Source organism: Brachyistius frenatus, unplaced genomic scaffold (genome assembly GCF_029030835.1).
Source record: "Brachyistius frenatus isolate BFR_SWC_R1_liver_20210118 unplaced genomic scaffold, ASM2903083v1 Contig_201, whole genome shotgun sequence".
NCBI classification, from domain to species: Eukaryota; Metazoa; Chordata; class Actinopteri; family Embiotocidae; genus Brachyistius; species Brachyistius frenatus.
Window position 1 is genome coordinate 214,810 of NW_027210800.1, and position 288,358 is coordinate 503,167.

The following is a 288,358-nucleotide window of genomic DNA, read 5'->3' on the forward strand; positions in this document are numbered from 1 at the left end:
TTGGGAGCCGGTGACGGTGTGTCTACATGATTTCAGGACATCTTTTCTGTCTGTTTGAAGGCACTTTGATGCCAAAACAAAGTGAAAAATGATGAATGGGAACTTGATTACTAATTCAGTTGCAGTACTTTAGCATCAAGTGTATGTGATGTCTGACCTCAGCAGCTCTTCCAATAGTCTCACACAGAAGAGACGAAGTCGTTTGAAGTCGGAAGCACCAAAGTCCATTTGAATCTGACAAGTTAGTTGATTTGGAGGTTTTTTTTGTCTGTTGATGTAGAGAATAGCCTCTCCTGCCATGTCAGCAAATTTCTTTAAGCTTTAATATCCCTCCTGGCCTCGGGGTCCTCGGCTCACAGTGAGGTCTTATAATGAGGTGGCTGTGCCGATAAGGTCTCTCTCGCTGGACGAGAGGAATTCTCTCCAGCGAGAGCAGCCAACAATGACCTTCTTCTCATCTCCGGTAATAGGACCCAATTCTGCCTCCCGACTCGTGCACCCATGTATAATTCTGGCAATAATGCTGCAAAGAGTTTTATGCATTTGGAGAAAATCATATGACAAATTATTGCAATACTTTAAAACATAAAAAAGGCAAATTAAATTCATTACATATTTATAGCTGAGCCCGATTGATATATTGACTGATATTAAGGTATCGCAGATACACTGGTTTTGGCAAACATAGAACTTTTTTTTAACAGAACATCACGCAGAAAAAGTTACTTGGGGTAAATAAGAATCAAATATTATCCAAAATGTTTCATAACCATATTTGAGGGATACTTTCCCTACATACTTTCAACAAACATGCGCTTCACGATGGGGTCACATGAATATTTAGATGAATGGTCTGGGAACAGAGGACGTTTGTGACAAAGTCTGAGCTCATCCATTTAGAAAAAGTTGAGACATTTCACTGGATATGTGAAAATGTAATCAGCTTTTAACACTTCTGAAAATGCCAGGGGATCAGAAATTTGTCGAGATTCATGCCGTGGCATCTTGGATCTAAATTTCATCCATCTTACAGTTACTGAGATATTTCAGTCTGGACCAAAGACCAAAACCCTTTTGTTAAGTGCATTAATCCATGAATGACCACTTTTATATGATCTTATATAAGCATGTCAGACAATATGTGCCCTTATTCTCTCCTCTGGTTAATGTCTGCATAATGAACCCATGAGCCTCCGTCAGACAGCACCTGGTGCGTCCATCCGTGAACGGAGGCCACAGATGGCAGCACTCTTGCTAATTCTTCAATACTACACCCGCACACACAGTCAGAGGTGCGTGTTACAGCGTATAGTATGAGCTGCTGGTATCTACTGGTGCAGCCCAGTTTTGGAACAATAGTTCCTCTGAAGCTGGTATGTGGCCGATCGCTCACTCAGGTCATGAAAATGTGCCCGTCAAGCTGAGATAATTCGGTGCCCTTTTCCTGAACTCATCCTTTGGCATTGAACTACGGGTAAATGTACTAAAATAGATCACCTGAGCTGTAGACAGGTATGGTGATGGGGAAGGTTAAGCTACTGACTCCCCAGGTGGTACTGGTTTAAAAAGGTCCATCAACAACAGACGGTGGATTAAGTGTGCAGTTAAATAAAGATGATGTAAAGGGAATAATTAATGTTCCTTATCATTCAGCCACATAATGAATATGTGCAGAGACACCCTCCCTGAAGACTTTCAATCCAGTGCAGTTAGTTGAAACAACAAATACAGTAAGAAAAGGAGGAGGGGGGGTGTAATGTAGATAATTGAGGAGCAATTAGGTTAACCAGCCCAGTTTAAATGTCAGAACATCTGATAACAAGACTGGAGCTCGAGATGGAGCTGACATTTGCTTTTCTGGCAACTAGAAGGTGAGATGAGGAGAATGAGTCTGATGCTACAACCAATTAAATGTTTGATTCATGTGAACTACGTAAAATACAACTATGAAACGGGAGGGTGAGTCACAGCTTGGTCGATAATGACAACTTCAAGCATAGTAATGGTGGGTGGAAAGATTTGCCAATCTCCTTTGTTTTATTTTCATAAAGGAGTGGAAAAGTTGTAAAAAAAAAAAAATGATTAGACATAGATCAAAATCTAAAAGATTTAAAAGTAAAAAAAAAAAAAGACATATTAACATTTAAAGTCAAACATTTTAAAATGCAGTATATGACAGGAACATTTCCAGAAGAAGTGGTAGAAATTCTCCTTCAACAGTGTCTCTGTTTGTGTGACTGACGGTCTCATGGGGGAGTTGCAGTCGTCTTCTCGTCTCCCTGCATGGGAAGAATATCTGTGATCCAGTATTGGAACAGCGAAACGACTGCAGTGGTTTCCTCTAAAACACAAAGACACAGAGCGAAACATTTCAGTTACAGATGACAACACAATACCACAGGAACACTCAGTGTTTTCACCAAAGACACATACTTTGCTGTTGTACTTTCAGCACGAAATATCCAAAAATCTCCAGCGGGTGTTCAAATCTACTTCCTCCCCGTCTCCGTGTACACATTCATCCAAACACATCTTTCTCCCACCCGAGATGGAAGATTTATTTTTATTTTTTCTTGAAAAGTTAGAATTCAATTTAGTCTGAGCAGAAGGTAAAATGGACAATATAAAGGGGAGCAGTGAAGCCGATGTCATCCTTGAGAGGAACTCCAGGGTGCAGTAAAATGTGCTTAAAGGAAATCTGCTTCAGACCTGCAGTCAATTGATTGCCAATGTGCGGGTAGACCGAGTGGAGAGCTTTAGTGATTTCATTTGAGGGGTTTTAAAGCACACACGCACACGGATTAGCTCCTGCATGGCAGTGAATATGAGTTACATTAAAATACAAACAAGGTGGATGTTATAATCGGAAATATCAAATAATTAAACTTTTTTTTATACTGCAGCGATTCAAAAATGTGAAGTCAGACGCTTCAAAGCCTTCGCCTGAACTGCCAACATAGCAAAGACGAGTTAAGTGGAATAAAGCTTTATAAACCGCAGAGATTCATTCACAAATACTTCTGCTGTTCAGCTGAAGTTGGACGGATTCTCTTCTGCTCCTATTTAATCTGATGACACACTTCCATTAAAGAAGAGCAGCATTTTAAAACAGTGGGAGGGTGGTTGGGGTGTGTGTGTGGGTGGGTGGGTGGGGGGGATACAACCAAGGCCGCCTCTGTTGTTGTTCCTGCTCATGACATAACAAACCAGTGTTTACACGGTGTCGTCTTGGTGACAGCGAGATGCTGATTCGGTCCTGCTCTGAATCCCCTGCTGCTTTCTCTTAACTCTCACACGCACGTATTTGTGCAGCAAAGTCTCTGCTGATCTTATTACGCAACCAGATAACCAAAAAATGCACAAACACACACTCGATAGGTGAGAAAGCGTCTGGCGACCCGAGGCGTGTTTCGGCCGAGTTAAGACGAAATGAACAAGTTGAAACATGTTAGTTAACTTATGATGGGGGTCACCTGGGCGTGAGGTGGACAGGACCAGCTCTAGTATGTACAGGTAAAGGCCGATGAAGGAAAGTAAGGGCAGGTATACTCGGGGAAGAATCCAGCAGGACGAGGCGAGGAAAAAAAAACAACCTCTCCTGCATTTCTCCTTCGATAACAAACTCAGAACTAACTTAGAAAATAGGATTCTAACTGTCGATGTTTTGACTGACCTGCAGACATGGAGGTATTGTCGTTGAGTTCCTTCAGTGCCTTTTCTAATTTCTGTGTGTCCTTGTGTTGAACAAAGGCTTTGAGGCTGTGCAGCTGCTTCAGGACAGAGTTTGGCTTGGATCCGCTGGCTATGCTGCCCAGAAGGTCATCCACTGCAGCAGACAGGCGAGGGACCTTCACATGCACTGAGGCTGGAGGAGCACAGGAAGTGAGAGGTGTTGGACAAATAAAGGCATCGACATCAAATTTCATATTTTGTACCATATTAAAAAAGACTGTAAAATGCTTATTTAAAATCATTACTTGAATAAGTTTTGCCAACAATATACTTCATTTTCCTCATTCAACCTCACAGACCTGCTCCAGCACCCCCACCACTCAGAACCAAGCCCCGGACCCAGGGGGGCCAGAGCAGTCTGCGGAGCTGCCCGCTGCCTCTGGAACTCTCCACCCAAACACATCCGAGACGGCACGAATCCGTCCACATTCAAAATCTCCACCAAAAACTATGACTACCGAATTAAATGTCTTACTATTGTTATTAAACAATTTGAAAACTGTGACCCGTCTCTGCACCAGAGACTTCCAGTTGAAACCTGTCCTAACTTAAATAGTGATCAAATAATTCAATCGTTCTTTGAGATTTTCCAAATGTTATTAAACCGAATGGATTAAATTCTGATTGTCAAACAAGTCAATTCATGATGTTGTTTAAAAAAAAAGATATCCACTGTTTTACAGCTGCAACGGTGTCAGCTACAGAAAACCTGATGACGAGCACATGTCAACACCGTGTTACGCTCACCGGTAACCAGGGGAAACCAAAACTCTGCAATGCAGGTTTTGGTCTTTTTATCTGTTACTGTTTCACTGATGCTGTTTTCTTCTACTTCTGTTCAGTTAACGCTTCCACTGACTCATCGTATCTCAAAAACAGCACAGATGTTCTGTGGCATAATAAATTCAGGTTTTCAGTTTTTATGAACACACTATCAGCGTTTGGCAGAATTTAATGATGTGCTTGTAAACTTCATCTGTAAAACAGATAAGAAAATGAATAAATATCAAAACATGTTTACGGCAGGGTTGCTGAATTTCAAAACACAACAGTGAGCATTAATAATAACTACAGTGCAGTGTTTGTCCAGAAAGATCGAAGGGTTCATACTTACAATCTGACATATAGATTTCCATTGTTGTCTTCAAGAAGTCGGACACTTGAGCAGCTCCTTCCTCCTCCTCCTCCTCCTCCTCCTCCTCTTTTCGGTAGGTGAACTCCAGCGCGGCGGCCCGTGTGATCAGTCCCATGGAGAGCAGCTTCTCTTTGTGTCGTTTCTTCTTCAGCTTCCTCTTCTTGTTCTTGCTAATGCGTTCCCCTCCCTCATCCACAGGAGTCCGGCTCTGACCTGCGCCGGGCTCCCCATCTTTCTCAGAGACTTGATGAAGGGCTGGCTTCCTCTTCCTCCTCCTCCTCCTCCTCTTTTGTTCTTCCGCCTCGTCGTCTTGATCCGGTTCCTCACTGCTCTCCTCTACGAACAACAACAGGGGAAACATTTGATTAGTTTGCAGACATTGTTAAACTTAATAAAAAATACTTTGCAACACCTTGTTTTACATCGATATGACGACACCCGCCGAGGCTCCGTAGGAGGAAACTGATGAGAGGACGTCCGTGTTGGAGGTGTAAGACGGAGGTGGGAACGTTCCCGTATTTGGGAATGTGCGTTAGCGTCATCGTTCTGGATTCAAGTTGTCGACGACTGGATCTCTTACTTCCACTGTTTCTACACTTCCTCTCTGAGTCCTTCAGACAGGCTGCAACCGTAGGAGGTTTGAAACCCGGTAGTGTCCAACATTGTGATCATTGCAATCACTGCACTGGCTGATTCTCCAAATTAGATCCTCCCTCTTTTCTGCTGATTGCATGCTAATCAGCCAAATCAGCTGGTGCGGTCTGATTGAAACAAGACAATAAAATCTGAGATGTCCGTGCTGCTGGTTACAATTTCCCTCATTTTGAATCCAGCAGTGTGGATGACTAAAGATGAAGTCAAAGATCGAAGAGAAGTCGTTGCTAATTTTGATCACAACCAAAGAGGTGATGGTTTTGGTGCAATTTGTTTGTTTGTTAGCAGAATTACAAAAAAACTACCGTCCCGATTTTCATGAAACTTGGTAGACGGGTGTAGGACGGGCCGAGGAAGAGCCCGCTAATGTTTGGAGTGAATCTGAATCAGCAGGCACATCCACACATTATTTAACACCGTTATTAACATTGCGAGCATTTGGTCAACTATATGCATTACATCTTAAAATCCAGTGAAAACAAATTCTAGAAATATGATGACTCGATATCACAACCCACCTTCACAGGTGTACTGGGAAAAATAAAAAAATAAAATCATCCCCGGACTTGTCCGCTCGGACTCACGCTCCCATGCACACACAGAGAAGACGAATACAACTGGATGGATTTGATGATAATCAACGGGATCTATCCCAGTATTCCCAATGGTCCCACTGTGGAATACTCGGGGACAGTGGTTTCATATGGGAACTGTATTTATTCATAACTGCAGCATCGGCACACTTATATAGACATATATCGTGGATGTGATTGTAAATTGGCATATTATAGATGTGTGGACTGCTGGCTTTGCAAGTATTTTAACATGTTGTTGACAGTCTTGCTCAAATCTCGGTAGTCCTGTGAGAGCAAGGAGATCTTTCCAAGAACACGTACAAATACGCAATATTTACACAAATTTTCATGCTCTCTTGGAGTACATTAAAATGAACCGGAGTACTTCGCATCAATATGTTGCTCCTTGAAGAAAGGTGAAATTTCTCAAGCTTAAATGCACTTCTTAACTAGCCACATCTTCCACACAGTAGATATCAAGTTATTGATAAAACAATGAATAAATATCACACCTCAGTCTGCTAACTTTAGAGACTGTAGTTGCTGTCGTGCTTCCATAATATCATATTGACAGCTTTATTAACCGATATGAAACCCGAATCCAAGCTGACCTTAAACGGCACTCTGGATTGCAATTCCCTTGAAGGCTCACTACCCATTAAATCAAAATGTGTTCAATTAGGAACTGTTACACTGACGGATACCATTAATCAAACTTAACCTTGTCATCCCTTCCAGCAGCTACCCTCAAAAGAAAAGCCAACAAATCTCTTTCACTTCACTTAGGGAAAGCAGAAGTTTGTCAGGTGGAGGAAGGTCTGCATTTAGGAAGCTGATGAGTGCAGAGGCATGTGTAATGAGCTGGGGCTTTTATTACAGCCTGATGGCAAAATAAACAGTCTTTAAACGATGCATAGCAACTGCAAGGCGTGCGACTTAACCCTGAATTACGCTGCCTGACATCTCGATTGGTCAGGAGGTCACGACCATTTTTAACTCCCAACTTGCAGCAATAAGAGGTCATTATCTCCGAGAGAAGTTACACAAGTTTATCCTGAGAAACACATTCAATAGACAGATCTGCGTGGAAACAGAGTCACTCATCTGCACTGTGTTTAAGTCCTCCTCAGTTAGAAGACAATTGATTTTCACTGCCTGTTTCTCATAACTAGAGAGGTGGAGGCACAAAGAGTCACTTCTCCACTAAAGAGAGCCGAGCTGGTGAAACTTCATTCATAAATCTCCCCTGCCTTTATGGTGCACAGCGCGAGCCTGTAAATGCCAGATTATGGTTGTCTTACCAGCTGGGTCCTCGGCACTATTTATGCTTTCTAGCTGGGGGGGACCGAAAGATTCCTCTGGATGTATTCTGTAGTCTGCGGGAGGAGGAAGAGCCGTGTACATCCGCCGGCCCGGGTTGGCCGCACTCTCCGTCTTCCCTGCGTCTCCTAAAACAAACATGGAAGGAAATGAAATCCAAATAAAGAGCACGAGTGTGGCAACGACTGCGCGTGTTTGCCGTGTGAACGTGATCTTACCGAACGCTGTGCCCTCTCCAGGAGATTCTCTTTTCACACGTGTTTTTGTGGCTCGGGCCTCCACCATGCGCGCTGGGCCGTCTTCTGTCACCAATGTGGGAGTAGCAGGGTAAAGTTTCTGGAGTACTTTTGATTGAAACACTAAATAAAAGAAAAAAAAAAAAACAATGACATCATCATCTATTAATCTTATACAATAGACTCTATTGCAGGTTAATATCTGTTAATTTAAAGCAAATCAAAAGTAGACTTTATGGATGTGAGCCACTCCAAATGTATTTCTGACATATTCTGTATACGAGTGGCAAAATGTCCTCGAAATTTGAGTTAAGTTTGTGATATAAATTCAGAGAAGGAGGATCTAGTTTGGGAGAAGAACCTATTTCACTGTAAACAGCAATTTAAGTGGAAATAAAAGTGCCAGTTCTCCTCTCATTCACATGTTGGTGTGTTTATCAGCTGCTACAGCAAATCACTGAATTAAGTGTTATATTCTAAAAAAAAAAAAGGTATGCACACAATAAGACAAAATTACAAAGTATGCATACAATACAAAATAGGATAGATAAAAAAAAGTTTTTGAAAATGTATTAAAAAAAAGACCAATGAATAAATAAACACACCAATTATATACACATAAATAAATAAATAAATAAATAAATAAATGCGAAGTGTTGTCCACGATCGATGTCCAACATTATTGTGCAGTTAACTTTAATGAAGAATTCCCCTGGCTTAATCAATAATATCAATCAATCAATCAATTAATCAATCAATCAATCAATCAATCAATCCATTGAACAGAGAAAAGCAGCAGGAACCAGGTGAGCCTCCCGAAGTGCACCCTGGGAAATGCAGTATTCTGAGGTCATTATGAATCGCCCAGATAACCTGATATTAAGAGGGCAGGTAGCTGGTGTGAGATGTGCAGTATAAATGTGGGAGACAAGTACTGAGTACCAGTGAGAGTACAGGTGAGAGTACAGGTGAGTGAGTACTAGTGAGAGTACTGGTGAGAGTACCGGTGAGAGTACCGGTGAGTGAGTACTAGTGAGAGTACTGGTGAGAGTACCGGTGAGAGTACCGGTGAGAGTACCGGTGAGAGTACCAGTGAGAGTACAGGTGAGAGTACAGGTGAGAGAGTACCAGTGAGAGTACAGGTGAGAGAGTACCGGTGAGAGTACAGGTGAGTGAGTACCAGTGAGAGTACCAGTGAGAGTACAGGTGAGAGTACCGGTGAGAGTACAGGTGAGAGTACCGGTGAGTGAGTACCGGTGAGTGAGTACCGGTGAGAGTACCGGTGAGAGTACCAGTGAGAGTACCAGTGAGAGTACCAGTGAGAGTACCAGTGAGAGTACAGGTGAGAGTACAGGTGAGAGTACCGGTGAGAGTACAGGTGAGAGTACCGGTGAGAGTACAGGTGAGAGTACCAGTGAGAGTACAGGTGAGAGTACAGGTGAGAGTACCGGTGAGAGTACAGGTGAGAGTACCGGTGAGTGAGTACCAGTGAGAGTACCAGTGAGAGTACAGGTGAGAGTACCGGTGAGTGAGTACCGGGCCGGCCTCCTCCTTGCATTGGATGTACACATTATCCCGCCTGAGTACTCTCACCTGTACTCTCACCAGTACTCTCACCAGTACTCTCACCTGTACTCTCACCAGTACTCTCACCTGTACTCTCACCAGTATTCTCACCAGTACTCTCACCTGTACTCTCACCAGTACTCTCACCTGTACTCTCACCAGTACTCTCACCAGTACTCTCACCTGTACTCTCACCTGTACTCTCACCAGTACTCTCACCTGTACTCTCACCAGTACTCTCACCTGTACTCTCACCTATACTCTCACCTGTACTCTCACCAGTACTCTCACCTGTACTCTCACCAGTACTCTCACCTGTACTCTCACCTATACTCTCACCTGTACTCTCACCAGTACTCTCACCTGTACTCTCACCAGTACTCTCACCTGTACTCTCACCTATACTCTCACCTGTACTCTCACCAGTACTCTCACCAGTACTCTCACCTGTACTCTCACCAGTACTCTCACCTGTACTCTCACTGGTACTCTTACCAGTACTCTCACCTGTACTCTCACCAGTACTCTCACCTGTACTCTCACCAGTACTCTCACCTGTACTCTCACCTGTACTCTCACCAGTACTCTCACCAGTACTCTCACCTGTACTCTCACCTGTACTCTCACCTGTACTCTCACTGGTACTCTTACCCCGTGTTGCGCACGTGCGTTTGTTTACGTCGCCAGAAAACTACTTAACGCGAGACTTGGCCGGCTCGCGAGCTAACGAGCTAACGAGTCGCACGCAGCACGTGTCTTGGTGCGAGAGCTCAAATGTTCGTGGAGACTTGGCGGAGCTCACCTGCTTTCCTCTGCGTCATGTCGACACATCCAGCTGAGCCGAAGCGAGGAGGACACAAACTTCAATGCTGCAGACGGCTGGGCATTATTAAGCTATCAAGCTAGCCGAGTTAAGTAGCTGTTTAAAGTGAGGTCGCGTGTTCACGTCGAGCACCGGAGATTTAACACGTAGTGACTTAAAGGACGTTTAACGGCGCCTGACAGACCAGAATAACCCCGGACCTCCAGCTGCACTCTCCAACCGCTACGACCGAAACACATTATGGTTCCGCCTCTGGCAAACGGAGAGCCAGACCTCGCTTCCGCTGCCAAAGTCCATTCAAACTCGCGCCAAATTAAATTGGACTTGCTTTTCAAAAGCGATAAGTGCCCCACAAATCGAATATCAATATATTCCCTGGATCAGGCAAACCCACTTTTTTAATTCGGCATATGTATCACCCTTGTTTAATACAATATTAAGAATATAACAGGCCGCAATCTTTGACACCGACTACAGTGTGTATCGATGGGATGGACTGAGGGAATAATAAGTGCAGATTTGCATCACAGACAGTTTTAGAAAGGTTGGACGAATTAAACTATGACTACGGCTTCTTATTAAAACGCCCCCAGGTCACCTGAGCCGGACAGTCGTACCGCCAAACAATCAGAGTTCATGTCATTTGAAGCTCGAGTTCAGTTGCCAACTTTCTGAAGTGTGATGCATCGAGCTACAGCGCCCCGTGTGGTTGGATCCGGTAATAACAGCTGTTTCGGGCGTGCGCACACCGTGCCAGCTGTAGGACGGGGTGGAGGCGAGATGAGAATACTGAGCAGGCACCTCATGGCTCAGCATCAGCACCGGGCTGAGGTAACATTTGCGCACCCATCAAACTTGGCTTGGGACCTCAGCATGTGAACGGGCTTTGCAGGAGGAGGATCCACCTAGAATGTCAGCTCTGAAGAAGGTAATTCCTCCTCTTTCTTTTCTTAATCTTTCAGCACACATTAAACTCCTAAAATATGACATGCAGGAAATATATATATATATTTGTATATATATATATATATATATATTTATACAGTGAATGAGAAGATGCATGCAGTAATGAGATATGGGTGTGTGTTTAAGCAGTTTGGTTGCAGGATGTTCTTAGTTATGTAAGTGAATCAGACTTTTAGGCTATTGGCTTTTTCAGTGTAAAATCTTCCATCATTATTAAAACTATATTAAGTGAACAAATTTATTTTGTCACGATCAGCAATCACAATTTCTTCATCACTTTTGGATAACATTTATTCACCATTTATCTGCTGTAGCTCATGCATGTCATCCCACTTACGTTTATCCCCACGGAGGAGGTTAAAATAAGGAGCATTTCAGGCAGAACAAAGCCCTCTTGGCTTCGTCTAACTTCTCAGATGCATGTTATGTCAGGTTTGATCTCCCCCAGACTCCTCCTTTTGTGCACTGTCACGTAATACTGTATGTGCCATGCGGACTGGAGTCTCTGTGGGTGGATGAGCTTCACTGACTGTGTCTGACAAAAGCCCAAGCCCAGCGCTGGCAACCCTGAATGAGACTGGAGCTCCATACAGCTTAACAAAAGAAGGCATTGGAGGAGTTGTAGGTTTTGTAGGAATCAAGAAAACTACACAGATTTGTATAAACATGTTACATAATACCTTGCAGTGAACAAGGCGTTGAGCAGCGTTTGCACAATTCTCACAATCCCTCAGATTAATCAAAGACTGGGACATGTACTCCTGTGAATGATGCAGAAATCAGCCTCTTTTGCTGTTGGGGAAATTGCAAGATAAGAACAAGTCACCTGCCTCTTTGTGTAGAAACCTTGTCATCACTGTTAGTTGTACACGGACAAATTGTGTTGTTTGGGATTCAGTGCGGTTGCAAGTATTGATGTCTCAGCGCCAATAGATTCCCACGATTGAGCGACACAAATAAGAAAGGAAGTTGTAAAGAAAGCCTGCTTCACCAAATCCACAGCAAAGTATGCCGTACTCAGCACATACTGTGAGTGACAAAGTGCTGGCTGCCAGCTCTCATAGTCAGACATCATAATCACAGAGGTGCTAAAAATAGGGGAATATATTCATTGACATGCTTTAGAAGCTCTACGGAGTTATTACTGTTCAACCCTGTGGTTAGAAGTTTTACCAAGATGCTCCTCTGCTGTACTTGTACCGTGTTCAATAATACAAAAACCCTTTTATTTTTAGACAGTAGTGGTCAGCCAGCCTTACGTCAATGACACAGCTGTTTGGGTGAGATCTGGATGTATAAAATATGGACTTGAAAGGTTGTGCATTGCATAGTTGTCCATATATAGAAAATGCATCTCTGAATGTTTTATTTGGGGTTTTAGAAAAGTGTCCCGTGTTCAATATGCATATGTAGCCTGTCTATACCCAGAAGAAGGGCAACCAGTGGGTGGACAGGTGGCAGGTGGCAGGTGAGAAATGCATGTCACCGCTGTAAGTCCTTATGTGACTGGAAAATAAATGACCTGTCACTTACCAGCTTCAGGGGGCCCCACCTTTTACCTCATCTGCATCACCACCTCTGTGTAACCAGGCGACTGCACACTCTTTCAATGAAAGCCTGATGATTCAGAGGAGATGGAGAAATCTTTACTCGTACTACCAGGCAATTTCTGTGCTTAAAAAGAAGAGAGCTTAATTCAAAGCTGCCGCATGCGTTAAACGAATAAAGGACAAGAAAAGAAATAATTGGAAAAGTGACATTATTTTCCCTTAGAAGCACTTGAAGAAATTGAATAGCTTTTTTCAGGATATTTCTAAGGCTGCCGTCAAACTGCTCGCAGGGAGAAGCACACGCCCACGCAGACTGAAGAGTCGTCAACGGGAGGCATGTGTGGACTTTGGCTTCTCGGCAGTGACACGATCGGGCTCTCGTAATCAATTTGAAGATGCACAGCAAACCCGAAACACTGCATTTATGTGAGCGGTGATGTCATCCCGGTGCAGAGGAGCAGCGGTGAATGTAGACAGCCTGACTAAAAGTAAATGTTGAAACCTTCAGCCGGCTCTTTTCTTATTCATGTAGTCACCGGTACAGATGTGTTTCTGCCTTCTCCCTCCATGTCCTGTTCTTCTTGTCCTTCATCTCTCTCACTTTAATACTTTCTCCTGCTGCCGTACTCTCTCTCCTTCTGTTTGTGTCTTCCTCTCTTTTTAGGCCTCTATTCATTCTGCTATAAATGTCCCCCTGCATCTGTAACTGTTTGGCTTCGGTGGTGGGATGCAGGCGAAGTCTGGGGTGGAGGGGGGACAGGACACTACTTTATGAATCTAATAATGCATGAGATCCAAGTGTATGTGTGTGTGTGAGTGGTTATCGGTGCAACTTGTGTACAAAGCAGTTTATCATGTTTGCGCTGTGGAGGGAACAGATGTGGCGGGTTGGTGTCGCTGCATCCTGCTGGTGTTGCTGTAATGCAATAGCTGCAGGCTGCATTAGGAATGCATCTGGAACCTTTCTCTCTTATACAGTAGTAAATACAGACACTTTGATACCACCCTGTAATATCAATAGTGATGATGAGTTTACCAAGTGACCTGTGTCGGCCAGATCGGTTCATCTTCCTCCGTTTGCTGTCCTTGTGTCACGTCAGCTGCATGTCTTTAAAACCCTTTGACGAGGCACAAAAGGAAATCGTCTCGTGGTCTAAGTGGGATCATACATTTGTTCCTGAAGGCTGTGCACTTTAATGCTCTATCAAAATGTCAAATCTGATCTTCATGCAAGTGGAAGAGCCCGTACAATTTGAAATGTGCTTGACCTTGAAGAACCGTCGTCCTAATATCAATAATGTCAGCGAAAGGCCTTTTTATAACTTTAAATTGAGCCATGAACTTGCATTTATCCGCTAAATAAAACAGCCCAAATTAATGAAGGACCATGAAGGGAGGATTTGTGACTGGAGCAAGTGTAAGAGATTTGATTAAGCTCCAGAGAATAGTTAAGAGCTTTTATTGCCCTAATGTCTTCAGGCTGTTTAATGTACATCTTTACCACACCACATGATTTTGCAGTAAAAGCCTGAAATCAGAGGCCTTTGATGCAGTATGCTGCTCCTGCCATGTTTTCACCTTTGGAGAGTTAGAGTCCAAGAGCTCAGTGGTGAAATTATAAATGAAGCATGAGAAAGCTTCCCTCATCCCTGCTGTGAGAAGGATATTTCTGATATTGATGATGAAATTTGGAGCTACATTGTATGAGCAAACATCGCAGATTCAAGGAAACCGAGTACACCGGGGAGAGTTGAGAAATTTGAGGTGGATTAAAATAAGCAGAAGCAAATCTTTCTTTTCTAAGCGGTTTCATGATCATCTTCAGGAGCGGCACATTGTTTGCTCTGATCTGTTCATTGTAGAATATTATTTCTGCTGGTCTTTCTGACATCTTACTGGCTGACTCACTCACCCTGTTTTTTCCTTAAATCCCAGATCTTTGGTGTGTTCATTACCAGACTGCTCCTGCAGACTGATCTCTACGTGCTCTCGCCCTGTATTTCATGTAAAGGTGTCAAAACATCCATATCAGGCTTTGACCTTCATCCAACCCTGCAAACACATCGCTGCACTTTGCACCCGTTGTCTTTGCACGAGTGTCTGGAGGGCGTTTCAGCTTCATTTACATGCCTTGCCATTTCCCTGCTGGTGCGTATTCAAAAGAGGTGAAGGTCACATGAACTTTGCTGTACTGTGTCCTCCATCAATGTTAATTTATTAACTGAAAAAAATAAGACTTTCTTGAGGGATATCTGTCAGCTTGAGATTGTAGGAAAATTAATTTGCATGTTTTTCATTTGACAGTGAAAGTTGCTCATAAAGCTTCTAAAGTAGTAAAATTATGGAAAATGTACTGTTGAATTTTAGTTTTGTTCATTTGGAAGTTACAAAGTGGATAAGTGAATCAAAATAAATGTCTTAAAATGTAAACGATTTGTGATGATATCACAGAGCCCCGAGCTCATTCTATTCATTTATGTTATTATTATCATTATTATTTGTTACTAAAGCTTGACAAAAGCAAAATGAGATGTAAATTGAACTGCCTATTTATATTGAAAAATTAGGGATCCTACAATTATACAAATGATCAATAGAACAAAGTGCCGTTCATCACAGTCTCATATTAAATACTGGCAATGTGAAACCAATTATTTGTTCCTGACATTGTGGAGTTATTTCAACTCGTCTCTATAGCCGGCCTTCGTTTGTTGTGTAGTTCACGTCAACTTCATTACATTGGAAGGTGTTTCGAATAATTTGTCTGTTCGTGTGTCATAACTGCTGTAACTTTACACCACAGCGTTTCATGGCTCGACTGGAAGGCAGCAGACAGAACTCAGGCGGACTAGAGGAGCTTTGAAATGCACTGAAGTCGCTCCGCTTCCTGTCCGTCCGCTCAGATCTCCATCAGCCCACCAAGAGTTCCACTCTACCCTCCGCAGCAGGCACCAAGATATCCTATTATACACTGCCACTTCTGATAATTGCTTGTACCCAGCAGCAGCAGCAGCAGCAGCAGTAGTAGTAGTGTGTGTGTGTGTGTGTGTGTGTGTGTGTGTGTGTGTGTGTGTGTGTGTGTGTGTGTGTGTGTGTGTGTGTGTGTGTCTCTGCTGTGGTGAAACCGGGCCGTGCCGCCCCGAGACTCAGATCACGTGCAGAACCGTTAAATGAACCCGGCACACCGGAGCTTCACTTGTTTGGAGGCATTTGCTCCAAAGTGGCGGACGGATAGGTCGACGGGGTTTGTGCCCCTCGTAGAAGTTCAACAACGACTCTGACTTGTGTCGTTGACCTTTTTGAATTTTTGCTTTTATGAGCATCAGTTTATGCAGGAGTTCAATTATGAAGTCTGTCTCTCATCATCATTCTCCTCGGTCTCATGAGGCAGGCTCCATCAAACAGTAGACAAAACGATCTCCCAGACAAATGGATTTCCAGGGTAAAAGTAATCAGTGCTTTCATGTTGGGGGTAATTTTCAGAGAGCTGATATCAGAGAGGAAAGTTTCTTCCCGGACTCAAATGGTGTGTGACTCACCTGAGTTGGCCTGTCTGATTGTGCATCTCCGTTAATGAGCATGCATTTGGTTGTTTCTTTCCTCTGCTGCAAATGCCTCAACAGCCTTTGTGTGTCTCTGTGAAAGCAGATTTGTAGCTCCTGCTTTGTCGGAGACGTGAAACTATATTTAATCCAACGACCATAAAAACTGCAAAAAGCCTTTTTTTTTCTGATCACACCAAAACCTTCTGAAAATCCTAAATTAATGCCGTAGTGAGTTTCTAAGTGCTTCTTGCTATTTTAGCCTAAAAGCTCAACAATCCCATGTTTATTATTTGAGTGCTACTGTACGAGTTTCTACTATAAGGTAATGTCATAAAACACACGCTTGTCATGTGTCTTCAGTGTTCTCCTCACATTCCTCTCTGGAGTACACAAAACAAAAGATTCCTCAATCAGCACTTTTCTATCTAACCTGCTTTACAATCAGATATCTGGACTGTGTTTCACCCCATCCTGCATGTCGTGTGAAATATAGATGCAGCCTGGTGATAAATGTTCAGAGTTGACAATTGTTGGAAACATCTCCTGCTTTTGAAGTCTTTAATGGTCTCCACTGAATATTTATTCTTGCAGCCTCAGACCACATGAGAAAGGCAAGTCGTCCTATTGGACGAGCACGACAGCCGATGGAGCTTCTTATTAACTCGCTGCCTCGGTGGGGTTTGAAGACTCATTCACAAGATTAGACTCTGCTTGTCTTTGAAGATGTGTTTTTCTTTTCATGCTTCTCCAATGACTGCAACAGAAACCTAAATTTGTTTTTCAAATTAAATGACTGATTTACTGGGTTATTATAGTTAATTAGGCTTTGATAGGATGGAGGTTACTTATTTCATGTGTGGCAGGTTTTAGTATGAAATCAGACTATTTGATGGAAACCAGCTATTCAAATCTGAGTAATCTTCGACGACCAGTCTGTAAAAATACCCGAAACATCAAACCGGATTCTGCTCTGTTTTTGTATCTCCAGTTGTCCCAGCTATATGTGTCCATGGGATTGTCCTGGTGTGTTGTAAGTCTGTCTTGTTGAAACATGGTGACATAAATCCTCCCTTGTGCTCATCCCAACACGAGCTTAAAAAGACAAAACGGCTGCCTAACGCATTTTCGTATGCAGAATTAGACACCTTGCTTTCAGACTCCAATCCTTTTAAAGCGTAAATGAGAGGCGGCGACGAGAGCGTCGCCGACAGCTCGTTTTCCAGACGCCTCCAGCACACGTCTCTGCCAGCCAGCAGCAGCCGTTATATCGGTACATCATGCAGCTGTTTGAGTTATTACAAACCAATTATTGTGTCATCAACTCTGAAGAGCTATCAGTCGGTGTCTACCACATAACTTTCATATCCACTTGTTTACCGAGTAGGAGTCTGCAGAACCTTGATTACACCGCATGCACCGCAGTAATATAATGTAAAACAGTTGAAATGAGAAGAGCCTGAGTCGCACATGAAAATCACTACAGCAACAAATGCAGTTTCTCAGTCCTGTAATCAGGGTCTGCAGTGTAGTTTTCACACAGAAAATAACAGGTTTATTCTCTACAATAACTTTTCAAGAAACATCTAAATAAGTTTAATCAAAATGCTTTTTTTTGGTACTCGATATTAACTTTAATGTTTGGTGAACTTTTAGCATTTCAGCAGCTGTTTAAAACCTTTTTGTTGCCAATCTACGTGCCTGTATTTTCTTTAACCTTTGTAACAATGCAATTTCAATGCAAATTCAAAATCACAAATAGAGATACGCACAAATGGAAATCCATAGTTTACACTTATATGAACTATACTCTACTTAACCAGAAGCTACTCTACAAACTACAGACCATTGTTTGGCATCAAGTTCTGTCGGGTCCAGAAAGTTACTGAGTGTTTCTCATTTAACTGTTTTTTAGGGTCACGTAACAAAACTTTTAAAAAGAAAAATCTGCAATTCATTAACACCTGCCTGCATGGATTTTATTTTAATTCTAGGATTACCTTTCATCTTCTGGTAAAGTAGAAAATGAGTCTGGATGACGAGTGTATGTGCTTGAGAGCCTCTTCTCGTACTGTATGAATGATGTAGAGGCTTGATAGCTTATTGAATGTCCCCCAGATACGAGCCATTAGTGTTCATCTCTATTTCATGTTTGCCCTTCTCTCTCTCTTCAAGAGGTACCTTTATATATGCTCCACACTTTAATTAGTCCTCTTTAAACGGGACACTTATGCGATCTCTCTTGTTCAGTCCCAGAGAGTGAAATCACTGACAGACAGAGGAGCCCACGATAACCAGCAAGTGCAAAAGTAGAACAATGTTAACGCTATCAGAAGGCAAAAATGGAGAATAAAGAGGAGGTCTGTCTGTTATTAAAGTCATTTTGGACCACAATGAGCCTGTCACTCAAATGTAAGGACACAGAGGCAGTGATAGCACCTACTGAACCACCTCCACATCTCCGTCTTTGTCTTCTTCTCTGGGAGAAATCTGACATATTTCTTACTTAAGGATATTCGGTGCCAAAGAAAAGCTTAAGAAACCTTTTGTCATATAAAGAAATTAAAACAGTACACTCTGTTTTGATTTTCAGGTCTTCAATAATTCTGCAGTGTATCCCCAAGAATAAGACCAAACGCTTTACTGAGGCTCAGATATTACTTTGGATCAATTAATGATTTAGTGAACTCCTCACAGAATACTCGAGAATAATAGAGACTGTAAGCATGCATTATTGATTAGTGACGACCACCTGAGGCTTGTGAGTAGTGTAATAATTGACTTGTCTTCCCCGCTACAACTTTCTGGCACCGCAAAGCTGCTTATGAAGAAGAGACAGTTTCTAAAACTGGCCTGTTGACATGAAAACCAAATTTACTCACAACGCTTCCCTCCGAGTGAATTCAACGATATTTGAACTCCCCGTCCCGGCGGATTGCCAGCGGACCATATTTGTCTTCACACGCAATTTAACTCACCTTTCAGTGTTTGTAGATAGAATCAGAGATACACAGTTTAAAATGAACCTCTCACACACACACACATACACACCGCCACCATTATGTAGTGCTCCGCTGCTCAGATCACCGTGCAGAAGAAAGGTCTGAGATAAATGTGGGAGCAGCTCTGATGCAAATGTTGAGAAGCGGGTATTTGTGGTTACTCTGTAATTGTGGGTCTCAGCATGGCTCGGTGCGTTTCCCCTGAGCTCCAGCTTGTTTATCTGCTTTGAGCTGCTGTGATATTAACGTCTTTCCCTTCCTCTGCCCCCCCCACCACCACCACCACCACCACCACCACCACCACCACCATCACCTCTTCCTTGTTGTTATTTCCTGGAAGGTGTTGCCAGGCATACTGCAGAAGCATTGCTGTATCTTACCAGGCAGGAACACAGGTAAGGACCAAACAGATGTCGCCCCTCTCCACCGAACACACCCACAGTAGAGCCGGTCAGGGAGAGGAGGGGGGGGGGGGGTGCTCCCCTTTCAGTGGGCGGGTCACATTTGTCTGTCTACCTGTTTTTGTCTGCGCTCTGTACTTCGTCCGCTGCCTGATGTTTTCTCACAGCTTTGATCCGTTCTGACTTACAGATGATCGTTTTATCATTTGCCATTCTTACTGTAGAGTTGTTAATGTTTTATCGGTGAATCAATGCCACCTCTAACATTTTTCTAAATTGACATGGGGTTCTCTGTGCATTTATTAAATGCCACATGGAGGGAAACATTTGGGGGCCGTTGTTGCGAACTTGTGATGATGACGGGCTTCTTCACATCGTTGCAGGTGTGAAGAGGTTGCTGATGAAATTGAAGAGCAGGGAGATATACTCAGGTACCTGGCCGCAGTCCGTACAATAATTACTTCTTTTTTGTTTTGTTCCTACCTCTCTCTGTGCGTTTTATTTTGGCGACTCAACCTCTCGACTGCACTGAGACTGCATGCACATGGGCCCCCCCCCACCCCCATCCCACTAACTAAACCTCACTAATGCTGCTCTGATGCAAATCTATCATTCTCATAACTTTTTTTAAATGTTTTATTGTGATGACAACCCCTGCTGTGAACGTCGTCCTTGATGCACTTTGTTCTGTCTCAGACACATGGGTAGAAAGCTAACTGCTCACCCAGGTGTGATGCACATGCTGAAGAGTCGAGGAAGGACGGCGCAACCTTGTGGTTAAAAAAAAAAGAAGAAATTTATGAGTTTGAGGTGTTGGTTTTGGAATTACGAGTAAAACTGATAACTGTGAGGCATCTCGCAGCGTGAAATTAATATTTGATGGGGCATATAGGTGAGATTATCAGCCCTGAAGCAGATGAGGAACTTGATGAACCTGTGAATCATCAGTTTTACTGTTATTCTGAGCATAGACGCTCTCGTCCAATCCGCTCTCTTCGCCTCAGAGGATACAGGATGGGCGGGGCTTGATGCGACGGAGCAGTCCTCTCTTTTATGCCAGGCAAGTTCGGTCAATCGTAGAAAAGTGTGAAGAGATTTACAAATATTATAATATTTTACAGGACTTAACTTTCCCAGCTGGATGAGATGCTGTGTGTTTAGTTGAAGTGGCTGGCAATCACTGCATGAATATGGAGGACCCCAGGGGCGCACCACTCCACTGGTCTTAGAACAAGGTGTTCTGACAGACTGAACACATTAAAATAACCTTATAATAACCTTATGAATATGGATGTCCGAATCTCTGAAACTTTTCCACAGAGATTTTGGCAGACGCTGGTCTGGGATGGAGAGTTAGCCCTGGTTTTCCTTCGTGATGTCTGTGCCTGTGTAGGCAGGTTACAAAGTATGCATGAAAGTTAACATGGCAGCAACATTAGTTTGACTGCACTTGCGTAAAAATTCCATTTTACTTTGTAAAAACGTTGCTCCTCTCTGAAAATGTTTTCTTTCTGATCGATTTTACTGTCGTGTCCTGAACACTCAGTGGTGGTGCAACAAACCTCTTATTTTGTCAAAAGCTTTCACGACTCTTCACCGATCAGCAGTCAGCCATACATTTCATCTCAAACACAGCAAGTCAGGTCTTTTGGCATCCTGTTTCCACGGCAACACAGATTGTGGGGCCTGCAGATGCTGTGATTGACTGTTTTTGTCCATATATCATAAGCTGCGTTCCGATTGGATGACGTTGTGCCGTCGTATTTGCATATGCTAAACTGATGGCATAAATATCCTTGGACAGCGGGAGAGGATGCTCGTTAGTGGGTACAGTAGAGCTGAGTGAGGTCCGGGCGGGACTGAGGAGAGACGGGACATCAAACGTTGGTGTCGAGCTTGAAGAAGGAGAGATTACAGCGAGAAGGGGGAATGATTGGAGGAGAATTAGAAAGTAATGGCCTCAAAAAGATTTGTATCTTCTGGTTATTTATGATTAAGACACAGCTTTGTATGGTGTATATGTGTGTGTTCATGTCTCTGCTGTACATTGAGTGAAGAGCGCCCCCTCCTGGCCTGTTTCCCAGTTCTCACAAATCTATCTCCTCCTCAGAACCACTTTTCTAATCTGTCCCCTTCTTCTGCTCTGTGATTCGAAAGCCGGAGCACAGAAACCGAAGGGAGGTTTATCGTCGTCGTGCACTCCAGCTGTTATCAGTTTGTCCCTCTGCTCTTATTGTCCTCCACAAGTACAACCCCTTCTGCTGATGAGCACTCAGCATTTCTATGACACAGATATTTTCTATTTATAGATATTAATTAGCGTGTGAATATTTTACCATTCAGTTGCCATTTTTCATGTCCATGTTCTCCCACATGTTATTATCATCTCTTCCTTTACCTGCCTCAAATCCAACTCCAAAATATTGAACTAGTAATTTCCACATACCGTATATGATGTGCTGGAACCCCATATTTGACTTCAGTTATGACACTGAGTACATGTTCACAATCACATCACGGTGGTTTTGTTTCAGGGAGAAAGTCAATTTAGATTTGCTGTGTCTTCCACTGCCTGTTTTAGAATCAGTGTAAGGATACTGTAAGAAGACATGCTGACTGTTGCATTCTGGGAAGGCCTTCTGTCATCCTTTGCAGTATTTGGACACTTCTGTTTTGCATTCAAGGCCTCATATCCTCATTGATTTTAATTTCCCCAGAGTCTCACAAGCTCCTTTCCATTACCCATTCCCTCCATTTCCAATTCCCATAAAAACAAACATGTTTGAATAACGACGTAAAAGAAAACACATCTTAATAAGGAGCTTGAATGTTTAATTCACTTATTTAAACAGAGCTGAATAGGCGGGACAAAAATTAGAACAGTTATTGTTCTTCAGCTTGAAATTTGATTCTTGACCTTCAAAATTGTAGTTTGACATTTGCAATTTGACAGGTACATTTATTTATATATATGTATAAATATATATATATATATATATATACATATATAATTAAATGAATGTAATAATGTGGACATCATGAAACTGTGGAATGTAAAAATGGAGAACTTTTAATATTGAGACTTCTGAGAATATAGTGTTAGCATTATATATTTGTGACGTTTGGATAACATAAAGTCCAACAGTAAATATTGTGTTTGCTAAATGTGTTCAAACAGATAAACAGTGAAATCCATAGTTCTGCGTCTCCGTCATCAAAATGTAGCTTTTTAACTCAAACACTAATTCAGTAGATGTTCGGTTACACTCTTGAAAATTAACTTTAATTAGTAAACGTACCACTGTGTATTCTGTGTCAACTTTAAGCGGAGGGGTTGGCCTGAGGACACGTTGCCATAGAAACAAGTTGGCGAGGACAACTCGTGGGGATATGGAGTTGATGCTAGTTAGAGGGCAAGAGAAGTTTCTAAAAAAAATTAAATTATAGCGAAATATGAGGGAATTGTGCTTTAAGGTCCTCGTAGGAACCTCATAGCATTTCAAGTCAGAGACCTTTTATAGACTAAAAAGTTTCTGATGTGTCCTCGTCCACTGACAGCTAAAGTCCCTGAACTACATCGGTGTAATGGCTCTTGTCCTCGCCTTATGTAGCCTCTGTCTGGAGTCACAGCGTGTCCGTCTTAATGCTTGGCGTGTCCTGGCCGAGCCTCCCCGTCCCGCTGTGAGTCTCTCCGACACCGGAGTGAATCAGCAGCTGCTCCATTAGCTTGCGTAATTAACAGGCGGGCTGTCGCTTTCCCTCCGAGTGTGTCCGGCCTGCTTTTGTAAATGCAGACACGCACGTTGTACGCAGGCCGTGCACAGCGGTGTCCTCCAGCACACTTGATATCAACACGTAGCGAAGACGACCACGGAGAGACGGTGTCCTCCTGATGTCCCTCGGACGCCTGGATGGAAACTCTGCTCGCTCTTCATACCGTCTCATCAGAAGAGAGACGCAGGGAGGAAGAATAAATACCACGAAAAAAACCAAGACAGAGGGATGAGTGAGAGCACAGGTGTGTGTGTGTGTGTGTGTGTGTGTGTGTGTGTGTGTGTGTGTGTGTGTGTGTGTGTGTGTGTGTGTGTGTGTGTGTGTTTTTGCTGGAGGCCCTCTTGTCTGCTAAACCCTCAACTGCTGTAGATGATAATGAGTCCTGCACTATCTCCTCTCCTCAGCCTTCCCTACTTTCTACTGCTATACTGTGCTGCCCCCCCCCCCCCACTCCCCTCCAGCCATCCAAGGCACTGAACTGTTACCGGAGTCGGTAGCTCTGAAACATGGCCTCTTCCTCCAGGCTTCTGTCTCCATGCATCCGTGCTGCTGCAGCATCAAATTGATTGTGAACCACTATGACACAGAAGAATAATGTAAACTCAGCGATACCTTTTGAACGTGATCTCTAAAGTAGGACACGCTGGTCAAGGTGCAGATAAGCTGAATGTTAAAGATGTGCCTGTGGACATTTTGAGGTGAAAGTGAACAGTTGAACGTGTCAGTATGAAAGTTAAATTCAAAATTGATTTGGAGTATTCAAGTAGATTTAGGTTTTTATCAAAGATTTGAACATAGGCCTTCTAAAAGTGTGTGAATACATGTAGGTCAGTAGAACAAACTGAAGCACTAACCCAGTGTTTAAACACTATTGTGTTATTAATACACAATAGTGTATTAATAACATGTATACAAGTTCATAAAAGTGCATTAAGCAACTGCCCAAACAATTGCATAAAATAGTGCATAAACAACTTTAGTGACACGAAATAATAAAAAACAATAATAAAAAACAACACATACAGTCAGTCCCAAAACAACATTCGATATTTGGTACATTAATAACAAAATAAATATTTCTGTAAATCTCCACATCTATGTATAATCACAATAATAACCCCATAATACTGTCGAGTTACACAGCAAAAATAAACACTACATACCACTCTTACACATTAAGTGTTTTGAAGCATAAATAATGACAAAAAAACATTTCTATAACATCAGTTTGCTGATGCTTTTAGAAAGTAGCTTCACAGGTTACATGAACAGAATCTGTAGACATCAGATCAACTCACCACGAGCAGTAAACAACACGCTTTGTTCTTTTGCACAACCATGTCAATATTCAATTTTTGTTTTATATTTTTGTACAGAAATAACTATATACGCATATTTTGAAACGAGCAAATGCCACCGTGGTGCCGAGATGAAACCTGGATGTTGTTTGATTGTCTCATGAAGCAGAAGTCTGGTGAGGAAAGACACAACTAAAGAAGAGCGATGCGTCATCACGTCACATCAAATCAACCTGAAAAATAAGAGGCATCAACTTTAGTAGTCTACAGCTTTTATTTCACGTGTCGCATATCAATCTTTCACTCACGATGAGTATTGGATCGGACCTGGAAATACCTCATTCAAGATCACGTCGAGTCTTGATCAGAGCCACAAAACAGAACTTGATGGAGACTTTGCTAATTGAAACCATTTGTTTTGGAGGGCCGTGATCCTGCTCACTCATCTGAGAGTTGTACTGTAGCCGGGGGTTTGTGAGTGTGCCGCCCAATTACCTGGACACACCGAGTGTGTGTTTAATCTCTCTGTAGGGACTCCTGTCATTGAACTACACAGAGTCTGACTGGAGGACAGCTGGTCTCTGTGGACTGTCTGTCTCAGCTTGTCCCTGACATAATGAGCAAACTGGGGGTAAGCTTTGATTTAACGCCGAGTCATTTTGTTCCAGCTTGCTCATTAATGGATGAATGACGGTGGCAGGAAGTGAAAGAAATGGGAGGTTCTCCTGTTTCTGTTGTTGTGCTGACAAACCTTTAATTCCTTTTAATTCTCTCATCCTCTGCTTACTTCATCAGCGGTCACACACACACAAACATAATCACCCTTTAAGACGGTGCACTCATCAGCAGACAATCAGTTCACAGCCTTTACGTCTCCACTAAAGGCAGACGTCGATCGTCCATTTTGCTCTCTCGCTGAAGAGCTATGGACGCCATCCAGACACTCAGAGCTGTAGCTTCACTCCTGCATGACGACTGATTGCTGTGTAGCAGCGAGTATCTCCGTCTCGTGCTGCAACAGAAAGACAGTGAAGGAACGCGAGACAATGACGGAGCATAAAATAGATCATAATTGGGATCTTGAAAAGACATCGTCTTGGTTGGTTACCATCATGTTTATCAGTATTTATTGATGCTACATTGGTATCCTATTTAGCACATTTAATGTTGAATTTAATGTATGTAAGTGACTGCATGCTCACTGCAGGAGACGTGAAAGAAAGAGGCAGAGGCATTTTTTCTTTGAGGAAATTGAGGGAAGAGCTGCAGCCTTATAGCTGCATGTTAATACTCGTTGCCTCCATGGAGTAGCTGGATAAAATTGGGGTTGCAAGGTGATAGAGAGGGGTGATTGTAAAAGCTCATCGGAAATCTGTAGAGTGGCCGAGCAGCCAGATCAGACAGTCCAGACGAAGTCTGGGTGAGGTGAGAGTGAGAAAGAGTGAGATGTCTGAGAGGCTCAAGTTTCAGAAACTCTGTTCAAACTCACAGCAGACTTTGCTTCAGTTTGTGAAATCTAAAACTATTGTGCCGGTCCGTTTTGGATTCTGTCAACGTGAAGAAGTTGGAGTCTTTGCTTTTGATTAAAATAAAATGGCCTGTCATTGATTCCTGAAGCTTTGGTTGTTAACGTGCCTCAGTAAACACATGTCGACTGCACCTGGAAACGTGGGCTAGATTTTGTTTTTCTCTTTATATACGTGTGTGTGTGTGTGTGTGTGTGTGTGTGACTGAAAGCATACTTCACATTATTACGGTCAGATAATGAGAATAGATAATGCATCATACCCTTTTCTTTCTAATTACACCACTCTGTCTGTGTATCATGAAAGCACTTTATCTTGTTACGCTCTCAGTGGAGGTCTGTTGTCGCTGTGTATTGATTTCCCATAGTTTGGCATATTGGAATTTTAAAGCACTGAGTGCATTAACTGCTCACTCTTCCTGTCTGTCTGGAACAATTTCCACTTTGGATGAGTTTAAAGGTTCAGTGTTGACAGTGGAAAAGGTCATTTATCAACATGAATTACTTAAATATTCAGTTAGTGCATTATAATGCAGACATTTCTTTAACTTTCCTTACTTGCATTGCCATGAAAGCATTTAATCTGAATGTATTATTTACTACATGATAACCAGTAGATTTGCTGCCTGTCCTCCACCTCTCCCCGTCCTCCCTCTGGATCCCCTGTTGCCCATCTTGTTGTTGTGCCCAATGTTCTGAACACGTTTCTCCCACTGCTGCAATTATACTAAAGCAACACCATTCATTTCAGTCCTCATTATCAGCACAGCAGCGATGCTGAATGGATGGCAGTCCTTCGGCAGCCTGGAGCTCCCGGACACCTGACGAGGAGACTCTCACCGAGCTCCACCTGTTTGTCTGAACAAGCTGCAGGCCAAAAGTTGTATTTCACTCTTTAATTCACAGTTCTTTTTATGAGTCTTCTCTCCCCACATTTATCATTGTATGTCGCTCTCCAGTGACTTGTACTCACACTGTATAAGAACAAGTTGATTATAAATCCTGCGGAGGTCAATGCAAACATTTTTCTTACTGTTTACATTGTACTCTTTTTTTTTTTTTTCTGAAAGAAACATTTTCTCCACCTGTCAGCCAGCATTGTTGTCTTTGTGGTTTTTACCACAGTTCAATTTGAGTGTTTGTGTTTTTGTTAGCTTTGACAAATAACAGTGACCGTGTCTGGTTGAAACATCCGTTTGTTTTCGGAGGAAGGAGCATTATCTGTGGAGCAGCTGTAGCCGGCGGCCAGTAAACGGCTGTCTGGAGAAGCTAGCTGTGATTTGATTATCCACAATCAAAGCCACAACAAATACAAGACAGGAAGTCAAATACCAACAACTTGTTTTGCTCTGACTTTGAATCTTTGATGTTTATTGAAGAAAACTTCAATGTTCAATTTATCATGAGGGAAACATCAACAATAATTGCTCCTCGGTTTATAACTCTCTAACTTAGTTCTGAACTGTAACTAACCATCATACAGCAGTTAGTAAAGACTTGATAAATGATTTTGAATCCTCAAATATTCTGTGGGAATGTTAAGAAGTTATAGAAGAGGCAAAAAACAGAATATAGCTGGACCATGTAGGAAAAGTTGGACGGCTTTTAGTTAAAAAAAAACAGGCCTTCAATTTGATATGAATGCAGGAATTTGCATCATTCGATCTCAATGATGTGACTTCATCTGTCAGACAAAGTACATTAAGAATTTGAGCCTTCTCGTGGCAAAAAACAAGCACTTAGTAGACGTGCACTGAAGTATTTTGCAGCTGATGGCTGAACCGCTCGCTCAACACCAGACTTTCATTTAGACCGAGACGACGGCACCCTCAACACTTAATGCAAATCAAACAATCAGACTGCTTCAATAATCTTTCCACCAACGTTCAGATCAAGTTCCAGCCTCCATGTTGTACAGAAGGAGGCGCTCATTGACTGAAGCATGTGTCCGGCTGCTTTCACCAGTTTTGTGAAGAAATAGTTGATCGCAGAAGTGAAATTTGGTTTTGAGTTTGGCGTCACTGCTTCAATTTAAGTTCAGTTTGCTTGGGAAGACTTGTGTGAGTTTAGATTGGCAGAAAGATGTCCGCTTTTGATTCATTGAAAGGGTAATATCATTGCAGTGTTTGTCACTAATAATGCCAGACGGAAAGCTTTGCTGTCATACTTCAGACTTCTTCTTTTATGCAGGTCAAACCTTTCCCGGCTCCTCTCGTATCCGTCGGTGACCTTTCAGAGCGGTGAAAACCATATTCTCCTTTTGAAGCTGCCATCTGTAGTTGCCGCTCTCCATCGCTTCCTTTGTCTGTCTGATCTCTCTGACCATAAGGATTTCTTTGGGTTTGTGCATCAGGGCACCTTTGTGCAGCATGCAGCCAAACCACATGGCCTTCTAAGTCCTCCATCCAGCCAAACACCATTTGTCAAATATAATTGAATGTGTTTATGCCCAGAGGGACCGGCAGATCAAGGCCATTCCTTCACTGCTCACCCTTTAAAAGGAAAATCAGAAAAACAGCATGGAAATCATCCCTCACACTGTTCACATTCCTTCGGCTGATGGTGAGAGCTCACTAATAAGAAACATGCAAAGCCTCCTTCTTTTCAAGGACACAGAAAGTGAGACATCAGCTGAAGCCCCTTTTGAAGTTCTGACTGACTCAGGTTTTTATTGGACTGAAGGTATTTCAAAGAATTCCTCACATTTTTCTTCATGTGTCATCACTTGCTCTTCTTTGTCAGGGGGAATTGTTATTTCTGGAGTGACCCGCCTCCTCTGCTTTCTCTCTTCTTCTCATTTCCACACACAAACAGGCATTCTAGCCTCTTTTGTGAAATCCTCTGCAAATCCCCCTCTTCAAGGTTGCAGGGAAAGTGGTGTGTCGATGGCTCTGTTTATTTGAGATTAGAAATGAAATGATGAAAAATGAAATGCTCAGACACACCAGAATGCTGACTCTTAGTGATGGACATTAAACAGGAGAGGGGAAGACGAGCGTCTGAGATTGTGTGTGACATTGTGAACCATTTCTATCCTAAAAAAAGACTTCGGATTTATTCTGTCTCAATCGACTAATCGTTTCATCTCTGAAGCAGAGCAGTGTAGGGAATAACTGGCCAGTATCCCCCTCAGTGCTTCTGTAATGATGTCCTGTCTGGCTGAATGCACCTCTTACGGCCAGAGTCAGACCTCCAGCTGGGCAGATGATAAAAGACGACCAGTGTCAAGCTCATTCCACAGCTCATCAGGATGATTCACTGCTCGAGGTTAAAGTGTGTGTGTGTGTGTGTGTGTGTGTGTGTGTGTGTGTGTGTGTGTGTGTGTGTGTGTGTGTGTGTGTGTGTGTGTGTGTGTGTGTGTGTGTGTGTGAGAGAGAGAGAGAGAGAGAGAGAAGTGACAAGAGCAGCAAGTAGAGAGGCATGTGAAGCTAAAAGATTCAAAGAGTGCAAACAACTAAATCTATGTTTTGTGGGATTGTCTTAAAAGCTTGGACGTGCTTATTTAGTCATGCAAATTATAAAGAGCTTTAGTTTATGTCAAACAGCAGCATTATCCTGAAGCTAAGGAAGTAATCTTGACATTTTCCATTCACAGTGATAATCTTTTCCACGATGAAAGAACTAAATCAAAATGTTTTGAAGCCAGATAAATCTGAAGGTAGCACAAAGGGCCTTATTTACTAATATCTCAAATAAAGGGTACTAAATTGCATGTTTATTCCAAAAGTTTGCACATTTATTTTGCGGGTGATTTACTGAGTAATTGCTTCTTTGATATCAGGTGCAAATCGCTGTATTTAAATGAGGTGTTTGCGTGTGCTAAAGTGATTCCAGCCGTTCAAACAGAACGACTGCAAAAACAAAAGGAAATCTGATCCCACTGAAATTAATAAATATGAATATAACAAGAACAAAACGCCATACGGGAGATGATCAGCGAGGAAATGAATGCCGTGGGAATTACAAAAAGATCAATAGATGAAATTATGAGAAGATGTCAAGATATTAAGCAGGAAAAAAAACAAACAGCTTATTAAAATGTGGTCAAATAAAAGAGGAGTGACGGTGGATGAGATCCTCTAACTGACGCTGAGCAGCAGGTCCAGATCTTTGTGTGATGAGCAGGTGAATTAGTTCCATTCAGCTCCTTGCACAGCACACCTGAATAACAGGACCGGGTGGGAAACAGTTTATAATCTTTAATTTAGAATACCAGAGTAAACATTAAAACTGGACGGCCTAAATGTCACAATTATGACTGAGCTCCTTTTAATAGGTCCGCTGAGGACAGACATGACTGTCAGTAGTTGCTCTGAGTCGTTCAAAGGCCACATTGAACTTGATCACATTGCAGTAGATAGTAAATCTGCTTGAGTGCTGGCTCGATGGTTTATTCGTGCACTCGGAGACGTTACTGGGAGAAACTCAGTTCCTTTACTGCTGTTATATGACAGATGTTTAAAAACGGGTTTTCATTCTCTCCATTCAAAGTTGACTCACCGTGACGGACCACCGCTGAGACAAAAACATTTTTGAAATCATGACTGAGTGTGAAACAGACAGTAAGAAGAGGAGCCTTTTTAGTTCGCATTACGTAAAATTGGATGTTCAGAATAATTCATGACAAGAATAATACCAGGAAGTGAAGGACAAGGAGGGAGATTGTGATTACTTTGAAGGTTATGTGGACGAGATAATGTTAAAACTTCCAGTCACTCAAACACACTCAGTGAAAATACTAAGACAATGCTTAATGCTTAATGATTAATTTCTCAATTGAATAATTCTCAAACAACAAGCTGTTGTCGATGGATTAATACACTTATTAATTAATACACTTATTAATTAATACACGGATGTGAGATTCAGCCCGTCAATCCAAATGATCCTTTTAGTGTCAATACGTCCCCTTTTTCTGTTTCAACTTTCATCCAATCATTGAAAATGACCTTGACTCTACTCAGTTTTATTGCTTCGAGGTCAACGGCGCGGAAACAGAAGAACAACATAAATGAAAGAAAGCCTGATGTTTTCATTTAATCTGGATGGAAAATTTCAGGGCTGTTGGCGACAAATTAATTCTGGGAAGTGAAAGTATATTAAGTTCAGCTCTTCGTAGTTTCAAAAATAATTGAATTACAGCCTGTTGAGTCATTTCATTACAAAATGTCGGCGTGTCAGTGGTGTTAACAATGAAGACGTGTCTTCCTCCAGATTCATCAACACACCAACAAGCAGCTTTGTAACACCGTTTCAAACGGCCTGTTTCAGAGCTGTTAGCCAGCTGCAAGAAGAAAACTGGAACAAATCCGTTACGTAGCAACAAAAACTATTTGGAAACCAATATGAGAAGTGATTAGTTAGAACTTTGTTATTGATCCTTTTTTTTTTTTTTTTTTTTTTTTTAATTTGACTGACAGGAACCAATAGACCAATGAGCTTCTGCTCAGGTGTTTCAAGTGAAACACATGTGAGGCCTGAATCTGGATCCTTCAGCTGCCTGCAGATCTGTTGTGCTTTAATTTACTTTGAAATTTACAAAAGATGCCAGACCAAATCAAAGACATGATATATATCACATCTGTGCGTCAGTGTAGTACCTGGTTCTTCATTATTGCAGATTCCTTTTCTGAATCGTGGCTTTCATCAAGATAAACACGTTATGTGTACTTTGGCAGACTCCGAAACGTAAAGCCACCCTGTTACAGATCCGGCAGCTTCAGATGCAAACACAAATATTGTTTTTTCCTGGCCGAGCAGAGGAAGAGCTTGTAGCAGCACTTCTCCTAAAGCAATAAAGGCCAGACGGCCATGAAGACAGATGGAGGTTATCTCGCCCATCTAAGGCGTCCGACGGCGGGGGCCCAGATAAGGTCCTGCTGGGACCACCGTGGGGACACGCACACACGGGGCTCTCATTAGGACGGCTGTAATGGTGTTTCACCAGCACACACCTGCCTCAGCAAAATGTACTGTGGATTAAAGAGGCAGAGACGTTTTCCATTAACGTTGATCCACAGCTTTTGTTTGCCTGCTGCGCTGCATCACAGCTCATCAGTGTGTCTCACTCATCGGCTCTGTACGCTGCCGTATGTTCCAGATTATCACCAGATGAAGCTCATACGTCACTGTGTCACTTTTTGCATAAAGAATGCAAATAATACTTCCCTGGTATTGGTCGCAGGTAAATGGCTCATGCATCATACTGTATGGGAAGACAGACTGTATTTACAGCCGACAGGTATCTCATCCATTTCAGGGGATTGATGGCTCTCTGTTTGGACTGCGGAGGGAGCAGCCAGCCCGGCAGATGCTTGTCATCATAATCAAAAGTTTAGGTGTGAGAGAGGACAACGGGGAGTTTGGGGAGAAATGTAGATGAGTATTACATGCTGAGCACGTCACAAAATGATCACCTACTGCTAGTGTAGTGCAGCTTTATAATTACACTTTGTTTTTGTTTTACTTGACATAAATATTCCATTCCTGCAGCCCATGCATTACCCTCCACTCTAGAAGCTGCATCAACATATATTTAATTTTCTGCACCACCAACCCACACATTATTACGCTATTATAAATTTAACTCGAGCCTGCTTTCATCAGAAGGTGACATCTTATCTCCGCCTCTATTTCCAGCCTGCATCAGGCAGATTATGTAATTCCACAGCCTGCCACATCCTCGGCTCGGAGACGGTTTCAACGCGCTGCTGTTAAAGGACTTTGCTGCCTCACTTTAAGCAGGAGTGAAAAAGGTGAATAATTCAGCCAGTTGTGTGTCTTCGCTGTATGTACCTGGCAGCTGTCTCACGCCGGTGCACGGTCAGCTTTGATAGTGCTTCAAAGTGTTTAGGATGGTAGTGGAATATATAACAGTATGTTAAATATTGATGGGCTTGTTTGAAGATGTTGCCCGGTTCCAGTGTTGGAATCGATATGTGAAATCCTGCTCAGCTGTTCTACAATTCAGATGAAAAAGGTGCACAGGGAGCAACGGCACCCCGAGTGCAGCTGAATTAACCAGTAACACAGGATGCCTCTGGAGGTGCACATGTATAGTTTAGGACATGTCACCTCTTGACTTTGTTCTGGAAAGAACCAACTTTTACTGGATTTTGTTCTTCTCACTCTGGAGTTCTTGGCAGGAAAGTAAAGTTCGAGCCATTTTTGTGTTGGATTTATGTTTTACAGTCGCAGATCATGCTGGGAAACATTTTTTTTGGTAAATGTATAAATAGATCCTGTCTCCACAAGTGATTTTGCTTCACTCCTCGATGATTGGAGATGAATTTCTGAGTCAGACCATGAGATGGTGCTGTGTGTCTGAACTGGGCTCTTTGGAAAACAAAACTCAAAATACAATGTGCACATAATGTCACTGATCTCCAGCTCATGTTAAGTAATGCTGATTGATGTTGTGACCTTTTAAAAAAAAAATGTTTTAATTAATTTTGTTCATGTTTTTAGTTCATGTGATGGAGCTAGAGAGGCTCACTGCAGGTGAAGGACTCTGCAAGGACATAAGGAACCGCAGCCCTGAAAAAAACCCTCCTCTTTTTCCCACTTCTTCCCTCTTCAGGACCACAATAAGATTCACTCGTACTACTTTGCATTCACCTGCCGTGCACTGTGAGTCAGCTTATCGTTAGTCGGCACAACTGAGAGGGTGAATCTCCGGCTGCAGCGAACAGGCCTTTGCAACAGATTTACATCACTTTCTCACGGCACGGAGCGCCGGGGAGGAAACGGCGCCGGGCTTCGGGCTAGCGGAGCGGACCGAGGTCCTGTGAAGCTTTCTATCTGCGTGCCATCGCGACGCATCAGCTCCGTACCTCGGCCCGACTACCAGCTGCACACACAGGCAACTGTTTGAAGAGGTTTTAGCAGCCTGCCTAAACACTGCAAGGTCAACATTATCTGAATGTAAACACGCTGCCCGGTCAGGTGGAGGGTTTTGGAGGAATGACCGACACAAAGCAGGAAAGGTGGGCAGGTTTGTTTTTGCTGGATTTTGGATGTCACAGGATCCTTTAGCAGGTTGTAATCTTTTCCCCGATGTCCTGTGATGATCAGTCATCTTATATAATATTATTATTCATGGTGGTTTGACCACACATTAGAATTTTCACTGGTGGTGTAGATGTACCACTTGCAAAATTGAGGCCATTAATCATTGTGGGGACACCCTTTATTACCACCACGCGGTGCCAAGAAGTGACCTGAGTCAGCATATATCGATGGAAGGCCATTTAAATACTTTAATTATTAATAAGCTGTTTTACGGCTGAGGGGCATAGGTGGGGATTTCCTCATGAAAGAGAAAAAAAAGGCCAGAGTGTAACCGTGTAGGAGCTCCAGGTAATCAGAGGATGGAGACTTAGAAACACCTTTTAGCATCCTCGGTGACTGCAGCCTTTGCAGATTTCTTTCCTCAGATTTACCCGAAGCTGAAAAATAATATTTTGTTTTTCTCACCGATAAGAGAAAACACGGATGCTTTCCGCTTTAATCCCGGAGGCTCATCTCGCTATAGCAATCAGGTGTTGTGTTGTCTGCCCCCGGTGTAGGAATTTGGGAAATTGCTGAGGTGTGGAGAGTTATTCTAGGAAGAGTAGTTTGCAGACACACACTCACACATCATCTCCAGCCAGTTTTTGTAATGGAACAAGCCTGCATGCAGTGGGAACATGAGGATGCTAGAGACTTCTGTAGCTGCCATTCATCCATGCTGGCCAAAGGCCCGGAGAGAAGGGGCGGACAAGGGAGGAAAAATGCTGGCTTGGCTGCGCAGCTGTTTTTTCGGGGGGTTTTGTGAGGGAAAAGAATAGGAACTGTCTGGTTTGGTGCTATAGATCTGTTTCTTCTAGGTGAAATGATAAAAAAATTAATTAAAAAAACAACACTTTCACAGTGTGCTACACCTCAGTTATGTGCCAGGACCACGGCCCATTTTCAAAGTTATTTCTTTTTTTTCTGAGACCACTCCTGCTCTTCATCTTATCTACCACTTCCTCTGCCTCACTCCATTCTAGTCTTTTCCTTCCCTGAATGGTTTGAACACCGGCTCCCACTCAACTGTCCCTTTTCCTCATTTAGATGGTTCTGCTGTGTTTCGATAGTCACACTGAAAGGGCCCCTGAGATGGATCCCAAATTTGAGCACACTTTTGACAGTGTTTGTAAAATTCATCCGTAACGCATGAGCAGGCTTCCAGATGTGTGATCTTCCTTCTTTCTCTCTCTAAACTTTCTTTTACTTTCATGTCGTTTTATGGCAACTTCTTTTCTCGTGGGGGAGTTGTGATCTCTTAGTCAGAATAAAGCCGCTAAATTCGTACCTTACAGTGTGCCACACACACACACTCACTCACATATATTACATTTGACCTCTGAAGGAAAATCCTAATTGCAGGAGAGTGATCTTTTGACCGGCTGTCTTTGTTTTTTTGACAGTGCCAGCAGTGTGTGGCAGATAGAGCGGCCCCGTTATCACACCCAGCTAAAATCTGAAATTGAAGGATTATATTAAGTCCTGTAGAATGGTTGTCCTCTCCACTGCTGTTTTAAGGTTTTTTCAGCGTCCCTCTGACTTTGGCCGGGCTGAGAGAAATGTGCCTTTTTGGGGATAGAAATTGCTGGTATTGTAAATTTTGTGTGAACAAACAGTCCACCCGTATTTGTACAGCAGGTCTGGTTTAGGTTTGTATTCCTCCCACGAGATTACAGCTTTACCATTTGCCCTCAGCGCTGAAGACCTTCTGAAACATTAATCCTTCGCTTAAAATAAGACTCAGCCAGAAGTCTGATGAAAATGGCCCGTTGTGTCGTAATATTGTTGGAGTTATGCAGTCTGGTTTGCCTGTTGCCATTTGGTCTGTGAGATGAACAGGCCGGTGGGCATGAGAGAACAGGATGGGGGAGAGACTGGAAGAAGGAGAGAACAAGCCAGACTGTGTGGAGGAAGGCAGGTCTGCTGGGCAGCGTGTTGGACGGGAGCTGAACGAGCAGCAGTTAAGGGACACACTTGATATTGTACGTAAGAACCTGTGTGAACGCAGATTATCCAAAATAGTAGGAGAGTGTAGCCAACCATACTGGGAAACGGTGATATTGATCATATATGTGAGCATTTAACTTAACATATTTAACTTATTCCAAAAAGAAACACGTGCATTGCTGCAGTTTGAAGATTTGAGCCAGTTGCTCGACCTCGTTGGTTCTCTGGAACACTTAATGAATCTGAGGCATTGATAAATAAAGTTGTTTTTTTTCCCCTGCGCTCAAAATGTCTAGATGTCTGCAGTGAAAAAAGCCTGTAGACATCCACAATAATACAAACTTAATAGTTTCCTCCAGTGAACTCAGCTGAGTCTTTTGAGTCGGTCAGGAATAAAATTACATAAAATCTTCATGTCTATAAAAACCAAACTCATTGAACTGTAAGCGATTGTTACAGGATAAAGTAGTGTACATTCACAGAGAATATTTTAAGGGACTAAATAATGATTAGACTGGTTTAGGATCAGTTGGGCTGATGATCACATACACTTCGCCTTCATAGGAGAGCTGCTGCCTTTATTCTTAATTTAAATTATTGCTTATAAAAAGTTCTTTTATCTTTTCTTAACTTCAAAAGTTCAAGTGCCCAAAAGGTCACAGTGGGTGCATTTTCTTCTGCATTACTTTGGCATTGCCTCGCAGTCAGTGCTGTATTCCTTTTGATCCATGTAGAGTGTGTTGGTCCAGTCCAATTATAATACACTGACAGTTAAAGGAAACACTCTGCAGCTACTACGGAAAGGAGAGATTATTGTCCTCTGAATGTGTTGCTGGTTTTGCTTTCTTCACAAGGTCGATATCTGACCATGTCCAGCTGCAGCTGCTCTCTGAGGCTGTGAAGGTGAAGCTGTGGAGCGACACACAGTTATTGCTCAGACTTTGGCTGCTGCTGTGGTTGAACAGGCCTGTTACTGTAAACCTGCGGTGCTTCTATGGCCGATATGAGTTCAGGAATGCAGTCGCTTCAGCACAAAGCTCAGCCAGTCCGCTGCACACACAAGGACCACAGCATGCAGTCTGTGTTAACAGCCAGTAAAAAAAACTAATTGTCACAGCCATAATCGTAACAACCAAAGCACAGCCATGGCTGCAGCAGAGTGACGGCGATGTCATCCTCAGGCTGCAGCCATAATCTGAGCTGCGGTCCGTCTCGGTGAGGTCTGATGATGCAACAGTACAGACGTGTGCCTGACAGCTGAAGCTGAGGGCCACTGACTCTCACTGTAGTCAGAACTACATGATGCAGCGGACTGTATCATACACAGCTCAACTCTGTGGCTCAGCGGATATTAAAACATTACTGTGAGACGATGCTAATTTACTGCAGAAGTAGTCCACAAACAAAATCCAACTGTGACCTTTCAGGGGCTCCTCCCCCAATGTCCATTTATTGTTTCTAATATTTCAGTTAATTATGTCAGTGTATCATCACTGCTCTAAGTTTTAATTCACTTACTAAATTGTTGAGACAAAGATGCATTAGATATACAGTGGTACATTTTATAGGTAAAAATATACTAATAAAAAACAATAGAAAACTAGCAACAAAAAAAAGAATTTTGAAAAGAGGGATCAAAGAAATTAAATTGACATATCTGTTGAAATGAATCAGTCAGTTCTCCTGTGGAGGCAGAATATTCAGCGTGATCTCTGCCTCCACTCAGATGTTTGTAATTTACTGCATGTTCCTTTTGGAAAATGCACAAGATGATTTCCTGTTTGAGTCAGAAAGCAGTGGAACTATTTCTTGAATTAGAACGTATTCCTCCTCCTGATCAAAGTGAAGATACGAGCTGAGGGAACATTCATGACAGCCTGCATTCTTCTTCTCCGTCTCACAAAACTCTGTTATTGATAAAAGTTCTTTCAAAGGATTTCCCCATTCCCAAAGCCGACTGTTCTCACTGCTCGCTGGGAAAATGATCAACTCGAGGCAACGCACTGATATCTGGAGGATATCAGGAAGCAGGTTTACAACCGCGGAGCAGAAAGATATAATAAATAAAAATAATGTCGTAGACAGATTTACTTTCCTGTCTTGTGGTGTAGAAGATGGATATTAAAGGTAATTTATCTACAGTGGAGAGTTATGATGTGTATATAGACCATTTTTTATCTTTGTCTGCAAAATATATCTGTATCGAAGAACTTATTTCAATTATTCACATTCAGAAAAATCCACACATTACCTGCCCTGCTTCTCTCTTCCTCTGTCCACGTAACCTTCAGTCTTTCTCTGTCCTCCTTCCAACAGATATGAGAGAACAGTCTTTTCTTGCATAAAGTCTGCCCATATTTGAGTTATTAAAAAAAAAAATATATATATATATATATTTATTTATTTATTTTTTTAAATTCCTCAAATATGGGCAGACTTTATATGTATATATATATATATATATATATATATATATATATATATATATATATATATATATAGAGAGAGAGAGAGAGAGAGAGAGAGAGAGAGAGAGATCATGTGAGCTTGGAAATCAATCACAAACAGACTCTGTCTTAGAAAGTCTGGGATGTTTGCTGTGGGAAATTAAATGTCAATTCCAACCAGCAGGTCCATTTGTACGAGTCTGGTTGCAGCGAGGACATTCCTGTTCATACACACCCCATCAACACACTAACACCTTCACCGTCATATCGGCTTAAAACAAAACATTTCTGTTCTGGTCTTGTTTGCTTCTCTGCACACTCTCCTCAGTCTTCCTGTCTTCCTCACATACAAAGAAAGCAGAGCCGGGTTTGAAACGCTGTTTACGTTTCTCTCACTTTTGGAAATTTCCTTACAAAATGTATGATTCAGTAGAGGTGCACTAGTCCATCACTGTCACAGACATAATCATAGTAAATAGTGAAAACCATGTTATTGCTCCTTTTCAGCGGTTACGCACTACTTAGCTTGCTCCAATAAAGTACGCAGCATCTCATCTCTATCTCAGTCTGAGCTCTGGCACTGAGTGACATCACATGTCCAGCTGTTTCCTGGTGACCAGTCAGATCCTCGTTTGTGTTGTGCTGCTGGTAATAACCAGTAAGCTGTATGTTGATAGTGGGAGGGATGTTTTTGCATGTTATAGCACATGATTATGTTGCTCAGTCGAGAAATATTCAAGGGATATTCAGCTTGCTCGGGATGTGGTTCCCAGCAGTGACTTCAGCTGATAGTGGAGATCCTCGTTTCTTCTAAAATATGCTGCTATCAGCAGGGAGGGAGGTGATATTTTGTATTTGAAGAGATAAATGGATCAGTGTTATACTTCCCACTCAGCAGAATTAATTCCTCTTGTCACAAGCTGAAAAGAAGCTTAATTCTATGAGCAACACAAACACAGAGATACACATCATATTAACGGAAACCCAGCTCCTGGGAGAACACGCGTGTTTGTGTATTCCTGTGCTGCTGTCGAGCCAGCTGCTGCGTTTCTGCTGTTTTTTGTTTTTGTCTTTCGAACCGCTCTGAGTGCCGCTGACTGTAGAGAAGCCACATGTGCTCGGTCCTGCCGCACCGGGTCGAGCTAATTCATTACCAGCGCACTTTGTTTTAATTTTTCTCAGCACACATCAGTAGATGAACCCTAATCTATCTTTCCTCTGCGGCACCAGATGCGTGGGGGGGGGGGGGGCACGTGGAGGCAGAATTTTCTGCAAGAGGGCCTGTGAAATGAGTCGCATGCTAATTAGTATAAGTTAATTGATGCTTTGAAAGAGGTGAGAACAAATCCTAATAGGTTTCCATTTGTTCAGTGTGAATCATGAAGGTTTGATCAGTTGTTTTTGGGCTCTAATTTTTCTTGTTACCATATGCAGATTTTGAATATAGATCTGTATGCTCTTGTAGCTGATGATGATTTTGAAACATACTTCCATTTGTCACGATCACTTTCAGCTGCCTCAAGATAACGAGGCAGTAAAAATGCACCGGACCACAACTCATTTTAAGACCAACTAAGGGCACTGAGATATGTGATTTAATATTTAAACAACATGGGACCTTGGTGGGAAAATGACAGACACAGACAACTGCATTTATGCATGATTTAAAATAAGCTAGTTATTAGTTGGACCACAGCTTTTTTCTCATGTATGAAATATAGATTTCTGCTGCTTACATTGATAAATCCGTTCCTTCTGGTTTTCCTCTTCGTGTTTTGCCTTTGAAAAAGGAAAAAGTCTAACCGCCATCCAAACATCCACTTTTGTACACTTGACCAACATTAGCTGAGACATCACAAGTTTGTCTAGCGGATCTGGTCAGGACTCTCGGCTGCAGTAGGACAGTCTCCATTCGAGGGGACGGTTCCTCAAATGGTCAGTTCCTGAGTTTCGTTATTTATTTGATGAACATTAGAGCCGATCACTTTCTGACTTTCACTCAGTTCATTTGATCTCATGTTATAGACTCAGATCAGTGTGGGAATTATTAGAACCTGTAATAGCAGGACGCCGGTTGTATAATCATCCTGATCTGGTCTGTATGGAGCTCCGGCGTCCTCTCTCCATCTGAATGAGATAATTCACACTCCTTACAATCTATGCAGAAAAACACACAAAGCTTGTGAACACAAAGCTCTATTGAAATTCAGTGCAAGCACTATTCTTCTCCAACCTTTGGCTTCTTCTCATTAAGTCCAACATTAGTTCCACAAAAGCTACCCCATCCTGGCAGTGCAGTAACCATCTTTGCACACTCTCCACTGCATCTCATTTCCCTTTTGTCTTTCTACTTTGTGCCATGTGGAATTATTTGTCTCTGTCATCCTTTTCCAGGAACAGAACAACATCCTCCTGACAGAATTTTTGTCACCATTACGGCCGTCCTTTCCCAAGGTTTGTGTCAGATTAGTGAGAAGTAATCGGTGACGCCGTGTCATTGAGGACACACACTTTCAACTTCCGAACGCACGGATGACAAAGTGGCCTTTTGAGAGTTTGGAGGAGCTTTGAATGGAGCTGGCAGGTCTGTATGTGTGTTTCACACCATTGTGTCATGGCGCAGATGCCTTTTGCCCTGTCACATACACATTGTACATTTTGGGAGTGCACAGAAACAGGAAGTGGGCGAGAACATGTGAGGAAGGTCTCCAATCGGACTCGGCAGCTCTTTAGATCACATTGTTTGTAATGTTCTCTTTTGGATTGTTTGGCATTCACCAAATATTTCAGAATTTCTTTTTACAGTATTTTAGAGAAGGAAAACGTCTTTCTCTTTATCTGGTAATGAAAAAACATCACGTCGATGAAATTGAATGCATTTTTAACAGACTGCCCATTTTTGTTCCAGAACCCAAAACAGCAAATGTGTGTTTCAAAATCAATGAAACATTGACGATAGTTTGAGATACATGACATGACATCGTTATCTCACCCTGCAGCCTACGGGGCAAGAGGGGTTGTTCCTCAGACTGGGCATAATGTTTGTTGTGCAGAAAACTGTTGTCCATTGAAATTGAAATTTGAGAAAGAGGAAACGCAGCTAATGAAACTATAGCTGTGCATCAGTAATGGGAAAACAAAAAAAAACAAGGCCTTGCAGGCCACGTTATTTCATTTTCTGTCATCATTTACACACAGAAGATGAAAGGGTGTGACCTCGGTGTTAAAATGGCTGTCGAATGAGAAACTTTTCCTGAAAGTGCTGACCGTTCATCATATTCTTGATGATGCCACATCGGAGGAGCCGGCACCACCTCTGATTTACACCTCTGATGTCTCCTGGCCGTAAACATTCGCCCTCCACCACAGTGTTTTAAAGAACTAATGATTTAGATGAATCAGAGACAAACTGCTGAAGTTCTCCTTTCTACTGGGCCACTGCCACATCGTGACCTGCTGAGTCAGCACTCTGAATAGGCAAACACATCATTTACGGAGCTCATCGCAAACTGCACGAGACGCAGGCCTTCAGATGGATGTCCGGCTCTGATCAAGCAGTCCGGTGTGAGATGGACATCGTGTTGTTCATCATTCACGTTTAGCACAAACTGACCTCACAGAAAGAACACATGAATTTCACATGTGGAAAAACTCCTTTTTTTCATTGTGCACATGTGAAACATGTGGATTCCCATGTGGAAACTTGTCCACATATTTTCCCAATGTTTTCTTGTATTGAAACATGTGGTAAACATGTCTTGTATGTGATCACGTGTCCCGTGTGAAAAAAAACTGGGGAAACTCGTGTTTTTTTCTGTGAGGGTGTATTTGGAAGAATCCTTCAGAAAAGTATAACCACAGCAACAAAATGAGGTTTTCTTCTGCTTCTGTTTAGTTTTCCTCAAACGAAGTAGAATTGCAGCTTCAAGAAATCAAAAGCGACGTTTACCAGGTGAGAAAAATGTCAAACATTTCTGTTTTTTTACAATACAAGACCAAACAGGGCCAACTGTAATTTATCAGAAGTGGGGAAAAAACACATTGTGGACACAACCTGAAAAGATTAAAAGGAAAACTTTGCCATTGCAGTAATCACACTGTGAACAGTTACGGAGAGAGCAGCGTCTGAAAGGCTCAAACAGCATGAAGGAAACATGACAACAGTTTGATCAAACTGCTCAGACGTTGTAGTTTCCACCACACGTTTCTCCACTACATCAACTGTCTACATCTGTGTTTGCATGTGTGTTTTACTTCTTTATTATGCGCTTGCAGTCGGAGGACTTTTGCTCAAGCATTTGTCTTGGTTGGGTGTGTTATTAACTTCGGGGAAATCCATCTCACGGCTTAATTCGGCCGAGTAATCACCCGCTCAGAGTCATTCCTCGTTCTTTCCGCAAACAGAACAACTCTGCATATTCAGCACGTTGTTTTTCTTCGAGCCGAACCGGGCTTCATTCATCAAGCCCTGCGTTGACCCAGTCTGTGTGCAGGTGGCTGCGGATATGAATTAGGGAGTGACATGAACAATACATGAGCTTCATGCCACTCTTTTTCATTCACTCTTCTCCCAACTGGAGGATGGTGTGAATGTGACAGACCCCTCCAGGAAGCATCAGCCCCCTGGACCTTTTACAGCGGCTGTAAATGAGTCAAACCCTGCGTAGCTGCTTTATTCCCCGGTGTGGTTCTACTCGCTGCGATGCGGATCGATGCGCCGCACTCTAATGTAGACGTATTAGCGGTTTGTGAGGTTTGTCTTTGTGACAAACCCTTTTGAACAGTGTGGGCGAAATCACCTTGAAAAAGTACAGCAGTGTTTAGCGATGGGCACTATTGTTGTGTAACCAACACACACACACACACACACACACACACACACACACACACACACACACACACACACACACACACACACACACACACACACACACACACACACACACACACACACACACCATTTACACAAACCACAAACAAAACACAACAGCAAATGAGATCTGAGAAAGCAGATAGACAAGGAGAGACATTATTCCAGCTGCAAGCAGAGCCAGATATTCCAGGAATACAGACACAATATTAAATTAACTCTGGATTTGATTTGTCTGATAGATTTTGATACTTCCTCTTGGATATATTTAATGTCACAGTAGTTGACATTGTGCAGGTAACACACACTCTGCCGCTGACACAGTGCAGTGTGTCTGTGAGGACTTTGTTAATTATGGATGTTGGACATCACTGCAAACAATATCTACTGTTTTTTTTGTGCCAGCTTGCAGGTAAACGGGTCATTGTTAAGATCTGAAGACGAGACACACTCGGTGGAGGAACAATTAAAAAGATGTGGTTTTGAGAAAAATTACGAGTTAAAAAAAAAAGAAGATCCAGAGTTTTCAGATCTTGCTGCGTCCCTCCATGCTTAATTCTCCCAACAGTCTTCGTGGGGTTTGTAAAGTGTTATCGCTGAACATTGGCAAACTACCAGGAGCACATCAGTCCAGTACAACGAGACAGGTGAGACGCGTCTCCTTTGCACGTCATTTAGCCAAAGTCATTCGTGAGCAATGATAAGGCCGGCTGGTGAATGACTGCAATGAATAGTTAGCTGTGGCTGCAACCTCATTACAAGGACAAACCGCGTACAGCAGGAGGCTGATATCTCTGGCACAGCCCTACTTCGCTGTTTCCAATTTGAATAGAGAAGGGAATAATGCTTAATGCCTTTCCCTGTGTGGATATTGGCTTGTATGGGACAGCCACCCGTGAAATGAATATTTTTGTGAGATGAGATTTGTTATAAAGAGGACGGCCTGCTTTTCCAGCCGACCGAGAAACACCCGACCCGGGAGAGTAGAGGTATTGTACTTTCAGGATGTGCAGAAAAAGGAAGAAGAGAAAAGAGATAAAGAAGAAGGAAAGGATGAGGAAGAAGATGAAGAGAAGAAAGGAAAAGTAAAAGGGAGAAAATAAGAAGAATGAATAAAATGAGTACTCATGAGAAACAACAAGATAACTGAGACTTATAGAAGATTACATAGAAAATCTGTCTTTTGAAGTGATGGAGCATGTTAGACTGCATTGAGCAGCTGCGCTATGATTCAAGTGTCCATCAAGTGTCAGGGAGTTTCTTGGGTCGTTTTCTTTTGCAAGCAATTTGTTATTAATATGATGACGCTTGAATATCGAAGGATTTCACTTTGATGTCTTCCTTTAAATATTTTGTGGATTCAATATTTTCTCAAAGTTCAGATCTTTTTCCAAAATGGCCACCACATTCAATCCTCATAAAGTTTACTAAACATTGCTGAATATTTTTTATTTAGGCTCACAGGTTTACATGTTTTCAGTAAAGACACTTCCCGATGAATCACATAGAACAGATGGAAATTTCCTGAAAACATTTAACAACTTATTTAATTCACTTTGGGTGTGATACTTAGAAAATATATATATTATATATTCTCACAGACCAGTGTTGTGTTTTGGATGTGGCATGTTTCACTGACTGTTTCCTAAACCCTGCGTCCTGTAGCTAGTTGTACTGTAACTACTTTATATTCCAGCTTGTCATGTATTAAGTTTTTACACCTGCAAAACCTGCGATTTTAGTTCTTAAATTCTGCTCTCATTCTAAGTGGTAGTATACAGTAGTATACTGAGTATACTGTATACACTCAGTAGTAGTATACAATAGTATACTGTATACACACAGTAGTATACAGTAGTATACAATCAGAAGGAGGTTTCTAATTTTCTAGCTGGCAATCATGGATTTTTTTTTTTGCAAACAGATTCTTTCAGCTTTAGATTGCAAGTGGAAGTTAATTCTAAGACTTTGTGAGCTGGTTTGAAAACTCTTCTCCAGCTGATTTTTTTGATGCTTGAAAAGGTTTTAAATATGGACGTTATGGCCATAGCGTCCATCCATCCATTTCCTTTTGCATCAGGTCGAGCAACTTCCTTCTCCTCGGCAACATGCCAGCTCATCCTGGGGGATCCCACGGTGTTCTCAGGCTAGATGAGATAGATAATCCCTCCAGCGTCTTCTGGGTCTTTCCTGGGGTCTCCTCCCATTCGGTCGTGTCTGGAAAGCTTCCAGTGGGAGGCGGCCAGGAGGCATCCCGGACAGACTCCTGAGCCACTTCAATGGCCTCAGGCTTGGAGGTGCTAACCTTCATCCCCACTGCTTCACAGTTGGCTGCAAACCGCCCCAGAGCTTGTTGAAGGTGACGGTCTGATGAGGCCAAACGTAACATATCATCTGCAAACAGCAGAGAAGCCGTCCTGAGACCCCTAAACCTGACATGCTCCTCCCCCTGGCTGCACCTGGAAATCCTGTCCGTGAAGGTCACTAAAAGGATCACTGACGAAGGACAGTCCTGGTGGAGGCCAACACCAGCGGTGAATAGGAATACAACTCTTACTGTGGTTGTTTAGAGACCGAATGCCCCGTTGCGATGGCCCCGGAAACCCGGTACTCCTGCAGCACCCCTCTCAAAATCACCCAAAAGACCCGGTCAATGGCCTTCTCCAAGTCCACAAAGCACCTGTAGACTGGATGGGCAAACTCCCATGACACCTCGATTAACCTTGCGAGGGTAAAGAGTCGGTCCACTGTTCTGCAGCCAGGACAGAATCCGCAGCGCTAATCCTGAATCTGAGGATCTACAATCGGTCGGAGCCTCTTTTCCTGAACCCTGGAAGGCTGAGTCGGGTTTTACCCCGATAGTTGGAGCACACTCTCCAGTCCCCCTTTTTGAAATTGGGAACCGCTGTCCCGCTTTGCCAGTCCACGGGCAATGATCCCGACCTTCATGCAACATTGAAGAGGCACGCAAGCCAAGACAGCCCAGCAATGTCCAGAGCTTTCAGCCTCAGTGTGAGCGAGGAGTCGAGGAGCTGATCGACTGCCTCGGAGATCTCCGCCAGAAATATGAATGAGACCCCTCCAAGTCTTCAGGCTCTGCCTTCTTCCCAGGTTATATGTTGGTCGGGTTCAGGAGTTCCTCAAGGTGCTCTTTGCACCGCACAACGTTATCTAAGTCAGCAGTTCTCCTCTTCTGAGAATCAGCCTGAGGAAAGGTTAATGTTAAGGTGTTGATTCTTGGAGGGTCCTACATAGCGTCCATAATGTCCATGTCCTTACCAGCTTCCAATCCCCTATATATGAAATTAATAAGCAGCGTTCTTTATGTATTGAGCAGAGTGGAGCTAGTTTACCAAGTCAAGTAATGTAATGCTGTCTAACAAAACTCTGAGGTTTTGGCAGATGGAGAAATCTAAAGCTTGATAGTCATGACGGTGGTTGCTCTGATTACTTAATTTCAGTTCCAGTGCAAAGTTTAGCAAAAATAATATTGATGCCTAAAACAATTTGTGTGGAGCATCTAAAAGTACCAACTCTAAGCATGATATAGACGAGATGAAATATAGACAAAGTAGGATAAGATTGGATGGAAATGATTTCATAAAAACTGTAGGTGCTTCATATTTTGACAAGTGATTTACAACGGAAAATAAAAATACTGCAATGAAAATGTTAATCCGACAGATATCAACCTATCTGATTTCAAATCTGAGCTACAGCCTCATTATAAACCCAGACAGCCCATTCCCTCCTTTGCCCTGTCCCCGGTTCTCTTTAATTTTGTCACCTGATTGAGACGGGACGATATCAGCGTTATGCATGCGTCCACCTTTCCGGTGAAGGGGGAATGAATTTTTTCAATGGCTTCATAAATCCGGCGCTCTACCTGGCTGAGCACTGTTGAGAATGCGTGGTTGGCTGACCGTCTCTCTTGGCCGAGACTATAGATCTGGATTGACAGCTGCTCCATCCTGTCTGCCACTGTTAATCATTGAAGGATTTGGGCTGCCGGCAAGCAGCTCTGCCAAGCGACCTTGAGCCCTGCTGGGGCCGAAGGACTCCAACTAAAAGCCTGTTCCCCTGTTATAGCAAGCAAGAGACACTTCAGCCAGGCGGCCCGGTGGCTCCATAAGAGAGATTGATAGATGGATAAATGTGCCACATTGTTGGGAGAGGATTCCCTTTAAATTTAGAAAGCTTTCAATATACATATCCACTCACTCCGAGCATTCACACTCCTCGTGCTTTATTTGACCACTTGTTTAACTCCAATGACCCATAATTTCCTTCCCACCTTCCATCTTACTGCACTGTTACATGTTGTTGGTGACTGAGCTCAAGAAAGAATGACAGAGGAAACAGAAGAATAATCATTGGTGATGATGATGACATCACAGTGGTGGCAAGCTGTTCAGAAGGAGTTCTTGATATGATGTCAGTGTAATAGTGAATCCACAACAACACTGTAGAAGCTGGCAAATGATGACGAGCGTGCAGTGACAGGGAGGAAGGGACTTCTTTTTTTTTTAGACGTCATATGCGAGAGAGAAATGACTGAGAGTTAAAGAGTGTTTGGTGTCATGAAAAGAAGAAAGCCTCTTTCCATCTCCCGCTCTGTTCCTCTCCTCCGTCTTGCCCCCATTCTCCCCGTAACTCTCCATCTATTTGGGTAAAAGACCAGGATCCAGACTCCAGTCCCAGGTTTTTGCTCCAGCCATGCTGTTGGAACCAGCAGCAGTAAACGCCTGCTCTGCCTGCCTCTCTCCTCTCTCCCCTCTCCCCTCTCCTCTCTCCCCTCTCCTCTCTCCTCTCTCCCCTCTCTCTCCCTGTTTTGCTGTGCGCTACTCTGCTCTGCTGCAGTGGATGGTCCTCGCGTTGCGCTCGCAACTCGTCTCAGCGAAGGAGACCTGAGCATCTCGCTATCATTTTCCCACCCTTCTTTTCCTTTCAGCCATCGGTCTTCCGCCACCCTTACCCACACCTATCGTCAGAGGCTCTGGATAAGTGTGAGGGAAAAGTCATAGGATAGATGAGAGAGAAGGGAAGAGCTCAGGAAGTCTTTTAGCCAAACATCTCTTCCATGTATGACTGGATGATCTGCTGTCTCCGGATGACAGAGAAGCTTGTGCTCTTAGATGCCTCCTGCTTTTAGACTCTCTGCCAGGTAAGTTCTCTCTCCGGCTTCATGTTTTCATTCTGCGTTTGATGTAGTGGATGACAGACGAGTGCCTTTTTGCATATTTCTCCCTGAAGGGGGTTGACATGTTCGAGTGAAGAGATGATATTTTGGCAGAAGTTGTGTGCAAACAAGTCCAACATGGGCTATTGGTAACATATGGCATGTAATAACGTGTGTGTGTGTGTGTCTGCAATTGTGTGCTTTGTAATAGAGCACATGAGCTTCCATCATATTTGCTCTGCAATAAATCCTCTCCTACTGCAGCAACTTGAAATTGTTTGCTCATTTTAAATATTGAAGCAGCTGTGTTTATCCTGCAACACGGTTTGTATGATTAGTGATGCCATTTGAATTTAGGTGTCCAGGAGTGACGGCGGCTCTTTCGTTGTGTATTTTGACCCTCCATGTGTGTTTTTGGGGAGAGGGGCAGGGGAATAAAAAATTACAAAAAAGAAGTGTGCAGCATTATAAACCCTGTTGAGGTACTGTATACATGCAGGGTAGTGCAGCAGAGATGATAACTGAGATTCTGTGACATCACTGTGGAGAGAGAGGACACTACGCTGCGTGTGTGAGTGTTTGAGTGTGTGTGTGAGTGCTTGAGTGTGTGTTTGAGTGTGTACATGCTGGTGTGTGGCGGCTGGATGCGTCTAATGTAAAGCGTTGAGCTCTGCGTGGGCGGCTCGTGGGTTGTTTTGTGAATGAAGTGCTTTTAGCACTGTGTTCACGGAGAAAGAGTTCATGCATGTTTGTGGTGTGTGTGTGTGTGTGTGTGTGTGTGTGTGTGTGTGTGTGTGTGTGTGTGTTTCCCTTTCAGCACTATCAACTGTCGCTCGTCCGTTACTGTGGCTGAGAGCTCACACGTCAGCAGCACACACCCTCTTCTGGGAAACACTGGTCTTCGGCACGGTGCCGTCTCTTCATCAGGTATTGGGTGGCGTTTCACTGTGGGTGGCGACTTGGTGACGATTTACAACCTGGGTTCCCAGGTTTTCACCTCCTGGTGTAAATCAGCCTGCTTGGTGAAGCACTGAGCCACTGCAGCCAGTCGGAGGAGTTGCTTTGGATGTTCATGGTCACTGCTGCACTGCAGACAGACTCTCTCCCTCCAAAGCTGCAAACAGACAGAGTGTTACTCGGCCACAGACGGCGTAGGTTTGGTTCGAGAGGCTCTCCATCTATCAGTTCACCGTGTTTGAACAGATGCTTGTAATACAAAGTCGCTCCCAGCAGGTTGTGTTGTGTTTTAGCAGATGCAGGTGGACCTCTGTATTATCTTGGAATTATCACCATGAATGGCAATATTATTGTCATGCATGCAACACCTGTGTGACTAATGTAAATATTCTGAGGAATCAGGGCTCTCTTGGTATTAACTGAACAACTGATCTCCAGTTTCCAGCAACAGATTATTTGGACGTCCTGTTATTGAACCCTGAGCAGTTCCTGTGGTTTGTGTTCCTCCCAAGTGGTGTTCACTAATTAGAAGGGTCGATTCAATGGGGTTTCCCCCGACATGCTTCCCACATCATGTACCACACTGTGTGTAATACCGCAGGCTGTAAGTCAGCGAAAGAGAAGCCGTGATCCATGTTTCAGTGACCACAAATGTCTGACCTGCTGAAGTGTCATTGAGCAAAAACAGTGAATAACCACAACCTCAAAGGATTCTTTCTCACAGACTGTATCTGTCTGCATCCCCACTTAATTCAAGTGGAGTTTTCTTTCAGCCTTCATGTTCACATGCAGTTGAAAATCATACATATTGCATTACTGAAAAACAATCCAGGTGCCTCCATAGGACCACTCTAAGTGGCACAGCTTTAAGTGTGCTGAATTTCGATCCATGTTTCACACTCGGGAAGCAGAATCTGGATATGATTCAATTTGTACGTGGATCTGTCGAGCTGCATGAGCAGGCTTGTAACTTTTTGAACCACTGGGCCAAGATGCTACGAGATTTTAAAGCTGCTCTGAATTTCTTTTAGCCTGAACAATTTTCTTTCAGTAAAACATTTGGACTTAATGGGTTCCGTCTACTACATTTATTATTATAAAATAAGATGCAACAGCAGACATTTAAATGCATTTTATGATATAATTAATATGCAAATTACACTGCCATTAATAACTAAAACTATAAATTTATTTTTATTTTTCCATTATACTATTAGTGAATCATATGAATGTGACCACATACGTGGCATTTGAATACAATAAAATAACTTAACAACAACAATCTTCTGCAGCTGACTAGATATTATTACTTTGTGGTATTATTTTAAACCAGGTTTATACAGAAATTCAACTTCTCTAAAGCAGAACTGTACTTTCAAGGCTGCCATCATTTCACATAAAACCTCGAGGAACACAATTAAGGCTTTGATTTTTAAACATACCAAAAACCAGTTAAGCTTCTTAGAGGACACGATCTGCACTTTCCTCTCACTTAGTGGAGCCATTTTCTTAATGTGCTTCTGTGATTGTCACATCTGTTTAAAAGGTATTAAAGAGTGAAGTGCAACAGAGATTCATCACAACACTTGTCAATCTCTACTCAACCTCACAAACTGTTTTGCACACATATATGTCGTGGTTACTGTTTGATGCTGACAAACAGCTTCTTGAATTAGCCGAGTGTTTTCCCAGAAGTAGCCAATGAAGACTGAGAAATAGACAAATGGGTATTAACGTACACAGAAAAGGATCAGCGCTTTAAATAATACACAGATGGAGGAGTCATTCTGAGCTCACAACGGATATCTGGGACAACGGAATCACAGCCGCTCTCGACAACAGTCACGGACGCTGAAACACTGAAGCTCACAAACAACCAAAAACAGCCGTCAGCCATAAACAAATCAGAGGGAGCGAAAAAACCAGCAGTGAAGTAATCCTGCAGCTTCTCATCTCTCCGTCTTGACATGGAGCTGAATCTGAGACCACAGATGGAACATTGCCGTCAGCACTGTCATACAAACCTGGATCCCACATATCAACCATGTATGTGGACTGGAACAATCCTAAATAAATTAAGTAATGGACAGAAAGAGGTTCCTAAAATGGTTGTGCAGCTGCGAAGGTTTGCAGATATGTTTCTTTTTTTTTTTTTAAACGTTGATTCAGGTCTGTTTGCATCGCTGCAGTCACATATCATGTTTGCAGCGCTCAGATTTCACAGTTTGCGGGCCGCTCGTGTTGACTCGCACAGCTCAAGGAAACATATTGTCAGTCCAATGGTGAGCAGCTGCTGGAACCACAGAGAAGGAGAGAAGTGCCTCTGAGAAGCGGTTACATAAAGAGGCACATCTTTATTCCAGATCTGAAGCAGCGCAGCCTCAGGAACTTCGCTGCAAAGGAATGTGTTCGACCGAAGATTTCATTCGTCACGGATCGTCATCTCGGCAGCGGACACGGAGGAAGGCGTCGTTTCTGGAGAGTGGACGTGAGGATAATGTTCCGCAGCTCTGGATGAACACATGAACCTTCCTCGCACTCAGCCGGTGGCCTGGCTCGTTAAAGCCACGAGTCGATGTGATGCTCCACCGTGGGCTGAGCCGTGGACGATCAGCCGCCGGTGGCAGATGAGTCCGTTTTGTACTGCGTGCTTGTGTTTGTGTTGGATGTGAAGGCGTGAGCGACTGTCAGTACAGTCTGTCAGCCGGGGTAATGGGTTTGACTCCAATCAGGGTCGGACTGACTCCGTCAACCTCCTAACTTTTCGGGCGGCTAACACACACACACACACACACACACACACACACACACACACACACACACACACACACACACACACACACACACACACACACACACACACACACACACACGCGCAAACAAGCAAACAAACATGCGGGACGTCGTTGAGGTTCTGAGCAGCTGCCTCTTCAGAGGAGGCTCTCCTGACGGGGAATCTTGAACTGAACCCAAAAGTAAAAAAGCAAGAGAAGAAAGCCTTCCTTTCTTCTCTTGCCTCGGTGTGCCCCTCCCCTCCCCCCACTCTCTGTGTGTCTGTCACTCATCAGCACCCCCCCCCCCCCGGTGTGTCCCTGGGCAGTCAATAGGTTGCACCGCACCCTGAGCCGGTGCCAGAGCTCAGCCTCTGAGCCACAGGTAAAGCATTAAAGCCAAATGACGCATGCACTGAAACAGAACAACCTCTTTGCTACTTGAAAGCACTGCTTGGACGACCCGCTTCTTAAAAGTTACACCCGAATAAGCTGCGATGCTTTTCCCCCTTTACCTCCGCCAGCAGTTTGCTTACACACCTTTTGCCTCCGGTAGACACAAAGGATGATAAAATGTTGGGTGCTCTGGCACATCGCCTTCCCCACCTCTAGTGTCCCTTCACACTTCACACAGCAGGAAGAGAACATGTAGGAGGTTGTTTTTAAGGGATTAGAAAACAAACAAAAGGAATGTCAATATTGTTTTTACTATTAACTATAGTTTTGACTGTTTACAAGAACAACACAACAGACATTCAAAAACGGTTAACAATATTTACAAATTCGTTGCTTTTAAATGCGCTAGATAAATAAATTGACCTTACTGATCTGGGCTGTATTATTTCTTTATGGGAATTACCATACCATAGAGTCAGAACAGGAAGGGTTGATATATAGAGAATCCAGGCCAATCATTAGAATACGCCATCACCGTTTCACAATTATAGCTTTTCTCTGATCTCACACCGTTAACGGTTGGTTAGATTGAGACGCGCTGGTTATAATGAGAGAAAGATCTGTATTCGGATTAGAGTAACTAGGTTAGGTTAGAAAAACATGTTGAGTTTCATAGCATTTACTATTTTTTTTCAGGTTAGGGGAGCTTCATCATCTGGGCTACAGAGATAACCGCTGGGTTTGACTGCAGGTATAGAGGACAACAACAATTTAGGAAAATCAACAACAAGCTGAGCTTTTGTTGACTCATCCGTCCACCTGGACGTTCTGCCTGCACAGACCGAGTGTCTTTCTTTGCTCCGGTCAGATCCGTCACTATCCCTTCAGGTGGATGTAAAAACTTGTTGTTTGAAGTCATTTCTCCTCTTGTTCATGTTCAAGCAGTCGTGAGATTTCAATAAGTCAGTTCAGCTTTGGCCTCTTGAACCCCACCGGTGTATCGCTGACTGCAAAAACCTTCAAACTTGACTTTTAAAAGGGGAGTGGCCAAAGTTTCCATAAAACACATCAACTATGTCAGACCGATATTTGGGAAATTTGTATTGTGGCGTGCAGAAAACATGAAACCATACAGCCAGAATAATCCTCGAGTTAGAAGATCCATATACATATACATATGAAATCCTCTCTGGTAGAGTTGGAAAAGCTGCTTTTAGCAACGTCATAGCTACTTAAGGATTAATCACAAGAGGAAAACTGCATGTAAATCAGTGAAGGATTAAGTATTACTGTATTTAGCACAAGCTGCATTCTCCATCCTAAACTTGCGCATTGATGAGTATGCAATATCCAGTACCAGAAGTCTGATGAACACAGTGACGATGCACGACCACAACATGCAGCTCATTCCTCTTCTGTGGTTTAAAATCCTGTGTTTGTTTGACACCGCGTCACAGGGCCTTGCTCCCTTAGTTGCCATGGAGACACCATTAGACGGCGGTGCCGCAACGATTTTTGTATTTCTTTGCATAACCCCACGCCAAGCCGTGCAGCTTTTTGGGGACTCGCCCGTGCCGACGGCGTGCGTGGGTGGAGAGATGGGTGCATGTGCATGTTATTGTGACTGAGAGCGAGTGGGAGAGAAAAGAAGAAAGAGATCAAGACCGGGTGGGAGGGATCGAGAAAGAGGAGCAGAGAAGGAGGGAAACAAGTGACTAGGAGAGGAATGAATGGTGGAGACACCGAGTGGGAAACACACACATTTAAAGGCCGAACGGAGACGTATTAACTGTACACACACGTCCTCCGGCAGAGATGAGCAGGCTGAGTGTGTGGGTGGAGGGATGCCGCAGCAGTGCAGCTTACTTTGCCTTCAATTTGATCCCTGCAACCCTCTCAGGGGCTTTTCGCTGCATTACTTCAAGACAATTCACAGCATGATGCCAAATCCAGACCGACTCTCATTATTGCCACACATGATCCTCTGATAATGACTCTGATAATGATGAGATCCCTGTAAAGTGTATTGACTGGTTTTCTGAGAGCAACAGACATATATTGATGTATAACAGTGCAGCTTAATTAAGATGGGGCTAATTTAATGACTCGGCAATAGAGAGTGTACTTCTTTACACCAACCTGAACTAGTCGCTGTAATTCATTTTGAACTGACCCTATTTATGTTAATCTACATTATCTTTTCATCACTGTAAAAATGATCAATTTCCCAAAAGTCTGATTTCCTTCAGCATGAGGTGAAGAGTGACTGGAGATGTACGAATACATATAACGCTCCATTTGAAATGATTATAAAAGGGTAACTAACCCTAATTCACCACAATGAAAAGCTCTGTGTTTCTCATTGGTTGCATGCTTTGTTGCTTTTGGTCAGCAGATGTCACAGTTGGACAGATTCAATGAAAATACTGTAAATGATTTAACGGTGAGTTGGATCTGAGGCGAGGAAGAGAAAGTGTTGAGTGAGAAGTTCTGTAAATCAAGTGAATATTCAACAAAAGTGATGCTTTCATCCTCTGTACACTTCTCTGTTTGTGTTTCAGTCAGCGATGGACATTTTTAGATGACATTAAAAACAACTGGCAAAGATGTGGATGTAGATTTTCTTAGTTCGTTTCTTTTGTAGAGCTCTTAAAAATCATCGTATTTTGGGCTCCGGAGTCCTTATTGAAACTTATTGAACCCTGCGCTGCTTCTGCCGCAGACTGAAAAGAGATGCTCAGATCATGATCGTATGAACTGGGACACACACAATGCTCTCTGGAGACAAGCAGCCAGAGGAGATGGGTCAAAGGTCACCGGGAGAAATAGAGTCATCGCTGCTCGGATTTGAGAATTAAAGAGACAGAGACAACGGGAGAGCAGAGCGGGCCGGTGAATGACTGAGTGTCGGTGGAGATAACCGAGGACCTGGTCAGCCTGATGCGGTTAACGTTTCCCATGAACACATTTTGGATAAATAAGAGCAAAGTGGCAGCGATAGCAGGAAAAACAGAGCAGAGCAGTTTTACAATAATACAAAATGAGAAACCAAAATCAAGCAGCTAGTTCAGGTCCTTCATCTTTCATCATGCACTACAACTAGATTAAATTTGCAAAGTAATCAGGCAAGAATCTGTAGCTATCCAAAACACCGGGTACGTATGAATCCGCTGATCTGGACTGAAGCTCGTCCTGCAGAACACTCGTTGTCTTTCTCCATCGGGCTCATCCACCCACGCCCACGAAGGTATGCACACATTCTCTCCTTTGAGTCCTGAGTCTCTCTTCCTCTTGTTCACTCGGTGTGTTTTTCTGCAGTCTAAGCACAAGCAAAGTTTAATATTGCTCTGGACATCTTGAAGGAATCCAGTGTGGATTTACTGCTGTAAATTCTCTCCGAACGTCTCTGTGCAGACACGAGTCCATGTACAGCAAGTGTGCAGTTTTGACAGCACCAGAAACTAAAATCACACAAACAAACCATCCAGATCCCTTCAAAGGTTTTAATATATTCTCTTACAAGTGTTTCTGGGGCCTCTCGCTACCCATGCCTTCACAAACACTACATTAAAAACACAGGCGGTGCGTTTGAGACCAGCTAAGGAGTGTTCGAAGGGTTTGGACGAGCCGACCGCCTCCCGATGAGCTTACAGGTGCTGCGGTCATGTGACATCGCTGATCCACGATGTGACGCAGCGACATCTTCCAAAAACAGACTCGCTAACTTATGCAATCACTAAACATACGCGAGGAATCACAAGGCGTTGTTCAGAGCTGAGGTGTGTGTGTGTGTGTGTGTGTGTGTGTGTGTGTGTGTGTGTGTGTGTGTGTGTGTGTGTGTGTGTGTGTGTGTGTGTGTGTGTGTGTGTGTGTGTGTGTGTGGTCTTTGTCCATATCTGATATCTGGGGCAGAACAAATATGCAGGCGGATTCGACGGCTCTTTACAATAGATTGCGTGCGCAGGCAGGTGCAGCAGAAAGTACCGTTGTATTCCCAAAACCAGCAGGAGCAGGCGGATGTGATCTTACAAGACGCAGCACGAGCTTACGTCCCCGGGACTGTCAAGTGTGTCTCCGAGAAAGTTGTTTGAGATCCAATAAGCAAGAGATTGATGTTGAATATTGCGTCTCTAAAGTGACCGGAGGCCGTTCCATGAGCTACAGTGTCCTGAAGTATGACTCACTTTTCTGCCATCTACTTTTGTTGCTTACAACATTACGCAGTCAGTCATCATGAGAATATAATTACACCCCCCCCCCACACACACACACACACACAGCTTCTATTAATAGCCTCAGATAAATCATCAATATGACATGTCCATGACACTGTGCCAAATTTTAATCAAGTGACGATGGCGTGAGCGTGACTCCAGACGAGACGTGTCGACCAATTCAAACTGGGACTAACTCACCAACAACTAAAGATAATCCCAAACGAAGCTGTTAGTTAGAAACGTTCGGAGCGCCGAGCCGTCCAACACACGATTCTCACATTTACACCTTCTGCGTGTGGGCTGGCGAGCAATGTGACACCTCCGAGATGATGTGATGGCGATCTAACGCCTTCGTTTCCAGGTCTTTGTGTGCTGTGGCAAAACACAATCCATAACCTCCCCCCCTTCCTCCTCCTCCTCCTCCTCACAGCTGATCTGCTGCAGGTCGAGCCAGAGACCTGCTGACTAGTAAGAGGCAGGGTCATTAGGCCAGGTGGTGCCGCTGTGATGCCCACTGTGCAGCACATGTCTGGCATTAACACCTACAGACACGAGTATGGATTAACACACTCGGATCATTAATCATTGTTCCAGTAGAGTGTAATCACGACTGTTCACAGTATCCCTACACTTAGATACGGAGATGGTCTCTAGTCGGAGGCCACCGTTGGCCAAAAGCTTGGAGACACTGATTTTTAGTTTGCGTCTCACTCTTTGTTGCTGTGGCATTGAAGAAAAAACACTTGTCCCAGACAGCCTGCTCAGTAGGAACCAGCTGAGCAGTTCTTTGGTGTGAAGATCCAACACCGTTGTTAGAAAGTGAAGCAGGTTAGTGGTGTCGAGCCCCCAACGTATGTTTCTCCCGTTTAAGTCCCGAATGAAAACCCCGAAGTTGGTTCAAAACCCAGAAGATCATTTTAGCAACACGTACTGCTGTTTACAGGATGTTTCTACATTTCTCAAACACTCTTTTAACCATCTGGAGGAAAAATATTTTGAATTTGGCGCACATTGAAAATATATTTATCAAGTTGACGCTGCAGTAGTCATTCATGAGTATAAACTGGGATTAGACCCAATGACAGTTAACTCATTTCATTCAGTCAGATTTAATTTATTAAAGACATACGTTATTGTTTGAAACAATGACTGCTAGAGTGACGCTGTAGAAACAGTCTGAGCGTGACGCAGACCATTCCTGAGATCACAAACCCCCAGCAGAGATGGAAATTCACAACTTTTCAATGAATGGACACAATATAAAGAGAGAGGAAAAGAAAGCAGCTGATGATTTGGACGCCAAAGAGCAAACCAGCTCTGTGAATAACAATGGGGATCTCGGTGTCAGCTTCCTGAACTGCCTGTGAGTGATTTCAGGGAACAGATGCACTGTACAGATGGACATTGGACTTTCTTTTCACTCGCAGGCATATGAACAAACTCCATGTGTCCACCGGGCCTTCAGGAAGCTTTCATTTATAACTCCATTCAGGCTGGCAACTACAACACTTATGGCCTGTCTCACCTCCTCTTTAATACGCAGGCTTTGTTTTGGAACCTATTTTGAATCATTTCAATTGATAATGTTCACTGCTGCTTACCAGAAATTGTCCATGGAGACGTGGAGAGTTCAGGTGCCTATAATAACGTACCTATAATCATAATAAATAATAAAATATCTATCTATCTATCTACAGGTGAATCTTTCACTGACTCCGGTGAATAGAAGGGAAACAAGATTGAATTTCATTACGCTGTGCTAATCTGAATAATTTGGGTATCTGTGAGGTTATGATCTCATCAGCAGGAAGTCCTTTTATGTCATTGAACTGTTCCTCAGCTGTGCTGGTTATGGCCAGAGGGTATTAAAGTGCATTCTTTATCCTTGCAGTTGTTCTGCAGTGTCTTGTGTGACGCTGTGACTAATTTCAGTGTGAACCTCACAGATCTTACACATCAGTGTCTCAACAGACCTTGAGGAGGTGATTCATGAGTGAAAAAGTTCATAAAGCATTTTTTTTTTTTTTTTTAATCTCCAGCAGGAGATCCATGAAATGTGATCAAATGCAGAGGCATCATCTCAAGACTGGAAGATGAAAGAAATGTAGGGGCGTAAATTTAGAAAGAAGTGAGTTTACGGGACATTTGCTGTCGATCTCAGTTTGAGGGAAGTGACTTAAAGTTAGAAAAACCCACTGTGGTCGAGTTGCATTGTGGGTAATGCAGTGTCCAAGTTCTGATAACATATATCTGGTTTGGCTGCTCTGTTTTGGACCCTGTTCTTTAGATTCTTTAATCTGGCAGTCGTGAATTGAGGAATAATCTTTTAAAAGCAGGCCAAAATGCAAGCACCCCCTCTACCCCCACCCCTCCCTCCTGCTCTATGGATTCCAATCTATTATTTACACTTACAACGAAGGCGTTTTTATTATTAATGTGTGAGCCGTCTCGTTCAACGCATTAGCAAACAGCATTCAATTCATGTGATTGAAACACCCTTGATCAGATTACAGGGTTGGTTTAGATTATTTCCCGTCACACACACACACACACACACACACACACACACACACACACACACACACACACACACACACACACACACACACCATAACACACACAACTTGTTCCATCATTCCTGCCTTTCTGTTGTGTCCCCCGCTGGGCTGATTAGGTCCACGGCCTGTAGGCCATTACAGCATTGATTGGAATCATATTTTGTTGCAGTGGTGGCAGATGCTGATCGACAAGCAAACTCCCAGGCATGTTCCACATATGGGGGTTGATGTGCCTGCAATTAATGAAATCACTGGGGGCCAAAGACTGCCGGTGGATGATGGCTTTTATTTAAGGAGCGTAAATCAGCAGCATTGTGGGGAAAATGAAAATGACATCTGAGCGTAGTGCTCTTGTCCCGAAGTGTTCTCTGATCGGATGGGGTTCCTCTGTACAGCTCTGTCACTATAATTTAGACTTGATAGAGCCACAGAACAACATGTACATATCTGTACCTCCTGACTCAGACGACGGTCTAATCCCATCTATAATAGGTTTTAGGACTCAAACACCCCGTTTCACGCAATTAAACTCCATTACACGAATATCTACCTTTGCGGTTATCCTGAAGTTAATATTCTATTCCAGATCATATACTCACGTATCACTGCATTGTTTTTGGGCCTTAACCCACCAAGTCGTGACTCCACTTCTATCCTTGGGAATTGAAGGCTGGTCCTGACACAGACAGACCGCTCCCATAAGTTCCAGCTGTTTATTCTCGCCGGGCCATCAATCTCTTTCTGCTGTCTGCAAAGAGACAAATGACTAATGGAGATGAGACTCAACATTTTTTTTATGTCTTTCTCTGTGAAATTGATGCGTGAGCCACTAAACATGAACCCAAAAGGAAACCATCTGTGAGACGCTGATGCAAATCCTTTTTTTTTTTTTTTTTTTACCCCAGATTTGTTATTAAGGGTCCTAAATCATGAGAGAAGCTGTGTATGTAGGTCTGCTGGTGCATCTTATCTAAGATCCTGTCCTGTTTCACTTTCATTCGTTTCTATCTTTATTGTGCAAATGTTTTCTATCTTCAATAATCTCCGTCAATACTTCTAAGTCCATTGTGCTATTTTTTAGATTTTCTGACATTTTAAAGATTGGTATATATTTTGGCACGTATTTTTGGGGTTCATATGATTATTTCCATTCTCAAACAGTCAATTGTTTTGATCATTAATTGTTTAATACATTAAAATTGTAAGAAAATGTGACAAATGGTTATCACAGTTTCTCAGTGACCAAAGTGACATCTTCAATTTGCAGTTCTGTCTCACTAAAAGTATAAAATGTAACTTAGTCGTTTGCTAATTTACAATAACATCAGGCAGAGAAATGCATCATATTCTTACATGAGTAACTTAAAGCAGCCGATTTGTTTTTTCTTGACAAAACATGCCTTTTTTTAACGAAACAGTCAATAGTCCAAATTATTGGAGATTATTTCTGATATTTGACTGAACACAAGTTGAGTGATTGACTGACCGACAGGTTAGTGAGTCCCGTCCTGGTCGAACCCATCAGTCGTACTGTGAAACCCGGAGTCCACTTTGCTTCAGTTAAGTCACTCACTTAGAGCTCAGATGCCGTTTCAAAGGTTTACATTTGCTCTAATTTAGGAAGTGCTCTAAAAACAAAGCACAACTCCTTGTTTTATAAACCAGCTTTTCTCCGATCACCCGGTCGCATCTCACTGTCGAAAACACGGCCGTGGTATTTTCAAATAAAGCAGAACAGTGTGAACACTCCCTCAGGTGGTCGCAGCTGCCAACCTGCCCACCTACAGAAGCTGGAAGAGCCCAGCTGGTGATGCCACACTGACTGCAGCCAATTTGGATGAACTAAATACAAGTACAGCATGGCAGCTGACTGTTAGTTGTTGCGTGGCAGGAACACCAAAACTCAACACAACTTGAGCAAATCTGTGTGCTACATACTTCATCTCAAATAGCAGGGTATCACACTTCATTTAAATACAATCATTCACTGTTTCCAACTCATGGAAATCACACCATCAATAACTAAGATTTTGACATGCCTGTGCGTTTGAGAGCTTTATTCACTGAGTTGTCGGCAGTTCTCCGTCGAGTGGAAAATGCAAAGTCCTCCTAAAACCTGAGTTGGGTCCCGCTCAGAGCCAGCTACCACTTAGTCATGGCTACTTAAAGACAGCTCTGATGGACTCCCGTGATGTCGGTCTGCTAGTCAGAGCTTGTTAACCCAGGCACTTTGAATACAAGGTCAGGGTTAATATACCCCACAAGTCATTTCAGAGTGCTATCAGCTTATTAATGAGCAGAGCTGAAACAATAGATTGTCACTATTCAAATGTATGCGTTAAATAAGTGTCTGTGTGGAGGGTATCTCAGGCATGTGTGGGATAAAGATCCTGAATGATTACATGATTGGACATAGTAGCATGAGGATGGACACCATTTTATATATATATATATATACATATATATATATATATGTGTGTGTGTGTGTGTGTGTGTGTGTGTGTGTGTGTGTGTGTGTGTGTGTGTGTGTGTGTGTGTGTGTGTGTGGATGGGGGTCATCTGGGACTCCATGCCTGGCTGCACACTACTACCCATTCATCCACAGGGCCTACTGATCAATGCTCAGAGGCAACAGTGGGAATTTATATAGAGCAGACTGCACATCAGCAGGCTCTTCCCACATTCATCACTCCCCCTACCGCTCCTCCGGATGAGCTCACACTTTGTTCAAATCAAAGAGATTAAACCAAATAAATGGCTGCATGAATAAGTGAATGATTTAATCTCTGCGGTTCTCTCGCCATCAGACTATGAATGAAATAACACGCTGTGATAGATAGCCGGGGCTGTGAAGTCGTAAAGCGGACATAAAAGAGGCCATCGATGTAACATTTATCGCATTTGCAAATACAGTTCTGTTACAACTCCATGACTTATAACCATATCTATTTAGGATGACCTCGCATCATGTAGTATTCATCTTTCTGTCAGAGATAAACCGGGCCTCACGCTTAAACCCCTGACTTCAAGCATAATGAGCAGATCCTCGAGAGGGCCACGGGTTGAGCACCGAGTGCAGAGCCTCCTCCCTCCGTGGGCATCTTCCTCTCTGGAGTGGAAGTGGGCCACATTAAATCAGTCTTGGTGGACATGGCGGATTATCTTTATGCATCTGTGAGGCACAGAGTGAGGAAAACACTTTGCACACAGGAAGGAGACTCCGCAAACACCTCGCCTCCTCTGCTTCCTCCTTGCCCATTGCTATGGAAACGGGATGTCTTCACGGGAAGGTTAGGGTGCGCGTGTGTCTCCTTATTCATGCAAAACCGCATCGACTTTCTTTGTGTTTGATAAAAGCCCGTTTGAGAGAACGTTTTTCATAGATTTGTGTTTCGAGACTTTTTATTCCTCTTTTGTCTGACTTTCTGTTACATGTATGAAACATACATGTTGTTTGTTTTCCTCTTCTCACATGTCGTTGCTCAGCATGCTGCCGTTTCCTTCTGTCTCCTCATCCCAGGAGGTGTGCTAGCGTTGCCTTCCCTCACACACAACACTGCAGAGCAAAAGAGAGCTGTGCTGTTGGTTGCTAGGCTACAGAAGGAGGCTCTCTGAAGAATTTCCTCTTTTATGAATTGTCACACCGGATGGCCTTTAGCATTAAGGCGCCTTTTCAAGTCATCATATTGTGATGCACATCGAGAAAAAAAATCCCTCCTCTGCTGCAGGCTGTGCTGCGGTTGCCAGGTATTCCCCGATACGCCTCCGATTTCACGGCGGATGCAGATGAGCGGGGCCGAGCCTGTGTCAGCTTTCTTGTAGCCCTTTGGCTTTTGCATTGTAAGCATTTGTCCCCGTGAGCCAGCCCCTTCAGCCAACCATGCGTATATCTGTTGGAAAAACAGGAGTTTTATTGTCTGTCCATCAAGCTGACACATTCAAACTCAACTGACAGCGGAGGGACATAAAGAGGGAGGTGGTTACAAGCAGTGTAACAATAACAGGTCAGTGAAGACGGCCGCGTGCTTCAGGGAAATCCCAGCGAACAGCGCGACGTGGTTTACATTCATTCTCCAGGCGTAAATGAGTGGAAACACATCGTATGCATTCAATATGGTCGAAGCAAACACCTCTCTGGACCACCAAGCATGACGTATGTGTGGGTGCAAGGTTTCCTGATACTTCCTTATTCCCTCTTCAACACCTGTCTGAGTCCATCAGCGAGTTGATATTGATCTTATGCACCTTGGTACACCCTGACTAGATAGACACTTCATTTTATTTAATGTTAAGGCCCATTTATCATCTTTAAGGCCACAGTATTGTAGTTTAAATTACTTTACTTGAGAGCCTTTGTTATCATCTGAATGGCACTTCTCTCAGAAATTGCTTTGACCACAGGGTCAAGTGAAGTTGTTATATTTGTGTTGATAACGGATCAAGTTACGAGTGTACCACAGTTCCCCTCAGCTCTACGGAGAGTCTCAGCATTCGTCAAATCTCTATTTTGGTTTTGTGGCCCAAACCTGAACTGTTCAGATTCACCCTCTCCACTCTTAACAATGTTGTTTCCAGCAGCAGGAAGTTGACAAAAAAACAACCGTAAACAGCTGAAACACAGTGGAGTCAGAAATACCCCTCAAGGGTTGGTGGAAAACAGATGAGCTCCATCAAATGGACAGAGGAGGAAAATAAACAACAAACAGTGTATAACATATTGAAATGTTATGTTGAGCACGTCTTATACTACGCAAACGAACAGGTTTTATATCTTAAAAGGGAACTTGCACATCAGTCTAAGTTGTATTGTCTTCTATGCCTCCAGAGAGAGATGTGCAAACCCTGATAAACAGCCTGGAGGGATGCGACTTGCGTCGTCACCATTTATGTCTGAATACTGAGTCTGAAAATGAAAAAAATAAAAAACTGTGGCTGCAGAGTTGAAAAGAAGTAAGTTTACCAGACCTCTGCTGCTCATCCCTGCGTCAGCCACTCAGGGCTAAAGCAGCTGATACTAACATAGGACACCAGAATCTCTGAGCTGTTGGCAGTTGAGTTGCATTGTGGGTAATGGTCATACCGCTCAATTATAGTTTTTAAGACAATTATAAGTGATTATCACCTAATCTTTTCATACACCTGGTTGTCTTACACACCTGTTTGCTTGTCTGCATGCACTTGTTTTGGATAATTTGCTAAGCAAACACACACACACACACACACACACACACACACACACACACACACACACACACACACACACACACACACACACACACACACACACACACACACACACACACACACACACACACACACACACACACCTATTTCCCAAAATGCATTTGCTGTTTAACAAAGAGACAGAAGGACCCGGCACGACTCCAACATGGCCACCCAGTGACACGGCTGACCAGGTGTTAGACACATCCCACGCTGCCTCTGGGCTTGCTTCGTCTGCTTTCTCCTCATGGCCCATTAGGTCCATTCCAGGAGATGGAGCATAATGCAATACCCTGGACAGTACTTGTAAAGCACACACACACACACACACACACACACACACACACACACACACACACACACACACACACACACACACACACACACACACACACACACACACACACACTGCTACATCTTTACCGTGTACATTTCCTGGCGGAGCCAACGGCAGCAGGTGTGCAGCTGCTGAAGTCTGATGTGTGGAGATGGCGAGTGCCAATCCGTCATCGTTACATGGACACCCAATCACATGGAACAACGCTGTGACATTATGGTGGCATGGAGGGGGTTGGGGGGGGGGGGTAGATGAAGATGAAGATGAGGAAGCTGTTTCTCAGCCGTGCCAAGTTATCGGTCACATCTGCATCCAACAAATGGAGAGTTTGTCTGTTTGAAGTTTCTATTGATTATATTTTTTTGAGGGAGATTTAGTGTTCATTAGTGAGTGAACAGATGATGAGCGCCGTTTTTCTTTTGGTTGTTGTTTCCCAAACAGGATGAACTCGTAATTTAACCGCGCTGGTGGTGACATCTGTTGGTTGTGTGTGAGGAAGACAGAAACACATCCAGTGGTTCATCTTCACCTCACGTCTCCAATTCGTGACACAAAGTAAAATTATGTTCCTGTTTGTGGTGACAGCTACGACGTCTAAGGAGGAACACACACACACACACACACACACACACACACACACACACACACACACACACACACACACACACACACACACACACACACACGCTTTGATATCGGATGCTGCTGAGAGTGCTGATAGCCAGAAGAGTTTTCTTTAAAGAGTGAATAGTCAGGCGGTGTGATTTATCAGTAAATGCTCTCAGTCAGTCCCACTCGCTCCATCTCTCCATCTCCACCCCCCTCCCTCTTCCCCCTCTCTTACTCCACACCCTCCACCCCCCCTCCCTCCCCCTGTGTCCCTCAGTGTAAAATATGAGCACAGCAGCCCCATAAATCTGGACGGGAGATAATGAGAGTTGGTCCCCTCGGTCCGGTGGGCCACCAGCCAGGCTCGCTGCCAGTGACATCATCCTCAGGGAGGGCGAGTGGATTGATGAGTGTGGTGACACTGTGCCGTTGCTGCTGAGGCGGAGCGACACTCATTCATACATGTGCACAGAGTTCAGCCCCGTCATACACCGCTTTTGTTAACTGACGTTTGGAAGACTCTCGTCTGGGATCTTGTCAGTCATATCTTGTAATTTGGGAGCCAGAAGTGATCATATTTGGGCGAGCTAGGTACAACCGAGGTTTAGCTCTGACTGAGAACCAGAGGACACTCTGCCCACCCACCGATACTGGAAACCTTACCGCACTGCAGGCACGGCAGTCACACCGAGCAAAGGCATAAGCACACCTCTGTTGGAGGCCTGTATGGCCTATTATTCTATAATCTGTAATCTATTATGTTCAGAAGGACACTGATCAGAAGGAGTGAACTTACATGACACCGTGATGACTTGTGGAAAAAATGGATTGACTTTTGATTTCATGAGAGAAGTTTTTGTAATAAGAGTCTATTGGAACCAGAGTTTTTTTTGGAGTCAGCACTTAGTGGCCCTCAGTGGTACTGTACTTTAAGGCACTTTTGCATTGACTATATCCATTATTATATCCAGTTCGGGGCCTAAAAGAAACCCTGTGGGTCATATTTGATGGTAGGAAAAGACGCTATAAAACCTTTATGGTTGTATATTTTGGAGGACTGGTTGCTGATTGCAGAATTTGATTATCCAGTCCAAATATGGTCTGAAAAAAACATGCATTTTAATGAGTTAATTTTGCGTAGTGTTTGGTCTCAGTTTTCTAAAAAAAACAATTGTCAAATACTGCCTGTGCTAAGAATTTCCATTTCAAACCAAATTACTTACTTCAATCAAGACTCACTTTCTGGATGCAAATGGAGCGATTTGTTTGACTGTCTGGTTCCATAATTGAACATCGCTGAAATAAGGAAAACATAGAGATGCATTTTTCACTATTTTCAAGGGGCATAAAAAAAAATGCCTGCATATAAGTCCATGAACACCACACACTGTACTTCCCTGCCCCCCCACCCCCACCCTCCGTCCCACCCGTACTTTGTCCTTTCTGTGTCTTGTTTACTTTGAATCTGAAATGTCTGAATGAATAAGAATAATAGACAGTAGCCCCAGTACAACTGTCACTGACCTTGCTGATTGCTTTCATGCTTGACAGAGTCTCTTTTCTGCTTCTTCGCCTCGTGCACACATTGCTGTAAACATGTTTGGGGCATTCAGCTGGATCAGAGCTTGACAATAATTCTATTTATTGATTCATAGCAGGAACAGTTATGATACATCTGCCACTGATTTTCCATTCATAGCATTTGTGGTTGAAAGTAGTTCTTAATGCTGTGGAAGGAGGATTTGTAGAAAAATGCCTGTCATGTTTGGAGGGATTTTAAAATGATGAGTCACTGAATCACATAAACAAACACTAATGCCGTTTACTTTTGGCATCAATTCAGTCTCATTTCACTCAATTGAGGAAGGCGATCTTCTTGAGTATTTACATTTCCAGTCTTTAGTCTGTTGAGTTGTTGATTGATCATTATAGTTGTCTGTTAAAATGCCTTTTTTAACTTTAGAAATTATTGTTTTTTCTTCACTTCTACTATTATTGTAAAACTCTGAAAGGTTTATCTCTGCTGCTGCTCCATATTTGTGTCATAAAGTGACATGAGTCTTGTAAAAGATGTTCCTGGTGGTAATGTTTTATGCGCTGAAAAATGGCCGCAGGTGCCCGACACGTTCTCTGAGATTGATGTCAAGATGCCACACATGCTGAAGTTTTTTGGGGGTAAAATTGAATGTGAATTGAGCGACTCCCATTTGTCAAGACTGTCATACAACATATTACGTAGACATGCAAGTTCTGATCTGGACGTGATTTAAGAGCAGAGAGGGAAGACGACGAGTGAGATCGGAGGATGAAGTGAGCGAAGACAACGGGCCGGTGGAGGGAAAGGAGAAGTGAGGGACGTGTCGTTGATGGCGACACCCCTCTCCATCAGCAGGTGCCAATACGGTCATCTGCGAGGCCGAGCGCTGCTGATAGATGCCCCGGTGAGACAGAGGGCTGCTGGGGCGTGAAGGAGGCCATCAATATCCTCTCTGCACAACTCTCCCTGTCTGCTTCTGTCTGTCCTCCTCTCTCTCTTTCTCTTTGGTGCTTCATCATGTTCTGTCTGTCCAACCTCACTTGTCCTTCTCTTTTACACAGATCCACCTCATCATATACACTTCAACACAGTTTAGAAACAGCAAATCACTCAAATTCATTCTCACCCTTATGCTTACATCCTCTCCTCCACCCTAAAATATGTATCTCCCTCTTCCTTTTGACTCCCGTCGCCTCCTGGGAGTCGAGAGAAACCACTTATGGATCTGACTCGGGGCTCTTGGGGTTGATTGAAAAACGACAGGATGTTTTTCCTGCTGCTCTTTTTGCTACCCTGCTCTTGGCTTCACCCGCCAAATCCAGCCCCCACCCCCACCCCCAGCCAACCCCATGTCTGCTTTTTGCCTCTTATCACCACAGTCAGGCTGCTACTGTATAAGAGGCTCAGAGACTAACATAGGGAACAAACTGCTGAATGAAATGTTACTTCACATGTGCAAACACCCACAGTGTGAACACAGCGTGTCACAGCACACAGCCTGCATGCTCACACATACCTGCAGGCACCAACACTAGAGGCCTGCATACTGACAAATACTCCACAGTACATAGAATTATAGCAGATAAATTGCAGCACATGTACAGTAATGATGTAACACACCGCATAACAGCTCAAGATGGTAATGATGCTCACAGAGAGCTAAATCAGTGGTGCTGAACATGGGGGTCTGCTGAGATCATCTTTAGGCATCTTCAGATTTTTATGTAGAAAACTAGGTCAAAATCTAGTTTAAGGCTGGACTGTGTATACAACGCTATGAGGCTTTTAATTTGAAACAGCGTGCATGAATTTGCTGGTGCTACAGTACAGTTTAACCAAGCGGCTGTAGCCAGTTTTGCATCTGCGTAGTTCAAACATTGACCGAATCACCACACAGGTAATGTAATCCTGAGTGACAGTCAGCAGCTCAAACTGCTGGAAACAAGCCCAGCAAGTCTAAGAGTGAAGTCAAACTGCAGGTCTGTTAAAAACACTTAAAAGGCATTAAAAACCAGCGTTCATCTCCAATAGTCAGCGAGGAAACTTCTTAACAATCTGATTGAAGTGTTTCGGGACATCAAAAAGAGACGATATGCACGACATCACCATGAAGTCCAAATGATGTCACCATTTCTGTCTAATCCCGCCATCGTTGTGTGACCGCCGACTTTACCATGAACTCATGACTCAAGAGGTCAACTCCTGCAGCCAACTGTGGTCCCCAGTCTCTGTTACATAACATCTAAAGACTCCTGCAGAGACTCTTGCAGAACCAGAGACACTGCGAGGGGGAATATTCATAAACATACAGAACTTACTCTGACTGTCAATGGGGCTCACTTGTAAGTCGTTTGTAACAAATATATTAATTTGATTAAAAACTAACCTCAGTCAAGAAATCCTCCAAAACTGCAATAATCCAAAGAGTATTGTGATGAAACTTTCATTGCAATAAGACGCTTTCCTTTCAGGATCAGCGGCCTGCCAGCTGCACATGTACCCACACAAAGAGACAGCATGTTGACATTTGATGGCTTTTTATTCTCCACATAATGACAGCGTTTGTAACTGAAGGTCGAGCTTAGATCGCTGCTCTCGCGTCACACCGAACCGCCCACTGCTTCTCTGCTTCTCCAGCGCACCGCAGCCGACGAAGAGACTTTCTTTTTGTTTTTTGTCCCGTTGTTCTGGCGCACCTTGAATTGGAACTCGCGCACCAGTAAAGCTGTTTGTAGTGTTGTCACAGCGTCTTCATCCACAAACACTGACGGCTGGCCTGATTTTAAGCTCCTGCTGTTTGATGTCAGACACCTGCTGTTTCCCTTCTAAGGAGGGAATATTAAGAATGTTTTCGACAATGAGCTCCTCATTATTGCACTGTATTGAGGCTCTGATTCCCTCTGTACTCTGATGAAGTGATATTTGTAGATTCATACTTTGCTCTTGACATACATTTGACTGACTTTATTTTGCTTTTATTACAATGATTAAAAGTTTTGCTTCTGTGTATGAAGGTGAGTTTTACCGTGTGATAAACTGAAGCTTGACTGAAAAAACAATCATCAACAGTCAAATTACCATTTCGGTTCATGTTATTTGACATAATGCAATAAATGTAGTAGCTCTATCACTGACTACCTGACAGGCAGACCACAGTTTGTCCATCTGGGCAGTGTGCTGTCTGATACGGTGGTCAGTGGTACTGGAGCTCCTCAGGGAACTGTTCTGTCTCCTTCCTGTTCACCTTATACACCACTGACTTCCAGAACAACTCAGAGTCAAGACATCTGCAGAAGTTCTCTGATGACTCTGCAGTGGTCGGATGTATAAGGGATGGACGGGAGGAGGAGTACAGGGCAGTAGTGGAGGACTTTGTGGAGTGGGCGGGAAGAAATCACCTGCTCCTGAACGTGGCCAAGACCAGAGAGATGGTGGTCGACTTCAGGAGGAAGACGACGGCTCCACAACCGCTGAGAGTTCTGGGAGAGGAGGTGGACATGGTGGAGGAGTACAAGTACCTGGTGTCTCCATCGACAACAGACTGAAATGGAAGACCAACATCAACGCTGTCTACAAGAAGGGGATGAGTCGACTCTTTTTCTTGAGGAAACTTCGATCCTTCAATGTGTGCAGCGAGATGTTGGAGATGTTCTACCATCTGTTGTGGTCAGTGCTTTGTACTTCGCTGTGGTCTGCTGGGGGAGCAGCATTGGAGCCGGTGACACCAACGGACTTAACAAACTGGTTAAGAAGGCCGGCTCCATCATCGGCTACAAACTGGACAGTCTGGAAAAGGTGGTGGAGAGGAGGACGCTGAACAAACTATTATCCATATTGGATAACCCTGACCACCCTCTCAACCTGCTGCAGGGACAGAGGAGGACGTTCTCCTCATTCCTGATACGGGAGATCATTCCTGATACGGGAGATCATTCCTGATACGGGAGATCATTCCTGATACAGGAGATCATTACTGATACAGGAGATCGTTCCTGATACAGGAGATCGTTCCTGATACAGGAGATCATTCCAGATACAGGAGATCATTACTGATACGGGAGATCGTTCCTGATACAGGAGATCGTTCCTGATACAGGAGATCATTCCTGATACAGGAGATCATTCCTGATACAGGAGATCGTTCCTGATACAGGAGATCGTTCCTGATACAGGAGATCATTCCTGATACAGGAGATCATTCCTGATACAGGAGATCATTCCTGATACAGGAGATCATTCCAGATACAGGAGATCATTCCTGATACAGGAGATCATTCCTGATACAGGAGATCATTCCTGATACAGGAGATCATTCCTGCCAATAACTCTGTACAATAACTCACCTCTGGCAAAATCCATCACACAACAATAACACTGTTGACTGTGTTTCTTGGTTGTTGATATAAAATATATATAGATATATACTGTACTGTATATACTGTGCATTTTATATTTATATTTTTTATTGCTATTTTTACTGCTATTTTATTGCTTTTCTATTATTCTATTATTATCTTATTGCTTCTGTATGCTGCTGTAGCGAAAAAAAATTTCCCCTGGGGGATTAATAAAGTAACTACCTAACCTAACCTAACCTAACACGAGAGCTGGTCACATGTCGTTCATAATCTGAATATGCTCATTTTCAGCTTGATATCATGGTGTCACGGATAAACTTCACAAAGCAGCTGGTGACATCACGGCCGGCTGCTCAGGATCCTCGTGATTCAGAAACATTGACCCCATAAAGTGTTATCAATGTTGTGTACATTACAACCGGGCCGGTTAATGTACAGTGCGTAATTTGTGTTTCTGCAGCATAGCGTGTGAACATGTGTGACAGTGCGCTGTAATTAGCCCGTGAAGAGGCAGGTGGAGCTGATACTGTGAGGCTGATGAGTTCTCCTCCAGCCACAGCGCCTCCTCTGAGAAAGTGCTTGCTCAGCTCCGGGGGGAGGCCGGCTGGACGCAGCGGGCGCAGCTGAAGATGGATTGTGCCAGTCAAGGGGAAGGTAAACTGAAATCGGTGACCGTCCACATAGATAAGTTGAGGGCGAGTGTGATGTTCTTGTGGTATAAACGTGTGAGTCGGTTGATCTTTTGCGTGTGCGGTCACGAGCGCACAGCGGTGTCGGTTTATCTGTGTCACATCTGTATGAGCTGTACGTTACTGTGTACTTCCCTTTATTGACTACCTATTGACCCTGCTCCAATAAACAAGCCTTTATTTGGCTTGTGTCTCGCAATCTGTGAGCAGCTCAACTCAGAGCAAACAAACAGAGCTTCTAGTCTGTTCCTTCCAGTGAATCCCAAGTCGTCTAAAAAACACACCAACTCCCTGAACAAAGTTCGTCTGCCGCTCACACCTGTGGTATCACGCTGCACAGTGTTCATGCCCCATCTCACCTCGCTTTATATAACCTCGCGTGTTTTCTCGGAGACGCGACATTCTCGTGGAAAAAAACCTGAACAGTCTTAGCACTAGCTAATTAGCACCTTTATCTCTCACAAATCATGTGACTGGAAGAAAGGGAGTGAGACAGAAAGAGTGAGAGTAAAAGAGAGATCAGCCGCTGGGGAAGGTGTGAGCAAGCTGCGCCGATATGGAAATGGAGGCTTTAATTATGGATGAATACATTATTGGATCACAGCTGAGGATTTGCTGTCTCTGTATATTGTGTTTGGAGCTTGGCTGATACCAGGGGACACCACAGACCCCCGCAAATATCTGTGTTCGTTTACTGACACCCGACAACGGGGCGGCATCCACTTTGGACTTGTCTTTTAATCAGAATGCATAGATAGGTTTTGGACTACATATGCAGTTATCTCATTTTAAATGTGATGAAAGCTGTACTGAAACGACTATTCACAAAAACACAGCACTTCCATCATGTGTACGTTTCTTCCTCCCAAAGTCTCTTTGTTTTCCAACCTGTTTTTTGTTGTTGTCATTGTGTCTATGTTATTTACTATTGTGTTGTTATATCTGGATTGTTGTTGCCCTTTTTTCTGAGCACATCAGTGATGCTGGCTGTGGTCAGAAGTGAAACTGTGTTGAAAGCGGAGAGGGTTGGAAACACGAGTCTGGCTCCGCCCACTTATTGTTCACATCTTTGGTGTGATTATAGTCTGGAAAACCGGTTTGTAGGAAGGTTCACCCTGAAGGTCAGACCAATCAGGAAGCCATCGCTGGCTAAGGAGTCGCTTTCTAAATACTCCAGCTAACAGAAGTTTCTCTCTGACACCATAAGCAGACAACACGATGAACATGAAACATGTCTAAACTTCAGACTCATATATTGTCAAGTTCTGATTTGTGAGTGAAGATATGTGGAATCAGCTTTTTCCAATAAAGCTCCAACCAGCCAGCCTGGTCAGATCGGAGAAACAGATTTAAAGATACCAAAACTCGTCCGTACTAACCTAAATTAGCTTTAAATTTCTCTTTCTTTACCTCAAAAGCAGAAGAGTAATAGGTTAATGGCTGGCAGCCACTTTACACCTCCAATTGGAAAGCAAATGAGTATTATCCAAGAACAGTTCCCGTACTGTAAAACCTGCCTGACCAGGATCGATATGGACTCCACACAGGGAAATTCAAGAGCGCTTTAAATTTAAACAGGCAGGACAAACTAATAGAGCCAATTGCTTTTATACTGTAGGGAGTAAAAAACCAGTAAATTCTCTGAAGGCCTCTGCTGTCGGTCCTGTACTGAGTGTGATTGGTTCAAGCCCGCGGACCTGAACCACTACCTGAACAAAAAGGTCTTGACAATGCAATGACTTTTGTAAGGTAAGAAAAAACAGCTAAATTTCAGTATCACCGCTGTCTGTCTGTCTGTCTGTCTGTCTGTCTGTCTGTGGTGTGAGCGTGCAGCACAGTCTGAAAGCAAAAGAAACTGAATGATGGCGCTTGTTTGTTTTTTTATCTACATTCATGCATTTAAGTTTATATAGAAAGAGGCCTTCTGAAGGAGCAATGACATTTTTAGCTGGGAAACTTTCAAGCTAAATGCAGCAAAGATGCCCGGGCAAAAATCAGCAGGCAGTGCTTGTAATGAGATTGTGGCGGCGTTGTGGCACTTTACAACCTGCCCAGACTGACGGTAAACAAACCTTTTCTAAAAGTGCACTTTCATTCATTCACTAGTCTGCACAGGCTGACTCGACCCACTGGCAAGGTCACATGGGGAGAGGGAGGTGGAAGTGGCAGCACTGTAGTGCATTTAAGGACATGTTTCGTGGTGCCTGAATCACTATGAATGTAGGAATTTGAACCATGATGCCTCATTGTTTTCACCAACATAAGTCAAGCCATGAATCTCTGGTCGCTGCTGGTCTAATTAAACCCCTAATTAGTGGTGATTAGATGAAGGAAAGCCTCGACACGAGAAGCAACATGGCCTCTTTGGGCCACTGCTATGTCGGGGAACGGAGACGAACGCTGACACACCACAGCTGTTTTGGGGCCATCTGCAGAAATTCAAGGCCTGAAGACATAATGCTTATTTTCATCTTCATTCTTGCTCATTATGCCCCTTTTCCGTCTCTGCAAAACAAACCCTTTTAATAATCGTGTTTAAAATCATCTTGGCACACTTCTTGGAGGCAGCCTACACTTCTTGGCTCTTGGGAAAGACTGAAACCTAATTAACTGTGTTGCCCATTTATTGATTTTGAGTTGCAGAGGTTTACAGTACAGTGTGTGTGCGGTTATATTTACATGGGAATAGTATGGCTGATTATCAAAAGGAAAAAAAGCCATTTAAAGTATCATTCATGTTTAGCTTATGCATGATGCATGTAAATCCTGGTGTGGCCTTAAATTTAAGGACCATTCCCAAAGCAAATAATAGAAATGATGGATAGTTTACCGTCATAAATACATTTTTGGCTTTAATTCAAATTTTGAATGTCAGTGAGGTTTGTGTGCTCATAGTTTTTGCCGCTATGCATCTATGACACATGACAGTGATGAATTAAAGCAATACAAATTCTCATTCCTTTTATTTCTCCCCTTTGATGGCTGTCTCTGCATCACGTTGTCTTTTTATGCAGCCGTATGTGGCTGATGGTCGTATTATGCATGGTGGCTGAGTTTCTATTATGTTGCACATGGGTACGGCGCCGCCAGGACATTAGTAGCACCAGAAAAATAGTTTTCTGGTCTCTGTTGTTTGTTCAGTTTTATAGTTTTTATTTGTTTTTCACAGAGAAGGAGAGAGCGAGAGATGCTGAATCTTGAATAATAGTTGTAAATGTTTTAACATAAAGGGCGGTGACGCTGAATGTTTGTCCGCACACACACATGCTGAAACACAGACGCTCCATACGTGTTGCCTCTATTAATCTCCTGTTGTCTCTCCTTTGGTCCTTGTTTAGAATCACAGTGCACACTGTGTGGTGAACCAGAAGGTGAGTGGGCCTCGCCATTCTCTTGTCATCGTCATCTCCTGGCTGGTTGTTTGCTGTTGGGGGGAGGAAGGGGGAGGAGGGGAGGGGAGGGGGGTGTAGCGGGGGCGACGTTTTGCTGCTGATTCACTGTTCTTCAGTCTTCATCTCCAGCAAAGCAACGGTGCTGGATTCAGATTCCATGTCAAACAAACCAAATCAAATACACTGCACATGGCAGGTCCTCCTGCTTTTGGTTTCATTTATTGTAACATTTCAAAAGATCACGTGTTGGACGGAGCAGGTAAACAATTCCAGGAGGCAGCCATCTTTGTGCATGTACTCTGACTGACATGATTGATTGACAGCATGAAGGCTGAAGGCACATCTTCAGACCGCTGACTGATCACAAGCGCTTCTGCTTCGCATCTCATTGAATGTCAGGATGTCTGCACACATTCTCATGCGCTCGTATATTTGTGTGCACGTGCGTGTGCAACATGCTCATGATGTACTTGAACGGCTGAAAGCTGCTTAGCTCTTGAGCCCGCCACTAGATGAAGAGCTCCTCTCATGCTTCTGGCACCTCCTCATTCTCCATCTCCAACGGTATGTCTCTGTCCATGTCCCTCTAACGCCAGAGTCCTTCCCTCTGCATGGATCACATTTTGAGGGGTGCTCGTCCCTCCGCTGAGCTGTGTTTCATGTGTTTTGTGTTCTCAGGTTTCATCTGATAGCCGGCTGTCGCTCAATCTTTCAAAACAAAAGGGAGCAGAAATGACCTGTGAATACAGCAGCTTTGTTTGCACTTTTATAGCGAGGATAAATCTAGAACCTACAAAACCATGAACATGTGATGGGCTCAGTGACAGATATGATATTTCCCATCTGGACTTAACCTTGTCCAGGGATCAGCCTCTAAGTCCAATAAGCATCATCCTGTGTCTCAAAAATCAATGGTGCTCTCTCTGTTTTCCTTCATTGGATTAAGACGTAATCAAATCGAGCATGATAACTGTGTTCTTGTGACCTTCCCACTGAGATGGGCAGAGAGAGGAGGCGGGGCCAGAGGGAAGGACATGGAGTGTGTGTGTGTGTGTGTGTGTGTGTGTGTGTGTGTGTGTGTGTGTGTGTGTGTGTGTGTGTGTGTGTGTGTGTGTGTGTGTGGTGCTTTACGAGTGAAAACCTGTGTGGCAGACGGGAGCTCTGAGGCTCCGCCGGGCCGTTGCTCCATGTTTCACAGGCCGTCAGGCCAACCTGAACCTCCGGGGGGAGGCCGCCTGGAGCCCTCCGTGGCTGGTTGTGTTGAGAGAGACAAACAGAAAGATAGATTATAAGATGAACGTGTGCAAATCAAACCTCAGTTCCTCTTAAATACTGACTTGAATACAAAAACGTCCTTTTCTGAGACACTAACCATTCTGTAAACTTTAGTGCTCTGTATGTCCCCGATGTTGTCAAATGACATATAATGGCTGCATTGTTTTGTCATCGAGTACAAAATCTGCATAAGAGCTTTAAATACTGAGTTCATAGCTGTTGAGTGAACATCGTGGAAAACTTAAAATATTTGAGTTTTGATCATCATGTAGTAAAACCAAGGTGTTGTTCTCTTTGTTCTGCACCAATTACAGCGTTTCCTTGGGTTGTTGGGTGAAATGGACCAATCACGTAAATAGAGGAAGATGTAGCTCCAAACAATGGATAGAAAAGGCAACCAAATGAGAAAGTGCTCTGACATAAATAACGTGCAGAAAAAAAAAATGAGAGGACTCATGAGAGCACTCTGTGTCTCTGAACTATTCTTGCTGCACATGTGAAAATCTGATGTCTGAATAATAGCTATTATAGATTAAGGACAGGGAGGATACTTTCATAGACAGGTTGGCCTTAGACATAAACATTATTGAAAAGCCTGGACTCACCTTGACAGGCACTCCATGACTCCAAACTCCAAAACTGGAATTACTAGGAGGAGTCTGACCCAGAGAATAGCTCTAATGACAATTCAAATAAGTCTAGTCAAGGTCTGACATACGGTGTCCGTCTCATTTTCACGGTGGTTTCTGAGTCTAAATTAGAGTCCTGTCCTTCAGCCGATGCACTGCTGATGCATGACAGTTTACTCACTGACAGCCGTGTGAGAGGGAGCATCTCGTCATCAACCGGACCGTCACGGAGACCCTGAACTTTGCAGTAAGAGAGAGAAAGAAAGAAATGGTTGAGTTACAATAAAAAAGGGCCAGAGGGAGGTGAAGGGTGTGAGATTCATCAGTGGAAGAAACAGGAAAAAGTCAAGGGCAAGTTTGTTCTGTAGAAATTTTGTTCAATCGCTGCTAATTTGTTGAGTTGTTTTGAATATAATTACCGGCTGGATTATGTTTACTGGCAACGTCTTTAAAGGATATGAATTCTTGTATGGAGGCGGTCGGGTAAATGTGGTACCTCACAGAACTAGTCAGCATTTTGTGACCTGCATTGCATGTTGTTTGGCTCAGAAATCCAGGCGGCATTACATTTCTACCAAAATGTATTTTCTGCTTCAGATTCTAAGTAAACGTAATTTCCAACAGTGATAGGATATGAAAAAAAACACCAAAAAAACAGGTCAGATGCTCAAAAAAAAAGAAAGCAAAGAGGTGTGTGAACTGAAAAGGCAGGAGGAGAAACCGTGGACTCGGATGATCAGGAATACAGCTGAACACTGAACATGTGCCGAGCTCACGTCTTCAAACACTGTGAGTTTGAGTGGCGTTATATTATTGTTGGTGCCTCTTGTCTAACGTTACTGAATTCATGAGTTTCTACACATTGCATAAGTCACTGCACCAAGCTCTCTGTTATTTCATAATTATAACAACAAACTGCACTTTGTCAACACTGTGAATGTCTTTCAGTAATGTGGTGTCGTAGAGCTGCTCCATATTTAAGCGTGGATGCTCTGGTTTCCTCAGGAGAGGGCGGAGTTAAAGGTGATGTCATTAGGCTCTAATGCATATTCCCCCTGCACCCAGAAACTCTGTCCTGTATTGATTTGGGCAGCATGGATTTTAAATTTTCAGAAAACCATTTACATTGTATGTTCAGCTAGACGAATAGGATGTGTCATGTGCAGACCGCTGGCCAAGGTCAGTGTCCAATATAGAAGAGGCTTGTTGGTCGGTGTGAGGTGAGCACTGATGCTGTGCATTACACAACACAGAAGCTCAGGAGCCATCTCTTCTCTGTAAGCACTGTGTTTCTGGTTATCTGATTCAAAAAGAAAAGGGAACTAAGTCCAATTAAATTAATCTTTTGCTCGGAAATGACATGTTTTTCTAAAAATAATTATGTAAGCGATAGACTTGTGCAGCAAGGCGAGAACATCGGGACACCTCATAGAAGACGTTTTTTTCTGGCAGATGTGCGACTGAGCAGCTGTTATTTAAATGAATGAAGCTCCATCTTGTTATCCAATGTTCTGCTTTATGCATTGTGTTGGACACTATTTCTCTCAACAGGGCTAAATATAATTTTATTGTCTTAAGGCAATTGCCATATCATGTAATATCTATACTCTGAAGAAAAAGTGAAGAAATTCAAATTATTCAAACAGTCAATTTGTCAGTTCCAGTGCTGTAAAAAGAAGCTGAAGGAGTTTTAATAAGCTCGAGCCCTTGAGTCATGTTAGGACTATTAAAACCAGAAAAATCAGCATTTTCTGTTTTAAATGTTGGAACTGCAATATTCAGAGGCCTTTGGCCTTCAGCTTGACAAGTCATGTCTCCCATCTTAAATCTTGGACTGCAGCTCCACTGGCCTCTGCCAGCAGATCTGGCTGTGCTCCATGCACCAATACTGTACACAGTCAGGAAGCCAAGCAGTCCGACGGCCAGCACGTTTGATTGCAGCTCCGTTCCCAACCCCGAGAGGCCGGCACAACGTTTTAGCAGCTTAGTATTTGAGAAGATGGCAAATCTTTACGTCGCCGACATCCATCTGAGCAGCGAGCCGGGAGAGCGAGAGTGAAATACTGTATAACAACGGAAGATTGCCTGCAGCTGACCAGCGAAGTGGGATTTAGAAAACATGCTATTTAAACTGCAGGCAATTCTTTTTTCCTTCACCAGGCACCAAAGAAAAGTGCAGCAGGCAGTCAATCCTCTGAGCTTATCACAGGGAACCAAAGTTGCTCTCTCTGCTTTCTCCCCCACTTTTGAGTCCCAGACACACAGACGACTACTAATCCACCACTTTATGTCTCAGCACACCTTTCTGACGCTGTCCTCCCCCGCTTTGATATTCTTACACACAATATTACCCTTCGATACCTTTTAAAGGAATTCTTAATGGCGCCTTCCATTTGGGTACGTGACATAAAATCTTATCAGGCGAACACAATGAAGGAGGCTGCGAGGAGAAAGTCGTGGCAGATTGCTGGCTCTGCCTCAGATGTTACATGCCATGTAATCAAGCTTTAGTTTGAGCACAGGCATGACAAATGTCTGGGGGATGTATCTATTCTGGAGATTGAAATGGAAACCCTCTTTCTCTCACACACTGTGCTGCCATCGATCCGTCTGCCTCTTAGTCACGACCGATGCCAAAATCAGTGGCTGGAATAATGAGAAGGCAAAGATACAGACGCCTCGCCGGAGAGCGAGAGGCCTTCAGCGGCGCTCGCACGGGTTGAAATCAGAGGTGCTTTCTGTCTTCCTCCCTCCACTACTATCAGTGTTGTGTTTCTGCAATCAGGCTGGCTGCAGGAGAGAATAAGAGCCTCGAGAGTGTGTGTGTGTGTGTGTGTGTGTGTGTGTGTGTGTGTGTGTGTGTGTGTGTGTGTGTGTGTGTGTGTGTGTGTGTGTGTGTGTGTGTGTGTGTGTGTGTGTGTGTGTGTGTGTGTGTGTGTGTGAGTCCAATGTGAGCAGCTGTTCAGGTATTGGCTGCAGGGGAGTAGCTTTGCTCAGACAATCCTGAGATAGCGAAGCGAAAGCTTGACATCACTCCAGGCGAGAGACTGATGAGCAGCAGAGACATCGGGGAGAGTTTGAACCAACTCGGAGGGGAACGTGTGAGATGAGCTTTTTGTGAGCGCTTCCAAATTTATGACTCATTTAAAAAACACAGCGAGAGCTTGTTGGCAAAAATTCACTCGCTTTTTTCAGTGAAATGACTCACAAATGAAGATGTAACCAAATATTTGTATCGTTATCACCCATAAGCATCATGTGCTGATGCAGAGTACAGTCGATAAAGTGAGAGTGAAACTCGTCTCACTGTCGCTCACGTGTTTTTGTTCTGGAGGCGATAACAAGAGAAACTGACCGTCAGCAAAACGAGGAAAAGCTCCCCGGAGCCGTGGTTTAAACTCAGAGAGGTGTCATCACGCTGCTGCCGCACACCTCCGCTCGCAGCGCCAGCTTTCGTATGATTGGTCGAAGAGCCGACCGACCGGCGACGAGTGTCGGTCGGTTTCGGCGTGAGCTGATTGTTTGAGATGAACTGGAGGTCCACGCCCAGAATGATGGACGGACCCGCGGCGGAGCAGTGAGCTCGGGTGCTGCTTCTGGTTCACACGTTATTCACGTTTCAACTCAGTTGATGAGTGCCGACCTTCACTGGACGTCTTCAAATGTTAACGAATGTTTCCTGGCATAGCAAACAAATGCTGCACGCTCAGCAGTTCTTCTCCCTCTGTCCTCAGAGACCAGGCCATGTTTACCAAGTCTTGACCTCTTGAAAATTAACAACCAATCAAAAATGACAATCAATAACCTGTGACAATAACAATAGTTACCTCACAAATCAGTAATGAGATACTATAAGCGCTTATGTTGTTGGGTATGTTCAGTCTGTTATCTCAATAGCAGCAGATGAAGGATTCACACGTTGAAAGGACGATGACTCTGATTCAGGTATTATGATCCATATGAAAACATTTAGTCCAAACACAGTAAACGTGGAGCACAAGTTCAAACATTTAGATTCAGGAAGGAAACCGATCTTTAATGAGACGCTGTGAGCCGCCTGACTCCTCCTCTCCTTCCTCTCCTTTGTCTTCCTGTCTTACTTCTCTCACAGTTCGCTGACTTTAACGCTGCATTATTTCACCACAGATAGCAATTTATGACTGTTTGAGTTGAACGTAAATATCAAAACCAAGAAAACACGCCACCTCTTCTTCGCTCTGTTTTGCTTTCATCTGTCCTGCCTTTGTCCTCTTCTTCATACGAGCGTGTCCACCGCTTCACGCTGCCGTGGTCATCAGCGCTGAGGTCTTCTCCCTCCGGGCGCTGCCTTTTTCTTCACAGCTCCTTATTAAAAACCCAAACCCGGCCTCTGGGAGCTTCGCTATCTTTCTCCTTCACCACCTCCTTCTCTCTGTTCCCCTTCGTCTTTAAACACACTCACACCGGGGCAAAGGTGGCAATTTCTCTCCGGTTTGTTCCGCCCATTCAGGCATGACCTCGTCACACTTTTTCAGCAACAAGAACCAATTACTGTAATAAGACTCGTAAAATTCCCTCGCTGAACCGCAATGTCATCATTGCACATCATTTCTCTGCTGGCGTTTTCTGTTTAGTCATCCGCGGCCTTCGTGAACGTTCGGGCGCCTCGTGTGTGCGGCGCCCCGAAGACATTCATCATCGCTCTCTGAAATGATGGTACCTTAGAGATGCTGGTGATTACAGAACACCGCAAACTCACCGTATTTAAGCCCCACATGGGTATTATTTTTTTTGGATTATAATCAAAGTTTATTGCCGCACTTTTATTCATGAAGTCTCCGCAGATGCACCGCTTGGCTAGCCGAGCGTCAGACAGGGCCAGAGATATCGGATGATGCACTGGGCTGCTACTGAATTGCAAGCACCCTGTTGCTATGTATAGTCTCAGAGTCCTCTGAAGTAAAAGACTGATGGCTACTGTCAGGCAGCAGCATGGGTGAATCATGAACACTCCTATTTCCACCATCTGAATTTCCACATAACGTTTCCCCTCTTGAACATTTCCCACCGGAGCAGTTGTCTACTTTTCACCAGTGTTTTATTTCCGTGTCATTTTGCCAGGTGAAGAATGAAGGCTTGAGTTTTTTTGAGTTTTTTCTTTCATTGTAACCGAATTGACGTCATTGACGTTTGACATTGTGCTGCCGGAGCAGCTCGTAAAACAAGGAGGGCTGCGGCTCCACGACGTCGCGCTCATCAGCTTATTGTTGGTGCATTGTTTACAACTCGATAAGCTCAAACAGCTTGAGGTCACAGAGAAGCACAATCTCTTTACGTAACAGTGAGACTCACTCCTCTGTGCCCTATGACAGACAGTAAGTCTCTCGCTGACACTGAATCACTGCGACGTGGGAGATGATAAATACAACACACATCCGACAGTGGAACATTGAGGCTATTTTTTTACTCAAATCCAAGATGTGCTTGTTTCGTGGCCGAACATAACCTCTAACTTTGTGTTGTTCCTGTTTAGTTCATGCACCAAAATCACATTAAGATGCTCTGCAGTTCTTCCTTTCACCAGATATCTGGCTCAGCAGTGCTGCGAAAGGACATTGGACTCTTGAAAACATGTCACTCAGCAGGAAATAGGCCGTCTTTCTCTATCTGGTCTTCTTTTCTTCCCTAATGACAGAGGGCATGTTTTTAATAATGATTGTGTTTGGGTACATCCGCTGGGGTATAGTACTTCAGTGACCACTCTATCTGCAGCTATATTAGCTATTAACCTCAGTGCAACTCGGGTGAACTCCAAATGAGTTGAGCAAGTCGGACAGATTTCCCACCTGCCCAAAACTCATTGCCGCCAGTCGGGCTGAGAGTCGGTAGCAACACAACACACGTGCTCACAGGGCCCAAAGTTTGGCTCGGAAAATCACACTTATCTGGATCTTGCATTATTAAACCTTACATAATAATTCAGGCCAATAACCGACTGCAGTCTCTAATGAACTCCTTATTATTTCACTCTGAGTCTGATGAACTTTCCTCTCAAGAAACTTGTAACAAGCAGTATTTTCCTTTTTGTGTCGTTAAAGACGGACGCTCATTTAAACTCACGGAGCACGTTAAAACAAAAACCTTTCATGCTGCCTGTCGTTCCATGACAGGCATGCCTCTGTGCCTCGAGGTGCCGTCCCGGAGCCGGAGACACACTTTCTCATTGCTAAAAATAGACTTATCTCATGCTCCCCCATCCTGGTTTTCAAGAAGGAGCACACGCGGAGGAGGACTGTCATTATTTTTAACAACAGTTATGACAAAAACTGCACTTCTAGGAGTTTGAGCTGTTCCCATACGCTGCTCCTCATTCACCCCCCCGTCAGGGAACTTTAAGATCATCCATTAGTGAGGCTGATTGCTCACAAATGATTTCTCCTCCCACACAAGGATTGTAATTTGGAAATCAAAATGTAGAAATGACTTATTGACGGTGCAGTGGTCACAGCGAGACGGGTCCGGGTTCAATCCTTCCTGTGCCTGCGTCTCTCCTGGTACTTCGGCTTCCTCCCACCATCCAAACACTTGCATCTCAGGTTAATTGTTGATTCTACAAATTGCCCTCAGGATCAAGCGGGTATAGATGATGGATGGATGGATAATACAGTTTAGAAATCCTGCGTTGTAACTGCGGTTTTAGGACTGAATATATCAGAGATGTGAGTCATGTAAAAAAAGTGTTGTTGCTGTGTGATTGACTCAAATTTGGTTTCTTTGTCCAGGAAATGTACCCGGTGCTACGATTGCAGCTTTTTGTTGTCGCTGACTGCGTTCAATCACAGTACCTCCTGTGGCAAACTCACCTCGGGACACAATAGCCGACCCCGTTCACTCAGGCCTGTGTGTGATAACTAGCATCAGTCTGACGTGGCAATAATCCAAGATGGGGGGGTTAATAGTGTGTACCGTGCCCTCACCCTAAAGGACCCTGGAGAGTCTTTATAACAGCTCCATGCCTGGATCCAATGTGGACCTCAGGAAACATTAATTCCTCACTCAGTCTCAGACGAGGTCACTCTGGGTTAATGTTCATGGCAGGAGGCTGGGCTGATGATGGATGGATGCCACGGCTCATGGCCCTCCATCAGATGTGTTCAACTGAAATATAATACCCCGTTTCTTTCTTACGCATGTGACTGAGAGGTCTGAATCATGTGGTGAAGGAATTTAGGCTGTTTTTATCATTTAAAATATTCCAGTCAGCAGCTACATTCTTTTATTGTGCAGCTGAGTCTCTCCTGTTGAGCTGGAGTGCTTTAAAGGAGCATTTAAAATACTTCATAGCAGTTCTCAACCTTTTCAAGTCCCCACTAGAATAATCAAAGTTAGTTTTTGCAGTAATGGAACCACTGGGGCCTTGTACTGTATGTCTCTGTTGATAGTACTGCTGTCGAGCTTTCAGGTGATCCACCTGGAGACACCTTCGAGAAGCCTTCGCTCCATCTTTATTCCATGCGGTTGCGAGCATGCTGCTACCTGCTTGGTTACTGAAGCACAAACTAATGCTGTTTCAAATTAAAAGCCTTTATTTCTATTTTTTTTTTTAAAACCCTCTCGTGTTTCATACACAGTCCAGCTTTAAGCTGGATTTTTGAGCTATTTTTCTCAATAACTGTGTGGTGACCCCGAAGGGATGTCGTGACCCCCAGGTCGGGAACCACCTCTCTAAAATACCGAGCACTCTGACAGCCGGCCCCACTTAACGTTCATTTTAAAAACCAAACAATCCATCACTGTCGGTCTGCAGCGACACTTCTGTTCAGATGATACAACCTGTGGTATTTCCTCCCGGCACCCAGACGACCTCCAGAACTGTTAAAATCTCGCTCACATGACCAGTTATCTGCCCGGCGTCTGAGGGCAGCAGCTGAACACCAGCCGACGGCTGAGCTCTTCTAACGAACACGCTGACGGCTAAACAAGACCTTCTGTCGGGGCACTTTCTCCATCTGCCCTTCTGGTTGCTGTCTATTTCAGGATTAATGTTTGTTAGGTGTGTGATGAAACAAGCTGTGAGGCTGCAGTGACATCGGCTCACTGATTTCAAAAAAATATCTCCCACACTAAGAAAAACAGCTCCACTCTTTGATGTAAAACTTATTCAAAATGTCATTGTGTGAATTGGAGGAAAAGAAAGCAGCAGAAGTTGAGGTCAAGACACTCTGACCTTTACGACTGACTTATCTGGTGACAATTGATTTATCTGGTGACCTTAAAATGATTCTCCAATCTTATGGGAAAACTAATAAACACTTGAATTAGTCCCAATACCATTTAGCTTTATATCTTCATACGGTGCGGCTCGGTGCGACTTCTCTTCGCTTGTGTAAATGCAGCAGAGTCACAGTTTCCAAATCCATGCCCTCATCTCTTTTAATCCGTTTGTGATACAGTTCTGCACTAAGCAGCCCAATGGAAGTTAGTGAGTGATGCTCTGCTGTCTTTGAGAGTACATAACATTAATAACTCAAGGTAATGAGTCATTATCTGTTGTCTTTATCAAATTGACAAAACCCATGGCATTAGCAGAACTCTGAAGAGCGTACCAGCGTCAATTAAATCACCACCTCTCATTGTTCATATTCAGATGGCATTAAGGTACGACAAGTGAAACATAATTGGGTATTAAATTGTATTAAATTGACCATTGAGTGAAACAGATTCGCAGCATGTTTCATATATCCCCCATTAATTCATGCAAAACAGCATTAATCCATCATTAGCATGGATGGCTGCATGCTTCGCCTTGTCTCACCTTGTCCTGCGTTAATTTATCCTCGTCTTTTGCTCCCTTTTCTCTTTGCCTGTCGACCACGTCTGCCTCCACCAACACAAAATGGTGTGAGACAGTACGACACTTGTTCTCATTCGCAGTGGGATCACATACTCACGCGCAGACTTCACTGAGCGCAGCAGTTTGTTGATTCTGAATCACACCTGCAAATATTGAGCACTCGGTAATTTATGTTTTCCCAGACGCGTGTAATCTCTGACAAAGAACAGGAGGCAGAAAAAAACGCCAACAAAGATGAACCAGCTATGTTACTGAACTGTTTTGTTCCTCTTTGGATTGCGATCCTCGGTGCTCGTGGAGTAATTGTTGTGGGTTTATTCATGCGGCGTGCGTACACATAACATACCGGAGTTTTTCAAAGCTCAGGCCTCAAGGACGAGCGTTAGACGCCAATCAGGAAGCGGCGGGATGCAACGGTGCGGCCGCTCCTCTCTGGGGCTTTCCTTGTTGAGTGTAGAGATGACAGTGGGCGTAACATCACAGCGCTTTAATTGATTTTAGTCGAGGAACAAACCGCATTGTGCAGCTTCACAATTTTAAACAGTCGGCACGTCTCAAAGGATTTATGGTTTACAAAGGATTTGCCCAAATTTGGGCAAAAGGAAAGAGTGCAGAAGAGGCTGTGAAATGTGGCTAGATTTCACGTCAGCTTATTATCGTGTATTTTGTGAGAGTGCAGACTTCTGAGTAAGCCGCTAAAGTGGGAGACAGCTCGTGGCTGCTGTGACTGTCACATCTCCCCATGAACTGTAAAAGGCCCCAGGCAGAGGCTACCGCTCTGGTCCTGGCTGGGATGTGCTTTGTTTCTAAGCAACCTCCAGGAGAAAAGGAACGAGGAGAGTTGCTGCTAGGGTCTTGATTGGGTGTGGATGAAATGGGTGTTTGTTGTGTTTGTCGTTCTACATAAAGGCTTTGCTGTAGAAGCGGTTCGTAAGGCACGTTTCCAAGATACACAGGACCGATCAAAAAGTACAGAGTCGGTTCTTGTAGCACGTAATTGGATAATTGTTAGACAGGTTGTTGTTTTTTTACCATGGGTATGTGTGCATTTGTGATTTCGCCACGAGCTTGAGCAGAGAACGTACATCAAATTTTGAGATCATCGGGTCAGGAGTGCAACCAGATGGCTTTTTAAATGACGCGTACGGGCTTGTTCACCGTGAGTCCGTCACGCCGCCGACACCGAGTTCTGCTGTGACCTCTGATGTGTCTGAGAGAAAACATTCGCTGCAAATGACCTGAACTGAGGTGCGATGGCGACTGGGTTCTCTCACATGACAACACACCCACTCAGGCTGAGGTTTCTCCCCCACAGCAACTCAGTCGTAGCTCCCCACCTCTCCTGGTCTCTGGATTTGACTCCCTGCACCTTCAACACAGGTGTTGATGTGACGTAATGTAACTTGAAATACTTTCCCACAAACGATATCGCTTGCCTCTGCTCCATGAACATCACAGTCTCTGAATTGTTTGATTGCACCTTGTATTGTACCTCGAAGTCAAATTATATTGGCGCCACCATTTATTTAAAGAGTGAGTGTTCCTGGCAAAACATGACTGCTGTAACTGCACGTTGACCTGTCTCTCACCCGCTGTCTTTCGCCTACGCCTGACACTCTTCTTCACACACTCTTGATCCGACAGCACACAGGTTCCCACACTCAAATACATGTTTAAAGCAGTTTGACATCATGAATCACTCCTGCTCGCCTCACGGAGAAACAAAAAGGGCTCGGCGACGACATTCAGTGGGAGAAGCTGCGGCAAAACTCTGGGGGATGAAAATTTAAAAAATTGTGGAACAAATCGTGTTCGCGGGGATATCAACTTAAAATAGGCAACAAGTTTGGCCTGTCAACAATCAGTCCGCAACACTGCCGATGTGTTTTCTCCGTCCCTGCATGTATTTCTCAGTCTTCTACACTTCAGCGTCAAACAACAGGTGACAGCTGCCTTCCCTTAATCCGATCCAGTCTGGCCGCTCCAGAAGCCCGTGTTTTTCATATCTCCTTTTATCCCATTACAGCTACTTGTGTTGGAGCTGGAGGGAAGGACTCAATCAGCCTGCTCACTCCATTGAATTATTGCTAGAATCATGCAGTTTCAGTGACTGCCTGGGGAAGCGAATGAAAGCCTGGCTGGCTCCATAAGAGGGCTTTTTCACGGATGTTGACTATTAAGGCGGCATGAGTGTACGTATCTGATATACATTCAGCTTTAAAACCGGATGTGTTACAGCATCACGTTACATGTCCCGAAAAGGTGAAGAGCATCAACTCTGCTTATTCAACACTTTAACCTGGAAAAGGGGAAATGAACAGAAGTCAAATCATGTTTGTTTGTACACTCTTTGCCTTCAAAACAAGGTACACTTGCACATTGTTTGCACACAGCAGGTAGTCTGTTCCCAGCATCTTAGAGAACCACATTTTACTGTGGATGGAGGCTGTCTTCTGTCTCCTGATTTAATCGTACCCTTACCCCATGAAGTTCAGATCAGGGCTGTGTGGCGGTCACACCGTGCCGTACCATATCGCCCCTGTTCCCACGCTGGTATGTTTTTTGGGGTTCTCCGTTGGGCAAAGGTTGTGAATACAAAAACACCGTCGTCCCCCGGTAGGTCTGACAGAGTCGGCACAATTACTGTGTCACTGCATGTGCAGCAGAGGACATCCTGCACGCCGCCGGTGTTAAATAGTTCAACTTTGATAGCAGCCAACTTGTACTTTGAGGAACCTTCAGTGAAACCTGCCAGACAGGATCCTTCAAGGCAAACGCACAGGGACGCAATTCATTTGACAAAATTCTCATCATTCATGTGCATCAATGTCTTCATACAGTTTTTACAAGTTCCATAAGTACTTGCAAAATACAACTCTAATGGATTTAAATTACATGAGAAACGTATTTGATTTTAGTAGATTGAGAGAAATGTGATGTGCAACAGATGATGAAGAGACATGTAGACTAAACACTGGTACATAAATCACTGCAAGACTATCTTAATTTATTAACATTAAGCACTATCAATACGACTGAGGTAAATTATGCAACAGCAATAACAACACTGTACAGTCAATCAGTGATAATGGTGGCAGATGTTTGCAGCACATCACTAACCAAGGTTATTAGTACAGCACGGAGTGGCTGTATCTGTTGTTTGGCTGCTCCACCATTTGCTGGTAAATAGTTTTGGTATAATGCGTTTAGAGTGCACCCAGGGCGTCGTCAAGAGCTCTTCTTTCATTTCGCTGCTGTGAAATTAGGCCAGTAAAACACTGGGACGGGCACTTACACTAATTACATTTTACTGTCAGATGTGTCCAGGTTCACCTTCAGTCCCCTGAGCGACACGCCGCGCTCCGAATCAACACGAAGGCGTTCAGTGTCTGTGAGTGAATTGAATTTCTTTAACTGACATACAGTTCGTCCGTGTGGTAATTAATTACTCTCACGGTTGCCCCCTTTAAACGTTGTCAGTATAGCTAATTTTCATTAATCTGATTTGGTCCAGATTAAGATCACAGCAAATGATTCAACACGTTGATTGAGTTTGTGCCTCTAATGTTCCGGTTGACTTTGGAGAGAAAAGACGACTCAGAGATAAAGGATCTGAACTGGACTGTCGGTATCACTTCCATCTTCAAAAAGTCATTATGGCCGGCCTCCACCTCCACTCACTGGTCCGCTGTGGTCTGCAGAGAGGAATATTACATTAAAGGGGAAAGGATTTCAAGTGTCGTTGTCAGGTTGAGGGGTGCGGTTGCCTGCAGTGCCCAGGAGACCTGGAGTGTTTTTAAAATCACTTCCATTACAGGCTTGTCTCCAAGGACTCACCGCCTGTTTGGACATTCTCGTCTGTCGGTAAAGTTGACACAGTGATGAACTGGCTGCCGACTTGAGCATTAAAACCATTTAATACTTTTGGATTTTAAATTGGCTGCCCTCGATGTGTTTTTTTCACGTCATATTTGCAAATAAACAATGTGACAATATCAAATTATCTCTGTTTTTCTCCTGAACTCCTCAGTGGCTGCAAAGACAGCAAAGGATGGGAGCTTCGGAGCGTGTTGCTACAGCAACGGCGGTTCTGAGGCTTCCTCTAACAAGTTGCCTGGGAATGCAGTCCTGGCTGTTACATAAGATGTGACTTACTCTCCCTCTCGTTCTCCCTCTCACACACTCGCAGGGCTTTTCCTGTGGCAGAATTTCACATTCAGCATGATTTATTCATAGCTGGATAGCTGCGCTGGATTTATGATTCCACCATGTAAATGCAAACTCATGCAATCAACCACACTTGGCGAGAGTTTGCGTGGGGGCATTGTTGGACTCCAAATCCATTTCTGCGGCTGTTATACATGAAAATGGGGTCTTTGAAGAGGAGATCATTGCAAGACAATATGGCACTTTTGCCGCCGTTGTGGCAGCAAAATATGAGGTGCACTTTACATTTGCAACGTAAGCGTTAATTGTGTTGAATTCCAAACACACCAAAAAAAACTAAAAAAAAAAGCACCTCAAGTATTTTCATTCTGGAGGAAACAAAGAACGCTGATCTGACACTTTGTTAAATTTCTTTCTGTCACCTATCGAACCGTCTCCACTTTGACTGGCAGAGAGAAAGGAGAGCCGAGGAGGAGCGCTGAGCGCAGCACAGATAACACACTTCATCATTAGCGGGCTCATGATAAGTATTCAGAAATTCAGCAGCTTCTCCTTATCTGGCCGCCATAATCTCTGTGCAGCTAAATACTATGGCTGCATTCAGCTCGCCACTCCGTAGGTGAAATTGGATGTTAGAGAAGAGAAATTGCCATTTTACGTTTGTTGGGATAGCCTGCCAACGGCCTAATCATTTTTTGAAGAGATTAGTGCCAAGGCTGATGGACTTGTACGCCGAGCTCTTTTGGGAGGTTACGGGAATATGCATATCTGCTGTTAGAGCTCCTGTTCACTCTCAGGATCATTTTACAGCCTGCTGTACCTGTTATCTCCCCCGACTCTCCCAAAACACGTAACAACACGCAAACTGTCTTCTCTTAATCGTTACTGTTGTTTATGGAGGCTCAGTAGACTACAACCACTCACCTCCACTAGCTTCTCTTTGCTCTAATCTATCCCTCAGGCAAACCTCCACCCTGCTGGGAGAAAGATAGTGATAGTGGGGTGTGGGCTTTCAAGGCTATGGAGGGGTGTGTGTGTGTGGGGGGGGGGAGGGGGGGTTAAGCGTAACCACCGTTATGAAGTCTCAAGTTTGGATATTGGCCGGCGCCAGAAGTGACCATATTTGGATGAGCTGGGGGAGGAGCGGTTGATCTGACTCGATCTGATTGGAAACCCAACGGTACTACGTCCCGCCCACCGATAGCCGCAACCTCACTGCACCAACCTGTCAATCAAACAGAAACGCCCCCAAAACCACAACTTTTTGAGGCTTAGTTTTTAATTAACGACGGATTATTTCCAGATGGACCGCCAGAAAACTGTTTAGCTGTCAAAATTTAAATAACTCAAAGAAAGAATTTATTGACTTTGAATTTGATATATGTGCTGCATGCTCCCACACTGGCTTGAAATGTAGTTGTTAAATCGCTGTGTTGTTACTTCGTACTGTTTCTACTTTGCGCTCCACCGGTTCGATCGTGCTCCGTGGGATACTCTGATTTGAGGATGGAGACTTCCCATTTCTTACATTTATGTGTTTCACCATTACCTTAAAAAACAATTTTGTAACACAGGTTTTACAGCTTTAAAATTAATTGGAAGATTATTATTTCAAGGTTGGACAGTTCTGTGGTTTTATTAATGGCATTTGGAGAAGAGCTCTTTATTTCAGTGAGATGGTTCTGTGGAAATATGCAGGTGCCACACAGAAGCAGAAGCAGCCTACTAATCCGTGATTCCTGCAGGAGATTCTCTCAGGAAATGGTTGTGGATTTTAGCCAAAGTTGCCAGAAAATAATTGGGTCTCAGTTCCTTGTATGCGACTGCAGTGTGTGTTCTTAGAGGCTGAGTCCTCCCTCACTGTGGGAATTTGTGAGCAGCCGTACGAGCCGACGGCACATTTCCAGGTGACGCATGCAGCACTGAGTCAATCAGCACACAATAATACAACAGACTTTGAGTTTGATCTCCTGTCTCGGCATCAGGTATCAGTCACAGCAGCAGTCATGTAAGGAACAGTTTCTTTCTGGCATTTTGGTCGTCACGCTCGGCCGGAGACAGATGGATGATGAGGAAAAATATCAGTGACAAGTGATTGGCTCCAAATTGCTGTGTCAGTTTAAAGCGGCTCCGTTAGCTGATAGTTGCATTAGTAACTACTGTGTTTATTTCAGCTCACACGCCACACTTGAAATGCATGTCTGAATTGTCGGGCACGGTCACTTGACAAGTGAGCAGCCAAAGACGTAATCCAGGACCTCATTTTGATCGGAGCTGTTATGGCAGATATAATTGCCACTGTCCACGTCGTCCTTTGGTTCCTTCTCAAATCTAATAGCTCATGCCGCTGCTGATTTGTCCCGAGGGTTGAGCACACAATTCTCCTTCCTTTGCTTTTCTAACGAAAGGTCAGAATTCTTGGGAGACTGCATTTAACCTTTGGGAGATGGATCAGAAAGCCACTCCATCGATTTGGTTTGCTCAGTAAATAAGGGGCGTGACTCTCCTCGGCCCACTTTGATAGGATTTGGCTGGACAAACAACTTTTTATTACTGTGAATGAAATGCAATGCAAAAGGTTTTTTCCTCTTTGACATTTGTTGTTCATGAGTGAATTTTTATTTCTAAATGTGAAAGCATGTACGATTAAAATGAGCTTGGAAGATGTTTTGAAGTTGTTTGTCTCTCGTACTGTTTCAAAGTTGGTGTAAAAGATTCTGTACAAGTAAAAATACAATATTCAAATGACTTTTTAATCCACTATATCTCTGAGAAAGTCTCCATCCTTAGTGAAATCATCTTCTTTCTTGTGGCACTGATCCGTTTTTAATGATAAACCAGCGAGAACTAAAGCAGTTTTGATGCAGGACAACTTAGAAATGACAGATTCTTCCGCTGATGCAAAACATTAAAGACCATCTCTGATGTGTTGCCTCAACATCGGGACTCTTCTTCACAGTTCCCTTTATCCTAATCCTCTGTTAAAAAGCATCGTGGCTAACCACAATGCTAACCACTGCCAAGTCTGAAGGTCGCATGCCTTTGAACCCTCGGTCGAGTGCAGCGCTTTATTATCTTTTAACTTTGTTTTCAACTCCAGTTAGTGTCTGAGCTGGTGGAAGAGTGGGAGCTGTCAGTGATACTCAGGGCAGATATAATACTATTTAAATGCTAATGTGTTAAGAGGAGCAAAACGACCTTTACTCACAGTGTGCACACGGGCGGAGCGGCAGCACAAAACAGAAGCTTTAATAAATGAGCCTCTTCCTCTGACTCAGTCTCCCAGTCCTGCACACCTTGTGTCAGGTAGGAGGTGTGTTGACTGCACGGAGCTTTGACAGCATTATAGAGCAGGCTGTTGGTTCAAGTGTTAAGTCAAAGATGTTGGGATGACTGCAGATTGTGCAGAGTTGAATGTGATTGGTTTATTCTTTTTCTGGACGAGTATCTGTTTATCAGGGGAAAGAAGTCATGTGCTGTGTTCCAGATGACATATTTCCCTTAGTACGCTGACAAATAGCGCTCTTACATGTTAGGACAGGGAAGTGTTGTTTCAAATCGCACACTGCTGTTCTGCACTTACGGGAAATAACCGAAGCATGTGAACACATCACTTGCCAAAATATCTGCAGCTGTAATTATTTTACCCAGAAATGAACGGTGGTTTTTTACCCTTTTTTTTTTTAACAAACTCAATAAACACACTGATGGCTTCTGTCCAGCAGCAGCAGTGAACAAGAAACACTTTTGTTTGGGCTTCAGGAACAGCTGCAGCTTCCTCAGACGCCTCAATTTGAAAAATCTTTACGTCGATGGCCCCGCCCCTTCCTCTACAGAGCCAAGATGGCGACCGTTTAGGGTGGAAAGCGTCCAGCGCTTCACTCTTCTTTTTGGAGCGTTTTGAGAGCATCATCCTGGTACTTGTAGCGCGCTGCATGTTTCTGTATTTTAGTGCGTGTACACACTGATGCACTCAAAATAGTGAGTGTCAGAAAACGAGTCCGTCATTTGGATCACAACACCGCTGTGTTGAGTCGGATTGATCTTTAATCTAAAGGGGAAAAAAAATAAAGATCCCCGTCTTTTCTTGGCTTAATTTTCTCGTCCATCTTTATCTGCACAATCCTTATTTTCATCACCACATCTACATGTAAGAGCGGGATAGTCTGACATTCAGAGAATTCACCTTCCACCACCGCAGTCCTTCTAAGCAGTTGGCACCCTTGCCAGGAAGCCGATAATGTGATGGCAGGTGCTGGTGTCAGTGTAAGAACAACAAGCCCTCTCGCTGTCCACAGATGTCACTGATACTCGTCTCCCTGTTTTCAGAGTACTTGCCAGAAGGATGCACTCACTGAGAGCTGCTTTTGCCCTCAATCCACCTCGTGTAAATATGAATTAACCTTCAAAATGTTTTGTCTGACTTAAATATGATCTTGCTTTTTCTTTTTCTTTTCTTTCCTGTGCTTCATGTTAAATTCTGTATCAGCGGTGAAAAAGAAGAAAAAGGGAAATGATGGATGAGTCTGTCATGTGTCGTATAATCCCTGGAAGTGCCGTAACTGTGCGGGTAGATACTTTATTCAGTGCAGCTCCCTGAGGTACCTCAAGGAATAGTCAGCCGTCAAAGAAAGGCCTTGGATTAAGACAGCGACATAACTTCAGACAGAAATGTAGCATCACATCAATCAATAACGCACCGTCATCTTTCTTGCTGCAATTATTAGTAAGTGGTGAACTGGACTGACTCCGACCAACCAAGTTCACCGGATTTGGTCTGTGAAAATAAATTCTGTTGTAGTATTTTGATCAGCTTAGTTATGCGCAGCCTTTCAAAAACTGCTCCCCCTGAGGGAAATGTCTTATCTTTTTCCGCTCATGCACGCTTAGGGTAGCCTGGATTAATTTTACATCAAGCTGCCAAGAAGACATCCTCACGTAAGACCGGTAAACAACGAGAATTTGTTTTCATCTTGACAGATGGAGGACGACAGCAACAGAAGAGCACGGCTGCACCTCAGGGGTTGAGATCTTAGACCTCATTAAAAATTAATATGAAAGGAATAAATTTTATCCAATTTGAAAGATGAAAAGGAACATCCACCGTTAGTCACTATTCACTAACCGGACTGCAAGTCTTTCTCGTGAACTTACATAGCTTCTTTTTTTTTTTTTTATCTGTTAAAATTAGACTTTTTCAGAGCTATTGATATAATAATCAAGAGGAAAATCCTCCGTATACCCGGAGTCTACCTCTGGATGTAGTCAGAGTGCTTACGGTGCCAGGTTGTTTCCTCACTAACGGTTTCACACTGGAGGTCAAAACTCCAGCAACTTTACTGTCGGATGAAAATGTCTCGGCTCATGACTTTTAATCAGGGTCGTCATAAAACATTACAAAAAACTTTTCAATAAAATGGGTACAAATGAGTTGTCCTTTACCTGCCGTAGGTGCAGTCTCTGAACTTTTTTCGATCCACTCTTGTCAGCAGCAAAAAGACATGAACTCGTATTGATATGAGCCAAACAGCTATATTTCACCTGCATGGACAACGGCAGCACTTATAGGACAGATATGTCTCTGATTCAACATCATTGTAGTGTAAAAAACACAGTTTACAAAAAAGTAATTGCTCAACAGGTCGATCCTTGTTCATAGTTTTTGGACTGTCGTTTCAGACTGGCAGCAGTTGTGTTATGGGACAGAGTGTAACAGCAGCAATACCTACATGAGATCATCAAATGTCATTTAGTCAGCTAGAGTTGGCCACAAGGAAGTGATCTCCTGCTGCTCTTTTTGCTGACACTGACAGCTTTGGTCATTGCAGTGCCTGAATAATAATGGTTAAGGTGGTTAGGGTCCTTCTTATTTATAATATTCATATCAAGGTGTCAGAATCAGGTTTATGATAATATAGAGAATTCATTGACTTGTTAATACACTGATATACTTCAAAAGTGCTATAGTTGTGTGTCAAACCCGTCCTTCTCCTCTCACCTCCCACAAAAGCTCATTAAAACTAAAAAATAATGCATGTGATGTTTTTTGTGAAGATTTTACACATTTAAAAAATATTTACCTTGACTTGATAAGCATTCATCAGTTGAAACCTCTTAAAGTAAAAACGATATGGAGCTCTTCATATTGCCTTCAAGATCTATTCCAATTTTTGATTGTTTCCTGGATAAAGTCACAGAAATATTGATGACGTCATCCATAATATACCACTAACGTGTCATTTTAACCTATGTCGCCCAGGCATAATACAAAAGAAGGACATTGTAATAACATTGGGAGGAGACAGCGGTGAGGCATAAAGATAAAGTAAACCTTTCCTCTGATTAAGTTAAATACATCAAACTGGAACGTTTGCCCTTGGTGACCGATCACACAGAATTGGTTTTTAATCTAAAACAACCTGGCCAACAGAAAGAGAGAGGGAGGGTGCGTTTGGTGATGGCCTCCCAAGGACTCCCACCCGGCCGTACGCCTCTCAGCGCACTCCTCCGGGCTTTGACGGATGACACCAGCACCGTGGAGTGATAGGCTATTATTTCACTTTGCATTGGATAAATGGCAATGCGGACCTCCGCCTGTCGCCTTCCCTTCTCTTTCTTTGGTTCTCTTGTTTTTTTCCTCACCTCCACAGACGCATACCATCACAGACCTTAATAGAAGGGGAGAAATAGGAGAGGTGAGATTTTGTCTGTTGATTTTCCTTTCACATTTCAGACGTGCTAGTTTTTGAGGTTTCTTCTTACCTGTGGTTGAGGTGGATGAAGGGAGTGACAGTATGTCTGGATAAGGACTGACCTGTATGTGATTTGGTGTTAGGCTTTTTTTTTTTTTCTTTTTTTCCTTCCCCATCATTAAGTGTGAATGCATAACTTTTTGGGGAAAATGTATTTTTAGCTTGAGTTTGATGTTATATTGTCTTTCTCTTTGTTTCTTGCTTTCAGACCAACAGTATTCATGGTCTCCCTCGCAGTACTTCGATGAGGACAGCTACTCCCCTCCACCCAGGAACATGAAGGGTCTCTCCGGTGGCCGCCCTGCCCATCTCCAGCTCACCTCCCCCTCAGCCCACACCTGCGGCCTGGTTGACTGCGACCATTCCCTGGACCACCACCACCTCCACCATGGTGACTCACGGTCCCCCTCCTACCTCCTCAGCCCCACCGAGAGCTGCCCCCTTGAGGGTCACCACCGCTGCTCCCCACGGAGCTCCATCCACTCTGAGTGCATGGTGATGCCGGTGTCCATGTCAGCCCCCGACCACTCCATCTCCAGTAGCACTTTCCCCCGTATGCACTACGGTAGCGCTTCGCGGGACACCGGTGGAAACACGTCAGGCAGGGAATCCCGAGACGACGGTGGCTCATCGTCACACGGTGGCAGCGGCAAAATGAACCGAATCCCCGCAAACCTCCTGGACCAATTTGAAAAACAGATGCCGCTTCACCGGGATGGCTTCCACACATTGCAGTACCAACGCACCTCCACCACAACCACAACTACAGAGCAGCGCCATGAAAGCCCGGGGCGAATACGCCACTTAGTCCACTCGGTACAGAAGCTCTTCACAAAGTCGCACTCCCTGGAAGGTTCCTCCAAGATGAACGGTACTAAAGGTGACTCGCACAGGGACAACTCACATCACCACCATCACCACCACCAAGGCCACCACAAACACAGCAAACGCAGCAAGAGCAAAGAACGTAAGTCTGACGGCAGCGGCAAGCAGCGCTCGGGAGGCTGGTGGAGTTCAGATGACAACCTCGACAGCGACAGCACCTACAGAACGCCGAGCGTCATGTCACGACATCCGGTAGACCACATCAGCCACTGTTACCCCGACTCCATGCACGGCCATCTGGCGGGAGACCTGTCGCTGAAGACCTCCAAGAGCAACAACGACGTCAAGTGTTCGGCCTGTGAGAGCATGAGCATGGCACCGGAGGGCAAGTTCATGAAGAGGAGCTCTTGGTCAACGCTAACGGTCAGCCAAGCCAAAGAGGCCTACAGGAAGTCCTCCCTCAACCTGGAGAAGCCCATGACGCCCACCGACCTCAAGCCCAACATCAGGCCCTGTCACTATCTACAGGTACGTTGGCCTTATTTCACTGTGAGTCGGCTTGTTCCTCTCAAGCAGCAGGAGAAGAAGTAGTATAAAAAGAAACAATATGGATGCTGCTTTAAAAAAAAACTGCATGCTCGACATTTGATGAGTAAGTCAGTGATACAATAATTTAGTTTATTTAATACTACTGATCTGTGGATCGGTTGATGAATATTGGATGGATTGATGATGATGGAGGGAGGGAGGGATGGATGGATGGATGGATGGAGGGAGGGAGGGCGGGATGGATGGATGATGATGGATGGATGGATGGATGGACGGACGGATGGACGGATGGATGGAAGGAAGGATGGATGGATGGATGGATGGATGGATGGATGGATGGATGGATGGATGGAGGATGGATGGATGGATGGATGGATGGATGGATGGATGGATGGATGGATGGATGGATGGATGATGATGGATGGATGGATGGATGGATGGATGGACGGACGGACGGACGGACGGACGGACGGACGGACGGACGGACGGACGGACGGACGGACGGATGGATGGATGGATGGATGGATGGATGGATGGATGGACGGATGGAGGATGGATAGATGATGGATGGATGGATGGATGGATGGATGATGGATGGATGGATGGATAATGGATGATGATGGATGGATGGATGGATGATGGATGGATGATGATGGATGATGATGGATGGATGATGGATGGATGATGATGGACAGACAGATTTGATGTAGTTATATCTGACATGATGCCAACAAATAAGTGAAGAAGAGACAATAACATTCATTTTAATTCCACGACAGTGATCTGGCATTCATTCCCAATAATATCAAATTCAGAAGAACCACAATCTCTGAAGCACAAAGACAAACTTCAGTCCCAAAACGTGCTCCGTAAAAGACAAAATATTCTTTTTTGAGAAATATTGTTTGTCAATAGAAAAGGAAGAAAAGCTGCTCATCTCAGTTGGATTCCTGACTGATGTAGAAGACTGTTTTGTTCGTCACTGCTCTGAATGTTACAATGCGAGCCTGTCCTATGGCTCAGCATGTGGCTGGCACTAAAAAAGACGAGCACAGCAGGACAAATCAATTAACTCTGTAAATGATCTGCGCCGGAGGGGAAAGGATGGCAGCATGAGAATAATGTTTGCTCTGCTTTCGCATAGGTTTCAGTTTGGAAAAAAGGTTAGCATTTAGCTCAGGCCCGTGATCAGCTCTGCGGGAGACCCCATAGCACCGTGGGCATCAATTTAGAGTGAGTCAGCACTTTTCACAGGCGTGTTTCACGGGTTTTATATGCATGCTGAAGGGTGGATGAAATAGGAAAGCACATTTCTAAAATCCCAAATTGCAAATCCAAGCAGGGGAATATAGATATCTATAACAATGTCATATCTGATAGCACCATGTCAGTAAAGCCTGCAGCCAAAATAAAGTCAGGACTTCAGCGCACTGGGAAAGAGGACTTGTAGACTCACCGCTCTCGGCAAAGAGTGTGTCGTGTGGATTACAGACTCTTTTAAATGGAAAGCCAGTACATCACTCAAATCAGCCAACGGTGCCAAAGAAATCACTCAGTGTAACTTTACATCAACAGAAAGTTTCTAATTTGGACAGGCATATTTCTAAACATAACTGATCCTCATTTTTAATAGGCCCTGATCCACTCCATTATTTATTTATTTATTTCACAATCCCAGTAAGTGCAGTAATCTCTCAATGAGAGAGTCGCAGTGTTTCATGCCCCCCCCCCCTTCTTCTGTTTGGTCATTCAGCTGAGGTAGTGTCCCAGTCAAAGCACTATAAACACATCTAAAAATATCCTCCTCTCCTCCTTCCTGCCGCAGGGCTATTTTTAGACCAACGTTATCAATCCAATCCGTAAGGGTGTGACACATCATCCCTCCCCGAAGGAGAATCAATGCCCTCTCGGAGAAGATGCATCGAAGTAGAGGGGGAGAGAAAGCTGGAGATGCATCCTGGTCAGGGGAAGAAACAAAGCAAAGGACACGGCTGTTTTTTCTCCCCGTGGCTGCTGCTGGTCACAGTCAGGAGTGATACTCTGCTCACACACCGAGGGGTCACATTGACAAGTATTCACTTCCCACAACTGTCTGCGCTGTAATGACATAAACTGCGTCCAGGGGGAGTGAATGTCTGTCCATGTGTGAGTGAGAGTGGATGTGGGGAGGTGTTTTTTTTTTTCTTTCTGTTTATTGCACACCAGATGGTTTGATGATGTGCTAGTCACCTTGTTTGTGTCCTTGGTTGATGACAGAGGGAACGAAAAACTTTGGAAGTCCTACAAAACCACGAGGCTACAAACAGTGTGTGTGTGTGTGTGTGTGTGTGTGTGTGTGTGTGTGTGTGTGTGTGTGTGTGTGTGTGTGTGTGTGTGTGTGTGTGTGTGTGTAAGTGAGTGAGTGATCAATGAACTGGACGATGGGGGAGACAGTTAGATTAATATTGGCTGGTCTTTCTTTGAAATGACAGATATTGGAGAATCAGACCTGTTGTTTTTACAAATTATCCCCAATTACCCCCCCCCCTACAAAAAAAAAAGACGTGCACACACGAGTTGTCATTGTTTCATAAGTATGACTGTGAGCTTTGATTAATGTGATTCTGGTGTTGTTCCACTGATGGCGACAGACTCACCTGATGCGCATCGACCGTAGGCTGCTGTCTCAGAGGCCTCTCGTCTGCAGGAAGCTGTGATCTTTGCATCCTCCGGCTTCCAAGCGCCAACTTTAAAACACAATAACTTTGTCTTACTGACACCTCTCAGCCCTGATTAAGTCAGCTGCTGTAGACAACGCAAGTCTGTTCTCTCTGCATACAGTAGTCGTACAATGGGAGGATTAGTCTTTGATAGTTTTGCTGATAGGGCATTGCAGAGGGATTTAATAAGCCAATTAATTGGCATGTTGGCTTGCCAAAGGTGGAGCTTGAGAGGCAGAAAGAAAGGATGCTGATTAAAATCCAAAAGGGAAGTGCAAAGAAGCAGGAACAAAACTGGCACTCTCATGGAAAGCTAGAGTAACACACACCTACACACACACCTACACACACACACACACCTACACACACACACACACACACACACACACACACACACACACACACACACACACACACACACACACACACACACACACACACACACACACACACACACACACACACACACACAGGGGTTCCCTAACATTTCCATTAAGGAGATCCCAGATAGCAATCAGGCCATGAACTCCTACTTAGTAAGATTTGGTCCCAGGAACTGGAGGATCCGACAGCCGTTTGCAGCTAAACGCTCCTCATCTCTGTTGCCTGAGGCGACAATGTGGCTTTGTGGTTTCCACCGTGTCAGGAAGCATCTGCTCGTGTTTGTGTTTTATTCCCTCAAATGTCGAGTTTCCTTTGGTTCAACAGCGAGGTTAAGTCAGGATATAACCATTTCATTGTCAATTGCTAAGCACATTATACAACTTCCTTTGTGTCTTGTGTGCAACTGCTCTTCCAAGCCAAATCAAAAATAATGGTCACCTATGATAGCGTCCTAATTCTTGACGGCTTTAAAAGGAATATTTGCTGCTTTAATATAATTTTATTGCCAATAATTCTTCAGTGATTTAGTGTCTTTTAACATAATAGTTCAAGCCATTTTGTGTGACACAGATCAGGAATTAACAGTTTAAACGTGGAGAGTCTCACAAGCTGAGTTTGGAGAACGTGGAGGTTTTAAATAGAGTAATCACAGGTATTCATTGTGTTTGGTTTGATTTGCTATATCTTCTATTGGAATTGGTTCTAGCTGTGCTCCATCTATTATATTTGTTTTAATAGCTCTTGTTGGTCAGATCTTTCCAGAAAAGAATCTCTGATAAACCCCTTGTATGGTTTTGTTTCAGGAACACATGGCATACTGGCAAAGCAGATCAATAAAGTACCAAATTAGCAAGCTAAGAAGCTAGATATTTTTTCAGGAGTTGGCAAAGACCAGAACAGAGAAAGGAAGAGCCAATACACACACACACACACACACACACACACACACACACACACACACACACACACACACACACACACACACACACACACACACACACACACACACACACACACACACACACACACACACACACACACACAGACAAATAATGGTTTTTTTTAACCACCAATAATGTTCTCTGTTGGATGTGAAAGTAGTTAATTGTTTGCTATCATATTATCCGTGTTACATGGTGGTGGTCGTGTTTGTGTGTAGGAGTAATGCAGATGAGGATCTGAGGCCGATTGGCCAATTAGTCCTCCGTTAACACCACACATTTTGGGTCTAGCAGCTGATGTGGATTGTCACAAACAGAAGGGAGTTTGCATAAGAGATTTACTTCAAATAATTATCATTTATCAACACTAAGATTAACAAACAAACACAATGCGGCAGCGATCATCAACAGTAAGAGCTAACCATGAACGTGAGACGATGTGTTGTGGAGGTCTTAAAGATGCAAAATAAAATAATGCAGGGCTGAGTGGAGAGGTGGAGCTGGCTGCTGAAATAAAGAGCAGAAAACCCTCCATTTCTTGCAGACATGGACAATAATAGTTCTTGATGGCTTCAACTTTAACTTGTGGGCCAATACTAAGATCTTCTTAAAGTCTGGAGCCTCTCGCTGTTTCCCAAACAGAGGAACTTTATCTTCACTACTGAAGTGTTCAAAAAAAAGTTGTTTTGAAGTAGACATTAAGATATATATTTGGCAGTGAATTGAGTGCTTTACATTAAATCTGAGTTCTCTCTGGAGCCACTATGGCGACATGTGTTATTGCCATTTCACTGGAGTTAAATGAATGCATTTCAGATGCGGGTGTTTCCACCTCGGAGCCAAAGCTGCCCACAACAGTGGAGGCTGCTTCGAGACATCTGAAAAGTCAAACATTGAGTTGTGTAAGTAGGACAGAGGATAAAGTATTCATAATATTTGAATGGTTAACAATGCGGTTTTGTGAGTTTTGACGCAGCAAGTCAAGGAAAATATGGCCTTTTGTGTTCAGCACTTTCCTTTATGGTTTCTTCCTTTTTTTCCTCCAGAAGTTTTTCCTCCCGTCGGCCCTTCGAGGCAGCTCTCTGCCACGTACGACGGTGAAGGCTTTGATGAGATTTGACTGAATTTTTTTCTCTTGTCCCGTCCTTTTAGTATTATGTGAAAATGTTAGACAGTTTAAATAATGTTATTCAAATCAAGTTGACATCACAAAAAGTCCCTCAGAGAAAATCAACATTTTGAACCGTGGTCGTAGCAGAGATCAAGGGATGGTAATACAGGTGAACCACTCTGATCCGTGCTGAGGAATGTACACAGGGATGGGTCAAAACTTTCCATTTTCATATGAAACATCTCAGTTTCTACCCGATGGATTGGTGCCCAGTTGTTCATGCTGCAAAGAAGATGAACTCTAAAGATCCCTGGACTTTCCATCCCGTCATCTTCAGCTATGCTTTATTAGGTGTGAAATTATATCACGCTTAAAAGCTGAACTAAGATGGCAAACACGCTAAACAATATATCTGCTAAATATCAGCATGTCAACGTCTTCATTTGAAGCATGTCAATATGCTAAAATGAGCATTCAGCCCCAGCAGTGCTGTCAGGGCAGACTCTAGCATGGTCCTATTAAAAGCTGTTAGAGAACTAGTATTAATATTGAGGAAGACGAGAGAGGAAGAGTTGTGGGTGATGTGCGGCTGGTGCTCAGACAGAGGAAGAAAAGGAAAAATCCTGTTCCAACATACTCGGTGTGTTCGTGCAATGTTGTGAGAGGAAAAGATGGTCTGGGGTCTGGGAGGTGGGATTACCGATGATTGAGCCTTTTAGAGCTCTTTAACTCTCTCTGCCTTCCTTTCTGTCTGTCTCAACATTTCCTCCCTCCTTCTACACTGTATCCCTCCCGTACCGACTCCCTCTCCCTCTCCCTCTCCCTGTCTATCTCACTCTATTGCTTTACTTAATAGCAGTGACTTATGTTTCTTAGTGGGTGTATAGATAGATCCGCAGAGTTAATCAATGAAATGCACTGCTGCACTGCAGAAGCACTTGCTGAGGCCTGCCTAGCCCCACCACACACACACACACACACACACACACACACACACACACACACACACACACACACACACACACACACACACACACACACACACACACACACACACACACACACACACACACACACACACACACAGTGCATTCCCTCTGGCCTCCTATAGAGCCACAGATCAAAGCACCTAAAGTAAAGGTGGAAACACAAAGCTACAGTAATATGCCAACGTCTGCAAAATTCCACTATAAGATGCTGGTGAACCATTTCACCAGTTATTTATGGGCAAAGTACCAAAACAACACACACCAAAGGTTGCGGTCACACCCTGGTGGGCATCAAGAAAACTCTCATCATAGCATGCGAGAAAATCATTTTTCCAAAGACACGTCTCTTATTTGTTGAGCAAAATCCAGTCAATTTAAGGCGGTAAAAGTTCTGTCGTTGTGAAAATGTAACTTTACTGTGAATTTTCGTGTCATCACCATTAAATGCGACGCTGAACAGATGACGCCGTGTCTCGTGCTTATTTAGGAACAACAGAACCATCAAAGCTTTCCTTGACAGTTGAGGCTTCTCACCTGTGATTCCTGCTTCTTCTCTCAGGTCAAAGTGAGCAGCAGAGACAATGTGTTGACATGCGTCCACGTTTGAGTTGCACTAACGATGCTTAGACGTCGTATGTGTTTTCACAGCATCGGTAAAGCGGACTGCTTCCTGCTGGTTTTTCTGGGGTTTTTTCAGTGGGAGACTCCCCACAATCTATCCAGTTTATCAACGAATTCAAATTAAACAAATCTCACCACAGCTTGCGTCCGTCCTCTGGCGCTCCGTTCATTAATTAGACATCTAAAAATATCAAACCCCTCCAAGACTTAATTAACCCATCGACTCCGTGTGGAAGATGGCGTGCGCCTGTCTTTGGAGGGGAGATGAATGACTTTTAGCAGTGTGTGTTTGAGGTTACGTGCCTGTCCGTGTTGAGCTTGTGTTTTCAGATAGAAGGCATCACAGTGAGTTCAGGTATTCCTAAAATCATCTTTTACACCTTTGTCCTTTTGTTCATGAGTATATCTTCGTGTTTGACTTCTGTAGTGGAAGTTTGTCATTTTGTGTTGCCAAATTTCATGTAACACCGCAGCCTTGCCGTGAAATATGTTAAAAAGAAGAGCAACAGAATCCATCACGCTCCTCATCAATCACGCCTCCCTCCATGTTAACTTCACAACATTAATGTAACATAAAAGTCAAAGGCTGCTTTGATTCAGCATTCTCTCTGATTGAGAGTGGGTCACGATGAAGCCATAACTCATTAATTATTTAGACAGTTTGATTTGATTTGGCACTTGATGCTGATGAATTTGTGTCATGAGGAAATCTTTTTTTTTTTTTAATATATATACATATATATATAAAAACTGTCCTCAGATATCTTTAGTGTCATTAATGGATTTCATGTCTCAAAAATAGTTTGATGTTAAAACGATTTTCTGTTGAGGAAGAAACGAGGTTGTTTTATTTTTAACAGTATGTGTTGTAAACGAGAATTTCTTTTTTTTATTTCCTTTTGAAGAATAATCACATTTCAGTTTTCCAATAGATGACATTTGCATTAGAAACTCAATGGTCTGACACATTAGTGACATTTGGACAGCCTATTTCCTCCTGACATTTGCCACAGACAGTCAGCTGCCACCCAGTTCATTATGGATCTCTGAATAGTGAGTTAGTCACTGATTCAATTCAATTCAGTTTTATTAATATAGCGTCAAATCACAGCACAGATTATTTCAGGTCACTTAATATAGTCGAGTCCTGAACTGTACAACATTTTAAAAAGAAACCGGCAATTCCCACAATTTTGAGTATAACAACACATTTATCCAACTTTTTTTTTTTTTTTATCATAATAGTGGTTTCGGGGCAATTTGAAAACCATTCTTGACTTCAACTCTGCTCCGGAGTGACTGTAAATTCAAAAAGATATGACCATGAGTCAAATATGACTTCATCAAGTCTAGACAGTGGTGGATTTCTGCTGTTGTGCGGCTGATCTGACTGCCAGCATGTTAAAGTGACAGACGTAGCATCAGAGAAGTCTTCAATTCCTCAGAGAATTTAATCATTTCTGATAATATAATATTTTCTGAGTGTATGAGCCGAGCTTCTGGCTGTCGCAGACACTCAGCAGCTTTGAGCAGGTGAAACTAAAAATCTAAAAATCTAAAAAGAAAACACGCAAAATGAAGCAAGGTGAAGTGCTTTCATATTTTACTGTCACGCCTTTGGTGTGAGAACAATCACCATTGGTTCAAAACCACAGTGGTTGACGTTTGCCCAGCTGATTTTAATAAGCTGCACCACCATCTTTAAAACAGAGATCTATTCGAGACAAATAAGAAATAACCTTTTGTAATGACATAATGACATGTACCATAATGGAGTCCCATTTTTTCTTGCGGTATGAGCATGATTCAGGAAATAATTGTGCTCCTCATGATCTCCATTCGTATTACAGTTATATGTGCTTTGCTTGAAATTAATTAGCATAACAGAATTGGCAATAACATGCATTAACATCCACTTTGTACTGTGCTGCAAGATGTTTGACTGCTTGCTCCACATTCAACATTTAAGACCGCCCAGATGTTGCAGTAAAGACGGGCAGATGATGATGATGCTGATGTTTGGATTCTTAATTATCTGGCGTAACGAGTTGAAGAACATGTACGCCGCATGGATTGTTCTGATGGCAGCTTGTCACACTTGTCAATGCAAGTGTCCATCAAACGGCATATCGCTTCACCTCTGGAAAATATCATAACACTGTTTTTCGTGGGTTTAATGTTTTAATATCGCGTCATTTGGATTTACACGGTCCTCTAAGAGTTAAGAGAAAGTCTAAACTGCACGGTCGCAGTGCTGCAGCGGTGGGAACATAACGTGCTTTGTTGCAGATATACTGTCGTAGCCTTTTACTCATGCTTATTTGTTGATTGGAAGACACAGACACCCTGCTGCATAAATGAAAAGAATAAATGCTTCACATCACAAACTTTTACAGGACTAAAATATCTCGGGAGACGCTAGAATTCTCCATAAAATATTTAAAAAGGCATCTCTTAGCTACCAGCTTTTCCATAAAAGTTGCTCATATATCGATGTGGCGTTTACAGCATGTTGCTCGGCTCCCATAACCTGACGTGACAGATGGTTCGTTACAAAGAACCACCTGAGGAGGTATCCTTGAAAACCGTTTGGAAAATGTCATCACACACCAAGCACATAGCTGCCAGGAGCTGTGCCCGAGGAAATCAGTTATTACAGTTTTAATTTAGTGTTGAATGTGTGAGCATTATATCTCATGGATGTGTTCCCTGTCAGGATAAGTGCACTGTCACAACTGCTACATGTTTACCTCTATAAAACCAACCAGTATGTGTGTCGTCGTCCCTCCATCCACCAACCAGGTGCCCCAGGATGAGTGGGCGGGTTATCCGGGCGGTGGGAAGGATGACGAGATCCCTTGTCGCCGGATGCGGAGCAGCAGTTACGTTAAAGCCATGGGGGACGAGGAGAGCGGAGAGTCCGACTCCAGCCCCAAGACATCGCCTCAGAAGTTGGTGCGGCCGGACACCCTGGTCAAGGCCATCATCAGACCCAGGGACCTGCTGGACTCCCAGAGGTATGACTCTTTCTCAAAACAGCTTTCAGAAGTTCATGGTGATTTGCTTTTTATTGTTTACTTGTTTTTTTTGTGCATGTCCTTGTTTGTGTATTTGGTTTGGCTCTGGTTTTGGCGCAGAGCGAGCAGTGTCCATCTTAAAAACGCTCATGCTCACCTCATGTATTGAAAGTAAGCATGCATAGCATATTAATGTGATTATATCATTTTTCAGTTGTAAAAAGAAATATAACAATCCCATTAAAAAAAAAATCGATGTACTGTTTTAAGCTGATTCCTCTCTGACCCCACAGGGATTCCCCTGGGATCCCACATAGGGACACTGACACTTTTTGATCCGACCACTAGGGGGCTTTCAGTATTTAATTATACTTTTATTTAGTTTAAGGTATCGTTAAAATCTATGTCAGTCATTTCTCAAACCCCTAGAAATGAAGTAATTTCTGTGGTAAAACTTGTGGGGTTTTTTGTATCATTTTCATGATGTACTTATACGAGGGTGGAAATGAAAAAGCTCCGAGACTGCTCCTGTTGCAGGGGAGCGGCTTGCAGCACCTTCACATGCATGGAGAGAAGCTTTAACCTTTGTGAATAAATGTTTCAAGTTACACACATTTTTGTATTTTTAACAGTGCGTTCCATCTCAGCTCGTGATGTGAACAACATCATACTTGTTATTTTTTCATGTGCGTTCTCTTTAGCAGCGTTGGATAGTTTCCATGTTTTTATGTACAACTGCACCACTATGTCAGCGTCAAGCCCTTCGTAGCTGAACTCTGCATTCTGTGGTACTCGTGTCAGCAGGAAGAAACTGTTCAGCACGTTCTTCTGGGATTTGTCCCATCAAACAGGGAGGAAATCGAGGGCTTTTGTTTTGGTGGCGCAATAAAACACTCATAAGAGGATTACATGATGAGACGAGCTGAGGAATGTAATAGGACAAACGAGCACAAGCAACTGTTGTGGAGATATACAAGAAGAGTTACTATGATTTTGGATTCATAAATCCATTCGACAAGAATAAAGTTAGATAATAGAGAAGTCAGATCAACAAAATAAGGAGTGAAATAGCCTTTAGCCAATGTTTTTCACATGAAGGTGCATTTCTTGGGCTGTTATCAGTAACGTGAATATTGAAATGATCTACCTTTCTTAATATTTATGTGTGCAAGGCCAATTATATTAAAATTAGATACACCGATGACAGTGCAGAGATTACTCCAAAGCTGTTTAGAGTCAGAAGCAGATTTCCTTGCAGCTGCTTTGTGTGTTGTTTGTCATGATATTTATTTATTTATTTATTATTTATTTAATTTTTAGCACTTTTTGCACTTGTTTCACCTTTTGTGGTAACTCGCATCTTTATCTCATTCATTTCCTCCCCACGTAAACATTGTCCTGGGAAAACACCAGCCACAGATACAAAAGATATTCATCACATGTCCTACACATTGTTAAAATGATTATTTTGTCCATTGTTTGCAACAGTTTTTCAATGCTCACTTTTTAGTTTGTAATCCATAAATAAAACTATTTCAATGTTGTTTATTATCTTACTATACCAGCTATTGGGATTTTAAATCGGATTCTTATAGTACTTCAAATACCAAATCATTACATTGTCTGGCAGCTTTGCATTTTCCAGGGTAATTTTCTAAAGGTAACAATCCAACAAAGCAAATTCACTTTCGTTCTCTCTTCGAGGGACCCGTTCCTCTTTGTTCACAGCTGAAAGTGAAAATAGTAATTACAGCCAAGATTCAAAAGTCTATTTTAATAATATGACAATTTAAGAGATATCCTAGACCTGCTCTTTCAAAACACAAGTTATTTTTTATCTGCTTCTCTTCTTGTAAATTGAGTGCATTTGTGAGCAAAGCTTGGAGCTGATTGGTTGGGGGGGGGGGGGGGTCTCCATTAAAGGCCTGGAGCCTCAACTTAAATAGCTGTAAGCCTGATTGAATGTTCTTTTTTTTTGGACAGTCAGATGTTGTCCTTCCTTTAATCTGAGTTGTACGGAAAAAAGTAGAGTCAAGATAAAAGAAAAAGGCTTCTTGGTAATTCTGTGACTTTCAGAGGTTTTGTGTCACATTCATTAAAATCCGTGTGCCACAGACACTCGTATGCTTTGGTGAAAAAAGAAAGCGAGACAGAAACATGCCATGCAACATGCCTTGCATGCAGATGGGCAGCAATTTTCTTTTTGGAGAGAAGTAGCTTTCTGCTTGTAACCCTGCTGTTCATTCATGGACATTAACATTAGCCAATGCGAGAGAGGACTTTAGTTGCTGAGAAGTTGCCGTGGGTTCGTGACCTCGTACCTTGCTCTTGGAGTGACCTTTGCTGGTTGACCACTTCTGAAAAGCATAACAATGGTTTTCATTTTCATCCATTTGCACACAATCGGTCTGTCTTTGATTGAATGGAGTCTCAGCTCTTTCTTTTTCAGATATCTCCTCTGTTTGAGAACTTACTCAAACATCAGACTTTGATAGATCCCCGTTCTTTAGGTAAAACAGGGCGTCATCTCACTCCTGATTATCATCTATTGATTTAAAACACCTGACTCTAATGCCACCTTCAAATTACTTGCTAATCCTAGAGGTTCACATACTTTTGCCTTTCACATGTAATATTGGATCACTTTCCTCAGTATAATTATTTTATGTAATTTGTTTAATTGAGTGTGAAAATTATGATAAATGATGTTTTCAGTCACATTTATGCTTAATAAATTTCTAGCACCACCGTAAACTACTTCAAGCAGATGGTGCTGAAAGCAAGTAAGGTTTGAACAACCTTGCCCGACCCCAATTACATTGGTATTAAATGGATCCACGTAGTGGTGCAAATATTGAACAACTTTAAGTTCAAGATAAATTCATGGGAAAACTGGTCTCATGAGGTCTCATGATAGAAAAGGAATTGTGGCTTTACAAATCAAGAAGTCCTGACACGACATGCTTTGGACAACTGACATGACTTGGTTAAGCTTAAAGTGGCTAAAAATAGAAAGAAGCATTACTCCATCCGCATTGGATACTGAATTATAGATAGATAGATACTTTATGAATCCCCAAGGGGATTTTTTTTTTTGCTACAGCAGCATTATAGAAACAGGAAAGCAATAAAACAACAGTAAAAAGTATTAAATATAAAAATGCACAGTATATACAATAAATAGAATAAAATAAAATAGAATAATTAAATTAAAACTAACTAAACAATAGTGCAAAGTTTTTTTTTAAACATTTAAACAAACAAGAAAATCAGACAACAGTGTTATTGTTGTGTGATGGATTTTGCCAGAGGTGAGTTATTGTACAGTCTTATTGCAATTATACTGTCTCAATTAAAAGAGATTAAATGTCAAATAAATATTTGTGCTTCAGTTGACAAAGGGAAAGACAGATGAATGACTTTTAAATATATAGTATTGCAAAAATAAACACTATAATAACAAAGGAGATAGTACAGTTACGGAGGAGTATGACTAAAGCTTAGGTCTGTTGTTGCTTTTGCTGTTGAAGCATGTGAATATATCTTATTTTGTTTCTCCTCCCTGCAGCGTCTTTTACTCCTCACAGGGATATCGCAACTTCTGCATGAATCTCTGTCTGCTCAGCCTCTGGTCCGCACAAGCCCAAAGACAAATAACGTGACATAAATTGCAGACATTATGCAAAGACGACCTTGTGTCTGACCTCACTGTAGCGTGTGGCCTGTGACAGACGCATCGCTGCTGTATGTAATGTCAGACAGCCACAGTAAGAGGCCAGATGAACATAGTGACTGACACTGATGGGTGTCTCGCTCTCATTGTCATCGCGTCTCACTTCTCAGGCTGCTGAACTCACGCTCATTTACATTCAGCAGAGGTTTTTAAATTCCTACTGTCACACAGAATGCCATCTTTTCGTGAAAGCATGGAAATCAGAGTGGGAACACCCGCAGAATCCACAAATACTCATTGCCACTGTTAACCCGACCCTCCCAAAACATGAACACGCATGCACACTAACAGGACTAATGGCGAGCGCTGCTGTTGTTCCCGTTAAGCCTTTGTGACGTCTCTGCAGGATGACGGGAGAAGGAAGCAGAGCAGTAGAGATCCAGAAACCAGCTTTTACTGTCAAGTTGTTTCCTGTTTATGCCTTGATAATAAGCCACATATTCATCCCAGTGGATATATAATGACAAATCGAATGTTATGGATTGTGATCAGGGAGGATCATAATGATATCTGTCATAGCTCTTTCAGATTATGATGTAAGGTATGAGGCAGCCACAGTGAAGTACGGTGCTTTTTTCACATCTTGCAAAGCTTCCCTTCTCCGATCCATTCTGAATAGCTGTAAACAGTGAATGATTTATGAGCATGCAATAGCAGGAAGGGCTATCAGTTGCAGTTATTGTCCTCCAAGGCCCCTCTGAATAATGGTTGTCTCAGTGGTTGGACCCAGAGTCTGCTGGGCTCTGCTCAAAGATATTGACCAGCATGGATCAGGCTGTGGGGCCTGCATCCGAGTCCATTGACAGCAACGGCAGCGTTATCGAGTCTGCAGGAGAAGGTTTGTTGGTGCAATCATTTCAAACGCCAGGAGTGTCCCCAAGGGTGTCATTACTGAGGAGCCACGATACTTCCCTGAACCCACTCTAATAATGACATAATGTGGTATCCTCTGAAATTGTTCTGATGGCAACAATTTGAGATTGATTTGGTGCAGCGTTCGACCGTGAAATCGTCCGGGTATCATATCATCCGATATCAAACGCATACAGGATATTGGTATTCAAACCGCCGTACAGAAACAATGAAGATGTGTGAGGTACTTTACAAACAGAGTCTCCATTACATACCATGTCCAAAAGAGAAAATATCCCTCTCAGCACATTTGCTCTTCTTTACTTTATTTTTTTCTTTATAAAAAAACAAAAAATAAAAAACAACCGAGTCAGATCAGACCTGCACAATGTTCAAGAGAAATTTCGCACCATTTTTATTTACAGAATTGCTTCAGTCCAGCGATATTATTGAACGTCTAGTGGGAGCAGCTCTCCTGAGGTCGCTGCACTGCATCTTCAACTGGACCGCTGCAGTTTCTTTGAAGTCATTCTGCACAGAATTCACAAGCACTCTGTCAGAAGAGCTCTTAATTTAGTCTAAAAAGTTCAAGCAAGGACTCTCTGGAGTGATTTAAGAGCAACTCTGAGCAAGAAAAGGACAGAACTTAGTGAGGAGGAGTGGTCGACCACGTTGCATCCTTTTAAAAGATGTGACTAGCTGATCACAAATTGCCCTCTTTGTGATAATGTGCACAGAATGGACAGTGACATCCAGAGGAAATGAAATTAACGGCGTCCCAATATGAAGCTGTGAGAGTGCAGCTTTTGTTTGTGTGATTACTGCTGATGGCTGCAGTCCTCACTGCTCATTAGATCATTATTGCGTTGAGCGGGTGATGTGAGCGCGACTCGAATGAGATCGAACCACAAACATCATCCCTGCATGATATTATAATCATGATAATAATATGTAGCATTCTATTAACATGCTCTCAAGCGTTTAAAGAACGTTTTTCATACTTTGTTGTGCAACGTACTTCTGCAATTTTCTCTTCTGCTTACGGAAGTTGTAACGCTCTTAAAGGTCCTCCTCTCTGCTCCTAACAATGTTTCTCCTGAGGAACTCTCTTTTTGTAAATAACTTTTATCTTTACAAGGATCTTCTCTTAACTTTAAGGTGAAATTCTCAGAAAGCATCAGAATTCTAAGGATCTTCTTTTTTTTAGCGGTAGGAATGTCTCTGATTATGGTCCCAGACTGAGTTTCAGCTGATCGACATTATCCTGTAAGATTTCTTGATAATGACCAGCCTCCCTGGTCCAGAGTCATGATACTGCCTTCACCGTTGGGACGATGGCTTTTGTTGGCGTCCTGTTTCGGCCATATGTGGTGCTGCGTGTTCTTCTCAGACTTTTCAACCTTCATTTTTCAGCCCTTGGCCTTCAGCTTTAAACAAATGATCTCTTTTTCACGAGGTATTCTTCACATCAGATATTTCTTGTGAATAGCCAACTCAAAATGTTTGAGTGTTTTTTCTTTTAAGTCAAAGTAAGTCTTAATCATACCTGCGGTGCTGTTTTTTTATGATTGGACAACAAGTTTGATAACTACAAACATGTTTTTGTTAACCGGCAATCAGCTGTGTCTGTAGGTTTGTTCCATGACATCAACATAATATTTCAAACCTTCATTCATTGTGAATACTTCAATGATTTATTACTCCAGAAGGATATAGTGAATATTATGTCATTAATTAAAACAGATTGTGTTTGCTCATCCAGGTATTTGTAACTGAGATCACTTTTCTCACCAATTTAAGTAGAGAATTAGAAAATACTCCAAAACCTCTGGCTGTAGTTCAGTGTTTCAGTCGACGGAGCTTTATTAGGAAACAGCTGAAAACATGAGCAGTTTCACACCAGCTTATATAAAAAGGGCACACTTCTGTTTCCCAACCCGAGTGGTCTGTGATTGTTTTACACCAAAGAGCACTAAAAAGACAAAACAACATTATTGATCAGACTTTCTCTGACAAAGCATGCTGTAGTGACAATAACTGTTTTTAACTCAGACATTTCAAATCATTTGAAAATGACAGTTTACATAAATAACTGTTAGTTTCAATGTGTGTTATCACTTGATTGTCTTCGATGCACCTGAACATATGATTTGCTCACAACAGTGGTTATTTTCAACTTTTATTCTGAGCACCACAGTGCTGTGGTCCATATCTGTTACTGTTTTCAGCCCACACAAAAGAGGCATCAGAGGTACAAGTGCCACCTGACATGAGAGCTCTGATGTTACTACGGTTCATTGGGCTTGTTGGGACGGGATTAAATTGCATTCGAGACAGAAACGGTGTAGGTTGGATTTCTTTGGCACTTGTAGCAATTTGATGTCCCTCCGGGGCGTTCAGATGGGCCGAACACAAATTTGACAGCAGCGGCTCCCTGAAGCAAATCATGTTAAAGTGAGAACAGACTGTCAAGTTGTGTCACCTCGCTCCATCTTTCCCTCTTTCAAGCTTTCTGTCTGTTTTGTGGTTGACGGCGTCGCCTCTTTGTTCATCTCAACAATAAAGAATACATCACAGTCAAAGTGCACTGAGCTGCAACAGGCCTGAGCACTCGAAGTAAAGATAGATGTCATTGATTGATTTAATAAATAATCCTTTATCCAGCCTCACCCCACACCCAGGGTCCTTTAAGCTGCTGAGCCAACAGCTATGATAAACTGAATACGAATCAGCTGTTTGTGTCACGATTGGCGCTGCCAAAGATGTTTAAAGAATGCATTAATGATGATAAACTGAATGACATGTGGCACATTTCACCATTAGTCATTAGCAAAATGAGTCAATCAGTAACGATATGTCACAACTGATAATTGACACACATGCACAGAAGAACACCATCAATTGACGTTGATCTCCGAAAGTTTCCCCTTAAATGACTGTGACCCGGCGTCTGATCCCACCAGCCAATAAATCTGACCCATTTTTGGCAGTTTCCAAAATAATTATTTGTCCCCACCATCCATGATTAGCTTCTTCAGTTGCCATAATTAATCAAAGTTAACACTGGCAAAGCATTCAATATTCCTGATTTAACATAATGTAATTACTCATTTAGATCGCAGCGTGTACGAGCGTTTCTCCCTCAGATCTCAAGGTCAGAGCAGAATTTCGATCCATTGATTTGTGACTGCGGCGGACGTGTCATGAATATTAGGCTGCTTCTCTGCAGGGATTTTTCTCAACAGTTTTTCTGCCGTTATTTTGAATGTAGCACAAAACACAACATCTAAATGTTTCGTTTTCATCTTCCACTAGCGAGAGTCTCGTTCCAGAAGATTGCAACCCTCTTGATGTTTCGGTGCAGAGCTTGAACAGAATATACGATGCTGTGGATTCACTTCACTGCAAAGGATGGTTTCATTATCAGAATTCACTTTCCCTCGTATTATTATTATTTTTATTATTATTATTATTATTATTATTATTATTATTATTCATTTTCCACCTTTCTGCTCAGGATTTAGGACACAACAGCTTCTGTTGAAACTGCACCTTTGTCTGGAAGAGTTATTTCACTGGCAGCATGAAAGACAGGAAGTGTGAGATTCCCATCATCCCTTGCCTTGATATTGGCTGACAATGGAAGTGCATTAGTACCAATCAGAAACATTAGAGGAAATTTTCTGTGGCATGATTTGATAAAGGGCCAACGCATTCTCAAAACAGCCTCTCCTGATGATTACAGACGTCTCTGCAGGCAGGAACGGGTGCAGGAAGACACATTTTAAGCCTCAGCCAGTGTGCTGCTCTGTGATCTTGTCAGCTAAAAGCTTTACTAAGTTTCATTGCTCAGGGAATGGCAGAAGTTTTGGCTCAATTAACTAAATCTAATTTGCCACACAGGGAAAGAGTGTGTGGCTTAGGATGTTATTTTGTTGTAATTTTTCCAGTTGTGGAGGATATTATATGCACCGACTCTGTGACACAACTCATAACACACTCCTCATTTGTCCTTTCTAAATGTTTCATTTAGAGGACATTGCCTCAACCAGGCAATTCTTCTGCTAACTAAATGAGATTGTACCATTCTCCCACTTGTATCATCACACAAGGGTCATGTTGGTCATATTCTTTCACCCTAATGTTTGCAGCACTTTGGTGAAGAGTCCCAAGCAAACATTCAGCGTACCACAAATTCCATACAGAGCTCGTGCCATTGGACTTGTTCCCCGTGACGTCACATCCATCCGAATCCCACTTGTGGGACCCAGTAACTCTGTTTTCTTCTCTACCCACAGTTCTTACCGCCTGGATAAAATCAACAGTGACATGCGTAACTACATCACCAATTTTGCTGCAGACTTAAGGTGAATACAGGCTCCGCGTGTCTCCTTACCGCTCTCACGCTGCCATGTTGCAGTGGTCAGATGTCGGAGCCAGCTGGCTCGCTGCCCTGCTGACATACTCAATATGGACGCCTCGCAGAGCAAACACTCAAGACCAGTCAAAGAGAGGTCACCTGGGGCAATCTGCTCATACTGCCAAAGCACAAGTCAATGTTAAACACAATGTAGATATGATGTGATTCACTACTATACATCTATCAGCGTGATGGGACGTTATTTTCTTATACAGTGCTAAAAATAAAGTATCTTCTTCTTCCCCTGAACAGCTTCTTCACTTTTATAACTTCATTCACACTTAATCTATGGGTGTTTCTGCTGTGCGATGCCTTTGAATGTTTAGAAGGTTGATATTACTTTGCAAATACACCCGGCCTTGCTACAGCATCACAAGATGGATTGGGGAGACTTTTAATCACACTGGCATTTTCTCGCTGCCAAACAGCAGCGTTTATCTCTATAAAAAGCCCAGAAACTGCTTACTCATCCCTGCCTGCCATTACAAATAGATCTGGCGGAGGAAACCTAACCTCACTCTGGTATCGCGAAAGTGACTCACATAGTATTCTTTAGTTTACTTAAAGCACATTTCTTCCACTGCATCTTTCTGTTCATTTTCTCTCCAGCAGATTCCTTACCCAACATGGTTTTCTGAGCTTCTCGCTCGCCCTGCTGGGATAGCACATTTAATTGACCTGGCTGACACCGGGGGGCTCTTCGAACTGCTTGCTCACTAACTAGCTCCTGATTTGCATTTCATTCATTTCCAAGCATCGATTGGATGTTTCAGCACAACAGAAATCGAACTGCCTTTTTTTTCTTAAGGACAGCGATGATCACATCACTGTAGTGGAGGGAGAGACACAGAGAGAGCGAGCCTCCCCTCTTGAGAGACACAATGTCATAACAAGTCTCTCTCTCAAGTTCAGGTTGCCCAGATGAAACAAGCTGCCCTTAATGGCACTTAATTGTTTTTGTTATCATGTTATACCTGGAGCAACCAGTCAACTGGCTTTTTTATCAAGTTATATTTAATTGACTTGCTTCAGACAACATGTCCCTTTCTGTAATCCCATTTCCTGTCTGCTTCTTTCGTTCTCTTTGTGTTCAGTCAGAGCTACCACTTGCAAGCCACCAGGGACATGCATCCAAGCATTGCCCTGGATCCCTCTGCCAACTACAACTCGCCCAAGTTTCGCTCCAGGAACCAGAGCTATATGCGGGCCGTCAGCACCCTCAGTCAGGCTAGCTGTGTTAGCCAAGTGAGCCAGGTGAGTCTGCACCGTTCAGTTTGGAAAGATTTTTCCAATCTTACGTCGTACCCGGACAGAGTTTCTTACACTGGGGACTGCTGAGGAACCTGGAGGAGTTTCCAGCTTTCACCACCGAGTTCTTATTTTAAAACACCATTTAAAGAGCCTGTCCTAACTCATTTTACTGTCAATGCCATTCTTTTCTTTTAATATTGTCTTTAAAACCCAGGCATCCTTTTTTCTGACTTAATTTTAGTCACACTTATTTTATAAGGCAGTTGAGTGCACATTGTTTATCGGGATAAATAAAAGGACTTCAACAGCGGTTGTTGAGATATTCATCTCCTTCTTGAAAGCGAGGTGTATTGATTTGTTGGGAGTCTTAAAAGCTCAACTAAACTGACTAATTCCAAATCCCAGTGGAACAAGATGTTTATCTCTGATTCTTGATATTGCCGAATGGGAGTGGAAGTAAAACTGTCAAACAATTTTTACTCAGTAAACAACGATTGGGAACAAGTCAGTATCAAAGACTTTAAAAGATATGACTTACAACTGAATAGCTCTTGTCAACAACAACAAATATGTTCCAAAACACTCTCTGATACAGTATGGCCTCGAGATCATGAAAATGTACATCGTGCTGTTTGGTCCTGCAGTAAAAGGAACCAACCCACAGGTTATCATCTGGTGGGGAAATAGCTAGCAGGCAATATTCAAACACAAAAATATTTATCTTGTTGATTTCAGCAACAAGATTTGTTTTTATTCGTAGTGAAAATGACAAACACACTGTCAGCTTTTATAACCAACCAGTTAATTTTCCAGTAAAAAATATATCTCCACTGGCTTGACAATGTACAAAGTCTACTGATGGCATTTGTTTCTGGCAGATGAGTGAAACGGAAATAAATGGCCAGTTTGAGTCTGTGTGCGAGTCGGTGTTCAGCGAGGTGGAGTCTCAGGCCATGGAGGCTCTGGACCTGCCCGGCTGCTTCAGAACCCGGAGCCACAGCTACCTGCGAGCCATCCAGGCCGGCTACTCCCAAGACGATGACTGCATCCCCCCCTTGGCCTCCACAGTCACCTCCACCATCAGGGCTACCGCAGGTAAGGACGATCAGACTTCAAATTAAGTTGCATAATACAATACGTGACATCCTGGATGTTGGTATTATTGTTTGTTTAAGTTGTGACAAATTGTCACCAAAAGGTCACATGTGATGTTGATATGTGGTAATGGATGAATATGGTGAATCAGCTGGTTGTACTGTCAGACAGCTACGTATCTTTGCATGAATCACCCTTGTTTGTTTCCATTTTTTATGGAGGAATGAGTACCGTAGTTAACACTTGTGAGCTGCGCCAGTTCATCCTACTGTATTTTGTATACAGTGCTTCATCTGCTCATCCCCTGGATGCATCAGAGAGTAAAGCAATGAACCCTATTGAAAATCACAAATGTCTGAAATAAAAAATCAGGTCAGAATAAGGACATGACTGCTTTTTCCACAACATTTTGGAAACCTAACTTTCTTTATGGTGCCACATGGTGACAGTGAGTGTACAGCTCTGTTGGGCAAAGAAATGGTACATTTACCATATGCAGACTATACATTCTCTAAGCCCAGTTTACGCTGTGCTGCAAACACTTAAAAGTCTTCGCTCAAACACACAAGTTATTTTCTCCTGTTTTCCATGCGAGGAGATGCTATTACAGAGACTGGATAATGAATAATGTAAATCTGACAATGACTATACTGGTAACTGAATTGTCACACTGGTCAGTCATATATAACCCATATGTGAGCTTGTTATATAAATCTAAACCTTCTCCGCTGACACGTGCATTTATTACTGATACTTGAGCCTTGATTATAAATTGTAAGCTGCTGGTTTCAACAATTCCCGTGATTGCTGGATTCACAGAGGAAGGGATGCGTCCTTGTACAGATGAAGAATGTGGCAAGAAAAGAAGAAAGAGTGGCCGGACAAGAAGTCTGAGTGGATTCCACTTCCTCCCACAGTAGATTCATGTGTTAGCATCAGTTGGACTACAATAGGGAGAATTAGAGGTGTGGACATCTGGAGATGTGCTCATGATCAATTATTCATACCCATAAATGTTTGCTTACACTGCTTTCTCAGTAGACTTAAATATCTTAGCATTTTTAGGATGCCAAGTTTGGTGTGTGATGGATTTTGCCACTATTATGGAGCTATTAGTGCTTCGATTCAATTGGTCAAACTGGACCTCACATTTTCAATAGGGTTCATACTGTACTTCCTGACTGATGGGAAAAGGTTTGAAAGCTGTGCTCATCTTTGCCTCTTTTCACTGCACAAAGTTCATATTTCTTTACCTCAACTGAGAGCAGGAGAGCATGCAAGATTTATTCTAACCTCATTTATTAGAAGTATTGTCCATTCTCTGTGATGTGTGCCGGGAGCTAGAAGTTTCAGCTTTGTGCATTGAAAAGATGTGAAGAATGCATGCTACAAATTGAGGTTGAGAAGGCAGTGTAAACCATTAACGGAAATGAGTCAAAATGGGAGTGCTTTATCAATATCAGAGAGGTCTTCTCTGCTGTATTGTAAAATGATACTACATAGTTTTAAAATCTAGTATAAACAGTATTATACATCTGCGGTATACAGATGAACAAATTGGTGCAGTAATCATTAAGGTTAGCACCTTTCAGATATTATCTTATTTTGACTCATGGCATTCAGTGCATGACTTGATGTGAATGCTTTGTGGCAATAAAAAGCACATTTTCTCCAGCTGCTCACACCTGTGGCCGTATTACAGAAACATATTTACATTTGTCTTCCAGACAGAAATTATGTGCAGGAAGATACTTGTTTACCTGACCAGGCCAGTATACATGAGGAGTTGGCAGACACAGCCCCTTTGACTCATGATGATCTAGGCTGCCCCATCAGAAGAGACATGTTTTACCACGAAGATAACATGGGGGCTACAGCCAAACCTCTGTCTGGACCACCTGTTTCGCAAAGCCTCTTCAGATCTCCCAGATCTAGTGCCCCAGAACGGCCATCACCAAAAGCCATCCAGGCCAGTATCAAAGAGTCGGCTACCTTGGCTGCAGCTATCAGCATGCAGTGGAAGGAAGAGGTCACGGCCATGCGTCGAGAGTTAGCCGAACTCAGGAGGGACCTCTGTACGGAGCTACGTGCTTTCAACAGTAATTTCAACACGTTCACGCAGCATTACAACACTTGGTCTCCCCAGGGAGGCAGCACAGCGGCTGGAGCGGGGGCAGGTTTCGGCGGAGGGGTTGGGGCTGGTACAGGGACAGGAACGAGGGCAGGAGCAGGGCTGGGGGCAGGACGGCCTGGAACCTCTACGACAGATAGAGGCACTGGAGGAGTCAGAGAGAAGAAACCCCAGGTGTCTAAAGTGTCTGTGGGCACCCAGGCCAGAAGCAAAGTCCTGGTCAGGCAAAGCACAGCCGATGCAGCTGTCAACTGTCCAGAAGAGAAGGACGAAAAGAAAGGGTCCCGCCGAAGTCTACCAAAACAGCTCTCAATGGACCCCAGCATTCTCGCCTGTCCACAGTCAATGTATGTGGAAAGTGCCATACCACTTACTTTGGATCCAATACTTCCTGCATCTGTTAGAGCAGTTCAACCTGAGCTGTTCGACTTGACTGCTGTGCCCTCCACAGCTCAACCAGAACCAGAAATGCCAGACCATGCAATTGTGAGTTCATCTGAAATGGTCACGAATGAGCCAGTCAGCACTCATGGTGCAACGCCAATGTCACCAGAAACAGCTCTCGAGAGACCTCAGGATTCATTTACAGTAGAACAAGTAATGCCAGTCACTTCACAGCTCGTAAATATCAGCCCAGCTGATGAATCCCTTTCACATATTGAACCTTCTCACCCTGATAACATGAAATCCTCAAATTCAGAACCCATTGAAAGAGATAAGATACAGCTACCATATCCAGTCCCCGTCGTTACTGTGTCTCCACCAGAGGAACATGATTATGACATCATGTCAGATTCAGAGTTTCCAGATCCTGATACTGTAGACAAGCCAGATCCAGTCTGTCAAGGCTCTACTACAGTGTATTCGGGATTAGAAGATGCAGGTTCATCAGACCCAACAGAAGTACAAGAAAAAGCATCAAACTTACCCACAGTGTCTTCATCTACGCCTGTTAATCAAGGCCCACTCCCAGTCTGGGATTCTTCCACATTTGAGCCTGATACTGTTACACCAGGTATGTTAGAGACTGACATCATATATCCATCTATTGTGGTGTCAGAATACCTTGACACAGACTCTTCTGCCAGCCCAACGGACAGCGACAGTCCCGAGCCCATTATCACTCTTCCTGATTGTCCCTGTGACTTTCCACCAGAGCAAATGACATCAGTCTCGACCTTTGCTTCCAGTTTAGAAGACATTTTACCAAACATTGATCCAGAGTCCCAAGACTCAGAGTGGCCACCCCTTCCAGAACCAGTGGATACCACCCCTATATATCATGCCGATCTGGTCCACTTTGACTTAGTCATGCTGACTTCCCTAGATCAAGATGACCTTGATTCAGTGTTTATGGACCCTGAACCAGAACCTTTAGATCTGAGTGTTGACTCTTCATCTAATGCTGAGGATCTAGAACCACCCATGTATGAATCAGATTGTCAAAGTTCACCCCTACCATCTGTTGACCCAGCCACAACATGCTCCCCAGATGCTTCACAATCAGAGTTAACCTGTTTGGATCCAGCTATGGAGTATCACTTAGCTCACATGCCTCAGGATGTAGCCCGATTACATGAAGTCCTTCTACCACAGGTCACCGTCACGATATCCCCCCCGAGTTCAATATCACCTGATACATCTCTGGAAATGGACTTTGGACCAACAAGTCCAGCCGCAGATCTTCCTCCACCTGTGACAGCTCCATCACTACCAGATCTCCAAGACTCACCCTCAGTGGACCCGGCACTCCCGGAGTCAGATGATATTCGAGCAGAGACCCTGGAGTCAGATGATGTTCAAGTAGAGACCCTGGAGTCAGATGATGTTCAAGTAGAAACCCTGGAGTCAGATGATATTCGAGCAGAGACCCTGGAGTCAGATGATGTTCAAGTAGAAACCCTGGAGTCAGATGATATTCGAGCAGAGACCCTGGAATCAGATGATGTTCAAGGAGAGACCCTGGAGTCAGATGATGTTCAAGTAGAAACCCTGGAGTCAGATGATATTCGAGCAGAGACCCTGGAGTCAGATGATGTTCAAGTAGAAACCCTGGAGTCAGATGATATTCGAGCAGAGACCCTGGAGTCAGATGATGTTCAAGTAGAAACCCTGGAGTCAGATGATATTCGAGCAGAGACCCTGGAGTCAGATGATGTTCAAGTAGAGACCCTGGAGTCAGATGATGTTCAAGTAGAGACCCTGGAGTGTAATGCTGTATGTCAGGAGACTGTGGGACTTGTGGAGGAGGAGGTCCCAGGTAGTTTGGAGAGATCCACAAGCGAGCAGGCCTTTTTGTGGTACAGGTGGCAGAAAAGAGGCCAAGGACGAGACTCCATGCACCGGAGTGCCAGTGTGGAACTATGGAGCGGTAGATACGAGTACAATAGTGCAGAAATCACGTACGTGTCTCTCACTCTGTGAGCTCATACCTCATTCTCAGCAGACAAAATGTAGCTCAAAGTATATTTATAGCTTATGGTTGGTAGCTGCCAGTGCAATGCAGAGCCACGTGCCGATCTAAATGTCATGTGATCATGGGTATTCCAGCAAGGACTTCCTTCTACGCAAACCTGCAGTGGTATACCACGAAGAAAGACTGCATTGGTAGCAGCACAAGCGTATTTCATGGATCGCAACATACTGCAAGAATGTAATAAACCCTCTGTGGTGACAAATGTACTGAACTTCAAAAACATTCACTGGAAGCAGTATGAACTTGTCTGAAGCAGCTGTCACCACTGATGTGAATTATCATCCAGTGTACCGGTTTCACTCATTGGATACACAAGTCATGACTGTCATTACATCAAAAATGTTGTACACATCTATTTTAAGAGACTCCTTTAAGAGCTCTGGTGTAGACTATGGACAAGATGGCCTCATAAGAGGCCTCGACAATCCTTGCAGTGATGACAGAAACTTCTCTTTTCTTGACTTATTTTAAGCTCTTTGTGTATCACTCTAAAGTGGAGTGAAGTAAAACCTAGCAGTTATCATATAACTATAAATATATATTGTTTACTATGTGAGCTGTTGGATGGACTCTGTTATAAAAAAAAAAAGACATGATACTGTGGAATAATGTTTGCACAATCATAGATGAAGCAGGAATACTGTACTGCCACTGCTGTATGCAAAAGTTATGGTAAATTATATATTTTATTGGTAAGTGAAAAGAAGTAAATAGAACCCCTTCAGCAAACACATAAAAAATAAAGTTGTAAATTTGGGAAGTGCTAAAGTTTGGACACCCTTTGACTTGTAAGCTTTTCGAACATTATTAAGTATGTTTCATGCGCACTAGTATCCTGGTTATGATTAGAGTTTTGGAGTAACGTTTGCCTACGTAAGGTTATGGCAATATACGCAGTGCAGCTTTTGCCCTTTGGTTAATGATTAGAAAGTAAATTAGGCACACTCAAAGGCACCGATGCATTTCATTTATTAACACCATAATATCAGTGATGTTTGGAGCACATTGCCCTTCATCAGTTTTCTTAATAAATAAATTGTATTTGGGGTTGTAAGTGTGCTTAATTTACTTGTGCTCACTCATCAACATTGTTCCAGTACCTGATTTCACTATATTGGATGAGTGTTCTTTGTTCATTTTGACATTTAATTAATGTCCGTGTTTTTGTTTGGCCCTTCGTCTTATATCATCGAACCGCTTCCAACCTGGGGCAGCTGTTCTCGAAATCCTAGGGGAAGAGATATTTATAATATTAATTACCTCTTCCCAAACCAATTTAACATCATGAGCTCATGGAGGCCAACTCGTAGTACCATGAATTCAGTGATTACGAGCCTGAACCTTTTAGACGAGCGGGTCAGTTTCCTCCTGTGTAAAGTTTAGATGGCCACAGCACTTTTAAAGGGAATGAGAGGGGCTGATTTGATTGGCCATGATTAAAGTCGACCTGCGCTTGCATTGCACCTAGATTCATGAAAATACAGCCCCGAAGGACAAGTATGGCAGGTCAAGAACTGTCATCAGGGAAAGTATGGAACAGGGGTGTCCAAACTTTTGCATATAAATGTAATTTGTTGAAAAATAACTGTCGTCATTTACACTCTAAAATATAATTACAAACCAGTACAGTTACAGTATGTAGCCTTTTTATTGACACAATCTCATCTTACCTACATGCACATAGACTTTGCTGTCAAACACACAGCAAATATCTCTGTGTATATCGACTGTAATTTATTAAAAAAAAACAACACTATAAAACATTCAATTTGTCTGATAATCTGATTATAGAAATAATAGGCTTTGTTGAGAGATAATATTGTATTTTATTACCATAAAATATCATTTTAACGCTCAGGAATCAAAGACTGAGAATGTAATACCACTGGAACATAAGTGTGATGACACGTGGAATTGTGTTACCTCCTCGAAAGAGGTGTGCATCATTGTGTGGCTATTTTTTAATATATGTGACACTGAATGATGTGAAAATAATGTTGTAATGATGCATGACAGATGGCCTCCATGTTTTGTGCATTTCATATACTGTGCCTCACTGTAAATAGTTAGTTCTACTCATAGTTTCATTTTGATATTCAGTGCCGTGAAAGGAGCCCACGTACCACCGAAGATGCAGAATACTGTTACCAGCAGCTAAAAAGCCAGAAAAATCACAAGATGTATCTGCGCTATCTGTCCAATTAATGGGCTCTATATGGAATCGCCCACTGTGGAAGTCTGTGCTCTAATAAAGTGCACTGGAACAAAAAGAATCTTTCAGCAGAGCATCAGTGAGCTGGCACAAAATGATTTTCCTGAGTGTTGTTTTGAATTGAATATGCACTTTATGAAAGTTTGCTAAATTGGCTGAATCCGAGAGGTTTTCAAAGAGGTGGGAAGTTAATTAGGTTCTATTGTTGTATTCAGATTTTCCCATTTCGCTGACATAAAACACTGCACAGTTTTTTTCTCTCTGGGCGTCTCACATGGTCAACTCTTCCTTTGCAAAAATGGGATCCTAAAATAGTACACAATTTAAGCTACACTGCAGTGACTTTATGTTTATTCGTTATGTGTTATCTGAAAATAAAGTGCTTCGGGATTCAGTAATGAAATGAAAGATAATGGCATGAAATAACAGGCCTTTTTTGGACTATAAGCTGTGGAGCAGAGGCAGGTCTGAGTTATGCGCTGGGAGGGAGCACATGTAGGTGTGGCCAACTTGTTGGGTAATTTGGTGAAAACTAACACAGCTGAAGGAGGAAGCAAAAAGTTATGCACTGCAGATGTTGGTGTTTTTTATTAGTTAAGAAAACTGACAAACTATAGAGGGAAATAGTGTCCTTCTAAATAAATTATTAAATGATTAAACATTAGAAAATGAATCAGTTGATGTACAAAGTTTTCGCTGGGTTAAAAAGTGCCAAAGAATTTTACTTTTAAAATCCCTAAACTCAAACACGTATTCAGTATGACAGAAAAATGAGCATGTACTCAGTCACCATTCAGACTATATTATTATTATTATATTATTATTATATATTACTCATAGGTGAATAGTTAGTTCACGCACTATTGCAGATGCAGATCAACTGCAACTATTTTAATGAGGAGCAGTTCCAGGTCAATATTAAAACCATGGTGGGACCAGGCTATGAGCATGTCAGATGATTCATGATGGCCACTTGACATAAACTTGGTTGCACAAAAAGAACCACTGAAGATGCTTGATTGTACTAACATGAAAACATGAAAAAAAGCTAAATTGCAGCAGGAAATGAACAGTATTGTACAAATGTTGGTTGTTCCTGTGTTGTATGATCTCTGCACCAAAACTGACTTCATCCCTCTCTGATCGAGGTGCTCTGCTGAATCACAGGATTTTTTTTTATTTTAGACCCACATGGCGATGTTCCAATCAAGTGAAGGTATTTTTTTTTTATGGCCATGGTGTTTTGTTTTTGTTATTGTTATTTTACCCAAAAAGTACACAGATTCCACTGTGCAAGCTGATCCTTGTAGCCTGCAGTCTCTCCCTGGATCCAATCTGAGTATGTCTTTTGTAATGTTATTAGATTGTACTGTGTGTTTGGGCAAATATGCAGAGTCTTCTGAATATACCCCGACTCCCTTGTTTTCAGGTATCCAGTTCTGCCTCCCCTCCACCTGCAGCATTGATTGGACTCCTCAGCAAACCCCAGGTAAACCTCCTACCTGGGGCCTTCTCTGTTGCTCCATTTCAAAGTGCCAGATATTATTTCAACAAAACATGATCTGTCCTGTGGCCAGTTTCTGTTTGTGGATCAAGTAGAGAGAAAAATGTTTTTTATCTGAAAATCCTCTCTGAATAATGTTAAGATTCACATTCACAGCCAAAGAAAGCAAACTTGAACTTTATTAAAGCCAACTGTAGGAATAATGAAGTATTAGTTACCATGGAGTAAACAGGCTATTTTATATTATATAAAATAGAAAGTGATTCATTCACACTTAAAGACTAATCTCTTGGTGATGATACAACGTGACCATTTGTCAGCGTCTTATTTGAGTTATTCGAGTTCACCTGCATTTTATTCATTGATGTACTGAAGCACTTGTTCCTGTTATTGCTAGATTGACTAGAAGATGCATTTGCTCTCCAACACTCTGCACCAGCCTGCTTTTGTGATTGAGAGCGACGGTAGTCCTGACAGACCTAATTGTTGAGAGTGCTTTCTCCGCTGACATATTTACGATTGCGTCACTTTCTGAAAACCTGCTTTCCAACATATTGTTAGCTTCCATTGGGTATTTTAGTGAGAAGCCAATTTGTTTTCATGAAGGGTGACGTTAAAAACAGTGACATGCAGCTAACTGCTTGACGTGGTGTCTACATTACCGACTGCAGCAGCCATTATTTAAATACAAACTTGACCGTGTGACTTTCATAAGCAGTAGAGCAACATCAGAGACGTGGTAGACAAGTGGAAAGAATGCCTTGATGCTCCTATCGAGAGGAGACCATGAGAGGACTTTATTTGGAGGAGTTTTATTTCTTGCAAACAGCGTTTTTGTCCTCAGTGATCCATCACAGCGCTCTGAACACTCAAACGTTCACAAACCATCCAGGGATGGTTAAGTATAACTTTGAGTGATGACTCACCCAGTCTACTTTTTGGTATCTGTTGTTGGCTATTTTTATATAGATTGCTTTATTGTTTCTGTCTGCGACTGTGATAGCGCCAATAATGGAGCCCACCATCCATCTTGCTCCCCCTCCTTCCTCTCCCTCCCTCTAGATCATTTGCATATCCTTAAAAGCCTGCTGCAAAACAAACTGCTGCGTTTCCTTTGCAGTGATACATCCAATCGGGGAGAAAGACTCTTAATGATGTGTCACTCAACCCCCTCACCCTACCCCCACCATCCACCCCCTCCCTCCAAAGCCCCACGCCCATGTTAGCATACACGCCAGGTCTGATAGATAGAGAGGTCCTAACAGAGATGGAGTGGTTGAATCACTGCCTTTGTGTCTCACGTTAATCAGCCGGCTCCCACAGTGCTAGTTGTGTGTGTGTGTGTGTGTGTGTGTGTGTGTGTGTGTGTGTGTGTGTGTGTGTGTGTGTGTGTGTGTGTGTGTGTGTGTGTGTGTGTGTGTGTGTGTGCATTTAAGAGAGAGAGAAAGAGATTAAATGCTATTGACACTGAATATATTTCGCTGTCTCTGAAGCTGCTTTCATCGATGACATGCTTCTTTTAAATTGTGCTCCTGTTGAAACATCCTCCATTCAAGGACATCTTTTACTTCATCTTGCCGTCATGTTCAGCACATTGACATCTATATAGATGCCGAATGGCTTTATATCCAAATGATTATTCTCGTTATGTTCTCGGATGCTACAGGATATGCTGTTCTGTTGTTTGCTTGTATCACACAAAGACCCAGAAACCAGAAACTCCTGCATGTTGAATTACTGCCCCGTCCTAGTAGTAGTTTGTACAGTTGTATATATACCGCATCCGTGTTTTTACTCTCTGTCATGTGTGCTCTGCTTGGAGAGTTTTAAAACTTGATTTTAACATAACACAAGATTCGGTTTTAATGCAGGATCCATTTTGATTTCATACTGAACTGCAGTGGTATGAATATGTAACTAGATTAATTACATTAGATAGAAGCATTGTTAGCCTGTGGCCTCTGGGGCTCTTGGAGTTTTGGGTCCAGGGTGGTGATCCAGCCTCAGTTGGTTATCTCACTGGTTTGCTAATTGTCCATAAAGATCTGTTAAACACGAGGACGGTGTAAAAAAATGCATGTAATATAAGTGATGAAGTTCATTCATGGCCCGCCCACTTGTCCTGGTTATGAGTTCAGTCCGAGGCTTGAACAGGCTGCGTTGTGAGGGAGTGAGTGAGGGAGTGAGGGAGTGAGGAAGTGAGGGAGTGAGCGAGTGAGCAAGTGAGGGAGTGAGCGAGTGAGCGAGTGAGCAAGTGAGGGAGTGAGTGGACTTGCTGCGTTCACTTCATCTAAATGCTGAGTAATACTGCCGCTGCCAAGATGGGAGCAAGAATTATGACTCCCCTCTCTACGACTGGCTGGCTGATAATGGCTCTATTTTGGTCCTCCTGCTGAATCATGCCCCGTTGAATGGGTCATCTCTTCCCTCCCTCGATCTCACTACACTCCCTGATTTATCCTTGCTCTCTCTCTCTCTCTCTCTCTCTCTCTCTCTCTCACACACACACACACACACACACACACACACACACACACACACACACACACACACACACACACACACACACACACACACACACACACACACTCTCTCTCTTTCACCCTGTCTGTCTGCAGAGATTCACTCTCGCTCCTGTTTCCTCTCTTATGTCTACATTTCTGTTTTCTCTCTCCCCATCTTTCTCCTTCCTCTGACATGCATGTTTTCATGGGCGAGTAGTTCATTTTGTGAATGGACAGCTGTGTGAATCATTAAGTCCCCAGAGCAGAAGGCTCTTCATAGAGCTGACATCTCTTTCTATTTATGAACACAGACAAAATATGGGTGAAAAAGAGGCCAAAAGGTGTTGCAGGTTTGAGGTTAAGCACGGGGTTATTATTTTTATTTGATCATAAATTAAGCTCTTTCTAGAAAAAAACAAAAAAAGCATGAAAGAAAAAAAAGAAACAAATATTTCTCTTGTTTCACACAAGAATGTGTTTGTTCTGTAATTGTGTTGTTCATGCTGCGGTGTAATTAGGGTGAGATGCTATTAATTCTACGCCACAGTTTTTGTTGGTCTGCGTGAAGGGTGCAGCTCATTAGAACCCAAAATAGATCCGATTTTGTTCTCACAAGGATTCCTTTAATTGCTTTGTGTGATATAAGTGTTTGTAAGACAAACAAAGAAACACAGAGTTCAGCAGACTTCGCCTCTTCGTCAAGGAAACCGATGACCCATAACTTAACCTGCTGCATGACTCAGTCTTCTTCCTCTTTGCCTTCTTTCTCTGTTCTCGTCTTGGCTCTGAGGTACCTGGCACTCTGAAGCTTTGATCAGAACATATGAAACATGGCTCGGGCTCCACAATCAGAGAGCTTTTCTCTCAAAGCCTCGTTCATGACCCATTCCTCAGTCCATCTCCCTCTCTGGATTAAATCCATATTCTCATTTGCACTTGAAAGAAAGTAATCCCCCTTCTTTCTGTCATGAAATGGACAGAATAAGAAGATGAGAGTTGTCAGCCTTCCTGGAGCAGGATCCTCCACACATGAGTACTGTTGAATAAATGTCTGGTTTTCTACTATCATCCACGAGCGCCTCACGTCACCAAGGCTTTGATGTTTTCTCTTACTCGCTCAACGTACTTAAAAACATACATTCACAAGCTTTGAGTGTTGCCCACAGTCCCAACCATCCCCCTCCCTATCGGATCATAAGAGGTTTCTGCACTCAGAGAGGTGAAACACTTCTTTAACTCAAAGTAGGTCCTCAGCCACGAGCTTTTAATCAATAAGATGATCGGCAACAACAGAAAAGTACAAATATAGAACTGACCTCAAAAGGTTTGCTGTAAGTTATGTTTACGCTGTTGTGAGACAAATGGTGCAGCTGCCTAAATGTCCCATAATAATCTACATGATATATTAGCTCAACACGCGCAAACGAGGTCCTTAAGTAATAAAAGTAAGTTAATTAGGCAATAATATTAATTGCTAATATATCATCTCTTCGCAGTCATTTTGTCATGTAAAAAATGTGTAGAAATTTATGATGTGCATCATGTCTCCATACAGGCACCATGTAAATCCCAGCAGCTTTATCAGCTGATTGAATGTTAGCTGGGTAGTTAGTTCGTAACTGAACAATGAAAAAACTATTACGAGGAAAATAGTCTTCAGTAATCTGCTGGTTCAGATAGAAGTTTCAAGGATGGTTCTCGTGATAGCCCATATTTTTCTTATTGTCAATGTTTCTCTGTGTTGCTTAAATCCTGTATAGATTATTCCTTCAGTTTATGATTGCAATCATTTTAAAGGAGATATTGTGGCTTTGTTAACAAGGTTGGGAATTGAATGAAGATTTACTTTTCATCTTTTACAGGATGTAGTCTGGTTTTTGGTGAATAAATAAATAAATAAATAGGTGATTAATTGCTAACCATTCCTATTGGCTGAACTCAGAACTTACAGAGGAAAAACTAGGTGAACACCGGCAGTGACATTAAGACAATAATACAACTGTAACATGTCAATATTTTGAAAAGTACTTTTTAAATGATAACATCTTTCCACCTTTTCCAGCCATCACCTACACACCGAACTATAAGAAAACCCCTCCTCCCGTCCCGCCCCGCACCACCTCCAAACCGCTCATCTCCATCACGGCCCAGAGCAGCACCGAGTCCACCCAGGACGCCTACCACGAGGGACGGCACCCTCACGGTGGGATGTGGGCGCCTGATGGCCTGAGCCTGGGGCTGAGCCCAGGCAGGGTCCTCTATAACTCCACCGACAGCCTGGACAGCACCAAGGCTGTGACTATAGCGATGGAGGCGGCCGGAGTCATGGCTGGAAAAAGACACCCGTCCACAGACTCCCACAGCTCGGTGCTCACCTGCGACAAGGCCGTCCTGGTGTCTAAGGCTGAGGAGTACTTGAAAACGCCTCGGTCGTCCATTGGGATACAGGTTAGTCTTCAGATGACTGTGATGAACAGATCTCTCATAGAATCTAAACAGTACTGAAATTCTTACAACTCACACCCATGTGTTGTTATAAGCCTACGATTGAACTGAGAAACAGTGCTTTCTTTTCTGCAGCTAAAAATAGCAAAAGTGAGTCATCTTACTGCAATCCATTAATTAAGATTCAACTCATGCTGGAGCAGGTTTTAGTGAATGGTAGTTCACGCCATGGTTCATTCACTCCATTTCCGCTCACCACCTTTCTTTCTTCCTTTCCAATCCCACCGACTCTCCCTCCCTCTCCCTCCAGTTTCATTCTCCCTTTGTTTTTTTTGTCTCTCTCCACCGCCCGCTCCGTGTGATCTTACTTCACCTCATTTTCTGATTCTAGCTGAGGTTCTGGTGTTGTATTAGAACGGGTGTCGGTCTGTTGCAGATCAAAGGGTGGGGAATGTGTGGCAGCTCACACCGTCACCTCAGGGCCATTCATAGCATTTAATCAAAGCAGAATATACAGTTGGGGTAGAGTAGAAATTGTATTCTCTTCTTTATTTTCTCAACCGCTCTTTATCATCATTATTCACTCTTGTCCACATTCCTCTGTGTTTTGTATATTTAAAAAATGTGTATTCTCTTTCTTGCACATAAATCTACCCCGTTGCATGCTCAGTCTGTCTGCTGACTATTCAAATTGCTTAAACAGATGTGAAATTCAACATCTTTTAAATATTTGAAAGAAAAAACCTGAACATTTCATTCATCTCATTATGAATGTGCTTGAATTATCATCGGGTCCGATTCAAGTTTCTTGCTAAATAAATAAAGCACACCTTAAAGGATATTTTTTTACTCAGATGATATTAAGAAATACATTAGTTTAACACACCAATTGACATTAAAACCAGTAAATCCTTTGGGGACTCAGCACCTAAAAATAGTTTTCTTCAAAGTCAACGGGTTCTGCTCCGTCTACTGTGTCGTATCACATCCAAACTTAGAGTAAATCCAGCAGAACGGTATGCCCAGAAATGTTTTTATCTGTAATGTCCAACCAGCCTTCCTCATGTACTTGGACCCCATTTAAATGAAATAGTGATAATGATTGTTTAAGCTTGAACTCAAGTGATTATATTTATAACAGGGTTATTTCACACATGTACTTTCATTTTGCCTGAACAATGCTGTGAAATAAAATGAGACATAATAACATGTTACTGCACGACAAGGACACTCAAACCCATACCGAGATTGTTCAACTTTTACTGGCATCTACTAATGTGAAAGTTTTACATTTTCCACGTCAGGCAGCATAAAAGGCGTAACTGGACCTGGAAAGTTTTTTATATTATTTTTTATTTTCAATCATTGGGCAAACAAGGTTACATTAGTCTTCAGCTCAGAGAAAGTACCCCACACACTAAACAGGATTTAAATTCACAGTTTTGGAGTATGGCACTTAATATTGCAATAATGGAACAAGCTAGACAGGCTGGAAGCACGACTTCACCTTTCTAAATATACTACAGAAGTGTTTCTATTGGCTGACAGTACACATGTGAACGAAGGGGACCTCTAACCTGTGTCTGCTGGTGTGGGCCGGTATAGTTCACACTGAAAATGCTGGAATTTGTCATTCTGACTTCAACTAAAGTAAATGGGAGGCAGAGTAATTAGATGCAGGACTGGAGTGTAATTTGTAAACCTGTAGTGAGGTTTTAATGGACCTTCCTGTGCATCATTATCGCACTAAAACCTTGATTTGTGGCATAAACTATGACTCTTTGTGTTTGCTTATTTTGCCATCATTCCTTTTCCAGAGAGGCTTTGATTAGCTGCACTCACACTTAGCCATTCCCAAAATCATTATTCAAATGAAATTAAAAAATAAAATAAAAAAAGAATCCAATGTCTAATGTAAATTGACGGTTAAACACCACTAAATATGTTTAAATAAGCTGGAAGTCTCAGCTAAGCAGCAGGCTGTGCAAAAATGCAGATATTTCTCAAATCAAAGCTTGTGTCAGTAATTTCCATCTGAACCATCTGCGGTGAGCTCTGATGCGTGTAAGATGCCAGCCTCGTATCAGAAATATAGTTGGGTTCAGGAGAGAAATCAGTAGAATTTAAATGAAGGTTTCACAGTAACCAATCTAGATTTATTACCTGGTTCAAAAAACTGAACCTGGTTTTGTATTCATTCATCTGCTCGCTCTGCAAGTGACTGATTTACCCAATTATCTACTTAAACGTAAGACATCCTCGTTCTCACTCGTTTCTTCTGACCTCCTTCTCTGTGAGGGCAGAGCGCTTTCTCTCTCTCTAGTAACTCCACACCGCACACAGTTTCTGTTTCCTGTTAGTCAGAGTCAGTCAACCGGGGGATGATCAGACCACCTAACCACACTGACGAGTGCTGGTTTTAAAAAGCGGAACTGCAACATCAAATCCTCATCGTCATGCTTCACCAAACTTCACACACGTGTCACTGATGCAACTCACTCGTTACCAGCTCAGGTGTTGAAGGATCGAATGCAGTCCAGTCTGTCTGAGTGGGTGAGAGGAAGTAAGCGTGACTTTAATGAAGGTATAGAAAAAGAGTCCTTATTTGTGTTTGTGTCTACACTTTGTTTGTGTGAGAAGAATAGATGAATATATTGGATTTGAATTCGGCTTCAGCGATGTGTGTAAAGACTTCAGATTACCAATGCAGGTGTTGTAAAAGGCTGCAGAAACATCTGGGAGCGACGATAATGCGGGGAAGGCAGCTTTTGCTTGGCAACGAGGTTTCTTTAAAAAGTGTCTGAGGGAGTTCTTCAAGATGCAAACTAACCCCTCAACTTTAGTCCACTTTGAAATATGTCTGAAATTGTCTGAACATCACAGACTGAACGAGGTGCTGCCGGCTGTCGCTGAAATGATGACAACAGTAGAGCTGTAGATGTGGTGGAAGCCATTCATTTATTATTCTCCACCAGGATGTTTTCCGCTGCTCTAATGGAGCAGTGGGGGGTTTAGTGGCATCTAGCAGTGATGCACATTTCAACCAAATGAAACCTCCATCATCCTCATCTTCCATGCGTGGAAGAGAATCTCAGATGACTTCATTTCTGCCTTTAGATCCCTTTAAATCCTAAACACTGAACCCTTACAAGTGAATGGAGACCTTCATTTTGGACAATAAAACATTAATGCTATATTTGACACAACCATCATTTCCTACAGTACATCACCTGATTAGAGGTTTTAACTGAGACCTCAGAACGGGAGGTGTGATGCTCTTTGCTTTCCATTCATAGGACGCTCCACGCTATATAACTACATTGATTTATTGATGTTTATTTTTTAAAAGCTACCATTTGATTAGCGACTGTAGATGCGATGACTATAATCTGTTGCAGCAGGCAACTCTCTGTACTTTGCAAATATTGATTTATCATTGAGAGATTCAGTTGAACCCGTCTTCCCATCATATGGACGATCATTCTTCTTCACCCGCTGCCAGGAGTATAATTAACCTGCATTAGCCTTCGGCTGTATTGATTTGGCATTTTTTGACCCTTCGATCTTCGAAGAGGTCAACACAGGTTGTTCTAAATGTTCGATCTCTGACCTTGTGAACTTGGTCGTTCTGTTGTCGCTCCCATTGGGACCACTTTACAGCTGTATTTGCTGCTACTCTTGTTTTCCAGCTGATACATGCTGCACGCTGATTGATTCATTCCCAACAACAGTTTTAATTGGAGCTGTAACAAGGTTGTAAGAAAAGAAAAGTCAAAGCTTTTAACCTTAAATACAGTCATTGGCTGGGAAAAGTCACCAGGTGGTGTTTGTGTGATTCAGATGAAAGCCAAAGTGGCTCTGTTCAACTTTTTGCTGACGCTTACAGTTTCCACATCTGTGCTGATGCTCCGGTCGTGATTACTGATGCAGTGTGTGTTATGTATATATTATTATATATTATGTGTGTGTATGCTTGCCTGCGTATTTCTGCGTACGTAGAGAGACGCGTCTTCAGGGTAGGTAAGCCTGGTGGACGTAAATCGCTCCGCCTCCTGGAGGTTTTGTCTTCCTTCAGTCCTCATCCATCACAGACGTGAAACTCATTCTCTTTTCATGAGGTGGACTTTGGTCTGCTTCTAACACAAAGTAATGGAGGTCACCTCGGCAAGCTGCTCCACACACATTTCCTCGCTGCTAACAGCCTCCCAAACACGCTGACAGCATACAAAATGGATCTCCACAAACGTCCTCCCCGAACCGAAGGGCTGACATCTCCCCACCACAGAAGCACACCCTGTTTTGAACCAGCGACTTTGACTCACTGTCATAATCTTAGTCATAGTCAAAGTCTTTCTGTAACAGCACAATGAGTTTATTTATTGAATGTCAGATGCTTTAAAGGGCTCATATTTTGGATGCTTTTGCAGCTCTCTGAATCTTTTCCTCCAAAAAGTGCTTCTTTGAGCTCAGTGCTAACATCGGCACACTGACATCAGGTTAACGGTGATGTCATTAGTCGTGCAGGCATTTAGTCAGAAATGAAATACTACTATACTAAACTATTTGACCTGTTAATAGCACATACTAAAACAGTTAAGGGATTGTTTGGGAGTCACGAATGTAATGTGCCGATGTACATTCAGCTTTTCACACTATTAGCAATATCTTCACCACTTCATGAGCGCTTCACCGGGAAGGATGTTTCACTGATCAGTTGAGACTCGTCAAAAGTTATAAGGAATTTACTGCTTTCTACTTGAGACCATCAGTTGTGTTGTGCTGAGGTCGTGTTGGTCTGCAGCTAAAGGTTCTATTCAACCACTGTAGAAATCCAGATGATGACCAGATCTGCTCAACTAAATAAAGAGGAACAACATTTCATTATTACTTGAAGACATGAAACTTAGTCCATGCGGAACATTTCAAGGGTGTCTTCATGTGTCTTCAACTTCCGTTGCAAAACCTTGAAACGCCGTGATGACGCTGGTTCTTACCTCAGGAAAGGATGAGCAAGAGTTCCCTCTGCTGCCGAGGAGACGGTTACGAAACATACCAGCTTCAGGAAGCAACAATTAAGGTGGAAAACACATCTCCACATCAACTGATGGGAAGATACGGTGTGAATCTGGCCTTCAAGTCCCAACCGTCATGTCTTCGTCAGAGACAGGAAGTGAACAGATGGTTCCTACACGGATGGTTCCCACCATGAAGCACGGAGGAGCAGCGCGACGGTGTGGAGGAGGCCGTCGATGACGACCCGGAGCAACACGTCCGGGCTCCGTGAGTGAGAGTTATGAAGCGCTGCATTAGATAACCGGTGAACTCACCTGAGACGGTTTCAGGTTGAGCGCTGAGCTTCTGCAGGACTGAAGGAAAAACTCCAGGTGACAAGTTCAAGAAGCCGGAATGAAGAAAATAAGTGTGCGAAGGTGTTATCGAAGCTGACGTCGTTACGTTGAAGAATCAACACTTTAATTTTTGTTGTGCTTTCTATGTTTCCGTTTGTGTTTTTTTGGTTTCTTCAGGATTTATCTACACAGAATGAGGAAGTGTTTTCACATGTTCTGACTGGTACAAAGAAAAATCAGAAAACCATGAAATGTCCTCCATGTTATATTTCAGTTTTAGTATTTTGTTGAACTAATGCAATATTACATAGCACTCTCCATTCAGTCCTCCACAACGCCCTGCTTCATTCTTTGTACTAATTTCCACACAAAGCTGAAATCCTCTGCAGGAAACCTTTTCAGTCCCGTTACCTTTACAGCCTCCATAAATCATACAGGGTTTACTTTCTTATTTGCCGTGTACAGTTAAGTTGCTCTGTCCGGTCCCAACCCAATAAACCTGGAAGCGCTGAGGAATGGCGGCTCACATAATGAGAAGCACTGTTTGTATCATTTCATCACATTAGGTGGAAGCAGCCACTGACTCTGAATCTGAAAGCAAAGGCTTGCGGGAGTACCATTCTGTTGGGATCCAAGTCGAGGACAACAAGAAAGGGTGAGCTAATGGCTTACGGATTTTAACCTCATTACTCAAATTCAATGTTTCATCTCACTATTATGAACAATAGGCTCATTGTCACTGCTATTATTTGCCATTTTGGCACGTGTGCACTCATCCGTGCCTTTTGTTTCTCGGCCCCTCAGACAGGGGAGGTTCAAACGCTCCAACAGCGTCACTGCCGCTGTGCAGGCTGACTTGGAGCTGGAGGGCTTCCCCACCATGGAGGACAAGGGCCTGCAGTTCGGCGGGGGCTTCCAGCGACACTCGGAGCCCAGCACGCCCACCCAGTATGGGGCAGTTCGGACCGTACGCACCCAGGGCCTCTTTAGCTACCGCGAGGATTACCGTACCCCTGCTGAGCCCCCCAGCCCGAGGGAGACCACCAGCGAAGCCACATGGCAGCTAGAACCGCCCTCCCCACGGGAGAGCGCAGCCTCGACGGGGGAGTCGGGGAGGATGTCGCCCTCCCTGCGGAGGGATGGGAGCTGGTTCATGCAACTGCTCCACAACGAGACCAAGAGGATGGAGGGCTGGTGTAAGGAGATGGAGGCAGAGGCAGAAGAGAATGACCTTTCAGAGGACAGTGAGTGTTCTGCTGGACGTCTCATGAATGTCTGATCTGAGTCTGCTTTGTGCGGGCAGAATTAAAAGTAGGGTTTTTAATGTACTGGATACTGCGTGTGTTGTACTTGATATGCTGTGTGTGTTTCAGTTCTAGGTAAAATCCGAAGTGCAGTGGGAAGCGCTCAGCTGCTCATGTCTCAGAAATTCCAGCAATTCTACTGGCTGTGTCAGCAAAACCTGGTAAGTGATGATTATGAATTAAGGACGCTGAGTGTTTTTTCTCAGCTCTTTGTACATTCTGCGTGTTTCCCCATGACTGGTAAAGCATAAAACAAAAAAAACAAAAAAATAGTTGGAAAGCAGTTTAAGGGGAATACACGAGGGGCAGATATATCATCCATTTTGTCCCTTTTGCAATGTAAATACTTGTAATTTCTCAGGAGAAAAACAGGATTGTTTTTATTTCCATGGCGACATTTGAAGCCTCTATTTGTTATAGCCAGATCAAATTTTATACAATGTGACTCTTCACATCTGTACTTTAAGTGCTGAAAGAGAAACTGGTGCGACCCAGCTGCAGCGAATGAAGCGGTACATTAACTCGGCTGTGAGCTAAACTTTTGTCATTAAAAGCAATTCCACGCTCCTCCATGTGTTCTCACAACCTCTGTTCTCCAACCTTCAAGACACATTTAATTGCTTTATCTGGCACTAACAAACTGAATCAGAACTCTGTGAATACGTCATTGATTGTGGAAAGGTGCAACATTGAGAATCAATGGCTGTCCAGCACATTTATATGAAACCTGAACATTTTTAAATGGACAATGAACGAGTGTGGAGAGATGTGTTTTCATTGATGCAGCTGGTGAAGAGAAGAAGGGGAAGGCTGAGCAACACTTGGAATTGAATAGAGCTGAATATCCAGATACAGCCGCTCTCACTGCTCAGTGCAGGAACTCACACGGGGTCAAGGATCTGAGCCACCTGGTTTTTATTCTTGCACTGTTCACAACTCGTTTTATTGATCCGAGCCACCTGCTCAATATTTCAGATGAAGCCGGTGTGGGGTTATGAGAGATAGTCTCGCTGTTTTTACGATGTGCTGCAGAAACTGCTCATTCATGGGGAGTGGCAAATGCACACGGATTAGATAGAGTCAAAAGTACTTCTTCCCTCGGAAGGAGACAGTAAGTTTACTTTTTCATTATATAAAAATGCAGCCCTGACAGCATTATGGGACAATAGTCGCTTCATATTGTTTTTAGCTTTTTTTTTTTTGAAAATATACACAATTATCAGCCTGATTCTCTTCAACTTGTGCATGAACTTTCAGAAAGGCTGTCTTAAAATGCTCCAAAGAGAGACAAACTGTGTGCATGCAGCGCTTCTCTGGGAGGAGCTCTGTGGATTTAAAGCACATACTGACACAGCCGGAGCTTAAAACTCAGACTTCTGCTAAATCTGCCTCTTCTGGATATCTGAAGCCTTAAGACTCTCGAGACAGTTTGCAGAACATCACAAGTTCAGGGGTCGGAATAAAGCTGATGAAGAGCTGGTAATTAGAGATAACTGCAGTGAATTCTGTTCCCGGCATACCTGACATGATGGACACTGATATTTTGAATTTTCTGTAATTTTGAGGAATTTCTTGGCTGTACAAAAGAGAATTGTACTAATCTCATAAGACTGTACAAATATCAAAGCAAAAAATAGACTCTCTGTAGGAGTATTGTGAACATTCAGACTATTTGAGTCATGCAATATGAGATTAGTCAAATTAGGTTTACTGTAAACTTGAATCTCAAACTTTAATGTCAATATCTAAACCATTAATTTGCAATATTTTGCTGAGCTGAATAAAAATTGTCTGCTTTTCATTCAAACAACAAAAGTTATGTAACAACTCCTCCACGACTGAAGAATAGAAAATGCCAAGCAATGCTATCATACTGTAAATCTATTGGACCATCAGACAGCAGAAACCTTCACCGGCCACAAAGTCTAAATGTCACGAGGTTTAGAGCATCTCTGGGGTAGCGGAGCTGACGTGGCCCATCACAGATGTTTTGAGGACTTTATAAAGTCAGGGATCTGACGAAGTAAAGATTCTGCTGACTTGGTACCGACAGGAGGAAATCAGAGCCGAAATGATTTAGTACTAACACCATGTTCTGAACAGGAATAAATTGTATAGTACATTGCTTCAAACATGAAGAGACCTTTGTTGAGATGTTCTCTATCACGCCAGTAGTTATACCATCAAGCGCCGGGGGGGCCAAGAAGTTCAGGGAACCCCTTTCTCTTTGAAGTTTTGCACTGAATTTTTTATAAATAAAATTTCTATCAAAAATTTAAATCTGGTGAATAAACAAAGATAAACAATATGTACAAATTTGGTTCAAGACAATTTCCCCAAATCAGCAGTATTTTATCATACTGCAGCCACACACATTAAAAAGAAAGCAGAGATTACACAGTTTTAATATTTAATGTTGAGATATTAATGGGTGTTGCGCTTTTGTCTCAGAACAAAACTTAAATCACAGACCTTGTTTTCTGCATGAATCTAGAATCCCTTGGTAAAAATGCATTAACAATGTGGCGTGGGAGTCACAGGTCCGATGCAAATGTTCACTCCATATTAGAGTTTTCTCAACACTGAAACCCTGAAACAGTCCTTTTAAAGCATAATGCTTTCTGCCTGTTCAGATTATAGTGTCAAAACAGCTCTCTCATTTTTTTACCCAGCATTTCTGTTCATATGCACACAAATCAGATGGTCCTCAGTATTGTTTTCATGACTATAGATACACATGAACATAATAAGGGGCCGACGTAACGGAAGAAAATCTCCAACACAAAGTGGGGAATTTAAACATCAGATAGGATCTCATGGCTATAAAAACCTGCAGCAACAGTTTCTGAGACTGGAAGACGCCTCTCAGTCTGATGTTCCTTTCATTTCAGGAATCGAGTGATGAATAGGACTGAACAGGCAAAGGCCGTTTATTATTTCAGACCTCATTATGAAAGTATGACAGGGTTGGTCTCCATCACAAGTTGTTCTCCATCATCTCAACCAAAAGCCCTGAACTGGTGTTGATGCCTGGTTTAATGAGTCTGATAAGGACATCTAGTGGATCGAGGCTGAACTGCAATAACCAGTGTTGTCTGCATGCTCATACAGAGCACACGCATATTGTATGTTTCCGTGTGCGTATCACACGTGTTTGTCTTTATTATCCAACTGTCTGGATCACTAGTTAAACTCACTATAGTGATCAAGTCGATATGTTCTTTGTTGTGATTGCTTTCGGCTGTCCGTCCCGTAGGACCCCAGTGCCATGCCACGACCCACCTCTCAGGACCTGGCTGGGTTCTGGGACCTGCTGCAGCTCTCCATCGACGACGTCACCATAAAGTTTGACCAGCTGCAGCACATCAAGAACAACAACTGGCGGCCCGTTGATAGCCCAGAGAAAAAGGTGAGGAGACCTCTGAGTACTCTCAGAGAGCCTCGAGATGTTTTCTATCAGAAAACCTGAAATACCGAAACTGTTTAAGTGCTTGAAACGGGCAAAAAAACCAAAAAGCTTCCCTGAAGGACTGTACTCTCTCTCTTAATGAATCTCTCTTCTTCCTGAAGCCACCAGCTCCCGTACCAAAGAAGACAGTTCGACAGAGGAGTGCAGTGACGAGGGAGAAATCCCTGGACCTCCCGGACCGGCACCGTCTGGAGGCCCGTCGACGGCTCATGGCAGCCAAGCGAGCAGCCTCCTTCCGGCAGAACTCAGTCTCAGAGCGAGCGGACAGCATCGAGATCTATATTCCAGAGGCTCAGACGAGACTTTGAGAAGATCGGGTCAGGGGCCGACACGTCTCCCTGCTCCAGCGTTCAAACTTTAAAACTAGCCTTTTTTCTAGACTGCTACTCTCTACTCTTCCTTTATCCATCTGTTGTCTGATCTCGATAGCCATCCTCAGTGCGCATCGCCAACACCATTGGACTGCAGGATGTGCCTAGGCTCTTCTCCCATTGCCAGATTAAGTGTTAGCAAAAGTGTGTCTGACATGGGTTGGTTGGGATTTTCCTTGGTTCGCTGGGGATCGTGGTACCTTCGTGGTACCTTCGTGGTACCTTCGTGGTACCTTCGTGGTACCTTCGTGGTACCCTGGCCTACAAGCTCTCTCATCCAATGTCCTGGATGGGTACGTCTGTAGTTTTTCAGCATTTGCAAAGTGCCATTTAAAAAGTGCAGCTTTGAAAACCCACCAGCAACCAGGCCTTTGAGCTAAAAAAAAAAAAAGAGTAAATGAGAGAAACTATATTTATTTCAAGTTGTTAAAAAATGGTTAAAGTTAGTAACCCTTCAGTATTTTTCAATAACTTAAGATTGCATTAATGAATATGTTTGTTTCTGTGTTCATTTTGGGGTAAATGTTAATTACAAGTTAAATAACACTAAATTGTTGTAAGTTCAAAACTCTGAAAAGTGCCGATGCTTGAAATACCTCAACTATGTGCATGTGGCACTGGTCACCCATTCAAGGTTATTCAGGCAGCCCTTGATAAGCTCTGGACTGGTCAGTGTTGAAAATGCAGCTTTCTACCCAATCTGGTTGTAGTCAAACATTCTTCACAGCCTGGATTGGTGGAAGAATGACATCCGTCAGCTCATCAACATGCACATGTCCAACAACTTTCTTCATATATCTCATGTTCCTGTTGCCAACTTTTAGATATTGACATTTACTTGAAGCTGAAAACATGCAAGTCTTGTGCCAACATTTCCATCACGTCAATGCAGTAGAAAAAAAACTCTGAAGGTTTGTGTAATTCCTTAGATCAAAACGTGTAGACAAATGCACTTATGCACTTATTACAATTCTCTCTATTTCCAAGGGAAATGTACATCCCCAAGTTCACAATAGTACTGTTGTATTTTTGAATTGTGAGTGGGAAGAATATTCACCATGTTTTGTTTTTTTCCTTCTTATCAGCTGCCCTCTGTAGCTTTTGACAGATTTGGATTTGTTGTATACATGCAGTGACTTCATCACACACACACACACACACACACACACACACACACACACACACACACACACACACACACACACACACACACACACACACACACACACACACACACACACACACACACACACACACACACACACACACACACAAAACCACGCTGCTGTGTTTTCATCTAAAATACTTCTCTCAGGCTCTTTCAAGTTGCGCCCTCAGCCACAGTTAATGAGGAGTGATGGAAAATGTAAACAAAATATCTGCATACTAGTTTCTTTAATCTGAGAAATGCTTTGTAATTTTCATATTTCTTGAAAAGTTCTGTGTCGTTGAAAGTCTCCCTAAGCAATATGATAACTAACTCCCTCGAGGAAATGATGGGAAATAATGAAACGAAATTAGGGCAGAGAGCTGCAAGCAGCAAGTCTCAAATAAGCAAAAAACGTTGCAAGTATTCCTGCTGCAAGGACGAGGAAGAGGATGTTAGCTGCCTGTGGCTGTGCACACCCTTGTGTGTTATGTTTGTGAGAACCTGACATAGTTATACTAAATACTGTATTTCACAGTGCTGAGATACACTTAGTGTTCAGTAACTCCATGTAAACTTCAAAACTTATCTTAGTTATAACTTCTGATTAAAAATAACCAACAACATGCAGGTTCAGTGACTGCAAGTTAGGTTACCATAATCAGACATTTCCAACTCTTTCTAAACTGCATAAATACTAAAAACTCTAAAGCACATGTTTTATTTTTGCTGAATTACAAAATCAGAATTTAAATCAGGAAGATCTGGTGCAACACAATCCTGGTCTAGAATTTGAAAACTTAGATAAGAGCCTCTGGTGGAAATATAATGTGTGTCCGTGTGGGATAACTGAACAGTCGAGGTTAATTCACTGAGAGCAACAGCTAAAAGTCTCCTGCTCTTTATTATGAAACTTTGGTGCCGGTAACTTGGATGTTAGTTTCCAACATTACATTCAAATCATTGACTTAAAGACTGCAGTCTATTCGTAAAACCTTTGGATTATCAACCAACTAAATGGTGCTGCTTTTTCTTAAATCAGTACAGTTCAGGACAAATAATCAACTCCACACAATTCATCGTCCATCATCAGCACATCACTGACAAATCTATTTTTCTGACTTTTAAATGTTTGAGTGAGTAATTGTGCCAGAGTGCCTGGCTTCATGAAGGGCAGGACCAGGGAGATCAACTCTATATAGTAGCAGTGAAAACAAAGTACACTTCTCTGGATTTGAATATCTTGTGTGTGTCCTTATTTGATATATTTGTTTTTGTAGCGCAGTGCTGACGTCGTCAGAAAAGAGGGTAAATCTGGGGTCGGTCTGCATCTGAGTGGGCTTGATTTCATTATTACCATCCAACTGTGGCCTGACCTGCATCTCTCCCTCACACACACCAGCTCTGTGTTGGAGCTTATTTAAGACACCGTGCCATAAAATATGATTTACTTTTCGGTTTCTTTATTGAGTACAGTTCAGTTTTTTTGAACCATTTGCGTCTCAGTTGTATTCACATGCACGAAGACGTAAAGCACAGACTGAATCCATCACGACTCCAAGTACAGACGTGTTTTGCTCTGATTTGTTTTCAGCCTACTTTGCGTGACACGTTGTTTAGTTGCCAAAATTATTGTAGCAGACCTCAGACAATTAATTTCAAAGAGCTCAAATGTATTATTAGTCTGACAAATCACCAGGTAACCAAAGTCTGCTGTGACGTGTCTCAAACTCACAAAGCCATTCCTCAATTTCAGTCTGATCTTTTAAAAGCCCACGGCTACAAATTAAAAAAAATTAAAAACACACACACATCGATCATTTTGCTGGCTTTTTATTGCAGATGCAGCGACCTTTAACAGTATGACAGGAGTTTGTGAAAAGCGTCAGGGTGTGTGATGCCAGGCCGTTGGCAGAGCTGAGACGTTCCCCTGCTGCTGCCTCAGTGGCAGAGACGGACTCAGCCTGACATATGTTGGCTTGGAGGAGACGAGAGCCCCGAACTGCTGGTGTTGTGTGCTGTTGTGTAGCTGGAAGGCAGTTCTGAGAGGATCGCTGGACACTCTACTGGGTCATTTTCAGCCTGCCTTTGACTAAGCAAAGTAGCTTATGTAAGATTTTGGGTCCTTGGTGAGATCAAACAAACAGCCTCCAAGACCCCTTCAAAGCTTGTGTTGATAAATGTATTGCTGAATAGTGGCCTACACTGTAGAGCACAAGCATCAGCACTACGTGCATTTGCCTCTGTCAGTCTCCGCCGAGCTAATTTCTCTGAAAGCTGTCGCTGAAACGTCAGAGGACTTTCTCTCTTTTGCACACTGAGCAGGGCTGTGAGAAAATGTGGTGCATCCACCACCTGGGATCAGTTTAAAGCATACCTCTCGCTCCGAGAAGCATTCGCATTACTGCAATGAGAATGTGTTTTTTTCTAGTCACAGCAGGAACACATCATTTCCATTAACAAAGTGAGATGGGTGCCAGAAGTCATCTGAGATGGTGGAAAATCTTCAGAATGATTCCTGCAAAAGAGACACAAGTGTGAGTAGATTTACGGCTACGGTTGGAGTAAGAATCGCGTTTGCAGACATCACCATTACCCTCCTGGGGAACAAAAAAAATACCTTGGTACTCCTGAGAGTCTCTCAGCCACTGAGCGGATCCTCACTGCTGTAAAAGCTCGGTCCAGTTTGTCTCTCAGTGAAAATCGTTTCCCATTTAGGACATTTTTTCCCCCACTTTTTCACTCGTTTTTGTCCAAAAGGTTATGAACACAATTTCTTTAAAAGCGCCCAAGTTTTCCTCTTACAAACTGATCCTGTATTTCCTCACAGCTTGTTTTAGTTTCTATTCTTTCCTGGATTGCTTTGGTTGGTGTGGTGTGCATGTGATGCTGTGAGCGTTGGAGGACTCTTCACTGGAGAATGCATCCTTAGTGATTTTTGTTTTTTTAGGTGACTCACCAAGACCTTGTGAAAACCCCAGGGATGGAAAATTGTTTCATATTTATTGTCATGAGGGCAGCAATTAACTATAAGTGCCATGTTTTTGACTTATCCAGCATACTGTAAAATTATGACTGCACAGCCACATATCTTCCATCTATTTTATGTAATCAAACCATTTCTTTCATGGCTAATCTTTTCCCATTTCCAGTCATTTCAGCTTGTATCTAAACATTCTGTGGCCTCACTTCTGGTACGACTGTCTAATCGCTTTTAACTCTAGAACCCACGATGTGAAATATTTCAAGGGACTTTTTTCGTCATCATGCCGTGGAAAGAGCATCAGACTCACTGAGATATCGACTGGTACAACACTTCCTTGAACTTGGAATGTGAAACAACTCTATAATTACTAGTTCAAATGAAAAAAAGTAGTTGTTTAGCTAAAACTATTTTCATCTCTTGTATATCATATCTATAGTGAGGATGAATATAATGCCAAATATTCATTATTTGTAAAGAAATATATATATAGATATATAAATATATAATATATGCCTCATTGAAACAACTATTTTCAGCTCTTGCCCATGTTTTGTTGTCATTTTTACTTTGTTATGGTTGTTTTATAAGCTGATATGATGGCATGCGAAACACAGATTCTGAATGTAGGCTTATTTATTATTTTTTTTGTTCAGAATTATGACCCTGTCACACACATGTACATGTGTTATGTTTTGTTTTTTTAAATTTTTTTTAAAGTTGATCACATTCTCAATGTGCGTTATTTCAGTGGGAGTTTCTGTATCACTGAGTTATTTTTGTGTTATTTGAGTAGTTTGCAACAACATACGCATTTCCCTTCATTCTTTCAGAGCTATTGAAAGATTTTGCCTCTTTGAGTAGTTTGATCATTGCTTAAGTCATCTGATGTAAATAATTCTGCAATTAAATTTTTGGAGAAAAAGTTTGGACAAGTTTGTCTGTCTGGCTGTTTACTTTGAAAAGTCTGAATGTAAAGTTAATAACATACTCTCTGCTACTGTGCTAATAATAGTAAGCATATTCATAGTAGGAATGTCATACTGTCAGACATTAAACTATATTATATCTACCAAAAAACAACAGCTATTCGGTGCTTGTCGTGACAGCAGCAGTATTTCCGGTGGTTGAAAGGAAGCTCAATGAATTTATTAAAATGTTCTTGACATTTCCTGCATTTTATATCTGTATGCAGTCCAAAATAGAAGTGAGATAAAGATGAAGTGTCACTCTGAGTCCTCCGTCAGAGAAATCGCTGCATTTACTTTTCACTGTTCTTGGTAAAGTGTGTCTGGAAGGTCACCAATGACTTCTCATTCATATCATATGAGGATGATAGAATATTTCAGATATAGAAACCAAAAGGAATCAGCGCATGTCATCTAATCCTTGAATACTATTCCTTTAAACAGACGGAAATAATGACTTTATAAATCACTTATCATATAATATCCAGCTTTTAGGATGACAGCACAACAGTATGATCCGCATCTTAACATTATGTTTGTCCAAGAGGAAGTCTAAGAACAGACGCAGAGCAGAAAACATGAGCTGAATAGCACCATCGCTGCAGGTGAAGACGTGTTGCATGAAGTTGGATGTGAGCATATGCATCACAGCAACGACAAAACAACAGCTGGTTTCATGCACTTTAGAAGCTGGTTCTGTTGGCAGCATTACCAACACTTCCACTTCTGCAGGTTGTGATGGTGTTTGCAAAATATATTAACTGCTACAATACATTAGGACGCTTTCAAAAGTCAGATTATCAAATAACAAATGATTAAAAATCTTGAAGTTAGGTTGAAGACAAATAAAAAAAGTTCACAAGTCAATTTAAACGTCTTGTTGTCACTTACAATCTGAAATATACAGTGCACGGTCGCCCCCTGCTGGACGCAGACAGAAATGCATGGGTTGTTCAACTGATAAATTAGTTGGATTTCTCACAGAAAACCTTCACAATACACAAGCCAGGTTACTTCATGATGTTTTGGGAGGTGACTCAGGAAATCCTTTTACAGAAAGAAACTGTTCACGCAAACATTCAGGTAGGCTGCTTGAAAAACATCTGAGTCTGACCCGCAGCTCAAATTAAAAACACATTAATTTGTATGCAAATGTATTTTTAGATCTGAGTTTTCATGGGTTTGCAGAGTTTTGTGTATTGTGTGTTTGTTCTGCAGCATTATTCATTGTTTTCAGACGGAGTCCGTTGCAGCTAAACGAGGACATTTTTACACAGAAAGAAAACCAATAGGATTGTGTCTCCGAGCGCGTTGACCAATGGGATGTCCGGAAGCTCGAAGAAGGCGTGACTTCCTGTTTGGATGTCACATGACCAAAATTGAAGTCGTGTGACGTGAGCTGTGAAAACAGAAAACGGTGGTGAACATTTGAGACCGGAGGTTTTTATTCAGAAGATGTCAAGTTATCGAGTTTGAGGTGAGTCAAGTGTTTCAGACTGGACGTTTTATGAGCTGCTGTTTGTGTTGTGGAGGTTAAAACTGTCATCGTAGTCGAGATAGATAGGGAGGGAGATAGATAATACATAGATAATACATATATAATAGATAGATAGGTAGATATATATATATATATATATATATATACATATATATAATACATATATAATAGATAGATAGGTAGGGAGATATATATATATACATATATATAATACATATATAATAGATAGATAGGTAGATAATAGATAGATAGGTAGGGAGATAGATAATAGATATATAATAGATAGATATATAATAGATATATAATAGATAGATAGGTAGATGGGTAGATAGGTACTTTATTAATCCTGTAAGAGGATGTTTTGATGATAAGAGTTTTGCTTGGACGGTGAAACTGTAACTACAGTTCATGTTGGGCTCAGTTACAGCCACCAGTTTTTATATGACTCGCTGGTTCCTGTTAAATAACTTTTACTGATTCAAGTTCAACATGGACAGAATTAGACCTGTTGTTTCGGGGTTCCTGTCACCTTACTGTCTGTCTTTTCTTCAGCAGATTTAACTTGTTTTGCAGGCGACCCGTAACAGTATGCAAGTACCAGCTGCAGCGCGCAGCCCCCCTCAGGTGAGCCCCCTCAGGTGAGCCCCCCCCCTCAGGTGAGCCCCACCCCCACCCCACCCCACCCCAGCACCATGACCTCCGAGCAGCAGAGCAGTCCTCCACTGCAGCCCAGTGCCGACTACTTCTCGTGGGACTATCGCCTCCAGATTATCGGCCTGGGATTTGCCTTCTACGCGGCGATCTTCGTCCTATCCCACCTCCTGTCTGCGGCTCTGTGCGCTACCTACAGGTCCCTGCCAGGTAAGGAGAAGGTGTTCTGGAACCTGGCGGCCACGCGAGGAGCGTTCGGCATCCAGAGCACCGCAGCCGGCCTCCGAGCCCTGACCGAGGACTCCGCATTGAGCAGGGACCGAGTGAGGGGCCAAGAAGACTGGTCGTGGTTCAACGTCCTCACCGCCACGGGGTTTTTTGTGCTCGAGAACGTCGCCCTCCACTCCTCCAGTGTGGCGTTCGGGTCGTTCGACCTCCCGCTGGCGACGCACCATTTCTTCGCCCTGTCGGGGTATGCGGGGGCGGTGGTGTGGGACTCTGCGGGCCACTTCCTGCCCATGGTCACGCTCATGCTGGAGATGAGCACGCCCTTCACCTGTATATCCTGGATGCTACTGAAGGTAGGAACCTCTCAGTGTCTGAGATCAGTCATCACATCGCTCCGTACATGTGCTCCAGATGGGCCGAACCTTTCCTTTGGTTCCGGTCATCTTAGTAGCTCCACATGTTGTTGTCGTCTCGATCACCGGAAGTGTTGTCAAGTTTCACTTCCTCTCAGGTTAATCTTTTGTCAACAGATCAAACTGAGTGTTCTTCGAAAGAGGAAGTTCTAAATAAAGAAAAGAACTGAGACACACAAACTCTCTGTTCCTCCTACAGATTCGTGACATGAACGTGACTCCATCTTTCTCCTTTCTCGACAGGCTGGCTGGTCTCGCACTTTCTTCTGGAGAGCCAACCAGTGGGTGATGATCCACATGTTCCACTGTCGCATGGTGCTCACCTACTACATGTGGTGGGTGACCGTGAGCCACTGGGGGGAGCTCAGCGCCCACGTAGCGCTGCCCCAACGCCTGCTCTTCTTCACCGGCCTGGCGCTGCTCACGCTGCTCATCAACCCCGTCTGGACGCACAAGAAGACCATGCAGCTGCTGACTCCGGTGGACTGGAACTTCAGTGACGAGGCGGCACCGCCGAACGGTCCCTCGAGGGGTCCGTCGGAAGTTCCCGGAAAACCCCACGCAAGCTAAGGAGAATCAAAGAAGTTGTTTCTCGTTTCAATTATTCCCTTTTTTTTGTTTTTGTTTTTATGTGTTGGAGTGACTTTTAGCTTCATGAAGGTAAGATGGGTTTTTACACTTTTGTTTTCTTCCACTGACACTTTTTTTACACCATAAGTCTCTTGAGCTTTAAGAGGATTTTACTTCTATCAAAAAAGTTCATAATGCTCATCTTGTACTATTACAATATAATTTGCAGCACAGTATTCCGTAAGTCTTGACTTTCTGGCAGTATTTATATTGATTTTCTTCTTCAACACTTGTGCAAGAATCACTTCACAAGTCAGATGGTGTTTCATTTCCTCACAAGTGGAAAAAAATATATATGACAGACGTTCAAACAACAAAATGCAACATCTTAAGGAGCGTGTCTCTTTGTCCGCCCTGTTTCTGGTCCGTTGCCATGGATACAGGTTCATTTGTGCTGTAAAAGAAGTTTCTGTGGGATCAATTCAATTCAACTTTATTTATATAGCGCTAAATCACAACACAGGTTATTTCATGGTACTTAACACATTAAAGTCCTCACAGCAAGACGTTACAATATTATACAGAGAAACCAACAATTCAACAATTCCCACATAAGCTCAGATCAGAAATGAGGCAGACAGGAGAGATTGTTTCCTTTCTGAGTGGTCATTAAAGGATTAAACTGGCATGAAGACTGCAGCTCTTTGTCACTCAGCTCCACTCGGGCGTTTCTGAAAGACGTCGTTGTTCAGAACTGATTGAGACGAGTGAAAAGTAAAAATAAGATCAAGTTGACAGAATGAGCTCCGGCAGGTTCGTCATTGGATCTGTTGGACTCCGAGTGGACCGTTAGATCAGTTCGTGAGTCTCTGGGATGTTTCTGGACTGTGAATCCTCTTTCACCGGAGAGGAAACATTTCCTCGGGGACGGTCCTCTTCACGAAGGCGTTATCGTCCCACAAGGAGATGAAACGTGATCAAACTGAAGCGATGCAGAACAACAGTTACGTTTTAACCGTGATGCATTTTATGATCAGTTGAGTTTTACCGAAGTAGATGTTTTATTGGTGTGTTTGTTGCACCCAGAATTCACAAAGGGTTTTGTTTATTGTTTTCAGACACAACCGCCTCATTGTACTGAAAAACTCGGGCTGCTGTGTTGGGTTTGTGTATTATCATATATCTGGTCAAAGAACTATTTTATATTTCTACTGTAAAAACTAAAAATAACATCTAGAACTGCACCATTCAATTATTTTATTATCCACAAATATTGGTTAATCTGGGTCATTTTCTCAGTTGATTGATCAGCAGGTTGGTCGTTAAAGAGCCTGAATGGTGTTCTGGAAATAATCACATTTAAGAAACTGAAAACTGAGACTTTTAACATTTTTTTTTCCATTAAAAAGTGACTAAAAACAGCAAATCAATGATCAAATTAGACAATAGATGATCATCTAATCAATTTATCTGCTAATTGTTGAAGGTCTATTTCTGTCTGTGTTTCCTTTAACAGAATTGTACCTCTCTCTCATGAATTTGTAATAATGGCTAAAAAAAAACAAAAAAAAACTTCTTGATTTTATTTTTACCATGTGTATTAATCTATGAACTAATTTTGCATCTTGAAGATTTTTAGTTATCAGCATATCTTTGTTGAAGCGACTCTTTGTCTAATCAAGTAGATTGTTTTTTAATTTGATGATCTAAATAAGGAAATCTAGTATTAACAGTATTAAACATATAGATATAATTATATGTTTGTCATCTAAGAGAACATTTGATATCACCATAATATTTACTATCAAATATCTTATAGTGGATTCATACTTTTTGATGGGATTTAATGTCATGAACCAAACGATTAAGTATTTTGGGAAATGTATTAATTTGTGAACAAAATAAAATGTTTTCTCACTGTTGTGTCCATCGGTTTTGTTCATATTTAGAAATCGTGGCATTGCAATATAGCATCTGCCTATAGGTGGCAGAAGAGGGGTAAATATCTCAGTGTTTTCCGAGTTTGTGTCCATGATCATACACATTTTTCTCTTTAAGGTTGATTTTTCTTTCCCCCAAACAGCTCTTTTGATGGGCTGATTTTACAAATACATATAGTTCCCAAAGGCAGTTTCATTTGGACGACTATTATATATAATATATATATATATATATATATATTATGATGACTTTGGTAAGTCCTTACATTTAACCCTGTAATTTATCCTTAATCTAAAAGAGTTAAATAAATGATACACGTCTGTTTGTTGTAGTGTGCCCTCTTTTTTCTTCTCAAAAACAAACAAATGGAAGCCAAAGTTTGTTGTTTAACGTGTTCATTAACACCATTTAAACGTGTTGTAAGACAATTTACACATTTCCCCAAATCAAAGTTATCCGGAGTTTTCTATATTGAAGTTTTAAGGGCTAAAAGACTTGATGTAACTTCTGTCCAACATCAGCTCGGGACAGCTGTTCCAGAGAGAGCCGCCTCACACGTCACGTGGGCCGTCGGAGCTCGTCTGTCCTACTGGAGAAGAGGCAGGAATCTTAATCGACGTTCGATACAACCAATCACAGCTCGCCCCAGTCCAGCCGTTGGCCAATCAACACCCGAGGAGAGGTGAAGGGTTTTACATGTATGGAGTCAGCTTGCATTGAAGAGTGGAGTTAAAGAAGGGCGAAAAGTGGATATTTGTTGATGTGTTTTAAGCAGTCGGAGTCTGAAATGTCTCAGGTTTAACACTTACACGGTTTTATTGCGAAGACATAAAGTAAATAATCTGGGAAAAAGTCATAAAATGGTGAGTTGAGGACATTTTTCTAAAGTTTTTAACAAAGTTTTGAAATATCTTTTAACGTATCTATTGTGCAAACTGTTCGTTGAGGTGAGACGGAATACTTGATATAAATACATGTTTGATGTTTGATGTGTGTCTAAAAGGGACTTAGTGTTGATGTGCTGGAGACAGATGGCTCTAACGTGGCGCCTTGGACCACATTCACCCACCGTGTCAGATACCTGCTGCACGTTCACCTTCATGGAAGCGTCTTAATGTGGATCGAGGCGCTATGAGAAGGTCTGATGAACCTGCCCTGCGTCGTTCAGTTTAACATACTGACTGGAAAGATGTGCAGACATATTTCACCGGAACTCGTCTGCTTCTGTTTGTCGTGAAACACTTTGATTTGTGTTGAGCGCCTCATCATTTTCAAACATCGCTTTATTTTCTGTTTCAGAACTGATTAAACTTGATGAAACAAACACGTACATAGAAAATGTTTGAATTCCTGCAGACCTGACAGCTGCGTGAAGCCCTGAGTGGAAGTCTCCCCGAGCAGCAGCAGCAGGCAACTCCAAATTCAAGTAGTCATGCGTAGCATTCCTCAGTGAAAGCAGTGCACAGCTTCAGTCAGCTGGAAGATCGCTCTGAACAGGTATTAAAAACCATCCTTCAATGAAACGGTTTCCATCAGTAGGGCAAAAAGCCCTGAAGGAAACTGGAGCTTTGCTGAGAAGGTTTCGGTACAAAGAGACTTTCATCTCCTTGTTGTCCAGTTTCCTGAATGTCAGCTTCACTCAGCCGTGAACATTCAGGGGGTCACACTCACACGCATGTACACAAAGGTCTCCACTGCTAATTTGTTTAGCAAATAACCAGGGTGGCCTGGCAGCACATGTTAATGCTGGACACCCCCCCCCCACACACACACACACACACACACTCATTATTCCAGCAGCTTTATGTGTGACGCTGCTGTTTGCTGCATGTTTTGTTGATGTCCATGTGATTGAGGTGTGTTCGTGTTTTAACATCCTATCAACATGTGAACGGGATGTTTTGCCAAACTTCAGTTTCCTCTTCTGACATCGTTCTCGTCTGTGAACACAGATGTTGTTCCGCCGGAGAAATACCAGGGTTTGCTCATTTCTAAAGTAGTTGTGACGAGGCGGTTACTCTCCATGGAAATGCCTGTTTACCGTGACTGAGCTCGGGGTGCCAGAGTACACAGTGGTTGGAGCAGGGGAGCATACCGTGCATTTTTAGAAAGGCAGTAATGGAGTCACCGTCCACCCACCACCCGGCCAACGATCCGCGGAGATAAGATGTGGATTAGCAACATAGTTCAGCAGCAGCTGTGACAGAAACGGCCTCCTGCAGGTGGATGTGAGGAATCAGGCAGCTGGGAACACCAGTACATTTAGAGCAGGAATTAACCCAAGAACATCCCAGTTACTTGATGTCCTGGAGGCTCAATAGTTCACACATTCACGAGAGGCCCGAGCCCTTCATTGAGAGGCCTGTGTGTTGGCGCCGTGCTCTCTGAAGTGAGCCATTGATGACTCCGTCGACCACGTTCTTAGCTGACGGAGGATGAGTAAAGCTCGGAGTCACCGTCTCCACCCTGTCGACGTCAGGGCGAAGTACTGCGATGATGAAGAGTGTTGCAGTTTCCTGTGGTCATTTATTGTAATGTGATGGAGTTGCTCTATTCATGTTCAAATTCCCTCGGAGCTTAAATGCAGCCAGTCGACAAAAGCTGTTTGGAGCAGCTGCGTAGATTCACTGCTCCGAACACTAAATAGTGTTCTTCTGGTGACATGTTGGGCTCTGAAAGCTTTGGTGTGGCTCACAGGGCGGGTGGAGATCAGGAAGGAGTGACAGCCAAAGACTGCGCTGCCTCTGTTTTCCAATGGACACCACGTCTGAAATGTTATGCAGCCCGAGTCTTTCATTTCGTCCGGTGATTCCAAAGCTTTGAAGGCCTTGTCAGAACGTTTTTTTAATTAAAAAGAGAATCTGTAATGTGTTCAGCATCATAATGGTGACGGATGCTCGGCGTGGACCGCGTGTCCAATAGATCACACCTCCTGAAATCAGATCTAAATCCTGCAGCCTCGTGGGCCTGATTATTGAAGTCTGTTCCCTGCTATCAGCAGCCGTTGTGTATTTTATTGTAACCGGGAGCTGATGAGGAGAACCAGACTTGGCTGCAGCTCTTCTGGGTTATTGTTCAGTTTTTTGGGGGGATCAGGAAAACGGGTAAACACTGAGACATGCATGAGGAGACTTTTGTTGCTACAGGAACAGCATGAGATGTAATTACGAGGACGACTGCTTGCTTCAGTGTGATTTCTCATGATATTTTCTGTCTGCATATGATTCCAATTTCTCTTTTGCCGATCTAATCTAAAGATTCAACTTGCAGGAGCTAAAACTCTGACATGTCAAAGTTGTCTATCCGGCGCCTGCTTGTAAGTTTCCCCGCCCTGTTTGAGGTGGCAGGTGGTGGAGGGTGGAGGGTGGTGTGAGGTGTGTTGTCGAGGCGGGTTGGCCCACATTCTGTATACTCTTCAAGCTGCAAGGCTGAACTTGTATGAGCCCCAATGCCTTTGAGCTGAGATTGAGGCATCAGGCATATAACAAATGGATTCACATCACTTTGTCATCATGTTGTTTGCACAACAAGGAAAAGAAGTTTGTTAGCTCAGCAGCAAACAGTGTGACGCTCGTGTCAAGGATGGAGATTCGATTTCTGGATCGTTTCTGACCTTTTTTTAACTGATGAACGAGAATCGGCACAAATAACAGTAAGGATATAATAGTGAAACAGTCTTCACTTAAACAACGTTAGCATTGTTATTACTTGACTTGTGATTGTGTATTGGCTCGAGAGGGGTTCCTCTTTTCCTTTTTAGTATGCTGCAGGCCGTTGCCCTGTCCTCCCCCGAACCCCCCCACAAATACATTACAGTGCTTTGTTGAGCCTGTTCATCCACTCTTTGTTGGCCCGGGATCTTCTGTTTTCAGCTGAGGCTTGATTACTGTAATCCGGGCAGAAGGACGTACTGCCCAACAAAAGATCCACTCAGAGAGCCGCAAAGCCAAAGAAAGACCCTCCGAGCCGACGAGGAGTCTCTCCTCGCTCTCCTCGCTCTCCTCCAGCCTTTTGTTTACGACGTTCAGCTCGTGTGTGGAATTCCACTCGTCAGCAAGAGTGCTCCAGAAAACGACCAAACCCGCTAGTTTGATGTAGAATAGTTCTCCGGCGTCACGCAATTATTTCTTGACAGATCTCTGGTTGATGTAAACGCTTTGGGTTTTTTTTTTGGCAGATCAGGAACATTTATAAAAGGTTGTTGTTGGGTTTGAAACGAGGGAAATCACCAAAAAGATCTATGGTTTAAAAAAAAAAAGATGCTTTTTTTTTTCTTTCCAATTGTCAAATGAAAATCTGTCCCGTCATCCTCGGTTCTTTTAGTATTTAGAGGATGTGTCATTCATCCATTAATGAATTAAGATATTCTTTCGGCCCATTTTAGAATTAAAAAGTCAACATAAAAATAAAATAAAAAGTAAACCATCATAAGAAATCTGGAAAACATTTTAAGTACCATCCTTTCTGTCAACAGCAAGATGTGATTTTTTTTTTTTTTTCATGCCTGAATATAATTCCCAGTTCCCAGAATTCCTCACTCTCGGACTTATGTGTGCTACATACCTGTTTGTTAAGGAGGTTATTAGGGGAGCAAATTGTCTGCATTACATCAGCGAGCCAGATGAGATCCGACTTCATCCTTCCCAGCATGTAACGACACGCTGAGCCGAGTCTGTCATCAGCTGTGAGGATGATTTTACCTCCCTGGTGTCTTCCGCTCTGCTCGCAATCATTGCTCTTGGTAATAAAGTACCTTTCAATTACACACTGAGCAGATTAGCAGAGAGATTTTAAATTCATTATGGGGGAATATTTTTTCCCCCTAATAAGGCCTGTAAGCTCCATAAAAGCTGCCTGCTTTTGTTGCTCCTTACAGTCATGTAGTATAGATGTAAGAAGTGCTTTGGTGAGTCTTCGTGGGGTGAGGCGGGTGTTTGTTTGGTGCACACCACATTGAAGTCACACCACCGGCGCTGCAATATGCAATTTGTGGAAAGGTGCGTTTAGTTTTCTTCCGACAGCAAGTAAGTTGACAAAAATCTTAGTAATTACAGGAGAGAAAAGGAATGAGAGGAATCTGTAGCTTGATCTCGAAGCATGCTGATTTAATGCATCTTACAAATCAGCAAGAACGTAAGAAAATGCGTCAGTCGAGAAAAGGGATGTTTTTACTGGTGTACTTTTCCTCTTCTGTGCCGCTGCGTCAAAAAGAGCACTCTTGAATGTTCTTCGTCTTTCCATCTTCCTTTGTTCCATCCTTCGCTCCTTCCTTCCTTTTTCCTGCTGTCCTAAACCTCTAACAAAGCATTTGAAGGCCCTTTGAAGCTCCTGTCAGGGAACGCTGCTGGTTCTCACCCAGAAATCAGAAATGTGCCGGCCAATTTACAACCATGCGTTTCATCTAGATACCTGTTGCATACTCGTGTATCGGTGCAGTATCTGTGTGTGTGTGTGTGTGTGTGTGTGTGTGTGTGTGTGTGTGTGTGTGTGTGTGTGTGTGTGTGTGTGTGTGTGTGTGTGTGTGTGTGTGTGTGTGTATATATATATACAGATGGCTTCATTGTTAGTTGTAATATATCATGCTGGAGCTGCTCCTGTCGGTCTGCTTGGATTCCTTTGTATTGTGAAGGCCAATATCTCCTCAGGCTACGTAAACTCTACCTGGTGTTATCTGTCGGTGGCAGCAGACACTGCATGTCCACATCCTCCGTTCTGGCCTTGTGCCATGTGAATAGCACGGAGGACAAAGATGCAGAATATTTCACATTATTTGGAGACAAAACCAGCTTTGACACCCAGAATGAGTTATCTGGTTTGTTTGCTGCACAACTGTGGTGTAGATTTGCGAGTCAGAAGTAGACTGTTGTTTGAATAGAATATAGGACATGCATACCACAACAATGGCTGCTTTATGCTTCAGCATGATGTCATGACTCTGTCGTCTGCCCTTGTAGATATTAGCAAGCTGAGGAGGCCTGCAAAACGTTTTTTTTTTTTTTTAGAGCCATTTGACAGAAGCTGTCTCCTCTGGATGTGAATTGAACATCAACAAACAACGCCTGTGTTGCGGAGGAATGTGATGTCTCTCGTGCTCGTGCAGGTCCGAAGGTCCGTCCTGCCTCGGCATGCTGACGATGTTTCCCCGGGCTGAAATGTGTTCTTGCTGTTAGGACGAGATGTCACGCTGACCCGGTGGAGGTGCTTTAGCTGTGGCCAGTTGTCTCTGTTGGATGTCGGATCCACACGTGTGAACGCGCTGCACATTCAGTTTATTGTGAGAAAGTAGTCGGTGTCTCTGCAGGGTGCAATCTGTCCATCTGTCCATCTGTCCATTACAATGGTAACCAAGCCTGTTTATCGCCGTGACATCACACACGCCCGCGATTAGCATACGCCCGCGTCGTGCGCTCTTAAACGCGCGCTCGTGTCAACAGTCCCGAGGAGCTTCTTTTTGTTTTCATTCATTCCTCCGTTTGTTTGAATTAGTTTTGGTTCAGATTCTGATGTTGACACAAAAGGTACCAGACTGGGATCACATTGATGATTGATGAACACAGAATAACAAGTGTGTTTGTGGAGTGAACAGCTTTCACACGCTGAGCCAGAAACCACCAACACTTCCTCCCTAAATGAATCTGGAAATACTGCGTTTGCTTTTGTTTTTTTTTACATTTGTCCTTTTCCTTTAGGAATGTGTGTTGGTGTAGTCGATCCCTTGGATGCTGCTGTCTGAAGAGCTTGTGCAGGAGAAGAGCAGCGAGCATGGACCTGGAAGACTTCCCTCCCCCGCCGCCTGAAAGTAAAGTCAACAAAACTCTGTCATTCATATCTGATGTGCACGTTTGCCTCGAACCGAGCGCGTGGCGTTAACAACGCCGAGGTCGCGGGTTCGATCCCCGTACGTGACTTTTAACAGGTTGCAGACAAAATACCAAATTGATGGTTCTCGTAATTGATCAGTGGATTTGGACTGTCAATGTTAGAGGTCAATTAAAGAAATGCTGATTACGTTGTTTCTGGATTATTGTAGAGCAAATAATTGATCAATTCATAGTTGGCGCATATATCGATATTAAAATGCAGCTCACCCGATGTTGAAACTTTATACAGTTCACAATTGACTTTTAAAGTCCCAACAGACTCGATAGGAGAATGTGAGACAGAAACTTCACTTAAACAAAATGAGGCAACGTCGCTTTAAATCCAGACAACTTTGTGTGACGTAACTGTTCTCTCACGCGTGTTAGGTTTTTGTTTTGGGAGATTTCAGCGTCGTGTCGGTCGAATCACCTGCCAGCTTCTGCAGGTCATCTCATGTTCTGATCATTTCCCAGAAGGCGGCTGAAGCTTCGGCCGTACGAGTAAACAATACAGATTCCTTTCCTCCGCTGAGGAGTGTGTGTGGGTCGAGGAACGAGGGCGTGAGGAGGGTGAAATGTGCTGCGCTACTGTGACAGACAATGTGCCTCAGTATTATGCTGAATACTGCTGCACACACACACACACACACACACACACACACACACACACACACACACACACACACACACACACACACACACACACACACAGAGAGAGAGCCTCCGGGAAGAGACAACACAGGCCAGAGAAATGCTTCGTCTCCAGCTGGCCAGTCGCTTGCTTTGTTGCCACGGCGATGCAGGAGTGGATCGTAACCCAGTGACTCATGTGAGCTGGCCGTTATGTGGCAGAGTGGAGATTGGTCCTCAGAACAGAATCCATATTGTTATTATGAATTGACAATGGGTACCTCCGCTCGACTGCGTGTCACACTTGCATGTTGGAGTGTTTTTCCGCACGATCGGGTTCTTCACATTCTTACAAAACTAAAAAGGCCGAGAGAAATCCTCCGAAGGGAAGATATCGGTTTAAGATTTGCGCGTACGAGCAGATGAGAAAAGGCTCGAGAGGCGACCGCATTGTCACATGAGTGTTTGTGTGTTTGTGTTGTTACACGTGTGGGTTTTCACTGGAAGGTCAACGACCAGCGCAGCCTGTAATTAAGCTGCAGGCACGCATGCTCATACATCAACTATCAATGACCTCCTCCAGCCATCGCTGCAGATGCACTATTGAATGGTCAGCTGTGACCGCTGGCTGTGTGGCTAAATCCAGTCAACGCGAGTGATTCACATTGACACCACGGCGAGCGATCAGGGTTCATATCGGGGTACTTTCTAGCGAGTGAATATGCGTCCGACTGTCCTGATATTCCATCGATTATTAGCCAGCTGTGCATGCCTCATCACGCAGATGGAAAAACACAGATAGCATCTCTGTTTCCAGGTTTGCTCTTTGCGGCGCTCTTTTCTTGCAGCTTCAGACGGACGTGAGGTCACAGCGTTGACCTGGAACATTAGTCACGGACGGGTTCTCCCACTGACGAGGTTAAACGATTACCTGTCGAAGCCTGCGGGAATCTCAGCGGTGATTTAGAGCTGTGTGCGTTGCTGGGAGGCGCTTCAAAGTCAGCGAGGTCGCTTCAGGGGTTTCTTTGGGTTTAGATTTCCCTGGTCAGTACGAGTGGACCGCACACGCCTGCAGCTGTAACACATGTTTCAGCAGTGAATGTGGTTCATTTTATGGTAATTGCTTGAAAAGCTGAAGTTGAAATGACCAAAGAATGCCGGAGTTTAGGAAGTTGGGCAACAAGGATGTTGGAGATGAAACATAATAGAAAAGTGACAAAAGGAGATTACAGAGATTAAACACCGCGGGGGTCCGGGAGAGGTCAAAAAGCCCAAATCCAGGATGGAACCAGGCACCTTTAGATCTTCAGTCCAACGCTGAGGAAGGAACATCAGTAAAAGAAGGGAAAGAAGGAGGCCAGAAGCCAGTTTCAAGTTGACGGCACGTGTTTATAGCTCGTTTCATGACATAAAATCCATTCGGGCCGATGGGACACCTGACTGGAAATGAAATTATGCGAATGTGGAATTTGCTGTTTTCTTTAGGAACACTGTTGTTCAGGAAATGAGAGAGATTAAGATAAAACTTCAGACTGGAAGTTAAAACTGAATACTGATGAAAGTGCTCAGGAAGAATCTGCAGTATTTGTGGACAACAACTGTGACAAAGACAGAATGTCTCTGAGAAGTTTAGGCTTCAGATAAAAGGTTGACTTTCTTTTTAAAGATCAGCAAAACTCAGAAGACCTGAAAGCTTGAATGTCGTGAATAAGAGTTCAACTCAGGTTTTGTGAAACCTGTTTAAATTATTACGGAATATTTTCAAACAAATTTAATTCAGGTTGATATTTTTGAATATTTAAGTCTTTTTTTTTTTTCTCTCAATGAATGAAACTCTAAACACTGATTTTACACATCTCAGGACCAAAACATTAAGACAGCAAAACAATTTTAGTCTCAGCATTCCTCATCCTTTTACTCACTCTTAATTTACTGACTCCAGCCGGCACCTGATTCATTAGATCAGATATAATGCAGAAACTCAGGCTGCACTACTCACTGAAGGGAGTAACAGCTCTCGTTCCTGCTGGCCTGATTTGTGGAAACTGGAAATATATTTGTTGTTCCCTTCCTGTCTGCTGCCAAGTGACTGCTCTGATGTGGATGTGAGGCCTTTGAACGCTGACTGTATCTTGCAGGTCTGCCCTAGTTAGTGTTTGCTATAAAGCGAAGCAGCTGATTTGCTGTTTAGGTGCCGATCCTCGATGTAAAAATGTCTTAAGAAAACGTGCTTCTGTCGTAGACCCCACCCTTAATTATAAGTCTGTATGAGGCTCAGTCCTTTTAGTTTTTACAGCCCGAGGACTGAAACTTCCACCCAGAGCGCCTCTGAAGTATTTTTTATTCTGGTCGGGGTGGAGTCTCTCACATTGTAGGAAAGGATATCAATGTATTTTCTGATAATGTACATAATTGGAAACCCAGTTGAGGTGCAGTTCATGGATGAAATAACTAAATTTGATCCTAATATAATATAAGCAGAACTCTCACCAGACCAGCCAAGTCTTCTTTGATATTCTCTGGATCGGTGATATAATCCTTTTTCCTCCAGTGTTGGCAGACGGCGTCCCTTTCGCAGATGAAGATGAGGGTGAAGCCTTCGACTTTGACAGCTGTGACGACATCCCCGAGGCCGATTACCCGTTACCTGCACCTCCAGCTGCTCTCGCCCCCATCGGCGAGGATCAAAGCCAGGACGCTGTAGCCAGTCACCCCGAGGGCCGTCTTCCCATCCCAGACCCCCCCGCACCTTCCTCCGCATCCAACACAGCTCCATCATCAGCAGACACAACAGTTGCTATGAGCAGATCCTCCTCAGCAGGTGGAGCAACGACAGAAGCTGACGGGACATCTGCTGCTCGGGGGACTGATGACAGGGAGAAAGATTTACAACCACCTCCGACTCCTCCTCCTCCTCCTCCTCCTCCTCCTGATGATGAAACAGAGATAGATCCTGGAACGACAGGTTGGCAACCCAAAACTGTTAACTCTTTATTGTCGGCTCCAGGCAAGTGAGAGTATTTGAGCCCATTTCAGCCTTTGTTTAAGGCAGAGAGTCCCTCACGCTGCGGTTCTGCTTCGTAACTGGCGAACTACAAATAATACTTTTTGTTTCTTGGCAGTGATAAAAAAAATTCTCCCCATTCCCATGTCGTGTTCTGTCTTCATCATCTGGCTCTAATCCAGCTCCAGCAGCTCAGGCTGAAGTGAGGCCCTTAAGTGGGGCGGTCTGTCTCTCTCATGACACCTTGTATCTCGGGCTGCCTGGTTCCTGGCTTTTATCACGGAAAGTCATGACAGCTGCAGCAGGTTGGGTTCAGCTCTGCTTATACCCACTCCAGTTTATACTATTGTGGTGAAGACTCATCCATACTGCATTCGTCTTTAGCTTTTGACTTCATAAGGAATACATAATCATAACACTGTTATTGGGAGGATCATATATTGTCTTCTAACACTCAGGTTCCCTGATTTGCAGTCACATATTTTCTGCTGTCCTGTCGTCCTCGAAGCAGAAAGGCTCATTCAGCTTTGGAAGTGTCCCCACTCTGCTTATCTTCGTTACAACTGATATCATGTTTAGTTTCGACCTTCAAAGACAATTTTTTTTTTTTTTATTGCCTTTCAAAAGAGAGATTTTGGAGGTGGAATATAACTTCAGATTCGGTTGTAATACATGAAAACCTCTTTGTGGGCCAAGCGATGGGTGTGAGTACAAAATGACCTTCAACGTAACCTCGGAAAACACATTTTAATTGATCAGTTAAGTTTATAACTGCTTCATTAATTGTTGGAAATGAAGTACGTACCATCAACTGAAGATTAACAAAATTCTTTAGAGAATAAGAACAAAGAAATTTAGATTTATAAAATAACTTTTGTAACATCGAGTCTCTCTGTGTCCACATCTGTAGTTGTCTCGTAAATTAGTATTTTTAATCAAATTTATAGACATGATCTTATGTTTTATAATGTGATTCAGTATCATTATGCCTGTTGTGATCTTTGTGCAGATTCTAAACGTATCTGGAGTTGTACAAGTTAACCGAGTCTCTGTTTCCTCACCAGGCCTCAATGATCCTCCGCCGGCCGTCCCCAGGACCTCCTCCCAGGGCAAAGTCAACCCCTACTCCGTGATTGACATCTCTCCTTTCCAGCTGCAGCAGCATGAACAGCATCCCGGACCCTCCTCTTCCACTTCCTCACCGACGGAGCCCAAAGAACGGGAGGGAGAAGACCAGGAAGTCCACAACAGCCCTTTTGGCATCACGTCAGGATACTCGGTGCCGGTGCCATGTGGCTACGCGACCCCATCGGGTGTGCCGCTCATCAGGCCAACTTACACCACGCCCGTCATCATCCGACACCTCTCCATGGATGAAGATGGTAAATAAAGCCTGCACCATGGGGGGAAAAAACTCAAAAAAAACGACAAAAATAATTCATAAATGAAGAATGTAGTAATAATGAGGTGGATCTCGGTGGAGTTGTAGATGTTCACAACAACTGAAGGTTCTCTGGACATAAAAGCTCTGTTTATTTTTTCAGCAGAATTCTTTCCTGTTTCACTGCACTCACTAGAGATACAAAGCTTCGACACGGACATGCCGTCTCAGCTGCTTCTGTCTTCTGCCCTTTCTTCTTTCTCTTGTTTTTCCTAAAGCCTTGCCACAAGGAAGTTGGGACTAAATTTAGCCCTCCCCAAAGATCTGTGTTGGCTGAGAGGATTTTCCGGTTTCCCTGAAATCTGTTCGTAGCTGAATCCAGACCTGTGGCCTGGCAGTCTGAGCTGCCTGATTGCTCTGTAATTATCTGAGCGGGGTCACACCAGATGGAAATATTCAGAGGTTTTAGTAAAAGACTTTAAAAAGTCATTGAGGTGTGTGAAGATGTGGAACATTATTAGTTTTTTTTTTTTTGGGATGTGATGCACATAGCAAGGACATTTGGTCACAGTTATCATTTTATTCATGACATGTTACAGAAGGAATTTGACATTGGACACACATGCCAAGTGATATTTATGGAAGCACATTTACAATGAAATATGTTCATTTAATCATATGTAGTTTATGGAAACATCAGTGACACCTGGTGGCACATTAAGAAAGCTCCTAGATTTTGGACTTGGGAAGTCTTTTGGAGTTACGAGACATGCGGTGTGTTTATTTCTGATGAGTTTATTCAAAGACGCCTTTTACAATTGCAGAATTCATTCCACGCTCCTGATAATTGTGTGCAATATTATTCCATTTTACATTACGAGCTTTTGTGTTTACGTCATGAAAACTGTGGGACCTAAAAGTATAACTGTGTAGCGTTCTAGGCTGTCTGTGTTTATGGTTTCTCTGTCATCCTTCAGTGACAGTTGTTGGGACCGGCAGCTCCTGTGTGGACAGGTGAGTCAGTAGTTCACAACCACTGCATGTCTACACCAGTTATTGAGTATACTTATTGTAATATCTTCTTCTCCACACTTAGTTATCGCATTTGACATATCAATATTATAAATGACTGCTCCACTCATGTCAGTGGTGATAAAAATCAATATAACTGTTAATATAGAAAAATACAGAACTATTTCTTGGTATATTTGGTTAAAATGTGTTTGTTTTTGTGTGTTTCTCAGTGTTTTCAGTGAAGAGTATCCACCAATTAGAGAAGAGGATGCTTTGGCTAAATGGGCATCAGATCCTGCCAACACCGCCTGGATGGAGAGTAAGGAAAGCTTTCCTCACCACAACACTGCTGTCGTTGCTCTTCTCGTCCCTCTGCCTGCTCGCTGCATGCCTTCAGGCTGCTATTTTCTTTTTTTCTCTTTCTTTTTCTTCTTCTTTTTTTTTTTTTTCTTTTGACATGAATTCCCAGACACTTCCTTCCCTGTTGTTTTGAGGAAGCGGAGCCTTGTGTGTGCCTTTCTTTGAGACACCCCCACTCCATTACATCCTGCTTGTTGTGTGTGCAGCCGAGTTATGAGAGAAACCCTCCATTTGTTGTGGTGAATGTTTCTTATCTGCTGCAGATCCGGACGAGGTGATTTACGATGATGTTCCCAGAGAGAACTCTGACTCCAACACAGGTTTGTGAACTTTCTTTTTCGTCCTGTCATCTCACAAATTCAGTATTCATCTCCCCGCCTGTCAGCGGCGCTCACTTTCGCTTCTTGTCTTCTCAAATTTCTTTTTCAAAAACTTGTATTTGACCTATTTATTTAGACCCAAAACTTGTTTATTTCGATTTTCTATTGAACAAAATATGTTACTCAAGAATGTTTGCTTGTCATTAAGGGTGGGGCGATATGTCATTAATACAGTATCAGGATATTTCTTCAGTGACTAAATTCTGTTCTCGTCTTTCCATTAACGTAGATCCAGATGAGATGATCTATGACGACGTTGAGCTCGGTGAGGAGGGCGGCTGCAACAGCTCCCTCGACAACGGCTGGAGCTCTAGTGAGTTTGAAAGCTATGACGAGGCCAGTGACGGGGAAGGTCACCCTGAAAACGGCCTGCCCCACGCCTTCATGAGAGGAAAGCCACCCCAGACGAAGACCCATGTATGTATAACATTTACCCTCCCAGCCAATAGCTGTGAATATATTGTACGGTTCTCATATCTGCTTAATGTACATAAAGGAAGTTATTTTTTTAGTCTGTTTGAAGGGGTAGTTTGAATTTCTAGGTTGAAACAAATCCTCTGATTGGACTTAGTCTCGACCGGAGCATAAATTATATGTTGATCAAATTAACAGTGACATAAACTCCATTTTTGCATTTGATGTGACTCATTTCCTTTTTGCAGACCTGAAAGTGATTATTTGGGCTCATAGTCCGATTGCTGCACTCTGTAATGTTTTGGCTTGTGGTTTTAAGAATTCAAATTTAACTTACTTTTTGGAAAAACAGTCAGAAATGAATGATGCATTGGAAATAAGTGGGCGAAATGGTTCCAATCACACAATATTTAGAAAGCTGTTTATTTCGGTTTCATACGAAATAAAAGGACAGATTTGGAGGATACACAAGTCAAAAAAGTCGAATACCAGAAACATCCAAACTAAAGCAAGTTGGCTTGGACTCCAAAACCATAACCAGTAACGCTTGCTTTGCTTTTGTTTAGCTCTCTCAAGATCTGACACGCTTGAAAGAACACTATGAGAAAAAGATGAAAGATCTAATGGCAAATACAGTGGGAACGGTAGAGCTGCAGCAGCTAAAACAGAAACACGAGCAGAAGGTAAACTACCTGAGGCTCACCTCAGCTCACCTGTCTGTGCTAGATAAAGTAATCCCAACCTTTTACTCTCGGACCAGCTAACTCCACTCTGGGTGTCTTGTCACTGACTCGGTACCTTCATCCTGCTCTGATGTGAATGACTTGTGGTGGTGGTGCTGGTGATGGGTTTGCGAACGGTTCATTTACCCCCCTGTCTCATGCATCGACCCGTCTCATTAATTATTCCTGTTAATGCATCCGAGGTTGTAAAACTCTGACTGGTGTATTCTGACCTAGGATTTGTTTATTCTACAGTAAACTGAGACAACAGCAACAGAGTTCTTATTCGATGGTTTGTAAACTAGTTGAACGTGTGGCATACCGTCTATACTGCGCAGATATTTATCAAAAATAGAAAAATAAAGAAAATGTTTGTGAAATTTGATATTGATAAACAGGTTATTTTGAATGGAAGCACCATTTTACTTTTAGCTGATGTCCCAGTTACTGTTATTCTTTGGTCATCCCTGCTCTCCTGTCGTCCTGTATCACCTGTGATCTGCTGTTGACCTTCATCCCCTCTAACACTGCTTCTGTCCCGTGTAGAACAGTTCAGTCGCTTCTTAGCCATAGGTTTAGACAAAGTAAACTAAACTTCACCTTGGATTGAAATTAACGACTGAAAACAATTTATTTGTGTTGCTATTGAGACGTATGAGTAGATAACAGTATATTTCGTCTCATCAAAGATGCAAAAGCTGGTGAAGGCAGCTAAGGAGGGGACCAAAGATGGGCTGGAGAAAACCAAAGCTGCAGTGAAGAAGGGACGCTCCTTCATCAAAACAAAGTCATTCTATCACGGTATGTAATCCTTAACACAGCATGCCTTTCAGTTATTATCAATCTGTTCAGATGAACACACTCCACCTTCTTCAGTTTGTGTTCAGTCCATGTTAATGGGAAAGTTTCACTATTTTAGTTAATGGCCGTGTAGTTTAGTCAGATACCATTTTTCTGTCCATTTGTTGAATCACAATCATTTTTACAGAGCGACTTGTTTTCTCTTCTTTATCTTTTAGAGAGAAAGTCAGCCTGTTACGAGGAAGAGGAGTCAGAACTCTTCATCGAGGTGGACTGTTTCAATGTTGAGCCAGTTCTGTGTCCAGCACCAGAGGCTCTTTCACAGCAACAGGTAATGAACTTTAATTCCAGTTGATGTTTAACTCTTTGAATTAACCGTTAAAGCAAATAATGCCAAATGCCTGAAGTCCTGTGGTTTGATATTTTTCCCCTCCAGCTTGTGAGAAGATGTATTTTGGGGTCTATATTGGAGAGTGAGAAGAACTATCTTGATGCACTCAAGAAGATATTAGAGGTATGCAAAAACGCAGCTGCAGCGATTGACAAATTGGTTTTGAAGTATTAATTCAGGTCATATCGTCTGCTTCACCAGCAATATGAGAAGCCGCTATCGCAGATTGAACCGAGGCTGCTGAGTGACAGGAAACTGAAGATGACCTTCTATCGTGTGCGAGAGATCCTGCAGTGCCACTTCCTGTTCCAGATCGCCCTGGCGAGCCGTGTGGCTGAGTGGGACGGCCTGGAGATGATCGGGGATGTCTTTGTGGCGTCGGTAAGCAGACGCTGTCGTTTTAAAGACTTTTCAGAACTGCACCAATATATTGAACATAACATGTTTTAGGTGTGGGAACCCTGAACTGCTCACTTAATGCATTTATGATGATTGCAGGCAGCACGGTTGGATTTTTGTTCTTTTCTTTTTATCTTAGTTCATGTCAATGACACTTGCGCTCATTCAGATAGAAAGACCTGCTTACTGTCCTCTCACAGCATGTACTCATCCTCTTGTCTTTGGCTGCTTAGCAACTATTGGACAAGGATGTTCAAAACACAATACCTCACCTCCCACAATGCCACTCACTCATTCAGACTTAGAGAAGATGGCAGCTGGATTCACTCTCCTCAGCCACCCAGCTGTACAAGATAATACAAAAAAAAAACTGGATCAATATTAAAGAATAATCCGACACTCGGTCAGCTGGAGTCTTTTTTTCAAGTCAGCATCGATTCACTAAATTAAAAAAAAAAGGCATTTTTCAACAGATACACTGAAAAACATGAACAGTGATAAACATAACTGGTCTGACTCGGAGACCAGTGATAACAGTACCAGTACTCCACCTGTGATGACTGAGCTCGCTCCGGCCTCCATGTGAAGAGGACTCGTGAGAAATCTATTTCAAACGCCCCGCAAAGCCTTCTCTGGAGTGAAGAAGTGGTTTCCATCTTTAAAAATCAAAAGAACTAATCTGCATTCACTATGAACATTACACTAGTATAGCAGTAGTAGATTGTTCATGGTGACTGACCACATGTTCATTTATCAGTTAGTCTTATAAATGGAGCTCCATGTAGGGAGTCTCCGATAAGACACACCGAACCGGGCAGGAAGAAGACATGAGAACATGGAGGCCGAGGAAAAATACATTTTCTATTTACATCACGGGTAGTGAGCAGTAGGTCGTCATGGAAACAAAATCTGACTTAAGAAATGTGCAATATTAAATTTGGAGGTCGGTATATGTATAAATTAGTTGGTGTGTTGTAACGATGATATTAAATGTGACAAGAACGTTTTAAAGCAGTTACATGTATTTAATATCACTAAATATTTGATTATATTTGATTTCAATTACATAATAGATTATTTTTCTTGTGGCAAATTTTTACCAATCATTTGATGCATTACAGTAATTTCCTGCAAGTAGGTAATGAGTTGAAACGCGTGTTTCTCTACAGTTTTCAAAGTCCATGGTGCTGGACGCCTACAGTGAGTATGTGAACAACTTCAGCACGGCGATGGCGGTGGTGAGGAAGACGTGTGCCTCCAAACCCGGCTTCCTGGAATTCCTCAAGGTTTGAGACAAACACACTAATGCAAGATGTCAACCTAACACTGAGACTACAGTACAGCCACATAAAGTGTTTAGACCGCTGCATCTCCTCAGCGCAGTAACCCATCTTCACATCTTCACATCTGCAGCATCGGCAGGAGACCAGCGGTGATCGAATGACTCTGTATGGCCTGATGATGAAACCTATCCAGAGATTCCCACAGTTCATTTTGCTCCTTCAGGTATCATGAACTCTCATTTTATCTCCTTTACAGTGAAATGCAATATGCGTTTGTATATAAATTCACCAGCAGAGGGAGTGCCATACACATAAATGAGGGCACTTTGTTTTTCAAATTCACCAGCAGGGGAGGCGAGGGAAAGAATCTGAAGGGACATGGTTTCCTCATCTCTTTTAATCCTGCTTTCCTTTGCCTGGTCATGTTTACTTTCTCTCGGTCTCTTGCGGAAAGTCTCAGACAAAATGTGCGTATACATGTGCATACATGACCACAGTATAATGACTGTTAATGCCAATCAAAAGAGCTTTATACGTCACACCGGAAATTGTAATCTGAGCCTAAAATCTCATCAGTCATGAGGATGTTTGATGTATAGATAAAGAGCGGATGAGCAGCAGAGTGCCTGCTGCCATTAAATGCTGTTAGACAGAATTATGCAGATTTAGTGAGTTATACTGGTGCTGTTTTTTTTTAAATTTATCCTAATACTTGTTGAAAACATCAGGAGATTGAATAATCAACAAATGACTGACTGATGTCTGAATTGTGACGTCACGATCAGGACATGCTGAAGAACACACCGGTGGGCCATGCGGACCGGCTGCCGCTGCAGATGGCGCTGACCGAACTGGAGACTCTGGCTGAGAAGCTCAACGAAAAGAAGAGGGAGGCCGACCAGCGCTGCGAGATCCGTCACATCGCAAAGGCCATGAACGAACGTTACCTCAACAAGGTCCGTCTGTCGCTCCTGGTTGCCGTTGCCGTTCGTACTGTATTTACAGTTTGAATATAAAACTCTGTTCTCGATTTGTCCAGTTTTTAGGTTGCATTTTTTTGTACATGCTGGTTAAGAAGTGCTGTTAAAGTTGATGATGTGCTCATTGCTCAGTCAGTGTGCGAACTCTCTGCTGATATTTAATTCTGTCAGCATATGCGGTGGCATTTCTCTGTGTCCCAGTGTGGGCGGCCGTCGGGCACAATTCACAAACAACTATTCTCCTGACTGAATACCATATTTTTAGCGCATGGCTCAATGTGCACAACCTCAGCCTTCACCGAGGTATAATTATTTGTATATCTGCAGCCACCCACTCGGCCATCTATACAGAAGTGTGTCTACAGGGTACTCTACATGGGGCAAATAACTTTTGTTTCTCGTGGCCTTTAATTGCTCTGACTCTGTTGATGGTTTTCAGTTTCTGAGCAGGGTATTGATGGCGATAAACAAAAACTTTGTTCACATTTCCAAACGTTCAAGTCGTGTAACTCTGACTTATATCGCTTAGCTTCTGAGTAACGGGAGCCGCTACCTGATCCGCTCAGACGACATGGTGGAGACGGTCTACAACGAGCGCGGTGAAATCATCAAAACCAAGGAGCGACGCCTCTTTCTACTCAACGATGTGCTCATGTGTGCGACGCCCAATATCAGGTAACAGTGAGCGCAACCACAGCTTTTCTGGATCCTTCCTTCAATTTGCACTTTTTTTTCTTGCCTTTTGGTGCCATATCCTGAAATCTCTCCAGGATTTTACAATTTCAGAAACTAATTGTCGGGTGTATCCGTTTGTTTGGATCTCGTTGGTGTAAATCATTTTCCTACTTTGAGGTGAAAATCTGTCTTAAAGGGAACTAAAGTAAAATGAAAGTCTGAAGTCTTTGTAAACACTGAATGAAACCGGTGTCCTTGTGGCAACTTTTGACTGCAGTGAGTCTCTGGATTTGGACCATATGTACTTACTGTGGTTTACTATTCAACGAACAGTGATGCAGGACCTCATTCATCAGCTTCCGTCCTGTAATTGTGTCATGTTGGTCTCCACACACGGCCTCGAAGATAATCTGCACAAGAATGTGTTGTCCTAGATGAGCGACCTTCACCTCTTCTTCCCTTTTGAATATGACAGCAGCATCCATATGCTTCCAGAGCCACTTTGCCACATCACCTTCGTCCTCCTGTGTTTGCTCTGTCCAGATGTCAGGATGGCAGCGGCAGCGGCAGCGGAAATGCTCCTCTGGACCAGAAGTTCCTCCTGAAGTGGAGCGTGCCTTTGAGCTTCGTGGAGGTGCTGGAGTTCGGATCCAGCGAGGACATGGCCGACAGCAGCCGCTACTCGGCCCCTCATTCAGGGGAGAAGGTGGTGATCAACGCTAAACCAAGTAAGAAACTCGGTTTATCTTTCTTTTAACTAAGAGCTCGGGTTGAAAATGTAAGCGTTGTCGTGTGCCGAGTTGATTTGACATCAGCGGTTCTTCAGGATTGATCCTGTGACTGAGACAGAAGCCAACAGCCGCTGGTCAGTTAGCTGCTCGTGTTTCGTGACTGATTAGTGAAGAGTGACGTTTCTTCTACCTGAACTGCTCTCTATAAAATCTGGAGTTTGGAGACTGTCAAGTGCTTTTAAAGTAAAGCTCTCTCGAGGGCTATGAATATTAATCATGTTTGCAACGTTGCAAAAACGGCCGTAACGAGAGTAATTTTATTAGACTGATTTGCAACTTTCCACCATTTGAAAATACAATTAAAAAAAATAAATAAATCAAAACTATGTCTTTCCTACTTGATAAATACAAATATCTAATGAATGAAACGTGTCAGTGCTGCAAACACCATCCAGCCACTGAGTGTGTTTTTCCCTTCGTGCGCTGGCAGCCGAGTCCAGTGATTTCAGTCTTTCCACTGAGCTCTCCTGTCAGACAGCTGCTCGGCTTTAAAAGACCAGATTACACAAACAAGGCACAAGGACAGTGTATGATTTTGTGGTCACACGCAGCAGTTTTTGTTCTCGGATTGGTGTGTGTGTGTGTGTGTGTGTGTGTGTGTGTGTGTGTGTGTGTGTGTGTGTGTGTGTGTGTGTGTGTGTGTAGATAATGACAGTCTGCTGTATCGCTTAGCTGGTAAGAGCTTTGATTCTCTGTTATCGCTGCTCTGTCAAATGTTAGAAGTATTCAAGTATAGGTCAGAGTCTCTCTCTCTCTCTCTCTCTTTCTCTCTCTCTCTCTCTCTCTCTCTCTCTCTCTCTCTCTCTCTCTCTCTCTCTCTCTCTCTCTCTCTCTGCTGCCAGTGGTCGTGGGTGGGAATTACTACCACTACATTACACAGCGCTCCATAGCTCGCTCACTCTCTCATTCTCAAATGCTGCCTGTAACACTGTTGCGTAATATTCAGACTTAAGCTGTCGCTGTGTCATCTTTTTCTCTCTATAAAACAGGCAACGGTCAGCTCCCATACTTTCCCATCTTCCACTCCTCTAAAGTATTTGCTTCTTTCCTTGATGAGCTTTTCATCCCCTCTTCTTCTTTACCTCCATCTGCAGCCATTGGTTGAGTGTTCATTGACAGACCTGAGTAACATCTGGTCTGACTGCAGGCTTTTCTTCGGGCTGCAGCTGACGGACAGGTTCACGGCCTCATCTGAACCTGCTGTGATGATACAAGTGTTTATGCCTGAAGACCATATAGGTGTCAATGTCTTGCTTGGTTCTTCCAAACAGCAGCTAATTCAATTAGATGTAGTGGAAGTTGAGTTGAAATGATGTGTGTTGCCTCAAAAAAAAAAAAAAAAAAAAAAAAAAGAATTACTTTGACAGGACTGAATTTCTGTATTAGTCACCGATAATGTACTGACGTTCAGTTCCTTGCTCTGATGTAGTTATTTCCAGAGCAACTTGTGTGTGTTTGTGTTAAAAATGTGTGTATTGTCCAGGAAGTCTTAACAAATGGAAAGGATTGGGTTTTTTCAGTCCTCTGTGTTCAGCCAAAAGCAGCTTTAGTGATCAGCCTGCTAGTGAGCAATGAAAAGACTCTCCACAGTATGATGTCATCTCTCTGCTTAGTTCATGTCTTCTCTATGGTGCTCAGCGATTTGACCACGATGCACACTGGTCATTTAGAGTTACGTTTTCCTGCCACTCTCACAGCCGGTATGTCATTTGTAGATATATTGTTTGTTTTTAGGAAGTGTGTAATTGCTGGGATGACCGACTTGCCTCTGAAGATGCTCCCTGGCCTGTTTTTGTTAGAAAACTCTTGGCACCCTCACAAAGAGCCATTCAGGAAGTTGGACCCAAGTTAAAATGGTTGACAGAGTGCCAGTCTACTCTGTGGGAATGGTTACTTCAGTGATAATAGTATTATACTCGTCCTTGGGACTTGTCATTTGTAATAAATGTAGATAATGTGAAGGAAAAGATGGTATAAAACCTTTTTTATAGATTTGTATGATGGCTTACAGCTTCCTTTTTACGCATATTTATTTAAGAAGAAGGGAGCAGGAAATATACCGTGTCACTAACAAAAAGAATTTAGATTGAACATACACTGTTTTGAACTCAAACCATGAACAGCGATATTGTAAAACAGCATTTTCAGTCAGATGAAGTGTTGTAGCAGCGTTTGCTCTTAATATGTCAAGCATGGAGGTTTATTCAGCGTTTCTGTGTGTCAGCTGTTAGAGTGAAATTGCGTACAGCTCCCTTAGAGAAGGAAGTTACTTCAGATGAGCAGAAACGTGGAAACAAAAGTGAGAAATGCACTTCAGCAGTTAATTTGTCATTCGGGCTGATTAATGGTTTAAGGGAATGAACATAATGAATGTATTGTGGGGGGACTTTTATTTGATTCAGTGGCACAAATACAACACAATAGGGGGTCATTGACCATGAAAACATCAATGACACCCGAGACCCATATAGAGGAGGTCCTGCAGTGGTGCTCATGTATGTGTAAAGACGACAAAGAAGTTCTCCGTGAGCAAACAAACTCAGAAGGAGACATTTTCGAGTAATTCTCTGAGACACCACCTACAAATGTGACATTTGGTGATGTACAAACAGCGGTGAGGTTTCCCCTGAATGCCCAGCCAACGGGACCTTCAGTATGGGACGGGACTGGGTTGCCATGGAATCAGAGCACCGGTCAGACTCGGGGACTATTGTAGAACAAGATGAGGAGGAGGAGGAGGAGGAGGAAAGAAAGGAGGAGGAGGAAAGAAAGGAGAAGGAAGAATGGCAGCAGCAAATGGAGCTGAAGGCGTTCTGGTGCCAAAGATTCTCGATGCAATTTAACTCCTTGTTCACTGATAAACGCTCTCAACGGTCAACGGAGAGATGAGGATTCGTGCACCACGATGCCCGGCGCCACATTTTAATTTGAGGAAGTTCTGTTCTTGTTAAATGAGCCATTAAAACAAATGACCTCAATCATTTGTCGGTTAGCCAACTGAAGGTCTCCCTGTGCTCTGTAGCGCCATTCTGCATGATTGTCTTCACGACTGTGTGCGAGAGGGAGACTGGAGGCCTGTCAGACCTTTTGTGCGTCCACAACAAACTGCTTCACAGGCTGTTGTTTTCTTTTGATGCCGAACTACAACGCAGGAACTCGTCATATCCCACAGGATCATTTCAATTCGATATCTTGAGGACAAGAGAGGGAAATACCTGGCGCCATACTTATGGCAGTAGACGTAGAGTAGGGACAAACGGGCAGCATGATATAGGCTAACGTACCAAAACAAACAGGGTGAGGTGTGTGTGGCCTCTGAAAGCTAACATTGGATAATGGTGTCCTTGTGGACAAGTGAGCACATTGATGAGAATCAATGGCAAGTTTGCAGAGCTGTCACCGCTCGCTGTGGGAAACTAACTGATTGCCCTTTATTGATCTTTGTCTTTGTTCGTCCCACTTTTAACTGCTTCTCTCATCAGACTGGCCTCTTTCACGGGTGATTGTGTCCGATAGTCTGCCAGGAGACTGGTGACAGCTGAGACTTCAGCTTTTAGCTCTTTTCCTGTCTGTCGGTTGTTCTTTGGTCTTGTTTTTCTGGGTAACATGAGGACTGTGCTTTTTATTTGGGATTGTAGTCACTGCTGTCTATCTGTGAGTTGGTTATTGGGCCACAATTCACCATAATGTTCATCAATTCAAGTTTTTGTGTTTGTGGAAAGTTCAAAATCCACTATATTTGTTAAAACATAGTTTCACTGTCATTCAATTCATTTGGAGTTTAAAAGCTGTGAATTACTAAAACTAAACAAACTAAAAATGTGTTTCTGTGTAGACAAACTGTACATGGGACCCGGTCAGCTGTACCAAGACCTGCAGAATCTAATTCATGATCTCAGCCTGGTCAACCAGATCTCCAGCATGATCAGCAGCCTCAAAGGAAACTACCAGGTACTGTATGAGTGCACCTAACACACACCCTGCATTACTAGTCTTCACTTTCCCTTGAGAGAAGTTTAATCTACATTCATATTTACCCCAGGAAAATATTAGTTAATTAAGTCTGCAAGGGTATCGGCATAAAAAAAACGAGTGCGTGACTAACTATATGATCTTTTGGATCAATTCTATCGTCTATTGATAATGTTGGAAGCCTGCCAACAGTTGACACAGATATAAGTTCCTCCAGGCTACCTGAACTCTTTAAACGTTTCCCCTCAGATATTCAGAAGGACCGACCTGCTCTGTAGCCGGAGGAGCTTTTAGCTGTGGAATGTACCAGCGTGGGCAGTAGGAGTCTCTTCAAGTCTTGATTTGCACCGTTCGAGCCTGTCATATCATATGTACACACACACACACACACACACACACACACACACACACACACACACACACACACACACACACACACACACACACACAGGGGAGGAGTTTTAGTTTGCAGAGTGCAGGGTGAGTGTGCGTGAGGCCGTGTTTGTGCTGTGCTGGTCGGTTCTGTCAGAAGCAGAGTGGGCGGCAGAGCAACAGAAGCTCTGAGAGACATGTGTCTGAGAGATGGAGGACGGGATGGAGATTGATGCAGAGGCAAAGGGAAAGGAAAGAAAAAGGCAAGACGGATATGAGTGAACTGTACACCGCCAAGAATTCCTCAACACAAGATTTTGCTTTCCAAACAGTGCTGACAGTATTCTAAGTATAAATGTATTCTATGTATAGTATATACGTATTGTGTATTGAAAGGTCAAGATGTCATTGGTGGGTTAGTAATGACACTTTAAGGCCAGACTTCCTGTTTCCTCAATCTTGCACTGTTTGTGCAGATCCAGAGTACATAACGTGTTTTCCATCAAAACGGATCTTCTGTCAGTTAAGAAGGAAATTCGACTTGAACTCACGACTGGACTCGTTGTGTTAATTTGTGTTTTTGTTGATTATTAACATGTTATTGAACAAAATGTTTAATAACTGTCTACATACACCGAGGAGCAAATATATACGAGAAACTAAGAACGGTCCAATATAATCCAGACTAATACAACAGCAGCACAGGCCAAAGAAATAAAGTCCTCCCTGAACATGTGTCAACCAAAAGGAGAAATTGATTTGGTTTTATAGTTTACAAGACTGTTGTGTTCGATTGCCTTGCAGGGACATCTTTTTCTGTTTTTGTGTCTCTCGTTGACGGTATAAGCAGCAGATCCTCTTGGAAATGGTCCTCATTTTTACCAAACTAACATCCTGCTAATGACTCTAAATATATCCAGTTCTGATTTATTCATGGAGAAAATGCTCTGAACTACGTGTGTTCCCGTCCTCGTCCCATTGTCGTTCTCATTTCTTGTCCCCCTTTAATATCGTGGGTCTCTTCCTCCAACGTACAGAATGTGAACCCCACGGTGGCCCAGGACTGGGTGTCCGGACTCCAGAGGCTGATCCTGAAGAAGGAGGAGGAGATCAGGGCAGCTGACCGGTGTCGGATCCAACTCCAGCTGCCTGGAAAACAAGACAAGTCTGTTGTTGTTGTTGTTGTTGTTGTTGTTGTTTTTACACGCACATAAACTCACCTCTTTATGTTCAGTTGTTTTTTCATACTGACAGCAGCCTGCCGTCTCAGTCCTTACCCCCCAACGTGTCCTGGTTATCCTGGGTTTGGCTTTATCCCCTTTTGCCCTGCTTTCTCTCCGTCTCCCAGCCTCCCTGCATGCTTTTGGCTTTGAGAGAAAGTATTAGAGCACATTTTGATTTTTTTTTTTTTGATAAACAAGTTGGTCCAGTTCTAATCTGACGCACTAATCACAAGGAACAAAACGTGCTTCAAGTCTGTTCAGCTGCTGCTGGACACGAATGTTCACGTCACACATTTACACTATTATAGTCTGCACATGGTCCCCCGAGGGAGCACCTTGTTTTCACTTTTTCTGTTTTCCTTAACTGTCTTCTGCTTCTCTCTCTGTCACTTCCTGACTCCATCTCTCATCCTCATGGCATTTAGCTGCTGAGATTATCCGGCGGGTATGTTTGGAAACACAGCTGTGCTTCTCTCATTCCTTCCCTGATCCCTCAATCGCAAAAACAAAAAACCCAACACTTCTCACCATCAGCCAGTGACTGGAAGGATGCGTTTCAGTCCTCTGCACACACACGGCCCATAAACACACAACGTCTACACGAGCTGCTCGTAGAAGTGATAATTGGTATTGACTTCCATTGCATTTCCGTCACGTCTATCTCCTGAGTTACTATTGAATAGGCAGACTCGAACGCCCGCAGGACTGCAATTCAACCCAGAGAGCTCTTTTCACTCCGTGATTGTGGGTATTTAAGTGTAAAGGATGCAAGTCAATGGTTTGATCAGTATGCGGGAATATTCAGATGTTAGCATGACTGCTGAGAGAAATGTAAATGTTTAATCCCACATTGGTGACACATCCTTCAGTGCAATCTGGTGTTTTGAACCATTTTGTCTTGAATGTATTGTGATCTGGTGCAGCAGATAGCACACAGTAGTTTACTGTCTGTCTGAATGAATAATTAAGAAATGCGTAGATTATATATTTGCGATCAACATAAAAGTAGCCAGGATGGGAATCTTAAACTGTTTTGTTGTTGTTCTCTGTCAGCAGGATGGGTAAACCCACGTACTTCAGTGCCGTGTTCAACACACTCAGCCCCGCCATCAAGCAGTCATGGATCAGTAATTTGCAGATGGCTAAGCTGGCTCTCGGTACGGTACACTTCCACCTGTTTCTGGTTCACTTATTGGTTTTCCATTTTGTTTGCATGCATTTGACTTTTTAGGTTAATCGATATATGTTTCTGTTCTCCAGTGTATATTATTCACCAGTTCACTGCTGTTCAACATTGTTGGCCAGTAGCTGATCAAATCCAATGAGAACATGAAAGCTGCACCAGAGTTCATTAGTTATAATTATGAATACATGAATTATTAGAGTTTCCTAATGTGACCCGTGGAGCCTTTCATTCCCAAAACAGATCACGTGCATGCTGTACATTATTGAAGAGTGCTATTTGTGTGTATTTTGTATCAGAGGAGGACAACCTGCAGGGCTGGTTCTTTGCAGAGGACGATGGAAATCAGATGAAAAAGCAGAAACACCCTCTCTTGCTTCGACAAATGCCCGTGGTAATGTCCAAACTGCAGGAGTTCAAGGTGAGACTGCAGGACAATACGAGGTCATCGGTTTGAACGCTGCTTTCAGCCAATGAGTTTTTAGAGACCGACTCGTCGTCAATCAACTTGACTTGTAAATCCTTTTCCTTTTTTTTTTTTTTTTTTTAAACCTTTTATTCCACATTAAGTTCAAACACACGGCACCAGACAGACCAAAAGTTAACTTCACAAAAAAATGGGTCAAAAAATGGTGCTTTGATTTGTGGGTGGGTCCGTTGGGCGTCATAGTGACGTTGGACAGTGATTGATTTGTGCTCTCGGCTGAAAATGTGGCAGTGAGCTGTTTCTAATTTACTGTCCACCAGAATTGACACGGTCACCCTTAAACAGCTCTTCTACACATCGGTGCTGAAAATGAACCCGACGCTGCAGACGTCTGTATTTTACGGTTTACTCATCATCTTCAGCTCCGTGGAGCTCCTGCTGACGTAACCGAGTTCCTGCTGTCGCTGCTTCACACTAAAAGCTTTCAAATGCCAAATTGGTGCGATCTTTTTATTGTGAAGTTAGAGGAAGTGTGTTTGTCCTGCTGGAGCGTCGTTAGTGGTTTAGATCAACTTCTTTACCTTTTTGTGCGGTGGAAAAACAGCTGTTGCAAACTTGTCACTGCTATTCATGACTAATCCCTTTACAGCACACTGATTTGTAGAATGGAGTCAGATTACATCCCCTGCAGGTATGAGGTTGAACGATCAGCTGAGTGATGGTGTAGCACTCATGAGGCCGGTTAGCTCAGTTGGTTAGAGCGTGGTGCTAATAACGCCAAGGTCGCGGGTTCGATCCCCGTACTGGCCATTTCCTTTAGGATTTCTGAACGTGGTTTCTTCTGAGTGATCCTGTGTTTGACTTGTGCTGTGAATGGTTCGTGAAGTTTCTGCTTCACTGCCCACCAGAACTCACACTGTCACTCATCTTCAGCTCTTGTAACCGGCAAGGAAAAAAAATGTCAAGTTTCCTAAGAAATCACTGAAGCATGTGAGGACTTTTAGGCGGGAGCGCTCATCCTCTTAGAGACGTTAACGTTTTTTTTTTTTTTTTTTAATCTTGACACTTAACACAGTCTGACACGAGAAACGTCTCTTTTATTTACATGATAAATTCTGGTGACTTTATGCATGCACCCGTCTGACCCGTTTCTTTGCCTCGTCTCTTTTCCTGTTCGGTGGCAGGTGGAATGTGCTGTTCACAATCCAGAGCCCCTCATCAACACCGAGAGCACCGCGGACACTCCCGTCGTGGGCCACGGATGTGTCTGGGTGAGACACTTTTCCTTCATGCCCCAGAAAAAAAGACGTCATGTGTTAGCTGACATTTAAATGATGACAAAATAAGACTTCATGCCGGGGTTTAGAGTGGCTCCCCGCCACAGCCAGGACTGAAATTGGAGTTTTATAGGAAGGCATTCATGGGGCTCGGCTCTGAAATCTGAGTCTTGTAGTAGAAGATTTAGTTAAGCGTGTTTGAGTGGCTTCAGCAAAGCATTTGTAGGTCTTCTTATTTTCAGCACTAGCACTATTTTAGCTCAACCATTTTTCTCTGACTCGTAGTGTTGGCAGAGATATTTTTCACAATCATGCATTAGCAGAGCAGATTGTATGTTTTTACGGTTTATTTATAAAATGTCTAACGTCCCGTTCAGAAAGACAGTCCAGGTTGTAAAGTTATTCCTTCAGCACTTGAGATGATTTCCTTAAAATAAACAACGACTGTTATACCGTTAACCGTGATCACAGCTAATGTTGCGTTTCTGACGGAGAGGGAAAACTTTGGGTCTGTTAAAGATATAAACATCACTCTCACTGGTTATGTTCACGGTCAGGTCACTTATAAACTGTTGCTGACAGATGTGAAAGAAGAGAGTTTTAGATAGTTAGATTTTAGTTTTCTATCACAGCTGAATGTTTTAGGAGATAAGACGGAAGTTGGCTTATGGAGACATGATTGTAAGTGCACATCATTTATGTAATCAAACTCTGATCTGTGGAAAGTGTTTTCTTATGAATACCATCTGGAGACTTCAGCTGTATTTGTTCGGTATTGTTTCTTTCTTTTTTATATGCTCTGCTTTCCTTGGTGAGTATCTCTTTGCAGGATGAGCCGAGGCTGTTTCCATTTGGCTGTTTCAGTCCAGACATGTGCGACTCAGAAGTACAGGTGGAAACACACTGAGGAAGCGTTGAGCTCGGATCTGTTCAGGCCTCCTCCGAATGCGACCTGAACAGATCCGAGGTCAGAGATCAGATCTGATAAGTCCGGATTGATGTATCCCAATAGAAACAGGGTTCATTTTGACTTATTAACATTACATGTTAAAACAAAACCTGAAATAATCTCGGTTTCTTTTTCTTTTTTCAGGTTGCCAGCTGCACCAACCAGATGGGCCAGATAGCCATAGTGGCCATGCAGAACTCCAGCCCGAAGGTGACTGAGTGTTTCAATGTGGAGTCTCGTATCCTCTGCATGGCCTACGTCCCAACCGAGCAGCTCCAGGAGAACGGCGAGAAGGTCACCGAGAACAACCATGTTCCCCTAGCAAAGGCCAGCGATACCCCGAGTGTCTGTCTGGGAATGGAGGAGGGCAGGTACAGAAAGAAACCCAGAAGATCACATATACACACACTAACATGTACTTAGTTTATTTTTTAGTAAGTATCAGTTTTATAATTGTAATTATAATTATACATCCATGAATAGAAAATCTTGAAAAAAGTTTATTTAGACAAAGCAGCTTCAGGAAAAGTGAGCATAGATAATAAACTTGATATATTCATCACACAAAATATGTATCTCAAAAATGTTTATTTCCTGGTGATAATTCAACCATCACTCATTAGGTTTTACCTGCAGAGTACGTTTCATTGAATTGTGACATGGTTATAACGATATATTCTATATGCTTGTAAGTGATGATTGCTGGTATGATTAAAAAAAAAAAAAAAATCCCACAAACTAATCGCTGAAGTAATCTGTTTAAACCATATCTACCACCAACATGTTTATTAATGTGTGCAGATTTAAATAGATTCGCTCTGGATTAATTTGATCTCTTTTCCTGTTCAGCATCATTGTGTATAAGAGCAGCCAGCGGTCCAAGAAAGTCCGTCTGCAGCATTTCTTCATGCCAGACAAGTCGACGGTCACCAGCCTGGTCTACAGGACGCGCTGCCTGTACGCCGGCCTGGTCAGCGGCTCTGTGGCCGTCTACTCCAGGTCACTAGGTGCGTGTCTCAGGAGGCGACGGCTGCGTCTCCATCTGTGTCTCTCCTGTTTTATTCTTAGGATTCAGTCTTGGTAATGTTTGTTGATACTTTTAAATAGCCTTAATTAGGGCGGTTATGAGGTTGAATCACCGTCATTGTGCAGAACAGAGATGCATTGGTGGAGGTAATTAGATCTGGTTTCAAATTGTGTAGACTGCCAGCGTTTACTGAAATATGGAGTTTGCACCAGCTCTTTTGTGACTTTAACCATCATAGACGACGTGTGTGAATAAGAGCGTCTGTCTGTTGTTAGATGGACCGACGCGTCACACGGTAACATACCCGATTATGTTTTTCCAACTATAAGAAGAAAAATGAAAGCTTTTGGTGCTAATTTTACACAGCGACGCGTTTAGCAACACGAAACCCAACGGCTGGCCGTCGGCGTGCAGGTCGGAGCCTCCGTTTGTAGCTGGGAGGGTCGCGGGTCTCCTCCGCTGGGTGTCGAGGTTCTGTTTGCGTTTGCTCGGTTGCCCGGGAGAAGCCGGTCTGTCAGCGGTGACCTATTTACCGTCTTCCCTCCCTGACGTGCACAGACGCTTCGCTCTCGCCTGAACTCTTCCCACAGTTTCTCACATTGTCGGTTTTGTTCCGTCTCTTATTGGCGTTCGTAGCGGTGCAAACAGACGGTGTCTGAGGCTCGTTCTGTCGCCGTTTCTCTCACATGATGCGAGACAACGATAAGTACATATTTTAGAAGATGAGGAAACAGAATCCTCGTGTTTCTCGGCTGTCTAATATAGATATGTCTCTCACTGTCCTGCGAGACATGTTTTATTAATCTCAGTTGAGACGTGGTCATTCCTCCCCACATATAACTCAAATTAGATTTCAGCTCCTGCTCTGTTGCTCTGTTTGGTTTGTTTGTGCGAGAAACCGAGACGGAGGCAGAAAGAATATGGATGATGGTCTGAGGACAGAAACATACGACCTCCATCGTTCTCACTCCTCCCTCTGAAGCTTCAGTCCACCTGGAAGAAACGTAAAGTGGGAAACTATTCAGGATTTTTTTTCTTCTTTTGACGACTCATTACACCTCGTTGGATGCACATGACACTTCTTCTCCCCGTCACTGTCCTCCCGTTAGCTCCCGGACGATGCGGTGTGACTGAATGTTCCGACAGTTTAAGACGCTGCTCGTTATCATTCATCATCACCGCTGGGTCAAATGAATTCCCAGAAGGCCTGAGACACTCGGAGTTTGATATGCGTGATTTCCACCCATCAACAGTTCGGTCTCCGTCTCTGAAACATGAAGCTCGATTCTAAAACCACGAGTCGTCTCTCTTTGCATTGGTAGAAACACGGTTCCCTGCACCGTGTTGTAATGTGGCTCTGTGGCTCTGCCTGTACTCCATTAGCGGCTTACTTTCCAGAGAACAGCAGAACTATGAGAAGCTCATATTGTCTGATGTTATACTGCTGATCGAAGAGGAGCCTGGAAGTGAACAGCGACACGATATCTGAAACAACTGAACAGAGGAGGATGTGGCTTTAATGGCGTCACAGCGCTGAGTTACTGAAGCGGCATGAAAATGATACTCTGCCGTCGATGTGGTGTTTCTGAAGCGGGACGGTCGGCCGAGTTCTGCCATGCTGGCTGTTTGGTCTGTGACTGAGAGGGAGGCAGTGATTCGGCAAAGGGCAGACGAGCCGGTCGGCCGGGCACAACGTTGACTCTGTTCTCTGTTCAGCCGTCATGGAGGATTTACTTTTTACTGTTGAGAGTAACGTACATCATTTGTTGTCTGTTGTAGTGATGTCAGAATAAGACATTTTCATTTTCCGGTTATTGTTTGGGGGTTTGCAGGCGTACAAACATTTCTACACTTTGTTGCAGCTGACATTGACATGAAGCAACGCTGCAGTTTAAGATGTGAAAGATGTGGGCAGACGCAGTTCAGCCGAGAGGACTTACATAAGCCTGCAAGTTGGCATCCTGTCTTTTTTCTTTTTCTCTTTTTTCCTCTAACGCTTCTTTCCTTTTTCCTTTTCCTTTTTTTTTCTTGAACATTCACCTACACAGCGTGATTATTACAATAATATACAGGCGGTGAGCTGGAATGCTAATCCCACCTCGCTCCTTCAGTGGGAGATTACTCTTCCTTCCTCCGTCATTACTGTACTTCTGAAAGTACACCTCTCCCTTCAATAGCTGCCTTTGTGCCTTCCATTAAACAAACATTTTTGCGGAGGCCTCATTCACTTCCTGGCGTAGATTAGCAAAGGGAATGTGGTACCTGGTTGAAATCTACTTTGTGTTCAACTTCTGAATTTAAGTGTTATATCAGGTTAATTCCTGTTATTTATATCAAACTCGACTTAACTCTTGATCTATTTTTATGTAATGGCTTTATTGCTGCAAAATACCTCACTTATCTAACTTTTTTCTTTCCGACACACCGACACCTTCTCACCACTCTTTACAACTAACCGATAATTATTGCAGAAGTGTGACGTGTTGGTATTGGTGAGGATACTGCGGGGGGGTGTTTGACTGCAGCAGAGCGGGCGCTGTAGGTGCCCGGGCACATGCAGAACAGAGTGTGTAGGAGGTGCGAGTGGGATACAGCTCAGCTCTGACTAATGCTTCACAGCACATCTATATTCATAGTGAAGGCTGTGGAAACCATCAATGGCCACTCGTCCACCATTAGCAGAGTTATAAATGCAGATGACCTTCATGGAGGACATTTATGAAGACAGATTGACTGTTACTGTATTGTTTATGTCCCATCAAATTAAACATGGTTTTAAATTTATTTTGCAAAGGAAAATGCAACAATACCAATTAAGCTGGTGACAGCTTTGTTGTAGCTTCATGACGTTTCTTCTTGTTCATGCTTATTGTGTTTGCATGCAGCATAAACTGCACTTTGTTCAGAGTTTTTTTTTTGTGAAGTGCATTACATCATAAGTCCTTTGGAATCGAGTCCTGAACTTCCAGTTTGGTGTTTGTTCTCGCAGACGGTTTGTGGAACTGTGACAAGCCCAAGTTACTGAAGCTGGGAGTCCTCCCTGTGAAGGCCATGCTGGCTGTGGAGGAACACCTCTGGGTCTCATCGGGTGGACAAGTCTTCATCATCAGCACCCACACACACAGTGTAGAGGTATGGAAACTAAGGCTACTATCACATAACATCTATGGATCAAAAACAGGGCACCAGCAAACCAGCTGTAGTAAAAATCATAATCATCCTCGTATTTATCTGCCATATACAGGAAACTAATAAGGAGAGAGTTTGTGAACACTTTTATTTATAAGTAAATAATAAGGATGTTCACATGAGTAAGAAAGACGGCATCCAGAGTATGTATGGTTCAGTAAACAGTTGGATTACCTTTTAATAGTTGACAAAAATGGGCAGTGGCACATCATTACAGTGGAATCTGGAGATAAAACAGTAGAGTGAGAACTGGACATGCGTAATTAGACCTCCTGGTGACGGCTGTCGGGGTCAGGAAGATTTCACAAGAAGGTATCAGCCAGGATAAACGCAGCCACTAAAAGTTAAACAAGCAGATTAAGATTATTTCCTTTTCCCAGTGTCTCTCTTTCCATATCCTGGAATATGGATGGTTTTCCATGTGTGCGTGTTCTGGGCTGGTTGAGGGAATGGGAGCACCTGACCCGCGTCCAGGAATAGTAACGTTCCTCAGACATACACTCACTCATAATCTCTTTAGCCCCATTAAGCTCATTATGTCGGACCACCTGCTCGTCTCGCTGTCTTTTCCTCACTAAGGACTTAGTTAGTCTGGAGTGGCGACTTCAAGTCAGACAGTGAGGAAGGCTGAGAGGTCAGCTGGATACAGCAGAAACTCAATATTTTAATAGGTACATGGTGGATAAAATACGATGGTCCAAATTCAGGAGACTTCCTCGTTTACATTTCTTGCTCCTTCGTCATCACATTTGATCAGAACTCTGCGCTGAAACCGTTGAGAACGGACTCTCCCCGGCCAAATATAACTCCACCTACGTGTGTGTGGAAATAAGGGAGTTCATGGTGATGGAAAGAGTTTAGTTTGTTGGTCTCCAACCATCTAGAATTTAAAATCATGCTTTCCAAATATTTAAAACTATTATTTTCCAAAATAATGAATGAAAGGACATTTTATTAATTTTTTTTATTTAATTTGACATTTAGCTACCAAATCCACCATGTGGGCTGCACACTATGTTCTCAAATATTCTCATATCACACCTTAAGAAACATCTTTCATGCATTTGGACAAAAAAAAAAAGTATCATGCATTATGTTTTCTATTGTGAGTTTTAATTTTGGTCCTAAAGCATAATTAGTGATCCCAGACATAGCAACCACTAGCGATGCTTCAGCTGCTGCAGTCTAAACAGACCGAGACAGACTTTCTGTGGGTTGAGTGGTGTTTCTCTCTAGTTTGTAGTCGCACACAGCCATCATGTGAACATCGAACACGTGCTCTGCACACAGTAACAAGTTCAACCTGGTTTTAACACTGAATAATTAAACTAATATTTTGTGCTCAGTGTTCAAATTTTGCACAAAAAAAAATTCTAACCAGTTGCAAAGATGTAAGTTTAAGGTAAAGAAGCTGCTATATTTAAATTACACATCTAATCACACAGTTATGTAGATACAGATTAATGCATTGTTTAAATCATAAAGGTTCTGTCGAGGTCTCATGTTCGTTCTCCCATAATTTTTTTTTTTTTTTGTCTAGTTAGCATTGAAAAGTATTAAAGTTATGATTTCCACTTGATATATATAATGCAAAGATATAATCCCTTCATCAGTTGATATCCCCCTCAGTTTTAATTTGTTTTAATTGAATTTAAATGTATTGGTAGTTTAATTAGTATGTATTCCCTCGCCCAGAGGCAGCTGGACGCCCACCAGGAGGAGGGCATGGTGGTGTCCCACATGGTGGTGGCCGGGGTGGGCATCTGGATCGCCTTCAGCTCTGGTTCCACGCTGCGCCTCTTCCACACCGAGACCTTGGAGCACCTGCAGGACATAAACATCGCTACACCTGTCCACAATATACTGCCTGGTAAGACATTATTTTCATTTTTAGACTGATGAAATATCAGACTTTTCTTAAATCCAGTGTATAAATAAAGGAAGTTTGAAAATGATGCAAGTTACTACCAAAATTATTATGAATACATTATTATTATTATATTATTTCTAGATATCTTGGAACTAAGCACAATGTCAGTGAGTCTGTATTTGGTATTTGGAGGAAAGGTCACATGTCCAGGATCGACTATCAGAAGGTTAGAGTTGAGGTCAGTAGGTCAGTTTATATTTCTCAACCTCTCCCTTTAACTGTTTAGCCTCTGCATTTTATTTTCACATTTTTGATATATAAAATCTGGATGAGACCCTTTCAGACGACTTCCAAAGTTTAAAATATTAAAACAGAAGAAGTGTAGCACTGATTGCTTGCAGGTGGTGCGACTGTCTGAAGTTCCAGCATTTCTTACTGTCTTTGGCTGCAGGAGTCAACGTTGGCATTCCTGCATCTGCCTATTTAAACTGCAGCAGCGACACTTTTCTGGCACGTCGATGATTCAAAACAATCTTTTTGTACAATTTAATGTTTTTTTTCTTCACATTAACTTACAACATTTTGGTATTCGGAGCTATTTAGTATGCAGAGCTTCTGTCGCCCTGTGGATGCCCTTTCTCTGTCCACAGCTTTGTGTTTTAATATTAAGTCACGGAGAGTCCGCAGGCTTGCCATCTTCACCAACCTCTTCCTCTTCGTTTCCGTCTTCTGCCCTTCAGTGTCGCTCAGTAATGCGATCTGTGCAGAGACTGAACCACTTAGAGTGTCGACCTCTCTGACAAAGAACAGTAAAGCAGAGCTGCTGTCTCTTTTTGATATCTGATCTTGTGACCATATAGTCAAATATACTTATTCAAATGCAGCTCTGCACTCATGGTCTGTGACACGGGTCCTATTACCTCACATTTTCAAAGTGCTGCCTCACTCGCTGCCGGTCTGTTATTAGCTGACATCGGTGTAGGTGCTCATCCACGCAGCTTTTGTTATGGCAGGTTTGTCACGCTCTTGTCCTTTTTTTAAAAGCTCCTTAGTCTAAACTCTGAACCAGGAACCTCTCATTTTGTCTCTTTTCATCGTGTTGAGTAAAAAAAAACCTTCTGACCTCGTCAAGTCGATTTTTAAGGCAGCTTTATGTGCAGAAGGAGTTTTCTAAAAGGAAAATTCAGCTTAAATCTAAATACTCTAAAATAGATGGATCCATGGATCATTCATTTAATAATGAACAATAAATATGAACAAAAACAATTAAATTTAATTAAATCACATTGAAATAAAGTACATGTTTGTAGCTGAGTTGCTGGTTGAGGTCGGGTTGTTCAGCGTATGATAGAATTTTAACAACCGTTGGAAGCATCTTCAGATAGTTTTGGATCGCAGTTATATGAACAAAAAAAAAAATCAATCTCTTAAAAAGTAGAAATAACACTTTCTTCACTTACAACTTATCTAAATTAAACCATTTCATTCTGGCACAAAATATGAACTGTAATGATATAAACCATAAGTAGCTGCACCCAGAAAATATCAGGGTTGAGTGAACAAAGCTTTTGAATTTGGATAAACGTAACATTAAATGCATTGAACAAAACACATTGAACATAATCACCAATCTAAGAGTATCTGATGGTGGATTTTTCCTTCAGCAGTGTAATAATGAACACAGCTTTACCAGTGAGTGCAGTAATTCTGATGAGAACAGTGATTTGTCGCTGCTTTGAAGAGGAAATGACTTCACTTGCATCATACCAGTATAATAGCTCACCTTTGGTCTCCTGATTGTGTAAAGCCCTGCAGATGTAAACCTGCTATTAACAGGTCGTGATGTCTGCAGTGCGCTGCCAGAGGCAAGACAAATGAGCCACGACTCAGGCACTTTCAATCCAGATGGCTTTTATTGTCGAGAGCAAATATTTGCTTTAGGGGCTTAAAAGAAAAATACAGAAGTCCAACTTCTTATGTGCCCAAAACTGTCGAGCTTGCATCACACAGCTTTGACTTCATGCGTGTGTCCTTTAGCACCGAGGACAGTTTTGTTACTATGGCAATTGTTGTCATTACAGTAGATAATATTGTATTGAATATGTCACAGTTGGTTGTGTAATCACAGCCGTGTCCTGACGCCTATGTTTAAGCTGAGCAGCGTTGCTGAGGATGTTACGGTCAAATCCAACGACTGCTGAAGTGACCTGCTGCTTTGGATCTTGTAATCTGCTGCTTTACATCAGCATGACCCAAAAACACGCAGCCTAAAAGGATGCTTGTGGTTGTTGTTGTTGTTGTTGTTGTGTGTGTGTAGGTGGGGGAGGGAGGGTTGCTTCTGTTGGTATGGAGTACGGATTTAAGCAGTCCAATCAGAGCTGCTTTCAGCTTTCTCCTCTTCCTTCGTGCTGAGTGATGCAGACAGCCGTGGTTTGGCATTGTACTTTCTACAAACAGTCTTTGTAATGTAGCGCTGAGGTTTTATATAAATGTTCTTTGACACTCGACTCTTTTCCTTCCTCTTGAAACTGGATTTTACATTATTTTGATGCTTAAACAAGGTTTTGATTTGTTGTGTGATGACAGCTGCGGTTTAATCTGTATGTGTTGTGGTCTGCAGTTAACGACTTGCCTGATTTTGCTCCGTGTGGTTTCATCTTCAGCATCATTAGCAGCAGTCATTAGCTGCAGCTCTGTCTGACCGTGTGCACATTTAGTCTTCAGATGGATGTTTCTATTGTTGCCACGAGGTAGTAATAACATTCAGAAAAGCATCAGAAGTATTTAGCTGCAATGTGACAAAACGGCTGCGTGGACGTTGTTAAATCTGCGACATCACGGCAGCTTTTTTTCCATCAGGCTTTTCTGCCGCTTCATTAATTAGCAGAATCATCAGATTTAATGTAGTGAGCTTTTGTGTGAATGTTTAAAATGTCATTTAGCTGCTGGAGCAGATATGAAGATAAGAGTCTGGTGCTGTGAAGGCTAAAAAAAAACAAATAAAGAAGCCTCCTCGGGCAACGTTTCGTATCCATGGCGACAACTTATTCAGCGTGGAACAATGCTGGACTGTGTTTCTGCACCGTCATGCTTCCAGCTGCAGAGAAAACAGTTTTATGGAAACTGACAGCAGTAAATTTACAAATGCAAGTTTCCTTAAGGAAATCCCTAATTGTGAGTAAGAATGTAAAAGATGACCAACTGCTTGGATTCTGCACATTCTCTCATGCTGAGAGAAGCTCACTGATGTGCAGTGTTTACAGTTACAAGTGGAAGTCCTCTGTCGGACAGATGTGAATGATAATAGTAGTGTGCTTTGGGACCTCGCTACCCGTATTAGCTAATAGAATCCATGCAACCGCAGAGGAAGCTGATTCTGGGACGAACCGCCACACATGAAAGCTTTCATCCTCTGGGCCTCGCCAACAAGAGCTCGCTTCCTCCGATGAAAGTATCGGGCCCCCGGACTGTCAGTCAGCACGGAAATCAAACGTTTACTATTCTGTCTGAAACATTAACGAGCTCGTGGAGTTGTGATGTGAATATTTTAATGAAGCGGCCGCGTGAAGTCCGCCCGGCTGCCTGTCTTTTCGTCATGCGTCGTCGTCCGTGTGTTTCCAGAGTGTTCCGCTGCAGCGTTTATCACCGCTGCTGCAAAAACACAACGAGACCAAAAAATGTGCTGTTTCTGCACAAGCTCGGGTGTAATTGGAACTGCCAGCCGAACTGTTTGGACAGGAGGGGGTGCCGGCAATCAATGTGTTACAGGCAAAGAGCGATGGGTCTTTCATCTGCAGCTCTGTGCTCCATCACTGTTCATTTACTGGGACAGTAATAATATCAGCTGGTGGAGTCCTCCTTCTCATGTTCATGCATGTTGAAGCGTTAATGGGAACTCCCTTCTCTGCAGACAGGACTTCCTCCTCTGAGCACTAAGCTCATGTCCAACTAATGCGCCGGAATAGCAGTGATTTTCACCGTTAGTCAGAGCTGGTGTTTATTTAAGAAGTTGAGAGTAATATAAAGCTGTTGGTTGTTGATTGCGTAATAATTTCCATATTGATTCAAGCCGACTTCTTTCTGTCGACATTTCCAGTCAAGTTTAATCTGGACATTTTCCTCTGAAATGAACATTTATCTCCTGCTTATCCTGTACTATGGATTTATTGTATTAAACCTCTGTGGGGTAAAGTTGACGCCTCAAAAATATTGATTTAAAAAAAAAAAAAGTTCCTAATAAACACTTGAGAAGATGGACGTCCGCAGTCAAAGCAGACCGTACAGTGATGATCTCAGGATGGTGGCGGCCGCGGAGGGTCTAGTCTGCCTTTGTCTGCTGCTCTGTGACCTGAATAGGCAGCCATGCACGGCCTGATGGGAGACAAACATCAGGGGGGCAGTCAATAACACCTTCACTTCTTCTTTGTTTGTGCGCCACCATTGTTGCACACCTCCCCGCGTGGTTAGCACACTTATTAGAGAATAAACATCCCCTCCTGTGAGGACCGGGCAGACGGGAGAGGACTCGGTAACGGCTCCCGTTAAAACTCATCTTCATCTGATGGCAAACTGACATTGAAATGAGGAAATGATTTCTGATGATCAGTGAGGTAACTGAAAGGTATGAGGCCCACTGCTACCATCTGAAATACACAATACATAACTCAGACCAGCGCTTCTGCCCAGAAGAAAATATCTGTTGAACGGATTGCCGTGAAATGTAGTACAGACATCATTGTTCCCCTCTGGATTTATTCAATTCATGATGCTGATCCTCTGACTTTTCATTTAGCGCCAGCATCAGGTTAAAATATCAATTTGTCCAGTCCTTTGGTTTATGATTAAAGACACGGGTCCAGCTGACAGCCACGACGATGGACGCCACAATTACCCCCAATGTGCTGATCTGAGTTATTTCTGGACTGAATGTCTGTTGTAGTGTATTTTTGTGATATTGAGGGATTTACTCCTCGCTAGTGCTCGGTTGGTTGTCGGGACTAAGTGCAGATCAAAGAGATGCTCCGGTGCAGGATCAGCGCCAGAGACCGGCCGTGTTGACGCTCACTCGGGTTTATTTTAGTTCACCCTCTGGGTGGGGAACTCCAAATATTATGAAAGGAGGAAGTTGAGCAAGGCCCCCGACCGGCAGTCTGGGTGTTTCTGCTCACTCTGGGCCCTCATTAGAAGCACATGTGGGCAAGACGCAGGGCCTCCGACTGCACCGGCCTGCCTATCTGGCAGCACTCCTGGAAGTATGGCAGTACTGCATGCCTGTGCCCTGTGCAAGAGGTCAGCTCTAGTGAGGGGGGTCAGGTAGATAGACTGGCAGTAATTTTTCCTAAAGCCCAAGAGGATTACTTGGAGGGAGGAAATTCAAGTCGAGCTGTTACAGCAGTAATGACTCATGACAGTCTCGCCTCCCACATAGCAGGACGGCAAAGACTTCTTATTACAATCCTAAAAAAAATAGCATAAAAATGTCTGACTAGATACCATTTGTTGCACCGCTAATTCCTGACAAAGCTCCCGTGTGGGGAGGGTCTGAGATGAGTTGCAAATTCCACATAATAAGTCACATAACACGGACATGCCAGACTTTATTGCTGTCGTCGCTGAAAGGTGCTGCTAACGTAACAATCCCAGCTTTTACACTCCAAACTGGCTTCAGTGATTGTTGTGAACAGGAGGGAAAGAAAAAAGGTCACTTCAGATCATCCGGTTGTAATTGCCATAAGCTTTCTGAATAGAGGCACAGCTCCTTCCTTAATTACAGAATTACGCTTCACTCGTTCTGTTCCATAACACTTTTGTGTTTGTTTGTTTGACTCGAAGCGGACCACAATGGTGCGTTTTTCTGTGTTCAGACACTTGAAAAGAGCTGCTTTTATCCAGGCTCCTCTTTACGTTGCCCTGGAGACGAACAAGCGTTGGACATCACGGCGACAGAAGTGCTGCCACAAACCAAAAGCATGCAGCTCCCTCCCTCCTGCGCACTGCACTGTGTTCAAGCCCGTGAAGTGACCCGCTAACTGGGCACTTCTCTAATTTTCCAACAGACACTCGGTGGGGGGGCTCGTGTTTGCCAAGCTGTCTCTCTGTGCAAATATCAATGGATTTAATTACAAATATGGAAGACTAATGTGTTTGTTTCTGTTTTCCTGTAGGGAACCAGAGAGTGTCAGTGAGCAGTCTGCTGGTTTGTCATGGTCTGCTTCTGGTGGGAACTAACCTGGGCGTGACTGTGGCCCTCTCTGTGCCCAGACTGCAGGGCATCCCCAAAGTAACAGGTAACACACACATCCCTGTATCCCATGGTAACACGTACGTGTGCACAGGGATGCAACAATGGATTTTTTTTTTTTTTTTAGGTTGTAGTTTGGCTGTTCAATTATTTAGTCTGATAACGGAAGAAGAAAACCGAATTGCAGAATTTCTCAGTTTCCAAATGTGTGACCACGAATGTGTCCAAAACAAAAGATGTTCAATTGCAGTCATTAAAAAAAACACACAAAAAAACGGCTCAACAGAAGTATAACATGAAATATTTGGCATTTTTGCTTCACAAATGACTTAAATGAAATATGTTCTATTTCAGTTGTTATACATTACAAACACTGAAGCCAGATAATCACTGACCTGACGAGGGAATCCTGTGAACCAGGTTTTGTTCCTGTAGTTTGGAGCATTGTGAAAGGGTGACATCATCTTTCTCCAGAGGAAGCCACCTACCCAGCTACTTCAACTCTAGCTTAAACTTGAATATATTGCATATCACCAGTGTACATATTAAAGTGTGCCAACTGTCCTGGATGAATGTTTGTATGTGCGCGTAGGTCGAGGTATGGTGTCGCTACACGCTCACAACGGACCCGTCAGGTTCCTCACCGTGGCGGCTGCAGTGTGCAACCGGCAGTCCGGCAGCCAGCCATCCTGCAGCCCTTCTTCATCACTCCAGCCCACAGAGTCCCAGGATACAGAGAGCTCCCAGCCTCCCTCGGAGTCGGCCCCGACTCCCCCTCACGGACGAGGCGTGTGGTTGGGTGAGGCGGGCTGCACCACCATGGCCCTCCAGGACTCCCTGTCCTCCTCGTCCTGCTGCTCCCTCGCTCCCTCCCAGGGTTCCTTGGAGCACGGCCCGGAGGACGGGGCCCTTTACGACGTGCTTCATGACCCGGCTCTTCACCAGAGGGGCCGCCGCTCAAGCAAGGTGGACGTCAGCTCTCTGCTGGTGGTGTCCGGAGGCGTCGGGCACCGCAGGGTCAACAAAAAAACCAAACAATCTCGCCACGAGGACACCACCTCCACCATCATGATCTGGCAGATCCCATTACTCAACATGTGACACCAGCAGCACATGTGAAGGTCAGCGACAAACATCTTTTGGATCATCAGCGGAAAATAAACGACATACTTACACAAACTTAACTTTTTTTATTTTGCCTTTTGTTTTTGTTTTTAGGTGAAACCGGATGTGCTGCGTACGGAGTCACAAGTCGGAAACACTTGACGGAATATTTTGGATCAATCAAAACAACTAAATGTCTTATTTAAACCAGAACTTCATCGACAAGATATACCCAGGATGTTCCTACCATTTAAAAAAAAAAAAAATTATAATAATAATAAATAAAAATTAAAAAAAGACCAGTAAAACCACTCAGCCCCTGAAGAAGGAAAAACCAACATCTCCAGACCAGTTAAAGGACGTACTGATATACTCGTTTGTGATGTCACCCTCCGCATGATATTCTTCTGTAACTTGGCTAATTCCATTACTCTCCAGTGTTTGTGCCACACAAGTTGCCGGTGAAGGACTGCAGTATTTAAATCGGTGTTGAAAGTCATGTAAGGTAACGATTAAAACTGTTACATAAAAGTTTCTCATAAGATTAGGGTGAAGGTTTTGGACAGACTTCAGATGGTCCGTGAAGGCCGGACTTCTAAAGGAGTTTTGAGGTCAGAGCGAGGGTCTGCGTTTGTACGGTGCTCTTTTATTTTATCAACAAAGAAAAGGGATAATACTGATGACTGAAGCAGTTAGAGAAGGCTTGATGAGAATCTCTGGCTGGCCAGGTTTCTATTCATAACGGCAGAAACGACTTATCACTGAGAGAGACTTTTTTTTTTTTTTTTTTTTCTGCCCTAATGCATCTTGGTTTCTCACATAAGAATATTTAAAAAAAAAAAAAACGATAAAAAGATTTATACGTTTGTCACACTTTTTATGTACTTGTGTATATTAACAAATCCATAAACATTGTTTTATTGAGCAATCCCGTGTTCTTCATTGGAAATTAATATTCAAAGCATGCAGGCAGTTCTGTGAGCTTAATGTCCACATTTTTTTTAACTTACTATCAATTAATAGTTTTAATAAATGGAAGACTCTTTTTTTTTTTTTTCAGGGAAACACACTTTAAGCTCGTGGAAACTTTGACCAAACAAAATCATCCAAAGAAGGTGATGTACTGTATTGGGAAAGCTGTCGTACAATATTCAAGACAAGGAGCAATATGTGGACATGAAAGAAGGAGTAATGAGAGTCGGTGCGCCTCTTTCTCGACTCATTCTCACCGTGTGCTCCGCTGTGATTGTGTGCAGCCATCGGTACATGCCGGGACTAGCAATGTGCCCGAGGGGCCACAGGAACCGAGGCTGATACAGCTCTTCCGGGATTTCTCCTACTGCCGAACAGAGAGGGTCAAGACATTTTCTCTCTTGTAACGCCCACCTTCACTGTTGCACAACCATGTTTCACTATATTATCAGATCTAACAAAAATACACAAGATCCTTTCAGGTTGGAGCTGTTCCCATGCTACAATCCCAAATATTATCTGATCAGATTTTATTTGGTTGGTAATATCTAATACGTTTACTGAATCCTAAGATAATATTTGACTCTTGTAAATAAATACTGGCTTCTGTTTATTCACCAGAAGAAATCCTTCGCTGTCAATGTACCAAGCGAGCGACCCTGTTATCAGTTTGATTGCTCTGCAGCTGGAAATCCTTTGTTTTCCTTCTGACCCTGAGGTTTCCATAGAGACGCTCATTTGGTGTGCATGCATCAGTCCTCAACGTGTTTTTGTTCTCAGAATATCTGGCAGCCAAATGGCCTCTAATCTCAGCGCTGATAGTTGTGTGATGCCCTTATGGTAGCTCCCCTCTATTTTTACATCTGAAGGCCAGTTGTTAAGAGAGAGGTTACGGACGCTGCTGCTGCCGTGTGAGCTTCTGCCGTTTCACATGTTGCGTGTATGTGCTTTTTGCATCTCTGGAATACACACTATTACCGCTCGTATTGCACAATCATGCTTTATCTCTCACTGAGCTCAGATTGGACCGGTGTTGGAACCAAAGGAACAATGTGGCTCATATTTCCAGAGCGTTGTTGGACTGCTTTTGGCTTAATTCTGTTGAGTAAACAATTACAGGGTTCTGCAGAGAGCAGTCAGTCCTGCAGATATTGTCATAAACTGCATCATGCACTGCAGAAACAGATGGAGTGTACCAATGGAACATTTATAGATTTTTAACTGGTGTTACTTTAATATTAAATCCCTTTGGGGGCTTCCAAAGTGTCTGGCATTTAATTCTATTTGAATATATATCAATGTAACATGCCAGAGTTATCTGACATGTTGGGTCACGTTTTGAAGGATCAGTAGTTTTTGCTGGGGTTTGGTTTACATGTGTGATAGCAGGGTTGGAGAATGAGGTTTCGGTCCCCGTGTCCCTGCACCCATCCCGGTCCCCATGGCAAAGATGATGCGTGAAGGAATGTCGCATCTCTCGGACGCGTCCAGTGCGCGCACAGCAGATGGAGCCTCGTGCTGTTAAGTGTCGGGTTAATGCCGAGCGAAGAGGGCGTGGCTTAGATCAATAATAACCGCCTCACTCTTGTCAACTGTAAAAACAAAAAAAGGACAACAAAAAGCACAGTCCCAACAGGTCCAGCAGCTGGTGTCACTGCTGCGCCGGTTTCCTGGAGGAAAGACGCCGGATGCGCGCGGGAGCTCTCCCCACTTCCACCGGAGGAAATTACACGGCAACTGCTGATCTGGAGGAGGTGCGACCTGAAAGGACTGTCGGATCGTTTCTCCGCCTCGCCTCCTCTACGGCACCCCGGTAGATTTCAGAGCCTGAGCGGATGCAAGGACAGTCGGGAGTGTCGGTAGATGAACGGTGACCGGAGAGGACGACGCGTCTGGGATTGTTGGAGAAGTAAAGTCAGGCTGGCTGCTTCTTCAGCAGGGCTGCGGACTGCCTTACGTAACTCGGCTTTGTGGAAGGACTGGCGGGGAAACCGCTGCTGAGCACAGCGAGGAGACAGGTAGGTCATATCCTACTGGTAATGGATATACTGCACACGTACATTCAGATGTGGTCATAATTAGGATCAAATACTTCTGTTCCTTCGTTATTGGAATGAATGAGCGGTTTTTCTCACCGTCGGCTCGACGCCATCCGGGAAGGCATTGGGCAGGAGTTTGGATATAATTATAGATGCCCTTCTCCGTCATATTAGAGATTAATTCTTCCATAAGAGCAACACTACTTGCGCATGCGTTCTGAATGTCTCCAGATTACCACATAGAAAGGACAGGCTGGTGATTAATGCAGTAGGTCGGGCAGTTTACAGCCGCACGAAGACGCATGTGGGGATTGTTTCTGCTGCTAATCTGCAGATGTTGCACATGAAACGGTCGAGTCGCTGTAATGTGTCTGACTAAAATAATGACACGTTCATACAGGAGTGTATTACACAGCATAATGGCAGCGCAAAGTATTTTTTCCTTCAATTTTCAAGGTTTCCAAGTTGTTTGTTATTAGAGAAAGGGCGCCCCTTAGAGAAGGAAGAAGTCTTTGCAGCCTCGAGGATTTTTCGCTCCTCTATTGACTTGTGGTTAAATTGTCTCCTTGTCTTTCCTCCATGTAGGTGAAATCCAATCACAAGTTTGTCCATGGGCTCAGAATGATCAGTGAGGACACCGTCTGCTACTGTCAGTGAGTGCAGTGAGATGGACGAGGGCCAGAGGCAAAGAGGAGGCGCTGTCACTGTGGAGGCGGACGCCCTCCTCCAAGCAGCGAATCCTGACCTTGTCACGCTGGCTGACAAAAACAGGAACTTATGTCCAGGTTTTGTTCAGGGATTCCTGCAGGACGACCAGGACTTCAGCACTCCTCCGCTGTTTGAGAAGGAATTCCTGTTGGATGGAAGACTGATGGAGAACAACCATATCGATCATCAGAAAGGTAACGGCATCCCACGAGGTGATCAGCTTCACCTTTCTAGTGACAAGGGAAGTCCAGGCGTCCCTCCTCACACCGACTCTGCAGTGTCCAATCACATCGCTGGCACGCAGCAAAATTGTGCAAGGGGCAAAATCCACAATGGCGCCAGAGCGAAGGTGTCTTACAGTGCAGATTCCTCCTTATGCTCGTCTGGCCAAGATGAACAAGAAACTGATCGGTCGGGTCTGAACTCAAACCTGCAGCGCAGGAACAGCAGCCAGGAAGCTGAAAACACACAGCCTGAAAAAGAGGCCGACTTGGTCATCGAAGTAGGCGGGCAGACGATCAACGCTCACAAGTCTGTCCTGGCGGAGAAGAGCGACTACTTCAAAGCACGCCTGTCACGCAACATCCTCAAAGTGAAGGGCATGAGTTACAAGACTTTATCTACATTGATAGACTATGTTTACACCTCTCAGATGAATGTCAGCAAGGACAATGTCGTAGACGTCATTACGGGCGCTAAAATCCTGCAGATCCCGTGTGCTGTCCAGGCAGCCATGGACTCCATGTCTGAACAGATCACCGCAGGGAACTGCTACGAGATTCTGACCATCGCCAAGAAACAGCGACTGAGCGAACTGAAGGAGACCGCGTATGGATTCATGAGCGACAACTTCCTCCAGGTCCTCAAAGACCCCGCGGTCTACGGGCGTCTGACCGGATCGGAGAGGGATCTGATCCTGAGGAAGAGAACGGAGGGACGGACGACTCTGATGGTCGCAGAGATCAACGACGTGTTTGATCGAGTCGGAAGCCGACCGCCGAGTCGCTGTGGAAGCCGACCGCAGAGCCCCTCGTCGGTGGGGTCTTTGGAGGAGAACCGTATGATTTACTCCTTTAATGAAACGGCAAATGACTGGAGGTCGTTGACTGCGATGCCGGAGGACATAAACACTAAAGGGTGTGGGATCTGCACCATGTTTAACTACCTGTTTGTGGCAGGGGGGATAAAGGGCTACGGGGACAAGGGCAAGGTGTCCGACAAGGTCTTCTGTTTCAACCCCATAACCAACCGCTGGGCCGAGGTCAAGCCTCTGAACCAGGCACGTGCCCAGCTGAAGCTCGTCTCTATGGATGGCTTCCTGTACGCCATCGGAGGGGAATGTTTGTTTACAGTGGAGAAATATGACCCTCGAATGGACCGCTGGACAACAGTGGCCCCTTTGCCCAAGGGAGCCTTCGCGGTGGCCCACGAAGCCACGACCTGCAGCGGAGAGCTGTACGTTTCAGGAGGCTCGCTTTTCTACCGTCTCCTGAAGTACGACCCCAAGAGGGACGAGTGGCAGGAGTGTCCCTACAACAACAGCCGGAAGAAGTCCACCGACATGGTGGCGTTCAAAAGCTTCATCTACCGCTTCGACGTCAACCGCGAGCAAGGCATCAACGTCTTCAAGTACAACACCATTGTGAAAATGTGGCACGACTGCGCATCGCAGCGGCTCGGCAGCTACCTGCCCTTCAGGTGTGCCGTCATCGGGAACTGCATCTACTGCGTGAACAGAAGCCAGACTATCCAGTTCGTAGTGGAGGAGGAGAACGCCTACTTTGTTGAGGAGACGCTGAGGGCACCTCTGGAGGCCAAAGGCCTTCTTTTTCCTTTTGTTCTCACTTTGCCTGAAAAGCCTGTAAAAGTTACATAGCTGTGTGTGTGTGTGTGTGTGTGTGTGTGTGTGTGTGTGTGTGTGTGTGTGTGTGTGTGTGATCTAGAACAACACTATACATGCGTCACTGCAAAACTGCAATAAGCAGAAGACCGTATATAAACTCTTTAATGTCAGCTTTCTATCTCAGTGTCTCATTGCCTGCTTGCAAAGGAATGTGTGTATTTGCATGGCAGTTTAATGCATCTACAGGGTTTAAGCCTTAAAAGGACAAAGTTTTTTTATGTTGAATGAACGCTACAATATTTGTATCTGACTGTAGATAATGACATGATGAAAGTGATTATTTTGTGTGTTCAATTTTTGTTTGGTGCACTTTTGTAGTTAGAATAGATTTAGAACATATTAACTATCAGACTGATGACTTTGGTAAGAAAACTAAGTGTTGAAAACTGTATTTAAGAAACATGGAAGCAGTTATAGTGCGCTTTGTGAACAATGCAACACAGGTTCTATGCAAATGAGTCAGAATATACAGGTGTGCTTTTTGATAGTTACTAGGAGTGGAACTCAACTGGGAAGTACAATATTTCTCACACGATGACCTGCACTGCCTTTAATCAACCCTGTAAAACAAGGTCACATCATGATATGTACGAAAACAAAGCTACTGTATGTCTTTTAAATCACATGTATCCCCGCTGGGGATCTGCAAGGCAATTAAGGAGCGTGTTGTATCTGTCATACTTCAGGGGACCTTTTTAGTCGAGCTAAAGCTTTACGCTTTTGCATTACAAATCAGAACACATTATGATTCAAAAGTACATATATTACATATATTTTTGATTAAGAACATGCTATTTTGCTCGTGGTGCACGCTCACGGGTGTAACACTTCCTACATTCAGTGCATTTGCCAAAGATAACAAAGATCAAAACTGGCATCTTTTAGTTGATAAGTACTTTCTGAAAAGCATTTCCCTGATGTCACCACATTTACAACCGAGCAGCAGCCGTCGCCGAGAGAGGAAGAGGTTCGTGTTCTGGAAAGTTTAGGACAACGATGCTTCTCTGTATGCGTTTCATGCCGTTGGTCACTTTACCTGCTACCAGGTCACTTGTTTGGGCTTTCAGGTCAAAGGTCAATACTGGCGGGCTATAGCACAGTCAGAGAATTGCCCTCATTGGTTCCACAAAGATATATTCTGGCCTTGTGACACTAATAAGCCATGTTCTTCTTGCATTAGTGTGCATTAATACAAATGTTGCTCTAAATTTCCTTCTCTTAGACATTTTACAGTGTTTGTTTGCTGCTGCAAAACCAGTGGGAGTTTTGTAAGGAAGCTGATGCCGATATATTCTTGGAATCATTTGCTTTTGTACGAGTGTCTCCAAGCAGTCGCTGTGACTCAGACAAACTGGATGTGGTTTTGATATTTCGATGGCTGGTACCTGTATGTTTGTGAATTTTTGTATGGATTTTGGTAAATTTGGATCTGCTGCTGTGATGGACGGTAAAGTAACGCAATGCAAAGCAATGGCTTCCTGTTCATGGTATTTGGAGTGGGCTAACAAATAAACTGTTGGATAATGTGTATCAGTCAAAACAAAATGCTTCAAATAAAAAAAGAAATTGTGTCTGAAAATGTGTTTTTTTTTTTACGTGTTTATTGTGGTGGGAAGTACTGCTTCCTTTTGGCTAATCTACCATGGAACAACTCTGCCATCTACTGGACACTGACCATAACAGCAGCCAAAAACAATAGCTCCAGTATATAAATTTATGCTGTCCAAAACATTTTAGAAGTTTATTTACTGCATTCTCCTGGATAATAAATGTATTGTAACTGCTGTAACAGTCATGATTAATTTAAAATCTGTCTGTGACATCAATGTGTTTACATTTAGGCCTATGTGAATATTTAATGTGAATTTCCAACACCTTAATTTTTCATCATGATTTAAGTGTTTCTTACGATCTAGTCCAGACTTCATACCATGAGTTATCATTTATTTATGAATATTGTGTCATAATAATGATGTTGATCTCTTAGTTATGACAATACAGACACCATCTCATATTCTTAGTAGCATAAGTACAATGATCTCTCAAACTGTTCTCATCATTTTAATATTATTTCATGATAACAAAATAAATATAATGCCACAATCGTCTGAAACTGTATCATGAATCATTAAATGTAGATATAGTTCTTTATATAGCTAATAGTTCCCATACCTGACAGAAAGTGGGCTTGTTTCAGTTCCTTCATCCTTTCACCTCAGGTGCTGTAAGTGTTGTGAAAAAACCTTGATGCAATTCAAATCCTTTATGATGGGATGTGTCATTTTATGCCGTATGAAAGATATCAGCTGCTGTATCCCTCCTTAAATTAAAAATAAAGATTGCAATACATTTAAGAAGTCCATTGTGTCAAGTTGTCTGTCTATCAGGTAATTACTGACAAAAGGAGTGAAAAGTTGCAGGTTGTTGTAAAACAACAAAAATGATCAAAGAACATTAAAATACAACAGCTGTATTATTATATCTACATTTACTATGTTGTATGTCTGCAGTCACAAATACAGAAATGAGCAGACACGTCAGCTGTTGAAGCTGTGCTGGTTTCCCAACACCAGCTTTTACTGTCAGAATAAGACTCATGCAACAACTGTATTCTTAAGTGCGACGTTAACTTTGGCTAAACAGCGACCACTGTGGCCACATGTGGTAAATGCACATAGTTCCCTTTCATTTCCCAAGATTCCCTTTGGTCAGTGGCGCCTAAGAAAGACACCTTCAGGAGATGAGCTGACAGAGAGCTGCAAACACACACGTCCTCATGGTGAGTCCACATCTTCTGTTACTTACGACAAAACATGCTTTTCTGTGAACTGACGGGGCCTCGTGTTGTCGTAGATATCCAAGTTTTATTGGAGCTGTAGAAACCACAGACTAAAAAAACGGGAGAATATTGAACAATGTTTGTTTTTCCTTATAATGTCAATTTATTGTTGGACTTCTTTCACGCGCACCAAATGTTGAACTGTCAGATTTCGTTGATGAACGAGTTGAAGTTTGTCCCTCCACGTCACAGGTGTGTCCCTCCACGTCACAGGTGTGTCCCTCCACCTCACACACAGGTGTGTCCCTCCACCTCACACACAGGTGTGTCCCGTCGAGACGCTGATTAAAGTGCGCGTGCTCAGGTGTGTAAGAGGCCTTTTTGAGGGTTTTGTGTGTTTTTTGAGCGGGAACGTGCGTCCACCACTTTGCAGCTCCGCGTGGAACCAGCTGCGGTGAGTTGGACGCGCGTGGCGTCGTGCAGGTGAAGTTTGCTGGGCTCATTGATTGAGGTAAGCATGTGGAAGTCAAATGTTTGGTGCTTATCTCGTCTGCTGGTTTCCTTTGTGAGGCAGGTTTGATGGAGGAAGTGATTCCTCCATCAGAGAATTAACACCTGCCACAAGCATCTGCACGGAGGGATGAGTTTAGTCAGCTGGTTTAACCTCCTCCTTCATTTAGGAGACTCCAGTTCTTTTGGCCACTTGCTTGATTTGACAGGTTCCTAACTTGGTTGTATGATGTCTAACATTGTGGAAGATTTCTTCCAGTCTCGATGTGTGTGTGAATGTTTGACTGCAGTGCAAAGAAACAGGAATTTAGTGCCTGCGACCAGTTTTTAGTGCTGTTGACTCTTTTTCAGGCAAAATCCTTTGGTGCATGTGATGTTATTCATCAGGTTTCAGAACAAAACTACTTGATTGAAATGCCAAATAAAAGAAAGTGAACTAAAATCTGCTTAAACCTTTTAAAAAAGGTCCCCTTGTGGGATTAATACAGTATCTCTCTATTATCTATCTATCTATTATTTATTATGTATCTATCTATCTGTCTATTATCTATCTATTATCTATCTATCTATCTATCTATCTATCTATCTATCTATTATTTATTATGTATCTATCTATGTATCTATCTATCTATCTATCTATCTATTATCTATCTATCTATCTATTATTTATTATGTATCTGTCTATCTATCTATCTATTATCTATCTATCTATCTATTATTTATTATGTATCTGTCTATCTATCTATCTGATTATTCATGTGGATTTCATCCCAATTTTGCTTCTGTTGTGGCCCCATTGACTCGGTGGTTGAACGCTGATTTTAATATGTTTGGTCTCCAACTTTACCAAGTAAAGAAGGTGTTGTCTTGAGCTCCTGACCTTCCATCTGACCTTCCATCCCAGCTGCAGGGGATGTTGGAGCTCGAGCAGCTTCGTTGCAGACGGATGAAGAAGGGTTCGTTGGGCCTGCAGCCTCATCGTTTGGACACGCACCATATTAAAGGTAAAGAAAGTGTAGTGGCAGACGCATTGTCACGTGCACCTTGGTCATTAAATGTATTCTGTTAGATTTGCCTATCGCTTCTCTATAGTGCTGCTTTTCCAGTTTTGATGTACTCTTAAAAGGGTTCCTCTGGATCCATCATCTGCATCATGAACTTCTTATGATGGATGAGAAAATGTTGATGAATTGGATTTGACTGTATTTCATGTTTTTTGTTTCAGGACTTGGTGGGATTTAACCTTTTTATATACGAGAGCAGTCGGTCTCTCTCCTCCGGCTCTCTGGTTTGACTCTGTTAGGTTTCATTTAGTTTCTTATCATCTGCACATTCTCATACATCCACACATTCCTGATGAACTGATTCTCGTTTTCTTAAATCCATTCATTTGGCTTTAAATGCTGCTGTGTGCCTCCACTCCGAGCCGGGTCGTGACAGTAGCCTGTGTATTTGTCCAACATCACATTGTCATCACATCCTGAAGTGTGACTGCAGGGCAGCGGTGCAGATGCAGATCTCCCCTGCTCTCATTCAGTGCTGCTTTTGTCTGTTTGTTTTTTTAAGTAAACAAATTTCAAACATTTTTGGTATCTTGCCTGCATTTACATCCACATCACCACCACCTACCGTACCGAGAAAGCTTCATGAGTATCGTGATCTGTGTCCATCTGAATTTAGTTTGTGGTACTTTATTATTAAGCTGCACGCAGACTGAATATCTGCTTCCCAATAGCACTTTTTATTCCAGGGTTCTTCTCGTAAAATGGTTTACATTGCCTGGTTGTTGTGTCCACTTCCTGTAATTTCTTCTGTCTACACTGGATGGCAGTGTGAGCATAACAGAAAGAACGGATTTACTGCAGCTGCACCTTCTTCCATCCCTGCTTGTATTGGCATGTTGCATTTATTCTGGATTGTGTCATAGCTGGTCTACATGTTGTAGCCAGACAAGGTTGTTTTTCATGATAATGTCGTTTCACAGAAACTTTTGGTCCAAAAACGAATCCATCAAAGACACTTCACCAACAATGCACAGGTTTGACATGTTCTGGTAACCGTTATATCAAAGTGGCATTGATTCAGTTTTGATCATGTTTTTGTTAGATTGGCTAAACTTTTTTGATTGTTGTTTCATTAATAGTACAAATGTTGCGTTCTCTTTTGTTATGGATGTCCTCGGTTGAGTCTAGACACCAGGAGTGAGTATTTGTCTGCTTTAGTGCTGTACTGATGATCCTTCAGAGGCAGTATGTATTAAGAGAGGCGTTTGGTGTGTGTGTGTGTGTGTGTGTGTGTGTGTGTGTGTGTGTGTGTGTGTGTGTGTGTGTGTGTGTGTGTGTGTGTGTGTGTGTGTTGGGAGAGAGGGTGGAGGGGGGGGGTTGTTTGTGATGATCATTGATCAGGTTAGGTGAAGAACTCGATGCACTAATTGCCGTTTTGTTGAACCAAATCTGTGAAACTGCAACAGGCAAAAAAGTTGGTGGGGTGTTTTGGAGCGAGAGAATCTGTAATTGATTTACTGTGATTCGGGCTAAATTGTCATCCTGTGAATAATTTTTGGTGATAACATTACCTGCTGTATTAAAGTTCACCTTTTGGAAGTCTTAATTTAGGCCAAACTCCCTTTAATTACTCATTACGACACAACCTTTATAATGTTTCACCTCACATTGTTTCTTGGTCTCACCTTAAAATACCCACAGGAGGTGTGAACTGTGAGGATCTGGTCTTCCAACTTCCTGAAGGTGATGAAGCTTGAAATTTAAGAGCGGGTCTGCGTGAACAACCGGTTTGGCCGACGCTGGGGAACCGTAACTGTACAGACGGATCCATCTGCCGTGATCTTCTCTGCAGCTTTCTTTGGAGGTAAGCGGTTTGCCCCATGCTGCAGCTGCCTTTAGTTTTCTTATGGAATACTAATTATGTTTGATAATTGGTTTTAGTCATTCAAATGGGGAGCTTGTTAAATCTTTTCCCCTGTTTTCACCTACAGCTAAATTTAGCTAACAAGGTCTGTCTGAATCTGAACTGCTTTGTTCAAAAAATGAGGCATTAGTGGTTCAGACTTCAGAGTACAGTGTCAATTGATCTTTATATCTTGAAAGAATGAAGATAAGATTTTAAATGACTTACAACTGCTTGTTTGATAAGCTGCGGGAATGTTTTTGTGCTTCACTGATGAATAGCTTTGAGCAGCCTCTTTTTCTGTCATGGCAAAGAGATGTAAAATATGTGACATTTTGTTTTTAAGTTCCAGTTGATTATCTGCGATTATGTGCTGAAACGGCAAGCTATACCCCTTTAGAGAGACGGAGTGAAAAAGTAAAAGGCTGAAAATTAGAATCACCAGAGAAAAGTACGGCCCGGGGAAAAGCATCATGTAATGTGCTTTTCCGTATCCACCCTGCACTCTCTCATTTTTGCCTTTTGAATATACACAGAATTATTTACACCTTCAAGACAACTTGACTGAACTGCACATCAGTCAATTAGTAAATCAGAAATTTTCTGTGATTCCAGTTTAGCGTGGAGTCCTTGGCTCCCTCTGGTCCCCCCCCCCTTTTTAGTCTCCCATCTTGACAGTGACAAATTACTCCTCTGCTTGGCGAGATTGAAAATTAAAAGCATTTAAAGTTGCTCATGCATTTATGCTAATGAGAAATTCAGATATGATTTGCATGCGAAAGAGGCTCGTCTGAGAACTCATCATTGCCCCCACCACCTCCAGCCCTGCATTTCTTTAGGCTCTTTTATTTTTATTTTTTTCTTTCTATGCAAAGAAGAAAATGTGGCGTATAAGCAGTCTGAAAAAAGATGCATTGCACACAGGAAATTGTATTGTTACCCAAGAGTGTCTTTGTACAGTATTTATGCTGCACCCCACTATTGGCACCCCCCCTATAGCCACTCAGGCAAATTGGGTCATTGTGTCTGGCGTTGTCACATCACACCGCAGGAAGAAACGCCACCAACATAATGGCATTGTGCAGTTACTGCTCACGCTGTCGGCGTTTGGATGTGGACGTACTCACTACTGCAGGACTGGCAAGGCAAAGTTTAGCTTATGAACATAATTCTGTGGGCCTAAGCTTCTCAAGTCCAATATTAAAATGTTTGTTCAGATGAAAAATGCTTTGTTTTGTGATAAACATGTGCAGAACACTTTGGAGCCGGAGGATTAAAACTCTGTGCTGATTTGTTTTTCCCAGTAAGCTCCATCCACGTCTTCCTCTCAGAATATCAAAAGCTCACGCTTCTTTGAATTTGTTTGTACTGCAGTTACTAAATGATTGTAACCTTGGAAACAAGAGGCATTAATGAAGGTGCAAAATGAAATGGGACTTTAATTTGTTTCAGTGTTCACAGCTAGGTGAAATGGATTAGCTTTGATTGAGGTGTGAGATGAAGAAGGAAAGCGCTGACATGACACTTGTATTTGTCACTGTGTCATTTCAAGGAGGATGCTGCAGCAATTATGAATATGGGTACACAGCAATTAAAAGCTGTAGTATTCATTAATAATTTTTATATTAATTTTTCAGTGCCCGCTGAAATGATTGCCACTGCACACAGGCTTTCCAATTATCCTGCTTAATTAGAAATGTCAATATTAAGAAATAATTAAACTTGGGAATACATTAAGGTTCTCAAAAAATACTTTAAAAAGTTACAACCATCACTCAGACGATGTCTCTAATATACTTTGCAATGATTTGTAAATTAGAGATGAGACGTTGATCAATGTGTACGGCAAACTGGATGGTAAGTAACATGATCACTTGATCACTGGTTTTTTTATTTCTTTTTTGAGTCACTGCTCTTCCAATCAACATCCCTGAAGAAAATGTCATCTTCCTTTTCAGAGCAGTTCAACTGTAGAAGTAGTAGAAGAAGTACCGATCATGGTTTGGTTCAAAATAAGTAACGTTACGTACGTCATGAAAATTTAAAAAAAAAAGGGGAGCGAGTTGAGCACTCCCTCCAGGTGATCAATGTCCTACTCCGTCACATGACCTCCTTCTTTAACCCCGGTGGTCACGGTGCTCATGCCAAAGGGCACCGTGTGCGTTTGTCTCCGACGCCAACGGCGGTATGAAGTCCCGGTAACGAGGTCGAGCCGGTTGTTCAATGCCTGCTGAGTTTTTCTGTTTGTCTCTCCATATTAAAAGAATCAAGACGGCCTTGACTCACTTGTTTTTATCCTGAGAGACAAACTGGTTTTGCGCTGCCTTTGATCACAGGAATACATTTTCATTCTAATATAGATCTCACAGGTAGCTGCGTATTGATACGAGTAGATTTAAGGCAGGTTGATAATCAAGTAGAGCCATCACCTGTTGACTGCAGCGGAAGCTCCCTGAAAGACAGACTTGAAAGCATTTGTACCTCAAAGCGATGGCAGCCTCTAATGATAGGATCGCTTTTGGCTCAGCACGTTGGCCACGTTTCCCTCAAAGCCGTGTGTGACAGCTCTTTAATTGGACTGCTCTGTTCCCCACAGTGCTGTAACATGTTACCAGGCAGTATTGCGGAGCTGTTATGGTGTAATTATCCCACAAGATACTGTAATAAAATCGAGCAAGACAAAGTTGATCTACACCTCTGAATGTGAATACAGGCAATTTCGTGTTCATCTGGACCTCGATATCGCTCTCTGAGACTTACCGAATCATTTCTCCCCCTAATCAAGTGCTAACTGAGCACTCATGCATGTAAGAGAAGGAGCAACTCCGACTCCTCGGTGTCACAGTTAAAGCAATGCTTTTTGCCTCCATCAGAGGATAATTACTAAAACCATGTCCAATTACCTTTGTGTGCTGTTTGAAGTTCTTCAAGTCAATGGTGGAGAGGATCCTGCTGCGGTTCTGAGAAAATAATCATCATCATCATCATCATCATCCAACCAGTGGAAGTAATATCTGTACATCATAAATGGAGATCCATGAAGTTGTACACTCGACCTTGATACTGCTGACATCTCTCTGTTCCTGTTGCCCCCCCTCCCCCCGCCCCCACCTCCCAGCCGAAAGGAAAGCGTAAAAACGACCCTTGTGCAGCAAAGCCTACATAAGAGAAAACAGTGTGTGTGTCTCCCGTAGCCTGCGGCTGCAGATTAGCCATGAGAGCCAGAGGATCGCCCCCGCTCTCTGACAAATGAGAAAAGCCACAGTGGCCCCGGCCAAAGTGACAGACCAAATGGAAGCAATTCCTCCCGAGGCGGGGGAGAGCAGCTGTGACCGGGGCCTGCCATGCCACTCTAGACGGGACCCTGTGTGTGTTTGTGTGTTTCCCTGCATCAGCTATAGAGACTTAACCTATGAGACAATTGGCATTTTTCTCCCAGCAGTCTCCATGAAGCGGTGTGTGTCACTGACCTGTGGGAAACCCCATCAGTCGCAGATGACCGTGCACCTTTACCTGAGGGGGCTTTTGCTGTGTTTGTTTTGTCCTGCCTCACTCTGCCCAGTGACTAAGATGTATTTGTGAGCATTGCTAGTCGTGGCTGCTTTTAAGGATGGCTGACTTTTTACATATTAATTTGTGCCAACTTAATGTGCCCCAGTCAGAGACTGTGCACATGGATGTGGGGTCGTTCCCTTTTAAAGACCAGCGCCAGGTTACGTGAACCCAAGCCTCACCTCACCTCAGAGCCCCGTGGATGTGCGAGTAATTAACAGAGCCCTGATGGATTAGATACGAGCCTGCTGAGATGACGCCGTTGGCATGGTGACCTCCGAGCAACAAGACACTTTCAGGGTCAGGGGTGGCGTGAGTGGCGTACAGAGTGAGATGAACAACAGGAATGGAGTTTATCAGTCCCAAACCATGTAAATAAATACAGCAGATGTGAAATGGGGGAATGAGAAGGTCTAAATGGGGATTAGAAGATGGAGAGTTCAGGGTTAGAGGCTATTCCCACCGCCGTGTTGTATTCTGCCTCCAGTTCAGTCCGGCTGTCGGTCAAGAGAGAAATCTAAACCTGCGTCGGCGTGCTGCGTTTCCTCCTCGTCTTCAAATCTCTCCGCTCGCTTTCTCTCCCATTACCCAGGGCCAAGCGGATCAGGCTTCACTTCAGCACGGCCATCATAATTACTCCGTGCCCAGAGAATCAATTACAGCTAAGCACCATTGTTTCCAGAATAGAACTAAACATTAAAGTTTAAAAATTCCAAATTATTAAAAAGTCCTGCTCTCAGGGACACATACAGAATATTTACTGTTAACAAATAACTTAATAACTTCACTCTGAATTATTAATTCATGGCTCACACTGGGCTCAGCGAAAAGACTTGTCTCATGGTTAATTTCTCCGCCTTTATACATTGTTAAATATGCATCACTTCATGACCGTCTGTATGAGCACTTGGCAAATCCGTCAGAGCTTTTGTGACTTTCTTAGAATATCTGAGCAGCAGTTTTGTCTCTTAGCACACTGGTTTGAATATTCTAGTTTGAACTAATGTATTGTTTATAGCTCGGGAAAGAGATGCACTTTCTTCTGTGCATTATGCTGATGTCGGCGAGCTGGCACAGCGTGATACAGTAGATCCCTTTGAGGAATGGCTGTCATTTAAGCCGAGTCCTCAAGTCAGTCTCATTTGACTCGTTTGAGCTAATGAGCTGGTTCTGATTGGAGCACCTATCAATCCAGCAATCACGGATCCTGTTTTGATGTGTGTTTTTTCCTGTATCCGTCCCCTGCTAGGCACTAACTGTTGAATGTGAAATTACCACGAGACTAATCAGTCATGCCACTTGAATTTGAAGTAGAAAATTGTTGTCATAAAACAGTGTTGTAAAACCTTGCAAGAGCATCTTTGGGCGTTTTATCTCTGCTCGACTAGTTCTTTATTTATTTCAGTTTGCTTCCTTGCTCATCAGATCTGTGCAGCTGGTTCAGGCACTTCTGGATTTCTGCGTTTTTCCATCAAAGACTGTCTAAATGGACGCAGTCTCAAAGTACGACAAGTGAAGCCTTCCTGGTTTTAAAGTGCAAAACCACGACGGGCCACGAGGGGCGAGCGCCAAGAAAACTGTCTGTCTCCAATTGAGTCCCATTCAGAAAAGGTTACCTTCTCTCACGGAATACAAAGTCAATTAACTAATTACTCATTAAGATGTCATCCACTGAATTCACTCCTTCTGATCTGTGTTCTGGTGATCGTCCTGAAAATAATTCCAATCAGATATTAAGAGACACATGTTGGGGTTGGTTCCTGGTTTGATTGACATGTCGTCTGGTTTCCGTCGTGTCCTCTTGTCCTCGCTTCCTCCAGCTTGTCCAAATACGGTCAGTCCTGCCTCCAAATAACTAAGATGGCCACATCCCAAAATCCCAAACTTAAGGCTTTCGATTCAGCTGTTTACAAACCGGAGGGTGACGTCATGGAGGGTTGCCACTTGTGATGCTGATTTATGGTGGCCGTAGGCTACAGCCATTGCTGTTTGGCATGTCTCATTCCTCAGGCACAATATTGGAACTTTAGATTTATTTACTTATTATCATTTAATACTGAATTATTGGTCGGGTCCTGCGATACAGTGTACTCGTAGTACTTGTAGTCCATTGCAGAAAACATGTTCCAGTGTAGGTTACACATGGAGAAGTCCATGATATGCAAATACCACTCTACACACTGTATTCAGTACCGGAGCTATGAATGGAATTACATGGACCACAGGACGATTGAGAATTAGGGAAGTCTTGCTCTTTTAGCACCTTCCAGTGAATCAGAACCAATGTGGCAGTACCTGAAATGGTTGGCAGCTTCAGAAAAAAAAGTCCCCGGGGTTCGTAAATTGGCTCAGAAGAGGGGGGGGGGGACAATTGCCCTTTACCTCTGAGGTTGCATGTCATCTCTCTGAAACTCACTCCTGGGCCGATTAAGGTCAAGTAGACCATTCCCCCCCACCGCCTCCTTCTTTTCTCCCCTTCTCCTCTGACGGGAGCAGAGAGAGGGTGAATAAAATGATGACAAGGAGGGATTGAGAGAGAGAGAGAGGGAGAGGGAGAGGGTAGAAAGTGTGATTTTGAAGGTCTTTGAAAGAGGTTTTACACCCATCCCAGGTGGTTTTCCTCTCTCGCTCCAAGAACCGTGTTGATAATGGCTGCTTGTCAAGGAGGATGAGCCCACCTGCTCTTTGTAACTCAGTCCTGCTGGTTCAGCTCATAGCCTCGACATAAATATGAAAGGAAGCGAGTAGTGGCCCTGTGTCGTGGTTGTCAGTGACCCCTTAATGGAGCTAGAACGGTTACAGTATTCTACTAAAGCACACTGGAGGAATATATTTGCTCTGAGAGGACCTGAACTGCTTCCTCGCCCCCTAAATCGCCTGTTAACCAAACTGTCTCCTAAACCACGCCGACCCCATATTTAGGAGATAACATTGTCTTCAATGCTAACACCGTATTATGTCACTAGGTATTTGCTCGTCACGGATGATAAATCAATGAAACCGAAGTGGCAAGGCTGCCAATTGTAATTACAGAATCAATTGACACACAATTAAGTCTTTTGTTTCAGTGGATTGTCCTGTCAATCAGGAAAGAGCTCCTGCACGTACGGCGACGTGTGAGCGAATGGCACAACATTTTGCTTTTCCATGTCAAGGGCACAGTTATAAAGTCTGCCAGCAATTAAGAACTATAATGTGCTGAGTCGAGCGCGGCAACAAAATAGGCAGCAATTTCTTCTGCTCCTGTTGAAAATTATGCTTATCAGATATCTCGCCTCGGCAAAGGTGAAGGGTCGGCCCGAGCAGGCAGGCAGCATTTCTCCACATAATTGAGAGAAGTTTGGATTTAATTGTATAATTAATCTTGTCGAATTAAGTTACACAGAAGTCCGACCCCTAAATTAGGCAGTCTGGAATATTTTAAATTGCCTTAATGTGAAATCTGGCTCCAGAATGCACTTTGTTCTCTCCTGATGGTATGAGGCAAGTTTTTATCCACAATGAACGTGGCATGCTGTAATAACCTGTTAGCAGCTCTTATCACACCGTTCCTTTTTATATGATTAATTTCCTCAGAAAGTAATTGCAATTTCAAAAAGAGGCTAATTTTATTGTAAAGCTTATTGTGGGCCAGTGAAGGGAAAATATAAAGACAGAATTCACGGTACTGTTCATCAAGCTGAATGTGTGCTTAAGAGAAGCTACATTTCGAGTTTAATTGTATAAACTCATATTTCAGTCTTCATGTATTGTGAATTGATCACTGGTCTGCATGTAAGAGAAGGAGCAACTCCGTGTAAACAAAAGGATCGGTGCAAATAATAGACAAGTAAGTGATTGATCCACAAAAACTGAATTTATAAAACATTTAGAAAATCCTTTGACTCGTTTATTTATAGATGATAGAAATCATCATCATTTCTATACTTTGTAATGTTTACCTTTTGATTTTCTTCTTGTTGGTTTGAACATATTTACTGTAATGTTGCAGACTGAATTATTGAAATAACATCAAGTTTCTCTCTTTTGTATCAATATGAATTTAATGACTTCTGGCATTTTAAAATTAAAAGATGGGTCATTAAATCTGGTAAATTGACAGGTTAATTGGTATCTAAGGTGTAAATGATCAGAGTGGTTGTCTGTGGGATTCAAAGTCAATTTCCTTTTTTAAAAAATGTTTTTTTTGTTTGCCTTCATGAGGCAAAGATTCATTCTGGATGTTTGAATGCAGCTCGACACTGAATGACACCGCTGCCATCGGTCCGTAATAATACCTGCCAACTCCTGTTGATGGGCAGGAACTCTACAGTATCCATGTTATGACATGAGGGTATAACCTGGTTGTAAATCCCAAAACTCAAACTCCATTTCTAAACAAATGAATGCACCTCATCGTATCTCGGCTAGATAATCTTGTTTGAAGTTGCGGCTCACAACAGAGTCTCTCCACAGACTTTCCACAGATTAGAAACACTTGAGAGGAGATTGGTTTGGGAAAAAAGCCAGTTGAAGGCGCATGGGAAGATAAAGATAAAAACTCGGGTAGTCAAGTATCAATGAACTGACAATAATCTGACATGTTTATTCCACAAATGTGAACATCACAAGTTTGATCATCATGAGGAAGGAGATTTGTTTCTTTTGAGAGTCGCACACTCGAAATATGAATTTATATACGAGAGCTAATCCGTGGCTAAATAAATCTGCCAGTGCTCTATTTGTCTCGCTGCAGATTTTGTGTGCATGTTTTCTTTGTATTATTTTGCATCTGTGTCGTAGACTCGACTCTAATGACAGCGTTTCTATTTACTGCAGCATGGAAATGAGAACGCACGTCCGATCGTCTGCTGCCTAGAAAGCGGGAGGCCCCTCGGGTATTTGCCAGCATAATTCTCATCTTAACACAGCGACCTCACTCTGCTGCTGTTGTCAGATTTAGTAACAGCAGATGCATGAGCAGAGCTGGTAGGAAAAAAAAGTCTCCTTCGGCTTGTTCGGATGCCAACTGTGCATACGAGTTTTCAAAGGGCCTTGTTTTTATGTCCGTGACGTACGACTGTTTCTGTGTAGACGGCATCTCGGCGAGAGCAGCGCTACGCCGGCACAACGCCGCTGTCACCCAGAATACAGATGGAGGATCTGCTCTTGTGCACTATGCCTGAAGTGCGTGCTTACATAGATGACTCTATTCAGCAGCGGTGTGTTTTGTGTGTAGTGTACTTTCTGCAGTGGAGGATTCTGGAGTGGGATTATTTTTAGTGTCTGAGTTTCTCTCAGTCCCGATCTTTCTCCGTTGCCAAGCATCTCTGCGATAAACCCGTTTCTGGTTTCAGGCAGAATTTAAGACTTTAAAGATTTTTAGTTTTTGTGTTTGTCCAGAGGGGCGAACCTTTCTGTCCCTACAGGGAACACGAGGCCAGCAGTAATGCTGTATGGGAGAATAGTCTCAGCCTTTCACACTCAACATGTTTAACCTTTAATCTCACTTCTCCAGAGATATTTTGCAGCAGTCCTTTGTAGTATACGGTGATGAAATCAAACGGAGCTGCTTTTTTTTTTTTTTTTGGACTCTTTGCTTTATGTGGCTTCTTCCTCTTTTCCCAAACCGTGTTTGATTGTTCAAGGAAATCATGTGAAATGCAAATGTGGCCAAACAGAATGTAATTGCTGCTGTGCGATGATTACGAGGGAGAAGTAATGATGTCCCAACACCGGGGTCAGGTAGGGTTTAATTAGAGGAGGCACAATCAGTGTCACTCCAGTGTTGTGCTCTCCTGTTGGCGCTGCCTGCCTGGTCCTTTGCCAGCATGCTCTCCAAGAGAATTTAAAGAAAATGGGCTGCTGATGTGAAAAGAGGGAAGAGGCTGAAATGAATGCGACTAAATTCTTTTGTTCAAAGCCAGGATGTTTTGGAAATGGAGCCCTATAAGAAGCATCGGCCCTGCAGATAAAGGTGGAAGTTAATGAATAGAGCAGGATGGAAGAGGTTTGCCGTCCGTGCGCCTCAAAGCGTCGGCTCCATTGTGATGCGTTTAACGAAACCCGTGCACAGTGGAGCTAACCTTGATGGCAAAATGAAACGTCTCCCATGCCTTTCACTGTGATCATAAATTATTGTTCAGCAGGAATATGTTGTGCAACAGAGCAAATTACTGTAACAAGGAGCCCAGATTGGGCAGATGAGTGAGACCAGCCAAGGAGAATAACTGTGGCCAACATTCCTGATTATCCAATCAGCGCTCCAAAAACATCAATTCCATCTCGTCAATAGATAATTAAGAGGGGTAATTGGCTGGCTGCTCTCTGGGCAGACATGTGCCCCTGGTAAAGTTCCATCCCTTACCTCAGCATTACACACACACACACACACACACACACACACACACACACACACACACACACACACACACACACACACACACACCAGAGACATCTGTCCGCTGAAGGTCACCGTTATATCTGATGTAAAATGATATTTTAAGATTGCTGGTGGTGCTTATAGTCTAGTAGAGTGGAAATAGACTGAAGGTTTTATGTATTAAACCTTTTTAAGGATTTGAAGTGTCAGCTGTTAAAAAGTGTGTTAAGATGCAGCAATATTTTCTTTTGAGATCTTTTACACTATTAGTGGAGGGACCATCAGCTGCTCCATGGTCAGATCCTTTCCATGTGGCCTCTGTTGTTGTTAAACCACTTTTAAGGATTATCTAACTTGGCAACCAGAGGCCTGTTTCTACCAGCTCACCCCTTCCTGGACCAGAGGTTTTCTATTCCCAACCATCTTGCTCCGAGCTGTTCATCCCTTTTAGATCCATGAGTGTCTCTGAAGTAAAGGCCAGCAGATTTAACCGGACAGGACTAGAGATTTAAAACATTGACCTGCCCGGTCTCAACAGCTGTGTGCTAATCCATTCCATTGCTCCGACTGTCCCCCCCCCCCCCTTTTTTTTTTTTTTTTTTTAGCTGCTCTGGTGAATAGCAAGGTCCTTAATGTGTGAGATCAAGAGGAAAATAAGGCTCTCCAAATGGAATCAAATCACATGGAGGGGCTGCCCGGCTCGCTGCAAAAGGCCTCAGCAGCATTAGGGCCCGAATAAGACAGAGCAATTGGACTGTAATTCCTTTTCCAGCTATTAGCCCGTCACAGCTTGCCGTTCCCTCGTTCACTTCTCGCCCCCAACCCCACCACCCCTCCCCTCCTCAACCAACCAACCAACCGTTTTTTGATTAATTCATTAATTCATGAACAGAAGCTGAATCACATCTCAGCACTCGGTCGACTCAAATTGGATGCAGGGTAACAATCAGTCCCTCCTACTCCAGACTGGTCTGACAAATAAAAAATACAGCATTACTGAGTAAATAGATCTCTGTCCATTCGGCCTGATAATTTGTAGCATTTTCATGTTTTATTTATGCTCAGAGAAGCTGCCTGCTCTCGTATATCACAGACCCAACGAGGCAAGGCGGGTAGGGCTGTATTGATTTGGGTTGACTGTGCACCCCTCCGTGCAGCCCTATCCCTTCAGCCCCAGTTACGCCCCTCGCAGTTTGTATTCGTCTCAAGCTTTTAGCCCTCTAGCCCTTGTGCATTGGCTCTCATTCAATGGTCCCACTTCTTGGCTCACAGAAGGCCCAATCCCATTCCCATGCATTCAATATTCTCATTATAAGCTCATTAGTCTAGTCATTGTTTTGGGCTCATTAATAGGATATCCATCGCCTTAGACACCTCTGAATTACCATGTCACTGTGCGGCCCCTTTCCGGGTATCAACAGCGGTGGATTTGTGTGCCACGGCGACCTTGAGTTTGCTGACATGCCAGCCCCTCTAGAAACCTGCTGACACCCTTCATGTAGTTACACATGCATCCACACATACACACTCTAAAGCCTTCCCTCCACAACCTCAGTTCCCCGCCCACTCGCTCCCAAAGGTTTGTCCGTCAGTGATGCAGGAGACAGCGAAGAGAGTGAGCGGGGGTGGGGAGAGGGGGCGGGGGGATCTGGATCAGGGTTTTTAACATGCGAAGCAGGTCCTCCTGTGCGTTCGTATTGATCCTCGGAGGGCTCCCAGTCCCCCTTTTTCCTTTCTTTCTCTGGCAGTGGAGGCCATTCATCACCGAGGCCATGACTGGAGAGCTCAAACGGGCATCTGTCAGAACATGGGCTGTGCCGGGCTGTGCCGGGCCACACCGAACTGGCCTCGCTCATCAGGAGGGATGAGGTCTTGACACAATGGCTCATGGCGTGATCAGTTCTTCTTCCTCACAGGAGTCATCCATAGCTTGCTGGTTAATGCAGTCATGCCTCTATAAAGCCAAGCTTCCCTTAACTGCTCTATTGGATAGCCATGTTGTCCTCTCATCTAACATGGTTTATTGATTTGCGGGGCATTAAAAAAAATTAATAAATAAATTAAAAAAATATATAATAATAATAAATAAATATATATATCTTTCTCTAAGACCATTTTTAATACTGCTTAGATAGGAAATGTGATTCTGAACAGCTAGGTCATGTTTACATGTGACAACTTTCCCCCAGCTGATGATTTATGCGCTTCTCCTGTAGTCTCCCTTCCTTCCTTCCTTCATTCCTTCCTTCCTTCCTTCCTGCCACACCTAGGTCCTCCCCTGCACCCTCATGTTTGATTGATAGTGACTTTCAACGCCATGGGGAGACGTGCATCCCAGCTGAGCTGCCAAGGATGGAGCTCCAGCCTCTGCCTAAGTTTGGGCTGTGACAAGGACGAGCGGGGAGACGGAAAGATGGTGGGAGGGAGCAGAACGGAGCGTGGCCTCCGCGTCGGATGGGTTTTAAATAACTTTGACAGAGGAGTTCGAACCGTCTCTCTGGGCTGGAGCTAATCTGATGTGAGAGGATGCCACACTGAGGCTGATGGGACACAGATAGAGGAGGGGAGGAACAGGCAGAGAGAGAGAGAGAGAAAGGGTAATAGAGGTGCTCACTCAGCTGGTGGGAAATCTGCCCTCTTCATCTTTTCATCTCTCCAGCCTTTCTCTTTCTGGCGTTGCCCCTTCCTCCCTCACCCAGTTACATCCATTTAACCAGCAGCCCCTGACTCCCCTCCTCTCTCTTCTTTCCCTCTCACCTCCCTCCATCTCTCTCTCCCCGTCGTCCCCTTCCTCATCTCCCCCCGCCTCCTCCGCTCCCTCCCCCTTGTCTTTCACAGACGATTTAGGAAGTCACAGCCTCTCCCTTCCATTTATGAAATTGCTGATGTTATTTCCTGCCCCTCACCCCTTCGTGCCCAGCTGTCCCTCATAAGTCTGAGATGCATCCTCTCTGTGCAGCTAGTCCCCATACAGCCCAGTCCTCCATCCAGAGAGCACACAGCTCAGTGGTCAAACCTCTTAAAAAAAAAAAAACTAAATTCATCCGGAGGGTAATATTCTCAGACAGCTCGACGGCTCCCTGACACTGTGACCCAGTCATAACATTGAGTGTCCCTTCTTAATCCCCACCTGCAGCCTCTTGTTTACCTCGTCGCCCTCTGGCCACTGCGAAAAGGCACACGTCGGCCCATTTTCCCCATAGCTGTCTTTTTTTTAAAATTTTTTTATTTTTTAATGGCTTACTGCTCTGAGGCCATCGCGGTTAGGAGTGTTGTGCGAGTGCTGATATAGTCAGAGATTTACAGGGCCTCAACCAAATTTTTTTTCATGTCAGGGATGCGCTGCACATGTTTCAGGTCTTTGATTTAGTTGAAAACCTGCATTAAGTGATTTGTTTGGCCACTTGGAGGCAGCAGAGCTGGGTGTAGACACAAAGCTGACATAGTATTATCACATTATGGTTGCCTGTTTACACATGCCGAAGACATTAAGCAAGATTATAATTCATTTAAAGTCTAGTAGCAAATATAAAAGCTATAATCAAGGAAGTATTTGGCTCCTAAGCTGCTACATGCTCCACTGTGTCGACCTGCTAGCTGCTAACTTTGCCTCTGATATTTGAGGTGGTAAACGGTGCGTTTAGTTTTTGAACGAATTAAAGCAAAGTTTCAAAAGACTAAAACAGTCTGTCGACCGCGTTGCTTTGTCAAATTCATTGGTAATATAAATCTAATTCAAGTTTAGTCGGCCGTAGTAGTTATCCTACAATAAAACGGCACTTGTCGTCACCCTCCATCGTGCGTTCTGTTTAGAGTTGGTTTCCACGAGTCCTTTTGGACATTATAACAATAAATCTGCTAGCATCACAAGAAAAAAAGAAAAAAAAACATGTAAAAATGAACTTGTGATAATTGTTGGAAGGTGATTGATTTACTGTTATTGAAGCCTGATTTCTATTCTTTGTGGTAAGATATACTTAACGTACCCTGGAGCAAAAACAATATATTGACTGCACAGGTGTCTCCGATATCTTTTTCTAAATCTTAGTAAGACTGCAAATACGAAAACCTCCTTTTAAAAACAATTTATGTGGTAATGCATGTAACCCTGAGCTGCTCCCTGATTCACAGTAATGAGGTGTATTGCAGTGTAGCATAGAGTACATTTAACCTTGCAGGATGGAAAGGGTCCATGTGAAAGGGAGTGCAAGGATGCTTGTGTGCCTAACCTGTGACCGTGTGCATGCAAGCACATACAAATGTAGTTTTCAAGTTAGAGTGTGATGTAGAGCAGAACAGAAGGAAGCGGGGAATGAGTGTCGAATGGTGAAAGAAAAAAATGAGGGGAACCTTGATGGTGCTCAGTTCCTGTGTGAGGGAGAGGGGGAGGGGGGTAAGTGATGGCAGGGTAAGGGAAGGGGAGAGATTGAGTGAAGGGTGTATGTGTGGGGTCGGTGGTGGAGTGTGGCGGCCTGTCCTTGTGCCTCCTCCACTCCTCTCAGCCTTCTCCTCTCTCCTCTCAGCCTGTTTCTGGCTCATTACCCTCTCCGCCAGCAGCCTTTTCCCTCGGCGGCAGTGAAAAGAACTGTCCTCTCTCGCTCTCACCGACAGCCGCAGCCCGAGCACTGCCCTGCCCTCCTGATATTAATCAACACACACACACCGACAGTCTTTCAAGCTCGCACACTCTCTCTCCCCAGCGAGCCGGTCTGACGGACAGGCTGCTGGGCAGCCGTCTCTTCTCCAGGCCCTCACTTGCAAATGAGACATCCAACCTCTCAGAGCAGGCGAGGGACGGGATATTAGGGAAGTTTTATTGGGAAGAAACTTTGTTTTCATGATACAGTCGTATGCGAGTGACTGGGAGGAGGCGCTAGATGTAGCTGGTGTTGCTTTGAAATTCATTCTCATAAGAAACTCTTGATATACCACAAATACGGTACATTATGGAGTCTGCCGAGACCAACATGTTGACCATTTTTGACAACTAATGATATAAATGTGAAGAACAAAGTCAAACCACTACCACAAATAATCACTAAATTAAATTGATTGCTGTGTTCAAATCCAAGGATTAACAACAAATTTTGTTGTTAATGTTCTCGGTTTTGAGTGCATTTCCATTTAGTGTCCTTTTTTAACAAGCGGGTGCACTCGGATTGATTCTGATTTTTGTTTATTTGTGTTGCATGTGAACTATGTGCAGCACTGTGATAATAATAAGCATAACATAAATCAAACTGAATCATAAATTCTTTTAATTTGATTTTTAAAAGGATTATGACGACAGATATTTACCACGTAGGAAATGAGTTGAACAACAAACTTCGCAGTTCTCTCTCTAACAAACTATGGAGTTTGAATTGCTGTAGACATGACTTCCTCTACATATATTGCTCCATATCTGCCAGTATTACTCATGATAATGTTTCAGAGGCTGATGGTGTCGCGTTAGATCTGCAGCTTCTGTCTGTGTATATCTGATCTAGTCCCTCACAGGCTTGTAGAGACAGCTGACCTGCTCTCCAAAGGCCTGTGGTGTGTTTATTACACGCTGTCGTCTCTTGCCTAAAGATATCCCGGAGCGCCTTCCCCTCCCTGACTTTACCCTCTTTGCCCTTTCTTAAAACCTGTGCCCGCTGACAGTGTGCCAGGTGTGCCCACACCCAGGAGACCTGCCCGGTGTCACCGAGCAAAGCGGGCTCACGTTGGCCGTGAAGAGAGGCGCGATGCCAGCTTGGCCACTGAATAACTTTGGAGGCGGGGTAGGGGTTGGGGTTGGGGGTGGGAGGGGGCGAGGTGCGGATGAGAAGCTCCCCGACGCCGGTATGCGTGACATTAGCTGGCTGCCTTCCCTCTCCTCTCAGAAAACCCACAGCTCTGCCTTCACACACCGACTGGGTATGTGACCTGGTGTCCAAGTGACATATTCCCTGGCAGGTAGTCGGGATATGAAATGATCATATTATTCACGTCCTACCTTTGACATTGTCTGTTAGCTGTGCAGCAGGCAGCGCAGATATACAGCTCCGATCTGGCAGTGCTGTGCACCTGAAGGGAGTCTGAACATGAAGCGAAGAAGACCCAGGAAATGGAGCAGCGGTCTGCACGTGTCTCCCGTGTTGTTTCACAGCATCGTTCAAAACGATGAGCGTCCGGTAGTCGTTTGCTGCCGTGCTAATAGCTTAGCTTCCTCTGTTGTGGCGCTGTCTTCTGGGTGTTCCTCCGGTCTTCCTGTTCTGATGAGAGCAGCTGGACACTGGGGAGCCTTCGTCTCCTTTCTCAGGCAGACTATGCAATTTAAACCTGCCCCGGGCATGTAGATATTACTCCCCGGTGGGAAGGCTGAAAATTAATGGAAATTGTTTTAGAGGAATGATTATTAACATTCTCCTTTGGATGCCCTTTTGTCAGCTCAGCTTTGTCGCCTTTCCGGTTTTATTCTCACGCTAACGTATGCGGCCGTTGACATTCCTGTCTGTGTGTAGATGTGCTGGGAAATGTGAATAATCAGACTAATAATTAGGAATTGCTCAGTCACTTCAGTGAGGATATAATTTGGTATTAGAAAAACCTTAATCATACGTTTGTGATCATATTTAGCTGTTAAGTTCATTATCATTGTTTCTGTACTTTAGCATGTAGGATTGTCTGTTTGGATCCTGCAGGCAATGCTAATTCACGAGGCAGCAGGTATTAGAGTTTGTCTCCTCAGTGAAGGAGACGTGGTTGTGTAGTATAACATAGTAGACGACTCATCTCTGGAACCAGGAAATCACATTCCTTCACACATACGACTCAATTTCACACCCCGAGCTGGATTAAGAGGACGCTTTGCTCCCAGCCTGCTCAGGAAAAAGGGTAAATATCATCCTTGTTCCTGGTGCCGGAAAATCCGCTATTTAAATGGGGAGTAATAGAAGTGACATTTTCCAGTTCATTATGCAGCCCCTGACCTTCACCACGTACGACTTGGATACTTCCCTAGCAGAAGGCGAGGCCTGGTTCTCCCTAATGGGAGATGTTTGACCTTGTCAGGAACTAAGGGGAGGTCAGGGATGAAGGAGCTGTAATGGCCCCGAGAGAGACGGGACACGGTGGAGGAACACTTCCAACAACGACACGGAAACACCCCAAACAATAGTTGAAGTGCTGCTGACACAGATCTGTAGTTACTAAAAACTTTAAACAGCTTCTTGACAGAAATGAGTAAATAATGAATTTGTGTGTTTGGGAAAGCGATGATGCCTTTAAAACATTATGTAAATTTGTGATCAGCGGGGATAATCTATAGCTGTCGAATGTGTATTACATCATCTGGTCTTCAGATTTGTGTTTATCTCCGTTTGTGGCCAAACTGCTGAATCCTATCACAGATGGATTCAACTAATCTTCAGTTGGCTCTTTGCCTTTATGTACAACTGTACTTTAAAGACTCCTCAGGATTGCAGATAAATCCATCACACTCAGTCACCAAACGTAATGGAAAGTAATCATATCGGGAGTCTTTCACGGATTAGACTGTTTTGAATGTGACTTATAATCTCTTCCATTTGTGTGAACTACAATGATGTGCACTGGGCGCCTGGCAGAGATAATCTTATTACCCAGTTGGCTTTTTGTTTTCTGCTGCCTTGCTTTTATTCTTTATTAAAACATTTTGCTGCATTAAACATGCTAATTTGTGGCGGGGCATAATTGGGGTCTTGCTTTTAAAAACCTCTCCCCTGTTTGGTAGAAGATTAGGAATTTCATCTTCAGGATTTTGTATAGAGTACAGTGAAAGCCCATGAAATAGTCTCGCTTCCCATTATGTTTAAAGCCACTCAAGCTTATTAATAGGAAAGAAAATGTATTATTCACCACGTAACACCATTGTCATGTGACAAAGAGATGTCGGATGGCAGCTATTTTGATTGATGGTATTGGTCGGGCTGATTAGGTTTCATCCACTCGGTGTGCTTCCGGGATCAAATTCATCAAGCCAATCAGCTTTCAAACGGACAGAAAAATCCTCCTAATTCTAGTTCTGTGTTTTCAGGATTGTTAGAAAAAGCCCGACATTCGCTGTCAGATCTTCTGTATTACAATCATAAGAAAAGGAACGGCACCAAACCTGGACACCAGAAGGGAGAATTTAAGGCAGATAAAACCTCGCAACTCGCGCAGGAATCCTCATTGATCATCGGTGGCTTTTCATGAGCCTCAGATGTGGAGAGATCAGAGCTTCAATCTTACTATGAAATGATATCTCACAATGTGAAATGATTCCCAGATCTGCTCCGAAATGTCAAAGAAAGCGCAAAGAGAATATTCAGGTGTCAGTATTTCTGCCTCGTTCACCTAAGGGTCTAATAAGTGATCACACAGAAAAAGGGGGAATCTCTCCCCCATAATAGTGCGCAACTTTTGATTTTGTGTCAAAACATATTTAAAATTTGAACAGTGCTGTCGTTCCTGCGGTGTGCCGCTCTCTCTCCGTGGGGCTTGTCACAGGAGGCGTCACGGCGTGCAGCTCCGATACACGAGGCTCCTTTCATTTTCCTGTCTGACATGTTAAGTGTGATGGTACAAAGAGGCTCCATTTTAATTGTTTGGACAGATCACTCAAGGGAGAGGGGCTTTGATTTTGGGTGTTGACAGAATAGGCACAGGCTCGCTGAGTTGCTTTGGTGTCTGTCTTGCCATCGCTGGCACGGCGCCGTATTGATCGAGCGGTTGTTTACCTCAGGCCGCACTTAAGCTAAAGGCCAAACTTCGCCCAACCTTCCTCTGCGGCTGTCGTTGGGGGAATCGGGTTACAAGGAAGCGTTCTGGTGCAGGAATGACTGCTTTTTAAAAAAAAAATGTATTGCCCTACTCTTTCAGATTCATGCGCAAAATTGTATTCAATCACATCTCGACCGTCGATCGATATTTATCGGACAATCTTTCAGGTAGACGTAAGGAAAGCTGTGCCACTAGCTTGGTGACAAACACGGCACTGATCTATAAGCACGGGTGTACTGTATGTGTAATATCTGTATTAAATAAGACAAATGGGCACTTGAGCTGTGCCGTGCAGGCACTTTATGAAATAAGAGTATACTTCAATGAAGCCTAGCGAGCAGCGAGAAATCACCTGTTGATGGCCCATAATGTAATAGAACATTTCTTTTGAATGGGCGGGAACCATAATGTCACACAGTCCATTAATATTCTCCTGCTGTGCCCACGTCTTGGCTCTCTGCTCTGGGGGAATGATTAGGGTGACGGACGGCGGGGCGATGACACAAGAAAACAACTTCCCCACCTCTCATCCTCTCCTCGTCACCCACCTCCCCACTCTTTTTTTTTTTTTTTTTTCGCCTCCCTCAACCCTTCAACACAACAGCCACAAATTACCCACTTTACTCTCAATATTATCAGGGCTGATCGTTGGTGTCCATAATTAGAGTCTTAGTGTCGTCTAGCCTCCATTAGGCTAACAATAGAGCCTTGGAACAAGGCCACTTTGGGCAAATAACATGTTGAGAACACTTGACTTTTGTGAAGAGATGGTGAAAAACATCTGAGGCCATTACTGATCCAAACAGCCGTGAATGATTCCACAGCATCTGTATCTGAGAACCACGGATGGGCTGACTGCTGAATTAATATCCATTGCAGACATGTATACGGGCACGCATGCGTAGGATGCAGAAACACAGACGCGCACATCTCTGCTCAAACAGTGACAGTGTTTTCCCTTTCTGTACCCATATTCCTTTGACAGAGACACAAATACAAATATCATCTCTGCATGCAGCAGACGAGTGGAGCTTGTATTTCAATCACAGAGCGTTAGATAGCTCGCTGCTGCGTTTCCTCCCAGGCGATGGGGGGAGAGAGAGAGCGCTCTGTATTCTTAGCCCCGGCCCGTTTGATCTCCGTCATTGCCCCTCTAAGACATCATTGTGTAACACTGTAAAAGCGGACGGCTTCATGGAGTGTAGGAAATATCAAGGAAGTTATTCATAAATATTAGATAAGATCAAAACAGCCAGTTGCTCTCAGGCTTTGAGCCCCTGGGTCAAGCCATCCACTTCTTTGATTTTCCTCCTTCCACTCAGGCTGAGCCACCCCCCCCCCCACACACCCACACACACAATCACCTCCCCCCCCCCCCTTTTTTTTTTTACAGAGCTGGAAAACAGCAAAATATGAAGAAAAAAAAAATAACACATGTTGAGTCCAATCCTGTTAGTAATAAAGCACAAATAAAACACAAATCTAGTGTTTTGTTTCATTTCTGATCAACACTTTTCATTATTCATAATTCCCTTGTTTTGATTACCATCCCTAACGCACAGTGCGCCGAACCTGGGGAGATTAATAGGCAGCGTTCTCCAAACTCTTCCTCCTCTCCTCCCGAGCTGACACAAATTGGTGAAATATCACTTTGATCATGGCTCCTGAACAACAAACAAAACACAAACCTAATTAGCCTAATTCAAAATCGTTCCAAATGCCTGTTTGTTATGAAAGCCTTCCTTCTCTCCACCGTTGTTAAAGATAAAACTAAGTTGGATGAACGTCCGTGTTTTACTTCTGTATATTTGCGTGTTAGTGTTTGTGGGACAACGAAGCAAATGAGCCCCCAAATGTGTCATCTGACCTTTGACCTTTAACTTAACAGAGGGTGTGTGTGTGTGTGGGGGGGGGGGGTGTTTACTGGTGGGATTCAATGCACCATAAATTTTCAACGCCAATAAACAATCTGCTAATGTACTTCCTTTAAGATGATGATCTTCAATTTTGCTCAACTTCTCATGTTTTTAACTTTCATCCTGACGACCACGTCGGCGTTAACTCTCCCCATTTCATGGTGGACTTAGCATATCTTAAAGGGCTCGTCTTTTGCTTCCGGTGCCACTAATTTGCTGTAGAAGTTGACGCATCGCATCAGCGTCCGTTTGCCAACGGGGGATTTTTTTTTTCCCCCTCTTAAGGGCAGCAATGCACCAAAGCTGTACATCATTTGAAGTGTTCACTTACTGCGAGCAGCGTGAAGTCTACCTTGGAATGCTAGCGGATTAGCTCACGTTGCTGCGCTAACATATGCAATGACTGCCGGCGAGCTCGTCCCCATTAAGTTGGCACATCAAAGGCGGCGGGAGAAGTTCTTCACAGGCAGTTAAAAGTGGGCTCAGTGTGGATCGTGTAAATACCGTCTTTGAGTCGGTGCCTCTCGGGGGACACTTCACACAGTCCTCCAGTCAGGAGACGGGAGGGAGAGAGGAGCGGTGACAGCATTAGAGGGGGGGGGACTGGAGGTAGTGGGCTGGGGGGGTTCTGAGGGCCCGGTCCCCTGTCACCGTCAGGATGGGATCTGTGGATGAAGAAAATCACTCTCCTCTCCCCGGCTGCATCTTGCTCTCATCCTCTTCCTCCTCTTCGCACTTCACATGATAGTTGACAGTGAAAGTAGAGCATTGCTGTTTTCCGTTTTTCTTTTGAGTCATGTTTTTCATAGCACATAAATAGAGCATGCGGTGTCCTGGGAATTCTGTGATTCTGTGTTTCAGTGTACAGGCGGACACAATAGCATCCACTCTTCTGAAGTGTTGTTGAAAACATTTTATCCATCGTAGCCGTTTGTGGGGCTCTGGTGAGGCCCTCGACTCCGCAAGGAGCAGAAAGAAAGAAGATGTGTTTTATTAGCAGCCGCACGCTCTCTCTCTCTCTCTCTCTCTCTCTCTCTCTCTCTCTCTCTCTCTCTCTCTCTCTCTCTCTCTCTCTCACACACACACACACACACACACACACACACACACTTCCCAAGCCCATCGTTGCCTGGTTTTGCAGAATGATCAATGCAAATGCTGTTATTTACCCAAGCCTGAAATGAAAAGACTATGGATCAATTTGATGCACTTCCATAGGCTGTGCTCACAATGGCTGGCTGGGTTTTTGTCTGTTACACCACCCCTCCCTCTTCCTCCTTGGTCATCTACCCCTCATCTGAAACAAGAAACTCCCCCCTAAAAAAAAAAGAAGGAAATATCACTAATGCAAAATACACTACGACGCCCTCTCTCATGCACATAAACAATCATCTGTACATTCTCTCTCCGTCTTCTCCTTTCAAACACACCCACAGTGACACTAGGGCTGCAGCTATCGTGTGTGTGTGTGTGTGTGTGTGTGTGTTTTGGGCTGACCCACTTTCTGTGCTTGGCCAGGCTTGTGCTGCTGTCGGTGGTGCTGTTCTGAGCTGCTGAGGGGGAGATCCCTGCAGACTCCTCTGGAACAGGCTCCAGCTCTCCTCCTGACAGACACTCACCGTGGCATGTTATCCCCCCGCGGATTGGAGACCTCTGCCTCTCTGTCAGCGTGCGTATGTGCGTTTCAGATACACCTCGATGCAGATGCACAAATGAACACTCGCAAAAATGCATGTGCACGGTGCACAGACATCAACGGCATCCTTACATGCACACAGACACGCGCGTATTCAAAGCACATACCATCCCAGATCTGTATATTTTTAATTTCCATCCATCCTCCTCCAGCTCCTCCTCCTCTCTTCCCTGTGTTTGTCTGGAGTTATTGTTTCAATCTTGCTGCATCAGGGGGCCCCTGAAGGTTATAAATTAAACATAAATGCAAATGCGCTGAGCCATTGCCCTCCTCCACCGCCCTCCTCACACACACACACACACACACACACACACACACACCCATCCTCGCCATTCAAACAGATCAGTGTGTCTGCGAATTAATAGGAGAACAGTGGGCTTTTTTTAATGAGCGAGAGAGGGAAATTAGAGTTGCAAAGCCACAGAGCGGCACACCCAGAGCTGCCGCCGAGGCAACGGCTTGAAAAGCCGGGCGCCATCATAGAATATGCTAATGCCCCAGGTCCCCTCACTGTCAGCGTTAGTGTTGCTCTAGATGAGATCTGTGCTGAGGCTTTGATCTGGGACACTGATGGGAGCTCGAATCGTCATGTGTACAAAGTACAGAGAGCAGGAAAGATGTGCACGAGGCTTGTTCTAATCAGAAAAGGTGCACACAACCAGTGATGAATCCTTAGTTTGGCACTTAACCACTGCAAATTCCCACCATATTAAGAGATATAATATTGTCCACACACACACCAACAGCAGTCCCTCTCTGTCACCGACACACTTTCTCCCTCTTCTCTCTCATATGGACTCCGGATGTAAATGTAATGTCGTCCCGGTGTGCCCCCATTGATAAATAGCCATCTGGTCCTGTTGATGCTGTAGGCTGGGCCCGAGCATATACTGAATGGTAAACACCACGGAGACTTTGTAGTTGGACCATAACCGTGTTATAGCTTTTATTCTCTGCCATATGGGCTCATAAAGACGAGCAGTAGGGAAAGGTTTCCAGGGATGTCACTCTCTTTTATTCGTCTCCAATGAGTGAGCTTCCATTTGGAAAAGTGGGATTAAGCCTCTTCCTGTCATGAGATATGAATTTGATTGTTTTTTGAATGCATGTGATATGAGGAAAAAAATCTGAAATGTATACTTTTACAATGATTTCTGTTTCAGCAATTGCCTGCTGAAAGACGAGGTGTGTTTTACTTGTATTTCTATACATTTATTTATTTTGGAACCTCCCAACTTGTACTAGCGCTGTATCTCCAGCAGGGGTCTTCCCATTGTCATGGACAGGGCTTCTGGTGATTTATCCTCACACTAAACACAAAGTATACTGCAAGACAGGAGGAATGGTGCCTGCTTGTTTTGAAGATGTGACCTGAAGCAACATTTACGCGTCGTGTAAAAATTGTGATCTCCACTTCACTTCTACTCGTCACATGTGTGTGGAGGTCTTTACCTCCACCCCTGGCATCCACATCTTCCTCACATTTGTTCCCACCACCAGCAGCCGTCATCATCACTATCGTGGCCATCCTCAGCACAACTCTCATCCCCAAATCCTTCCCTTCCCTTCCCACCCCCCCCACCCCCACTCCATCCTTCTTTCATCCGCAGCTCCCTCTGTTGATCAAATGCATCTGATCTCATCAAAGCAGACCCTCTGCTCATTCAAGTCCCAACAGACATCCTGGCTTCTTTACTAAGCACTATTTTACATTCATGTTTGAATACCATTGATGCAGTAGCATATCTTGTAGGCTTTGGTTTTGTGTGGTCCTACACTGCAGCCTGGGGTTGATTTTCTTTTTTTAAATTATTTTCCTCCCTCTATATTTATGTCATTATAGTTTTAGACAAGTTTGTGTCTGACAAGGTAAATCAAATGAAGGACAATTAAGAATGTATTTCTACTTGAAAAACATCCTAATGAGGAATAACTTTAATCTTCATCCATATTTCATTCCTCTGGACACTTAGTGGGTTTGAAGTCACCTAATCGTGCTGAATGCTGGTTTCTTTCTGCCATCACACTGAATAGATTAATAGTTTTTGTAGATTCCCATGGCTTCCTTCTTATTACAGGCTTGCTATGCTTCTTTGTTGAAGGGGAACATTAGTCCTTTCGAGGCTGAAAAGAAGTGATGAGCTGGTCGGAGATGAGAAGTGCCGTACAGATATGCAGATATTGGAGCATTATAGCTGTTGTACAGTGTGATTACATTCTTATTCCGATGGCAGCATTCTTGCGCACCGCTTGTGGTTGCGTGTCCGACTGCTGTCAGAGCTGCAGAGAACTGGCTTGAGCCGAGGGACGGGGGGGACGGGGGGGGGATCAGAGCTGGATAATGGCGTCGAAAGTCGGTTAGGCAAACTTAACATGTGCTAGTGTGTTTATTTAAATGATCAGTGTGGAGTCTGGGAAGCAGACTATAGGTGCGTAATTTGGAAATGTCCGATCAGTCGCGGCTGTTTAAAAATGATCTGAATATGTACTTTGAATGAAAGGGAGCCATTTCTCCATCGTCATCGCTGATGTTAAAGAAATCTTGACGTAATAATGACAATCTGGGAATGTAAATCAAGTCAAACTCTAGTACCACATCAGTGTATCTTGTTTGTTGTAAAATAAATCCGAACAGCAACGTGAAACCTGGAAAGAAAAGAATTCAGTGTCCGTAATGGCTCGCTACTCCAGTCCGGATTTTACATGAGACGCGCCGGAGCCCTGGAGGTGGATAAGCTGGTAGAGCCCGCTCTCTCTCATGCCATGCTGGGCCACAAGGGCTCCGGGAGACGCTGCTACATATTACTGAGAACCGGGATGGAGGAGAGGCGGAGGGGGGAAGAAAAAAGTTTCGTTTAAACCTGGCAGAGAAACTTTCACCATGAAGCCTCATTGACGCACCATTTCACCACCAGCGCTAGAACAAAGCTTGCTTTTCCACTCAACATATTTTTCAGCTCCCAGCTTGTCTTTTTCTTCCCCTCTTGTGTTATTTTCTGTGTGCAAGGCTGGTCGGGGCTTGCTGTCACTGCGCGCTGAGATGTTGGAGTGACCATGGCTGCGCAAGTGGCATCGGCTCCGACCAGAACTAATAACAAAAATAAGAAATTATCCGGCGGTTTGGGTCCGGAGCTCAATTCGGGGAAATCCGGAGGAGGAGGGACCGTACAGCGAAGTGGACCGATGCTGGGAGCCGGAGATGGGACTCTGAATAATGTAGACCATCACCGCCGAAGCGAGCTCAGCATGGTCCATTCAACTTCCACGACTCACAACGCTCCGGACGGCCACGACAAGGCAGGGAATAACCTCACGGCCGCCTCGGCGTCGACTAATTCAACCACTTCCTCGATGGAAACGGGTTTGATCGCGAACCACAAGCTGAAATGTGTGGGGAGCGGAGATCCCCCACAGTCTCAACCGCCGCCGCAGCAGCAGCAGCCGCAATTCGGCCAGTTTGCGCCACATCAGCAGCGACAGATCCAAAGTAACAACACCGCCAATAATAACGGCCAGGTGCCCCGTGGGGACAGAGGCATGGATCACCAACACCACGGTGGGAAAGAGAACCTGCTGGGGGGGCAAGAGGAGCCACAGCAGCAGCACATGCCGGGGAAAGGTGAGGGGGAGCTCACCTGTAAACCCTCGGAGAGGATGATGAGTACCAGGTATGAACACTCTAACTTGGGCCCACCGAGTAACAACTCCGAGTTTAATAACAACTATTACACTCCAAGGCCCTGCTATGAGCAACATGGCGGGCAGCAGCAACAAAGCAGTGGGATGGGGATAACGCACTCCTCGGCACATAACAGCATGGAGAACTCCCACGAAGCAGGGTACCACAACAGCCAGTACAACCAGTACCCTGCGTACCGGGCGGGCTACGGCGGCGGAGCCTACGGGATGATGGGTCCCTCTGGATGTCGGCAGCCTGGGAACATGATGATGGGCAGCAACTCCTCAGCAAGCCACGGCAAGTCTCCTCTGGGTGCTGCTTCGGGTGGCTTTCAGAGATTCCCGGGACAAAACCAGCAGCAGCATCCTTCGGGGGCCACTCCGACCCTCAACCAGCTGCTGACGTCCCCGAGCCCCATGATGCGGGGTTACGGTGGTGCCTATCAAGACTACAGCGGCCCCACGACTCAGCAGCAAGCCGGCATGGGCCTGGGGAAAGACGTTGGGCCCCAGTATGGAGCCAGCTCGACCCACTGGGGAGGGCAGCAGAGGAACCATCCTCATTCAATGAACCCAGGCAACGGAGGGCAAGGCCTCGGCAGGACGCAGGTGAGTTTTAGAAACTTCAGCCAGGTGCATTAGTGAACTGGATTTGATCAACGCTGCAATGTCACTCAATTATCAGATGTGTGTGGATCACTTAATACAGTGTGTTTGTGTGTGTGTGTGTGTGCGCGCGCACAAGGCCCACACGGAGGAGCGTGTTGGCGTGAATTATACCAAAGTTACATGTTTATTAAGGGGATTTTATGCAGAAGGAAAAAAACGCACTACACATGTAGGTCTGTAATTCGGACTTTTATTTAATAACACCTACCCTGTTGCTTTAAAGTGGAAGAAAAAAACACTTTAATTATATATAAAAAAAAAAACAACAACCCGGCTTTATGCCTATTTTAATTAGCATAATTAATATGCTGCATCAGATACGGTTTCATTTGTAAATGTAAAAAGACTGTCCTGTTGGGTAGGTTCACCTCTCTGCCGACGTGGTGTCAGACACGTTGCGAAACGCCCTGTTCTGAGGACGTGTTGTGTTCGAGGCGCTCGTCGAACAAAGTCAAATATCCATATAAACAATTTCAATAAACACTGCTCGAGCTGCAACATTTCCCATCTTTCCTTTTTGGCTGATTCGAAATATGAAGCGGACACTGCGGCCGCGGAACGACCGTGTGTCCTTCTCCGTGCGCTCCCGCGTCGGGCTGGAGCGCCTCTGCGCGCCTCGGTCGTCGCCGTGCAGCTCCGCTCGGAATTTGAATAGTGGAGGTAAACTGGCTAAAGCTCTGCGTTCTCCTGGCTCACAGTTGACACCCAGTCTGCCATCTGATTGGCTCCCTGTGGCCCCGCGGGGCAGAATGCACTCAGGAAAAAAGGAGGACTCGTGCAGGGATCTTTGACCGTGGCGGTGTAGTGATGCTGCATTCACGTCTTGTGGGAATAATGCAGACTTGGAGGCCACCCAACGCAATAATTGAAGTTGCATGAAGGTTAGCTTGCTCCTGATAAGCATTCTCTTTTCTGAACAGAAATACAAAATATCTGCAATGTCAGCTTCAAAAGAGCGAGAGGGAGATAATGAGTGCAGGCTGAATTAATTGTTATGGTAAATTGTTCATATTAGTTTGCTCCGTTTGATACAACAGAGTGGAATTATGATAAATTGCCCAACGCGTTTATTCTTTAACATTTGATGTTATTGTGGTATTGAGAAAGCCTCGCTATTCTCCAGAAGCACTCTTACTCACAGTCACAGTTGTACACAATAAACCCCGAAGCTGACTTCCACTGTCGGGCACTGCCACAGCTGGGCTCCCATGCCTTCCTCGAGGGCACATTTTGGCTGCAGTGAAAGAGAGGAAGCACTAATTATTGTGGTGTTCCTCTTCCTGTTTGCGGGATCCTGAGATGCCCCCAAACCTTGTGCTGCAACATTTTTGCCGTCAACCACCTGCAGCCAGGACGAAGGAGCCGGAGCCAGATCACAACTCTGAATCTAAACGTCACCGTGTCTCTCCTGAAGAGAGATTATTCTGTGGCTGTTTTTGATGCACGAAATTATGCGCACTGCTGGATGGCACATCTGGACGACTGGAGGGCAAGGTGGTTGAGCAGAGCTTATATTGTCTGCATCTCGCAAAACAAAAGCAGTTCATTAGCCTACATTGTTTCAATCAAAAGCAATTTGTGTTGGCTGCTGTGGAAATGAAGTGAATGTTTTAGCGTGGGAGGATTCGCTGTAGTATTGATTGTAGAAAATTATGCGCTGAGAAGATGGTGACCAGAACCACGTAGTAATCTCACTCCTCAATACTATAATTAGTGTGTATTGGTTATGAAATATTAAAGAATAAAAGACACTCAAATGAATCTCTGGTAGCTTATCAGTCCGAAAATAAAGTGAAATATACATCTATATGATTCGTATTCAGTTTTTGGGTGCAGATAATTCCAACAAACCAGCCCACTGATTCAACATTTTATGCTGCACTTTCTTTCCTCTTTGCAGTTTTCCACTTTTGGAGTAAGTGCATGTGCTAGTCTGTTTTTTCTCGACTCTACCAACATTTCAGCAGCAGTATATTCATGCTACAAAAGCCCTATGTTTAATTCATATTTGGAGCGGCAGCGCAGCTCTCCTGTGCACTGACAGGCTGTGAAGAACGCGAGCGGTGTAGTGCATAATACTGCCTCCAAATTGGCCCCGTGATATGACTGCGCTTCACTTCAGAGTGCGTTTGGTCGAAGCACGCCTCCGTCACCTGTTGGCACAGTTTCCCCTCTTTCAAATTCAATTTCCCTCCCCACTGCCTCTCTTCAGGAGCAAGCTGCGAACGAAACGAGTGCACCTCATTTACACCGGCGTGCCCTCCCGACACTCACTTCTCTGGCCACTCATCAAAATGAAGACTGTGTGTGTGTGTGTGTGTGTGTGTGTGTGTGTGTGTGTGTGTGTGTGTGTGTGTGTGTGTGTGTGTGTTGGCCCTGCTCACCGATGCTCTCACATTGTCCCAGTTTGCTTTGATTGAAGGAGAACCGAGTTCAGTTTGTGACCTTCTGTCTGCTGCTTTGAATCCGTTTTTTGTCTCAAATCTTCGTCCTCATCGTACGGCACGTAAAACGGTCGTAACTCAGCATATGTGCGGTCCTTATAATTTATTTACGTTTACATCATAAATGAAACATTTTCCGTCTCATCCTACATGTAACAAGCATAAGTCTGTTATCCATTAATCAGAACGTACACGGAGCAATGTGAGCCATTAGTAGATAATGATGAGGGCCTTGTGAGATGGAAATAGTATGTTTGCTTGAATAATGAGCTACAGCAGCGGCTCTTAAAATCCGACCTAATAAAACAAAAATGAATATCTATAGTCACTAATTTATCGCTAATATGCTCATTGTGTTGCTTTTCATTATTAGTATTTTTTCCATAATCAAAGCTCGGTAGCTCTTCGTATCAAAGCCCAGACCCAAACCCATCCTTGGTAATGTGCTTACCTTGAAATGATCCCTGCTTGCTAGTGCTCTCCAGTGCATACTGTTTACATTTCTCTCTTATGAATTATTAGTGCGATATGAACAAAGACTTTATAATGGGAGCAATGCATCAATGTCACTTTGTGTTATGCGGCTATCTCAGGGAGCCTTGTGCATAGTGATGGCCTGACTGTGGCTGCTGCAATTGAATTTATGGAACATGTTCTGCATCAGACAGACAGCCCATGGGGTCTGGACAGGAAGTGGGCAGGTGTGTGTTTGGGTGCACTGTTTTAGATATTTTGTGTGTGTGCGGGTGTCCTTGAGTGTGTGTGTGTGTGTGTGTGTGTGTGTGTGTGTGTGTGTGTGTGTGTGTGTGTGTGTGTGTGTGTGTTGGCTAAAGTCCTTCCGTCAGCAGTCCGAGCAGCCCCGCCCCTCTCCCGACGTGCCGCTCTGCCTCTCCATCGCCTCCTCTCTCCCCCCCCCCTCTCCCCCGTCACTCATTTGTTTATGTTGTTTTGTTTACATCTCTGTCTTGGCCGGCCAGCGCGGTGCTGATGAGCAACACTAGAGTGAAATTTTAATTTGCTCTGTTGCGTCCGATAACGGCCCGCGCTGCGTTTTTCATCTTCCTCGGATGAAACGCGGAGGCTGCTGAGGTAATTGGCAGGCCGGGGTTATCCCTGGTCTGCATGCGGTTTCCATAAAACGCCAATTAATTCAGATTTTTGAAATATAATAATAAAAAAATAAAAAAAACTGTCCCGTTACATCACTGGACATAAGCTTGTGTGTTATTAGCCGACTAATCAAATAATAGTATTTGTTGAATTTTTTTTGTCGGGCCCAGAATGCATTGTGAACATCCCCTGGAGTCGGAGGTTGGTATTGGGGATTTAATTGCTGCGAGCGGGTGTTGATTTTGCGTCCGCTGTTTCTCGGCTCCGTCTTATCCGAGCCGCCGGAGTCGGGGAGCAGAAAGAAGAATATCGAAACCACAGCAGTTTTGGAGTAGAAAGTTAATTGTTCATGTGGGAGAATTTGACATCTCGATCAGAATGAAATAGTCAAAATTCTTTTAGATTTGGTTTGATTGTCAGTTATTGAGAACCGATTAGGCTCCTCGTTGGATGGAGCTCTGGTCTGGTGGTCAGATGCAGATAAATCACATGACTATTGCGTCTCTTAAACCGCCAATCAAACTTACAGGGACGACTCCATCGAAACAACTGGAAACTTTAGGAATAGAAAAACAAAATGTTCTTAAACAGCAGAGTTGAACACACAGTTACACCAGCGAAAAGTCCTTCAACATTTCTTACCGGCGGTGAGCATGTTCATAAGCATACATGCTGCCGTCCTGTCTGAGCACAGGAAGGCCAGAAGTGTAGAGATGGATGGAGGGCTGCTGACTTCTGAGGAATCGGACGAGTTTACAGAGACGCAGAGAAAGAGTCAGTATGTGAACTCTGACAAATGTCAGTCCAGTTAAAATCCTCCCTCTGGGTCTCCGCCCACTTCAGCTGTGTGAAAGACAGAAAAGACAATTTATGAGCTGTCCACACACACACACACACACACACACACACACACACACACACACACACACACACACACACAAGTGTTTGTTTGTTTCTTCTAAGTGTGTGTGTGTGGCGGGCATGGTGCCAGGGCTGGTGGTGGGTGCTGTTGTGGTGCCCAGAACCCCCCTCCTCCCCCTGACCTTCACATATGCTAATTAGCCATGTGGAGCTCCTGAATGGAAGGAACCCCGCCCCCCCCCCCCTTGCCCCTTCATCCCTGGAGGCCTTTTCTCTCTCTCTCTTTCCCTCTCTCTCTCTCTCTCTCCTTCCCCTCTCTCTCTCTCTCTCTCTCTCGCTCTCTCTCTCTCCTTCTCTCTCCTCTCTCTCTCTCTCTCTCTCTCTCTCTCTCTCTTTCCTTCTCTCTCATTCTCTCTCTCTCTCTCTCTCTCTCTCTCTCTCTCCCCTCTCTCTCCCCCCTCCCTCCCCAGGTTATCCCTCTGTGTATATGCTAAAGAAATGTATGGTAGATAACAATGAATGAATTTTGAACAGATGGTGTTATTTACTGATTGTGTTCCCTGTTTGTTCTTGGTGTGTTTTCTCTCTGAATACAGTCTCTCTTCTTTTATCCCTTTCTCTATCCCTGCCTCTCGGTTAGCTCGGTAGGACTCCCAAGGGACCAGCAGTCAGTTCAGAGGTATTTAGACGGCAAGAATATCCTATCCAATATTTATACACGATACTGAACAGATCTGCCGGCGTCTGAAACTCCGTCCTGCTTCCAGTAACTGCTGACTTGACTTTACGAGGCCAAACATGTCCGTCGGTACACAGAAATGAGCAATTTTGTCATTGCTGCAATTATTGTTATTAGAAAGTAAAGGAAACCTATGACATAACCGTGCTGATTATCATCATCTCCTAAGAGGAATTCTGAAGATCTTTGCTGCACATTATATTTTGTAGAATACATTTATTTTCTTGTGGTTTGAATTTAGTCATTCTCATAAAATACACTTCTCATAACATAAAGGGAACATTTGAAGTAAAGGCCATAAGAGTAGACTCTGATCTATATATTGGCCAGCTGGTTATTTTTACTTTTTGATATCAACACTGGAATCGGCCTCAAAAATCCAGATTCAGTCAGGCGCTGGTTAAGAACCTGTCGAAGACTTTCTTTGCTTCTTGTCTTTTTTTAATTGTCTTTTTAGAAAACATTTTGATTGGCTCTTATAGTGACTGTAAAACCTCTGTGCCTGTCGTGTTTGTGTATCTTCATGTATGAATTGCATGCTGCCACCATCCAACCAGCCTGTGAGAAAATCATTATCATCAAAATCATCACCATCATCATCATCACCTTCATCATCATCTGTCACTTTCCACATCGAAGCATCTGCACTTCTCACCGTTTCCACCAGACTGTAGACTCTGCACTCCAGTCACACATCTCGCTGTTTGGTTTGAGTTGATCCTAATCAGCGCTGGCACGGTGGGACCATTTGCTCAGCTAAAAAAAAACAACACAACCAAACACCACCAGCACGCTGCTGTCTGTCGTTTGTGATGCACGGAGACAAAAATAGAAAAACGATGGGATACAGACGATGAACCGAGTTTCTGGTAATGAGGTTTTTTTTCCTGTTTCTTTGGGTTGCTTCTTTTTCTTCTCTCATGTCACGCATACTTTGACACAAACACACTCTTAAAAAGACACGTACATGTGCGCGACTGGCCAACCGCAGCCACAAACATGTTACATCTACACACCTGTGTGAGTGTTTGTGTACGTGGGTCATTTATAGACACCGGTCACAACAGGACACCGGTGGTCACTCCTGGCTGAACACCACTTCATTTAGATCAATTTCATCTCAACAATTTAGAAAACAACTTCACACCACATCCTCCTCTGTGCAGAGACGTACAGACGCACAAATGCACATTTCTCCTGGATTTGATATTTGATCCTGTATGTGGGATGAGAGGTTATGTTAGAAATCTAATTTGTAGGTGTGGAGAGGACAATTCAGTCGTGGTATTTCTGATATGGCGAGACTTGTTTTACATTCCAGCCGCTCCTCCCACACAAACCGGAGGAACTGGATCACATATTGACAACAACAGTGAATTTGATTTTGGAGTTAACATGTTTTATTTCTTCAAGATGTTAATTCATCCAAAGGATATCAATACGGATTGCGAGAGCAGATGTTTGCTGTGCGCTGTTAATCTCCCTGTACAACCTGTCTGAGAGTTTGTTAGTGCATGCACGAGTGTGCACCTCGCTGCTCAATGAACATCCATAGTTACTGTTGGCTAAACATGCAAAGGTTACTGTAATGTCAGACACATGCCAGAGGGGAGCGTGGAATACCACATTACCATAATCCATAGAAGACCGTCCCATTTGCAAACCTCGCCACGCCGGGCTGGTCGCTGCAGGAGCACCACGCTGCAGCAGGCTGAACGGAGGAACCACGACAGCGCTGCTCTGATGGAAAGACCCGAGGACGGCGTCGGAGAAAGACCGGAGTCTCACATCGCTCCTAATGTGATGCTCTTGTTGGCGTCTCCGACCTGCTGGCCGCTGGGTTCCCATGTAAACACGGTGCTCTGAATAATTCCCGTGTTAGACACTTGCCACAGTTTATTGGAATCAGACAGTAATACAGCTCCTGTGGCATTTTAATTTTACTGATGAGAAAGGGAAATTTTTCTCCAGATTCACTTCAGTGTCAGTGAGGGAATTTAGGAATGGCTTTCCTGGGCGTTATCATCAGTTATTTCCTGAAGGTTTTCCTGCAGTAACTTGCCTGCTTTTGGAATCACAACAGAAATGAGTATAAATCAACCAGTGGACTGATATTTAAAGCATTCAGTGTTAATTAGATGTTTTATGGTGGTTGAGACGCTAACATGTTGCCCTCTCACCCGCCGGGCTGGAGTCTGCACTGACAGTTGGGGTTATTGCTTTGATAATTATGTGTGCACAAGCCAGCGAAAAGGCTCTTAGTGCATTTTAAAAAAATAATTTTTTTGTATTTACAGAGCCGTTTGATGACACTGGTCTGCGCCTTCAGCGTTGTTATGAGCGATCCATTGTTTTCACTCGCATAACGGGTATTTTAATTAGTCTGTCTTTGGAAATTCCCTGTGTTGTGGTTTTCGTTGGACATTGCAGACTCTCACAGCTCCCAGACATTTCTCAACTTCTTTTCTTTTTTTCCCCCATTGGCCACATTCCAAAACGCCGAGTCATGTGTGGAAACTTGTTTAAATTCACATTTCTCTGTATTTTAAAGCACAAACAAACCCATCCATCTCTGCGCTGCTCTGCTGTTTCCAAGTCTTCGTCTTTTGGATGCGAGTTGTGGGTGACCTTGGCTGGTGACTACAGTGCCTACTCATTAAGTAGTAAAGATGAATGGTTCCATTATAGCAGGGGGAAAAACGAGCTGGGCCAATTAGTGGTAATTAACAGCGGAGAGGGCGATGCGCTCTGGAGGGCACCCTGACCTGGACTCTGGAGGGGAGCAGGGGGCACCAATATGATGGAGGTGAAGGGATATACGTGTGTATTTGTGCGTGACCCTATGTGAGGTGATTATGGATTTGTCTGTCATGGACAGGTGACCTTTTTCTTGGCCATTTGGATTTTTTGTTGTTGGCCGAGTCATGAGACCGTCCGCTGGCGTCTTAAACATACGATCAAGGGGCCGCAGGCTTTGGTACTAAATGTGGTTAGATTTAGGAAAAGATCGTTGTGTGCTTACTTCCTGAAGGCGCTGTGTTTGATCCATCCACCAACATCCTGATTGATCTCTTTGGACTCCATCACGGGACTCCCGTGCACTAAAGCTTCAAAACTTCAAACTTTAAATCGAGTGTTTAAATGTGTGTAATCGATGTCCTGGGAATGTCTTTATGTGTGTGAATAGGGATATTATGTGTTTGTATTATGAAGCAAAGTTGGACTCGTGTTTTCTTGCAGACATTCCTGCTGACAGATGGGAAAGTCACACGGGGATCCGGCACATTTGAGCAATTAGAGGTGACGAGGTCAATAGCCGGCAACACCTCCCTTTAACTTCTGACTCCTGATGCGATGTCACTCTCCCTCCTGCAGCCCTTTGGTGCAGCCGGGGAGCTTGTTAGGCAAATGTCTGAGAATAAAAGGCCCTGAAATGCCAAGCCAATACACCGTCAGCGCTAATGAACATTTTGTGATGATTTTTGTTCTTAATTGGGGATTTTTTTTTTTTTGTGCTGATCTGCAGTATTTTAGCATCTCAGCATCAAGGAGAAATTCAAGGTTGTTCACTGAGACTCTCACTGCACTCTCCCTCTGTCTCTTTTTCCTTTTCTCAGTGGCTGCACTTGATTTATTCACCCCGCCTACCTCCTGTGTTTTTATCAGTTCGTAGGTGAAATTGTCACAGGCGTGTAATCCTTCGGGTGCCACTGGCCGGGGGACTCGCACGTTAGCACGTAATGGTATTGGCTGCATGGTGTCTAAACGGCAGGGAACGCCGGGTCTCCTGTCCAACATGGAAACTCTGCAAATGTTCAATAAACCTGTAAACATGGCTGTGTTGTCACTTTAAGACACGCATGTTTGAATTGGCAGTTAGTGAGAGAGAGCATCTGTAAAGGCTGGAGATTTTTTTGAAGGTGTTTGGTAAAGTGCTAGCAAAGTGCTGCTTTCAGGGCTCCTGAAATTGCAATGCCTGGTAAATGGATGGTTTGAGGAGTATACAATGTATTAGAAGTCAATTGTGCATGGGAGGGCCTATTTTCCATATCGCTAGTCGAACAAGTGCATTACTCTGTGTGTGTGTGTGTGTGTGTGTGTGTGTGTGTGTGTGTGTGTGTGTGTGTGTGTGTGTGTGTGTGTGTGTGTGTGTGTGTGTGTGTGTGTGTGTGTGTGTGTGTGTGTGTGTGTGTGTGTGTGTGAGTGAGTGAGTGAGTGAGTGAGTGACAAAGGTAGAGAAGCAACAGCTACACACACACACGTATTCAGACCATCTATTTCCCTGTTGCTTCAGCCTGGCTCTGTCATGTCATGTGCAGGTTTGTCTGTATGGTGGGGAGGGGAGGGCAGAGGAGGGGAGTTACACTGTGGGGGTGACTACATCAGAAACCATTACCCATAATGGCCTCATTCCCCACACCCGGCATATCCATTCCCTTTTCCTCTTCTGACATTTATTTTATGACTGCTTACATATCAAATATTTAAATAAACAGAATCGGGGGCTTCGGCTGCGGTTTGCCCGGAGGGTGACAGGTGGGAGTTGTGGCGGAGGGAGCGCGGGGACGGATGATGACATTCATTTCCGAAACGAGAAAAGGGAAAAAAAAAAAAACAGGGGGGCGGGTGATGGGTGGGTGGGGGGGGGATGTCGGATCGGAGGAAAAGCAGCAGCGGAGGAGAAAAAAAAAGAGGCTTCGCTTGGCTCCTATCAAAGCGGGTGGAGGAGGGCGGCGTGGTTGGTTTTTTTTCTTACGCCTCGCAGCAGCGGTGACAGACGTGTGTGTGCGCGCACACGGGAGCGAGTGTTTAGGTGCATGTGTGCGTTGCTGTGGGGCTCATCCGTCAACATTTCCCCGGGACGCAGGAGGACGTGGGAGAAGGCCCATGTGGCTCATAAAAAAACAGTCCGCTGCACTGAAGCAATATCAATTCCACGACAACCGCCAAGGAGATCACAGCAAAGAGGGAAAAAACAAAACAATGTGTAACACAACAATGAGAGTAGGTAGAAAAAAAGAAAGGACAGAGGGAGATGAAGGTGAAGAGGAGGAAGATTTATCTCGTGTTTCCTCAGGAGAGGAAGATGGAGAGAAGGTGGGCAAAGACTGTGAAGGGGAGAAAGAGAGAAAGGTGTGTATATATTTATAGATATATATAGATATATAAATATATAAGTGGAGAGGCAGAGTGGTCCTGGGGTGCAGGTGGCCAGTGTTGCCGGGCTGCCGTCGGTGGGAGGCCCATTACTGTCAAGCTAATCTTAAAATAATTAATTGCGAAGTCGACGCTTTTTAAAGAGTATTGTAATTGAATCCTAAATTAGGCTTGGGAAAGGGGACGCGTCCTGCTTTGCTGCAAGTCTGTTCCCATTCTGCGCGCACACACACACACACACACACACACACACACACACACACACACACACACACACACACACACACACACACACACACACACACACACCAGTGGGTCGTGTGTGCAGGCGGGTGGAAGGAAAAAAGAAAAAGACAACAGGCGAAGGAAATGCTAATGAAATGCATATTTGGGGAGAAAGGGGCCATCTATAATTTAGCTGTTCCCTTTGAATGTGAATGATGTGTGTGCAAGCGCTGTGATTTATTTTTGTTGTGCAGAGGGATAATTCTGTCAGAGTAGGCTTTTATTCTTGTAAACAAATGTGGGGAAAAGAGCAGAATAAAAGTGGAGTAATAAAGTAAACAGAATGGTATGAATACATTTAGCTGCTGGCATGAATAATTTGTATACGGGACGAAGGGGTTTGATGAAAGAGAGATGACAGATAGGAGAGCTGCGATATTGCCTGATGAAATTTTTGGATTGGCCTCCAATTCCCTGTTTCCTGGCACTCGTGTTCATTTTGTTTTGGGGAAAAAATGGATTAATTCTGTGCATCTCTTCCGTCTCCTCACCCGGACACATGCACACACCCTACATGCACCTTATAACCCCTCAGATCCTCCAAGGAGACTCTCCTTAAAACAAGCAGCTCAATGTGCTTTCACTTACCCACTCTGCTGCTGCTGGATGACCCCTGCACAACTATAGGCTGTAGAACTTACTGGATCAAAGCTCTTGGAAAAAGGGTCTGCCCTCCATAAACGTCGGCCTTGCTCCATAACTCTGGCAGCAGCCCGGGAAGAACGATGGAACAGGGTGTGGGGTCAGGGAGACAGATTTGCAAGGCAGTAATGGAAACTAAGTCAACAGATGCTTTTTGTGAAAATGAAAAAAAAAAAGTAGAAGGACAACAGGAGGGGGGGGGGGATAATGTGGAGGAAAGTTCAGTCTATATTGTCATCATCATGAGCTGATTTTTAAATGGCTTCATATATCTTTATTTCTTTGATTTGTTCTCTCATAAGCACACAGAAATGACTGGATTAAGTAAAATGAGAGTTGCAGTCAGCTGTAAGTATTTTTGTGACACTCAGGAACCAGTCTAACCGCTCCACCAACATGTTGGCCCTTGCTGCCGGGCTCCCTGATGCACTTGGCTGTGCACTTGAAGCGCCGCTTTACTATCACCTGTTATTATAAACCCTTTTCACAGCAGAGATCCATTGAAATTCTTTCGCTCTGCGGTACAAGAATCTGGCTGCATCTGTATGACAAATCAAACGTTCCTCATGCTGTTTCCCCAAATGTTTGAACCCTATTCAACTCCTATTTGGCCCAGATCTGACAGCTATAAACTTGGCTCAGAACATACCATTTTCTCCTGCCTGGCTGGGATGAATAACAGCAGAGAGGACAATATTGTGGTCTAGCTGAGCACGGCTGACTCTTCTGTGTCTGTGATCCCTCTATCAATAAGGAACACAGGCCTGTCAGAAGGCCTGCCAACTGTCTGGCTGTCCACGCAGCCTGCTCTCTACGCAACATCTGGACACAGATGGTACACACTGATCACACACACACACACACACACACACACACACACACACACACACACACACACACACACACACACACACACACACACACACACACACACACACACACACACACACACACACACACACACACAATACTTGCATGTTGTACTGATACTGGCAGACATTCACAGACATGCTGCCTTTACAGTTGATACCTGTTATACCTGTGAATCCATACATTCATATCCACATATTTAGAACATAATTTGTACATGTGTAAAGCATATATATATGTATACATACACACACACACACACACACACACACACACACACACACAGTATGAGTAAATGCACACAATAAATAGTTCACACACACTTTCTTTCATAGAATTTAACACGGTGAAATCTGTGTGTTGCAGCCAAAGATCTGTTGCCTCTTCGGGGAAATATACACATTCCTTTAATATGTCTGGCTTTTAATGAAAACCTGAACATGGAAGGTCAGTCAAGGATTGGTGAAACAACTCGTGATCAGTGCACGTACGTGGTTACAATGTATGTATGTGTGTATATATATATATAGATATATATAGATATATATATAAAATGTGGTTTTTTTTATGAGAGTAGGATTTATCTGTTTTCATTCATCATGTATTAAGAACATCTGTATGAGGCTGATGGAAACTCATTTTGTTCTTACTGGAGATGTACGTCGTCTGTTTCCGTATGATCAGGTTGAAGTCTAATTAAGGTCCTTTAACTGCAAATATCCCTCAGTTTGCCCAGTCATATGTTATTCATATGGTCCTCCCTAAACATAGATGCCCTGGGGTTTCAGTGATAATGGGAGTAAATGGTGGAGTTCAGTGTGAGTCAGAGGTGTATATGCGGTCAGACCATGCATCAGGGCTCCCTCAGGCCTGGAGCCTCATCGATCCGACCGAGATCCCCCACCTCATGTTCCCAGCCAACTTCGGTGATTGATTCCCAGTCAGGACCCGGGAGATGGGAGGCCTGGCCCGGGCTGACGGAGGCTGGGGCCTCCCAGAGGGTGAGCTGGAGGGGCTGTGGGCAGCGGGGGGGGGGGGGCAGAGAAACCTATTTCCAGGGCCCCTAACCTAAGTCGAGGAGACCATTTCTGGAGAAGCCTTCACAGCGGGGTGGAAGAATGGAGGCTCACATTCATTACAGGAGAAAATTAAGGCCACATCTGCTGCTGCTATATGGAGGTGTGGGGAACAGCCAGAAGAGGGGGCGGCGCTGGAGTGTGTTTGAGAGCGAGCTTATGAAAGGTGAAAAGGTTGAGAGATATTGGTGTGTGGGGGGTTCACACACACACACACACACACACACACACACACACACACACACACACACACACACACACACACACACACACACACAAAACAGGCTTCTCTCCATGTCCCGTTACGGTGGTTGAACGGAGAGGGAAAAAAATTATATGAAAATCAATTTTTTTTTTCTAATTAACTTTGTAAATTTCCAGCTGAGCTATCAGACGTGGGGACCTCGTGTGTCGTGCCGAGTCCGATAATGAAATCAATTAGGTTCAAATTGTTTCAGGTGACTTTTAATGAGTATCTAATATCTGCCTGAGGAGGGAAGGTCAGGATATCTGTTTGTTATTTGTGTTTTTGTTTTTTTGTTTTCATGTGATGGATCGCCCGCAGGAGAAATATGGATGCTTCCACCCGGGGGGACTGGGCAGTGCTCCAAAACAAACTGCCTGATTGTAAATCCTTGTTTTTAGTGGGAAACCTCTTCAACAGCACCACAGGGGTGACCTAGTTTGACAACTTCCTTTTTTTAGATACTGTAGACATTTCTATTAATTAATTCCTTGACAAAAGACATTTTTATTGAGATAATGCACCTGTGTTTCAAGAGGAGGAGGACGGACATAAAAAAGCTTAATAACAGGGAGGGAGACTTATTGTGGTCTTGCTTTTAGATATTTTCGTATTCATAATTTACTCTGCTCCCCCTCCTTCAGTGGCCAGCCTCCCAGCCTGAGGAGCTCGTTAAGCTTTGCCTTACAGGGAAGACTAATGGATGGCAGAGAAAGCCCCCTCAGGACCCTTTAGCATCGTTTCTGTTGGTCTGCTCGCTTAGTATTCACTTATGTATTTTCACCCTACTCTGAGCACAATATCATGAATAACCATTGCTAATTCATAAACACACTTGGCGATACGGGACCTCGTTCATAATTATCCGAGCCGTAGAAAAGCAGTTCCTCTCCAATACCATTCCATTAGCAAAGGTGGTGATTTCCAAGAATAAGGGGGAATCTAGCCTGCATATTTAATACCAGCCTTTCCGCTCGGCACCGGGAGACGTGGGAAGCAAAAGGGCAGCACATTTACTCTTAATAGCCTGGTCTCTTTCTTTGGGGCAGATAGAGTTATTGTTATTTTTCCTCCCTCCTGCCCCCTTTTTATTTCTTACTTTCTTTTGGTTGTGTAACGACGTCCCTCCGCGGGCTTCTGCGGGCCGAGGAAGTTTCAGAGCAGTGCATTCATCTCCTTCCACCATGGCCCTTATATTATATGAAATGGTGTTTTTCAGCATCCCGGGGTCACGCCAGGCCGGACAGGCAGGCAGGAAAACACCGGGAATAAAACAAGTCTTTTACTTCTCCACATCAGTATTACATTCTGTGAAAACAGGAGAGCAGCACGACTAGATGTGCTTCTACTTTTTCCTGAAAGCATTTCATTGGTTTGGAAGCAGTAGTTGAACCGCTGAACGGTCCTACCTGAAGGCTACACGGTTAGAAACTCTTTTTAAACAAAGAAACATACTCGGCACATGTAAATAACTCAATGCATTAATAGTGAAGAGAAAAGAAAGGAAATGTATGTTTGACCAGACAATAAATCCCTCAGCTGAATGTCCCCGGTTGAAGCACTTCCTGCTGTAACTACAACCTGTACGTGTTTACCTCTTTCTTTTGAATCCATGAGCGCCTTCTTGTTATTCAGTGGAAATCTGAATGAATTCATTCTGGAAATAATTTGCCGTGTGTCACGCATGCTTCCTCGACTGTTTGCAGACGACTGCATTTTATTTGTTTTCGTTCTCTAATGCCGAGTCGCAGGCTGTAACACACACACACACACACACACACACACACACACACACACACACACACACACACACACACACACCGCTTCTTTAGCTCCCGGTTCGCCAAGGAAAAGGGCTCCGGTGACCCTACGACCCCAATCTCACTTGAGACAGATGAAGCAGCCTCTCGCCTTCTCCTCCCTCCTCCCTCCTCCCTCCCTCTCTCTCCTCCCTTCTCTTAACGACGTCTTTGTGACCAACCGAACACTCGGCAACTTTTCCCGATGCACATGATGGCTTTAGAAGGTGTGTGTGTGTGTGTGTGTGTGTGTGTGTGTGTGTGTGTGTGTGTGTGTGTGTGTGTGTGTGTGTGTGTGTGTGTGTGTGTGTGTGTGTGTGTGTGTCTCTCTCAAACGCAGAGGGCCCACTCATCACCAGCTCCGTTGGTGATGCAGGAGAGAGAGCGAGCAATTATGTGCGTTTATGTTCATCACCCGGTCAGCTGCACACCAGCAGCCTCTTATCTGGCTTCTCTTTGTCAACGTTATCAGGAAACATATACGGTGTATGAATGCGTTTCCTCCGTCTCCTCGCTGGCTGTCACTCCCTGCACTTCTCTCTGCTCAGATAATTTCATGCTCCTCATTGCTAGCCAGCCTTCATGCCTAGCTGCCGGTGCCATCCAGACATATTGGGGCTGAGGAAACACAATTTGTCTCCACCGGCTCCCCGCGGACCGGCCCGACTCTTCACACTCTCATTCGTTATGAGACTTTTTTTTTCTTACTAACAAGCGGTGCGTGCTGAGACGCAGGATTAGATCCTGTTTCAAGACATAATTCACAGAATTCGGTCTTCTTAGTGATGCAGCGGGAACGCCACCAACCCCACCGCCCGCCTCCTTCTCCACACACTTACACACCAAGCTCTGTTCCCGGGTGAGCTAAACCGATGGGAGACGATCAAGGTTAAGTTTTGTGTTTCATTGACAGTATTTAGTTAACTTGCTTCAATCGTGGCTCTGAAATGATGAGGCGATACTACAGAGGGATTTATTCCTCACGGAGCTGGGGAAGGAGGAGTTAACAGCGCGCAGCTCCTCTCCTCTACGCTTGATGACATCAGTATTGTCTCTGCATCCATGAAATTAATTTTTCTAATCTTAGTCAGCAGGAGCGGGGGAATTTGCACACATTAATATGGAACTCGATCTGTACTCGCCCACTGCTGCACTCTCTCCCCCCCCCCCCTACCATCTCTCTCTTTCCATCCTTTGTGGGTTTTTTTTGGTTTTTTTGTCCGTGTAAAACCGTAGGCCCGAATGCACCGGGTTTCAAGCCTGACGTATGGAGCTTTGTTGTGGAGGCCGAGGCATCACCGGGCCTCGCCGTGCAACAAGAGCTGGAGACTGCTCTGCTGCATGGCACAAATAAAACGACATAAAAGAGGCTGATTGTCCCCGGCAGACCGGCCGGCTCTGGCTGCAGCACGTTGATTCTCCAGAGGCAGACGCAGCACAGAGGATAAAGAGGATCCGTTGACAATAATTATCCTTATTTGTTTCTCCTCGCAAATACACGCAGGCTGAAATGGTTTCTCTACGCAGGAGTTAAAACCGGCAGTCTGCAGAGGTCCTTTCAAGAAAAGGAGACGATAATCAATACCAAAAAGGCGTCCTGGGGCTAATTTTCATACACAATGAGGTTTTAAATGTCTCTTTAAGGCGATATTTGCGCGTGGCACTAATATGTGCAATGGGAATACACTGAAAACACGAATCCTCTTCTTTTTGCACACACTGAAGAGTTTCCAAGAATACGTGGAGCTGTGAATCACTGCAGTCATCAATTCATGGGGCCTTAAATGGCTCTATAGAAACTATTACCTTACCCAATAGGAAAACATTTGTTGTTTGAGACCACATCAAACCAACCGATGACGTAAGGGATCATAATAGTTCAAGGAATTTCTCTTTTGAGATTCAAACAATTTTCTCGCTCAATAAAGCAGCTTGTAGCTCATAAAGAACATACAAAGGAGCATCTTTTATTGCATTGTTGGACATTTGGAAACCGCTGAGCTTTTCAAGTCAGGAAAAAGTGTTTCAGTGGAAACACTGCAGCCCTGAAGGCTCGCGCTCACTGTACAGATGCTACACATGCTAAGTGGCTACTGCCTGTTACTTCCCCCTCTGTGTGTGTGTGGATTGTAAATAACGGAAATTTAGCGCTCATGCAGACAGGTGTGTGTGTGTGTGTGTGTGTGTGTGTGTGTGTGTGTGTGTGTGTGTGTGTGTGTGTGTGTGTGTGTGTGTGTGTGTGTGTCCTGCTCCAACACGTTCATATCCCCCCCCCCAAATAATTCCTTTGTACAAAATGGAATTGGAATAATAACCATTTACCAATATTGTTTTATGTTTGTTTGATCCCAGTGTGTGTCTCGTAATCCTAACATTCGAGCCTTTTGTGCTGAGCATTTTGTCTCTTTCTGATTAACAACTTAGCACATTAAAGTGAGAAGGAGTAAAATCATTTTCGCAACATAAAAATGTTGTCGATTGAGCTCAGAAAAGCAATTTAGCAGGTTTCACCCCACAGTAATTTCACCCATGTTCTGTTTTAATGGCTTTGTTTTGCAAAAAAAAAGAGGAAAAAAGCTCACGAGAGTCAGAACACTGGAGAGCAGTTCATAAATTGAATTTTAAATTTAGCAGCTGAATTACTATTGTCTCCCATGCCTCCTCCCCTTCCTCCATTGAATGGCATGCCCAGATGAACAAAAGTGAAAAACACATTTGAAGAAAATAAAAAACAATTTCTGTGTATTCCCTCTAGTTTTTTATCTGCTGTCCCTCCTGGCACAAACACGATTCACTTTGTGTCATATTCATAATTTTTTTCCTAAGTACAGTCATTTCTCTGAGGGGAGGAAAAAAAAAATCACATTTCAATTTGTCAAGAATTGTTGTCATTTTTTTGTGCCTGGTGGTGTGAGGGGAAGGGTGTTCATATCTCCAGGAAAAGGCTGCAGTGCGCTGAAATCTCATTTAGTGGAACTTGTCATGAGAGCAGATTTGAGGTTTCGTTTAGGAAAGCAGAGGATATTCTTTTTTTCTTTTTCTTTTCTTTCTCCGTGGACAGGTGTGGATGAAGTCATGTGTAGAAGATGGTCCAATGCATCAGATGTAATTTGATTGTGGCTGTTTGATTTAAGAATTTCTCTCCACATGTGAGAGAGATGATGAGATGCAGTGAGGAGAATTCAGCCAGCAGCACAATCTTTTGCTTAAATGTGTGTTTGTGTGTGTTTAATCGAGTGTCCACTTCTCTGCTCCCTAAACTCGGAGGTTGTTTTCCGTGCTCAGTACCTTCCTAAGTGCAGCATTTAATGTTTTTTTGCAAGCATGTGTGTACACTTGGCGGCCGTGTGAGGGGAATTACTTGTGTTGTGCTCAGTGTTTTTGGCAAACGGAGGACCTCTTGAGATGGATTGGTGAACTGGATGGAGTCTGGGTGTGTGTGTGTGTGTGTGTGTGTGTGTGTGTGTGTGTGTGTGTGTGAATGTGTACAGGTGTGTGCGTGTGCGTGTGTGTGTGTGTGTGTGTGTCCCATATCACGAGTGGCACAGTGCCCTGGATTTTCAGAAACCAGAGCGTGCCGATGTTGCTTGGTGGACTCGTGTGTGTTTGTGTGTGTGTTGTGGGTGTCCAAACATTTGAGAAGGTCATGCGTTGCCCTTTTACTCGAGCAGAAACACCATTAACGCTACTTTAGAAACGTATGACCGGCATCAATTTGAGAACATCAAAAATGCTCTAAACAAATTTCTGCTTTGATGTTGCCTCAGTTTAACTCTGTGTTGCCGGACCGACTCCGTTTCAGCAGCATTCAGAATTAAGTTATTAGTCACTTCTTACTGAGCAATAAAACGTCAAGTCAAATGACATCATCAGACTGCTAACGCTCGGTTAGCAATGATCTGACGTCAGTTTGTTGAAAACCAGTCATGGATTTCTTTACACTGTCATCTGCTGCAGGTACATCATGTCATGGAGTACGAGGACACGCCTCTCCAGCTGCACTCAGGCTGTCTATAATATCAAAAGCAGTTATACTGAAGGGAAAATATTCAAAGACAAAACCTGTTAAACTACAGTTTAGTACATTTCCCATATTCACACTTATTAGGAGAGACAAATGTTTCACTCAACTTATAATTGAAAAACTAAATTCACTGTTATGTGAGATGATAATGAGCGTGATGTTTATCAAATATCCTGCTGTCATTTGTGATGCTGTGATGTTTGTGCCGTCCACTTTTGTTTTCCAGATCGCATTCGGGAACAAACGTGTTGCCTATGGATTTATTTGAGAAGTTGCCTTTTCCAATCAAGCACAATAAATTATTGTACTAGATTGAGATTTCTTCTGATGATGAGGTAGGGTTAATCATGCTGCCCCTCCACGGGCTTCCTTGATGTTTCCTAATCAGCTGGGTTTTCAGGGAGGGGGCTGTTAAAGAGACAGGAGCCGAACCGGTTGGAGGACAAACTGAGGACCTGATTAAAAGGCCAGAATAAAATAAGGAAGGATTTTTTTAAACTGTGAATCACGCAAAGTTACTCGAGTGGAGTCTCCGAATACAATGGAACTCCTGGAAATGAGCACAATAGGTCTCCTTTTAGTTCATCCATCAGTATTTCAAAATACAAATGATTTTTCTACCAGGAACATTTTTAAACCAGTTTTACGCACAATGGCTCATGACTTTAATTATCCCCTAATGTGCTTCAATCTAATGCTGCTGATGATTTTGTCATTTTGTTCAATGCCAGTTCGGTGCGATACTTAAATGTTTTATTTTAGATCCTCACTGCTGGAGCACTCGGTGACTTTAGCTGCTGCAACTAAGGGAATGATTCACTTATTAGCAGTTTCATACATGAAGGAGGACAAAGTAAAGAGCAACAGTTCCCTGCAATTCACGAGCGGGGCTACAACCTTGTATTAAAACACACATCAGTAAATGTCAGAGACATTTTTTCTCTTTGTCAGGATTAGACTCTTGAAATCCTGGTGAGGTGAACCTTTGCAGAATAACCCCCCCTCTCCTCACACACACCTCCCATGCTGTGAAATACCTTTAGACACTCAAGAACACTCATCCCTCCCTCTCCAGCTTTCTTACTCCATCTCTCTCACTACCCAAACACTCTTTTTTTTTTTTTTTCATCTCTCTCTGTCTTCCATACGCTGTGAAATAGTCCAAACTGCTCCACGCACATGCCTCGGTAGACAAAACCACTTTAAAGCTGGAGCGCTGTAACCGTCCACACGTAACCTGCTGAATAAAGTGCTCCCATCCCCTGACATCTCTTCTTGATATTAGCCTGGCAATATGAGGCAGCGACCATTTCTCCTCTACGATAGACGAGGTGATATTGAGTTGGGGAGATGGGAGGGAACTGAGGAGGGAGCGGGTGGTGGTGGAGGAGGGGGGGGGTAGCAGTTTGAGATGAGAGAGAAGTGGTGAGACTGTGTGTGTGTGTGTGTGTGTGTGTGTGTGTGTGTGTGTGTGTGTGTGTGTGTGTGTGTGTGTGTGTGTGTGTGTGTGTGTGTGTGTGTGTGTGTGTGTGTAAGTAAGTAACAGTTGGAACAAAATGTCATAAATCGCTCATGATCCTACACTGCGGAGACAAAAGGGGGAAAGCATGAGAGGAGACGGGGAAGATAGAAGAACTCCACATTATCTGACCGGCAGACAGACAAACACGTCGCTACGGGTGACGGATCGGCATTACCCCGACACACTGTACTGGAATTTTCCAACGGTTAACCGAGACCCCAAACAACCCCAAAAATGGCTCTGAAATACTTCACAATGGAATAAATTGCCCTTAGTCGGCACGTTCTCTTTCTTCCATGTGAAGCCGGTTCCCCAGGTGAGGCTGTGAGCAGGTACACGGCCGGCTCCGATGCCTCCAATTCCCTCCTGGGATTTGAAGTTGCAAGCTTAAAATGCCTCTCCACATTTTTTAATTGTAAAGTTTGGACTCCCGCATCCACATTGTCCTCACCCTTTCTTTTTTTTTTAATACCTCACTATTCCCACCAGAGAGTGCGAAGGGAAGGCTGCGTGGATGTGGGAACAAGGCCATTGCGGTATTTATTGCCACTGCTTCCCATCACTTTAAACAACATTTTGAAAGCTCCTTCAGGCATTAAAACAAAGATACAAGCTTTAGGTTTTAATTAAATCATTTTATTTTGGCCCTCCTCCAGGGAAAGTTTGCTCCTGATGCTTTGCTTACTTAATTCCATTTGGCGATCATTTATGATCTGTAGACATCAATTTAAAGCTTCCTCTCATTGTGCCATAATAAAATAAATCAGTGCTGGCTGTGGTTTGAAGTGTGTACGCTAAGTGGGTTTAGTTAGGGTTTCCAACTTGGCAGACATTCATTTGAACACCTCTCAGCCAATCACAATGCACCGTCATGAATGAATGTCAAATGTTTGCCAAAACAGAAATGCTGATGCCGGATCATTAATCTCTCTTTTCTGTCTACAGGTGGCCTCCATGGACTTCATGGCCATGAAGCGCTCACAGGGGTACGGCATGGCCAACAATCCCTACTCCACCGCACAGCAGCCAGGGGGCGGGACTTACACCCCCAGCCAGCCATACACGTCGCCTCCTCCGCATCGATATCCAATGAGCATGCAGGGGAGGGGCCAAATGGGCTTGGGCGGGATGCAGTATCCCCAACAGCAGGTATGTCAACAAGCCCAAATGTTTTACCTCTGAGTGTGTGCATGTGTGCATGTGTGCGCGCGTGTGTGTGTGTGTGTGTGTGTGTGTGTGTGTGTGTGTGTGTGTGTGTGTGTGTGTGTGTGTGTGTGTGCGTGTGTGTGTGTGTGTGTGTGTGTGTGTGTGTGTGTGTGTGTGTGTGTGTGTGTGTGTGTGTGTGTGTGTGCTTCCTGAATGAATCAACCCTCTCTGCAGTGCCGTTCCAGATATTGTAGCTGGTATTAGAAGCGATATTGCGATGGGACATGTGCTTCTCGCCGTGAACATTCTCCAGCGATTTTCCCCTGAAGGCTTGGCATGTTCGATTTGAGATGCAGCCTAAAATACCAGGCAGCACATTTCCCACCCAGACATGTGGCGGTGTCACTCCCGTTCATCACTCAGCTCCTGTTAGACTCCCTCCGGAGCGGGATGGTGTGAGGTATGAGTGTTATGTGTGTTAGGATGTTCGTTGTTAATGCTGGTTTGATGGTGTGTTTGTGCACTTGATTATTTATTTGTGTGTGTGTTTGATTCCAGGGTTTGTATGGAATGCTCTCTGTGTAGTAAACATAGATGCAGCACAGTCGGCCCACGTCACGTCTCTGTGCAGCACAATAGGTCTGTGTTGGAGACAATAGTGCTTCTGTCTGCTTTATTGAGTCTTAAGTAAATCCCATTTGGACTGGAAGGGTGTGTGTGTGTGTGTGTGTGTGTGTGTGTGTGTGTGTGTGTGTGTGTGTGTGTGTGTGTGTGTGTGTGTGTGTGTGTGTGTGTGTGTGTGTGTGTGTGTGTGTGAGAGACCATTTAGTTTCATCTGTGCAGTTTTGTGGTGAAACAGCAGCACTGAGCGCCACAGAGGGTGTGTGTGTGTGTGTGGGGGGGGGGGATGTTTCCTGCTGTCACTGCCTGCTATATTTAGTCAGCCGGGTCTCTTGGCCTGGACTTGAACACCTCTCAGTGGGAGGCGAGCGAGCTTCCACACATCGCATGACCACAAAAAGAAAGAGGAGGAGAGGAACGCAAACGAGCCGACAGACTTCCTGTATTGTCTGAAAATGGTGTACAGATGTGTGAAGATGCAGAGAAGAAACATTCTTTCACATTATGCAGTGGAAATACGCACTTTTCTGAGGAAAACATTGTTAAATGGGGAAGGAATTAACAAATAGGGACGCTGGGAAGTTAGTTTATTCGTGTCCTTTCTGACGTCTGAGGAATTAAAATATCTCGGTTGGTCTTACAGATAAATTACAGATGAACCAGTACGTGTTGGATCTGAACTCATACTGTGTTCTTAAAATATATATTGGCCTCTATTGCATCAGTTATCATTTTTTTTTCTCAAATGATGTCTGATGGAGTTCCTTCTGAGGTAAAGAGTTGTCTTAGCGAGAGCGTGTAATGTGGCTTAAACCCGACACACATTCAGTCTGCGGTCCTGAAACTCAGACTTCATCGCTGCAGGTCTAAAACCTCCTCTGACGCAGTTTGATGATGTCAACACTCCCCCCAAAATGTGCTCTACTGAGCCTCATCAGGGGTTTTGCGGTATGAAATACACACAACTGGGAGCGAGCGGGGTGTGTATGTGAAGACACGCTGTGCATGGAGAGTAATGCCGATCCATTATGACGTACAGTCAGTCACACACTCAAAAATACATCCTGGTGCTGTTGTGTGATGAAATCCTCGGGCGTATTACATAGGGGAGGCTGTGGTTGGGGTAGCAATCACTGCCTAGCGTTATGGAATGTAATTAGTTCAAATAGAATTAGTTGTTCACTCCGGCTATAGCCATGGGAACCGCTCTTCTAAAGTTTCTAATTATCTGGCTCTGGCTTTAAAAGCAGCACCACCGCATTGCCTATCTGCAGCCGGTGAAATCTAGCTCACAGTAATGAGTTCGGAGGAGGAGGTTTAATTCCACACTCTCAGATGAGCGTAATGAGCCTCACCTACAGAAAAGCGGTCAGGGGTCTGAAGGAGGGGGGAGGGGGGTCTGAAAAATGAACGCTTCACATACGTGCTGCAAAATTTACCATAAATCAATTCTTAAAGCGACTGTTAATTGACAAGACGTCAAAAGACTTGTTGCCGTCGTGTCTGAAGGAGGAGAACGTGGCATCCTGCCCTTTTTTTTTTTCTTCAACCCAGATGTTGCACAACTGTCCCAGGATCAGCTGCATCAGCAAGGGGCACCGTGGGTGATGTAAGACGCAGCACACACAATCTCCCATGATGCATCGCACTTCAGGGCTGAGACCTCAGCTTGTCACTGCCGAGCATGCTGGGATGTTGCCAGGCAACGTGACGTCAACAAGGATGTGTGTACATCTATCTCTGATTTCCACGGGACTGAGGGACCATGTGTGTGTGTGTGTGATGGTGGGGGGGGGGGTAACAGTGGAACAAAATGTCTTCTTTGACTGCCTTTTATTACTGTGATTAAATTCAGCTAAAATTAAGCCTTATTTGTTTTAAATAAGAAGTCCACAGGAATATGTATGTTTCATCCACTGGAGTTATCATATCATCAAAAATAGTGTGATTACTCCTGATTAGAGCAGCACTTATTTCAAGTGTTTTATTTTGGAATTATAGAAACACCTATTTTATCATTTATTTTATCCCTGGAGATATTTAGCCATGTGATTAGTTTTTTAAGATAGTTGACATTCCCCCCCCCCCCCACACACACACACACACCTCACCCCCCCCAGTGCTATGATGCTAACTGTAATTTTGACACATCCACAAACAAACTTGTGCAGGAGAGGAGAGAGGGTGAGAACGTACAAAAAGACTTTTCTTATAATTCATGCAAACACCTCGACTGAACCGTTTCCTTCATCTGGATGTCGGCGGTGGAAAAGGCTTATTGGTGTTCTTGTAAACATGCTCACTGTGTGTGTAACCCGGAGGCGATGGCTGACCCTTGAATCCAGGTTGACTCATAGTTTCTGGGGGACCGTGTTTACCTGTTCAGGCCCCCGAGCTGAATGTCTGGTGTTATCTGTATGAAATCACAGGAATGCATTCACAGACCGTGCATCTATCCCCACGCTGATGTAACCATACGTGCACTCACACACATGCACAGCACTGCATTTCACTTCCAATTAAGTACTCCACTCATGGCCTCCTTTCCTTAATCCAGCCGTAGGAAGCAAGCACCGACGCCAATCTCACTGTTGATGTCTGAGAGACAGAAAAAAAACAGCCTCATCTTCCCCACCTGCCTCCAGCAAATAAGCCTAGAAGTTGCATTGGGCGTAGTTAGCGTCATGCTGCGTCGGCATGCATGTTAGTGAGAGACAGTTTGAGTGTCAGGGAGGGCGAGAGACAGAGTGTGCATGTGAAATAGTGTAAGAGACTGCGTGTGTGTGTGTGTGTGTGTGTGTGTGTGTGTGTGTGTGTGTGTGTGTGTGTGTGTGTGTGTGTGTGTGTGTGTGTGTGTGTGTGTGTGTGTGTGTGTGTGTGTGTTTTGAGTGATGGGAGCCAGAACAAATATATCAGCTCAAGGAAAGAAAGAAGAGAAAGAGGAGGAAGCAGAAGAAGGAGGCAGGTGTCTTGGGGATGACAGGCCACACGAGAAAGGCGTCTGTTTGGGAAGTGGAATGAAGTTGAAAACGAGAAAAAAGAAAAAAAAAAGAAGAAGAAGAAGAAAAAAACACTGCCGCCAATTCTGAGCGTAATTTCCTGTGATGTCAAAGTTGGCAGATGGAGAGGGAAAGGAATTTGAAGGAAACATTAGTGTTTGATGTGAAAAGAGGGGAGGGGTGATGGAGTATGAGAAAGAGCAGGAGAAAAAAAAGATATCCTGGGAAATGAAGGGGAGAGAGAGAAAGACGAAAAAGGGAGGAGTGTGTGGAGGTGGGGAGGTGGGGGGGGGGTGAATGTGTCAATGAGTCAGGCAGAAGCCATTACCAGTGTTGGCTGTTTGTTCCTTGCACACTGGGCCAACTTAATAGAAGCCAAGCATTTAAAGTCAAGTAGAAATGTGGCTGACCCGCCACCTGTTCAGCACACAAACCACAACATCGCTCCACAAACCTGTTCTCATTGTGTAATTATCAGGGGAAAGAAAGAGAAAAATAACGCCTCTGTTCTTTATAAAGCGCGTCTGTATTCTTTTCAGCTGGACGACAGCTGTGTACATTCCTCCACTATAAGCAACACTCAAAGATGGCTCTCCTCTGTTTGGATTCATTTCATGTCACATTTCTGCAACACAACATGTTTGCGAGTGTTGTTTTTTTTTGTGCGTGTTTGAAACAGCGAAAACCACAAAACTAAACCATTGTGAAGTAACTTTGTCACGTCTGCATTTTATTCCTTTATGTAAATAGTTGTGCACACTCCATTAAGCTGTTATTTAAATGAAACAGTTCAACGGCAGCAGTAATTAAATCTACATAGAGCTCTTTTTGCGGTGTAGCAACAGGATATGCCGTTTTCATTGAAGACATTTTCTACATGTTGCAGTAGAAAAAGCACAGCTGTAATAAATGAAATAAATGATGTCTGTGTTCCATTTGGCTGCATCGGTTTTAGGGTCCTGGTATTGTGTGCATGCTCTCCGACTGCCACGCTGAACCGGTTGAGTGGAACACGTGAATAATAGAGAAAACATGAATAATATCTGCTTCTTTCCTACAATGGCAAGTCCAAATGTCTGCAGTGAAAAAGACCCATCACAGAGACTACTGTAAGTGATCCATTAGAGCCACGGAGAAGAATGGGTTCCAGGCTAATGCTTTCATAGTTTCCACTATTTTTGATTGTAAACATCTTAACCATATCTAAATGATTGTAATGGCCTCCAGTCATTATTAGAAATACCAGTTCATTACAACCCATTATGCAGTATTTTGCACATAGAAACACCGTCGACAAACCAGAAAGAAGAGCTAATAAACAGTATTTCCACTGCTTTCCTGTACGGTTGACGTGTTGAGGAACCATCTTGAATTTTGAAGTCGATGTTGTTGAGGTTTTTCCTACTTTCTCAGTCAGAAATCCAACTTAAGGGGTGTTTGGGGTGAAATTTCAGACAGAGAAGGTTTTACATTCCCAAAAGGAACGCACTGTGATTTATTGGATCCAGAAGGGACTTTTAATTAGCACTTGATTAAAAGCAGGCGAGCTGAAAGGTCAGTCAGGTGAACCTAAATACAGACAGCACGAGCATCCAATGTGGGGCAGATATTCTGTATGTTCTCCACAGGTGCCTCATTAGAGCGACTGAGGTCGTAACCATACCGTAGTAATAGTAACAATAGCACAGTAATCGTGTGCTTGTGTTTCTCCTTTCAATACACTGACAATAGAAATAAAGACTGAGAAAAGGGGGTGGGGGGGCATATTTCACCCTCAAACCATTTTCCGACCTTGAATCAAAGTCTTTTGCTTTCCGTGAAGTTCCACTGCATGAACTCACTTTTTAATCTCAGAGTTGCTCTTCGTGATCGACATGAAACAGTTCACTTGGTTCCAGCTGGTTTTACTGACGACATTAACGATGGCAGAGTCCCAGTAAGTCGTTACAGTGAGACCGTAAGCTACCATGAACGACACCAGTACCCTGAAACTGATTGGCTGGATGGAAGTCAGCTGTCTTTTTATTATTTACATGTGGGATTTAATGTTTCTCGTCAGTGAAGAAGGGACAACACCTCTGTAGGTTGCAGGTGTTTTCAGACCTTGGAAGCATGTTATGTTTCCACCCCCTTTGGTAAATATTGATTCAGACCAGCCATTACTTCTGAATTTTACCACACTCCAAATGCCAACAAATATAACAGCATTTGTAAATATTCCCTACATTAGCATCAAATACTTGTTTTAAGTTTCCATTAAGACAAAAAGCTGTAAAAATCCTTGTTGGTCCAAACATCATCTTGTGGATTATCGACTTAAAGGAGTTAGATGGGTAATTTACTACATCGATTGAGCCTGGGCAGGGGGGGGGGGGGTCCTCACCAACGGAGAGAGTGAGGGCCACTTGGAAGCACTTAGGGGCCCCAGGCGCTGGGGTTGTCTCTGGGGTTAATGCAGCCAGCGCTGCTGCCTCTGACGGATGGCTGGGAAGCCCCAATAAATCAGCCCCTCTGCCAGGAAAGATGGAGGGAGAGGAGGGTGGGTGGGGGTGGGGTACAAAGGGGACCACTCCAGCCTCATCACAGCACGCCCCTTTTGGAAAGGCTCTTGAAACATCGCAGGCTCGCCGTTCCAAGTCCACATCTTGTCCACACAGATACACACAACGTGCACTTTTCTTTCTTCTGTCTTTGCAACAACTCCAGACCTGCACGGCACGCCAACCCCCGGGACCCTGGGCAGCTTCAGCTCACAATTAAACAAGACATTAGGAGGGAGAGGGAAGTGTGTGTGGGGGGGGGGGGGCAGAGAAGAACAGGATTGAAAGAAAGGAGGACAACGATATGGAAAGGCTGATTAATTAGGGGTTCCTCTCTGGCTACAGAATAGATGAAGTTTCAGGATCAATTAATTAGTGAGCTAGCCTACGCACGTCAATGGCTCTAATAGCCTGCTCTCATTTGTAACTTTTATTACCCCACTGCTGTGGAGTGGCTCTCAGCCAATCAAACGCCACGTGAAACCCATGCGATGTGGCCATTAACTAGAAAGAGGGGACGAAGACGACTCCCCGATTCTCAGGAGTGATGCTATCAATCACACCGATGTAAAGAGTCTGTATGCTGAACCTACGGTAAAACAAAAAGTACGAAGGTAGCAGGGATGTAGGACAAGAGACTGGCGATATGATGAGACCCTGTGGATTCCACATTAGTTATATTACAAACCCAGCTGTCACTTATTTCCTGCTGTTGCATTACTTGTACGAGCAGCAAACTCCATCATTCCCGCTCAGAAAGCTGCAGTAATGTTGGGGTTTCATATGATTCGGTGTTGAAAGCAGGCAGTCGTTGTAAAACGTCACTAACGGCGTGTTTTGTTTCCGTTTTTTTCTTTTACAGATCCGTGCTCGACGCTCCGTGTCTGCGGCGCTCTATATGTGCTTATTGATAAGATAAAAGAGCAGAGAGATGAAAGTGGTGCGAAACGGAGGGAGTGAGGAGGAGAGAGCAAAGAAAGGGATGCTTTTCCATCTTTGCGGAGTTACAAGGGGATTAGTCGCTGCTCTAATTGGCTCACCGAGAATTCATCTCAGTTTTCATCCAGATTAGAGATAGATTTTTACGCAGGTCAAGTCTGCTCCGGCATCTCCGCTTCTTCGTTTGTACTGTAGAACGGAGAAGTGAGGAGATGTGACACGCCGTCAACATTTGAAAACAGATCTGAGAAGGCGTAGATTGGCATGATCAAGGTGTTACCGAGATTCAGCTCGCTTCCCTCCGCTTGGTGTTACACTGAAGATGAAGATGGGGCCTATTTTTAAAGACTATAGACTTCGAAGAACATCTTCAGTCTCGACTAACTAAATATAAGTTGACCTAAATATTAATATGACCCCCCTCCCTTATAGCAACAACAGTTTTTGAAGTTTAGCGCTAATTACAGGGAGATAAATAATCAGTCCGTCCCAGAAGGATCGGCATTAATGTGTTGATTCTTCTAGAAGGAGACAGATTCACGGACTCTTCAGGATGAAGACCGTGACCCCGTGACCCCGTCGTCATCACATCTCCAGCAGACGGATGTCAACAATCCGTTTAACAAGGCGACGCCTCCTCGGCGTGTCGGCGTCCAGGAGAGACGGCCTCCCAGCGGGGGCTCGTCAAACACCAGTATAATCTCCTGAGCTCACGGTGACCGCCAATGGTGCAAAAGTGTATTTCAACTAGAAAGCAACCCTCCCTTCCCCCCTTCCCCTTCCCTCTCCCTCCTCCCCCGTTCAGATGTAATTGACATGACTCCTACACAAGTTCGAGCCTGTCATCACAGCGAGCGGTGAGAAATGAGCCGAGCCGCCGTGTTGTGAAATGATTGATCTGAGAGACGTGGCGGGGCTATTTAGTGCTCAGATGTGATGTTTACATGTGTCACGAGCTTTCTTTCCTCCGTAATTTGATGATTATTTTCAATCTGTCAAGAGTGAATATGGTTTGAGGTAGATCTTGTACTCGGTTTCTCTTTCCCCTTCGACATTCAACATTGAGGAATTCTGTTGGAAGACATTTCAAGCGATTGATAAGCTATTTATCAGTCTCTCTCATTCTTTAGGGAAACCGCCTGCAACTTCAGCATCGCTGAACCCGCTTCACTTCCCTCTCTCGTATTCAGATCCATTTTTGACCCCTACATCAATGCATCACATTTGCTTTTTTGTCTTTGCCTCTTTCTCAATTTCCACGTCTCTTCTGCCTTTCTTGGCCTCAGATTGGGGTCAGGAGTTTAGCAGGGGAAAACATTTGAGCCGGTGGCACTGGGCCCAGAGCCTCTCGCAAAAAAAATACAGAAAAAAAAAAAGCTAAATTGCTGTTCACACACGCATTACAGAGAGCATTAACCTGCCCTGCTCTGCCTCTCCAAATATCTCCATTATGGCTGTGCCTGGAACAACAGAACCGCAGCGAGCTGCAGTCACCGAGCAATAAAACGCCTTCAACGAGTGGCCTCTTTGTTGTTTTTTTCTTTTAAACATCAATTGATGTGAGAAACAGCGAATTAGAGTAAGAGAAAAATAAAGACAGACAGACAGACGGGGGGGCAGAGAGCAAGAGAGCAACATTTGGCAGTCTTCAGAAAGGGATCCAAGATGAAGATATAAAAAAAATCTAAAAACAGGCCTGGGTGTGTTTCAGTCGATGGCAACACCATCTACTCGCTTTCACTCGCCGTCAGAACGATTTGATGTTATCAACGGGTCAAAGAGTCAGTCGTTGAATAGCAGCCTTGTGTTTTCATGCGGGGATTAAATAAACTGCTGTCTACATGAAGTGTGCCGTGCTTCATACAATTAGTTTTCTATTCAGTTTTGTCTTGATGTGTCAGAGTTCAGGCTGCCGGTATGTCACCACTCCACAACCCTCCTCCCGCCCCTCCATCCTCCTCTCGCTCCTCCAAGGGCAGCTCACTCCTGATGTCCATGTTCTCCCGACGGATGAGGAGTGGGAGGAGCGAGATCAAAGAGATGAAGAGTGCCGTCACCTTGGAGGGGCGGGGGTGGGGGGTAGAGGGCGGATGGGGGGTAGGGAGGATGCGGGATGCGGGTGCTATCATGAGAATAGTGATGCGTCCCCTCTTCTTTCCCTTATGTTTAATCATGAGACTTTTGATGCCGACGCCTCGCATTTCATTAAGGGACTCACCTTCGTCTGCGGTTCACGAGTGCACGTAGCGGCTGAGTGGCTGATCTTATCACCACACAGCTGAGGAAGGTGGATGATTTGTTTTGGTCCAGAGTGGAACGATAACCTTTCGCCGGCTCTACCAGCTCAGCTCGGATGTGAGACCTCTAATGGGTTTCTGAGGATGTCAACTGTATACGTAGCAGAAATGGAGGGAGTTGATATTCATATTACCGATGAGCGACTCCAGCAGACGCAGCGCTAGCGCCTTCTGTTATTATACTATTAGTCTTGTTGTCTTTAATGCACTTGTGTTGCTGCACATAGCGAAGAGCCTTGGCTTTAAACATATTGGCATCTCAAAAAAAAATTAAACCAATAAATTCACACCCAACATCCAATGCAGTGTTTGGATCATGGATCATCGTCAGCTGGGACTGAAGTCAAAACGCTGCACCATGTTTTCTCACCACCGTGTTGGAAGTGCTTAAAGATCCGATCGTCTCTACTGCGTGTGTCATGCAAAAGAGCCAATGAAAACAGATAGTCAAAGCTGTCATATTGACATTTAAGGTGTAACAATTGATTCATGATGAACTCGAGCCCCGTTTTGATCCGCTACCATTTGCCCTGTTGAAGTTACTATATTATGTGTTAAAACTCAGCACTTGTATAAGCTATAAAAAAAAAAAAAAAACGTGTCAGTTATAGAATATCTTACAAAAGATGTGATCCTGGAAACTCCTCAAACCTGTCTTATGTGTTATGTGTAACTTTTCCAATATTAAAACTATTCAGAGAAGCTTTTCTTTGTTTCTTTTATTTTTACGGGCCATTTTGTTGTTGTTGTTGTTGTTTGTAGAGCAGACAATGCAGGTCGACTGAAAAATGTTACAGTTGGATCATTTAAATGTTTCAACCACTTACGGAAAATAGATGAGCTGACTGCCACGGTTGTCAGTTATTTTGATACCGGTACACTTTTTCATTCTTTTGATTGACAGATCTGTCAACACTGGCATTTATCTCTTACTGTTTTCCTGCTGCGCTCCCGTGCTGAAATTTTCTTTGATTATCTGCTCTTAAGTTCGCTGTTCGATTTCCTGAAATGCTATAGAGTGTAAATGTGAAAAAAAAAATCCAGTTTCATTTTGCACAAAACTCAGACAGTATTGTAAACAAAGACGTCGCTTTGAATCAATGATGTTGAGCTTTCAGTGTTTAGATGCTAAAGTGAGCGCGTAGATATATGATATTGTAGAAGCCACAAAGATACAGGTCGGATCAGGTTCTACTGACCCCAAGAAAAATCCAAACATTTGGTGTGTGGTCGGTGACACGGCGCCAAGAACAACCTGGTCAACAACAACAAATTAAATCTTTGGAAATCCATTTTGTTTTCTCTGTTACAGTTTGTTTGACAGTTTATCTGGTAAATTCAACCGAAGTCTAACTGCTGAATCTGTGGACTTGGAAAATTGTTTCCATTCTGTATACTGTTGGTATTTGTTTGTTGTTGTTTTTAACTATGAGTATGCAGTATAAACAGAGCAGTCAGTCAAGTCATCGGGTGTAATAACACTTAATTACAATTAAGTACATGTTTGTATGCTGACATATTCAGTTGTTCATCAATAGTTTACTTTTAAAAAGCTAAGTTTTCTTATTAGCACATCCAATTTTGTAGTTTATTTCAAGTCTAATAAATTACACATCTATATTTCTGTCTTATGCGAGTTCCAAATAACGTTTTGTCTTCGTCGCTCTTTTACATGAGCCTGGTTCTGATGGTTCCACTGGCCCGGTGCTCCGTTTCAGTCGTTGCTGTGATAATTGTCTGGAAAACCCTGTTGGCATGAAGGTTTGCTCAGCTGCTCTGGGAGGTGGACCAATGAGTAGGCACTCTGCTCACTGTTGTTTTACAGCCTGGTGAATTTTGGTGCACAGCACTGCCCATTAGGATGTAATGACTGGCAACAAACCCCAATGGAGCGAGGCCAGACCCGTATATTCATGCAGAGGATTTGGGTCTGGTAATACCAAGCTAGTTTCCCATCATCCCTCTGAGGCTCATCCTCCATCCTCCGCTTCTCTTTTACACTTCGTCTGTGTCGCCCTTTTCTCTCCACATATCTTCCTCTCTGCATCACCGTCTTTATCCATCTCTCTCTGTCTTTATCACGTGAAACATCGCTTTATCTTTCCCTTTAAGTATCTCAGTGTGTAACACCCCGTCCTCTATCTGCCTTCTGCCTATCTCTCCATCTCTGCCTCTCTAAACATCCTCCCGTCTCTGCATCTCTTCACATGTCTGCATCGGGCTTTTTTGTGTCGTCTTTTGTGTCAGTCTATGTCAGCTCATCTGACTTCCTATTTCTTGTAACAGTTTAAATCTTTCTTCTTTCATTGTCAGCAGGCACAACGAGCATGATAGCATGTGGATGCTAATGCGGCTGCACTGCTGATGTGCGCCCCTGTCAGGCCCGTGTGTGTGTGTGTGTGTGTGTGTGTGTGTGTGTGTGTGTGTGTGTGTGTGTGTGTGTGTGTGTGTGTGTGTGTGTGTGTGTGTGTGTGTGTGTGTGTGACTGCGTTTGGGGGTCGGGGTGGCAGCACAGCTTAGCGCTCTGGTTGGCTGAGCCCATCTGTCACTCAAAACAGGCAACCTGTGGTCCCGGTCACCAGCCAGCCGTATCGGTACGGTGACAGAATTATGAAAATTCCTGTCTATTGCTCATTGGCCCAATTGAATTACAAGAAGTGCCTTGTTCCGTGGAAGGTTTTTTAACGGCTGATTTAAGGCGCACACACACACACACACGTGCTCCAACACACACACACACACACACACACACACACACACACACACACACACACACACACACACACACACACACACACACACACACCACCGTCTTGAATACGGGTTGGCATTGGCTATTTATTCCCACCATTTGCAGAACAGGAAGATATTGTTCGCCTTCTCATACGACTCTTGTTTTGATAGATTTTTGATTGAGTTATTCCCAGTGTTTGTGTTCGTGTGTGTGTCTTTGGATCTTAATATGCCGCCAAGGCTTTTGTTTTCATCACACTGTTTCTGCAGTTTATGGAGAATTATTTGCTTCACAGGACGTCTATTCTGCGTCATTTCTCCCTACAGCACTTCACATCTGTTGTCATTTCATTACAGACATTTATTTGACACCGTGTGCCTGCCAAGGCACTCTGGATAAATCACAGTTATTTTGTCTGCTTCCACACACCTGAGTGGAAGGAAAAAGGCAGAAAATGGTGTTATTTTCTACTTCCAACAGTTATTTTTATTGGTGTAACCAGCAGCACAGCAAGTCTGTTTATCACTAAGAATATTAACAGTCAAAGAGAATCCGGTTTCAGTGAGCTGGTGTGCACTCAGCGGGTCCGGTGCATTCGTACAGCTGGGCCCAGCCATCAAACAGAAGCTGCATTTGAATCAATCTTTCTTCCCTCCCAAAACCACAGTGACAGGTTGCTACTTGTTAGACTTCCAGTCTGCTCGCAGTCTCTGTACTTAGGACTTCTTTATTTATTTTAGGCTTCGTCTCTGTGCCTATCTTTCTGCTTGCTTACCTGGTTGTCTGTCTACCTGCTTGCATATTTTTCAGTCTCTCCTTTTTAACTACACTCACAACAGATGCTCCTGAAAGCTTCTTTTTTTTTTGTTACTGGGAAGAAAAGAATAAAGCATTGTTCAGATCTCCATGTAATATAACCATATTTTACATTGAAAACATCTCTCCCAGTTTAAACAGCGTCTGTGTGGCATATTGCTATAAACAGCTCATGCAGTGCAGCAGTGCTGCTGATCAACAGATCAGCTGCGTGACCCTGCTTGGAGAGTAATGTCTTTGAAAGTGACCGTATTCTCCGTATTTAATGATGACACTAAATGTCAGAATCATCCATTTATGATGATTATGGCCTGTAATCGAATGCCCCTGCAGCGCTGATTTTGTTAATGCTTTTGATTCAACGATGATCTCATTTGTGCAACGCAGCCGTCATCCCTCCGCAAACGCCTTCATTCATTTGCCTCAGACAGTGTGATCCCTGTTGTTGTGTATGTTGCTGTACCCCATGTGAGGGGAATGATGCATTATTCGTTCTGAAAATAGTCCCGTGACGTCAGCTGTTATGCTGTTGAATGTGATTTGGAATATTCACTCGTGACAGTTATGACTTCCCCCTGTCGCAGAGCTGTTACTGAGCTGCAGGCGCTCCATTCGTGCACAACAGGAAGAGTCTCTGAACTTTTGGATCGCACCTGTTGTTCAGTGCGGTGGAGAAAGTGTGATGATGAAAGCCTGGTCAGCAGACAGGAACATTTATTTAGAGAACTATACTTGTCACCAGTTGAATTAAGATTGAAATATCCAGATTTAATCACCAGACAGCACTAGTTACAAATACAATGGCTCAGTTTCATTCTGTGTAAACCAGGGAGGCAAAATGTGCAATAAAAGCAGCTGGCAACACTAACGGCCACCGTTAAGGCTGAAACCTGCTTTTTATGCAACGGCATACCAACATTTCTGCTGTGAGAGGTTAGTCAGTTGTTTTCACCTCAGTGGCTCTAAATTCTAAAGAGTTCTTGAATTTTGCAAACTTGAAAATCCAGTATATCGTTACCGCGATAAGAGAGTCAACAGACGTAACATTGGTGTGCTGGAGCTTTCTTGTTCCAGCATGCTCACTACCTCTGTCCCAGGTGTATTTTTACATATAAAATCTCAGCAGCTCAAACCAGCAATTTTAAAGACAACGGAATCTAGTGTAGGTTATTATTTATTCATTAACTTTTTATGCTTTGTAACTAGGTTATTTATGGCACTAAGAGGATTTTTTTTTTTTGGAGGCACAAACCTAAAGAACCGTTCAGTCTTAAACCTGTTTGGTGAGATTTGTCTGTTTCTCTTCCCACATCCATCTCTTCCTCTGTCTATCTGTCACTGTCTGCCCATATCTGTCTGTCTGCCTGTCATTGTGTTTGTCTGAGGAGGAACAGGAACCCACCCACGGTTGTCTGGTCTCGATCTCCATGGCGACCTAATCCTCACCAATCCCAGAACAGTAGTGTTCCAGTTGAGACCCACTGTGTTACCAGCCTGTCATCACTGATTACTGGATAGAGTCGCTTCTGTTTTATCGGAGGGGTTTTGATCCACATCTAATGACGTGTGTGTGTGTGTGTGTGTGTGTGTGTGTGTGTGTGTGTGTGTGTGTGTGTGTGTGTGTGTGTGTGCGTGCGTGCGTGCGTGATAGTGAGCATTTGTTTGTCTTTCTTACTTCAGCAAATCCCCACAAACAAGGGAACTTGAATATGGATTCATTTAAGTACGTTAGAATCGCGTACTGTGTGTGTGTGTGTGTGTGTGTGTGTGTGTGTGTGTGTGTGTGTGTGTGTGTGTGTGTGTGTGTGTGTGTGTGTGTGTGTGTGTGTGTGTGTGTGTGTGTGTGTGTGTGTGTGTTATCCTGGCTGGCAATAATGAATCCAGTGGTGCTGTTGGCATGAGCAGGGCCATGCTATTAACCTCTCTGCCAGCTAGACTGATCTCACCCTGTCTGTCTGTCTCATCGGCCTAATGACACACTCACACTCTAAGCACAACACACACATTCACACACACACACACACACCTGTCCTTTTTAATCAAATTTCCATTGAAGTGAGAAGTATTCTACATTCTCCAATCATCTCTATTCAGAGAGTCAAAAAGCTTCTGCCAGTATTGAGAGAATATTTCTTCTTTTTTTTGTACCACCCACTCAAAGGAAGGTACTCTTCAAAACTGTTTGAAATGTATTAATCTTCACTGGTTGTCTGCAGCCAGATCAGGTTTCACTATTTTTACACAAGCTATCAGTTTCAACAGGACTTTTATGAGTGCGTTTTCTCACTCATAACAGTCACAGTGAAGCTTCAGCTCTGGATGTGTGCGCTTTGCTTTTCATCCGACAAGGCGGTAGTGTATGAGGGACGTCATATCGGAGTCCCCTATGAATATCATTTGAGATATAAATCATTCTGGGTTTGAGAGACTTTTACTTTGCTAAGACTGCCAAGGAAGATTTAAAGGTACATTTCAAAGTTTAGGAAACAGGAACGTAAGCTGGAAGTAGAGTACGGACCTCACACGCCTCCCAAATTACAGCATCGATGCACGTTTAAAGACTCGATGAATAAAAAAGCAACCTGATATGATTGAGAAAACCATGACATGAAAAGTGCCGTCATGCTGCCTCACCGGCGGTCGTAAATGTTGTTTAATAATCTGTACTTGGCTTTTGTGTATTTGTGTGTGGTAGTGTGGATGAGAAAACCCCAGCCTCCGTAGGAAAGCCTTAGAGGAGTGAGGAGCACCTGCTGCTGTCTGTAGTCATAACAAATGACAAGAAGGGATTAAGACTACATTTGTATTTGTGCCAGCTTGTTACACGCACTCCCTGTTCACATTCTCTCTTCATAACCGCCGTGTAATGCAGCATCGGCACTTGGCGTGGCTTCGCCCTCGACAGTTAGTTTTCCTAACTGCGCTGCTCTGGAATGCCGCGGCTCATCCATGTGTCCCTCATTAAGGTTACGGCCTGGGACGGGCCTGCGGTAATATCCAACACACCTCATCCCATCTGTGAGCTACCCGAGACAGAGATAATGTAGAGAGGACGATGCATTTGGCAAGCTGGAGGACATAAAGTTAGAGATTTCTGCAGTGTGAGTTCATTAGGCGGAGGACTGCTGGGAGACGGGTGTCAGCCTGCTCGCAGCTAAATTAAGAGCCTTTAGCCGAGGGACATTCAGAGGAATCGGAAAATGGATGAGATACTTCCTGTAGGCCCTTGTGGGATGTTTTTTGCTTTTATTTTTCAATCATTCCAAGAAGATTTCCAGTTAGAAAGTGCGATTGACTGCTACACTATGTCACCTGCCACCTGCTGTAATATCCTGCTAATTGCACCTGGCCCCCTCTCTGCATTGCTTTTAATTTAAAGTGAAACTCCTGCGACCGTCTCAGCCCTGACCTTAAAATGTACCTTCTGTGATTGGTTGTTTCAGCAGGTGGCGCCGTATGGCCAGCAGGGGATGGGGGGCTACAGCCAGCAGCAGCAGCAGCAGCAGCAGGGGGGGCAGCAGGGTACCCCTCCATACTTCAGCCCCCCTCAGCTGACCCCTCCAGCCCAGACCCAGAGTTCCTACCTGCAGCCTCGACCACCTCTACAACAGGTAACAACACACTGATACACCCCGAACACTCAGACCGAGACTCATCTTCCTGTTTCCTGTGTGGAAAAACGGGAAAATGCGTTCATTTACATGTCGTGAGCAAAAAGGGAAACAGTCACCGTAACTCAAATATATTTGAATAAATACACGCATGTTGCTGATTAGATCGAGATTTACAAACAAAATTTGATGTCGGCAGGAAAAAGGATTTCATCTAAATTCTATGAGTTTGTAGTTTAAGACTTTAGTGGTGCTGAGATTTGTGTGTGTGTGTGTGTGTGTGTGTGTGTGTGTGTGTGTGTGTGTGTGTGTGTGTGTGTGTGTGTGTGTGTGTGTGTGTGGTCTAGGGCCATTATTTCCTCACATTATTCATGTGAGGTATTCTAGGTAAATCTCAGTTGCTATGTCTCTGAATATTTTCAGTCTTTCACAACGCACACTTTACAGAAACGTTTGCATGCAATACATTTTCACAGATTGGACGGTTATAGTGTGTAAACACATATTGTACATTTTTGATGCACACAAGCCCGCCAGCGCAAACTCAATTCTCCGAACAACAAAGGGCCTGTTCCGCAGATATGGATCGAGACTTGTGCTGCCAAGTTTCGGTGTGATGATCTGTAGAAGATTTCCATTGGGAAGCCGGGTTCAAGCAGTTGTTTTTTTTTGAGTTGAGTGGAGGCTGCCCATGTGTTTCCCATCCACTCTGCAGCCAGAGGGATCTATCAGTCTGCATGGAAAGACTCTGGCTCACAGCCCTGCCCTGGATCATTACAGAGCAGAGCAAAATGGAGCAAGAGAGAACAGCACAAGACGGGGAGATTACAACAGAACTGGACAGGAAAGGATAGATCAGACAGAGCAGGGAGGAAAGCACAAGACAAGTTTGTACTGCTGCAAGATCAGCATTATGCCTGATGGAGGCAGGTTTAAGTTCACCAATACTGGATATATCAGTCCAAATGTAATCCCAATGCACCGTGTTGCAAACAAGAGAACTGAAGTGTAATGAAGATGAGTGAAGTAACAAAATGCAACATGGCACCCAAGAATTGTATTTGAAAGCAGGGATCACATGGGAGAGCATTGAAAACCCACCAGGAAGTCTGAAGTAGTTAAATGTACCAGGTTCATAGAATACAATGCATTAATATGGACTTGGATACCCAAGAATATATAAAATATTAATTGTAACACCACTCAGGATAAGTAAATCACTTACCGAGACAGCTGCAACGATTTAATATTTAAAAACACAAATTTAAGTACTTTTATTCTAATACTGTTAAAACAGAAACCACTATTTGCTTGTTTTATACTTTGAACACATTTCCTGCATTGTAAAGATATAAAATGCGGTACAAGTTGGAGTAAAAGCTCCAAATACTTCTTCCACCTCAGAGCAGCATAAATGAAATCAATAGATTTCCACATGGACAGCTCAGAAGTGCAGGACTGAACGAGACGTAGTAACAGTAGAGAACATAAAACACCACGGATCAGGATACTGTTACAGACATGTGCTACTCGGACCAGTATGAACAACACAAGCAGCATGGACGGAAATATTTCCAAAGGCACTTTTTTTGGCCCACACACTCAATAAGCCATTAGCAGTTCACAGAATGTGTGCAGACTTGTTTAGCATCTGTACAAGCTGATGCCATTTTGGCATCGGTGGAACTGTGTCTGTCAAGGTAGTTATACTGTGATTTACTGAGATGTAGTTAAACCTTTCTTTAGACAGACTTGAATATTGAGCACTCCAAGACAAATAGCCAAGCAAAAAGCCATTTGAACACAAAGGCAGGTTGTCAAAAAAGGGAAATCAGCAGTCTTAGCATAGTAATTTTCATACTGAGTGAATGTTTCAGGCAGCGCGCCTTTTGTCTCACACTGAAAAAGCACTTACTCTTGTTTCCTCACTTAACATGCTCACACACTGAGACCGTGCAGCCTACTGAACAAACCTTATTCACTCGAACTAGGAGGGGCTGAGATCCATCGCCACGGCGACATTTTGTGACAGTAATGGTGTGTTGTCATCATCGCTCATGATGTGGCGGCATTTGACCCGCGCTAACAATTATACCGTACATCAGGTAGTTCTACTCCGATTGGCTAAAGCCCCGTTTCACCTGTGCTGGTAGGTCGTGTATTGGTTGCCATGCCAACGTCTGTGGTGACCAGCGAGCTGGCTCCCCTCTGTTTTTCATTGTTATGTACGCACTTTAAGGGAAAATGTTTCAATCAGCACACATGCTTGTTAAAGCTGCATAAAAGACTCAGTACCTCCAGCAGCCACTACATGAATGCTGCGTCCCGCTGCCTCCACCTATAATCAAGAAACCCTTCGTATGTGTTACAGCTACGTAGCATTTTATGTCCCTGGAACACAGCAGGCGGGACGTCAACACCTTCTGGTTTCTGTCTACTCAACATCCCTCTATACACCCAGCTCAATTCATTCTTTTCCTTCAGCTAATAAGCTCCTGGATCCCATACTTTTACATTTATATTACATTTTCACATTTTGGCTTGAAATGAGTTAGAACAGGAAAATACAACTAAAGGACCATTTAACCAACCAGCCGCCCATGTCATTAGAAGCTACATACACTGTGTTTAAAAGAAAATATAGAATTAGTAAGAAGCTAGATTCATTGCATATACGAATGTATTTTGCACTCAGCAACACCAAAATCCAGGTCCAAATTCTCACTTTATTTAAGTATTTACTGAAAATGCAAAATATTGATCATTAAAAACCATGACATTTTACACATAACAACAACAAGCCTGTGCTGTGGCATTAAGACAAAGTTAATTGTCCATTGATTGACTGAATGAAGAAAATAAATAGCAGAAAATACTAGAATAAATTTAAATTACAAAGAAAGTAGGTCCTCGTCTTTGATTTTTAGATCCAAGAAGCAAAGTTGTTTGTAAATTGAACTTACACAGTGCAGCTGGCCAAGATTACAAATACAAGACGTGGTGTGCCTTCAGCTCTTGTGCTGTATTACTTTTATTTTTCAGTTCTGAGCGAGTGTGTGTGTTTCTATCAATTGCTGTATATGTGTGTCTGTGTGTACACTAATCAGCCGAGTGTGCTGCAGCGATTCGGGGCTGTGAAAAGGTCAAACGGTGACCTTTGTCTGTGATTCTGAGCTGAAATGAGACATGATGTGAGCCACACAGAACGGATTACATGCACACACACACACACACACACACACACACACACACACACACACACACACACACACACACACACACACACACACACACACACACACACAATAGCCAGCGCACGCCAGATTAGGATGTCATTGTGGCTTTGACCCCTGTTTTTTGACCCCGCATTACTCGGAGAAATCCAAGCTGAAAAGTTCTTGTTCTTCCGGCACTCTCCGTAGTTCCTTCCCTCCACTCCACTGCCATTAACCCGAGCCAGAGGACATCCTCCAGTTGATGGAACCATTCCAGCTGCCTTTGACACCGAATTTGCTCTGCAACCGACCGCTATTAGCCGGTTTTTATAACAAATCGTGTGAAAACGCCGCCTTGCTTTGAGTCTGCTGCACTGCTGCGACCTCATCTGATTGCACGGAGCAAAGCAGGCTAAAAGGATATTTCTGAGACATCAGGGCTGATACAAAAAGTACAAAATATATATATATATACTTTCACATCAGGAAAGAAGGGTTTGAAAAAATTAAATGTGGGTGGTTTACTGGTGGAGTTTGAATGCTTTGGGTGTTTGACAACACCAGATATTTTTTAATAGACTATTGCGTGTTACAGTTTGAAGAAACATTGTGACATGTACTTTTAATTGACTGGATTCTTTTTTTTTTTTACTTCATACATTACAAGGGAACATGTCAAGGCTGTTAAATCAATGCTCACTATTGCAATAAGAATCGTTTCCTTTACGTGAAAAAATATTGAAAAGCCATAAAGTAGTAGCCCCTTTTCTGGAAGTATAGATCGAACGGACCCCGTAAATATCATGATCCTAATGCTTTCGGTCTGATTGTTAGCTCCAGTGAGACAAATCGCTTGAAAGGAGAAAATCTGTGCCCTTTCCTTCGCTCGACGGCCGCGTTACACTCGACACATAACAGATGAAGTGCGTGATATTTTGTTAGTGTCTAATACATTCCACCTCATAAAAACAGAAATGAGAGAGCTATAATTTTCAAGAATTTGGAGATAATCTTTTACGGCATATTTGCTTTATTGGGTAGTATACAGCCGAGGGTGACAGGAGCGACGGGGGAGAAAGAAGGGAAGGAGGTGAGATGCAACGTTGGCCAACTGCCAGACTCCAACTCATAACGCTGTGAGGACATGGTACCAGCTTTGATCAGCTATTCCATGGAGCACTCACTATTAAATTGTTCACTTAGAAACAGTGTGTTAAATTGATGTTTACAGAGTAATTACATGTAACAGAATATAGCCTCGCCTTGTGTGTGTGTGTATATATATATATATATATATATATATATATATATATATATATATATATATATAAAACTGTGTATACCGTTCAGTGGTATTTGGATGAGAGTTGTCGGGATTTGACTGCCGGCGTCTAAAGAAGGAAGTCCTCGTCACATTTGCTCCCGGTAGTAAAAACTGCTCGTCCGCTCTCCTTTGTGAAACCGATCCTCTATTCCTCGATTGACTTTAAGTATTTCCTCTTCCTGTCTGAGAGCAGGCTCTGGGGAGCAGCGCTTTGACATAGATGAAGTCTCAGCTGATTGGAGGAAACGTGCTCACTTTACAGGGACATCCATCACAGGAGGAAGTGGGTTTCATTGGGTTACATGACAACAAACACACTTTCCACCAGTCAGCTTATGGAAAAAACAAAAACAAAAAAAAAACACGAACCAAAGCAATGACCGCTGTCAGGTCGAGCTTTTATTAGTTAACTTTTCCTTTACTTTTAAATTCTAATGACTGTATGTCTTTTGCTGTTCTTTATGGCTGTGCATAATTTCAGATAGTAATAATATTAATTTATTTCTTTGTAAACAACAGGGGTAATTTCATTGTGTGTAAAGAATCATTTTATTATTCTGTTAATATGAAAACTTCCAAATCACTAGATTTGAAGATATAGATATGGACACATGAAATGTTGTTGATCACAGGCTCCCTTCAGTGGCTGTTCTGGAGCTTTTGATCGTTTCATATCGTCTTCCTCAGCTGATGGAGTTCGTCTAGTTGTAAACGTTGAAATTTTGATTGAAAATTTTATCGAGATGAGATTTCATAAGACCACAAGTGAAAGCTCTATAAAAACTCTGGGATGCCCACATACTGGTTCATCAATTGGATGTTCACTACTTCCAGTGTGTCATTTCCTATTTCCTGTCTGTCACCTCTCCGCCCCCAACTGGCTTACCCGCCCCCACCCTCCTCCACCCCCACTTTTAATCACACCAGGTTAATTAAAAGGCCATCGTGCCTTTCTGCAGCCTGCCCCCCTGGCTTTATTACCCCCTCGCTGTATACTTGCTCTGCTGCCTCATTCACCCTCCTGACACACACACTTTCTATCACACGGAAATGGGAGCTCACCTTGGCGATGGGGAGGAGGTTGAGGGGACAAAACAGAGGAAATGAGGAAATGTGTGTGTGAGGTGGGGGGTGGGGGGCATGTGGGTGGGGCACCCAAAGTTCAATGTCATTAATTGGTCACCATTTGAATATTAAGTGAAGAACTCTGTTAATTAACGGGATAATAAAAGTGCTGCTGGCTGGAAGGGGACGGACAGAAAGAGGTGAGGGAGGGAGGGAGGAGGGAGGGAGGAGGGAGGGAGGAGGAGGGGGGGGGGCTGTGGAAATGGAGGGCATATGGTGAGCTGGAGAGGAGGAGGTGGAGAGAGAGCGGGCGAGGCTGGGTGCGAGGTGATAAGAGGGAGAGAGACGTCCGTGGGTAAAGGTCTGGCAGTGGTAATTTGCGGAGAGCCGCGTTAATTGTCATAACCTTTTAAATGGCAGAGTTTATCGGAGTCCTCTAAATGTCCCCTCATATCGCCAAGGCAACCCTGGGCCTGCCGCAGTCTGATTGGCCGCCTCTGACGAGCACTTAAGCTTGATGAGTTTTCAGGCAAAAACTAAATGATAAAATTGAAAAAGAAAACAAAATGCTATATAAACTGTATACAGTATGTCAGTTTTTTCTGTGTATGAGTGTGTGATAGTGTGTATGCATGTGTTTGAGATGATGTTTTTAATTTCGTGTGTTTTTATTTATTTTTTTTACCTCCACATTGACTGACACTCGCTAATTGCTCGGCCAGAATCTGTCAATGTTTTTTTTGTTTTTTTCTCCTTTTTTTCGATTTATGTTTGTTTTTGTACAGCCGAGCTGCAATTCAAATGCAAATGAAGAAGAACGGAGAGGTGTTTTTGGAACGGTTAGGACAATCATAATGGCTCAGAAAAAAAGGGGGCCGGTAGTTAGCGGCACAGCGCCCTAGGGGCCTCATTTAGCTGCCATTTGTGAGGAAATGCCGCTACATTTGTTCCTGGATACAGACTTCAGAGACGGAGAGAGAAAGAGAAAACACCACAAAAATGTCACGGTCAAAGTGGAGCTCGCCAACATGCTGCCGTCATTCCTCCGTGTGTTTGTTAAAGTCATGTGGGGATGCACCGGTTTTGGTGGTTGTCCTCTTTAACTGGGAGCCAAAGCATTTGAAGTGAATGGGCGGATGGGGGTGGTGGTGGTGGTGGTGGTGACACGGACTTACAAAGAGTGTGTGAAGTGAAGATGGTACAAAGGACTGACTCTTATTTGATTAGTCTGTGTAGAGGAAGACGAATGAAAGGCTTGGCAGTAGCATCTGCAGCTAACACTGTCAGCTACATCTGACATCATCCCCAAGGAAAGGCCGGGACACATACTGGTGTGTGTGTGTGTGTGTGTGTGTGTGTGTGTGTGTGTGTGTGTGTGTGTGTGTGTGTGTGTGTGTGTGTGTGTGTGTGTGTGTGTGTGTGTGTGTGTGTGTGTGTGTGTGTGTGTGTGTGTGTGTGTGTTGTTTGTACATGTTCATTTCTTTCTGTTTCTGCATATGTTTATCTGTTTCTGTGGGCAAGAATGAATGCTTACTCCTGGGTGTGTGTGTGTGTGTGTGTGTGTGTGTGTGTGTGTGTGTGTGTGTGTGTGTGTGTGTGTGTGTGTGTGTGTGTGTGTGTGTGTGTGTGTGTGTGTGTGTGTGTGTGTGTGTGTGTGTGTGTGTGTGTGTGTCCTATGTCGGAGCGCTGGTCCTCTCTTGTAGTCTCTTTGTGCTAAAGGTCAGGGGGATTGCTGAGATAGAATCCAATCTGAAGGACACAGCACTAGAACAGGCCCTGCTACAAATGGAGCTATTAAGATAGACACACACACACACACACACACACACACACACACACACACACACACACACACACACACACACACACACACACACACACACACACACACACACCCCTCACCGTTATACAGTGGAGGAAGTCACACAGGCGTCTTCACATCCACAGCTATTTCCATTCTAATGGTCACCTGCTCCCTGATGATAATAACAGGCTGCGTCGTCCGTCCTGGAGTGACGGGTGTAGGAATGCCCTGTAATACACCGGCAGCACACAGCATGTGGAAAAGAAATCTGAATGTAACTGCAATGTTTTCCAAATATTCTGAAATGGATCAAAAGATGTAAGTGTCAAGAAAACATGAAAGGCAAGAACATCATAGCCAAACATTGATTTGTCACATTTTTCAAAGCGCGGTTTAGTTCGCTCTCACTGCTGATTGTTGCTTCAATTACGGTTCAGTCAGTCTGATTGGTGTGAGCATGTGTGCGTATCTCCAAGTCTGATGAATATGGATGTCCTGCCCCCCCCCCCATCTCCCCATCCCACCTCCCACCTCCCCTCCCTGATGTGTAGAAGCTTTTTGTACATCTGTTATGTTTTGCTTTGTTTTGTTTTTTCTTTTCTGTAGACCAGTGAGTTGTTTTTTTCCCCATGTCATTAACAGCCAAATATCGCCTTCAATAGTAATTACTGGCGGAGATCACGGCATACACTCACAAATAAAGACATTCAAAAACAGTGCAGTGGAAACAATCTCCGTTTCTTATTCCTGTCTCATCCTGACATCTCAACGTGAGCGTGGGCTTGTCTTCCCCGTGGACAACACACCGCCTGTCCTCGGGGTGATGTGGCAGGAAGAGGTGGTCAATGCACACTGTGTCCATGGCGTGTCTATGGCGTGTGCATCGCGTGTGCATGGTTAGGCAGCGTGTGTTGCGGGAGTATGGGCCTCTCCTAAAGATACGCAATTAAGCTTAATTTTTAATGAATATTAATGGCATTAGCGTCAGATTTTGTGGAGATGTGCATCTGCCAAGGTGCAGGGGGGGAAAAGAGGGGGATGACTAATTCATTTGGTAGTCATGAGAAGAGCGGTGGAGACGGGGTGGGATGCAGGGAGGAGAGTAGTGGAGGTGGTGTTGATGAAGAGAATCAGGGGGGAGGGAGTGAGGGAAGGAGATGGAGGAGTGGAGGTGGGATGGAAAAGGTGACGAGGAAAGAGGAAACGTGATGACTAAAGCAAAAGGAGATGAGAGAGAGTGGGAAGGATGCGAGGTGGGCAGAAGAGGAGCTGAATCGAGACATGGTGGAGTGATGGAGAGAAAAAGTGCAGTAAAGATCTAATTTATTTGACTCTGATTGTAAAGCAAACCAGTCAGATTGAAGCAGGACACTTCCTGCTGTGGGGACGTAGAATGACAACAAGTCTGACATCTGCAGAAAAAGTTTAAAAACACAAGAGCAGGAAATGAATGTGCACAAAGGATTGAAATGTCAAGCATGTATAAGAAAAAAAAATGCCATAGTTTAAGTCTTCACTTCAAAAAAAGACGGATGTCAGTCAAAACCAGCTGAACCTAATGGCTGTGAGTTTTGTTCCGGTTGTAGTGGCATCAAACATGCTTGCTTGCTGTCGTTCCAGGTTTTTTTGTTTTTCTTTTCCAAGGCAGGCAATCAAACTCATACAAGCAAGGCGAGGCAACATTTCACCTGCTTGAATTTAGAGTCGGGAAATGTGGAGTGCAACCAACCAAAAAGGCGCAGTACAACTTTCTTAAATGAGGTGTGAGCCAAAAAAAAGAAAGTGTAAAATTGTTTTTATATCATGACTGCTGTTTGAGGTACCAACGTGGCCTCGACCACTAAAGGACTAAAATTGTACCTGCTGCAGGTGGTGTTTCATAATCTTACTTTTGACCTGCCTTTCATGTAAAATAGAGTTTTTCCCTGCAGGGCTAAGCAGCAGCACAATGTAATGCAACAGTGCTGAAGATTTAATTTCAAGCTTTGAAAGCAGATGCAAGTATCATATTACGAAACCATCGTCGGCGCGCAACAGTGACACGTTTCTGCTTTCCGAACGTCTCCCACTCGCAGCCCGACTCCCGCTCCTGAGTGGCTGGGATTAAGGTGGTGCCGCAATATTGATTTACGTCCGCATAAAGCCTCTCCGGCTCTATATATTACACCACATTCAGCAGTCATCTATTCAATCAAATCTAATATTACACTGCCTCTCCACACAGCTGTCTAATAGCATTTAACTCACAGTTTGATTCCTGCATTCCCTCATGTACTTCAAACGCTTGCCTTCAATATCCTTCATTCGTTTCTACTATGCCAAGATGAAGTCTATTCAAAAGCACGGAGGATGAATGAGCGTGTCTCTCTCTCTCTCTCTCTCTCTCTCTCTGTGTGTGTGTGTGTGTGTGTGTGTGTGTGTGTGTGTGTGTGTGTGTGTGTGTGTGTGTGTGTGTGTGTGTGTGTGTGTGTGTGTGTGTGTGAGTGAGAAGACAGGATTAGCTGTGGCCTTAGGCTTAAGGTATGGAGTGGAGTGTATTTTAGAAGCTTCTAAATTAGCTGGGAAATGGGATTTTGAGACAATGGACTGGAAAAAACTCAAATGAAAGGATGCACTCGCAGCACTCCTTCATTTGCCTCTGATGTTCTCTCGCTCCCACTTTTTCTCGTCTTTTTTTTTTTACTGTCGTTTCTCTCCATCTTTTCTCCCCTCTCCTCCCCCCCTCAAAAAAAGTTCTCCCTTTTTTTATTAGGGCCCGAGCACCTAATGGTGCAAAAGCCCTTTTGTCATTTCTTCTTCTTATTTCTCTCTCCGTGCCCTCCCTCCTCCTCCTCATCTCTGTCCATATTACAGTTGACAGTAATGATGTAAGAATGTGAGTGTAAACAGTAGTATGAAGCTAACCTCACTTTGACCCACTTAAAACAGAAATCCCCCCAAGTGCACACACACACACACACACACACACACACACACTACAGACTCATGCCTGAGTAAATATTGTACTTGGTTCAGCAGCCACTCGTCTGTTCTCGGTTCACTGTGAGCAACTGTCTCTCTGTGCGTTTGTAGGAGCTGAACTGTCCACCGATCAGAACGTCACCACATTCCTCCTCCTCTCTAATTCTTCCGCTCCTCCCTCCTTCGTCCAGGCTTTTATTTACCTGAAGAGGTGTATTTGTGTCTGAGTCGGGTTTCCGCCCATGCGATAAAAGCCTGAGGTTTGGCGATGGTCCAGGCCCCCACCTCGTGGATAAACACAGGGGGGTGTGCACACAGACACATGGCTCGCCCAGCGTTCTGACAAGGAAACGAGCATGGCTTTCTTTTTAAAATAGCACCTCTGTTCTCTGTTGCGGTCCCGTTGTGAAGCATCTCTTTGCATCCACCCACTTCTGTGGTGATTTGTGATGCAGTGATTGAACCACATTTGGGTGTTGCAGGGTTTTCCCTGGTTAGGAGGGCGTTTGCACGTTATGATTGGAATAACAGAGCTGTTGTGTCACAATTATTACTCGATCTTATATTTATTTGACTGATTTATTATGTTTATTTTTTAAATGAAAAATGTCTCATTATGGAAGTCTAACTGAGATCAAGATCCCTTTTTGCAACAGAGACCCGAGAACAAATTACACAAAACACAACAGTACAGTCGCAACACAAAGCAGTCATCACACACAGAAACACTAATTAAAACTACCACAAATATCTCTAAAGAAATCAGCATATAGACATATTACGACCCTCAAAGGAACGACTGTCGTGAAATCGTTTTATTTGCACGGATTTAATCAAAATGATTATTAGTGCTTTGTTGTTTACATTTACTGTGTAAGACTGAAATAAATAATAAAAAAAAAAATTTAAAAAAAGAGAATGAAATACGTGCTTCACAACAGTGGGCATCTGCTGTAAATCATTGATCCCATCAATATATTTTTTATTTAATTTTTTTATCATTTTAATTAGCTCTAATTACTGGAAAATTTTGATTCGTCTTTAGTTACTTTATAATGTATTAAAACTTAATTCTGCTGAATTCTGGAACACTTCATTCTTTTCTCTGCTTCCTGTTTTGAACCATGTGTCAATGAGAAATGATGTAAAATCATGGCAGCAGGACATGATGCCGTCTTTCTGGTCCTTTCAGGAGACATTAGGACATTTAAAATGTTTCTATTGTTTTTGAGTCAGTGCTTCAGGGATTTAATTGGCTAATAACTGTAATCTGGATTTGAACTGACTTTTCTAGGGCATTTAACATCATCACATTACTTTCTCTTAGTAACGGATGAATGAGTACATTAACTTGTCGGTGGTCGTGTATCCATTAAAACAAACTGTAGACAGTAACCTTGCAGGTAATGCATAAATATTCTTAAGAAATTAACTTGATAACAGATTTTGTTAAAGAAACTACAAAATGACTATCATTCCTCCATCCCTCATAGCCTGGATGCACAAATTATTACACCGTTAATGCTCTAATAATAGATCACTTCTCACATGATACACCTCTAGCTGTGAAGGATAATCTCCAGCTGTAAAATTATATCACCTCGCTGACAGGAATATTGCCCACCTACTACAGTATAATCACACAGCAGATAAGAAATCAAACTGTGGGGTAAAATGGCTTTTGAAAGTAAAAACCTGAAGAGTGTGTGTGTGTGTGTGTGTGTGTGTGTGTGTGTGTGTGTGTGTGTGTGTGTGTGTGTGTGTGTGTGTGTGTGTGTGTGTGACACAACTGTGTAGTTTTGTATGTTGTGTCTGGTTGTGTGATCTCTCGCTGCGTCTCGCTGATCAGTTATCACTAATCCTTCCACTCAGAGCTCTTTAACAAGTTGCCATTGTGCTGCCGACGCTTAACATGATGGAGGAACGACCTTCGTGGTGAATGAAAAGAAGGAGGGAGAGGGAAGAAGGGCGAGATGCAGAGGGGGGAGAGGGAGAGGGCAACACCTCCGACAATGGGGAGAAAATTGGTTTACACTAGATAGGCTTGTGATTACAGAGGGAAAGAAAATGACTTGGATTGAACAATAGGCCCGAGTGTGTGTTTGTCCGTGTGTATGTTTGGAGGATTAGCGAGTGGTCGGGTCAGGATGTGGTTGAAATGAATCGGCGGCGATGTCGTGTTGAATGGTTGCGTATTTGGGTGTTTTTCAGGCTGCGTGTACTGTTACAGTGTGCGTCTGTGTATTTCCTCGTGCAACATGCCTCTTTGTGTTGTGACTCGATCTAACTGCGAATCTGGATGTCTTTATTATTACAGCTCTGTAAACCTAAGACACACTCAGCTGTCCAATTTGTTCCCTCATCTCTCTCTTACACTTTCAGACTCTTGTCATCATGGCAGAGTGTGTAGTTGCCTAATCTGTAACTAATGTTTAGCACCAAAAGGACTTTCTGATTTCAGCTCAGAGACTCAGCAACCGAACTAATGTTAATGCAAATATTAAAACAAAAAGGTTTTGTTTTTTTTACGTACATACATGAACATTTTTTGCAAGAATCCTGTTTTTTGGAAGGATCCAAATTTGTACATCAAAGAGTTGTGACAAACATGTCTTGGAGGCATGGTATTTTACAGCTGAACCATGAAATTATTACATTTAACCTGTTCATGGATGCAGCGTGTCGTAACCAGACTGATTTGTAATTACCTCGAGCACTTTTTACTGCATTAAATATGGTGATTTTCTCCTTTTTTAATCAGCCGATGCATTTGTTAAACTTCTGATATCAGTGTCCTTTAGTTCTCTTAAATAATCTTTTTTTTTTTATGCAGAGTGTTGACCTACAAAGTCTTCTTCAAGCAAACAAGCTATAGATGCATACAGACATTATTTTATATCCTTCTTATAGACACTTTCTTTTTCTTTTTTTTCTTTTTCTTTTTCTTTTTCTTTTTCTTTTTCTTTTTCTTTTTCTTTTTCTTTTTCTTTTTTAGGAGGCCCAGCAGGAAAGCTACAGCATCAGGGCTCCTGCCCCAGGGAATTCTGGGAAGGCCAACAATGAGGATGGTGTCTCCCAGGACCGCCCCTCCAGTCTGCCGGTAAGTGATTGACAGCTGTGTTCACATAGGAGCACAAAGCAATGGTGAATATGACACATATAGTTGAATACAGCATCAGTAGAAAAACTTACTATATCACAGACCTGCTGAAAAGGTTTTTCAGTGTGAGAAAAAAAAAAAAGAGGCAGAAAGACTTTTGTTTTATACACACATTCAAACACATCATCAAACCACAAAGAAACCTTCTTTCCATGTACTGTATTTCCAGCTTCTTGCGCAATGTGCAGCTTTAAGCCGTTTGGTCCAATGAGATTGCTCTGCTCACCCTGTGACCCGCCTCCGTCTGACGTCTCGTGGGATTTGACTGCTCGCTTCAGAGCTTATGTCTGTGTTTTGACTGGCGTCCACGCCGAAGGCAAAAAGGCCACATGTATCATCCCGTGGCCTAAGCACCATACACTCACTCACACATACACCCACATGCATAGGAAAGCATATGCACCGACACAGACATTCCCTCCACACACACACACACACACACACACACACACACACATCACACAAGCACACACCCGCATGCACAGCCTCTTTGGCATTTGGGAGCTGAAAATCGTTAAGCAGGCTGGCTGTAGGAGTAATTGAGAAGAAATGGTGAGACCGGGCTGATCTACGAGCGGAGAGAGACGTGGGCTGCTCGAGCTTTTTTGGCTAAACTAATCATTTCTCTCCTCAGCTCCTCGGCACATTCAAGAATAGAATAAATAGACATTTGCAAATGGTCGCAAATATTGGCAGTGCTTGAGGTGTGTGCAGTTTATTTTACCAGATACTTTGGAACAGCCCCAGGAGTGGAGAAAGAAACGGCAAGAAAAGCTGAATTAAGTGAATGAACTCCAATTAAGCCATAATATTCTCCATATACGGCTGCTCGCATCGGCCGTCCTCAGTCGCTCAACACACACTCAGGGTTGACTTTGCTTTGTTTCCAATCAGCCCTGATTTATGTCATTTTACAAGGGATTCCTATTACTCCTCTTTCTCACACAATCACACTCTTTTTTTCTCTTTTCCTCCATAACATACTAATAGCATGTCATCTGCTTTATCTTGCAATTTCTCCTTTTTTCTTTCAT

The 288,358-nt window shown here is 43.5% G+C and overlaps 6 protein-coding genes and 1 non-coding gene across 20 annotated transcripts in view; 6 read left to right on the plus strand and 1 right to left on the minus strand.

Annotated features, from left to right (window-relative positions):
* Window positions 1-518: 518 nt before the first annotated feature.
* On the minus strand, window positions 519-10,309 carry erich1 (glutamate rich 1). Its single transcript, XM_069718900.1, has 6 exons — window positions 10,021-10,309; window positions 7,635-7,775; window positions 7,398-7,544; window positions 4,847-5,203; window positions 3,674-3,865; window positions 519-2,341 (listed from the first exon to the last, which is right to left on the minus strand). The coding sequence occupies exons 1-6, from the start codon at window positions 10,037-10,039 to the stop codon at window positions 2,247-2,249; spliced, it is 951 nt and encodes a 316-aa protein (XP_069575001.1). The 5' UTR covers window positions 10,040-10,309; the 3' UTR covers window positions 519-2,246.
* A 336-nt stretch (window positions 10,310-10,645) lies between these two features.
* dlgap2a (discs, large (Drosophila) homolog-associated protein 2a) lies at window positions 10,646-143,940 on the plus strand. Of its 6 annotated transcripts, XM_069718893.1 has the most exons (16): window positions 10,646-10,969; window positions 19,442-19,496; window positions 19,886-19,933; window positions 75,582-75,614; window positions 97,500-98,644; window positions 108,213-108,427; window positions 117,311-117,379; window positions 118,527-118,686; window positions 119,562-119,778; window positions 128,027-128,086; window positions 132,668-133,053; window positions 138,965-139,053; window positions 139,203-139,642; window positions 139,772-139,863; window positions 142,959-143,111; window positions 143,273-143,940. In XM_069718893.1, exons 1-16 carry the CDS (start codon window positions 10,952-10,954, stop codon window positions 143,477-143,479), a joined length of 3,387 nt encoding a protein of 1,128 aa, XP_069574994.1. In that variant the 5' UTR covers window positions 10,646-10,951; the 3' UTR covers window positions 143,480-143,940. The 6 variants fall into 6 exon arrangements, with proteins under 6 accessions (XP_069574994.1, XP_069574995.1, XP_069574997.1 ...); XM_069718894.1 differs by lacking the exon at window positions 128,027-128,086; XM_069718896.1 differs by lacking the exon at window positions 117,311-117,379.
* Window positions 143,941-150,036: 6,096 nt separating this feature from the next.
* cln8 (CLN8 transmembrane ER and ERGIC protein) lies at window positions 150,037-152,517 on the plus strand. 3 transcript variants are annotated; one of them, XM_069718891.1, is made up of 3 exons: window positions 150,037-150,117; window positions 150,691-151,370; window positions 151,674-152,517. In XM_069718891.1, exons 2-3 carry the CDS (start codon window positions 150,831-150,833, stop codon window positions 151,998-152,000), a joined length of 867 nt encoding a protein of 288 aa, XP_069574992.1. In that variant the 5' UTR covers window positions 150,037-150,117; window positions 150,691-150,830; the 3' UTR covers window positions 152,001-152,517. The 3 variants fall into 3 exon arrangements, with proteins under 3 accessions (XP_069574992.1, XP_069574990.1, XP_069574989.1); XM_069718889.1 differs by having other exon boundaries at window positions 150,694-151,370; XM_069718888.1 differs by having other exon boundaries at window positions 150,040-150,117; window positions 150,712-151,370.
* Window positions 152,518-154,650: 2,133 nt separating this feature from the next.
* On the plus strand, window positions 154,651-197,893 carry arhgef10 (Rho guanine nucleotide exchange factor (GEF) 10). 4 transcript variants are annotated; one of them, XM_069718874.1, is made up of 30 exons: window positions 154,651-154,804; window positions 160,631-160,740; window positions 163,983-164,396; window positions 165,500-165,817; window positions 166,794-166,830; window positions 167,061-167,149; window positions 167,454-167,510; window positions 167,800-167,987; window positions 168,551-168,667; window positions 169,396-169,507; window positions 169,726-169,838; window positions 169,944-170,021; window positions 170,100-170,279; window positions 171,467-171,583; window positions 171,711-171,803; window positions 172,366-172,536; window positions 173,090-173,235; window positions 173,779-173,963; window positions 177,862-177,977; window positions 179,408-179,535; window positions 180,647-180,750; window positions 181,076-181,197; window positions 182,388-182,474; window positions 183,574-183,800; window positions 184,279-184,436; window positions 187,446-187,588; window positions 189,341-189,515; window positions 195,680-195,802; window positions 196,349-196,877; window positions 196,975-197,893. In XM_069718874.1, exons 2-29 carry the CDS (start codon window positions 160,704-160,706, stop codon window positions 196,855-196,857), a joined length of 4,344 nt encoding a protein of 1,447 aa, XP_069574975.1. In that variant the 5' UTR covers window positions 154,651-154,804; window positions 160,631-160,703; the 3' UTR covers window positions 196,858-196,877; window positions 196,975-197,893. The 4 variants fall into 4 exon arrangements, with proteins under 4 accessions (XP_069574975.1, XP_069574976.1, XP_069574977.1 ...); XM_069718875.1 differs by having other exon boundaries at window positions 180,650-180,750; XM_069718876.1 differs by lacking the exon at window positions 168,551-168,667.
* Window positions 181,940-182,013, plus strand: trnai-aau (transfer RNA isoleucine (anticodon AAU)). The gene has a single exon. It is a non-coding gene; the product is annotated as a tRNA-Ile (tRNA).
* Window positions 197,894-199,297: 1,404 nt separating the features above from the next.
* LOC138632949 (kelch repeat and BTB domain-containing protein 11) lies at window positions 199,298-204,048 on the plus strand. Its single transcript, XM_069718878.1, has 2 exons — window positions 199,298-199,850; window positions 200,457-204,048. Exon 2 carries the CDS (start codon window positions 200,539-200,541, stop codon window positions 202,453-202,455), a length of 1,917 nt encoding a protein of 638 aa, XP_069574979.1. The 5' UTR covers window positions 199,298-199,850; window positions 200,457-200,538; the 3' UTR covers window positions 202,456-204,048.
* Window positions 204,049-233,328: 29,280 nt separating this feature from the next.
* Window positions 233,329-288,358, plus strand: part of LOC138632947 (AT-rich interactive domain-containing protein 1B-like) — a 158,672-nt gene continuing 103,642 nt past the window's right edge. For 3 of the 4 annotated variants that reach the window (XM_069718869.1, XM_069718871.1, XM_069718872.1), the window contains exons 1-4: window positions 233,329-235,259; window positions 257,038-257,241; window positions 273,628-273,795; window positions 287,160-287,264. In XM_069718869.1, the coding sequence (XP_069574970.1) occupies window positions 234,027-235,259; window positions 257,038-257,241; window positions 273,628-273,795; window positions 287,160-287,264 (1,710 nt within the window). In that variant the 5' untranslated portion in view covers window positions 233,329-234,026. The remainder of the gene's footprint in view (window positions 235,260-257,037; window positions 257,242-273,627; window positions 273,796-287,159; window positions 287,265-288,358) is intronic. The other variant, XM_069718870.1, reaches the window with a different exon arrangement.

What these genes read in the sequence shown, in the direction of transcription:
- erich1 (XM_069718900.1), bottom strand. An exon ending in TGGAGAGGGCACAGCGTTCG is followed by an intron (nt 7,545 to 7,634) that starts GTAAGATCACGT and finishes TGTTTGTTTTAG; the next exon opens with GAGACGCAGGGAAGACGGAG. An exon ending in TAGTGCCGAGGACCCAGCTG is followed by an intron (nt 5,204 to 7,397) that starts GTAAGACAACCA and finishes TGTTGTTCGTAG; the next exon opens with AGGAGAGCAGTGAGGAACCG.
- cln8 (XM_069718891.1), top strand. Translation starts at nt 150,831, where the DNA reads ATGACCTCCGAGCAGCAGAGCAGTCCTCCACTGCAGCCCAGTGCCGAC. An exon ending in TATCCTGGATGCTACTGAAG is followed by an intron (nt 151,371 to 151,673) that starts GTAGGAACCTCT and finishes CTTTCTCGACAG; the next exon opens with GCTGGCTGGTCTCGCACTTT.
- LOC138632949 (XM_069718878.1), top strand. Translation starts at nt 200,539, where the DNA reads ATGGACGAGGGCCAGAGGCAAAGAGGAGGCGCTGTCACTGTGGAGGCG.
- arhgef10 (XM_069718874.1), top strand. Translation starts at nt 160,704, where the DNA reads ATGGACCTGGAAGACTTCCCTCCCCCGCCGCCTGAAA. An exon ending in CCAAACTGCAGGAGTTCAAG is followed by an intron (nt 181,198 to 182,387) that starts GTGAGACTGCAG and finishes GTTCGGTGGCAG; the next exon opens with GTGGAATGTGCTGTTCACAA. An exon ending in GGGCATCCCCAAAGTAACAG is followed by an intron (nt 195,803 to 196,348) that starts GTAACACACACA and finishes ATGTGCGCGTAG; the next exon opens with GTCGAGGTATGGTGTCGCTA.
- dlgap2a (XM_069718893.1), top strand. An exon ending in GACCTGCTGGACTCCCAGAG is followed by an intron (nt 108,428 to 117,310) that starts GTATGACTCTTT and finishes CTCTACCCACAG; the next exon opens with TTCTTACCGCCTGGATAAAA. An exon ending in CACCATCAGGGCTACCGCAG is followed by an intron (nt 119,779 to 128,026) that starts GTAAGGACGATC and finishes CCTTGTTTTCAG; the next exon opens with GTATCCAGTTCTGCCTCCCC.